The following is a 215,000-nucleotide window of genomic DNA, read 5'->3' on the forward strand; positions in this document are numbered from 1 at the left end:
AAACTGTTTCACACCTCAAGATTTTACAATTACTTCAATCTTTCAGGCTTTCTCAAGCCAACACCAAAGTTTGTGCACAAACTTTACTCTAGTTTGTATTACACACTCATTTTAAATATACATTTTTTTCATAGTTACATAAAATACATGCACTTTGCCACATTTTAATCTTATTGTTTTTTCTTTTGGGGCTTAGGAATAATAGCATCCTACTTCCTCCTTATTCTCTCACTGTGATGGTGTCTAAACACCAAATAGGTGTTGTTGGCGTGTAAATGGTCATGGCCAGATGTTATTTTTTACATTAAATGTTCATATTTATGCATTTGGCAGATGCTTTTATCCAAAATGACCTGCATTGCATTGAAGATCTAATTCATTAAATGTGGCCATGCATTCCCTTAAAATCAAACCCATGACTTACTGTTTTCTACTATTCAGAGATTTTTGGTATTCAGATTTTGAGTTCAGTAGATGATTTTGTTTTCCTTTTAGAAGTGGAAAGCGACTGTTTAGCTCTTAAAGTTACAGTATGTTTACTTTTTCATAGTACAAAGACTTGATTTCTCATCATATGCTGCCTTTATTACGTCATGCAAAACTGCAGCGCAGATGTTATTGGAGTCAACTAAACCCACAAAATATGCTTGGGAAAAGTGAAAAGTGATTAAGAATGATAATATTTTGGCAGAAACCCCAGCTAAAGTTCAGTGTAATGGCTCGTTTGTGTGAATTCCATAAAGACTCTTTTAGGTTAACACTGTCAGTTTTAAGGCTTTTCTCACATTACTGCACTGAAATCATGTTTGCAAATCTATGACCTCTCAGGAGCCCAGACTACACATCTTTAATAATTCACAATCCCTGTCCTCCTCAACCACGTTATGCTCCCCGAGTCACCGTAATATCAAACAAAAGGGAAGAAAAAAACATCTCATATAGCCTCGGCATAACCAAATCCGAAAATCACATCTCGGAAGACGGAGGACAACATAACGTCAGGCAAAAAAAACAGTCATTTTAGGGAAATCTGAGGTCGATGAAAGGGTATAATGAGCTGATTTTTGCAGCCGTGGCACAATCGCAATTGATTTGAAGGCAAAAATGAGCCGTTAAGGCGCTAAGAGGACCATTGTGACAATATGTGCAGCGCTTCAGCCCTTCAGTGTCAGGGAATCGGATTTCGTCTCTTCCCACGATGTGTATTATGTCTGAGTTTTAAATATGATTTTCAGCATCTGATCTGGTTTGAGTTCTCCTCAGCTAACCTTTAATTTTTCACTCTGGCAGTGGGTCGTTCAGACCACGACCGGCGGTAGCCAAGACTCCTGCAATTCCCTGAGGACACCTCCTTCCCCGTAATGGACGCCGTGAAATTTCATCCTTGGAGAAACCCGGCAAAGTCCAGTTCACAACTTTAATGAAAAGGAAACCGCGAGAGAGAGGAGAGAAAAAAAAATCTCTCCGTTCTGTTAAAGGTCACTTTAAATGTGTGCACACACTCAATGCAGTAAACACACAGGACACCTTAGACGTAAGAATTCCTGGATAGAAGAAGAGTGTCAAGTCCACTGCATGTGAAGTGACCGTGTGTGAGCAGTATTTGGTTATAAATCGAGCCTTGAACATTGTTCTGCTTTTGTTGAAAACTTTAGTTGAGAGCCAAGTATTTTTGACATTGTCATGTTTTATGTATCTGTATAACACATTGTAATACACTAATATTGTTTGAAGTGTAGTGCATGGGGTCTATTTTGTGGTATTTTATTGTAAAAACTTACTGTATAAAAATATATAAGAAATGCATTACAGACTTGAGTCATGATTTCTGTTTAAAAGCAAATACTGCCAATAACCTTGAATCGTTTCAAAAAAGTTCTATCAAAAGTTTGGTCTCTTCTGCTCACCAAAGCTCAACTCACCATCAAAAATACAGTAACAACATATCGTGTAAGATTATTACAATATAAAATAAATGTTTTCGATTTTAATAGATTTTAAGATTTTTTCTGTTTATTTGATTTGATTTTATTCTACTTTATTTGATTTTATTAATTTTAAAGAAAGCCAGACAATATAAAAGATATTACATAAATACATAAAGCAATAAAAAAACACAAAATGGGTTTTTAAAAAAATCATTACAATTACAATAAAACTAACCTGATGTTTTAGTGTTTAGCGTTGAACCTCATTTCCACTGTAAAAATTAAACCGTGATTTTTTTAAACCGTAAAAAAATGTACGGTAAAAAAACGGCAGCTGTGGTTGCCAGAACTTTACCGTCAAAAATACGGTAGCAACGTTATTGGTTTTACAGACTTAACTTAAAATTTACAGTAATAAACCGTATTTTATTATCTGATATAATGTGAATTTACCATCCTATTGAACTATTAATATCTGTTTTGTACCATTGTAATACACTGATAACCACCAATCACAGCAGTGATGAGTCACATGATCAATCAAAGATCATCACAAGCAGCTTTTCCACAAGAAAGTTAATACTAATTTATAAAAGCTGCATAGTGTCATTCACACAAACATTAAACACCATCGTGGTAACACATGAAATTAAAAAAATGCAATAAACATTAATTTAACAACATTAAATGTAACATAAAACCCTAATGTACATAACTGATTAGAAAAAAATGGAAAAAAAAACTATGAAGAAACAGTTATTTCAACAAAAATACATCAAATGTGAAGTGTCACACAGGGAATTGTGGGAATGCCAATTTACGTTTTTTCACTGTAAATTATACAATGAGTTGTTCTTTTTCACTTTCAAAAACTGTAAATTTAACGGTATTTTACAGCAAAATTACATTAAATGTACCGTTAGATCTATCACAGTTATTTACAGTATATAGTACGGAAACTTTCTGTTAACCAATTAACAGTTTTTCACTGTAGCATTTTTACAGTCTTTTACCGTTAAAATTACGATCATTTTTTACAGTGTGGTGTTGAAACGTATCAATAAAAATAACTCAAAAATGTTATTTACATCCGGTGTTTGCTAACAAGCCGTAAACCGTTATTTGTACTTTGTGATATTTCTGTCTGTGAAGATGAAGTTAAATTTCAGTCAGGCTGCTGCTTTAGAAGGTTTTAGATTTTTTGTTGTATGTACAAAGGCAAAAACAGTTTTGCTTTTTTCTTTCTTTCCTGAATGAGCAGAGCAATGAGAGAGATCAAAGATGAAGGCTGAGCTTTCGCTGTAATTTTCGCTCAAATGATTCCCCTTCTTGCCCTCACTCTTTTTAGATTCATCGGGCCCGACCACACATCACTGATGCTCGTCTACTCTGAAATCAGTCGAGGGTAAAAGATCCTATACAGAGCTCCCTGACAAAAGTGAGAAAAATTGCAATCTGCAAGAAAAGATGATTGATGGATCTTTAATCAGTGTCCTGCTGCACTGAGGCTTCCTGACGTGTGGAGCGACCTGGGTTCACATCTGTGCGAGGGGTCTAAACTTTTTAAATGATACTTGTCATGCTGTGCTTTTTACCGGAGTCAGTGGACGAGGACTGATGATGGAAAAGATGCTCCTGCCAGTTATCAGGTGGAGATCACAATTACTGACAGCTGGGAGTGAGAGCTGATTGCTGAAGACACACGTAGAGTCAGGAAGATTCAAGAGATGAGAGGCATCTAAGGTTAAGATCTGGAATGCAGCGCTGCATTGGACACATTTATGCCATTTATTTCAAATGCAATTAATTTTTTTTTTTTTTTATTAATTTTTTTTAATAAAGAGGTAATTACCTCTCCTCATCAGCATGCCTGTTACTGTGTTGTCACTTGGGGCCTCCAAGTTAATGTGATATCCGATCCCTGATGGATGTGGACAATATAAATGACAATGTAAATTTGGGATTTTTTTTTATCATCCACCAGGTTTCAAAAATAAAGTCTAATTGTAGGGTTGTCACAATCAGAATTTCAGTAATTGATGCTAATACCACTGAAATTTCACAATTCTCAATATTATTTTTTGGTAGTACAGCACACTTTTAAACACACTTTTATTTATTTTTTAAGTTGCATTAATATTTATATAAATATAAAAAATTATATTTGGCCTTCAAGTACTCCTCAATTAAGCAAACAGCTTCATTGTTAAACATTTACATTCATATTTATATGACTATTAACAAATGAAATTGTTTTGGGCCTTCAAGCATGTCAATTAAGCAAACAGCTTAATTTTTTATATTTATATTAATAATTACATTTGGCATTCAAGTATGTCAATTAAGGAAACACTTTTTTATGTTTATTCTAATACCAAATTAAGTTATATGGCCTTTAAGTATTTGTCAATTAAGCAATCAACTTCATTTTCTTTTTAATATTTATATTAATATTACCAAATTTATTTAACTTTCAAGTATTTGTCATTTAAGCAAACATAGTTTCTTATTTAAAATATTCCCATTAATATTTGATTTATCATTAACCAATTAAACTATGTTTAGCCCTCAAGCTCAAATATTTATCAATTAAGCAAAAATGATTAATTTTCCCAAAAATATATGAGTTACTTGCTAAGTTTAATAAAGTTAGGGAATTGAACAAACCCCTAAACCTAATAAAGTATGAGCAAAAGTAATATTAGCATATTAGCTTAGCAAGCACCGCTAATAGCATCTTTGGGCAGTCATGGTCACATCATAACCACAGAACTGTCTAAACTATAGTGTAGCTTATGTTAAAAAAAAACTTTTCTTTTAAGAGATTAAACAAATGTTGCTAATAACGGCTTGCAGACTATAGCCGGCTTTGTTGATCATAACAGGAAGGAACGTTCTAGTTTTGTTGCATTACTCACTCTTATCGGCGACAGGGTGTTTTAGATGTTATTAGAAGCATTAGTTTTGTAAATCGACTGCAGTTATACCTCCTCTTGCCGTTAGACCCATCAATGTTTACCTAATGCAACCTGTAATTTTATGACGGCAAGATGTGCTAATGGCTCACATTGCTAATCAAGGAGCTGGCACTCAGGGGTAGAGGAACTGTCAAGGGTGAAGAGGGAAGTGTTTCCAGTAACTGCTGTGTTCTGTGGGCCCCACCGCTTCCTAATTACTGCCAGCATTATGAATTATTTAACAGCGTGATCTCTGTGATGTGCAAAACTGAGGCAAACTCTGTGCTCTCAGATCATTCCACGAGGCCGATCTGTCTCTAGACGGTAGGGCGCTTTAGTAGCTCAGGCATCGTGGGGATTACAGTCCTGTCCAGTGCATTTCGCATCTCGATGCACCTTTTCTCTAAATTCTCGCGCAAGTCTTTAAATCTACTTATGCTCATTTACTGGTTCCGGTAATAGGGCTCTAATCCTAAATCCTAAAGTTAGGACGATTCTAAGGGCCCACGCACTTTTGGGGGCCCCAAAATTGTTGGCGGCGCACCTGGAGTGTTATTGGAGACACCTTTAGGGCTTTACTGAGGTAGAGCTGAGTGCATATATTGCTTTTTTCAGTTAAACTGTAGGTTTTACTATGGTACAGTGATGGCATCCGGTGTTGTTATCGTTAAAGACACTAAAACTATTAAAAAGGTAGCGGCTATATTGCGCTAGTTGTTAATGCTTAATGCAAATAGTGGCAGATACCATGTGCACCTCAGTGTATTGTAGTACTGTATGTTATAAAACGGTATGCAATAATAGCAACATAATATGTGATTATTGGCTGGTTTCATAGACAAGGCTTAAGCCTAGTCCCAGACTAAAATGCAGGTTTGAGCTATCTTATAGCAACTTGCACTGTCATTTTTTTAAAGTCCCCATGAAATCAAAATTGAAGTTAATATGGTAGCCTTACTGTTATCTATAAACTAGTATACACCAAAACAATGTCAAAATTCACATTTAGAAGATATAAGCATTCAAAACGTAGTCTCTCACTTCCGCCAATATGGATCAATGATTTTGATGACATCACTCTGCACTTCAGCTTTCATCAGATTTTCTGTCCAATCAAATGCTCTCTAGAATCTAAAGCGTCACCAAACGCTTTGCAGGAGATGCAAAGAAATTACACATTGCTGGGTGTTAGATTTTTTAGAGTCACTTATTTGCTTAAAATTTTTTTTTAAAGTGTCAATGACGTCATACACATCGTACGACCAGAGAAACTGCTTTACGGCAATCCTTCAGTCACTCTGGTGCTTTCGCGCTCTGCACTTTGTTTTCTCTCCAGGCATCGACAACACAGCTGACACAGGTAAATACACGTGCTAGACGAGTTTTTGTTTTGTTTGTTTCTGGTCCCGCTTCGGATGCCACGATGCCATCAAGCGGTATCTCTGGTCGTAATCAGTCCTTCACTGACCAATCAGCGTTCATTAGCAGAATGCTAGCGTGTAATGGGCAACAACAACTCAACCTGTAAGAAATCGAAAGGACATAAGTACTCGTTCATTCAACTTTCGACCTATAACCCATGGTGGTGGTTGAGGAGAGATTCCCTGATATGATTGTAAAGCGCTTTGGGTGTACAGTAGTACATATGAAAGCGCTATATAAATGCCTCATTCTATTCTATTCTTCTATTCATGTTGAACTTGCAAAACCTACTATCAAATCTGAGATTTCTCAACGGCAATCGGGTGAAAGAGACACATTTAGCCGTCTAGCCCCATAGACTCCCATTCATTTTGCACTCATGGCGATCGCCCCCAGTGGAACCCTGGTGGAACTACAACCAAAATTCGGTACAATAGGACTTAATAGGGAGTGGGCAGGCTCTCCGTAGACGGGCTCTGCAGATAGCTATATTTTAAAGCGGAGTGGAGGAGATTAGGAGGAGAAACGGTTAGAGATCAGGAGGAAACCGTTGCTTTACCAAGCTCAACAGCTCTGGCCGAACTGTGATATAAACATATTTTTTCTTAAGAGTGAAACCATCTCTACACCCAAAGTGCACAGAGATACTGAAGTCACACCCCGTGCAGCACTTCTTGCATTCCTTGTATTTATAAACTAAAGTTATTTAATTTTAGTTGGCTTCTTTAAAAAATGGGAGGAGCTGTTCTATATGTCCCACCTGTCTTCCTGTTTCAGTGGAAATCACGTCAACACATTGAATAATGCTGCGTGTTATTATGTCAATGCCAAAAACTTAATTTATTCCTGTGCCGACAAAGCAGTATTTTTAGCATCAGTGTCACATGATCACATGGTTTAAAAAAGTTATTGCTGCTTAATATTTTTGTGAAAACCACAATTCTTCAAGAATTCTTTAATGGATAGAAAGTTCAAAAGAGCAGCACTTATTTGACAGAAATCTTTTGTAACTATAAAAGTCTTGTCACTTTTGATCAGTTTAATGCATCCTTGCAGAATAAAAGCATTAATTTTTTTTTTTTTTTTATCTTATTGACCCTAAAACAGTAGTGTATGTAATATGGTTTCAAGGCACTTTAAAAATACCATGGTACTTTTAGTGAATACCACCGTTAATTTATCAACAGAGCAAGAACTTAGGTTATACAATCACAAATAATCTACACAAGCATTAATCAAACAGAAAAGTTTTCGCTGTGGTGATTCACTCTGTTCTTTGCCTCCGTTGCTAAGTGGTAAATCGGTTAAATTAGCATCTGTAATATACCAATGAACTATACCGAACAATATTGAGTGGGGAGAGACACATTCATATTTTCTGATTATTCTCCACCTACACACCTGATCAAATACAATTTGGGAAGTCATTCTATATTTGCTTTCATCTGCCATTGGCTGCATTCAGAGCAGTGTTATATAAGCCAGTGTGCTTAGTTACTAATGACTTTTCTTTAGCAGCTACATCTGTCACAGGATCTGGAGGCTTATACAAATGTAAAATGATGATATCAATAAGAGTTTTTTAAATGTGACCATTTTATGATGTGATACACCGATCAAATAATTTTTGCTTCATATCCCTGTTGTGTGATTTAATACACGTTCATTAGATCTTCAATGAAATGGATTTAAATGTCAAAAGTGATCTGTAGAAATAGTTGGCTTAGTCTTCCTAAAATCCCTGGTCAGTTTTGTCTGATCATGTTAACAGCCTGTTAGCTTCATTGAGCGTAAAGTTGGGAATTTCAGAGAGGCTAGCAATGGCAAGCTAGTTTTGAAATCATGATCCAACCCTCCCTTCAGAGTGCTCTCATAAGAGTTATTAGTAATGAACCAAACCTACCAGCTAAGAGGTGAATCACACCATTACAAACCTTAATTTGGGGCAAAAAAGGTACAAGAATGTGTAACTACAATCCCATTTTTAATTAATCAAATAAAAAACAACAATGGACGAATAAAAAAAATAGATTAATTTATATCAATTTGTATAAATACACAATCAGTATGGGAGTTCTTTTCGCACATTTGCTTGTCACAATTCCCTGTTTGGTGGCGATGTTTTGCAGAATCATAATGTAGGTTTTCACCTGGACTTTCACTGTTAAACATGATTATTTAAAAAATGAGTTGAAATAATGTAGACTGATTGTTTTTAAAAAATGCATGCCATCAAATAACAACCTTGTAGCTCGCAGTGGGTCTGTCTTAAAAGGTTTAAGTTTTTGTGCAAAATATTTTTTTTTACTTTGGAACCCGACTATTGCATTGTATAAAAGTTAAAAGGGATCCTTTGGCTCAGAAATGACAAAAAATGTAATGATGATAATTTTCTCACACTCAGACACAGTTGAAAAAGAAGACTAGCTAAAGATTGCACTACTGTTTTCTGTGAAATTCTGCAGCCATAGCACAACATATTTTCAGTAGTAGCAGTCCAGTTACAGAGACAGTTCTCCCCACACTATTACTATACATCCCCCACACACCTTGTCAGACAGCAAGCTGGATGTCATATCCGTGGATGATTTGGTTCATTACCTCAATTCTTCTCCTTTTGCACCTTTAAATTAAACTTGAGAGTGTGCTAACAAGGGTTGCATCCACATAAGCCAGAATATGATATGGCAGCGTGTGATTTTTGCTGCTAATATATGCATACTAAAGAGAACACTTTCTGAAGTGCTTTCTATATCAGATTATAAACATATGCTGTGTGTGCTCAAATGGCACACTAGTTAATCGGTTTTGCCATTGAAACATCAGTGACATCAGGTGCATGTTACCGTGGTCCACTGGAACTATTATTGATGGTTGACTTAGCCAAGAAAAACCAAGTGCAGAGCATTTTTGTGGCTACAAGCTTATTTTGATGCAAAATAGAAACCATGATATTCTTAACTACAAGCCTGTGATTTTATTTTTTCTCTATCATCCTTATTATAATCATCACAAGGTATATCTCCTCTCTCATTAAAGTTCAAAGGTAAATAGCCGATTGCAGCCCGTGGGCCTCCAGCCTTAAATGGAAGCCAATTAGGTGAGCAGTGCTATGGTTACATGTCTCTGATTTACAACCCAGGGGGATTCAGGAAAATTAGGGTTTCACAGTTAGCACGCATCACTTATTTGAAAAGCCCTGTGAATGATTGAACATCCATCTAGATTAATCATCAAGGGGATTCCATGCTCTCACAAATGCCCAATAACGGTTTGTTGCTGGCTACTAATCGCGCGATTCACTCGCAGAACAATTAAGGCTCCAACCTACGGCTAAATCGTTGTCCAAACAATATGATGTTACTCATGATAACTCTTTATTGTACACACAAACATTTATGCATGTTAATACTTTAATGCACATATTAAACAGCTAATTTTGTTGTACTGTAGGCTCAGGCTGAGAACAATATGTATGCGTTGATTCGCATTTCCTAAAAATGCAATTATGAAATTTTATATAGGAACATGTAATAAATGCCTTAATATGTTTAAAAATAATAATAACAATCAAAGTGCTTTACATATGGAAGGGGGGAATCTCCTCAACCACCAATATGCAGCATCCACCTGTATGATGCGACGGCAGCCATATTGCACCAGATCGCCCCCCACACACCAGCTTATTGGTGGAGAGGAGATGGAGTGATGAAGCCAATCAGTATATATACATGGATGATTCGGAGGATGACGGACAGGGTTACACCCCTACTCTTTTTCCAGGGACATCCTGGGATTTTAAATAACCACAAAGAGTCAGGACCTTGGTTTAACATCTCATCCGAAGAATGGTTTAAGATGGGTTTGAGAATTACTACTACACAACTGAACCCTAATGAGATATGATTACAATTCGTTCTTTAGCATTTACGTCAAGTGCAATGTTTTTACCAGTGGTTTTCAGTTTGTGGACCTCGACTTAAAAATGGGTCTCAGATTCATTCTGATGTTTAAAACAACGCTAAATGCAAGCAGTAAAGTGCAACTAACCGTATAATCGTCCATAGTTAAGACAGAGAAGTGAATAAGCTTATCAACCTTTAAATGCAATGGGAAAACTTCAGATATTTTGCTGATTGCAAGGTAAAAGCTGTGTGAAATCACACTCTACGATATTTTGAAGCAGATTCACCTGGTAGAAGTTGCATGAACTGTTTAAGGTAAAAGTAAATATGATACAGATTTTTGTTTCCTTGCAACAAATACTTATAAATAATAAAAGTGTTGAGTTGCATCCTGATGTCCAATGTAAAATCTGGATCCTAACCTGAACTTATTGTTAAAATGCAAGGGAAGACCTTATAAAACAATTATAATAAAAAGATAATGTTATTAATAAGAATATGTCAGAATTTGCACAAGTAGCCTGGGTGTGTGTTCTGTTTTTCCTCCTGTCAGATTCCTGTAAGGGTGTCACTATCTATCAAATCTGCCTAACATGGATCAGGTTTCAGCAAGACCACCGGAGCACTTAGAGTATGTGATGGTGCATAACATATTAGCATGGGAATGTCACCAGATGTCAAGATGATTCAACTCAGTAAGATATACTAAGATACATGGGGGTCCAAAAGTCTGAAACCACAAGTACTATTTTCTTTTTGACTAGAGTCAAAATAAATGTCTTTAAAGGTTCTAAATCTGTTTATTTCCAGATTTTGATTGTGGTATGAGGCTTTCCCAGTGTATTTTCCCCTAATATAGTATGTGTACGCAACACATGTTAGTAGACAGCATGAATATTCAAGTCCATGTATACATTAAAGAGGAATAAATAGACTGCTTGCTTTGCTTTCCCACTGAGTCCCAAGGTGCAAGACGGGAGGTTTCAATGGTGATTAATTTTCTCCCGCGCAAGCTCAGAAGAAAGACATTCAGGTCTCGGTTCTCAAAGCATGTTTAATAAATGCTGCAAGGTTAGGCAAGTGCAATCACCAAAACAAAGACTTCCACAACTAGTCAAAGAAAACATCAAACAGAAGACATTAGTGACAAGGTCAGTAAATATAACCAACTCTTGTTTCAGACAAAGCAAATAGTTAAATGAGTCATAACAATAGCCTAATCAAAAAGCAACTGGGTGAATCATTAAACAATTAGTGCCACACAATATTCTGCATAAGAGATCAAAGCCAAGTTTATAATAACATGTTTAGTCTCAGACTGGGCAGTAGCTGCGCGTGTCCAGAAATCGAAATAACTCGTAACATGAGTTTTAGCATTTCAAATATCAAAGAGTTGCTCTGATAACATTCCCAGGAGGCTGCAAGGCAATAAAGTCTGAATAAAACCAGTCCAAGAATAGAGCCTTAGGGATCCCTAATGTTATAGATGTTCCAGCTAAGCAATAACCCTTGATTGAAGCAAAGAATATCCAGTGCCTGGTTTCTTCTCAAAGTAGGCAAGATCCTGTATCTGTGTAACTTCCAATGAAAATCCAAACATCTACAGTGTCCCTTTACAGAGAACTGTTATATCTTCACACATTGCTTGATTTCATGTTTATGATTTTATTTGGTAATCGATGTTTAATGTGAAGTAGGTAATTTCGAAGGCTCTAGCGACACTATATAATTGTTTTCTAACAGTTTTCGGAAAACTAGACACTGGCTGCATCCATAATCGCATACTTCCCTACTATAGTATGCAAAAAAACAGTGTGACAAAAGAAGTATGTCCGAAATCACAGTACTCAAAAAGTACCCAGATGACCTATTTCTTCTGGCGAGATTCTGAAGTGTGCATACGATGGACACTTTACTATCCCATGAGGCCACGGGAGACAATTTATAAACGGCAGTGAAGTGACGTAACTGGCACTGGTAGGTCACATGATAATGACAACATGGCGAATGTAGTAGGCTACGTCCAGATTACATTCATACTACACACATTCATACTACATAGAACATACTTTTTTAGCGGTCGTGAAGTAATTAATTATTCAAAATAAGTACCTACTCAAGATAGTATGCGATTTCAGACGCCTATATGAGGGTCCCTTGTCCAAACACTCCCCATGACTGTGATTGGGCGGAGAGACAGGTAGTCCCGCCCCCCAAACTCACACCATCGGACTAGCGTTCTGGTTGGGATTCTTAAATAAGAAGCACATTTTTGATAGTGCAAAACACTTTACGGGAAAATTAAAGTAGTTTAAATGACATATGCAATGCTATATAAGCCTATTTGAAGCCTAGTCTTTTTTTATATATCTACTCCTGCTTAGGATGCAAATCTATCAGGAATCAGCTTTGAAGTTTCCTGACAAAGTCATGAATGTGTTGTTGTGTATGTTGTTCTAGACAGCAGGGAGCTGGTAGGGCTAAAACCCTAAAAAAAAGATGAGAGGGAATTATGGAAGTGTGTCAGAGGGTTGGCTCAGTTGTGGAGACTGTTTGGGGACCATGCATGCCCTAATTTGGTGGTAAAAGGGATGTTTGGGTCTGTGTGATGTTTCCGAACAGATGTACCATTTCATGCTTATACAATTGTGTATAAAAGTTCAACTGTAGAGATAAACACATTAATTTCTAGTCATTTACCTGTTGAATTTTAGGACTGTTGTTTTATGTGCAGTCTTTTGTGTAAATAACCATAACCATTAGCATTAGTTGCAACTCTCCAGAGCAGAGATGTTATAAGCCCCCCCAAAATATTAATATCAGAGATACACATTAGAAAGCTTTTATGGGCTTGAGACAGGGACATGAAGTCACTGAAGATGGGATGTTGTTAAACTCATTCAGCATTGGAAGAGACACTGTTCCACTAATGGAGCTTTTGATGATGGGTTTGTGTCGCTGCGCTAGGTTAGAGTTCGGTCACCAGCCACTTAAACAATGTTATTAATGGAAGTAGGACTACTTTGGGACAATGTGTGTTGAAATAGTTTTGAAATGTTTTTCTTCTTGTAAATAGAAAAATAGGGTAAATAATAAATATAGCTCTTGTTCTATAGAAGTTTTTGTTGTTGTGTTTGATTTTCTCTTCATGTATTTGCAGTGTGCTTTACTTTAGTAAATCAAGTCCTTGGATTTGCAGAGTTGTGATTGAATTAGGCCACAAAAGTTTCCACATCAAATGTTTCTACATCATTTGAGCCTGTCGCTTCCTTGTGCAGTGTTTTCTTTGACAACAAGTCCAGTCAACCTGTGACAAGCAAACCTCATAAATGACAATTGCCCGAGCTACTACATTGTCATTTCTGATTAAATGAAAAAAGTAGGCTACAGTAAAAGGCTATACAGTAAAAAGCAAATGAATGAGGCAAATATAAAAAAGATATGATCTGATACCCTAGTTAATGCAGAAGGCTTGTTTTGTGATTTCTATTTAAAATGAGGCATCATTTTGAATGATGCCATTATATAACAGCCTAAATAATTGACTAGCGGAATTTGGGCCAGTGGTGTCAGAAGCACAAACACGTCTAAAGGGAGTTATCCAAGTTAAAATGCTGAATTTCGGATAGTCACTGATAAACCAGAGATGTTGGAAACGCATATATTTTTAATCCATGTAAACAAACTCTCATTGTCTTAGCAAACAAAATCAACAATGGACACTTGTGAATCCTGTTCCCAGAGTTCACATTGTTGTTTTGATATTAAGGCGCCATCTGATGGACAAACAGAATCACCACAGTTTCTCTGGGAGTCGCAAATGTTAAAAGAAAGTTAAAAGATATTAGAAATAATGTTATGCTAAATAGTGTTTTAGTAATAAAATAAGTTTAGTAAGTTTAGTCCGTACTAATAGAAATAAAATCGGTGCATAATCTTTTTCTTTTTTTTTTAAGAAGTGCAGGGCTCAAACAACTTCTTCCAGGAATAAAGTAATTTTCTTCTCCCCATGTCACTTGCCAAAAATGACGGTTACGTCGGCCAGCCAGACTGAAGCTCCTGAAGGTGTCCTGATGCGTTTCCTACTCTCAAATTACCAACTTGAACTCTTAAAAGGCTAATCGACTCGACAAACTGAAGGGGGGTGAGGCAAATGGTGTACATTATACTGTAAATATGCAGTAATTTGAATCGTATTATCTGCAGATATGATTTATCGAGTGAAACCGTGTCAGGACATCTGGAGTTTATTAATACTAAAAACACAGCTTGTGAAGACCTGCCTTCTCAGCATCTTTCTTCGAATACAGTTCCAGAATTTGAATAACAAACATCCAGTTGCTTCTGGAACTCCGCCTGGCTCCATTTTAGCAGACAGACATTAGATAAGAAAGGGAGTTTTCTTGCTTTTATTATATGACACATACTAAACTAGAGGGAAAAATATCAGAGGTGAAATATACATCATGCTTTTGTCATTGATAACTATACTTCTTTTGCTTGGAACTGCACAAACTCAAAGGACAACTCCTGATTTTATGATGGAGTATTTTCAGAGACAACTTCAGCAGCTGGAGGTAAGAATTTTTTCCCTAAGATAACTTATTTGTGGCCAAATATGTTTGCTTTAACAGTAACCAATAAAATATTTTAATACATTGGGCACTTTTAGGACAATTAAAGCTTAGCCTACTATTAGCTATACGTTCAGATATAACTCTTTCTAAAGTAGCTGCTACTCTTTTTGTATACTGTGATTTTGTTAAGTATGTTCCTGGATCTGGATTGTTGGTTCTTTTTCCATTTCTCTACAATGTGACTGATAATTTGGAATGTTGCTCCAAGACTAACAAGGATGTTGATCCTTGTCCTACTTGGCCAAATCAGGGGGTCAAGGTTTAGCTGGTTAGCTATGTGTTCCGACTGAATTAAATTTCAAGCAAAACGCATATGAATTGTTAACATTTAAATATAGTAGATGTTTTACCAGTTGCCGTTCTATTCATTTTAGTTTTATTATTGAGTTTTAATATAGTGTGATCAGTCACATGGTATTTTTGTGCATTCATCTGAACAGGGACGACTGATCAAATGTGAGCAGGACTTCCAGCACTTCAGTCAAAGGATGTATGACATGTCCAAGGAGATACACGGGCAAACAAGCAAGATGAACGTGTTGAAATCAGAGGTCAAAGGTCACACTGATACCATCGCTATGCGCATGGATCGAGTGGAGAGAGATGTGGAATACCTGCAGAATAAGATCTCTGACACCGCTCTGGTTGACATTGAAGACTCGCTGCTCGAGCACCAGATGAAAGAAGCCAAGCTAAAAAAGACATCTGTAATCCCTAAGGGCAAAGGTAAATAAGAAGTTTAGGCATTTATAATTTTGGAATTAAGCCCTACAAAGTTTAATTTTGAGGACTTTTTTTTTTTTTTGGAAAATATTTTTTCTAAGGTATGTTTATAAAAGATACTACGTCCTAATTGAACTAAGGTCTAATCCTGGCTTAATCTAAGCCCTGTCTGTGAAACCGGGCCTTAGTTACCAATAAATTGTGCATTCTTATAAAACAGATAATGGTAAATAAAGTATGTAATCTACATTACTATATATAAATATAATAATTATATTTAATTATATAATAACTTATATTGCTATAGCTGCATAAAGTAGATTTTTTATCTTGATTCTTCCAGACTGCAGTTCGGAGCTTGTGGGTATCAAGTCCCTCAAAATCGTCAAGAAGGCAGGCGACGTCAATGGATCCTGGATGAAGGATCCGACCAAGGGTTCTGCTAAGATTTACTTTTTTAGCGGCACTCGAAACAATACAATATTAGCATATTCTTCTCTGAAGACTTTCACCGAAGCAAACTCCACCAAAAAGACGGAAGTTATCCGTCTTCCTTTTCCCTGGCATGGAACCGGCCATGTAGTCAACAACGGCTTTGTGTACTACCACAGCGCAGACACCAACAATGAGATCCTGAAGGTCCACCTCAGCAACCGCACAGTGGCTGATCGCTTGCTGCTTCCTGGAGCCGGACGAATGCCGGCTTATTCCCTCAGCCCTCACACCTTGCTGGATCTCGCCCTAGACGAAATGGGGCTCTGGTCGATCCATGCGGACCCAGACTTCGGCGGCAACTTGGTGATATCCAAGCTGGACCACAGCAGTCTGGCTGTGGAGCACACTTGGGATACCAGTTGCAATAGCCGTGATGCAGAAGCAGCTTTCATAATCTGTGGCACCTTATATGTGGTTTACAACACCGACTATGGTGGAAGGTCCAGCATCCGATGCTTGTTTGATATCCACGACACCATCTACCCCGAGAGCATCCCTGTGCTTTTCTTCCCAAAACGTTACACCAGCCACTCCGGTTTGCATTTCCACCCCAAGGATAAGCATCTGTATGCTTGGGATGATGGTTATCAGACCATCTATAAGTTAGATATCAAGAAGATATAAGATAGGTCAGTTTTACATAGAATCATAAGGGCAGTTACAATAAGGTCATTTTAACCAGCAGTGCTTTATTCTTCTGCCCAATCACATCTGATCTGCTTGTAATTTAATGGAAAGCACTTTGTAGTGCACTTTGTTGTTGTGCCAGACTGTAATTTCCTGAAAAACAAAGGACTTTTTGGCTTCCTCGGGTCAGTCAGAGGACCGCTAGTATCGTATCTGCACTCTTTCTATGATTGATTTGAGACAATAAAAGTTCTTTATAAACATTTTTTGTCCAACAGCAGTACACTAGAAATAAAGAGCATTATAAAAAAAGAAGAAAAAAAAATAATAATAACTCCAATGAATATGTCTCTCAAAGAAAATATTTTGTATAGAATTTGTTACCATTTCAAATTCACAGTATTTCTAAGGTGGATCATGCATTGAAATATTATAATGTGCACCATACAAGCACAATGTGTTTTAATTATTTCTATGACACATTTTGGAAATAAATAATCATTGATAATTAAGTAATAATTTAATTAATTTGTTCCCACATCAATTCTTGTTCTCAGCCTGCAATTGCCATTGTCCCAGAATAGGCTCCCACTGTTTTTGACCAATGAACTTTTCCAGCTACATTTTTTATCGCTTGTTTAAATAATTCTATAATAATTGAATGAAGATTGTTGGGGATTTTCATTGATATGCCAAGTATCAGTATTAACACCTCTTAAGTAATTATGCTTTTGAGTACAAAGTCTTCAAAGTCTATTCATTAAAGAATTGTTTATTACTATTTTGCTCACTTTTCTAGGGTTTTAAATCATGATTTTAAAACATTTCCAGGTTTATTTTCATGAGTCAAATACTTTCGTCTCTTTACATTTTGTTTTTAGCTTGCATGCGTGTACCTGCGCTGATAACCGGTAGCGCATGCGCACTTGTACGTTATCTGTATTTGTCATATTTGTGAATTTGAACGGCCTGAACAATAGATGGCGCTGCTATTCTCCCCACAGATTTCCAGCACCACCTGAACATGCGGTCACTAGTTGTAACCATAGACTGTGGTTGTTGTAACGGAACATATTTGAAGACAAAGGCGACACTACAAACAACGTTATTGAAATGATTATTTTTTGAGTTTATTTCATACTGTGACAAAACATTTAAAACTAAATAAATTTGTTTTCACCGCTCTTGTGCTTCTTAAAATATTACCTCCTCGTTACCTATACCAAATTAAAATAGTTCCAATATACTTTAACCGCATTATTATGACTAAAGTGTTACTTTCATTTTTTTATTTTAATTATAATATGGAAATCATGTGGCGATAAGACCCGCCCCTTACAGCACTTGACAGGTGATTGGTCAGATGAAATGTACCTCAAATGCCTTTATTATATTGGAGGAACGCAGTTCGATGATAACAGAGGAGCGGGATGCCAGCTGACAACAAGAGGATTTAAGATCGGGAATTACTTACAACACAGGTACGTTGAATTTTTAAAAACATCCCTTTCTTAGCTACAGAACAACTTTTTCGTCATTTTAAGCAGTTTGAAATAGTATTTGGCATGTGTAATGTCATAGAAATTATCAAGAAAGTTTAACTTAGGTGCTGTAACGGTTCCTCGTCATAAATTTAATTGAAATTAAATCACATTGATTGATCATTTCTGCCATTTTATTATTATTAATAATACATTTGAGTTGTAGCTACTATATGGGATATTTTGCATAACATGCAAAAAATAAAAATGCATTAGCATATAGCCTAGTGTTTGTGAAGTTTAATACCGAATGCAAATAAGTAGGCTATAAATGAAACTTTAAATTCGAGTGAATGTAACGTTAATTATTTACATTTATATATTAGTACACCAATAAGCTGTAATGATGACCATGTGAATTCTATTATCTAATGCAAATAAGTATTTAATGAAAACATAAAAACGTCAAATGTGAGTAAATATAAATCACTCCCATTTAAAATCTTCTTGTATTATATTATATAGTAGTAGTACACAAATAAGCTATACTATGATGATGACCAAAGAGGAATAATCACTGACCAGAAACTTAAACTCAAACGTGATTGGTCTGTCAAATCCTGAAGGATCTAGGTAGATAACTGGGTCATACAGTGCAGGATGAACGGTCTCAGATTAGCCATTATCTGAACGAATATTCACAAAACATTCGGCACTGAAGCCTATTACAGTTCTTGTCTCTGCCTGTTACCATTCATTGTCCACGTTTGTTGTACTGCCAGTTTTTATTATAGTGCATAAAGCCTCTTCCTTCAGTACTGACCCCAGTGGGCTCAGTGAGCAGCCACACTCTGCTGCAATGGAGATTTCACTTGGTAATGACTGTGGGGTTCAACAAAGCTGTCTGTGAAGATCATGTGCTTAGAGAAAAGGATAAAGGCTTTTTTATTTGTCCACTTCCCCTTGCTTTCTGAAAACAGCACACAATTGCACTGCTCTTTGATGACACTACCGTTTGTTTGCCAAATTAAAGCATTTAGAAATAAATAGGCTAGTTTAATAACTTGTGGATGAACATTTTAGTTGTTACAGTACAGTTTTTGTTTAAATAACCATGTGATAATGTGTAGTCTTAAACATTTCAGAGATGTTTAAGGTTGAATCAAGCCTTTACAGTCTTCATAACCTTTTACTTCTTTCTTTGACCCTCACCTTTCTGTATTCAGAGAAAGCGATTTTGAAAGCGATTAGCCGTTCTTAGCATCTTAGCAGTTTCTTGTCAGAGCAAATTAAAAGCAAGACATTGATTTCTGATTGATTTTTTTGTTGTGGTAGCAAAGTTGAACATGAGTGAATGGTTTATGATAACAGGTGAAGGAGAGCGTTCATATCGTTGTTTTGAACAGACATATAGCCCTCAGGTTCTTCTACTGTGTGATTACCGTGCCCTTATTTCCATAGAGGTGCACACACACGTCCTGATAGACCAGTTTTACCACAACCGTTTCATTCCCAGAACGATAATTTGAAAATTGTAGTGATTCTCTCACTGATATCAAGTAGTTAGCCTAGTTCAAGAGATAGTTCACACACACACACACACACACACACACACACACACACACACACACACACACACACACACACAAAAAAACGTCTGTCATTATTTACTTACCTTCATATCATGCCAAAATATATTTTGAAGAATATTTTGCCTGTACACTCTCAGAAAAATGGTACAAAAAGCAGTCACTGGGATGGTACCCTTTAAAAAGGCTCTAATATGTACCATTTAGGTACTAAAATGTACACGTTTGGCACCAATAAGAACCTTTTAGGTACTAATATGTACTCCTCAGATACAAAGATGTACTTTTTGAAAGGGTACCGCCCCAGCGACAGCTTTATACTGTAAGTTAATGGTGACCAAAACAATTAAATAATGATGACTGACAACTAAATAAAATAAAACTAACTGTTTACTGAAGTTTTGTGCAGTATTGTATAGGGATTCAATAATTTCTCCAGCGCAACCTTTGAAATAGTCCAAAAACTTAGGCAGCTGACTTGTTGCCTCGCTGGCTTATCAGGCCATGACTTTGCAGGCAGCGTTTGCGCACGAAGGCACCTCGTGAAATTGATTTGGGACAGACTTCTGAGGCAGCGTAACAGTTTAATGAACCACAGCAAAATAGAATTAAGTTTTGGTGATAACTAAGCGAATATTTAATGACTACAATAGTAATTTCTCGCTAGAAATGACATAAAAAATAGGTCAAAAACGTACATTTAAACACAAACTGACCACCAACTGCAACTTTTAGACGCTTTATTTTTTTTTAGATTAGCTTTATTTTAAAGCGCAATTGTCACAGAATGGAAAGCACAGGATTGTGGGATATCAAAGGCAGTGAAGGATACATCTATGCTGCCTTCAAAAATCGATCAGATCTCAGGAGACAGGAAGTGAAGCTAACATTGGATTCGGATGTGCCTTGATGCCTTCCTACCTTGGAATGCGTCTTCCGAAGGCAGCGTTTTTAAGCTTTCGGATGCAGCCATTGGATCATTCACTCAGTTCTCTTCCTCACAGGGCTCTCTCTAATAGTTAGGGGCCTTAAGCACATTTTCGCGCAAATTCATCTAAAAGCGCCAAATTTGGCACAGATGTAGCTCAGGTCATAACGAAATGATTTAGCTAGGGCGCCGGAGCCAGCGACCCTCGGGGCCAAGATGGCGGCCAAATCCAATATGGCCGCTGCCCGAAAAGGGTTCCGGCTTTAACTTTTGAACCACATGAGTTACAAATACAAACTTGATATGTTTTTCAGCTTAATTGATCATGAGAAACGCATAGGAATGTTTATATTTATGACCCAGTATATCTGGACCCCTTGATCCTCCAATTCCAATATGGCCGCTGTCCAAAAAAGCAGTTTGGGCTGTAGTATGGGGCCTTACACCCCATTGTTCACCCAAATTCATCTACAAGCACCAAATTTGGCACAGATGTAGCTGAGGGGATACTGAAATGATTTAGCAAGGGCGCCCGAGCCAATGGTCCCTGAGACCAAGATGGCGGCCAAATCCAATATGGCCGCCGCCTGAAAGGGATTCGGCTATAGCTTTTGAGCCAGATGAGATACAAATACAAACTTGATGTCTATTTGACCTTCTTTGACCATGGGAAACCCATAGGAATACTTACATTTATGATTGGGTATATCAGGACCCCCCAAATTCCCTAAATTCAATATGGCCGCTGTCCGAAAAACGGTTTTGGCTACAAATTTTGAACCAAATGCGCTACAAATGAGGATGTGGTGTCTATTTTATGTTTATTGACCACAGGAAGTCCATTGGCATATTTATATTTATGCTTGTGTAAGTCTGGAACCTGTATTCTTTTTTTTTTTACCACAACTTTGAAGGTTATTCTCAATGTTGATAAAGCATTATGGGAAATGTATTCTTAAAGCTGAACAGCATTAGGCTATATCAAGGCAGTTTAAACTGTTTCTATTATTATTATTCAAACCTATTAAACATTCATAACTAGTATTATATTCAGATCAGCCCCAATTCTTTTTTAGTGTATGGACATTTCTAAAAATATCTTCTTTTGTATTCCACAGAATAAAGAAAGTCATACAGGTTGGGAACAAAAGGGTGAATAAATAATGACATTTTTAATATTTAAGTAAACTGTCCCACTGCAATGCAACCTTTAGTGCGCTTTTGTTTTCTGAGGCTTTGGAAGGCTTGTAAAGTTAAATGCGGTTTAATGAGCATCTAAAATAGTCCATCACTCACTTCAGCTGCCACACTTGGAGCCCTTTACATGAATGCTTTTCTCACTCTTTGATTTAGATACCATCCACTAGGCTTAGGAATCGAGATCCAATTCCCAGTTGCATTTTGCACTGAATACTGTAACCTAGAGGAGGAATCTTGAACGTCTACAGTTGGCATCTGACTTTCTGTAAACCCCGTACTGAGGTAGACAGCTGTGGAGATCCCATGCAATATGCATTGGGCAGTATTGATGTCAGGGACCTGTAGGACAGAGCCGTGACGTTTTGCCCCATGAGCAGGGTTTTCCTGTGCCGAGTGGCTCACTGACATTTTCACGGGCCTTGGCACCACAGTCGAATGCACCTGCTCAGGGCTGACATTTCTCTTGTTACTGTGGAGGAGTGCAGCATTCACCCCATCTGCCAGAACGCATCCGCTCCGGTGAGTACAGCTCAGGATCGAGCCCGAATCGAACTTACAACCGCCTACACCGAGTCATGAATCATTCCGCGTACAGATGTGCGAGTGTGTAACATCTGAGCTGTTTTGATCTCTTGGACATTCTGACGTTAACATGTGTGGAAGTGTTATGCGAAACGTCTTTATTAATACGACGGAGCTTCCTCTCTGTCTTCCGCTTGTTGATCACGCTACTCCGCCTGTGGTGTATAGTCATAAGGCTCTGCAACTCTATCCCCTTGTTATTTGAACCAGGTTTGTTGTGGATGAGTTAACGTGTTTGAAAAGTAACCTGTATTGAGAAGGTAGCTTGTGGCAGAGCATAAACCTGCTCGTGAAATCACACAAAACGTCCAGATCCCACAGCAATGAGGCCTTGTTGTCACATTGTGAACTGCGCTTCAGGTCACCTTTCTAACATTATAGTGCGATATGTCACTCCGTCAGCTGCTTACTAAACACACACACACACACATCGGGATGGTTTAATGCAGAGTGCTGAGTGGGGACGGTTAAGCTGTTTGAGGACTGCTGTCTTTGATGTTCTCATATTAAGCTGTGTTGACGTGCTGAGTTTATTGGTCTGACACCTAATGCTGATGCCACTTCCTCCCCCTGCAGTAATTCTGCCCAAGGCTGTTTACAGTATGTGTCATTTTTTGTTGTTTTACTGTACATACTGGGGATTGCTAACAACATGGATGGAAAATACATGTATGGAGTGGCTCACAGGCAAAAATTATGATTAACATGGTTTTAGGTTTCAAATAATACCATAGTTGGCACAGTGGATTTATTAACATAATATTTAATACTATTTTTTTATATACACTACTGTTCAAAAGATTGGGGTCTGTAAGATTTAATGTTTTTGAAATAAGTCTCTTCTCACCAGTGATCAAAAATACAGTAAAAATAACAATATTGTGAAGTATTACAATTTAAAATAGGCCTAACTGTTTTCTATTTTAATATATTTTATAATGTTATTTATTTCTGTGATGCTCCAGTCTTCAGTGTCACATGATCCTTCAGAAATTATTCTTACACACACTGATTTGCTGCTCAAGAAACTGAGTTCAAAACAGCTGCTCAAAACAGTTGTGCGGCTTAATATATTTGTAGAAACAGTGATACAGTTTTTATGTGAATGCAGCATTATAAATGGAAATCTTTTGTAACATTATAAATGTCTTTACTGTCTTTTCACGAAAAATGTCTTTTGATTTAATACGTCCTTACTGAATAAAAGCATTCATTTCATTTAAAGGGATACTCCACTTTTTTTGGAAATAGGCTCATTTTACAACTCCCCCAGAGTTAAACAGTTGAGTTTTACCGTTTTCGAATCCACTCAGCCGATCTCCGGGTCTGGCGGTACCACTTTTAGCATAGCTTAGCATAGATCATTGAATCGGACAAGACCATTAGCATCTCTCTCAAAAAAATGACCAAAGAGTTTCGATATTTTTTAAAACTTGACTCTTCTGTAGTTACATCGTGTACTAAGACCGACGGAAAATGAAAAGTTGCGATTTTCTAGGCTGATATGACTAGGAACTATACTCTCATTCCTGCGTAATAATCAAGAAACTTTGCTTGTCCAGCAGGCGTAATGATATGACGCAGCAGCGCCTGAAAATAGGTCTAATAGGTTAGACAAACTTAGTCCTGGTCACGTTGGAAGTTACAGAGCTGGGGACTATTTTCAGGCGCTGCGTCATATCATTACGCCTGCTGGACTCATGGTACGGCAGCAAAGTTTCTTGATTTTTACGCAGGAATGAGAGTATAGTTCCTAGCCATATCAGCCTAGAAAATCGCAACTTTACATTTTCCGCCGGTCTTAGTACACGATGTAACTACAGAAGAATCAAGTTTTAAATAGGAAAAATATCGAAACTCTTTGGTCATTTTTTTGAGAGAGATGCTAATGGTCTTGTCCGATTCAATGATCTATGCTAAGCTATGCTAAAAGTGGTACCCCCAGACCCCAGAGATCGGCTAAATGGATTCGAAAACGGTAAAACTCAACTGTTTAACTCTGGGGGAGTTGTAAAATGAGCCTATTTCCCAAAAAAGTGGAGTATCCCTTTAAATAAAACATTTTACTGACCCCAAAATCTTTGAACAGTAGTGTGCATTTATGGGAACTGTTTTAAAAGGAAAGTTTTTACATAAAAGTACATTTTAATATTCTGTACTGTATATAATGTTTAGATCATATTTCTTATTAGTATGTCATTTATATAATAATAATATATAATATTTTATACACATTTTTTAATATTTTAACAAATTATGGGAACTGTTTTCAAAAGAGGGAAACTGCCATTTAGCGTCACTAATAGCCTCAGTAATAATTTTTAAATTCACAATAAGTGAGGAAAAAGTTATTTAAAAACTGCTTAACATACAACAAATTTTAAGTTAAATAAGTTCCTTAAGTGATACTAGATTTAGATTTGAATGTCTGATTTACTAATCAGGTTTAAAGCCTATTCACACCAAGAATAATAACTATAACGATAACTATATTAGTGTCCACACAGCGGACGATATCGTTCTGTTTATTCTAAGAGCGCGCTGCAGTTTTGTCATCTGTCGCTTTAAATGCTCGAGCTCTTTAAAGCAGGCTGGATTCTGATTGGCTCTCAATGTTTTTAGCGTTTATAAGCTGGAAAAAATTATTCTGAAAGTGATTCCAACGATATTGTTTCTCAGTGTCGTCATATGTATATAGTTGTGGACTCTGCTATTCTTGATAAATTTTTAGTTTACTATTTAGTATAAACTATATCGTTATTGTTCTTGGTGTGAACAGGCTTTTACTAATGTTTACTCAGACTCATTAGTGCATCTGCTCCAAAGTCCAAATATTTCATGGTCACAATTTTCCTGTATTTTAGTTAAGAACAACCTTGGATGAGCCTGTTTATCATTAACTGTAATGTAGCTCAAAAATACAGGGGACTTCCCGCAGGAGTTTCTGTTTTCCTCTCCTAAACATCCTGGAGTAAATTAAGGAGAACGGTTATTCTAACACCACATTTTGCTTTTTGGCACCAAACGCTGCATGGCTCACAGTCTCGGGCAGTTTTTGAATCACATGATAAATAGCAGTAGCTTGTTAAAACCAAAGAATTAGTTTGCTTGTTTGGTTTCACAATATTTCAAAGGGTTTTGGATCCAAAAGATCTATAGATTATTGAGTGTCTGCTTGTGAGTGATATCTAGAGCAAAGCAAACACTTAAGTATTGTCAAAACTTGTCACATGTCAAAGTAAAGCAAACAATACTAGATTAATGTGTCTCACGAGGTGAATCTCTCGAAAACATGTCCAGGTCACATTTCACTCCAACTCAAAAATAGATTTTATTTATATTTTGCATGAACATGAAACATTTTTCTTTTTTTCTGCCATTTGGCTTTGTTTTCATACCAAAAAAAGTACATACAGTGTTGGGTGTAATGCATTACTAAGTAATTAATTACTGTAATTTAATTACTTTTACCGTAAGGGTTTACTCTTAATTCTTCTGTAATTTAATTATAGTTACTTACTTCTGATTTCATTGCATTAAATGCTAAATAGACTATAGTACAATTTTATTGAAAACAATAGTGGATTAAACATCAAAATAATAAAATGTATATGTTTTTAATGTTACCTTCTCCCTTTAAATACCTTGGTCAGTTCAAGAATAATTTATGCACTTTTATATTATTTATTTGAAAGTGCAGTTTCATGTCTACCCTTGTGACTGGTCATGTCTACCCTTCAACTGGTTGTGGTTGATATGGGATTTAGAAAGTAATTATTAATAATGCAATACAAGAGAGTAATTAGTACAGTAATCTAATTACACTGTTGAAGATGTAATTAGTAGCTAGTAATTAATATATTTTTTAGAGTAACTTAACACTGTATACACACACACACACATATATATACACATACACATACATATATATATATACACATACACATATATATATAATAGTCTTTAATAAAATACTGTAATGATGGTTGAAACAAGATTTTTACATTTTCCGAAGAAAATGTAGGTGGTGCTTACAAGAGTCATGAAAAGGTCACCTCCACAAGGCAGATTACTATGGTATTCAGGGTAAAGTCTAAATAGCCCAGTAATTTCTCTATGATATCCTGGTCTCTAGATATGACTCTTGTCCCTCCTTCAATGTAAGTCTTGATATTATAAATTAGTAAAGTGAGGGATACTGTAGTTGGGATCAGGTTGAAACACTTAATTGAAATCAGTTTCCCCTCTCAAAGCCTCCTCATGAATAACCTGTGGTTTGGATGGCCTTGCAATCTCCGAGAAACAGTGTGAACGGAAATTTTCAGAACGCAGTTGTTGGGTTTGGGCGGAAAGAGCAATTTTTTTTGATAATTCAAGGTCCAGCTGTTTCCAGGTTTCGCTGTTTGTGTTGGCTTATCAGGGTTTTGTAAACACAGAGGATCTAAGCAGCCGAGGACTTGAATACTGTCCGGCATGTGATGTGTGTGTCGGCTCGGTCACACTCTTGAGTATCAGGAACACTGAGGGCAGGGGCTTCTATTGGAATGTGTCAACACTGATAGAAGCAACACTGACTTACTGTGAGTTGTATTACTTTTCCGCTAAACAAACGTTTGAAATATTTGTGTGCGAAACGTAATAATAAGTTAGATCCATATGCATTTATAGTACTGATTATTTTACTATAAGTAATGTAAAATAATCATTCATTTTCGATAAACAGAAATTCCAATTACAAACTCTACACACATTTCCTTGTTGTGTGTGTTTTGTTGCTGTTTTTGTTATATTGTGCCAATAATTAATATAATAGTACAAATACTGCTTTTAATATTATACTAATTATTAATATAGTAGTAATATATTGCTATATATACAGTATATACACACACTAAATTTGTATATTATTGATTGTTATTATATTAATCATATTTATCATATTGAATTAATAATATTATATATTTCACATATATTGCTGTATTAACTACTGTGTGTGTATACTCTGTGTGTGTGTATATACAGACCCTTTCCAAAAAAAATTAATATCATGGAAAAGTTGATTTATTTCCATAATTCCATTCAAAACGTTAAACTTCCATAGCTTATAGATTCAGGGCCCACAACTTAAACGATTTCAAGTATTTAGTTGTTTATTTGTACATAATTTGGGCTTCCAGCTCATAAAACCCACGAAAACAGGATTTAACATTTTTTGAATATTACACGAAATCACACAGTAATTACACAGTGATACCATGGTCATTGAACCAGGTTTTGGTTATTTTGGCAGTGTGGGCAGGTGCAAATCCTGCTGGAAAATGAAGTCAGCATCTCCATAAAGCTTGTCTGCTGAAGGAAGCATGAAGTGCTCTGAAAATGTCCTGGTAGACGGCTGCGTTGAGTGGACAGCACAGTGGACCAACACCAGCCGATGACCAACACAGACTGTGGAAACTTCACACTGGACTTCAAGCATCTTGGATTGTGCGCCTCTCCATTCTTCCTCCAGACTCTGGGACCTTGGTTTCCAAATGAGATGCAAAATTTGCTCTCATCAGAAAAGAGGACTTTGGTCCACTGTGCTTTATTAAATCCAGAGTCAACGCAGCCGTCTACTACAGAAGAGTCAAGTTTTAAATAGGAAAAATATCGAAACTCTTTGGTCATTTTTTTGAGAGAGATGCTAATGGTCCTGTCCGATTCAATGATCTATGCTAAGCTATGCTAAAAGTGGTACTGCCAGACCCGGAGATCGGCTGAATGGATTCGAAAACGGTAAAACTCAACTGTTTAACTCTGGGGGAGTTGTAAAATGAGCCTATTTCCAAAAAAAGTGGAGTAGGCCTATCCCTTTAACATTATCTTTGTCAGACTGATTTAATTGCCTATACTGAAATTGCTGAGTTTGTAGGTCAGGAATCTACAAATGGTTGTGATTTCTCATATAAATGGCAGGAGAACATTGAGGGATTGGATGTTTGTAAGCACAGAAATGAACAAACCTGCAGATTATTGGACGTGAGACGAGAAAGAGAATGGTGAAACTTGATTTGATAAGCACCAGCGGTATATTTCTTTGCCCTACAAACTGCGCCACCTTATAATAAGTGAAGAGAGATGAAAAAGCCTCATCAGCGTGATCAAATAAGACGTGACTCCTTTTTTAGGGCAGATAGCACATGACAGAAAGCCTACACACCCTTATCTGCTCGAACAACTGGGGTGTGTGCGCAATGCTTGAGGTTGTACTGGATTTTCCATTTTTGCTTGCATTAAAAAGCATGCTATCTATTAATGAACAGCACCAGGCTGCGCTCATCTCTTCTTGTCATTTAACTGAAGGCTTGTGTTCACATTCTTATCAGGGCCGTGATTACAGCGCTGTTGTGTGTTTCAGAAGTGAAAGATCCCACCGCCCCGAATAGAGTCAACGCTCTCTTGTCGTTTGAGGCTAAATTAAGCTAAACATAATGAACAGCATTGTGGGCCGTGCACCCTTTCAGCACGGTGGCCCTCGACAGTTGCCTTTTGTGACCCTCCACCCGACTGGCATGTGTCCCGGCTGCCCACTTACAAGATTACAAGTAGGTTAAATGTTCTGTTCATGATGTGGCCTATCATTTATAAAAATGTAATATCAAGTGCTCGAAGTTGGCCGGCACTTCTATATTTTAATCTGTGGCGTAACCTAATTTTTTCCTTGCATACCGGCACTTCTCACATGTTCCTGGTTGTGGATTCCTATTGAAATGACTTGTCCGAGCAACGGTAAATGTGACCGGACCTTTACTCTGGGACAGAAACGGGCTTCCATAATTTAGAGATGCCTCTTTGTGTTTGTGTGTGTGAGGCTAAATATATGATGTATGAATGTGCGTATATTACACACGCCACAAGGCATGACAATAGGGTGAAACTTGACCCTGACAAGCGTAATCATACTCAAATTTCCCTCCATCACTGAGGTCCCACAGGGAGAAAGTCAACCTGCCTCGGGATACGTCAAAGCAGAGAGTCCAGGGGTTAACGTTTGGGAAAATACCAGCTCTTAATATGGAGACCATTTTATATTATAGCTTCAGAAAGCATGCACTCAAACACATACAGCTTTGCAAGTGGCATTTTCTATAAACAGACTTGTCAGAGTGGACAGTATGATTTGTATTTACATGTTGTTGAATACCACATTTGCTCAAGGGAATTTATGTAACGTCAAGTTAGATTGGCATCATTGTACATTACAGTCAGGAAAGCTGCAGTCTGAGACACGCCAAGCTGCTACTTGTGTCAGATGAGATTCATGGTATTAGTTCACACACAAGATTAATGTTTTTACTCCACCCTTAATTTCGAAACACACTTTCCCAGCAACTGTAATTGTGACTTGTTTTCATAATGTTGCATCATTGTATGACACATTTTTGCAGGTCGCTGAGAAGCAAACCAGCAGATGCAGTAGACGGCTGGCGCCATGGCCTCAGATGCGAGTCACATGTTAGAAGCAGCCTTGGAACAAATGGATGATATTATTGCTGGTAAGACTTTAATTTGGCTTCAAGTCGATTTGAAATCCTCCTGATGAACTCAATTACACAATAACAAACAGGATATTTCAAAACAGCAATTTTAGCTTCCCACAAAAATGGGTCGGGTAAAGGTAATCTTGCGGTCTGGTCCTGATTGGCTGATTTTCAGGAAGCGATCAGATAAGGGTCTGCTCCTATACAATGTTTTTTTTCAGCATATCTCTTGATCTATGCATGTTAATTGGATTCCCTCAACACTACATGTGTGAAGCTTTTTGAAAGGATTACATGGTGTTGGATATTTTGAAAGAAAAGTACTTGCCAAACAAAGGTAAAGCTAAATGAAAAGCCCTGGATAGTTAAAATGTACGGCTTAATGATGGGGCTGTCAATTTAATATGTTAATTTAGTTAATTATATTATAATGATGCATTAGAAAATTAATTCATTTAATCATGCCTCTGCAAAACAAAGGCTATATAAAACACTCCATCTGCACTATTATATATAACGATATATATATATATCTCAAAACTCGACCAACTAGCATTTAATGCTTTTTATTTATTAATATATATATTTAAATTAATTAATGTATTGATTTTTTAATAAATTGATGTTATGTGTTAATTATATATACATATCATTATATTTTAAATATACATATACATATATATATATATATATATATATAATATATACATTTATATGTGTATATATATTATTATATTTTACATATACACACACATACATATATATATATATATGGACCAGTTATTTTAAAACGTAATAATGATTTACAAATATAATTAAATGTATATATACATAAGTAGCCTATATAATATAAGTATATAATTGATTTTATATATAGATCAGCAGCTCTATAGCATGTACAGTAGATTAAGATATATGTTAAAACATATTGTATCCATGTTGAGTTACATAATGAGTAGCATTGTAGGGTGTGCATCTTTACAGCACAACATTTTATAACAAAGCAGAGTAATTGGCTGCCAGTTTCGGAGGGAAAACTCTTAACAGGGCTGGGTAGGGAGAGGATGTGGGGGCCGTGAAGCCCCTCAAGCATTCTCAGCGATTGCCAACATGATTTAACTAATAGAGGATAAATGTTTAATGTGGGCAGTCAACAAATGAAGACTGGGGGAGGAACGGAGCGGAGCATGCAGTTCGCTGCCTGTGAGACAGAGAGAGGTACAATGCAGTGGACTCAGCTAGTCTGGACTGTGACAAAATCCGTGATAAACACTGTTTATTTCAGTTTCATAACCTAAGGTCATACTACCATTAATATTTAGGCAAAACAATGTTGGTTTATTTACTTTTAATGTGGGATAAAAAGAGCAACATAGTGATCTAAAGACCAATGGCTCCTATTTTTGATAGGCATCACATCATATAATTTTTTTATTAATTTTATTAATATTTTAATTTAGCAAGGAAGCTGATCAAAATTGACAGTAAAGACATGTAATAAACGAGATCTATTTTAAGTAAGTGCTGTTCTTTTGAACGTTCGATTCATCATCAAAGAATCCTGAAAAATATGTATCACTGTTTCCACAAAAATATCAAGCAGCACTTTTTTCAACATTGATAATCATAAGAAATGTTTCTTAAGCAGCAAATCAACATATTAGAATGATTTCTGAAGGATCATGTGACGCTGAAGATGCAAAAAAATTCACCTTTGCATCACATGAATAAATTAAATTTTTTAACATACTTAAATAGAAACCAGTTATTTTAAAACGTAATAATGTTTTACAATATTACAGTTTTTACTGTATTTTTGATCAAATAAATAAAGCAACAACATTTTTAAAAAAATCATTAAAACCCTCAACTAAATATTATTAGAAAATGAGTGTTTATTGTGTTAAATAATCTGTTTTTAACTACACTAAACTATTTTTATTGATTATTTTCGCTATTGAGTACAATACAACTATATTGTCATATTTCATAAGTCATCCTCCATGTTGGATTTTGTTGTTTTACTGAGCTGGGAAATACCACATATTTATTTATTTAATATTTAAACCATTTTTATTGAATTTACAGCTCAATATCATGAGGTATATGTTAGCATATATGTAAAATTATTCATACCGTGATATAAGAAATGGATTGCATACCACACATTGTCTATTAGCTGAGTAGTCCTGCATGACATGAGTTATAATTGTACAGAATGAAGGCTACATGTGCCAAATATTACAGATGCATGACTTCAAATAGCGCAGGCTTATAAATCAATTGCTTAGGAATTTAAATCATTTGAAACCATTAATGTTTAGTAATCAGATGTCATACAGTGAGGCTAATCCTGGATCTAGACTTTAAATGAGTGTCTGTCTGTGTGTGTTAAGAATAGGAGGGTGTGATGAGAGTTGACCACAGGCATGTTTTTTTTGTTTGACTTTATTGTCAAGAAATTCATCTTTAACACTGGCATAAAAAACAGATACATTAGACAGCACTGTACAATCACATAATAAAACACATGGGGCATACATGGTTAAAACAAAACAATCTGTCGTGTCTCTTCAGGTCTGCTGAGTGAACTGACTCATGACAATGAAGGACTGTTGTTGTTCTTAGAGTTTCTCATGGTTCTTGAAATGTCTCCTCCTGCTGGTGGATCTCAATTTCAATAAAGATGATCCAACATCTGGCATTATAGCCTTATTTGATTAAAAGAGTTTTTTCATAGAATTTCTAATTCCAATTTCTTGGAATATTTAATATTTAATATTTTAGGTTATTTTAATATTTTAAGTGTTTTTGTATTTTATTTAGTTTTATTTTTTAAGCCGATTTTATGGTTATTTTATTTATTTTAGGGGATTTTGCATTTAATTTTTTATTTAAGATAATTTTTTTTTTTTTTAACCTAAGGGATATTTGTGAGCATGAGTAGCAGAAAGGGTCACGACATCCCCCACCCCTTCATTAAAGAAACCAATGAGGTCATTTCATGCTCTCAGCCAAGCAAAACACTTGCGCCTGAATGCACAAATTACGCATTTACCGGTATATAAACAGTAATGCACATTTTGTCTCACATTCTTTGCACGCATACTAGCAGAAGACATATGGAAACGATACAAATCTCACGTTAACGAGACCTGATTTTATTCCACTTAAACTAACGGAAAATTGTATAACGTAAAAATTGACACCGAGGCCATTATCCACTTGTCATCTGTGTCTCTCTTTGTTCTTATTGGTGATTCTGCTGTTAAAACTGGAGCGAAGTCATCATAGACTTTTAAAGTGTTATAGAATCCTGATGGTTTCCAGATGTTCTGGTGCTTCCTGTATATTTGTTACGTCTCATTCCATAGTATCCAGATGGGGACAGTTGGAAGTGTTGTTGTGCGAGTTGATGGATCCGACACGTGGCTGCAGCGGTGTGCTGTGGGTGATGGGTAATATGATGTGATGATGTATGACATGGCGTGATGGTGCATCTCTCCTGCACTTTTTGCCCTGTTTTGTATCTTTTTTCACATACACTGTAAAAATGATGTAAACAATGATTACTGGAGTACACTTTACATGGAAATACTATTTAGTATTATTTTAGTTTTATTAATATTTTTAGTTATTGTTTTTATATTATTAGTTTTCATGGCAATTAATTTTAGTTTAATTTTGTCATTTTATTTCATTTCTTTTAAAATATTGCTATTTAGGTTTAATTTATTTTTATTTCAGTTTTACTTTTAGCTAGTTTTTATTTATGTACAGTTAATAATTTTTGTGCTTCTAATTTAACTGCTGTTTCAGTTTATTGCCAAGGCATTATTTCTAATTTTCACTTGGTTTAAGTTTTTCAACATATACATATATATATATATATTATATATGTCTGTGTGTGTATATATGTATATATATATATATATATATATATATATGTGTGTGTGTGTATATATATATACATATATATATGTTTTTTTTATTCAGCTTTATTTCAATCAACAGAAATGTTTTAATAATTTTAGTTTTAGTTAACGATAATAACCCTGCACTATGCAGTCTTCAAAAAGTCACGTTTATTTGTTGCAATTATTTGTGAAATTTACTAGCAATTTTAAGTGAAAATTGTTTCAACGTCATTTTTAAGACCTTTTGACTGCTTTGGTACAATAAAAGACATAAAGAAGAAGAAATTGCATTGAACAATTTGGTGGATTCGAACTTGTATCGCCGATATGAGCGTATGACCACTAAGGCAAGGGTCTAACCTCTTTTACTTCTTATTTAGTGTACCTTATGTTTCTGCCGGCAGGTTCCAAGGCTGCGGTGGAGTTCAGTAACGGGCTCTATGACCTGGGCTCTCCTGTGAGTGTCGGGCCCCTGCAGGTTCTCCAGCTGGCTGAGGAGCTGAGACTGACACTGGAGCTGCAGGTCGGGGACGAGGACCGCAAGTCACTGCGCTCCCAGCTGCCCTGCACCACCGCACAGAGCCTCATGGAGTGGCTGGAGAAAGGATCGGTGAGTTAAAGACTAGAAAATTAATGTGGATTTAATGTTGGAATAGTAATACAAAGTTCTGTCACGAAACTCGAGATGGCACGGGCTGAAAGATCCTTAACTCAGTCTCCCTGCAATCGCATCATTCGCTATTGGGCACAGCTGATTGGTTCCTGCTGTATCAGTAGCCAATGAGCTCACTACTCAGTCTTCAAATACTTGGTCAGCATTTGCTGTAGCAGTCGCAGCGCGCTTTCAGAAACCCTCCAACTTCCCCAGCTCCACCTGTATAGATCTGCTATGGGTAATTCATGTATGCTTTATTGTACAGCAACAGCAGCATGTCTTACTTATTCACAGCAGCGTGTCAGTGTATGTATTGACAGTAGCAAGTCCCGTACTTACTCTGAAGCAGCAACAGCACAGCAGATCTATTCCGCCAAGACCAGTTATTTAAGAACCATGGGCAGTTTTCATACAAGTTGATTTAAGCCTTCGTAAGGGGTAATTCACTTAACAAGTGTCCTTCTAACTCAAGTCAGCTCATTCACCCTAAACTCATGAACAATCATTACATTTGCAGATTTGATGTTTCCTGAGCTTCTCTGCTTAGTCTTGTCATCCTCAAGTTTTTTGGATAGTGGTTTCTACTTTATATAAATATTTACACAAAGTGCAGTGATACAGATGTTTTTCAGATGACAAGTTAACATTTTTCAACATTTGTCATGTTTTAGAGACAAAAACCCTTTTTAATGTAAACGCGGTGACATGATTATAAATGGCAAAAGACCCTGAAAGTGTTAGGACAGTTCAATAGGCAGCTATACTGAGTCTTAAAGGGACAGTTGATCCATGAATGAAAATTCTGTCATTATTTTCTCACCCTTATGTTGCTCTAAACCTGTATGACGTGGAACACATAAGTATCATTTAAAATATATAAATATACACATACAACAGCAGATCATAGTGACCATGATTTTCAATAGCAAAGAAAGTTTTATGAAAGTGGTCCATACAGTGTTATTTTAGTATTTTTTATGTTTATTCATATTTTATTAAATATGTATTGTATTGTATATTATTTTGTTATTTTATTTTTTAAATTTTTTATTAATTTTAATTTTATTTTCAATTTTAGTCATTTTATTATGTGATTTTTAAATATTTCTACGTAGATTTAATTTATTTAAATTTTTGTTTTAGTAATTTTGGTACTTAAGTTTCAACTTGTTTTTTTGTTTTGTTTTTCAATTAGTTGCCAAGTTAAGATTTATAATTTTCACTTCATTTTACATTAAGTTTTCCATCTAATATTTATATTTTATTTCAACTTAATTACTGAAAATGATTTTTTTTTCAAAGCATTAACAAAGAGCTAAAAAACTACAAATAAAACTACAAAATGTAAAGGTTTCCCCCTCATATTACCCGTTTTTGACCAAAATGAATAATTAAATTACACATAGAAATATTATTGATAATAATAATAAAAAAAAAGTAAGATAAATAAGTTGAACATAAATGCACATATTAAAAATAATCATATCCATATAAAAGAAAAAAATATCCTCAAAAATAGCAGTCCATACGGCTCGTGCACTATATTCCTAGTCCTCTGCAGTTATTTGATCACTTTGTGTGAAGAACAAATTTACAAACTCACTGACCCAAACGTGGTGAGCAGTGAGCACAAGTCTTAAAAGCTATTTTATGTTGCTTTTTTTTAAGCGGATCTGTCATTGTATAAAAAAAAAAGAGCTGCTTGAACAATCTTAAAAATGTTCCTTCTGTGTTCCAATGAAAAAATATCAGGCCACAGGGTTGGAACAACATGCATAAATAATGATAATTCTGATCATTTTCATTGTTGAGGGAACGATCCCTTTAAGCGCAAACTTCTGCCTATTACAGGGTCTTTTCTCACGTGTCCCAGAGGCAGTTTCTGGCCCAGCATTTGCGTGCGTATGCGTGTATGTTCCTTGGATGTTTTTAAAAGAGTTCGGATCCCCTCTGAGACATTGATAGGGCTGCGCTTCCTGCCTCTCTCCCTCTCTTCCCTTCATATTCCTCTCTCCACACAGTCATTCTCTCCTTTCTCTTCTCTCACTCTTAAAATCTATTCAGTCACCTTTAACTCGGCTTCATCTCCTTTAGGGTAAGTCTTCAACTGACATCTCTGCTCATGCAACTAGAGTAGTTTGTTGATGTGTAACCTGGCAATGCTTGCATACTTGCTTTCTCAGAATAGAGTTTTTCTTGTTTTGCTGGTATTTGTTATTGGCAAAAACAGTCACAAGATTCATTATACTGTTATTTGTGTATCCCAATGGAAAATGCTGGCACATGATTCTCATCAGTAGCCTGTGGTGATTTTCTTGGTCAAATAACATAGAAAATCTCTATGTAAAGTGCATAAGCAACCTGTTGGCGGAGCTCGGAGATCAGTCAAGGGCCGTGTTTTTGCAGGGATCACATTTGTCAAATTTGCAAGGCCGAAATCCAGTCATTTCAATTAGGAATCCACATTCGCCACGCTTACCAACAGAAAGCTGATTGGTTTGAAAGTGACTGTGCTTCATCAAAGTCCCTTTCAAGGAAAGTCTGTTCACTCGGCTACCATATTTGCAACGCCTCCGGGCAGCTATTTTGGGCAACCAAGACCAAGTCTATCTACTTGAATGGGGAAATCTTAAAATCTGCTTGTCACACTAACATAACATATTTTTAAATCAACAACCAAATCTGACATGAACTGTCCCATAAATGCTGTTTCTTATGGCTCATTTTTGCATTTAAAAAAGCTTATATTTCAGGCTAGAATGCGCATGTGCAGTCCTAAGGGCCGTTACATAGTCAACGCATCGGTACGCATACGCGTCCACAAGGCTACGCGTCGCTACACTTCGGCCGCCATTATGCGTCGATGCGTAGCCAAATGTGTCGTCCTAGTTTTTGATACGCGACGCGCCGATGCACGCAATACTATGCGTTGTTGGCGGGGGCGACATTGCAAGTGTTGTACATTAATTCAAGTATATTATGTTTACAGAAGAAGGTTTGAATACAATGGCGGGCGAAGAGAAAAAATTATGCGAGCTAATGCGCATACATCTCGTCTACAATGTGTGTGTGTGATTTTGGTTGGGTGACAGTTGTAGGTTACAGTTTGACAAAAGCACAATGTTGTGTTTTACATAAATATAAGTAGGCTAAACACTTTGCAGTTTTTAATGATGTCCTGTATGAACAAAATGCACACACACACACATTCCAGCATTGCAATCTTGACATCGGAGCCTGTTAATAAGCTGCGTCCAAAACGCGAATAGAGCATCAAATTCGCGTCTATCGCGTCTAGTTCGACGCTTGAACATTTTGAATCCATTCGCGCGTCCAAAGCGAAAGCGAGCGTTTGAAGCGAAATAGACGTACATTCAGAACATAGGTTCAGAACTATGACTCTACTACCCCCTGTTGCGTGAGCGGTGTATTGCATTTCATGCATCGCCCGTGACGCTTGCGTCTGCTTGCGTCCACTGTTTTGACTATGAAAGGGAGCGCGTCGCTCGCGTTGCTTGCTCACGTTGCTCGCGTTGACTATGTTAACGGCCTTAGGCCAATTCACACTGCGCCGACAGATGCAAGAAACACTTGTTTTGTCGGATCAGTTGGCTCTCGTTTTTGCAGATTGAACATGTTGAATCGACATTTATCGGGTCTTGGAATGTCGGAGGAGTGACGTACTGTAATCCAGTGATTGTCCTCATTGGTTGGTGTCTGTCGTGCAGGGTGAATTGGCCTCTAAGCGCGCGTCTCACAACACTAACTGTTAAAGCCTATATAGAGTGCCAACTGGCAGTTGGCATCCCCATTTTCCATAGGCGTTTGGATTATCGCACAAAAAAAAAAAAAACTCTGTGATCAACAAAGGTTTATGACACTTGCACGTTTTGTCCATCAAGTTAATTTTCAAAGATGTACACAACCTTTATGAATTTCGAAGCCTAAATGCAGTCGCCTGAAGTAAAAAGCTAAAGGTCGGGTATAAACGAACTACACCACGGTCCCACGACTTCAATGTCACCACCACTAAGCTTCCGACAACTCTTTCAGTTTTTATCTAAAAACATTTTACAAGAGCACAACAGTTTATAAGAGCACAATTATAAGCATAACGAGGCTTTAAAAGCGGACTAAGTTTACCTGTTCAGAGTGATGGCGTTTAATGTCCTCGACAGCCTCTGTTGTCCCATTTAGCCACTTGTCAGCAACCGCCTTTTTCAAAACACGTAACAGTGAGTGGGAAAATACTGATGTATTTTATGTCGCAGAATAAAAGTGAAAGTGTCTTGAGCTTGTGTTCACACCAGAGACCTTATTTCAACCATTTAACCAAAATCCCATTCACAAAACCCATTGACTTTGGGACGATGGAACCGGAAGTGCTAAAATGCTAACTCGTTTTTGCGTTTTGGCCTACAAAGTGATGTCATACCTGCACCACTCTATTGGTCGGCAGCTGCAGTGACTTTACCAATCGGCATTTGGCTCTTTTATTCAGGAGGGACTTATTCCGCCATATTGCGTGTTGCACTTTCTCCCATTCATAAGTAATATAAGTGCACCGTTTTTTAATATCTAAAGTCTTTGGCTTCATACATCGCTACAGTATTGATGATAGACAATGGACCTTTTTGCCTACAACATTCTTTCCTTAAAGTTCAAGTATAGTCAAATGCATAGCCTTTCAAAGTATACTCATAGTGCTTGACATATACACACTAGAAAGATTCATGCTTGTCCACTGTCTGCGCTATTTTTCTCCAAATGTTAAAACGTAAGTGATAAAAAAATTTCTTTGTAGTAATTTAAACTAGAGTTATGAATATCTCTTGATCTCCTCAGACAAACTCGTCAACATGGGTTTCTATGGTCGTTTCCATCTAGTTTGTTTTCCTTGTTCTTCGTTTATCCGCCAGTGTTGCCACCTTGTGGCCAAACGAATTAGTGCAAAAAAAAAATATCAAAGCGCACAAGCGAGTTGGAAAAATCTGACTGGGTGTTCGTTGAGTTTGTGGATACTGTGCTGATGATGAAATTCACATCAAGCACACAGTAGTACACATGCCCTAGCGTAAATGTCAAATCTGAAGTGTACTTTGGGCTTTAGTCCATGGGGTCCTTCTACAACACAACAGTCCTCTGAACTGTGTCTCTAAGTGGGATCAAGTACACATGCTCCCCAATTACAGCTGGTAAAAACAGTGCAGGAAATGCGATCAAGTCCTGATAGCGAGACGTTCGCATTAGAGGGACCGCATTACGCTTTGTTCTTACACGCCGTATCTGGCCCGTGTTTACATGCACATGAGGAATGTGTGGCAGCTGCAGAAAAGAGATAAGAGAGGTCGTTCTTCTCATAACCTGATCTGAGACCTGTCTGAGCCGCCGTAGGTAAAGCGTGTCTGTTTGATAGTATTAAAATATGTCTACTCTTGTTTATGTATGCATGCGCACATGTGTCTGGTGTGTCTCCAGCTCCGCAGCTGTCAGGATCAGAGACTTTGCCAGGTGCAGCTGAACTCGCAAAGCTCTGGATAAGTTGCGTGTTACTCTAATAAAGACCAAATCGTCTCTGCTTGATCTCAGGGTGGAACTTCTAATAATTCTTGATAGCTGACATAATCACAGCCTCCCTCCCTCAAGAATATGTAGTTGTTTTTGTCTTCAAAATTCACCGTAAAACAATGCAAAATACAGTGTTTATCCGCGCAAAATGGCCAAAGTGTCATTTGTTGACTCCAGCTGTATTCATTTAATGTTTTTGACCAGAGTCCCATGCGGTGACTGTATCCCCACTCTTACACAACACCCCATGACGCAAACAGGAAACGCTCAGAGGCGATACTAGAAGAAGGTTTAATGGCCATCACTATGCCCATACTAAATGTTTCAGCATTTTGTATTATTGTTTGTTCTTATTTGATAGAGTTGTGACTTTTTGATAGTTTTGACTTATGTGGATAGTTAACCATTTACTCACCCTTATGTCGTTCCAAACCTGTATGAATGTGTGGAACACAAAAAAGTGAATGTTTAAAGAATATCATGACTGTCAAGTTCCAAAACGACTAAAATATAATAACAGAGAAATGCTCTATATGACTTGTGCACTATATTTTCAGCTTTGTGTCAAGCAGGCTCAAATGTAACTCTTTACTACTACAGAAAAGTCTTTCCTAGCTCTTCATGGCACATTTATAAGAGAGGTAATATTTGATTTTTAATGAATCAGTCGAACCATTTTCCTAAATCTGCCTGATTGATTCATTCATGAATTGGTCTGAATCTTGACTACAGCTCACTAGAGCGGGACATTTTAGTGAATAATGACTTAAAATTCAGTCTTTTGCTCACACAAAGCTATCATATGACTTAAGAAAGCTTGGAATATAGTGTGTTAGCCTTGCCATATAGACCAATTCACTGTAAAAAATAAACAAAATCCAGTTATAAAAAAAAAAAAAAAGGCAGCTGTTTCAAGTATTGCAGTTTGGCGTATTGATGCCTGCATACTTTACAGCTTATAACCATATATTTCTATATAATGATATAATGACACTAAAATAATGCATTAAACATTACATTCTAACATATTGTAACAAAATAAACACCCACATTTACAAATACAATTAATATATCAAAGCTGAGATGAATATTTCTTTGATATAAAATATAGTCATATATGTCACACTGTGACTTCTGAAAATGTAATTTTACTGTTGTTCACTATAAATTATACCATAGTTCAGTTTTACTTGTAAAGACCATAAATTTGACAGTTTTTCACCTTATATTGTACCGTACATTTTTACACTTTTTTACTGTGTACTTTTACAATGCTTTTTGTAGTTTTAAAACTTCGCTCTCCATTTATCGTAATTGTATCGAAAGAGCAACCAGCACATTTATAAAATTGTCTTCTGTTTTTGGTGCCTCATACATTACTTCACTTTGGACAATGGACATTTTTTTTGCTAAATGACATTTTGCTAATGTGACAACACCTTAAATGATGACAGAACTTTCCTTTTTTAGCTCTTTAAGAAAGTTAATTATATAATAGTTTATAGCGGTGTACATATGGGCATGTTAAGCTAAAGGCCTGACAAGATCACAAGGTTATGTTGTTATCTAGTACTAAACAGCCTAGTTTGTGCTTGCCATTCCCTTCAGTCTTTGCCTCAGCTGTGTTTGTCTATGAAGGAGACAACTGGACAGCAGGGTTGCTTGTAAAGTTAAAAAGACACAGAAATGGATGGATGTCTTCCACAGGAAACAGGGTCTCTTTGGGTTGTAGCCTTGAGTAAAAACAGATGGGAGATCACTGGAAGGCAGTGTGCCTTTAAATGCCCCCCCAACCCTCTCTCTCTCTCTCGCTGTGTTTCTTGTGCTTAAACAGAGACACTGGCTTGTTTCGGTTCAGACTTCCATTGGACTTAATTAAAGCCACTGTCTCACAGAGAAAAGAAAAAGGCTGAAAGAAAGGGAGGGAAAGATTACAAATATGTAGACTTTCATATGTGAACAAGAAAGTTGGTGTGTTGTAGTATGTAAGATCAGGGAGTGGAAGTTGTGGATTGATGTTTTGCATCTGACACACACACACACACACACACACATACTGAACTTCTAAGTGTCTGGCTGGACATCAGACGCAGGGGGTCTCGGGCAGACGTCTGGCATTAGAAATGAGGTTTGTGCAGTTGCTTCAGCATGTTAGGAACTCTTGTCTTCAGCAGCCAATATAAGGAGGAGGAGGAGGAGGAGGCGACGACTCTGTAAAACAGGCGCACAGATTCACTGAAACCCAAAGCTCAGATCTCAGCCTGCCGCTGCAGTCGCTCACTTACTATAACGGGTCGAGATGGGCCTTCAGCATGGAAGAGAAAATTGACTTTTATAAGCATTTCACTTGGCTTAAAAAGGTAGGTTGAAATGTCTGCTTTTCTACTGCAAGTTATAATTTTTTTCGGATATTTCCATTCAGCTTTTCTTTTTTACTGTTTTCTTTTTGGGCAGGATATACTATGAAAGGGATCATGCACAGTCAAGAGGTCATTATTGCAATATATATATATATATATATATTTATATTGAAATATTGATTTGAGTTTTAATATTTGATAATCTTACCTGTATATTATCTTAAAACTTCCACTAAGAAAAAAATAGTCCATTAAAATGTACAAAACAATAAACAAGACCAACACAATGACAATATCACAGTAATATTAGTGATTTTAAAGGTGATTTTCACAACAATCGCTAAGTGCGATACAAGATGAACAAAGTTATTTTAGTATCATTGAGATACTAGTTTTTATTAATATTTATTCATTTTTATATTAAAAATGTTACTTTGGAAACTAGATTAAATAAAATATGTTTAATTAATTTTTAATATTTAATTTTATTTCAGTTAAAGTTTATTTTAGTTTTAGTTAACAATTATATCCCTAATATCTCTATTTTATCCCTGGCAGAAGTTGCATTTGTATGATACGAGGTCTCTGTTGCACTTGCACTTTGTCTTGGATGAGCATGACTGATATAGAGTGGTTGGATTTGTGTAGAACCGTTTGTTGTTGTTCAAAACGTCAGGCTGCTTTGTGCTGGTGTGGATGTGTGCCGGGAGCTTGTGATTTCCAATAGTACAAAAGCGCTTTTTATCCTGTCCAGCTTCAATGATTCTGAGCTCATGCCCTTGAACACAAACAAAAATGCATTCACTGACACAACACTTGATTCTTAGTGGTCGTAAATTCATGCAGTAAAATTCAGTTTAAAGGTGAAGGTATGAACACCAGCATGCACACCTGTTCTTGAAGTGCAAGAGGCCTTGAAACGCTTGCTTGCCATGGTTGATGTGGTTTACAAGGTATTGCGGTAAGCCAGGTATGTGTAACATTGCAGGAAAGCACACAATGTAAAACTTAACCAACCATTACATTTCAAAGTAAGAAAGAAATTACAGTAATTATCCCCCACGAGAAAAAAAATGCCGGTTTAGAAGAGGAATGGAGTGCATTACACTATTACAGGGAGGGGGTGTATCGTAAAACTCTCAATAATTGTCATACATTCTTGGACAGTGGAGTAATAATGATCACTGTAGTCTCTTTTTGAGCTCCTCTGAAGTCATTTCAGGCCTTTACAGTTCTGTTAACAGGCAGTGGGACGCGAAAACAGGGAAATTCCGGAGCTTTTGGGTTGTCTTGCTTATAAACATCCCACTGGTGAGGTAATAAATTGAATCAGTGCTCTAGAGAGCATCATGAATCTCTCTGTGTGTGAACTCAGCTCTAAAGGTTAAATTAACTGTAGATCATTCGTGTTGTGGACTTCTTAAAAAAAATTAGGCAAAGTTGCTTTCTCTGGGTTTGGGTTTTTTAGTTACAGTACCAGTCAAAAGTTTGGAAACGTTACTATTTTTAATGTTTTTGAAAGAAGTCTCTTATGCTCATCAAGCCTGCAGTTAAAAAAAAAAAAAACAGTAATATTATGAAATATTATTACAATTTAAAATAATGGTTCTCTTTTTTAATATACTTTAAAATGTAATTTATTTTTGTGATGCAAAGCTGAATTTTCATCAGCAAGTACTCCAGTCTTTGGTGTCTTATGATCCTTCAGAAATCATTCTAATATGCTGATTTATGATCAATGTTGGAAACAGTTGTGCTGCTTAATATTTTTTTTATAACCTGAGATACTTTTTTCAGGATTATTTGATGAATAAAAAGTTTAAAAGAACTGTATTTATTTAGAATAGAAATCTTTTGTAACAATATACACTACCGTTCAAAAGTTTGGGAACAATAACTATATTTTTTTAAAGAAATTAGTACTTTAATTCAACAAGGATGCGTTAAATTGATAAAAGGTGATGGTAACGATTTATATTGTTAGAAATGTTTTTATTTTGAATAAATGCTGTTTTTATGAATAAATGCTGTTAACGTTTTACTCATCAATGAATCCTGAAAAAAGTATTCCAAAAAAATATATTAAACAGCACAACTGTTTCCATCATTGATAATAACTGAGTATCAAATTATCATATTAGAATGATTTCTGAAGGATCATAAGACACCAAAGACTGGAGTACTTGCTGATGAAAATTCAGCTTTGCATCACAAAAATAAATTACATTTTAAAATATATTAAAAAAGAGAACCATTATTTTAAATTGTAATAATATTTCATAATATTACTGTTTTTTTTTTTTTTTTACTGCAGGCTTGATGAGCATAAGAGACTTCTTTCAAAAACATTAAAAATAGTAATGTTTCCAAACTTTTGACTGGTACTATAAATGTAAATTCTTGTTAATTTTTAATGGTTACGGTTATGGTTTCCAGGTTTAAAGCTAAAGTGTGATTTATGAGCGACTAGTGCCACTGAACGGCAACAGTCGGGTTATGGAAGTAAAATCCCCTTAATTTTCTCCATAGAATTCCAATGACCATAGAATTCCAGACCAATGACCAACAAGGTTGTTAATTGATGGTATATGCTTTTGTTGAAACCATCAGCCTACATTATTTCAACTTATTTTTAAAATAATTGTTTAACAGTGACATTCTTGGTGAAAAACGACATTATCCATAATTCTGCAGAGAATCTCCACCAATCAGAGAATCGCGATAGACAAATGACACCAAAAGAACTCTAGTGCCCGCCCCCATGAAGCACTGCGAATTACTTCATTGGTAGTCTCCCTACGCTCTCAAACAACTAAATATATACATAATCAACATTTTTAAATGATTTATTTAAATATATATATCCATTGTTTTTTTCATTCAATTATATCATTTGCAATTCTTCACAGGATTGCAGTTCTTTCCTTCAATGAAGCCATTAAGTATACAGTCTTGTACCTTTTTCTTTTTGTCTGATTTTCAAATACTTTTTTGCTTTAATCAAAGTATGTAATGTTGTGAATCACCTTGTAGTTGGTTGGTTTGGTTCATGGCTTATAACTCTATTTTGAAGACTATAAAAATTCTTCCTGAAACACGGCCGATGAAAGAGTGGAAGGACACTGTTGCGCTCTATTGAACAAACAAACTCAAGCCACATGTTTATAGTTTGTAGTTTTAAGAAAAATGAACCTTTGAATGCCTTAGAGTTTCCGTTATAGTTTCTGCACGTTAAGCTGTGATAAGACAAAGTATAGGTTTGGAGGTTGTCAGCCGAGTACTAGCTGGATAGCTAATGTTGACCTGGTTAGGACTGGTACTTTATGCCACCTTTGCTAAGCTAGTTCGGATCTGCTTAAGCTGGTTAACGGAACACAGGTTAAACCGTTTGACCAGCTTGAACACCTCAATCTTTTTTCTTTTTTTAAATCAGAAAATGGTGTGAAAGAAATTGAAAGATTTGTTGGAATAAAGGCAAGTCAAGTCTATAATATAACTGTTTTATGAATTGAAATACCGTTCAATTGGCTTTTTATCACAATAATATGTTCATATTTACTCGCTTCAAGTATGAAAGATTCTATGGTTTAAATCATTGCATAAATAATAATTATACTGTTTAAGTTAGGGTAGAGTGGGGGAAAACGCCCCCCCCTGGGGTAAAACGCCCCCCACCTGTTTTTCCCAAAATAACCACTAAAAGTAGTCAATATACATTTTTACTGTTGCTATGCACTACGTTGATAACGGGGATATACAAATCTCTATGGAGAAGCTGACACCAGTGACATATTTGAAGAGAAGAGGATTACATGGTAAATGCTATAATTTTCAGATATTAGTAAACAAGTGTTTAAGAGAATATTGTTCTGCAGGATATCGCAGTGATGTATGATAGATGAATAGTGAAGTCTGTAGTTTGAGATCATATGTTATTTATAAGGAATATAATTATATTTAAAAAATTAAACTTTTTTTTTAAAAGTCATAGCTTGTGGGGTAAAACGCCCCCTACGCTGAGGGGTAAAACGCCCCCCTGGGGGCATAGTTTCTCTCTATCATAATTACTATAATAAAATATTTATGTCTATCAAATCCTTTGTTTTACACTTAATGCAGTATAACTAGGTGGTAAAATCTAAATATTTGAACAAAACATAAAAAAATTACCTCAAGTGAACATTAACTAGCTAGCTTGCTAGCACAGTTAGCTCACTGATGGAAGGTAGTTAATTTTGGCTATTTTGGACATTGCTGAAATAAATATTAATATATATATATGTTTATACATTACTTGCCTTTTACTTTTAGAGATTAAAAACTATTTTCTGTTAATTTTGCTGTTGATCTATGAAGCAAACTGGTTTGTAAGAAAGGGGGCATTTTACCCCACCGCTGGGGCAAACCGCCCCCTTTGTACAAAAATATTTTCAGTCAAAATGCTAATTAATTATGAAGGCTGAGCAATTTTAATATTTGGTGAATACCTCCTGCCATAGTCACTCAAAACCGGGATGGCAATTCTAGTCACATTTATGTTTTGTTTCACTGTAATGTCACATTTTCCTTAAGGGGGGCGTTTTCCCCCACTCTACCCTACTTTTTAGCTCTTCATGAGCAATATCACACTTGTATCGTATTCGGCCGTAGGTAATCACAGCATGCTGATATACAGCCATATCGCACGGCAACGAGTGTGATATTACATTTATACAACAGTTCGACGGCACACGTGAGTAAATAAATAAGAAACAACAACGGGGTGTTTTTAAAACCCCTCTTTTGTGCAGAACTACTTTCTTCCGCCACGGATTCAGATCTCAAGTTGACAGTTGAGCACACAAGCCTCCGTTACTAATTCTAAAACGTAACTTTAGAACTAGTAACGAAGGAACGCTGAGTCGCTTCATTGATGCTTTTTGTAGAGTAGGCTACAGTATTATGGTATTATGAAGGAGATCGACTAAACGAGTGTATTGCCTGCATCTGATATAGCATTCATTCTTCAGGTCGATGTCCATAATATTAGGCCTATATCCAAAACATCAGTTTGAATGTCCGCTGAGGAAAGCGATATGTTCGTCTTTAGCCCTATTCGGACAGGATTAACTTTACAAGGGTAGATGGAGTAATGTAATTTTACCACAGGACGTCTGTAATGTTAATGGCCAATTCGCACGGGATAAGATATCTCAGTAAAACTAGCAGAAGTGGGAGGAGTAACTCAATTTGCGCATCGCCGTCAACCTCCTGTTGTCATGTGTGTATTACGTTGCTTCCTGAATCCTGATATCACGATATCATATATATTTATATATATAAAAAAGTTATGTCCGGTCGAACGATGTATTAATTAACTTCAGATTGGATTGTGTTGGTAACAGGCACTAACCTAACGCTAAAAGATGTTTTGTGCCTCTAACAAGTGCTTTCGATCTTCTTTCTGATCTGAATGGTATGTTGAAAACACTTGAGTTTTGCCACAGACTTGTCCCAGCGTCTAGAACGCAACTGAATGCTTTTTCAATACTTGAAAAAACGTGGAAAACTACTTTTAAACACGAAATGACTAAATATTTACGTACGTATTTACAGCGGGTCTATTCGCACGGGTTTAGTAACGTTATTACCTGAGGTAATTTTTCCGGACCTTTTTACTGAAGGTAAAAGTCGCCGTAAACTTTACTGACATTGTCCGTAATGATTACTGAGATCAGATGGCACATTCGGACGGGACTAAAATCACAGAGAAGCTCTGGTAATTATTACTTTACCCCACCTCTCCATGTTAAACTAGTCCAGTCCGAATAGGGCTTATGTCCTTCCCATGACGGCGCTAAAACAACTTGTTCCCGCTCACCCATAAAGACAATCTTTATCACCATCTAATGGCGTAATAATGTATCTTTCACTGAAGTCCATTTCACGATTCTTTACCAAATACTGCATATTATTTATATAGAATAATATTTATTGAACGACAATTTTTAAATTAACAACAGTAGCCATTATAAAAAACAATAAGGAATAAACACAAGCAAACAATTCATTCAAGCAGCACTTTAGTACAGGATTCAAGTGAAATATAGTTATGAAACTTAATTTTTCCCTTAACCAAAACCGATTTGCTCTGGAACAACAAGTAATAGATTAATTACACGAAAGATCGCCCGTTTGATATACCACAAATGAAGTATAGACTATCTCATGTTTAACCACTGTCTACATTAAGGGCTGCGGCAAATTCCTGAAGGACTGGCCGAGATGACGCTGTGCACATGAGCGCTGAACGGGCGCTGACGGCCTGGAGTTCGCATTTGCGAAAGCGTCTCAACATATCGTAAAATAGGCACTATGATTATATATTAGTCACATATTTTACTCTCCTAAAAAACTCTTGAAACTACATTTTGTGACAACTAGAGTAGTATTTATTAAAGATGTGGTGGATTTGCTCGACCGTCATGACAGTCGCCGCAAGCGGAGTGATACAAACGGTGAAACGGACTGCACAAATGTCGCACGGCTGGAAAAGGCTCTCAGCCAATCAGATTCGAGAACCAGAAAGAACCTTTGTATAAACATAAATATCAAATGATATCACATAAAACTCTTATCTTCTTTCTACCTGTTTCCCAAGATATTAATTGAACGTTCGGTTTGAATTTGCTGCGAACTGCAATTACTATGCAGTGAAAGCCTCATGTGTGAAGACTGAGCACTGCCTTTAGCTAGGCTTAACCCTGTTACTCCGCCAGGCAGCCGGCCCTGTAAACCCTGAGTAGACAGCTTTATTGTGCCGCTCAGAAGGAATTGACAGCCCTGGACACAGCAGAAGCTTTTAAAAGAGAGAGATTATCTGTGTGGCAAGTGCTAGCTTAGCGCTGACAAGTGACAGTGTCCTATCTTGCATGCTGTGTATTTATTTACTGGCATGTTTTCTGCTGATATAGTCTGAAGACTGGACAGAAGATTTATTTAATCTTTTTTTTTTTTTCAGTTTATGAGAATTTGTTAAGCTAAATTGGTATCATCCATCCATCCATAACAACCCTGGGGCACATCAACATGTTTCTTTTTCCATTTTAATTGTGACCATTAAACTTTATGCAAAAGTCCTCATTCATTTGCAATGAGCTCCTTTATTGCGTTTGAATTGAAGGGACGTCAAACCTGTCAGTTCATTTTTGGCGCCAACATGTCATTTAACACCTTTACAACTCTCAGATGTATTTGGCTCACTTGTATACTACTCTTTGTTGAAGAAGTTTATTCTGTCATAAGCGGTGAGCAATTCATTCTCAAAAAACTGGATAAGCAGGTTAGCTCCTCCTCTTGCACACCTCTCTGTTGACTTTCAGTTTCTGTGTGTGCGTGTGTGGTTCAGGTTTTGCTTTTTGAGCTGAATGTCCCCACAAAGCAAGTATAACTTGAAACAACCTATACATTAAGGGGACATTTGGGAGGCCCTCATGAGAAAAAAACAGCCACTTAAAGTGATAAAATTACATCTCTGGTGTAAAAATACATATGCACGTGTGTGTCTCCACAGGTCAACCTCCAGTCCTCGAGCAACAATGAGACCTATCAAGAACGGCTGGCGAGATTAGAAGGGGACAAAGAGTCTCTGGTTCTACAGGTGAGATATTTCACTAAGGCCTCCAAGGCATTTCAGCATAATAGTCACAATGTCAACACAGTGAGAAGACAACTAGCCAACATGCTTGTAAAACCTCACAGGGTCAAACCAGGGGACTGTGGTGTCTCTGTGAACGAACAGACATGTGACACTGCCGCGCTCCAGCCCAGGGTGACACAACTCCCTGTCTAATACACAATGGGTTGGTCATTGATCACATAGCTATGGGACAATCTGGTGAAAGGTTAGAGGGTTGGTGTTACTCAACATGCTACTAAGTCACGATGGTAGCCACCACAGAGTGAGTTTAGCCATTATCAGCTCAAACCTGTTCTTTATGGTAATGTTTACACTAAACTAGCAAGCTTGTGTTCAGTTAACAGACTATTCAAAAGCAGAAAAAGTCAAATTACTTAGAAAATACAAGCAAACCTCTCCTCAGAATGATTTGATCATCCATTCCAAGCAATGTTTTGAAACCACCACAGAGCCACAAGTCAACCTATAAATAACTTTTAGTTGTCTCTGCACATTAAAGTGGGGTAGAAGAATATATTTTTCCATTATAAAATGACACACTTCACCTTTAAGAAGTTAGGTTGTCTAACTCTGCAACAAGTGTCAAAAGTTGTCAATCTCTATATGCCCGCCCTTCTTGCTCTCTGATTGGTGGATTGTCTTGAGCTCTAAAACACTGATGAACATGATTGGCTCCAAATGCCCTCAAGGTGTTGTTCTTCTCCTTTTACCTGTCCTGCTGGTTGGCAGTCCTTCAGTTGGAGTTGAACAAAAGGACACTTTCAAAACAATTGAAACTTAAGCAGGCTCACATGTTAGCATGGCTGTGCGTCGAGGCTAAGCAATGGTCGTTTTTAACCCAGATGTACACATTTGAAGGATTACATTCCTCTGCTGTTTAGACTTTGGAGTTCCCTGTGTGTTGCAATCGTCATTAGCATACCTGTAGGAGGGGCCGACAGAGAAACACTGGCCAGGTTTCAAGGTTAGCCTGAGTGAACGTTGTCTGCTGTTTGTTGGTTTTAGGTGAGTGTCCTCACTGACCAGGTTGAAGCCCAAGGAGAAAAGATCAGAGATTTGGAAAGTTCCCTGGAAGAACACCACCACAAACTCATTTCCACTGAGGAAATGCTCCAGCAGGTAAGACTACACACTTTCTGTCATTTATCAGGCTTTACGTTCAGCTTTAAGCTGAAATCAGAGAAATATAAGGAAGGGAATCTTGAATCTTCTACCTCCTGGTTTTGCTTGACAAGCTGTTTTGGAGTGTTGAGTTTTTACCACCTGGAATTTGAGCAATTAGTGGTTTTGCAACAGTTTCAGTTGTAATTGTATAGACCTGACTCAGATTAAATGGTCAGACTTTCAGTGTGTTTGATTTATGCATGTGGTTTACTCAGTCCTGGCATAATGACACCTTCAGACCTTCCTTCCACTCCGTACAGTGTGATTTACATGTTTTACTGTTTGCTGTATGATTAGCTGGCTTAAACCGTTGGGTTTCTAATCATACTTGTTTAGGCACTGTGTTTAGTAGCTGTTTGCTGGCAACTGTTCCTTTGATTTGTGTAATATAATTTCCATAGTACTGTTTTTGAAACGGCTATGTTCCTTTAGCATTGCCAAGTGGAACCACAAAAATAAACGCTTATTTGTGAGTTTCCGGTGTAGGATTTTATGCAAATTTTTAAATCTGACAGAGCTGATTTGAGTCATTGTTACAATGTTTACAAAAGGTTAAATGATTAATGTGTGCAGTTTCTTTGCACTTCAGACACTTTTTTTACTTGGAATTCTGCCTGTAAATTATTTATTAATTTATTAAATATTTTAAGTTATTATAAATATTTACATTATAATGTAATAATAATAATATAATTTTTTGTAGCTATTGTTGTTTTGATGCATAAAGAAAAATTTAATAAATTAAGAAATGTTATCATCTTAACATATTTTGAATGACAACCAGTTTAATGTTATATTAGTGAGAATTGCCCTCTTTCCCTGGGATCACGTTAAGGTTTCCATAACAGGAATGCTTTGCTAACAATCATATCAAGATGGAATGTCAGAGATGGAGAGATAAAGACATCCCTCATGTTTTTCTTGCTTGATAGTGCAAGTAAACTCACAGCTTAGACATGACCGTTTTCTTTAATACCATAATTCTTTGTTGGCTTCTTGGTTCAATTTGAAGTTGAGATATACAGAATTAGTAATGTTCTTCCCAACTGTGTGTATATACGTATAGAGATGTTTTTTTTAGTTTATTTGTTGTTATTATAGATAGTTTAGGCTAGGGTTTCCCCAACGGAGCCTTGTGAAGGACTTTTTTTTTTTTTTATGTTTTTTTTTATTATTTATTAAAATGTGTAATATTTAAAAAATAAATGCAAAAAGAAAAAAAACATGAGGGCTTAAATTAAATAAACATTACTTGGAAGTATATTTTAAATAATTATATATATAGTAGATAGATAGTAGGAGACAGGGATTCAACTGACAACCCCTTGGTTGAGACAGCTTAGACTATTCCAGTGGTCCTTGACATACTTTTAAGGGAGCCTAAAGATGAACAATAATTTTTGAAAAACTTGAAAAACGTGGATAAATGAGTTAATTTTTTTTAAGGCGTAAAAAAGTCATGTAAATTAATAAAATCGTGTAACTCCGTGGACGTTTTTTAACATTTTATGAATATAGATTTTTGAAATTGTGAGTAAGAAAAAAAAAAAAGTTGTAAATCAAAAGCAACTGGAAAAGTCGAAACAAAGGCCATATTGTATATTGTTGTGGACAGTGAGGGGCCTCGGAGTCAAAAGGTTTGAATAATGGAAAAATAGCATGCGATTAGTCCTATATCACACACATTTTTTAAACTTTTAAGACTTTTAAGTTTTTGTCTGCTGAAAGTGTTTTTTTCCCAGCGTTTCGTCAGCTAAACAATCAGTACAGTATGTTGCAAACAACAGTACAATCCATTGAATGCACTGTATTCAATCCCTCACAGTCTTGTTGTCATTTCTGTCAAAAAGTAAATATGGCACTACCCTGACTAAGGTCTATTGCATGATAGAGTGTGTTGCTGGTGGGTAATTGTGACTCATGTCCACTGTATTTCACAGAACTAAGAGATAATCAGTATACCAGGGACGTTTGTGTTGCATTCAGTGGTTTTCGTCCATCATCACTTTGCTTGGGACTCGCTTGCCATTCACACTTCTATTAGATTAAACTAATTAAGAGAATGTGGATTTCAGAAATATAGATTTCGAGACATGAGCACACCATCTGTGGTCTATTGTAACTGTCCGAGCTTTCTGATAGGTAGAATGACATGAAATGTTGTATTCTGCTTCATAAACTAGAAAGGAGAAGTTGTACTGAGTCTGTGAAAGAGGAAGTTTGAGTGTTTAAGGGTAATTCTGGTTAAAGTATGAGGCACAACTTTTGGGGATTTGGCCAAATTATTTAATAAACAAACATTGGTGGACCATTTTTACATATATGAATATTGTAATCATTCTGTATATATTGTAATCATTCTGTATAGTACCATGAGATTTCCATCTGATACCATCATTGTATCTCCACAATACTTTTTTATGAGGGCTATTATGCACATATTTTGTGACCTTTTTGGCTTTTTAAAACACTGGTTAGCAAAGGTTCTCAGAGCCCTGCTGAATTTAGCCCGTAGTATCAGGAATGCTGAGAAACGAAGTTTCCCTCTTTTGGCCCTCCTGACTTTCTCACATACAGGCACCAGAGAGGGTGAGGAAGTAAAAATAGCGTTCATTGCTTGAGTATATTTAGCGGCGCTTAGCTTTGACCCAAGCGTTTCTGTGAAAGAACTTGGCCAGTGGAGCAGCGAGGAGCCGACTGTGTGCCGTGGGATTGTTACTGTATACAGTACAACTGTGTGGGTGTGTTTGTGTGTTACCATGTGTTCGCTAACGTGTGTGCGTGTGCTCTAGGAGCTCTTCAGCCGGACCTCACTGGAGACGCAGAAACTGGAACTGGTGGATGAAGTTTCCTATCTGAAACTCAAGCTTGTCGGCATGGAGGAGGAACACAACCACATAGATGAAGAGAACAAACATCATAAAGCCGAGGTACTGTATCAGACTGTCAGCTCATACAGGGCAACGGGTTCATCCATTATAGGATGTTACTTGAATAATATCATATTAACGTTGTTCTTTAAACTACGGTTTATTCCTATAGTTGTTTGCTTCCTCTATTTTTATGGTCTGTCTTGTAGGGATGTCACAATATATTGTATGCAGTGATTTCACAATTCTCAATATCAGTTTTATTATTAAAGCAAAAACTAATGGACTCTCAGTATCATATTTATTATTATTATAGTATTTATTAATATTTAGATTTAGCACTCATTTTTATATTTTATATTTATATTTGTACATTTATTTTAATTTGTTGTTTTGTACTTTTTAATGTTATTAAATGCATGTCATTTTTATTAGCTTTTTTTAGCTTAAATTTGAGGTTTTAGTTTGAGAAATTTTTGTATTTCAACTTAAACTGTTTTCAGTTAGTTGGCAAGGAAGGCATTTTTAAGTTTTTATATAATAATTATATTTTGTTTTACTTCATCTTATAGTATGAATGTTAAAAACTGAATATTGTTATAAGTTGTGTGGTGTGTATTTTATAAATATACACACACACACACACACACACACACACACACACGCATATATATTCATTTGTGAGTCAACATTTAAACAAGTGAAATTCTGGTTTAGATGTCCTGATTGAGAGATTGTTATATTCGTCTTTTTCATTGTGCCTGTGCCTTTGTTGTCCACCTGTTGGCTCTAATTCAATTGATTTAATACTTTTAGAAATATATTAATTGAAAAGTGTGTTGTTCGATAGAAGAGAATCTGATTTCAGGCATGATATTGTGGTTACGAAGAGCTCCATCTTGAAATACAAGAACAGTAAACATGCTCAAAATATGAGCTGATATTTAATCTGATGTTTCCATATGGCACATGGAAACATAACTAGAGGACAGGGAAGTCATGGTGGCATGTTTATGTTGTAGTGTGTGTATATGTGGATCCTGTAGATTTATCACCTCTTAACACCTAATTACTTATAGGACTCCCAGAGTTACACACTGTGTATAGACAACAGACTAAACAGAGACTTAGAAAAACACTTTAAAAGAGCATTTGTCCTGAGCTTTTATTTTTCTTGAACAGACTAAATCTCTGGCTTGCTGACTAAAAATTGGAAGGTTCCTTTTTCAAAGCATTTTCCCATGGACAGCCATAGGAAAACATGGAAAATTACGATTGTGACTTCCAAGCCTGGAAGAATCATGGAAATGAATAGAAACTTAAAGTCATGGGAACTTTCATAGTTGAATATACATTTGTCTTGGTATCCTCATCTCAAGATATTTAGCTCTTTATGAGTGCTAAGTCATTGGTCATTAGAAAAACTGGCTTTTCTTTTTCTCAATTAGTATGTGAACATTTTCCTGGTGTTATATTTCAGGTAGGTACAGTATACCAAGGACTCAGAGAGACAAAAAAAATGGGAAGGATTGTGAGCCCATAGATGCCTCTTTGTTATGTCTTCATCAATCGTTTGAGCCGGGCTATCACACAGATTCAGCCTTTCCACACTGACAGTGTGCTTACAGAAACATGATTTAACGATATGTACACACATGCACAGACAATTACACATACACACTCAAAACCTATGTCCCACAAATGCTCCCGGTGCCAAAAAGGCAATGCGCTGACAAAGGAAGATGTTAATCGTTAGAGACACAAAAGCATGCGGTGGGCCTAAATGGGAGACAGTGACAGGCAGTTTGATGAACGTGAAATGACAGACGCCAGAAGTGCTCAGTGCTTGTCTTGATGAGAATTCAGCACACACATGGTTTTTAACACGTATCTGCAATGGGTGTCATTCACCTTTAGAAATGAAATGAAATGCAAAGAAAAGGCTACTAATGGCCACTCACTGAAATGCATGTAGTATTTCCAGTTTATATGGCACCATACGAACATTTTACATGTAATATTTATACGTTTTGAAATTGGGATGTATAAACCTGCAACACTTGTGGCAAAAGTTAACAAAACATGAAAAATATGCAAAAAATTGTGTTCGTTGTTTCAATGTTTTGGAAATTTCTATGTTTTTTGGGTAATGACTCAATCTTGCAAACCATTCTTTTGTACATCTTTTTTTTTTAAGCGTCATCTCACACTCTTAGTGTTGGGGTAACTGAGCTCTCCTTGCATTTGTTGCATCAACAAACACTGGCCTCAAGGGTGACAGCTGCAAGGCTCCATTCAACGGGACGGAATGGCTGAAATTCACTTTGAACATACCACAGTCACAAACACTTTCACCACAGACATCTCCCCCACTCACAAACCTTTAGCATGGAGCTAAATATAGGCGTGGAACGTGTGCCTTATCATCAGCTTTAGCATCAATGGGAAATATCATATGAAACTTCCTCTGGCAGGCTGCATTTAGACTGACTGTTCACAAGTGAAAAACAAACCGAACATTAAAACGCTCGTTGCTAAAGTCAGATCTCGTAATCAGTGCAGAGCACTGTTGTACATCTCAGTTTTGATTAAGTATTACAGATTTACTCCCCATGTTGTCTCAAAAACAATTTGAATCACAAGCATCTGCATTTTATCCTATGAAATACAGTAGCTTGGTCCCCAGAAAAGCTTGCCCTCATATAAACCCTTCTGTAAAATTAGTAGGTCAGTAACTTAGTTACTCCGGCAAAGAGAAGGTTCCATCATCACCTTTACTATTTATACAAAAGGGCATTGTTTCAAGCATAAAACATAAAAAGTAAATATAATGCTGGCAAGTGGCAACATGGAAGGGTGTTCACGTTTTTGTATTTTTATGTTCCATGGGTTCAGTCAGTGGGGAAATATTTGGTCATGCTTTAAGTATTTTTTATTTTTTTAATGCCTTTAATGTAAAGACTATAGATTTAGGTTTAAAATAAAAAATAAAATAAAAATTACCATTTTCATATCACAGTGCTATTAAATACATTGCTTGAGGTGTGATGGAAATAACACTTTAAGTTTAGTTTCAGAAAAATAAAACGACACGTTTATTGTGGTGTAAATGTATATACACTGTAGGACTTCGTTAGTGGACTAATTAAATAAGTGGCAGTTTGAACATTTTGTTTTAAGATTTTAAATTAACTTATATATATTCTAAAAGTCTACAAGGCCAAAAGTTCAAGAAACCTGGAAATACTTTTCTGGTGAGGACATGTGACTTATTAGATACTAAAACTGGCTTCAATTCCACAAAGCCAAAGATTGAATATGCCTTTTTAGAGAACCCAGATTAATCACAAAATCATCTGTCTATTCATAATTGTTTCCAAATCTGATCAACATTTTCCTTTTTCTGGCTTTCTTGTTTTTGCTCTCTCAGAGTGTGGTTAATCTAATTAGTGAACTACAGGAGCAGATGTGTAAATTCCAGGAGGAAATCAGCAATCGCATTCAGGAGCAGCGGGCCCTGGAGAGCATGGGGGAGAGTAGCACACGCGAGGCTCTCGACCAGAGCCCCGATGTGGGTCTTGGTGCCTCGGACGCTGAGGAATGCAGCTGCCGCTGTAGAAGCGGAGGAGAGAATGTAGGCAGATCCTCCATTACATGGTGGATTTACTTCAAGACCCTCTTTTACCCTTTTGCTCTACCCTAAAACATAACCATTCCCCCATCTCACTTTTGGACACTCCAACAGGAATTACTACTAACTGCCTCTTCCTACAGTGACCAATGTGTCTGCGGGCTCCACTGTGGGAATCTCATGGTTATTGGTGTTTGCATTGTGTTCTGATGAAAGAATGTAATTTATTTTGGGTGTAAACCTGCATGATGGATGCTCACTAACGCTAACGGTTGCTGAGTAGTTCCAGAGAGCTTCCAGAAGGGTTGTGGGCTTAGTGGTGACCCTATTAGATGTTTCCTCCTTGATCAGTTCTGTCAGTTTTTGAGGAGCCAAGGCATCTTTTTAAGAAACAAGCTTTCCGATGAATCTCCAGAGCTTTCTTGTATTTAACTGCACGGTGTGTGGGTTTCATGGGTCAATCCAAACCCTCTCCTCTGAATTTTCTTTGTATTGATATGAATGATCTTAGTGCAGAGCCCCTAAAGTGAATTTCGTATGGGAAAAGCCCCTGGAACTTTCGAGTGTGCATAAGAAAATTTGTGCACATGCACAAGTGAATCTTGGGGGTTTATTTTTTCTACAAAGTCAATTTAGGGGCTCCATACCTTAGATAGCTGTTGCCAAAGGGGTAGGATATTTGCCACCAAAAGGTAACGTGTCATTTTTCTTCTTTGCTTTTGTTCATTCTTTAGGCATTGCTACAAGAGCTTCGCCTTTTTAAGAGCAAAGTTGAAGAACTGGAGGGAGAGAAATCGCAATATGAGAGGAAGCTCAAAGCCACAAAGGTAATGTACTGTATATTAAATCTGACTCCTGTTAGCCTTCAGTCTACTAATTGGTGCTCTTGCGGTTGTGATTGGTTCATTATGAACTTCAACTACCACATCGGCATTTACTAACAGTCTCTTTAGCCATATTGGCTTAAACCCAAATGCAAACTCTCAATGCAACTTCTTTCTTTGATCTTGTAACTATTCTATACATACTAATTGGACTCTTTATTCAGTAGTTCATTGCACTCACAAATTCTTAAGCTCTCAGCATAATGAACATCCCTCTGGCTTTCTCTTCCTTCAGCTTTCTATCACCTATTCTCTCCATGTCTGTTACCAGTCGCTCATGACCAAACTTTCTACCCTGAAGCTCACGGTCGAGCACACTCAGGTAGAACGACAGCATTGGGAGGAGCGCTGTCGGACAGCTCAGGTGCTTAACCCCACTCCTTATCCCTTGCCATCCTCCCTGAGGAGTATGACACAAAGGAGAGGGTGATGATGATCCTGTCCAAAAATGGCACCCTCAGTACTTGCGTCCACAGCTTAATGTAGTGTTGCTGGATAACACCACTATAGAGATTGTTATAGAGTCCTTCAAGGTCCATTGAAGACATATGGGGAGTACCCTCTTGAATCATAAAATGGGACACCATAATGTCTCGTGGACCACAGGGAAACAAAAAAATTAAGAAGTGCCATTTTGGACAGGGTCGATTTCATTACATTTCCACCTCTGCTCAGGACTTGGAGGTCTACGTTTTCAACCGAGATTTTTCAAAGTTCCTTGAAAATATCCACTCCTTTGGTTGTTATGCCTCTCTGAGCTCCCAGTCTGAAACCCATTCTCTGTGTGTCTCTTGAACCCTCTTCCACCTATATTTGTTTTATTTCAGGGGCGTTCAATCTGGGCCACCATCCTGCAGAGTTTAGCTACAACCTCAATTAAACACACCTGAACCAGCTAATCTGGGTCTTCAGGATCTTCAGGAACTTTCAGGCCGGTGTGTTGGAGCTAAACTTTGCAGGAAGGTGGCCCTCCAGGAGCAAGATTGGACGCCCCTGGTTTATGTAATTGATTTACTCGGTCAGTTGTTGACAAGCTTTTTACGTGCACTGTGTAGTTTTGTGCAATAATCTTGCAGCTTCATGATCCCCAGTTCTTGTCTTGATCCTGCCCTTTTTAGACCGCTCACAATTGCTCTCAAGAGCGAGCTTCACATGGTCCAGTGGCAATCTTTTAAACCATGTTATGTGTGGAAGCAAGCAATATAGGGAAACCGTACGAGTGGATGGGCTACTAGAGATCATCCATTTGTGTTTGCCTCATGCTCATTGATGGAAGAATCATGTGTATGTTTGTGTTAGTATTTGCGTATTAGTTCAGGAATGCATTACTGCATCCTCCAGCAGATTGTAGGAATAAGGGTTGAGCAATTTAACATGGCGATATAAACAGATACGCACATCGTGTTCGTATATACATCCTTTCTGTAGACTTCATTACGTCTGGTTGTTTTTCTCTAGCCTGAAAATGCAAAAAAAAATCCCAAGTTTAGTCATATTTGCCTGTTACTACCCACTCAAGCTTCTCTCATGTTTGACTAAACAACGGCAGATGGGGGATGTTTATTTGTCGTTCCATTGGTGGCACAGAAATGATAGAAGGGTCATGTGTGATGCTATGTGCTAACATTTGAGCATTTACAAGGTTAGTATGCTCTGAGTATGCTGCCATAGAATTTTTAGCTAATCACAAACTTCTGATGTGATGGGGCTGACGTACATGTAATCTCTTCAAGCTTATGTAAATTGAGTAGAAAATCTGTTATCTTGATTTTAGCTTGCTAGGATGTTCATTAAGCTCAAAAGAAATAATTTTGCACCATTTTTTTTCAACTATGTAGCCTACTGTAGATCCAGCATAGCTAGTTGAATGTGTTTTCTGGGAAATCATATCAGAGAGTTCTGCTAGCATTTTGGTGGTGGTACTTTAAAGGTGCATTGCGCAAGTCTCTGAGTTTTTGCAGAACTATGCCCCCTTCTGGCGACACTTGAAACTGCAACCAGAGTTGTGCACGCGGTTACGTGGAGTTTGCGTTGGGGTTTGGGATGAACTAGAAGCCGGTCTCTTTGAATCCATCTTCTACTTTTGCAAAAGTCGCTTGAGTTGTCTTCGCTGATGCGGATAATGGCGGCGAATACACAAACCTGCCAGACATAGCCAGGTAAGCGTGAACGCGCATGACGTCACGCCCAGTCGATTCCGTCCCGAATCCCTCTTATTTATTTTACTGTACAGGATTATAGAGGCAATCGCAGTGATCATAGAAGGGCTCATTCAGCCCATCAGGCAATTGTTTAAGCATGTATGGGTTAGAAAAATGGGTATTTTTAACATGAAAAGTTGCTTAATGCACCTTTAATGGTTGAAATATGCTACAAAGACAGAAAGTGTTTGCTCTTCTGTGGTATCGCAACTTTTCTTCCTGCTTTGTGAAGATTTAGTGAGTGTTATGTGTGAAAGTGCTGTTGGTCAGCCCCAAAACGGTGAAGGTCATTTTATCCTTATTTAACCTTGTTGTGCCTGACTGTCACATTTGTGTTGTCAATGTTCAATTCTTCCGTTCTTCCAAAAAGCACTAATGTGATAAAGTCCATTTTGAATATCCACCATGATGTTGTGTAAAATGTGTGCCTTGTTGTCTTTCTTACATGAAAATGAATCAAAATCGTGGTTTAAGCTGAAGATGTTTTCACCATCTTTTGAAAGGTGCTAATCTGCTGAAGTGTTTCGTTTTTGTTAGACTGAGATTGCCAAACTCCAGCAGCTGCTTTCTACGAAAGATGCAGAAATCGAGTGTCTACAGAGTCAGCTTCTGTCCCGAGGAACCATCAACAATGACATCACAGAGAGAGGTACATCTAAGAAGATTAAATCCTAACGGTTGTCGAAGTGCTACAACATGCTAACAAGGCCTTAACCCAGAATAATTTAGCATTACATTACTAAAAGGCACTTTCCATGAATAGGCAACAAAAACAGGCCTGAAATTTAAGCCCTGATTTGTTTGAATTACTGTTGTTTTATACAATAAAAATGAAATGGTTAGTTCACTTAAAAATGTTCCCCGTTTGTGGAAAGTACCAAATACTAGCTGCATGGGAGTGACGGTGTGTGTTGGAAAATGTACATGTGAGTGTTGAAATTACTAACATGTGGCTTTTTTTGGTAATCACTGTGGCCTCTGGTCTTCAACGCTCCCTGTTGTAGAGGAAGTGTATAAGAAAAAGCTGAGAGACAAACGTAAGCGCACATTTCAGATCAACATCTCAGATCCTCCCATGCTGTACCCCAACTTGATTCAACTGCCCTTCAGCGTGTCTCTGTCAATCTGGCTAATGTACACTGGCATGCTGTCAAGCCTGTCGCACACATCCCCTCAGTGGCTACCTGGGTGTGTGTGTGTGTGTGTGTGTGTGTGTGTGTGTGTGTGTGCGTGCGTGGAGGGGTTGTTAAGTGTCTGATTCATGCTTGTCGTCACACCCTGCAGCCACTCATTGCTTTCCCATGGGTCTGTGAGCTAAAACTCATTCTTTACTATTAATGTAGGGCTAGGGCAATGGCCAGTTCAGAGAAAAGAAATAGATGAATCAACTAATCACCTCACATCTACTCTATGTTGCTGAACTTCATTCTTCATTGTACCACTAAGCAGCTAATCTTATAATTTGTGCATTATTAACAGCTCAGTAGTAAATGTATTCTATTGACTCAAGTCTTACTCAGTCATAATAAATACTTGGACCTTCTACTGAATGTAATACTTTTTATGTGATGTTAAATATATATTATGAATATTTTTTATTTTTTTTTATTTTACCGTAGCTCAGGAAGATTTGGTTAATTCTCGTGAATCAAAGTATAATTCTATTGAATCTATTTGTCCTAAACTTTTAATTTTTCATGTGTAGAGGAATATACAGTTAAATCTGTTGCACATTACTATGTTTTTGTATGGTAAATCAGGGTGCAATTTATTTATTTTTTTTGTGTACATTTTCCTGTTCAAATTTGATGCTGTCAGCTTAGATATCATTGTTTGTTTGTTAAAAAACTCGAAAAATGTGTCTCTGATTAAATTGTGAATTATATCATAAATATATTCATATATCTAGAAAGATATCCATTTAAGTTTCTACAGTGTAGCTTGCTTCTAGTTTAACTACAGTACATTGAATGCTGTAATGCTAATCATAATTTAAAGTTTACCATAATGATGTAATGGTGCATATGAACTGAGTTTTGCTCTTTATGTTCCAGATCAAGAGTTACAGCGGTTGAAAACTGGAATGGAGACGCTGATAGCTGCCAATAATGAAAAGGTAAGTCAGTATCTGTGCACTTGGCATTGGTTAACAAAATCTGTAGGAAGCAACATGCATCTTGTGACATTTCGAGTGGTTTGCTGATGGACTGAACATCTACTCCATTTTGTTTCTGTAGGATCGCCACATAGATGAACTCAATGTTCTTTTGGGCCAGTACAGAAAATTGAAGGATGGCTTGGCCCTTTCTCAAGGTACGTGGTTATTTGTTGGACAACCTTTGCCTAAAACACCATCTTGCTTCTTCAATGTTTTAGTCACCTTTGCTCGATGAATTTGACCCAAAACAAAGCTGGAGCTGATTCTGTTTCTCTCTCCCTTCAGTGACCAACGATACGTTGCTGTCTGGCAGCAGTGAAGAGGATCTTTCTGGCAACCGAAAAATAAGAGCCCTGACCCATAGAGTGTACTCGGACATCATCAGATCAGAACTACAGGTAATGTTTCAAAGGGGTCATATCATGAAAAACGGTATATTCTTGCTTCCCTTTCTAGTACAATCAGGCCATTTATGGAAAAACAGTAAGACTGTTATAAGATTGTCCGTGTTTTCATATCAATTAATTAAATTAAGAAAATAAGAAATTAAGCAATAGTAGTTTTATGTAGAAGTCTTACTCTATTGTTCAAAAGTTTGGGGTCAGTAAGATTTTTAAAACGTTTATGGAAGAAGTCTCTTATGCTTACCAAGGCTGCATTATTGCTGCATATTTTATCAAAAATACAGTTATATTGTGAAATATTATTATAATGTTGTACAATGTAATTTATTCCTGTGATGGTAAAGCTGAATTTTCAGAAGTCATTACTCCAGTGACATGATCCTTCAGAAATCATTCCAATGTGCTGATTTGCTGCTCAAGAAACATTTCGTATTATCAATGTTGAAAACAGTTGTACTGTAGAAACCATGATACGTTATTTTTCCAGTTTTCTTTAATAAATAGTTCAAAAGAACAGCATTTATTTAAAATAGAAATATTTTGTAACATTATATCATCTTTACTGTGACTTTTGATTAATTTAATCCATTCTTACTGAATAAAACCATTAATTTCTTTCAAAAACAAAAATCGTTCTGACCCAAATATTTTAGTGTATGTGTAGTAGAAACAGTCAGTTTAATTTGACATTGTCAGAGCGAATCAGTAAAATGATTGTGGAAAAACTACATTGGGCCCTATCTTGCACCCAGCGCAATTGACTTTGTACACAACGCATGTATCATTCCTATTTTGCACCCGCGCACAGCGGACTTTTCCCTCCACAGACGCACGCCGGTAAATTAGGAAATGAACTTGCGCTCCCGGGGGCGGTGCAGCGAAAAGAGGAGGCGTGTTCCGGCGCAAACGTTCCCTGGTGCTATTTTGTAGGTTTAGAAAACAATTCCGCCACTGACTTTAGACTAGGTTTTTCCTGGTCAGTGGCGGAATTGTTTTCTATTGTTATCGCGTTGCGCATGTTATTCATATGCTATTTTAAGGGCGTATGCTTGGTCATAATCAATGTAGCGTGTGCACAACGCGCATGCACTTTGCTTATCTTATCTACACACAGACGCAGCAGTTCTCATTTTTAGAAAACCATAGGCTACATTATTACAAGGAAAAATATTAACACACGAGGGAAATCATTGTTGTGTCCATGAAGATGTGAAAAAATAGGCATAAATCTAGCTTACACATTTACCCACATTTTTATACGCCTGTTTAACCGAAGCTATTTTGGGTGGGTTTCTCCCATCCCCATACAATGTCACTTCTCTGTGTTTTACGGCACTGACGAGAACATCGGTCTCCTCGGCTGTGAACCGCTCCTGGCGTGCGCCTGGCAAATCCGCCGTTATAATAGCAATCCGCCATGGAACAAGCGCGCCTGCTCTTAAAGGGAATGTGAGATGTCGCTCTGATTGGTTTATTTCACGTTACGCCCAAACCACACCTATGAACAATGACGCTACTTCAGACCAACCCATTTTAGATTTGCGTCGGGCGCAAGAGTCATTTATCCCGCTGGTACAATAGCAACAGCGCCCAAGACCCGCCCACAAAGTTACTTGCGTTTCGTGCTTGATACTTGCGTTTCAGATCGTTAAAATAGGGCCCATTATGTTTGTTTTTGGTACAAGAAACCTTGACTAATATTATAAGTTGACTTCAGGGGAAACATAAAATGCAAAAGCAAAGATTGTATCCAATTTGGTCCATATTTCTATTCAACTTTAGTCAGGTTTAATGTTCCTGCTGTTCCCAATGACAATTTCTATTTATTTTCCTCTGCATAGATGTCTTCCCGAGGCCCGTCGCCACTCCTGGTCTCTCCTCCATGTCTTCAGAGGGAACTGGACTCCAGGTGAGCGAGAGGTTGTATTATTAACAGTACACTGATGATAGCAGAGTCTCAGAGGTCTCAGTGGGACGCTTTACTTAAAGGCATCTATGGGAGAAGGACCCTTTTGCTGCAAACTCGCTGTCCCAATCGTTCACCCAAGCTAATGTGATTTTGTCACCTCTATCTCTCTTCCTTGCACTCCATCCCATTCTATCCTTCTCCGGCCCAGCTGTCGCAGTATACAGCCCTCCATGGAGACCTCGATGGTATCCATTGGCGATTTGGGCTTTTACAGCAGACAATGGCAAGTGCAGTGTGTGTGCTTGTGCGTGTTTAAGAGGCTTTCTAATGTAGCAGTGGCTTTTTGTTGTCATGTCATTGCCATACGCCACACACACGCTGTTTACACGCATCAATCTAGTCTAGGATGACTGAGGATTCCGATTGGACCTCTGGTGTATGTAATTATATTAAGACATTATGCCCCCCCCCCCCCCCCCCCCCAAAAAAAAACTGTCAGTTTCTAGATGTATTGTTTTTTGCAGTATTTTAGCAACTAGAAAAATAAAAATAAAATAAAACTGAAAGTTCAAAAGAACAGCATTTATTTAAAATAGAAATCTTTTGTAACATTACAAATATCTTTAATGTGACTTGATTGATTTAATGCATCCCTACTGAATAAAAGCATTTTTTCTTTTAAAAAACATAATTTCTTACATTGTGAAAGGAAAAAAAGAAATGATAAAAAAAAATATATATATATATTTTTTTTGTGTGTGTGTTTTTTTCCCCCACATAATTTAATAATGCAGTCTTGCCTTGAGATTTCAAATGTCAAATCACTAATTGCATTTTAAATGTATATTTGACTGGAAAGATGTCATTGTCACCTTGAAAATGGTTTTGTCATTTTAATGTGCTTTTGAAAATTAAATAGAAAATCATAGTTTTCATTTTAATCATATATCATTTAATCATATATATATATATATATATATATATATATATATATATATATATATATAAATTATGGGTGTGTCCGAAATATACATTTATTAATATACCTTAAATGTATGAATTTATTAATTAGTATACATACACATTTATTTTAACATACATGCATACATATATATATATATAATGGGAAGGTTTTAGGCTACATATAAAGCTAGTTCATAATGTTTTTGGTTCTTGTTTTTTTTTAACCATGTGTACTGTGCTTCCAGTGTAGACATTTGTTAGTCCATGATAACCTGAACCAATGAGATGCTCTAAGTCCGCAATAACGTAAGCATAGCTTGTTTAATATAATTGTTCATGGTTTTATTTTCAGGTCGCTGCAGCGAATGCTGTCCACCAGCTTGGAAGAGCTCCAAAGTGGAAGCTTACAGATGGTACAAAAACCTGAATCATTTTCGTTCTAAATAAACGTGACTCTTGCCAACTAACTCATCTCATTAACAAAATGCTTTTAGTATGAATGTCTCAAATCTCTTTAATACTAGATTTACATTAACAATTGTGCTTTGTTGTGTTTTAACAAATGACGTGACTCACCTAACTGAGTGTATGTTTGTGTGTTTATACTGTTGGTTTTTCTTAAGCATGTAGTGGGCCAACCAGTAGAGGCTGTTTTAGAGGTACTACAAGCTAACATGAACCAATAAAACTAAAGCAAACATAACCACAACAATAGCCTTTGCTGTATGCATTAATTAACATCACATATGCTTTTCTTTTTGTTTGCATGGCTTATTTAATAAAAATGCTTATTAACGAGAAAACACTTACACCTGATAGTAGGCTAGTGTTCGTTATAGTCATTCTAATAAAATGTGTATTTATTTATTATATCATGTATCATTTTTCATTAAATTCTAAAGCTGTTTGTAATTATTATAAATTGATATGGTTAATATAATTAATATACTGTAGCAACATAAAAATCTTATGATAAATATTTAATCGCTAAGATAAATAAATTTCTTCTGCAGAACCGATATACTCCAGAAAATAACAAATACCAGACGCTCCCGGGCAAGTTTAGTCGTCCGGAGCAGAATGGCGTGAGACTTCTGCCGTCTTCCCCTCTACAGCTGTCTCCTGATGAAAGTGAAGACAGTGAATTCAACCTAAGTAAGCAATCGTCTCACAGCACCCAGAATTCCTGGTCAAAATCATTTTTCACATGGGCTGTGTCTGAAAGCAAATAAAAGTGAGCAAGCATAGATTTAATGTGTACAATGTTTATTTCTGGTTAGAAATTGAGTCATAATATATTAAATTCTATTCATGTTTTATAGATAGAGTGAGTGAGTGAGTGTGTGTGTGTATGTATGTATATATATATATATATATATACAGTGCTATGCATAAGTGAATACACCCATGCTAAAGTTGACTAAAAAGAGGAATAAAAAATCATATTTTGGAAATTGAACTTAATGCCTTAATTTAAAAAATTAGGAAAAATCCAACCTTTAAGGACACCAATTTTCTTTGTGAATGAATAATGTATCGTAAATAAATAAATGTTCTTCCTTAAAATACATGGTGCATAAGTGTGTACACCCCTATGTTAAATTCCCATAGAGGCAGGCAGATTTTTTTTTTTAAGTTTTTTTTTTTATTTTTTTTTTTTTTAGGATACTATGCATCCTGATAAAGTTCCCTTGGCCTTTGGAATTAAAATAGCCCCACATCATCACATAGCCTTCACCATACCTAGAGATTGGCATGGTTTTATTTCAGTTAGCCTAAAAGCTAGTTTGATTTGCATTGAGAGATGATCTTATGGAAAGTACCCCATGCCAATCTCTAGGTATGGTGAAGGCTATGTGATGATGTGGGGCTATTTTAATTCCAAAGGCCAAGGGAACTTTATCAGGATGCATAGTATCCTAAAAAAAAATTTTTTTTAATTCTTAAAAATAAAAATCTGCCTGCCTCTATGGGAATTTAAAATAGGGGTGTACTCACTTATGCACCATGTATTTTAAGGAAGAACATTTATTTATTTACGATACATTATTCATTCACAAAGAAAATTGGTGTCCTTAAAGGTTGGATTTTTCCTAATTTTTTAAATTAAGGCATTAAGTTCAATTTCCAAAATATGATTTTTTATTCCTCTTTTTAGTCAACTTTAGCATGGGTGTATTCACTTATGCATTGCACTGTATATATATATTTATTTATGTTAAAATAAATGTGTATATATGTATACAAATGAATAAATTCATACATTTTACTTTTTAGGTATATTAATAAATGTATCTTTTGGACACACCCATAATGTCTGTTTTATACCATGACCTTTGACCTTCTTAACACTGTGTAACCTCAATCGTATTTGACCGTGCTTGTTTGCTTTTCCATTTTCTGAGCTCAACATACTGTATTCTTACTACTTTTGTGCTCTAAGCTTTAACAGCTTTTTTAACACTACGGTGTCTTTGCATGGGCTTCTGTGTATCTTCCCTTTACTCTTTCTCTCGAACTAATCCATCTCTCGGGCTGTGTGGCTGTCTCCGCACACGTTTCCCCTCTCTCGCTCCGTGCGAAGATCGCTGCCGAAGCGCCAGCGCTCCAGCTTTAGGTATTGTCCTCTCAATCTCACGTTAGCATGCGACCACAGAACACACTCTTGCTGTGTCATATTGGATTTAACCTAAGCTCTCCTATCCTGATTCTTTAAAGCTGAAAGCAGAGTTTTTTCTCTCTCTCACACTCACACTCTCTCCCTCTCCTCTCAGAGATTAGACTTTGTTAATGTGAGCCTTGCTGCTTTACTTTGAGTTTAAACTGGTGCCATGTGATGAAAATATAATGTACTGTATATGGAAAAATATATATATTTGTGGCAAAAGCCAACAATACATTGTATGGGTCAAAATTATTGATTTTTCTTTTATGCCAAAAATCATTAGGATATTAAGTAAAGATCATGTTCCATGAAGATATTTTGTAAATTTCCTACCGTAAATATAAAACATTTATTTTTGTGAGTGAATGCAGCACAATCGCAAACATAACTGGACAACTTTAAAGGCGATTTTCTCAATGTTTCGATTTTATTTGCACACTCAGATTCCAGATTTTCAAATAGTTGTATCTCGGCCAAATATTGTCCTATCCTAACAAACAATACATAAATGGAAAGCTTATTTATTGACCCATGTGACTGGTTTTGTGGTCCAGGGTCACATTTTATTAATCAATTTACAGTATATCTAATCTAATCTAATCATTGAATTGAATTATTATTCAATTATGATATAATTGAATTGAATAATCCATTATTAAATAAATTATATTATAAAAGGTTAAACAATAATTTTGATTATTTTTTTGGAATGTCTAAGGAGTTAAAATAAGTACCAGTGGCATGGATTATCATTATTATTAGTAGTAGTATTATTGTATACACTCATATACCCTGCTTTAAATTATATTAGATTTTTCTTATATATTTTCTTATTTTCTATTTAATCAGCAGCAAAGGCTATTTTAAAAAAGTATTATTCTACATATCTAAATGCATATCTAAAACAGCATTGTGATGTTAGTTTTTCCTTTTTTTCCTTCTGCTCTCTTGCATGGCTAATATTTGGCGCAGGGCCGCGGAGAAAGCATGATCAGTTTGTGGTTGGTGGGTACAGATAGAATGTGTATTCAGTCCAATAGTGAACCTATAAAAACATAGAAACACATAAACCTATCAGAACAAGTGGATTACTTCCTGTTCACAGGAAAGACAGAGAAGACAGATGACTCAACCTTGTCTGACCTTTCGCCAATGTCATCTGGAGTAGAATCAGGTCAACAGTCCCCTGTTTCACCAGAGCACAAGAAGAATCAGAAAGGCATCCGAAAACTATGGGGAAAGTGAGTTGGTTGTTGACAGACAACATTCGATAAGCATTTATGTTTCAAAATGTGATATATATTTTAAATGAGCATAGGACAAAAGTTGATTTCTTGATTGGATCATGAAAAGTGGGGTGTTACTATTGTTTCGTCTCACTCTTTTTTCCTCTGCTTCACAGGATCAGGAGAACCCAGTCTGGCAGTCTTCCAGCTGACGGTTCTGATTCGGATTTTAAGAGAGGGGGTTTCAGAGCCACGGCCGGCCCACGACTCGCCTGCCTGGGCATCGGTTCTTCAGCGCGGTATCTAAAGCACATACATGAGATCTGTTCTGAGAAATGTGTAAGCACCTTCATTCCTGTTTCTCATATTCTACATTTGTGTTCTGCAGTGACACGAACGCCCCCTTCTCGAAATGGTCATGTGATCAGGTGTGCGCATGGATGGAGGACTCTGGCATGGGTCAGTACGTGCATATGGCCAGACAGTGGGTGACCAGCGGTCAGACTCTACTCTCTGCCTCCTCGCAGGACGTAGAGAAGGTGAGAGATACTTCATACAAGATATCAGCACATGTTTGAAAGACTTTGGGATAAAGAACATATGCAGACCTGTGGTTTCAGGTTGTAACAATCTGATATCCTCATGCAACATCTGGCGGTTCCTGTAAAATGATTTAGCTATGCCTCTCGCCTCAGGTCGTTGTGGTGCCACTCAAATTCTGGTTTGGTTCTACCTGCCAGGGCAGCTTTAACCTCTGTTCCACGCCAGTAATGCTGCGCGACTTACTCATTTGTTCTGCCTTCATACTCACTCAATTAAATGTTCGACTTTACACTTCCTTAATTGAACGCTTGAAAAAAAATGTCATTCCTTGATATTGATAGATTTCATTACCAAATAAATAATATGCTGTCACAACCATCTTGATTTTTGAATTGATTTTCACATTTAGGATCTGGGAATTAAACATCCGCTACACAAGAAGAAACTCCAGCTGGCTCTACGCTCCTTCAGCACCAAAATCACAGAGAAATCCTCTGAACTCGACCACATCTGGGTCACACGTATGTACCTATGAACAAATCAATTTTCATCACTCTTTTTTGTTTTGTTTGTGGCACATATGGAGGATTTGGAGTGCTGCTTAAAAATAAAATGAAGAAACCAATGAACAGTAATAATTAAAGGTATAGCGGGGGATTTTCTTTTTCCGGGTGGATCATCAAGACTATTGGTCCTCCTAAGTGTCAATCATTCTGGTGATATGTTTACGTAAGGCCGTCATACGTGCTCGTGCACACGATTCACACGATGGCGTGTGCTCAAAACACAGGTTGGGCTTCCCACTTCCCACTCAGTCGCAAAGTTTCTACTTGACAGATAAAGTTTGGCATGCTATTTGGAGAAATCCATTTAAAATCACTGCTAGTAAAAGTTAATGTAAGCTATGATTAGCTCGTGCATGCTCTCTCGTGCACACGTTTAATAGGCGTTCCCTTTCGGGAGCAGGTAGAGTGTTGCATGTGCATTTTTTCAAAAAGTGGAGAGGGCGGTTCTTTTCTAAAATTCGGGAAAATCCTCCGTTATACCTTTAACATATCAATAATGTAAATAAATCTAGCACCTTTTAAAGTAGAAAAATAAATAGTCTATATACATAGTATAAATAAGTAAATGCTACATTTAAATTTAATTTTATAAAGCATTTACAACTGGCTTTATTAACTACATTTTAAAACATGAATTAAATACATATTTATAAATGAATGTCTTTAATTGTCAATTTGAAAAGTTATTTATTTGAAGGTTTTGTGACTGAATAAAGTGATAATTGATTGCTTAATTTTTTTTTTTTAGGTGACCCTGCTAGTGCTCTATACATAGATATTTTAGAAAATATAAATAAGGAATTACAGTTACACTCATATAAAGACAACATGTTATTTCTACACAGGATGGCTGGATGATATCGGATTACCGCAGTACAAAGACCAGTTTCATGACGGACGTGTGGACGGTAGAATGCTGCAGTACTTGACAGTGGTAAATATCTTTTGTTAACCTTTAGTGCCTTGCCAATCAAATTAAAGGTCTGGAATTAATGTACAGTATCAACTGAGATTAATATTGGTACTATGTTTCATTTTCAGAATGATCTGCTGTTCATGAAAGTCACCAGTCAACTTCATCATCTCAGCATCAAGTGTGCTATCCATGTCCTACATGTAAACAAGTTCAACCCCAACTGCCTCAAAAGAAGACCTGGAGATGAGGTGTGGATGAAATAAACAGAAAACAAAGAGAGGGCAATCTACTTCTGCACGTCCAGGACTAATAATGCACATTATGGATATGCTAATTCATGTTGTTTTGACAGAATAAGACATCCCCTTCTGAGGTCGTCCAGTGGTCCAATCACCGTGTGATGGAGTGGCTCAGATCAGTTGACCTGGCAGAATACGCCCCCAACCTGAGAGGCAGCGGAGTGCATGGAGGACTTATAGTGAGTAACTCAAATCAAACTTACCGTTACTAATTTAAGGTGAATAAATAATTTCTGCGACACTAGTGGCACTTAGCGGAATTAGAAAAATAAAGCATATTTGCAAACGCCTCTTTTACGCTTTGCGCCTCCCCCAACTCGAACATCACGAAGGCATGTATTAAACGGGTAAAAGTACACTAATTTCACTAACAGTACATATGAGGAATACTTTTAGCTGTGCTATGTCTCATGAGTAAGCAATTGAGTTGGCTAACACTTTGTCTAGAGCAAATGTGAGCGTCTCGCTTATGTTTTGTAACGCATTGCATCGCAATTCCCCGTTCGCTTTGACGTGTTCGTGACTCGTTTAATCTTTGAAGGTCTAAATGCAGTGAATTTTGGATTGCACTTCTGTACCCAAACTTGCACTATTGGTTGGGCTGGAAAGAGATTGACGGATCTGAGCGGACAGCTCTCAGTGTTTTGATGGTGCCTGGGAGGCTCAACATGTTAAGTTTTGGAGGAGATAAACCCATTAATAGCATATTAATGATGAAAAATAAACTGGGTTGAGCGAATGTATTTTACCATAAAAAAAAAAATCTCTTACTTCACCTTTAATGAAAGGTTGTGGGCTCTTTTCACTTGGGCCGCTAAACAACTAGCAAATCGACAACCTTAGCCACCCTATAGCAACGCCCAACAACACCGTAGCAACCATGCAGAACATCCAAGCAAATGCATATGAACAGATAAAATACACTGGGAGCACCTAAGCAATCTCTTAGCATCCTAGCAACCACCCGAAACTCCCTAGTAACCTTATACAAAACACTAACAAATGCACATCAACACCCTAAATCCTGGTCAGAATGCCATACAAAATGCATTGCCACCTGCTATAAATCACTCAGAACACCTTAGCAACCCCATAGCAACGCCCCAAGCAACACCTTAGCAAAACCCACTCAGAATTTCATGACATAACTTTATAGAAACTCCCTAGAAACTATCACGAAATGCCCTAGCAATAATCTAGAACACCCTAGAAAAGGCATTGCAACAAACTAAAAACCACTCAAAACACCTTAGCAACCCCATAGCAACACCCTAGCTAAAACCACTCAGAACTTCATTACATAACTTCATAGAAACTCCCTAGAAACTATCATGAAATGCCCTAGAAATCATCTAGAACACCCTAGAAAATGCATCGCAACAAGCTACAAACACCCAGAACAACTTAGCAACCTCATAGCGAAAACCACTCAGACCACCCTAGCAAATTCATAGCAAAACCCTGAAAACTATTCAGAACTCCATATTTGGGATATTTGTTTAATGTATTTCTTGCTTCGGATTATGATTTATAATTTTTTTTGTCAGATCTTGGAACCTCGTTTTAACTCGGACACCCTTGCGATGCTCCTGAACATCCCCCCGCAGAAGACTCTGTTGAGAAGGCACCTGGCCACTAATTTCAACACGCTGGTGGGCTCTCAGGCTCAGCAAGAGAAACAGGAGTTCTTGGAATCATCAAGCTACACGCCGCTAACCACCACCGCAAAAGTCCGGGTAAGAAAAGCAGTTCACATTTGCTGACCACATCTTTAGAAACACCTTAATCCCTGCCAACCGTACACCTCAGAATGAAGAAGCAAGCCCTTACACATGTAAATACAGACTCCTGCTTCAGCAGCCTGATTCGTGTTTAAGCTCAGCTGATGCAGCACACGTGTTTTGACACTTAGATTTTGCTTAGGCCATCTATACGGAATGTGCTGAGCGAATGGTCCTACAGTGGGTAACATACTTACAAAGCACAATGCAGCTTTAGACGAAACATTTAGTTCACCTTCGTCTTTTGCCAACCATTCATTTTTCATGATAAGAGAAAGAATGTGTGGTTGTTTTTTTTAGATAAATTATTTCCGGTAAGGATGACGTGACATTAAAGGGTCTCTTATTGTTGTTCTTTTGCCTCTGCTTATACTATTTTGAGTCTTTTACAAAAAATTTCAACTGATCCTGGAGATTCATGGACTGGATTTGTCTCAATATTTGGCACCGTTTCCGATTATGATAATTTGATGAATCGCAGTGTATCCTATCATATTTGCTGAGATTTATTAATCATTAACATTTAATCTTGTTAACATTTATTACAATCATAAGTTGCATCTGTTAACATTGATCCCTAATCCCTAATCCCTGATCCCTAAACCCACCCCTAAACCTACCAATCTACACCCCCTGATCCCTAAACCCACCCTTAAACCTACCAATCTACACCCCCTGATCCCTAAACCCACCCCTAAACCTACCAATCTCCACCCCTTAGATCTGGATCCAACTCCTCCCACCTTACATATACCTAAACCTACCCATCTCCACCCCCTGATCCCTAAACCTACCAATCTACACCCCCTGATCCCTAAACCCACCCCTGAACCTTCCAATCTCCACCCCTTAGATCTGGATCCAACTCTTCCCACCTTACATATACCTAAACCTACCCATCTCCACCCCCTGATCCCTAAACCCACCCCTAAACCTTCCAATCTCCACCCCTTAGATCTGGATCCAACTCCGCCCCCTGGATCTTGTGTACTGCAGTGAGGTGCTACTGACATCATTTAACAAAAATGTGCAATATATATTTTTACAGCATTTATGAACTTTTATTAGTAATTTAACTTGTATTAACTTTTGTTAATTCACTGTGAACTAACATGAATATTTCTATTAACTAAAATTAAGTAATGTTAACAGATGCAACTTATGATTGTAATAAATGTTAACAAGATTAAATGTTAATGATTAACAAGATTAATAAATGCTGTAGTAGTTTTCAGAATTTTCCCACAAACTTTATTTTATATTATATTATATTATAAGAGTATATTACTTTTATACTCTTTTATACTCTTTTTGTCTAAATAGAAAATAAAACACAAACATTTTACATGATACAAGTGAATTCTGGGCATCATAACAGTATGAAAATGAATATTAAATTAGTGTTTTTAAAGATTAACCTTAAGTGAGCATTAGATGGCAGAATAAAAAATAAAGGAATTGTGTATGCATGGTTAAATATGAAATGTCAGCCGGTATAATGACATTTGAGAAAGATCTTCTGATATTGGCAGATAGGTACTGATATAGTGTTGTTATTCATGCTGCGTATTTCTGTTCCTCAGCCACGTAAAATAGGCTTCTCCAGTTTCGGCCACCGTAAGAAGCGCGCTGACGACTCCACGGACTACATCTGCCCTCTGGATGCATCTCAAGCCCAGGACCTGCTCAACGGGGCCAACCGGCCCTACAGCGGCTTCAGGGGCCTGAGCCCCATCTTCGACAGGGACCCAGAGAGGCGGGAGCAGGTGGGAGCTCTACAGATCTGACGCTTGCACCCATATCCCACAAAACCACGGCAACCTCCCAACGACACCCTGCTTCTGTTCAGTGCCATTTTCTAACACCCCCAGCATCCTCCATTGACGGACACTAGACCGCAGTACGGACACTGCGGAAAGACTTGGATCCAAGGGGTTTAGTGCATCATCTCACAAGGGAAACAGTGTTTAGTAGAACGCTTTTCCCAGAATAGTGCCACTTCACCTGTGATGATACTATATCATTTTTTGTGAATCGTTAAAAATGTATTGAGATTTAAAAGTATTCCATTTTTGTAACCCAACACCTACTGTTTCTAAAGACAGTGTGTACTATCTTGTGCAATATTTGCATATTTTAGAGTTATTTAATGGTATATTTATGGTGAATTTTTAAGAGGCACACAGACGACTACTTAAATGCTCAGCAGCAGCAGCACATTTTGACTAATCTGATGGTTATTTTCATACAATGAAATGCACAAGAGTATTTTTATAGGTAGATATCTTGCCTCTTCAGTTGAAGATAGACTAATGATATATAACGCTAAATATTGTTACATAAACAATAAACCTCCTCGATCACAGTGATATTGTGTGTTTTTTCCAGCACATAGAGGGATGTTTTCCTTTTTAAAAAATGTTCCTTGATAAATGTTTTCTTGGCTGTATGTCATTTCAAAACTTAATCATCTTTCAATATGATTTTAATAACAAACTTTGCACACACAAAAACATTGGCATGCATGCTTTACAAACATTAAGCATTAACCTGCTGTCATCCATGCATCTGGCCACCAACAAATGGTCATTTTCACAATGTGGAGCAGTGCATGCTGGGAAAGGATTTTCATGCACTTGTGCAGGTACATTCTAATATACATTTCTTTCTCTATGTTCACATTATTTGCACTTCATTACCACCCATTGCTTCTGCTTAATATTCCATCTATCAATACAAAAATATTTATTTGTACTTGCGTACAATGATGAATATTAACTTATATTATTTAGGTTGATATATTTGATGGATATCTTGACATTTCAGATTCTGTGCGCTAAAGGATCAGGGATGCAGATCGAGGCCTTATCCAGGGGAATTAACAACCTCACAGTAAGGTGTTTTTTTTGTTTTTTTTTACTCTGCAGTATCTATTAACCAATTAATGTTCTTACAGATAGGTTTAGGCTATAATTCTTAAATGTACTGTATATATTATTCTGTAATATATTAAGCAGTGTGAATATTGTGAATGTAAAATATAGACTCGTCATTTCAATGAAACGTATTGTAGCCTGATGCTTATATTTTTTATTTACATGAACCAATATTTATTTGCATGTACCAATATTACAATTCATAGTAAAGAAAGGAATCAATATTTATCTACATAATTTTTAACACTCCGAAGACACGAGTTGCGAAACTAATCTACTCATACACTTACTGACCAAATGAAAGTCCCATTAAAACTCAATTTTAATATTCACGTTTCTTAACTCTTTCCCCGCCATTGAAAGCCTGGCTAACGTCAGACCTCGTCTCATTGTGACGTGGTCTGGGAACCACATGTTCATTTTCTCGTATTTGAGGTGTGGTTTACGAATGCCCAGAGCCGTTTATTGGGCGCCAAGAATGTCTATCAAATGTGCCTGTACGTAGCTCATAGCCAATCGTTTCAATTATACCAGATGACGTATGTAGAGCGACAGAAATTCGACGAGGAAGAAGACGATGAGTCAGAGATTTATGTGTACAGGATGGCTAAACTACTTAGAACACTATCTAAGGCTGCATCGAAAGGTAACTTCGTGTCTGCTGCCATGTTGGATCCATAGATATAAACAAACTGCTTCGGTGTGTCGCATAGACGTCGTCATCGTCTTGCTGCTCCCTCCCCGTTCTGTGATTGGTCCCCTCGCTGAGGCGAAAATCTGGTCCATGGAATCCAGGATGCCTAGCAGCGTGAATAAAATCGCGCTGCGAGCAAGGCAACATGGGGAAACCCAGACTACGCCATTGACTGAATTTTCCTGCAATCCATGTTTTCACTGTTAAATGGTAGGGGGGCGCTATTACGCATCTTCTTAAAGAGCACAGAATCTCCATATCAAAACATTGTAAAATAAAGTGATCATCAAACATTAAACAGCATATCAAAACATTAGTGATCTACTCAATGAATACATCGAGCATCGGTTTGAATCCGATGGCCCTGGCTGGCAACTTTTTTTTTTTTTTTTTTTTTTTTTGGCAGGGATAGGTATAGGTATATATTTAAAGGTATAGCGGAGGATTTTCCCGAATTTTAGAAAAGAACCGCCCTCTCCACTTTTTGAAAAAATGCACAACACTCTACCTGCTCCCGAGAGGGAACGCCTATTAAACGTGTGCATGAGAGAGCATGCACGAGCTAATCATAGCTTATATTAACTTTTACTAGCAGTGATTTTAAATGGATTTCTCCAAATAGCATGCCAAACTTTACCTGTCAAGAAACTTCGCGACTGAGGCATCAGTGGGAAGCCCAACCTGTGTTTTGAGCGCACGCCATCGTGTGAATCGTGTGCACGAGCACGTACGACGGCCTTACGTAAACATATCACCAGAATGATTGACACTTAAGAGGACCAATAGTCTTGATGATCCACCCGGAAAAAGAAAATCCTCCGCTATACCTTTAATATTATTTTGCTAAATCCTAGAAGTGAATATTTAGCCCTAGTGTCACATATTGCAAACAGTTACTGACAAGTTTAGGTTTAACTCTGCTAAACTAGTTTAACTTGTGGAGCGCTTCGCACTAATCCTGGCACCATCCCCTCCTCTCACTTCCAGTACTTACTGAGCCGGGACGAGCTCCTGAGAGGAATGAGACGCAGCCACACCGCAATAGTGTGAGCCACATTAACTGCCAAGAACCTAACCCACCTCACCCTCAAAACCTTCAGGACTTCAGCTGTGCAACTCACCTGTTCACCGTCCAGCTCAAGACTATTGTGTCACCGTATTACTGTTTGTTTTTGATTTGAGAGTTTATAATGTACTATATGAAAATGATTTTAAAACTTTTTGTGTAATATGCAAAACAGCCCTTATTTTATATCTACCTCTACCTTTGTTTTTTTCATATGTTATTGTGTTCTTGTAGCCAATGGAACTGGATGTGAGTAAATCTTTGTTTGCCCAGCATTTTCTTGGGCTTGATCTTTTTTCAAATCTATATAATATGTTAAAAGCAATTTGTTTTTTTCAAGCAGAAATGGTTGTTTGCTTGCTATACCTCTGTTAAATCCATCTCAAGGGTTGAAAGGGGTTTGTTGTTGTAAGGGGCTTTATGATGACTTGCCCAACGTGTCCCGGGACCCAAATGGCAAACATTATATTTGGGAGGTCCTTATCTGATGGTACAGCCTTAAATGCGCACACTTATTTTAATAGGACACCAGACAAGAGAAGATCGATCCGACTGCAGGTTCACTCTCACCCAATACTAAGGAAAGAATATTATTGGTGAGTTATTTTACATGTTAGTGTCCATTAACGGCAATTCTCACTATTAGCTAGTTGCTTATTAGCATGCGTATTACTAGGATATTGGCTGTTTATTAGTACTTATGAAGCACATATTAATGCCTAATTCTGAATGACCGTATTCTACATCCCTTAATCCTAAATTTAAGAATTACCTTACTAACTATTAATAAGCAGTAATTAGCGAGTTTACTGAGGCAAAAGTCATAGTTAATAGTGAGAATTGGACCCTAAACTAAAGTGTGACCACATTAACAACTATTTCCTTGTAACATAAACACTTAATGTTAGCGACATGCCATTATTTTTAATCGTATAAATATTTATTTTTGTCTAGAAATGTTAATTTGTTTTCTGTTAAATTTCAGTCATTATCTATTGGATTTTAAATCCGATTTTTGGTTGTCCTTAAAGAAATGGAAAATGCAATAAAATGATGTCAATATTTCCAGTGTATAAGGGAAACAACACTTTGAACTGGACCAGCTGGAATGAACCAAAAATATCTCCAGTATGAAGCCAAAATCAGCATTTTCAGAACCTTATGGGCTAAACCCAACAAAACCTCCTCGGCGGACCTCATCCACCTCTTTAGCGACTGCATCCGGGCGGCTTCATCCAGAACAAAGGAGTATCTGCTCTTCAGGGACCCGGAGAACAAGTTCCACCCAAGTCCTTCAACCCTAAGCGAGATCTTTCTGATGACCTACATCCAGCACAGCCGCCTGTTGAATCTCAGCGGCACGTTCAACTGCACGGCCATGACCCAAGAACAGAGGATACTGTTGGGAGCCCACTGGGTCTGGGCCGTGCTGGATCAGCCGAGCAAGAACCCCCGGGTCCAGATCGCGGTCCAGGTTTTTCACCTGCCAGAAAGAACGGAGGAGAACGTGGAGGAACTGTCCTTGGATATCTACAGCGACATCATGCGCATGGCCGGGATGGATGTGGTGGAGAAAACCCAAGCCGAGAGGATGGTGGAGTTCTGCTCCTCCATCGGCAGAGACTGTTACGCGCTTTTTCTCTTCTTCGGTCGACAAAACGACAAAGGAAACATTTACGGGCTACTAAGCAACAACTTGCAAGCAGCTGTGGGGAAGTGCGTGAGGATTGATCAGGGTTTTATCGATCACTTCTTCAAAGGTGCGAAATGCTTTGCCACTTCAAGTGGGATGATGCAAGCACTGGTTGGTAAGGAGGGTGACGATCCTCTGACCCTGCTTGTTAAGTTCACCTAACAGCTGAGCTGTTCTTACTAGATTCATTAACAATTTTTGGGGGGGTTTATTCTAATGAGCAGCTCACTGCTTGGTAACAGATGCTTGATATTTTCCCTAGACTTTCCAGCCTTAAAACTAGTGTCTGATGTCTATCCGCCTCCAGCAATACTTAACTGTTACTTGATGCAAAATAATGTGCAGAAATAAATATTTTTGCTGACAAGTTTTGTACTTTCTTTGTTACTACCCCACATTTAAAATAAATTCACTCACATCATTTTTTTTCTCTCTATCTACAGTATATATTAAAGGTATAGTTCACCCAAAAATGAAAATTCTGTCATAATTTACTCACCCTCATGTTGTTCCAAACCTGAATGTGTTTGTTTCTTCTGTTGAACACAAAAGAAGATATTTTGAAGAATGTTGGTAACCAGACAGTTGACTGTAGCCATTGACTTCCATCATAGGAAAGAAAATGGATGCCGCCAACTGTCTGGTTACCAACATTCTTCAAAATATCTTCTTTTGTGATGATTATAAAGAGTAATTAAAGGAAATGTGATGTGACAGCGGGTAACTTTGACAAGAATGAATGAACAGACGCATATCGTTGCCACTATACTGTTATTATTACGGCACTCCCTGCGACTATACTCGAGGCGAGTTCAAATTCGCCAAACGAACGTCCTCGGTTTGCGAACATTTTATCGTCGCCGGCAGGACGCAGGAAAAATGTGTGTGTGTGTACACATTTGAATCAGCTGGAAGAAATGCGGTGGGCAGGACTGACAGATCTGCACATAAATATTCTTCTTCAGTTGTTTAGGCTACGTGGGAACCACCGGAACTTCCTGTAAATAGTCTAAAAGTCCGAACCATACTGAAAATGCTTTCACACTAGAAACGAACCAAACCTTTGTTCAGTTTGATCCGGACCGAGACTACCTCTTTTCGTCGGACCAAATTTCGTCTGTTTGGTCCGAACCGTGGTCCGGGGGAGGTTTCACACCTGTAATTTTGATTCGGACCAAACTGAAAAGTCCGAAAGTCCCCAAGTACAGCTCGCTGCATCCTGCGGTGGACGTCCAACCCGGCCCACATCCAAGTGTGACGTTAGAAGCCACGCCCATCCAAGTGTGACGTCGGAAGCCTCGCCCATGTCCAAATACGGCACGTGACTCGATTTGTTGTACGCATGCGCAAAATGGCGCTGCTTCCTGTCGGAAATATATTTACGGTTGTTATCATAGTTATTGGTTTATAATAAAGATGAGGTTATTGGTGTAGAGGTGTGATGCAACAGATTATTGGTGCAGTTAAATTGTGATGCTTTGGCAAGCTTGGAATGGTCTAATTCACAATTACTCCCTCAACAGCTGTATTAGACAATACATTACCTCTGCATTGCTCACTGGTTTTGTAAGTTAATGACATGTTAGTACAAGTAAACAATGTACCTTAAAATGATATTTTTATATTTCTCTTGTATTTCTGTTACACAAATGGTAATCAATAATCATGGTTTTGCTATAATAAACGTATAAGGGAGCATCTATACTTAAACTAAAACGAGTTTTTGTCACTTTCTTAATTATATGTACTCCAAACTGCACTTATAGTTACCCCTTCTAAATTAAAAAAAATGTGGTTATAGAAATACTGCATTTTTACAACCAAATTAAGAATTCACTTATTAGTTAATGCCTGTTATAGCAAATGACTTTGAAATCAAATAATAGAACAGCAGAATGGAATTTATGTAAACCTTAAGTTAAAGAACCAATATGGTGAAACTCGAAAAATTTGAATATCGTGCAAAAGTTCATTTATTTCAGTAATTCAACTATAAGCTGATACTAATATATAATATAGTCTCATTACATGCAAAGTGAGATATTTCAAGCCTTTATGTGTTATAAATTTGATGATTATGGCTTACAGCTATGTTGAATTACTGAAATAAATGAACTTTTGCACAATATTCTAATACATAAAAACCAGTTAATCTCTCGCTTCCCCTTCTGTACAGGTTTTATGAGTTTAACATATCAAAATATAACATCAGAATATCATCATAGTTCAAAATATCTTGGTCACAAATTAATATTTTAATTTAATATTTTGTGTTAATACATCAAGTTTACACACATTGGTCTAAAATGACCCATCTATGCAAGCGTGATAACTTTTTCTTAAAATAACCAGTCACAGTTGTTCAGAGCAACACATTCACTATACTACTTAAAATCAATAGTATATTCCTGCACAATCGGAGGCTGCAGCTCGTTTATATACTGTCAATGCTGCAGCTTTAAGACCCCGGTAACAGGACCCTAGTTTTTTGTGACAGCGCCACCTGCCGAACTGGATGATATAGCAATTTGGGCATGGGCGTGGTGGCTTCTGATGTCACACTTGGATGTGGCCGGGTTGGACGTCCACCGCAGGATGCAGCGAGAGGCTACTCCAAGTCCGGACCAAACAAGGTAGGTGTGAAAGGGCCCTTAAAGGGATAGTTCACTGAAAATGAAAATTCTTAAATGATCACCCTCATGTCGAAAATTCTAAATTCCCTCAATTCCATCTGTTCATCATATAAAGCGATCGAGTCTCTTCAGAAAATGTGGACTAAACCACTCAATTCATATGGATTAGTGTTAATATGTAGATCTCTTTATGAACCTTTTGAAGCATCAAAGTTGTAGTTGCTTGTCTATGGAGGGATAGAAATCGCTCAGATTTCATTAAAAATATCTTTATTTGTGTTCCGAAGATGAAAAAGTCTTATGGGTTTGGAAAGGCATAATGAGTCTGAGTAATGACAGAAATTTCATTTTTGGGTGAACTATCCCTTTAAGATGGTCATTGAAAACATTGAAAAACTTGTCTTTGTGCTTTTGTCAGTTAAATAAAGGTTAAAGAGAATTAACAAATCACAGATTATTGATTTTATTGCATTTTACAAAACGCTCCAACTTTTCTGGAAATGTACATATACCCTGTTTTAAAAATACTTTGATATTTATCCTTAAAAAACAACAAAAAATACAGATGAAAAACATTTTCACTACTACTGGCCTGAATTGGACTTTTTTTTCTAAGATAATTCCCCACAAACAAAACCAAATGGGATTCAACAAAAGATCTATTTTTACATCTGGCATTGATTCGACATGTTTCACAAGCTGTAAACCATCTATTACAAATGATCACAGAATATGTTTGTGTAATACACTAATCAGTGGCAGAAGACTTAGTACGCAAAGGTGTTGTCAGTTTTGTAGCCCAGCTTGTCGAGGTTTGGCAGGCAGGCATACTGGATCATGGGGGGTGGACCGCACATCACGATGAGCACATCGTTGGCCGGAGGCGGGAGATGGTCTTTTATCATGGCAGCATCAACAAACCCTTTGCTGTACTTCCACCCTGTCACAAGAACAGAGAGAAAATCTTCACAGTCGCCTCTACTGTTGGGCAGTCAAATGATCTCTACGATTAGCATTCATCTAGATATTTGTATCAGAAGATGAATTGTACCTTCAGAGGGCTTGTCCAGTGTGTACCACAGATCGAGTTTATCAGGGTGATTTCTATGAACTTCATCCAGCTCTTTACGTAACAATATGTCCTCCTCAGTCTGTGGGAGTGAAACACACTTTACTTATGACAAATATATAAAGTGTTAACAAGGTGTACTTATGATATGACAAATATATAATGTGTTAACACTCCCTAGGAAAATATAATTTAAAATAAGACTTGTTTTTCAGCTAAAATGTACGGAGAAGTGGATAAATATATAAATATAATGTGTGTGTGTGTGTGTGTGAGGAGCGAGTTTTTAAAAATGAGAAGGTATTACTGGCTTACTGACTTGCGTTCGTTTATGGATCTCTTTGTTGAATAATCACTTATAATTAATATAGATGTGAGAGTAAATATGATTTCGGATAGATCTGACACCCTTATTGAAGTTTGAAGAGAACATGATGTAAATCGAGAATTTTCCGTTTACGGACCAAAAGAAGAATGTCCCGCTGTAAAATTCAGTGGTAAGAAATAAATGTACTGATATCCTATTTTAAGTCAAATCATTTTTTTAATGTCTGTGAGTACATTTCATATTTGAAAAACCATTGTGTTGAAGTCATTTTTAGCTATTTGGTGCTGAAGAAATGTAAAAATCTGGGTACCCCGTGAAATATAGTAAATCTTAGATATTAATGGACAAATTTAATCTTATTTTTTAATAATTCAACAATAAATAAAAACAAGATTGTATTATACTATAGGCATCCATGCATACATCTTCCATACCACTTTTACTATGGGTCGCAGGTGTGCTGGATGATTATTGACGTACAGCAGGTTAATGATATTGGAGTAAAGAGGTTATGGTAATGTTTTGGGAACTTTAGAATAACGTTAGGGGAACATTAACGTAACGTTAGAATAACGTTCTACAAACCAAAAACTAGAAAAAACTCAGAAAGCTCTTGGATTTCATCAAAAATGAAACGACATGAGGGTGAGTAATTAATGACAGAACTTTAATATTTAGGTGAACTAACCCTTTATACTCGACGACCTTACCCTTTGGAACTATTTTCTTTGGTGGAGAAAATATGGCTTATGTATGTCTGAGGATGTTTAGATATTGTTTCTGGGAAGCAACACAAAAATACGAGGTCAAACGCACACTGAGCTCCATTTACAGTAATATATTGCCTATTTATTTTTTTAACTTGATGAGAATTCCGTCATGAATGTGACTGACCTGGTTAGCAAATATAATGGAGCACTTGGTGTTGTCAGCAGGATCTGCTGCGGTTATACTCCTGATCAGCTGCAGCATTGGAGTGACGCCTGAAAGAATGAACGCGACATCTTTAATTAATACATATTTAGATGAAACGTCTTGGCAGGAATTCCTGGAAACCTACTATAAATACATTGGAGCCCACTCAAAATATGTCCATCATTACCTGTTCCACCAGCAATCATGCCCACGTGTCTAAACTTCCGCACTTTAGGTTCAGATTTTTTATCAGGTCGAATAGCAAACTGCCCTGTAAATGTCAGTAAAGAAATATATGCAGCATATGAAGCATTTAAACATTTAAAAATGCATTGTGGATACAGATCATGCATTTAGTAATCTTAAAACAACAAGACATCGCCCTCTAGTGGCTAATTGCATTACATCGTACAAAAAACTGGTGTAGAAACATTGGAAATGATAGAACTAGGAAAACTGAAAAAATAAATATACTGTAAGTATAAATAATGCTAAAATAACACTGAATATGTGATTATTCATAAGTAATAATACATTTTTCCTTACCTTTCCCATTGTATACCAGTAATCCATTTGGACCCCTAAAGTCAATGGTGTCTCCAATCTTCATATCATTCAAATACTGAGACATCTTGCCTCCATCAGGATAGTTTTTATGAGTATTTTTATAGTAGACCTTATGTGAGATATTAAAGAAAGGGATTTTTATGAAGCCCACTATAAAACATAACCAGTCATGATTTGCAACTTCAAAATGTATTGCATCACACCTTTACAACTAGATCAACGTATCCCTGGTCTTCATCACTGGACACGGGTGTGTACGCACGAATAACCAGATTCCCATTCACCTTTGCAGACAGGTAAACATGCTGACCTGTGACACAGAATACAAGATCCATCTTAGAAAATGAGTGAAACTCAGGTGATATTGGCTCAGGTGATTCTGCTGATGTGATAAAGGTGTAGTGAAATGCCCTACCAATAGGGAGACCAAGAACGTGAGACGAGGATGGAAGACCGAACCGGAATTTTTTAGTGTCATGAGTGATCTCCTGTTGCAAACCAAATACAAGTAGAAGTGCAATTGGGATGCAACAATATTCGTACTTTTTTCTTTTGCAGTAGAAAACGTATTTAAGTACACATTTAAATTCTGACTGACCTCTTTCTCTATGAGTGGCAGTGAATATTTCAGATTAGGATCCTGCAAGGTTTTTGGAAACTTGCTTTGCTTTCCATCTCCTTTGGAGCCTCCCGAGTTTAGGACGAGGAAGAGGACTGTGATCACCACTACAGATATCCCAATTAGCACAGGTACTGTCTGCAAAACACACATTAAACACCAAAATTGGTTTATGGTTGAAATGAGTTTTGTAGGCAAATATAAATTATAATTTAATAAAAAATATAGGTAAATGAAATGTATATTTATAGTAAAAATATAATGTATGTGTAAACTATAAATATAAATTAAATGTTTAATTAAATATTGTAATGAATAGGCTATCTTATATTAAAATTTTACGTTTTTTTATGCAGGATATGGACTGGATGGTGTTAAACTTATTATTTAAATATTTAATTTAACAAAATTCATCCTAATTTAACAAATTCAACGTGTCGACACTACATAACCACCGCACTTGCATTGTTTTAAATGACTTCACTGTTATTCTACATTCTAAATAGTTTTGTACACAAATATAAAATGTGTTTTTTATAAAAAAATTAAGTATTATTAAGTATATTATATAATACTATTAAGTTAATTTGTTGTTTAATTACTTAATTTAACAACTTGCATTTATTAAAAATAATAGAGTAGGTGCGTCTAAACATTTGATAATAAATAGAGCAACTAACTCTAAACTATTGGCATATTGTGCTACATTCAACATTGATCTGTAATTAACTCTCACCTTCTTTCCACTGCTGTCATTCTAACCAGAATAAAATCAACAGATAAGCGTGAAACTGACATGGAGGACAAGCAAGGTGCTAATTGCTTTTTGCAAGGCAGAGTGAGGAAGAAAGCAGGGAATATATGAATGTAAAGGGGGGGAAATACTCACCAGAACTTGATCCATGTCTTATTCCTGTAATGTACTGTTAATATGTTAATATGGTCAGGGTTCACTGTATGTGAGGTAAAAGTTGTTCTTGGTTCATCTCTTTCCTGTATTCCAACCTTTGCACCAAGGCTAGTTAATAGTGAAATGCAGCCAACAGGAGTAGGCCCCTCAGTGGTCTCAGCCAATAGGAATAGAATATTTAAATGAGCAGAGCGTCGCCTATGGTTCTTCATGTGTGTCTGTGAATGGTGTGGGATCACCCCACTGCCTGATATCACATTCAGCGGGATGGGTCAAGGAATCTCCTCAAGTACAGCACATTAGGCCAAGGCCGTTACAGTAATAAAAACAGAAATGCCGGACATTTTTGAAGCTTTAAAATATTTATATTCAAGTTAGCCAAGGTTGTCTAAACAATTTAATGTCCCCCTGTAGTCAACTTTTTTTTTTAATCCTTAAAACTAATCTTTGATAATCAAAATGACATATTTAAACGTTTTTTTTTCTTTAAAAAAATTAAATAAATTCTTCATGCCTTAAAATTGCTTGAATATAACTCTACACCCTTGCCTCTACACCCTTGAGTAGCCTACTTCAGAACGAAATAATTCACAAAAATATACTGAATTCTGCTAATTCAGGGTTTTCACTCAGTGTCCAAATGCTTTGAGATCCAGTTCATGACGGCTGGTACTGAAGAATATACTGCAGGCTTCTGGATCCCACCACAAGGTTCTCCCCAACTCTTCACTCCCATCAGAACAACCCCAGATGTGTTTGTCTGACAGACGAGAGGTCCACCGTTCCAATGAGTCTGTGAAAAGTTCAGAAATTGACTAGCAAAATAGATACTAGCCTACCAGTCCCAAAAATCATTCATAATGGTGTTCGGCTACCAACATTCTTCAAAATATCTTCATATGGACTATAAGCTTTGTCACTATGCTGCCTGACATTCTGCCTAACATCTTTTATTGTTACATTAAACAAAGTCATAGGTTGCAACCGAAAAATAACATACTCTTTAGGTAATTCTTTTGAATAAGTAATTATTGCAACAGTTAAAAAAAAGTATGTTCTATATAGTGTATACAGGATGTGTAGTATGAATGCACATACTACACGGATCACGACCGTGATGTTGTCATTGTCATGTGATTTACGGCATCAGTTACGTCGGCTGTGTTCGAAAGCGCCCCCTATACCTACACTCATTCACTATTCCCTACATTACTCCACTAATATATAGTCCACTTGGAAGGAGTGAATGAAAACGAGTGAATGAATTCGGACACTGGGTGTGCCTGCCGCTTTTGCACAGTTTGTGCTTGATGTTTAATAATCATTTAAAACGTAGCAAACTGGCAGCTCCAGTAGTAATGAAAAAATGTATCTTGAACTATGTAATGTAAACTAGCATGTATAAACCTTAATTCAACAATTTAATAATCAATTAAAAAGGAATTTATATCTGTATGATATTACGCTGTAGCTACATTGGACCATCGGTTTAGAAAATGGTTTATACGTGTGTGTGTGTGTGTGTGTGTGTGTGTGTGTGTGTGTGTGTGTGTGTGTGTGTGTGTGTGGATTAAGCTGCGGGCACCATCTTCTGGCGAGACGCGGGAATTCATTCGGCGCGACCGTAACAGTGAATTACGGGTATTCTCTAGCCGTCGAGTGTACACCTTGTTGTACACTCATTATTGCAGTGCATTGTGGGATTGAATGAGTGCACTCAATAATGTCCACTATGGTTTCGGACACCACTACAAATGGCTGTCCCCTCAAATAGTGCCCTATTTAAGGGTATATGGGGTGATTTCGGACACTGCGAGCCGTCACTTCTCTGCCATTCACAACTCCTCTCCCATGGCCTCATGGGATAGCAAAGTGTACATTGGATGCACACTTCAGAATCTCACTGGAATAGTAATTCAGGTACTCTGCTGCTACAGCTTAATGAATACTGTGAATTAGTACATACTATTTTTTTCACATACAGTTTTTCGCCTACTATATAGCAGGGAAGTATGCATATAAAGATGCAGCCAGTCACTTCCAAATACCGCCCTATTGATCACCACAAGCACAAATCAAGTGGTTTTGGACAGAGCTCATTTAAGAGTCATTACTGAATTTACCCACTAGAGGTCAGTATTTCTTCAATTGCATTCCCTACTAGTAAACGTGTAGTTCACAGTAGGCCTACAGCTCCAGTTCTCACCATGCATGATTCTCCACTTCTCAGTCCAGCACATAACAAAGTAGGTGACAATCTAGTTCCGTGTTGTTGTTCACACACCGCTCGTTCCAGCACAGATATTTTTAGCCATACAGGTCTGTGCTGCCCATTTCCTGCTAAAAAGAGTGCATAACATTCACCTAAAGATCCACAGAGAAAATGATATTGTTCAGGTGACATTCAAGTTCTGAAAGTTCAACTCCAGTTCAACAAGTTTTCGTGAAATGCCATGTTTGCTTATTATGCACACACACACACATATCAAAATCCTCCAGACTATTGTGTAACCATCACAGCGGTCAACTCGTAAAGGCAGAAGGGTGACGTACACATTTGGCTGGTCCAGCAGCGGAGGGAGGGTGAGATGTCCTGTCCAGCAGAGGGTAGACAGACAGGCTGCGTGCTTTCACTGAGATTTATCGGAGAGCTCAACTGAAGCAAAGCCACATTAAATTCGAGAGAGGATGGGTTGTAATAAGGGTTTACGTGTACTCTGATCACATCACGGGTCTGAAAAGAGATCTCATTTACTAAGGGGAATTTAATTTTTTGGGTGAACTGTCCCTTTAAAGACACAAAATCAACATTAATTCCTGGAACAACATTCCTGCCAATTTCCTGTGGGTCTGATGTTGATTTAGTTACTTCTCACCTGTTTCTTTGAGCCTTCTGTCGTCACTGATAAAATTCTTAGAAGTCTTTCTTCCCTACAAAGAAATCAACATATAAAGTACTTTTAGTATAGTGCCTTCAATAAAAAGTACTATACTGTGTATTCATAAGTTAATGTCTTTTTCAAAGTTAATACATGTGCATGGCTCTAGAAACTATGGAGCCCCTAAAGGTGTCATATTTATATTTACCCTGGCGAAATCCAGTTATTAAGAATGCGCAAGATGTTGAGTTTCGCGTGAGGGCAATAAAGTTCCCCATGCAGATTTCGCTCACGTTGGTCACCCGAATTCGCAGCGCTGACCAATAGAAAGCTTCTTGGTTTGACTTCTGTGAGAGTGGTGATTCATACATCTCTACACAATAGTCAATGGACAATGAACCGGTTTTTGCCTGAAATTTTGTGACCGCACCTTAAAGGGGCATGGTAATGATAAAAATAATAATAATAATAATAATAAGATGGGAGGAAAACTTATTATTCAATGTTTTTGCACTCTCGCCCATTACCTTTCCCCGAGAAAAGTTGTGCAAATGTTTTGTAGAACGCAAATGTTTTATGCAAATATCATATATTTTCCGCCTATCTCGTTTTTTTCATCACCATGTCCCCTTAGGGGCTCCATTAGATACAGCCTTAACACTTCTGGCATGTTGGCTGCTCACAGGTCATAGACACAGTGTGCATCAGTAAGGATCCACTGTGACTGGATGATCGCCCCGCTGCAGTCACGGCCTGCACCCAGACCAATGCTGACGTGCCACAGCCATGGCAGTTTCCCATCATCCTCTTCTCTCCTCAGGGCGTCCATTCCAGAGCCAGCAAAGATATCAGGCATTCCACACGGAGCTGAGAAGTCAGTGGAAGGCAAGCATGAATACTTGATGTAAAACCAAATACACCCACACAATCTGTTCAGAGATAAATTCTCATTTGTGACTCTGAATAAGTGTACATTCCCTTATTTTACACATTTTTTTTTGGGCTCCGGCTGGATTCCACACATTCTAAAGGCCCTCTGAGACAAAGAGCCTATTTTAAAGTGGAGAACACAAAGAACAAACCAGCCTGCAAATGTGGCGAGAGAACTCTGCTGTCATAATCTGCTTCCTCCCCCTGATCTTGATATTCTGTCTTTTGGAGATCTGTGAGGAAATGTAATATTCAAGGCCTTATCATTTTTGTCATCATTTCACCCAGCATAATTCTGTGGTTACTGGTTACAAACTCTGTGGTGTCAAAGAAAGGCATGGTAAGTTGAGTAAGTTGAGATTTATAAACAGTATTAATTGTGCCTTTGTTGTATCATGTACTAAATATTAAATACATGTACTTATATTATCAACAATCAATAGAAAACCTAAATTGATACATGAATTTGAGATTTAAAAAAAAATCAAAAATCTAAAAATAGCCCTACACATAATGTTTATCATGTCTTATAAAATAGCCTTATATATATATAATAATAAACTTTCGGTATAAATGCATGTATAGATTGCAAAACAATTAAACTTTCCTGTTGACCTTTAGAGGTAGCATAAATAGTAGTTAGTTAGCTAGTGTGTTTATACTGTGGCAAACTATTTGCACATGTGAGTCACATGTAAGTCAGGTTTAGTTGTGTGACATTTAAACACCTGCAGTGCAGAGCGTTTCTTTGCTAATGTTGACTCTCACCTTTTTCGCTGATAAAAGAAAGGGAGGCGATGAAGCCGCGTGCAGAGATGGTGTTGTCTGTGCTGAACTGCAGAAGCATTATGGAACCGTAGCTGAGAACAGCCGGAGGAACGCTCCTGCCACATACAACCACTTAAAACACAAAAATGATAATAGCAGAGCATTTGAAAACTACATTTCCCATAATGCCGCAGTGCAAAATGTTCCTGTGTAACTGATAACAGTGTGACACTGTAATGTAACATTAAACTGTCAAATCTAATGTTTACATTATTAAAGATGAGATAAAAACAGATTAGTTTTCTTTAGTTTCTTTCTTTTATTTTCAGAAATATTACACAGCAACTTTTTGCAACATTGATAATAATAAGATACACTTTAGTTTAGGGTCCAATATTAACTAACTATTAACTATTACTTTTGCCTCAATAAACTCCTAATTACTGCTTATTAATAGTTAGTGAGGAAGTTGTTAAGTTTAGGTAGGATTAAGGGAATGTGGTCATCCAGAATAAGGCATTAATATGTGCTTTATAAGTACTAATAAACAGCCAATATCCTATAGTAATATGCATGTGAATAAGCAATTAGTTAATAGTGAGAATTAAACCCTAAACTAAAGTGTTACCAGAAATGTAGTATATTCAAATAGAAAAATTCATAATATTACTGTTTTAGTGTATTTTTAATTAAGTGAATGGAGCCTTAGTGAGCAATACATTTCTTTTAAAAACATAAAAAAAATTATGGTTTCAATTTTAAAAGATCAAATACTTCAATTGTAATCATCTTTTTGTACTTTACCTATTTCATCCTTGCCATCAATGTCTCCGAACACTGTGAGTGAATCATATTGGCAGTTTTCGGACTCCTCAATGTCAAAGTCATCAAAGTCAAGCTTTAAGGCACAGTAAAGTTGCAATTAGCATGTTAGCATATAGCAAACAGAGTGAGGTGATCATGAACACAGAATGGCCCAGTCAGGTGTTTCTGGCACTGTGGATGCCTAAAATCATTCAGGCCAACAAAGGTTATGAAAGGTTCTTAATTTGAAACGATCTGCAGCATTTTGTAAACAGCAGGTAACAACCAGCGTTACGTGACTGCAGTGACGTCACAACGTCGCTCTTTGCTGTCTAATTGAGTATCACATTCTCTTTTGCAGTGAAACTGATCAGAGCCTCCAATCTCACTGCATGCATGCATTCATGACCGGACAGAGAGGTCATGACTGGACAGAGGGTACACCAGGTGCTGACTGGGCCAACAATAGGGCTACAGGGTTGTTTTTACCTTGACTATGTGGCCTTCTGGGGCATAGATGACCCAGTGGCAAAGGCTGTTGTTCCTGTAGGCATTCGGGTAGGCGGGGCTCCGCACAGCCACCTTGGGCTCTAACAGCACCACTGTTCCACATTCAGCTCCTGCACAAACACAAAAGGAGAAACCGGTGGAATGGAGCCCAGCCAATGGCGTTGCAGCATGGTGTCACATTTCTGTCTGGCAAGGGTCATACTGACGGGAGCAGGGTGGTGATTTGAACCTAGCTCTTACCTTCTCTGAACTTACCACTGGTAGATGGTCCCCTGGCAGACATGTACAGTAACTATAGTAACGGTCCTATTGAGATAAGCCCTCTGCTCTCTGAGGAGCCTATCTGAGCGGCTGCAGTGTGAAAACAGAATTCTACTGGGGAACGTTAGCTTGCCTCTCAACCTGACTGGGGAAATGAACACACCTTGCAGACCAGGTGATGAAACTGACAGATCATTTGGGCACAACCTGTGCTGCTAAGGAGAGTACAATGGACTACTTCCGCGTTCTAGTTAGTACATATCGGGAGTTTCCGGTTAGAGCGTTCAGCGCACCTACATACATGAGAATGCAGATTAGGCTATCACATGTTTTATGGCTGCGAATTGATTAAAATAATGAATAATGGTCTCTGTATTAATTATCTTGAGCCTGCTGAAATTTTCCTATAAATATATTTTCTTTCCAACTGTGCATTCTGAATAATAAATAGGCTAAATATATTTATCCATTAAGCTGCAGCAGTCCTATGCTCGTCTTCCCATTAACAGTTTTTTTTTTTCTCTTTCTGACATTTCATACCTGTTGGGTTTACATTTTTAAATTAAATTGACTATAAAATCGCTTGTGTGTGCTGGTGTTTATTCCAGTCTTTTAAAATAGTTCAATGCATGAATGCTCGCGAGGTGCCTGTAACGATGTTAAATAGGCTAGGCTATTTAATCAATAATAGGCTATACAGCGTAGAGGAGAATGACAGTCAACTACTTTGAATATTATAGCATTTTGGGCATGTAAATAGTGAAATGTAAATAGTGAAAAGATTGACATTGAAAAATATTTTATCCAAATAAATAAATAAATGTTCGTGGTTCGCACTGATGTTATTCATTTGTTCTCACACACTTCAGCGTCGCGGTCACTAGTTTAGTCGAACACTGACACCCGGTGGTGAAATAACGGCGTATTTTTAACACCCGCTGCTTTCTCAGATCGGCTTGGGTTGGATTAAAACATCATGTTCCGATAAATTTGGAAAATTCTGCACACAGTAAACATCAGAATATCCCTTCTCCTGTCAATAAAAATTGCCACATTTTTAAATCTTATTGCGGACACGCATTTTACGTGGCGTTTGTACCACAGTACATTGAATGTAAACATAACCGGAAATAAGTGAGACGTACTATTTCCAAACGGAAGTGCGTCAGGAAGCTCAGTGCAAGTGGTCCATTAGGGCGACATTTTTTTTTAATAACAGAACTGTAGAAACACAGAAGTATAAATGAGACAATGCTGGAAAACAACATCATCAGGCATGTGCAAGCAAGCCTGCTAATCAAGCACGCACACAGTATGCAAGCAAGCATGCTATTCCAAGCATCCACGCAATGTGATTGGGAAGGGCTACAATTGCACAACTCATTCTGAATTCGACCGTCACCAAACAGGCTTGAGCATACAGACTTCTTCAAACATTGTTTTGTCCCTTTCAAGAAACTTTGTTGACTTTTTTTAGAGCAGGAGAAACCAGTCGGACAGATTAAACTCACCAAAACTGAAGTCCTCGCCAACACCACTGGTCTGGATGGCAAATCCTGCACCTGTGCTGCTTACATCTGATACAAACTGTACTGTGACACTATGGGAACCACCAATAAGAATTGGAGAGGGTGGCTGACTGCCACAGAACCGCCCTGGTAAGCAAGATCACATGGTGAAATATGTAACCACTTGCAGAAAATAAAAGAACAGCAAAGTCATAATTTCTGTTAATGTTTCCTCCGTCACCTATTCGCCTGTCTTCATCCACGTACACAGTCAGATGATCACTTTGGCACTGTGTGTCATTCTCCAAGTCAAACTCCAAGAACTTCAGAAGAATACGTTCACCAATGGCAACTCGAATGGACCACAAACACATTCTGCACCAAAAACATTAAAACGTAAGTTGCTGTGAATTTTTTTGCGGTTTTTGCCTTTTGGTTGCAAATATGTAAAATACTTCAGATGTAACTCACTCATTGTGATTGTAGCTTTGCCCATAAAGAGCTGGATTTCTGATAATGCCTTCATTTCCAGGCACAACTCCATCAGGTACACTGCACAGGGACCTTTCCACACCTACACTGAGTTCTGTAAGCAAGTAGTCATTTATTTAAATATTTGATTTATTCGACTTACTTATTGAAACTTGGGGTTAGCCAGCCCACATTGTATAGCGGCCCACCGGGAAAACTCCAGGTGCTCCAGATGGCCAGTCCACCCTTGGTAAGGTGTCTTGCTTAAGAGCAAATTGATCAGCTCTTGCTGAACCTACATTGTTTCAGTTACTAGCCTAGGACCAACTCGACAACAATACCCACCTTTCCTAAGATTTGACTTGATCCATGACAGAAACATTAAGACATCAGTGAATACTCCAGGTGAGCCTCTTTTGGATGATGGTTTGATATTGTTGTCATTCCAGCTTCGGCCACAGCCCTTACCCCATGACGTGACCCCCACAGCCACCCAGCTTCCATCTTCTCTAGAGCAGAGGAGAGGACCCCCAGAATCCCCCTGGAGCAAAGGAGGGCAGATAGGAACTCAAAACAGAAAGTTGCAAGAGCTTAAACGCATCTCTGCTGACCTGAACCAGAGGAGTCCCATATAGGTGTAATATTCAGGACGTTAGAATCAATGTCATTGTTAGGGAGACAACTTTAGTGTCAACTTACTTGGCAGGCATCTCTCCGACCTCTCTCTGGGCCAGCACACAGGACTGTGAAGGTCTTCTGCTCAGGTCTAAGAGTTTGCAGGACATGTTTGCACTTGCTTTGCTTTAACAAGTCCAGATGCACCTCTTGAAGAACCGATGGAAGTGGCCCTCCTAAAGAGAGTATAACACTTTTTTTAAATATCTTAATTATAGTAATGAGATATTTGATATCTTTCTCCCAATTGTTATTTCAATGTTATTCAAGTGGCTTCTCACTCTCTGTAATACGACCCCATCCACCAACAACACACATGGTCTTGGGTGGAAACCTCTCACCAGGATAAGGCAGACAAACAGGCTTAATGAAATCATCTGTCAAGAAAACACACATATGTTCATCTCTGATTCTATAGCTGATATATTGCATAAGTTAGTCTCAAAGAATGACTTGCCAAAGTGAATGCGCCCATTGATCTCAAGCAAAGCGATGTCGTAGCTCATGGGAGAGGTGCGTTGATATTTTTCATGGAACATTACAGTCTTTATGTGGAAGTTCTGCTCCCCTCTGTCAACTTTTCTTTGGTTGAATTCACCTGCTACAGCCTCAATATTGTGAAGGAAATCCCTAGGGCAAGCAGTTATATTCAAAAGTAGGTCATTTAAGTGTTGACAGGGTCAAAAGTTATGATTAGTCATGGGTGAATGGTGGACCTACGCGGATACACTTGCAAAGCAGTGAGCAGCAGTCAAAAGCCAGTGGTCTGTCAAGATGGCTGCAGCGCAGAAATGCGACCCTCTGATTCTAAGAGACACCTGTAGATGATTGTGAAATAGATTTTTGCACACTGATCTACAGCATGCCTTTTGGAAATAAAATTAAGTATTGAACGATTTATCATGCGATTTGTTAAGATGAACAGTTACGTGCCAGCCACGGATGGGAACCTCTTCTAGCCACTGACCCTCCGACTATTCTCAAAGAACGGTCAAGTATGCCTCTTGACTTAGTAGATCCGCACTTTGCATCTGCATATCAAGTGACAGGACAAAAGTTTGTCATTCATTTGTGGCTAGTTTACATACAATTTAATTAAACAGTTTCTTACCACTGAGATGAACAGCATAGGTCATTTCGAGACAACCCAACAAGCTGAGAAAGCCAACAAAGGTCCTGTAGGATAATTCAGACATTCTGTGTCCTCTGCTGTCAAAGACTAAGATTGGGGTATTTATAGAGGTGATAGAGCGGTGGTCTTTTTGGGTGGTTACTCATTAACTTTACACAGGAAACAGGCGTGTTGAACAGAAGATTGCATTGTGAGTAGCTTTGTTTCCCAAATTTTAAACCTAGACCCAAGGATAGTTTAACAGTCTACTAATATTAAGGATCTAAATCCAACTTAAATATTTTGTGCATCTGTGTGTCTCATTAATCTTACTGTTTCCTAAAGGAGCATCCGCAGAAAAAGGTTTTACAGCTTGTGATTCAGCTGAAAGAGAAAAGCTCCTGACAATGCTTCCCTCAATGACCAGAATGACCTTTTAATCTAAAGGTTTATTGGAAGTTGTTGGATTTTTACACTCTCAGATTCTTAAAGGGATACTCCACTTTTTTTGGAAATAGGCTCATTTTACAACTCCCCCAGAGTTAAACAGTTGAGTTTTACCGTTTTCGAAACCATTCAGCCGATCTCCGGGTCTGGCGGTACCACTTTTAGCATAGCTTAGCATAGATCATTGAATCGGACAGGACCATTAGCATCTTTCTCAAAAAAATGACCAAAGGGTTTCGATATTTTTCCTATTTAAAACTTGACTCTTCTGTAGTTACATCGTGTACTAAGACCGACGGAAAATGTAAAGTTGCGATTTTCTAGGCTGATATGGCTAGGAACTATACTCTCATTCCTGCGTAATAATCAAGAAACTTTGCTGTCGTACCATGGGTGCAGCAGGCGTAATGATATGACGCAGCGCCTGAAAATAGGTCTAATAGGTTAGACAAACTTAGTCCCGGTCACATTGGAAGTTACCGAGCTGGGGACTATTTTCAGGCGCTGCGTCATAACTTTACGCCTGCTGGACTCATGGTACGGCAGCAAATTTTCTTGATTATTACGCAGGAATGAGAGTATAGTTCCTAGCCATATCAGCCTAGAAAATCGCAACTTTACATTTTCCGTCGGTCTTAGTACACGATGTAACTACAGAAGAGTCAAGTTTTAAATAGGAAAAATATCGAAACTTTGGTCATTTTTTTGAGAGAGATGCTAATGGTCCTGTCCGATTCAATGATCTATGCTAAGCTATGCTAAAAGTGGTACCGCCAGACCCGGAGATCAGCTGAATGGATTCGAAAACGGTAAAACTCAACTGTTTAACTCTGGGGGAGTTGTAAAATGAGCCTATTTCCAAAAAAAGTGGAATTGGCATAAAGTGGCATAAAATTGTGTACTCACATACTATATGTAACAAATATAGAACAATTTAACCAAACAGAATTAAGTTACTAGGTTACTTATTTACATTATATATAGTAAACAGATTCTTTCTCTTTTATAGATTCTTTAAATTAATGAAGAGGATAGGCTCACAGATTCTAGTCGTCTATGAAGGGAAATGGACATTATTTGTTGTATTCTGTTATGAGTTTAATGTGTATATCTGACAGTATGTTATTATTTTCAGTCATTCTGATAACTGCCACATTTAGTGCAATTTCTTGCATTAAATGAAAGAATTGTGAATTCATGTCTTAGATGCAGACAGCAATGCCAATTCACTTTGTCTTGCATGTGTCAGAGAATTTACACAAACCAGAGATCTAGTAAACAGTAGGGAAGCTCTTCTTGACACAAAAGACAATTGTTGCAACTTGCAAGATGATGGTAGGAAGCTCACCACTGGCACCGACGACACCAGACCAAACAAGGGTGGGGGTCCTGTTCTAAAATTGTCAACATATTTGTGCTTTTGTCTGCAGAGAACAAACGCTAAAGGCAGTTAAGTAATTAATCTTGCAAAAATTATCTTAAACAAATTGACTTGTCAGGTTCAGTCTAGTCAAACATGACTAAATCACCCCAAAAAGAAGCTACAGGGAGAGTGAAAGATAAGAATACATTCATGCTGTTCGAACCAAACAGCCAACAGTTTTCGAAGTAAAATATAATGCGCTTTTGTTCAGTGATATCTAAGGGGAATCGTTTGAGCCATGTTACCTGGCAACCACAGTAAACCACAGGACAGCAGTTAAGAGAAGCCAGAAAAACCTGAAATTCCTTGTTTTATAGAGGCCCCTGACATAGTAGTTTTTTCTGATGAGAACTCACAACCCTTCCTCCCAGTATTTGCCAGCAACTTGATTTGCTCACTGGATAGGCTACTATGTAAGTTACTGAAAAGCTTAAGTTACACTGAATGATGATTATTCATTTTGTTCTTAAGTCACATGGTTCAAACTTACAAGAAAATTATCAATCAGAATCGGTTTACTTATTTTTAGGGAAGTGCCGAGCTGTTTTTTGACGTGCCTTTGCAAATATTGCAGACTACGTTTAGTTAGTTGCATTGTGGGTAATATAGTATTAGCCTGTAAACTGTCATATTCAGGTTGTCAGGCGTGGCCATGTTTAAGGATTATATACGCCTATAAACGCTTAATGCTATAGGATTTTACAGTAACATTAGATAAGCACTATGTTCCCTTAAGGGATTATGGAAAATATCCTACAGGCCAACTCCTAGGGTTCTTCCCAGAACCAGTCAAACTCTCACCAGTGAATATACACCAAATATGAATATGATACAAATCTTTTTGCACACAGAATCATCACGAATGGACGTTCTTCCTCGCGCGTGGTGGGTTCTGACGTCGGTTCTCTTCTGAAACGCATCATCTGGCAACCCATCATCACAGTTCCTCTCTCAGCGAAGCTAAGCTACATCACTGCGTTTCCCATCACTGCTGGATACAGCACCAGAGCCCTCGGAGCAACGCGCAAAAATAGTGCGGGGGAAATCTATTAAATATCACAGGTAAGCGCTCGTGTTTTTCACGGTTGAATCCTTTGTTGCCTTGTTTTTCCTAAGCGCAAAATTGAGTTTGCGCGTTTTTAGAGAGTGAATGCTAGCCGTTAGCACACTTTCGCATGCGGGGTTTTTTAGCGCCGCGCCGGTGTGTTGAAATCCTCCCTGAAAGACGCACAGCTGGAAAGTAATGCTTAAGCTGTATCTTGTTTAAATGCGCAGATTTGATTGAGAAAGAACATTTTGTTTCCTTTTCAAATTGGTGACCATAAATAGTTTTTTTTTTCCTTCGCTAAAAGAGTTCGTGGGTATATTAAAAAATATGGGAATGTCTTTTGAAACTTATAAGACTTCTATTGCAGTGTGTATTCTTTATTAATAATGCAACGTTACAGTTATTAAATATGTATTTATTGGATTCCCCTGCAATTAGGCCTATAGTGATTGTCATCTCCCCATATGCTTTCAAAACACTTCAAGCATGAATAAGGAAACGCTACAATTTGTGCGACCAGTGAGGTTAAAATGTTACTTTTTAGTGGGCGCGTGAGCTTCTTATTAAATGTGACGCATGTGTCATTTTTTTCTCGTGCCCAACGCGGCAGTGGTGATGATTGTGATTAACGTGATTCATCCCAGTGATTCGAATCTTTTGCTCTCCAAACGATTTGTTCAGCTGATTCGTCCATTCTGCACGTTACGGCGTTATGCCTGTAGGTGGCGACAAAAGTGTCTGCCTTTTTGCTTTTGAACGAGTCATTGAGTCATTTACTCAACTGATTTGTTAAAACATAACATTCGTTTATAACATAACATAACATAACGTTTGCTAAACTACTAAGCGACTCCAAAAAGAGTGTTAAAGCATAATTTCCCTGCACTTTATTAACTCTACGTGTAATTCTTCTGCCTATTTTTGATGTGATGGAGACTGACTCTCGTGATAAACTGAATGACTTAAATTATAGCCTACCCTTTTCAGTATGTTCTATATAGTAGTTAACATTTGAAGTGGATCAAAACCTTTCATCAAAGTTATACATGAATTTTGAACGATACCCGTTCTTGTCTTTGGACAACTTTGATTAACTTTTTTGATCCACTTCAAATGTTGACTACTGTAGTATGAATGTAATCTGGACGGACTACATTCACCACATTGTCCTTATCATTTGATCTATCAGCATTAGTTGCGTTTGCTTCACTGCCATTCACAAATCATCACCCGTGGCCTCAGAATCTCACTAGAAGTAGTAGGTCATCTGGGTACTTTTTGCCTACTGTTTTATGAGCACTGTGAATTCTGATATACTACTTTTTTCACCTACTGTTTTCGCCTACTATATAGTAGGGAAGTATGAGATTTCGGATGCAGCCAGTCACTCTGAGTCAGACTCAAAACACTGACTTGTTCAGTAAAGGTGTGTTCATTCAACAAGTCCAACCAAAGAACAGCTCATTCCCATACTCAATTGTTAATTTCTTGTTTATTAGTTTTTAAAGAGAGAGAAAGCAGTCATGCGCTTCAAAACAGAGAGGAAAATATGAGTTCTTGGAAGTAAATGAGTGATTTGTTCACTTAAAAGATTTTTGATTTGGATGGCAGGGCTTAACAATTTCTGTCTGTATCCCTGATTTTTCTATTTTTAAAATAGTTCATTGCATATTTCAGTAATGCTGTTTCGTTTGGATGAACATCCCCACTGTGATGTTTTAATAAGGATCACAAGATGCAAAGGCAGTGCAGTCTTGTGACAACACCAATTTATTTACTGTCACTGTATCTTTGAATCTGTACGTCAGTACTGAGGTCTATTGGTGTAATGTTTTGCTATGCACACGATATTCAATCCCATTAGCTTTGAGTACTTTTAGTTAGGCTCTTAATGGAAGGCTTTTATGCTAAAGCACTATTGACCACATTCATTCTGTTGATGGTATTTGTTTACATACCTCTAACTTGTTACAGTAGTTCAGTTCCTCAGGTGCCCATGTGACACATTAATTATTCAAACTGAGTATGTGGGATCTAGGATCAATTTGCATCTGGTGTACATGAAAGTGACATGGTCATGTCAGATGTTCCCATATAGAATTTGGAAAATGTCGGTGAGATTTGCATTCTTTCTCGGGTGAGCGATAGGGATGTCACGATGAGGAAATTTTCACGACGGTATATAAACTTCTGACAATATAGCCTACTCTTTTAGGTCTCTTTTGAATGCGCGCGTGCTTTTCACTTTTGTTTTTGAATTCATGATCACGCATATTCTGTGTATAGGAAGTGGCAGCACAGACCACACATTTTACAAGATTAAATTAGTCGACGCTCAGGATCTGTTGCGCACCAAATCCTCCTCTATCATCCTGTCAGTTATCTCTCCTTATCGTCATGTGATGAGTGAAATCTGACTGTGCTGTGACTCTGCAGCTCGTGCTTTATGGAGCAGAGTAGAGTTGTCAAAAAGTACCGACTTCGGTACTGAAATTTAAAAATGTGACTATACCAGCATTTCCCTCAAGCATTTTGAACGGATTTTTAAAGGGATAGTTCACCCAAAAATGAAAATGAGCCCATGATTTACTCACTCTGAAGCCATCCTAGGTGTATATGACATTCTTCTTTCAGACGAATACAATCAGAGTTATATTAAAAAATGTCCTTGCTCTTCCAAGCTTGATAATGGGCTGTTTGTCTTTGGAAGTCCATCAAAGCGAATGTATTCATGATTAAAGTGCTCCACGCATCTCCGGGGGTTAATAAAGGCCTTCTGAAGTGAAGCGATGCGTTCGTGTAAGAAAAATGATGCCCAGCCCTGTTCTTTTGAACCGCGAGAGGCGTCAATTGCCGCCATTACGTTGTGCTTAAGTTCAAGGGTTTCTCTTTTGGCGTAAATCGATGCGTACGGCCGTCTGCCGGAAGCTAGTTATTTTAGTTGATAAAGTTTTAAATATGGATATTTTTCTTACACGAACGCATCGCTTCGCTTCAGAAAGCCTTTATTAACCCCCGGAGATGCATGGAGCACTTTAATCATGAATAGATGCGCTTTATTGGACTTCCAAAGACATATAGCCATTCACTCCCATTATCAAGCTTGGACGAGCCAGGACATTTTTTTTTTAATAAAACTCCAATTGTATTCGTCTGAAAGAAGAATGTCATATACTCCTAGGATGGTTTGAGGGTGAGTAAATCATGGGCTAATTTTCATTTTTGGGTGAACTATCCCTTAAAACACCTCTGCTTAGCCTTTGTGTTGACGGTTGACGCGCTCAACATGTCTGTGATTGGCTACAATGATCAACAATGACATTTTTGACGCTCTTCACCGAGTGATTACTATACACATGGGAGCGTTTAAAAGCAGGCATCTATTAGCGGATCACTAATATATATACCATTGTAGCCAATCACAGATATGTTGAGCTGAAATTTTCAGCACAATGGCCAAACAGAGACATATATGTTGAGCGCGTCAACACAATGACCGATCAGAGGTGTTTAAGAATCTGTTCAACAGCGCTCAAAATGCTAGAGGGAAATGCTGGTATCGTCACATTTTTTGAATTTCAGTACTTTTGACAACTCTATAGAAGAGCAGGTCCGCTCTCAGTTTATAATTGTAGCGTCATTTTTCCAATTAAATGTTTTTTTTTTTTTTCTATAAAAACTGTAATGTAATCGGTGTACGGATGTAACATAGGTATCAACGACTACCGCTGCAAGCCTAGTGAGAGATCAGCTTTCAGGGTTAGAAAATGCCAACCTCTCTGTAGGGACTGATTTCTTTTGCCCACAGTCCCTGAACTTTCTTTAAGCTTTGCTCCCTGACAGTTGGACACTGTTTAATGCCAGTGTCAATGCAGAGGCAGCTTTCGGTCCTTAGTCAGAGAAGTGCTGAGTGGCTCTTGGAAAGAAAGCACACTGCACAATGTCTTGTCTCGCCTTCTGGAATAATCCACCTGACCCCCACAATTAAACCAGCATTCATTAGTTCTTGATTGGCTGCTTAAGGCAAGTGCGTCAAAGTAACCCATGCACTTCACTAAATTATTTTAAGAGACTTTTTGATGCAGATTATACCCTGCAAGTCTGGAAAGAACCCAGGATTTGCTGCCATAATGTCAGACTCTGGGGTCCATGCAGCTGTGGAACTTGGCACCAGTGTTCTGCAGGAAACAAAACAGCACATGGCCAGCGGGAAGTTTTTACACTGAGTGGCCTGTTTACGGAAAGGATCGTATGATGTGGCTGGACGCATCAGGAAAAAAGTGGCAGGCTGAGATTGAAACAACATATATTGGGTCAAAACACCATGTTATGCACTCAAAAAAAAAAACATAAAAAAAAAAGTTTAAATTTTTCTCTTTCCCCGCCAGCGTTTTCGAAAAAAGTTGCCAGCCACTGCCAGCATTTTTTCACAAAAGTTAAAAAATCTGTTGTTTGAATATCTGAACATTCAGTATGTCAAAAGAAAGAACAGACCCACTGCTTTTAAACAAACAGAAACGTTGTATTCTAGCTTCATGCATTGCTTTTTTATCGAATACTCAAACATTTTTAGCAAAAAGCTGAGAAAACACGTTTTTGTCAAAGACTACATCCGGATCGGATACGGAATAATGATCAAAACATAGATGGAGTAGATCGAGTCCATCAATGGCATCACAGTCCTGTACCTCGTCCTGCGTCAACATTTCATTCAGTAACATTAGGCAGTTTTGATTTATATGCTGTTTAATGTTGATGATCGCATTATATTACATATGCATATGACTGATATCGCTTGTTTCTGCTTCTTATTTGTCTGTGTTTTGATCAGGAGATTCAGTACTCTTTCAGAAGATGCGTAAAAGCGCCCCCTACCGTATTATAGTGAAAACACGGAAAGCCGGAAATTTCCGTCAATGGCGGGGAAAGAGTTAATAAACTAAATGTTCATTCTGCTTTAAAATCAAGTTTAGTCAACTCAAATATCCAAGTTGTCACTTAGTACAACTTCACTTTTCAAGTTGGCTAAACGTAAAATTTTAAGGTGAAACACTTTTTTTACAGTGTGTTAAAGTGAGCCTTAAAATTGTTCTGATCAAACACTGAGTGAGATTAGATTGCATCCTATATTTTTTGGGTCATTTACATTTGACCCACATACTGTTTTTAGGCTTGCCAACTTTTTAAACTTATTAAACTTACTAAATTTATCTAGTCTGCAGTACAATCTAATCATCTATGCCTTCATTTTCCAATGTTTATTAGGGCTATCTTGGAGGTTTTTAATGTAATTACTAAATTGTATGCGTGGAAATGTATTTTAAAAAGTATTGTATATATGTGTGTATATATATATGTCCTTAATGTAACTTTTGGTCAGTTTAAAGCATCCTTGTTGAATAAAAACATCTTTAAAAAAATCCTACTGAGCACAAACTTCTGAACAGTAGTGTATGTGATTACTTTGACTGGGCAAGAAGAAATCTGTAGTAGAAAATTCTTCACTGATATTTGATTACATATTAACCCAGTATCTGCTGCGGATGAGCTGCTGTATTAGCTTGTTATCAGTGGACAAGAGATAAGAATAGATAAGAATAATAAACTTGTGTATTTTGTTGTGATTTACTACGGCGTTCAATTTGTCCAATCAAATGATGAAATGTAAAACATTTTCATTCGATGCACCTAAAGGCCATTTAGGAGCTCTTTTATTGACCCAGCTGCGCTCCAGAATAGTAATACAACACCGCCTCTTAAGTAGGCATCACAGATTTTTTTCAAAAGTCTCAGGCGGTTAAGCCTTTAGTGTCATGCAGTAATTGTGGACTGAGATCTTGGCAGGAAAGGAAGGAAGTGAACTCCATGAAATATTTACCGCAGACTAACGAAACTGCACGATTTCTAAAGCAACGGCTTTGAGGTTCTTTACAGTAATCTATTTTGGTGAGATCCCTTGTGAAATGTGTGCATATTTGCAGTGTGATACCGTGTGGCAATGTTTCTCTTGGTCTTTTTCAGGGGTGTAACAGAGGAGGGAAGGTGCACTCAAGATGGTCACCATTCCAGAGTACTACGAGGGAAAAAATGTTCTCATCACAGGGGCTACAGGCTTTATGGGGAAAGTACTTCTGGAGAAGCTGCTACGCTCCTGTCCCGGTGTCAAAGCTGCTTATGTGCTTGTCCGGCCCAAAGCAGGACAGGCACCCCATACCCGTATCTCTGACATGATCAACTGCAAGGTGAGTAAGTGCAGGCCTGGAAGATTGTTGGGGACCTTGGTTTGGTTTCTCAATTCGGGTATTTATTTATTTAAATATTACTCTGTTCAGTTATACATTTGGCATAAAACGAGGTGATGTAGAACATAACTCAGCTCTTGAACTGATTTTTCTTTTTTATCAAGTGAACAATTATTTCAACTATGCAGTCATTTTGGCCATTTGGAATCAAAATGTTTAATTCAAAAAGCAAAATACGATTAGAACTTGTTAAATCTATTACAATTCTACTGCTCTTATCTTTAGTTAAAATATTTATGCAATGATGCATGCAAGCAAATTGTTCAAGGATAATGAATTGAACATAACTCTGAGTTTAGGTTTACATCACAGACAAATAAAACTAGAGGCGTCTTGACAAAATGATTATTTTCTGTGTTATTTTAGTATTATTAATATCTTCTTTTAGTTTTATTTATATATTATAGTCTTTATTAATATTTTGAATTAGCCTTTATATATTTTTATATATAAGGTTTTGCTTTTTTGTCATTTTTATTAGTGTATATTATGCATGTTTATTAGTATATATTAGTGCTAAACGAATAATCATATCGCAATCACGATGTCAAGCCTATGCGATTATATGACGATATTTTGATCTTATTCAGCGTGAGACTCACGCAATTGACAATTTTCACACACTCACGCCACACATCCATTTTCTCAAGCAGAGAAAAATCGCGACACTGACACCAACAGACTAGACAGAGCAGGTTACTTATGATATGAAACAAATTCTTACCTCTCAGATTCTGTAAATTCTATTACGAAATTCAAACAATAGCGTTTGGCCGCTTGTAAATCTGACGTGACAGATCTTGGTCGTGAACCGAACATCTCTTTCTCTTTACTAGTTAAAGAGTTTACACCCCCCCACCTCCACAATGGCTGCATAGGTGCACTGGAACAATCCTTCCTAAAACGCATTAAACTTTCGTTTACAAAGACGTGAAACCCACCGAGTGGTCAGGGGTGTTCACTGATATGTTCACACAAAAATCGCAGTTTTTTTTCGTAGTTTTTGTCCAACTCCATTGACTTGTATTGGATGTGCTGTGAGGTACGGTATTACTCCGCCGCCGGAAACGGAAATGGGGTTGTTTGTATTCTTTCTGTAGTCTTATGCAGTCGCGGTATCGTAGGCTACGCTATCCAAACATTTTTAAGACAACGATCTTCTGCTTCTTCTGTGTATTCAATGAAATGCCAGTGGTTTGCTTGCAATTGGCAAAGGTGCATTATCGCCACCAACTGGGCTGGAGTGTCTATTATTCAAGCTCTCAACGGAAGAATGTACGGGTGTGAGGCGTTTGGAAAAATAGGTCCACAGTTTTACAACGAATGGTAAAACACCTGTTGGATAGCATCTTTTGCAGCGATTTTTGTGTGAGCATATCAGTGAACACCCCTGACCACTCGGTGAGTTTCACGTCTTTGTAAACGAAAGTTTAATGCGTTTTAGGAAGGATTGTTCCAGTGCACCTATGCAGCCATTGTGGAGGTGGGGGGGTGCTACCACAGAAACCGAAAATTCTCGGGCCAGCAGCATGTGTCCAAATTTCAATCTTAACCATTCTATTTCATCAGAAACGATCTGAAAACAGGGCTTTAAGTGTAAAATACCGAACTTGTCCTTTAATAGTAAATAAACACGAGTGAACGTGTTGAAAGATACAGTACAACTTATCGAAATGTTTATGCCTCATACATAATATCGATCAATCTGTGTTTTTCAACCGCAGAAAGAGGTCAATAAAACAGCTGGAGAACAATGCCATAACGTTACATTTACCTCAGGAAAGCCATTTGATAGCACGTTAGTTGGCTGGACAAATTATATATATATAGAGAGAGGAGTATTTTGCTAAATATGTGCACTATATTAAATATTTATTTTATTTTTTTACTTGTATCATTAAAATATTGTAACGTTGTCGTCATAGCCTAGTAAAAAAACACATTATATTTCATTTGAGTTGTTATTTTTAACCTTTAATAATAATACCAGCTGACAGGCCTCTCTGTATGTTTACAGCATTAGGTGAGATAGCTAATATTTATCCGAATGAATCGATATTGAATCAAGATCGGAATCAAATCACAAGATCTGAATTGAAATCGTAAATAATCGCAATAATAAAAACAGTAGCCTACCAGTCATTGTACCATGTAAACATTGTAACATGTTGTCACTAAACTTAAAGTTCTGTTTAGTTACCAAATGTTTTGACAATCACAATACACTGCTTAAATGTCCCTGTTTGTCTGGACAATGTTCAAAATATCTTATTTTCATGAGCATACTTGTTCTTATTTATTGTTCTATTTATTTTTTACTATTGTACTATTGAGACAATAACAAGTTTGCAGTAATGCAAAGATGTCATTATTTCATTTAGTAAAACATATTATTTTAATTTGAAAACGCTGTGCATTTAGTTGTTGATAGTTTGAGTTGAGAAATACACATTTCAGCATTATTACTCTGTGTGTACATTTTTCTTGAGAACCAAGCAAGCTGACTCATGAAACCATTTGTTTGTTATATCGCAATATTGACCTCAATAATCGCAATATATATAAAACTAGTGTTCTGTTGTGGAAATTAAGCAAAATATTTAAAATGTTCCTCAGAAGTCTGATGAGGATAGTTTTCCCAGCTGCATAAGAAGTCCAAAAAAGATTTTTTAAGGAGTTTGCAGCTTCTGATTTCTCTTAATGTAGTTGAAATCAATTCATAAACCTTGCTCACTTCTTAATGTTTAAAAGTATGGATTAATGACTAAGCCGCGGATGCACTATATATGTGACGTCAGCATGTAGATTTGCATGGACTCTCAGGATGCTTTGAATGCTCTAGATTGCTCTGATAGGGCTAAGTCTTATCTCTCACTCTGTTTGCTCTGTATACACAGTTATTATTTGCTCTTTACACAGTGTTATTATAAGCACATCTGGCCATATCTAGGTAATGTTGATAACATTGTTTCACAGGGTGTGCGTGACAGAAATGTATACGTGATATGTGATTATGGTGAAAGTGATCTTGAGCCTTTAAATGTTTCAGCTTTTTGACAGACTGCGGGAGGAGCAGCCTGATTTCGGAGAGAAGATCGTGGCAGTCAACAGCGACCTGACGCAGCCAGATCTGGATCTGAGCACGGAAGACAAGGAGACCCTCACAGGCTGCGTGAACATAGTGTTTCACTGCGCTGCCACTATCCGCTTCAACGAGCCTCTGAAGTAAGCCGTAATCTCCACCCACAGGACGCCACAAATCTACTGCTACAAGCTTCTGATTATTTAGGCGAGGACATCACAGGAAGCAACTGAGGGACTGTTTACACAACACCATTTTCAACTAAAAACTGAGAACTTTTTATGCGTTTTGGTCGTTAATTTACATATTTTTGCATATGATGCATTAAAATGTATTATTTACACTTACAATAATAATAAATATTATTTTAATTACTTTTATTATTGCTATTATTTTAATTGTTCATGCTAATAATAATAATACAAGTATTATTAATGACATAACAAATGTATTATTAACAACATCAATAATAATAGTAATAAATATTACACTATAATTAAACACAATAATACTCTAATATTAATAAATAATTATTAGTAATAGTATTTATAATAAATGAGTAACTAAAATATGATCATTTATTAATAATAGTGCTCAAGTAACATTGCTGGCCCAGTGAAAAGGGATAAAATGCGTATTTTATGCCATTCACAGTATATGTCTGCTTAACATTGATTTATTTGGATAACTCAGTAAGCTGAAAGACAAACTACAGTGATTGCAAATGATCATGATTAGATAACGGTCAGGTGGTTTTACAGAAATCGCTGCAGGTTTATTTTCACATCTGTTTACTCAAAACCTCATTCTTCCGCAGTGTTACTGGAGTTCAGTGTTTTTTTTTTTTTTTTTCTGTCCCCTTTTCTGCAGAGATGCCATGCAGTTAAATGTGCTGGCCACGCAGAAGATGGTTAGTTTGGCTCACAGTATGAAGCATTTGGATGTGTTTATCCACGTGTCCACAGCCTACGCCCACTGCGACCGAGAGCTCATCGAAGAGGTGGTCTATCCACCACCTGTCGATTACAGGAAGCTTATAGACACACTGGAGTAAGTCTTCACAATACACTCTTCTTATCTGTGGATCCTGCAATCTTAAAACCCCCCAAAAATGTGTTGCTAATAAAAACCTTAAAAAAAACGCCGACACAACTACAAATAAAATCAAGAACAAAGTAAAACAAAATGAACATTGAAGCTATTTCAAGCATGATTAACTAGACGCAACTCTTTTGTTTTTTCCCCTCAACTTCATGGATTTGTCTGACATTGACAGGTGGATGGACGACAAACTCGTCTCTTTAATAACGCCAAAGTTGTTAGGTGAGCGGCCTAACACATACACGTTCACTAAAGCCTTGGCGGAGCACCTCGTCCAACAGGAGTCTGGAAACCTCAATATCGCCATCGTCAGGCCCTCTATAGTAGGAGCCAGCTGGAAGGAACCGTTCCCCGTAAATATGCTCATTTACATTCTCAAACATCATTAAACTGCACATACTGCCTGGATTTTGAACACCACTCTATCTTTCCCACTCTGTCAAAGGGCTGGATTGATAATTTCAATGGGCCTAGCGGGATATTCATCGCTGTGAGTACCCACTTTGGCATTTCACTGCATTCGTTTCATTGTTTATTGGTAGTTGATGTTAAAAGCTGTTTTTTTTTTGTTGTGCAGGCAGGAAAGGGGATTCTACGAACAATGAGGGCTTCAAATAACGCTGTCGCTGACCTCGTGCCAGTCGACGTGGTCATAAACACAACTTTGGCCGCTGCCTGGTATTCCGGTTCCCAGAGGCACGCCAGGTCGGACAACCACACAAACACCAACAGGCACACTAAATCCCTCACGCACAGATCACTGGAAAATAAAGTCATGGAATAGATGGAGCCAGTTTTCTGAAAGTGTTGTTTGTCTCCATCACAGGCCGAGAAGTATGTTGGTGTACAACTGCACGACGGGCGGGATCAATCCTTTTCACTGGGGTGAAGTTGGTATGAATCACTTTTTCAAACAAATCGCTGCATGACTCAAATGCCTTCATTGGCCTTCAGTGCTTCATTTTCCCATTTAATTTTTGCTCTCCAACTGCAAATCGAAGAACTTGTCACTTTTAAATGAATGAGCTTTAAAACCGCGTCACGTTTGAACATGCGTACGTGTATATTATGGGCGTTAGCTGGCTCATTATTTTGCTCTGTCTTTTATGGGAACAGATTTAACTTGGGTTTAACTTTAGGTTGGGGCGAAATTAGTTATGATAACCATTAGTAGATGAATTATGATTGGTGTAGTAGTGCTGTAATCATAATTGTTTTTTTCCTTTCATCACTTTATGGAAAAAGTGACATGGCAACAAAGTAAATCTTTGTCCATTATTATATTATATTATTGCTGAACACATCAATTTAATCCATTTTAATCAGTTAATTCTAATTTTTCACTGGCCAAATCACAATTTTTATATTTTATATTTTAAGACACCAGCAGTGTTAAAATATAATTTAACTGTCTTAAGTAATAACGCATCAAGTATTTACATTAAATCAGTTAAACTAAACGTTTGGTAATATATATTTCATGAATCAATTTCTTTTACATAAACATTTTCAGACAATAAATAGGTTATTAATGTTATATAATACCTATAATTATATAATATATAAATGATGTAATATGTTATATATTTTATGATTATACTATGTTGTATTATATTAGTAAATGCTTTTTTTTTTGTTGCTTTTAAAAAAATCCATATTAATCAGTTAATTTTAAGGGTATAACAGTTCTGTAAATGTCATTATTTGAGAATTAAATTATATTTTAACACTATTTTTATAACATTTTTATTTTCAAAAAGACCCTTTTTAGACAAGCATTTAGCTGCCTATTGCAGCAACATGTGCCGTATGTTTTTCTTTTTGTATGAAAATATAAAAACTAGTAAATACCATGATGATTGAGCATTACACACACCAAAGATTTTCAAAAATGAACTCTATATTTAATACTTGGCTTCAGTGAGATCTCCTTAGTGTCTGATTTGTGTCATGTTTAGGTTGAGGGACACAATTCCCTTTTAACTAAGCGTTTGTTGGAATACGTTTCAGTGCCGTTGTTACTGTTATCACAACAAACTTGTCTCTAGTGATCTCTTAAAACAGGTTTGACTCATTCTATCACTGTGATGAGTGACTGACATTCAGTGGGACTGAAAATATTTATATCTATTTACAGGTATAAATAGATATTAGAGACATTAGATGAACCATGGTACAAGAGTGTACTGAACCATATTAGGGGCTTTCGCACCGGATAGTTCTAGGAACTAGCCACCAGGGTGGTTCCCGAGAACTAATGGTTCCCCTTGGAACGTTTTCCTGTTGCATTCGCACCGCCAGTATGAACTTTGAAGTGACGTAAGCCACGCTCGTTGTTGTGACTTTTATTTTGACGGCGCTGAGAACGAACAAACAGTGCTCGCGTTCTCCATGTTCATTAGTTTACGATCTGTCTAACAGTCCTGTCTAATACGTTAATGCATAGAAAGTAGACAGTATATGAAAAGGTATTAGCGCATGCCGTGTGGTTGATGTCCAATGTTGCTAGCTGAACAGAAATACATGATCATGTTTAGCTTGGTCTCCTCAAAGTTGCGTTGGATTTTCTCCTCAGCGTAAAGGTTAAGAGGCCCATCTATCACTGTTTTCCATGTTCATATAGTTAGTTTCTGGAGTAAATATATAGGCTATAATCTGTGTTTTTACATAGCTTTTTTAAAAATGGCGGGTGCTGGTGTTTTGCATGCGTTCGACCAATATCAGTACACTAACGTCACGGATAGTTCCTATTGTGCTGGTTTAGACTCTACTCTGAAGTAGGAACTAAATTAGTTCCTCCAAAAGAGTTCCTAGAACTAAAATCGTTCCTAGTTCCCGCGGTGCGAACGCGCCGACATCCGGGTACTTTCACCAATAGTTCTAGGAACTTGGAAAAGGTTCCTCCTGTGCGAAAGCCCCTATTGTTCACATTTTCTACTGGAACCATTTCATCCCTAATTAATTAGTTAATATTCAAATGAATGTTTATTTATAATCAGAATTGTGTTGCAGTTGGAGCAATCCATAGGACTCAACAATACGGATTTTTTTTGTTGCCCTGCCCAAATGTTCACTGCCCAAACAAAAAAAAAAAAAAAATTTTTTTTTTATGTATCAGACAGAATTAAGATAATACCTTACGAAACCAGTTATAACATAATTCGGTATATATATATTAAAATATGATTAATTTAAAATAAATTACAGTTCTGTTAACTGGACCAAAGCACTTTCGTCATTGTTGAGCCCTGGCTACTCACTAAGATGAATATACCATATATGAATGGGATGATACTTTAAAAAGGATCCCAAATACTATGCTAATTAAATGACCGTGTTGCTTTTTAACCCTGAACCAAGTCATGCGCACCTGTGCCGTTTACTGTTAAACCCGTTTTTGTCTCTTAGAGTACCATGTTACATCTACTTTCAAGAGGAACCCCCTCGAGCAGGCCTTCAGGCGGCCAAATGTAAATCTCACAACCAATCACCTTATCAATCAGTACTGGATTGCTGTAAGCCACAAGGCGCCAGCATTCCTATATGATCTCTTCCTCAGGATGTCAGGAAGAGAGCCCAGGTAAATCCGACCGCTTCGTCCCGCTTCCTCCCCCACGCTTCCTCCTCCACGCTCGGTCTAGCCATCACGTGTCGTTCTCCTCGTCTTGGGCAAGGATGCATAACCCACTCGGAGACTGGGTTCTGCACGCTTCCCGTCCACGTGTGTGCTTAGCCGTGTGTGTGTGTAGCTCTGTTTAAAATGCTCTTGTATGTTGTATGCCTGTATTCCTTTTCGCAGAGTACTGCATAAACATGACGTTCAAGACCAACCCCTTAGAACAGGCTTTCAGGCGCCCCAATGTTAACCTGCGATCCAACCCTTTTACCAATCAGTACTGGACCACAGTGAGTCACACCCTCCCTGCCCTGCTGTATGACGGGTTTCTCATGTTGACGGGTCAGAAGCCCCGGTAAGGTCTTCAGTACCCGCTTCTCCACCTCTTTGTCCTCCCTCCTTCCCCTCCCTCACCTCCACCACTGGGTGTTGGGTGCGTGGTGTGGCATGGCCGGCCGGCGGGCTGGGAAGGAAGCGCCCAGCCTGGCCTTCTGCTCGACTTCATGGCATCGGACAAACGCTGCTGGCCGGCTAGCATTAAAGTGCATGGAGTCCTGCACGTTTTTTGTTACTACTTTGGAAAAGGACATGGATCCATCCCATAATTCCATCTTTCTCTTATTTATTATGTTTGATTTCTTTTTCTGAGCCATGCCATTAAGTCTTCAAGAGAGGTCTTTTGGTCTACTCTTGTAGCACATGGAAACATGGAAGCTGGCAATGATGTTTTGATCAACAACGCCTGTACTCACCAAGCAAGTCGGAGTGCTCCACTCAGATCAGATACGGACAGTTTACACAAGAGTTTACTGTCAAAAACGCCAAACTGATCAGAGAACAGCACTCAGTATAAGCAATGGGGCCAGGTACCAAACTCTCTGCTCTAGGAATTGGTTTAAGATGGGGGTTTTCAAACTGGGGTCTAGGATGCCTGCAAGAAAATTGTACTTTTTTAAGGGTTTTCAAGGTAACTTTTAACCATATACAAATTTTATAATAATTTTTTTAATGCATTTCAATATTTTTTCAATAATTTTATAACATTTTTGAATTTATGTAAATATTTGTTTTTGAAAAATTAAAATAATTTATATTTATAAATTATAAAAAATTATTATACACACAAAATGGTGAAATATGACTCTTTTTTTAATTTTATATTACGATTTCATTTTTTAATTCTGTTTTCCAAAGACTGGTTGGAAATCATGCGATTTTAAGATTTTTTTAATTTAACTATTACAAAAAATACACCGTTGCATGTATCTATTAAAATGGCGGTCCTTCGCAAAGGGGGCATATTTGGGGGATCTTGGCTTTAAAAGGTTTGAAAGTCCCTAGTTTAATCCACTAAATTAAAATTACAAGGATCTGTCCTTCTAATTTTACATAAAAAATACGATGGATGCATAAGTTGGATATTTGATCCATCCGTGCAAAAATGCTTTTAAGTAGCAGTGAGTAGATGTGTTTGGTATCTGGAGATTTTTTAAAGTTGCTGTTCTAATACGATGCATGCAGTCATCCCCTATCCAACCGATCTTGATGGGAAACTGGGCGTTTCTGGACATTTCCATTTACAATTCCAACAGTGCTTTGTCAGATAAAGCCTGAGAAAATTTGGTCTACATCTGGTACAGTTTATAGACGTACACAGAGAAAAGAAAAAAAATCAAGAATCTCAAGTACACAAATGCACCCAGGTGCCCCTCCAAGATCCTTCAATGTCTTAACCGTGTGATCTTTGCTCAACCAAAACATAATGGGAATCCACAGTTGTGTTTGCCGGAGGATTGTGATTCGAAAGTGCTGCAGTGGGATCTAACCTGAATCTAATAAACTACAGGATGAATGGGTCAAAGAAAGTCTTCATATATTCTTTTTGACTAATTGAGGAGTTTTTTGTTTTTTTTTGACCTTTGCAAAAATAAAAAAACCCACACAAACGGTTTTACAGTATCCAAATTTGCACTTTTTACAGTACCAATCTTTTCAGCCTATTTCACAGTGTGATTTGTGCATTGTCCTATATGCTTTACGTACTGGTTCGTAAATTATTGCTTCATCAACCTATTTCAGTGTGGTTTCTCGGCCGCCACAGAGTTAAATTTGTTCAAGTGGACATAAGGCCTTGAAATTAGATGTACACCATTAATGAAAGCCAAATTTTGAGCACTTTTCAGTGTACCAATCTTTTTTTATGGACCCTCGAATTTGGCAAATAGGACAATGCACACAGCAGTATTGCGCCATCAGCCCATTTCGTGGCGTGGTTTCTCGGCCGCCATTGTAAAGAGGATACAATCTCTATTAATTCCATGCACATCCATGCGCATATTTTCTTCATAGTAAGACGACAGTAACACACAAAGGAAATGGGTTATAGTAGCCTATACATAACCGGAAATTATAACGCACTACCACACAAAAAATTCCAGTTTTTTTTGAAAAAAATCTAAAGTTTCTCATGGGCACGCGAAAGTATTAATGTTTTATTTTTGCAAAGGTCCCTTTAGGGTCTCCATAGTTTTGTGTTTTTGTTTTATTTTTTTCTCTTTATTTGGGAAAGCTAACCTATGGAAGCCTTTTTTTTCCTCCTAGTAAAAAAATTCAATTATTTCTCATACTTATGACTATATCTGACAATGTGACTTGATATCTTATAATTGCAAACTATATGTAAATATTTCATATTTAAAACTTTATCTGACAGTTACCTTTTATTTTTAGTATTTTAGTTAGTTTTATTTTTACTCTGGGGGCAGAAATGGGCTTCTCTAATAACCTACATTTTGTTATTTAATAAAGCATTGCATGGAATTAAATATTTTGCTATCACTAAACCATCCAGATTAAGTCATATACAAGCTGTGGTTTCTTAAAACTACTTTTGTAGTTTTGTAGCATTTGCTCTTATTAAATTGAATGCCCTTTTGGGGGTTTAACTCCACATCCAGCCCACTTCAATGCTCATCTGAAGCTATGCATCTCTCCTTTTCTCCCGCTCGCTCCTTGTGTTGTTTCCGTGGCGACGCAGGATGATGAAGACAATCACTCGGTTGCACAAGGCCATGATGGTGCTGGAGTACTTCACTAGCCACTCGTGGGTGTGGAACACGGACAACGTCACCATGCTCATGAACCAGATGGGAGCTGAGGACAAGAAGGTGCGTGTGTGTGTGTATATGTACTATTAATACACTCGCAGCCTGCCGTTAGCACAGTTAAAGAAGTCTCATCTGTGACTCTAAATCATGATTTACATCGGTTAAAATGCGTCCGTACACTATATTGTGAATGAAATATTCATTCAAATTCATCTCTGACTTTTATCAATGCTTGAACTCTTGAGTTGAATGTTCTTTTTGTGCTCAGGTATTTAACTTTGACGTCAGGCAGTTACACTGGGCTGAATACATGGAGAATTACTGCATGGGCACTAAGAAGTATGTTCTCAACGAAGAGTTGTCAGGACTCCCAGCGGCACGCAAACACTTGAACAAGTATGTACTGAAGTTCTCAAGGTTACCTTGAGGATAACTAATTATCTAGAGCAACAGTCACACTGAAATAGTAAATGCTGCACTGTCGCATGCAGCTGCTCAATTTTGTCGCATTGCCAAATGTCTCTGTCGCCCATTGAACTCTATTGTAAATGAATAAAAAAAACGGGTTTATCCAGACTGAGATGCATCTGTAAAAATTTAATTGGAATCACATTTCAAACCACCTCCATATCTGTTTTTTTTTCTGCTGTCCAGACTTGCAAAACCCCATCTGGATATGCAAAAAAATCAGATTTTTGCTGGCAGTCTGAACATAGCCTAATGCTCACTTTAAAAAAAAACTGTTAAATAGAATCTAAACTGAATGGAATTAGCAAATCTCAAAATAAATACATATTTTTCATATGGTAAGTTATAATGTTTTGATGCCTAACTTCAGCTTTTCAAATAATTATTTTTAGTTTTTAGTGTTTTCTTTCATCTATTTAGACGAAATGGTAGGGATGCACGATATATCGGCCACCATATCGGTATTGGCCAATATTATGTTCATTTTTAATGTTATCGTTATCGGCCCGATAAGGACATTTGACCGATATATTAAAGCTGATAAATAATGGATTATTTCCTTCAGCTGAGACACTTCAGATGGGCACTGTTCGCCTGGATGTTTTTGTGCAACATGTGCAGCGCAAGTCTTTCATATAGGCTACATAAAATTGTAATGAGAACATCATTATAATTGTGTGCTTGGGACATGGATATTTATAAAAAATATAGATTTAGATTTATCGGCCAATATATCGGTTATCGGCTTTCGAATATAAAGAATTATCGATTATCGTTTGTATCGGCCAAAGTTTTCATATCGGTGCATCCCTACAAGATAGTATAATTTAATATCAGCCATGAAGTAATAATAATTATCGACATGTCAAATATAAATTAAGTGGAGATGCCAGTAATATGAAATTTAAATATTTGATAAATGTATAAAAGATATTATTAAATGGAATATTTTCCTTTTTGTCAATTTGTATTTTTTATTTGTTTTCTTTTCCCTTAGGCTGCGGAACATTCGCTATACTTTCAACACCATCTTGGTAGTATTGATCTGGCGCATCTTCATCGCCCGTTCACAGATGGCCAGAAACATCTGGTACTTCGTCGTCAGCTTGTGCTTCAAGTTCCTCTCCTATTTCAGAGCTTCCAGCACCATGAGATACTGAATCCACCCCAGCTGGATTCAACCCCCCCACCCTCTCCCGACAGCTATGCACACACTTCTGCTTTGCGACACTCTGAACTCTGAGGGTCAAGCGTTCGGGCATAGTATCCGCTATCCTCCCCTCCTGTGCAAGTGCGCCCTCAACATCACAGGGTGCAAGTGCACTCAACTGCTATGTAGAAAGCATGAATTTTCAGGGCTCGAGGTCTAAGCTCTCTCAGCATAATGAGAGCAACTGCTTCGTGCCGAGCGCGTTTGAGCACTTACTGTACCCGTTCCACCTCCTGAACGCAAACAGGTTGTGGGCGACGCTTGATTATTATGGTTTACATACTTGCTCATAGCCTACTTGTTGGCGCCAATGGCCCCTTTTCTAACTGTAATCAACGAAGCACAAGGAGAAAGAAAAAAAGAGAGATGGCTTTGTCTCAGCTCAGCTCAAAAATTATCTTCATCATGTGTCCTGTGTCTTTGTTAGATTCATCTATTTTGCCTTACTTCTTTCCAATTCCTCTCACCCTCTTCGAGACAAAAGGGAATTGACGTGTCACCAAATAAGCATTTTAAGCGTCTGATTCCAGGCCTCATGCTTGTCTTCACACTCTTTTCTTAGTCAATACCATGTCATTTTGAAATCTATTTAGTTGTGCTAGTTGAACTTAAGTTGGGGTCTCATGTTTTTGTGAAAGCAATCAGTCGCTTTTAATCAATCAGGCTTGTCTGTTTTCCTAAAAGAAAAATGCTAGCAAACGCAAGCTTTGGGTTTTCACACGCTTAAACCTGTTGCCTTTTTGAATGAGCTTAATTAATAAACATGAGCAGAACGAATTTGCGTCGAAGGTTCGTAAAACCGTTGATGTCTAACGAACAATTTACACTATCGTTCCGCTCGAGTTTCATGAATAAAGCGCGATTATTGTTTCTTGCCATAACTTACTAGTGTTCAGGTAATGAACTTTTGTACATAATACACGTTATCATTTGCATAAATCTCGAAAGCAGTCTGAGGAAACCGAATATGTTGACTTTCAAAAACTCCCGATAAAACTGTACGCAAGTCTATAGCGTCTTTACGTTCTTCAGAGCTTCGATTCCATATCAGAGGGTGACGGTTCATATTTTAACTGGATTAAGTGTTTATCTTTCCTTTCTTCACCTGATTTATTCTGTGACCTGTCTGAATGTTGAAGTAATGTGAAAGAGCTAACGGATGTATGTTTTCTAAACCATTTCTGTGCTTCTATTTAGATAAAACACTGTAATTTAACATTGTCTGCTATCAAGTATTTTCCATGTTTGAAATTAATAGGAAGTGGTAGTTTATGACGTGAAATGACAAGTGAAAAGAAGAGAGGTAAAGGCTGCTTTTATGGTCACTCATGCTTCGGATCACAATTAATGTCAAGAACTCTTTGCACATCTTAATATAATACCAGGGAACGATGGCTTGTTACTAACTGTGTGGATTACAGATTAACTATTCTGTCTTTTCTATTAACGGTTTAAAGAACTGATAATAAAAAAAAGATCGTTGCCTTCATTTCAGCGCTTCTGTCAGGATCCATATTTCTATGTGGGAGTTTGAGTGGAAGAGTGAGTTTGAAATCGAGTTCTGTGTATGCAGGGTCTCATCAAGAGTATTTTTTATTTACCCGAAATAGGGTGAAATAAAGACAAATATATTGCAATGTATAGTAGTCAACTTATCTTTGTAGTTTTCTTTGTGATGGGTAAAATTAGGCATCATTTGGTATTTTTGTCTCAGATCACAGCATTTTATAAAGGTGGTAATATTATCATTTTCTTAATTGGTCATTATAAAATGTAAGATCAAGTCGATGTCAGGCCTTGACTGGACAAATGTAGTTTGTTTCCCTTTCTTTCCATTTTGTCTGCCTTATTTATATGTACTGTTTTGTTTGTTTTTGTTTAATATCCTGTAATGATCTAAAATGTTTATTGAGAGAATTGCAATTGCCACATTAAAAAGTCAGTGGAGGGTTAAAAATCAATGGGTGCCTTTCGTTTGTAAACCAAAAGAAATAAAGAATAAACTATGAACTTATTTTTCAGTTTAATGATTCATCATTGGCTGTTACTGTTTTAAGCTGTAAAGAACATAACTATGATTTAATAGAATTAAAGCACATAACTTGCTGCCTTAGATGGTAAAATATTGTTACATAAAGAAACAGAATCTGTCATGTAGATGTCTTTGGGGTTTTTTTACAAGAAAACTTTTCTAATAGTAAATGAGATGGATTGTAAAACATTAAAGCCCCCCGGAAAGATTCACATTTGTGTTCTCGACATCCTCAACCTCATTCCCATCCACAATTCAACACTGCCATCTGCTGTTCATATTTTGTACAAGCGGTGTTGCATTTTTTGCTTTTAAACATTTGCTTTTCAAAATAATACATTCAAAAGTCAGCCAAAAATAACCAGAAATCATATTTATTAGGAAGTAAAATAATACCAAGCTAGGTCAGCATAATGAACACTATCAAAATATTCCGCTTTTTGAAAACACGTTATCTTTGTAATTCCATGTGATATCACACAAAGTACAAATGGCACAATTTTTTCTATAAATTACAGTTCCTCCGATTTTATTAAGAAATGAAAAAAGGCACTTTGATGCTACAAAAGGTTACTGACAAAATAACAAAACTGATAAAGTTTCAGTTTCTGTGGGAGTCCACATTTCTTTCACCAGAAGTGTTCCTGTCATCTACACACACTGATCTTTTCCTGTAACAATAAAACAGATAAATGTGAGCTATATATACACACACACATATACATATACAAATGTGAGCTATATATACATATATATATATATGCATACATACATACATACACACACACACACACAGAGAGACCGGTCAAAAGTTTGGAAAAATGAAATGAGTCTCTTATGCTTATCAAGCCTATAAAAAATATTAAGCAGCACAACTGTTTCCAACATTGATAATAAATCAGCATGAATGATTTCTGAAGGATCATGTGACACTGAAGACTGGAGTAATACAGCTCAGCATCACAGTAATAAATTATATTTTAAAGTATATTAAATTAGAAAACCATTATTTTAATTTTAATATTTCACAAATATTATTATTATTATGTTTTTAATCAAATAAATGCAGGCTTGATGAGCATTATATATATATATATATATATATATATATATATATATATATACACACACACATATATATTAGTGCTGTCAAATCGATTAATCACAGCCAAAATAAAAGTTTGTGTTTGCATAATATATGTGTGTACTGTGTATAATAATTTTTTTATATTATATATATATATATGTATGTATATATATATATATAAATACACACACATGCATGTATATATTTAAGAAATATATATATATATATATATATATATATATATATATATATATATATATATATATATATATTAAGAAATATATATATATATATATATATATATATATATATATATATATTTGAATATATATACTGTATGTATATTTATGCATAATTTATATTATATATAAATATAAATATTTTATCTATAAATACATAAAAATTCTTAAAATATATACATGCATGTGTATGTATTTATATATACAAAATAATTATACACAGTACACACACATATATTATGTAAACACAAACTTTTATTTTGGATGTGATTAATCGCGATTAATCGTTGCCTGGCACTATTTGTAAAATACCAAGAGCTTTCCCTTACCCGCAAGCTGCAATCTGATTGGCTAGCTAGATTACAATTACAAAGAACAAAAATGTCTATACAAATAAGGCCAGACCTGCTTAGCCGTGTGCAACACACCAGATAGACTCATGCAAGGAATGTTTGTGATGAAATTGCGGTCTCACTCGAGAGGCTGGCAGTGCAGGCCTGCAGCACAGGGGCAGTGCTCCCGTGGACCCTCCTCGTCCCACAGTAATAACTCCATCAGCTGGTTAGGGTGACTGGAGCAGCCTTGGCCTTCCTGTGGCTTGGGGCGGCACACGGGGAAGAGCAGGGCTGGAGAGAAAAAAAAACAAGAAATATTAAAAAGAAGAGGGAGGGAGAGATAGAGACTACAGAGAGAGGTACAGCAGAAATTAGGGAGATAAAGATTAGGTGTGTCAAAACCACAGCAAATGTTGTTGGTGTGTATCTTGTGTGATTAATGCGTATTTGGCAACAGTAAGACAACTGAGGAACACTGAACTGAGTGAGCGAGGAGTTCAATTGTAAATTCATAAGGAAACAATTATTTAGTACTTTGAGGAGAAACCTTCTGACTGGGAGGCCCAGTGAAACGGGATATGTTTCAGATGTTTTACAATATAACCAACTGCTTTTCTAACATAGTTGCTTATTTAGGCACTTTTATGTCCCAGGGGTTGATTTTTATTAAAACCAATAAATTATATTTGGTATTTCTCATGTCTTTATCATTTATTGTAGTTTTACCATTGTCACAGACTTTAAATCCTACAACGCGAAAATCCATAGTAAAAATATAAATTATTACAACTTTAAAACTGAGATAATCTATACAAAGAGTACACAACCTTTGTGAAAGGCACAGCAGTGTTGAGGACTGCAGTCGCTCTGGTACTGGCAGATTGTTCCAGACTGTCCTTTGGTTCTGTTCTGAGCACAAACACCCCACACACACAGCTGATCTCCACAACACTCCACGTCCCTTGTGCACTCCTAGAAGTAAATAATATCAATATATTTTCACAAAAATTGTGTGTGTGTGTGTGTGTGTGTGTGTGTATATACACATACATACATATATATAAAGAAGGATACACAAAGCAAAAAGAGCCATAAAAACTGAAAACGTTTTGAATTTGAAGATCAAGGTAAATTGTACTTAATTTGTCTTCTGGAAAACATGTAAGTATCTTCTGTTGCTTCCTTACTAAATGAACAAATTTGATATTTGGACATCTTCATCCTGTTCAAAAGTTTTCACCCCCCTCCGGCTCTTAATGTATTTGAGTCACTCAATGGTCCTCAGTGTGAAAAGATGGATCTCAAAATCATACAGTCACTGCTAAAGAGGGTTGAAATATGCAGATGCTGGAAAACTGAATGCATGTATTTTGTATGATCCATCTAATTTAGTTCAAATAATAATTATTTTGCAGATTTTTCAAGGTGTATGTAAACTTGACCATGACCGTATATATCATTTTTATTTTTTAACAAAAGGTGAGCACAGACCATATTAGTCGTCTGGCACGGGATGCATTTGGAGGTGATGATCTCATAGAGGCAGAAGCTGTCGTTTCCACAGTCCTCGTCAATCATGCACTCCTGTGTGAACAAGAATGAAACTGACATCTCAAATATTACTGCACATTTTAAAGTGGCCTTTTATTGTGGCCAGCCTAAGGCACACCTGTGCAATAATCATGCTGTCTAATCAGCATCTTGATATGCCACACCTGTGAGGTGGATGGATTATCTCGGCAAAGGAGAAGTGCTCACTAACACAGATTTAGACAGATTTGTGAACAATATTTGAGAGAAATAGGCCTTTTGTGTACATAGAAAAAGTCTTAGATCTTTGAGTTCAGCACATGAAAAATGGGGGCAAAAACAAAAGTGTTGCGTTTATAATTTTGTTCAATGTATATTACAGAAACACTGTTATTGTACATACAGTTCAGCAAAAATCCCAAGCACCTCTATTCATACAATAAACTCTGCTGGACAATATTTTCATGATTCGACATCAGATTCATAACATCATAAATTCCCAAATTTCTGACAGTGCTAGTGTGCTGCTTTTGTTCACCATTCACTTTCATTATATGGAAAAGAGCAGCGTGGACATTCTGCTAAACATCTATTATAATCTTCAGAAGAAAGAAAGTCATAGAGGTTTGGAACAACATGAGGGTGTGTACGATGCCAGTATTTTTGTTTGTCTAATTTTTCAGGGAATTTTTCTTTTAAATATCCTACAGTATTGTTCCTAAAGTACTGTAATAGTAAGTCTTGTTTTGTACTTTAGGTCAAGAAATTCCAACGAGGTGTTTCGCCCCTCCCAGACAGAAATTCAGCTGGGGACTCAAAGAAACAACCACCTACCATTAACTGAAAAACACATTTGTGTTGTCTGGAACATCCACCACATCTACGCTTCCAACGATGAGTGAATATAATAATGTATTAACAAAAACAGTCCTTTGCGTGCTTGTACTTTCTTAGACGCTGGAAATTGATATGATGGAAATTGTGACTTAACTTTATATCCTAAGGAAAAGGAGGGAAAACACGTAATATTTTTTCCAATATATTTCCACTCTGCTGAAAATATTTACAAATAAACTAGATAAAGAATAGCGAATAGTCTCCAACTGCCCTGCAGTTTATGGCAGACAAACAGGAGTCATTTTTAAAAGTTAATACCTGATGATCTCATCAGCGGTGTCATAATTAATTCCACATTTGCAGATCTGGAGGTCCAGAAACCCATCTCAGCACTTCACTCCTTTGAGAGCTGTAACAGCGACCTACCACTACCACTACCCTTCCCCCCAGAGTTACAATGCCTGGAGTCTAGACTAATGTGAGTGAGTCACGTGAAAAAACCTCTCAGTAATTCCTCACGAACAAAAACAACTTTCCTAAAGAACAGGAAGTTCAGGTCCAAGTTCTTCTAGAAGACAGAATACAAACTGAAAATGTGTAGAAAACATAAGACATCATCACAAAATGAACATGCCTAAGACTTTTGCACAGTACTGTATATATATATATATATATATATATATATATATATATATATATATATATATAATGTATACAGTACATATCTTGTATATATAATTGTATATTTTAATAATTTTATCTTATTTAATAATAATTAATAAATTATTAAATAATGAATATACAGTGTGTAAAATGAAAACCAACATATATACACACATATATATACACACACACATATATATATATATATATATACATACATATACATATATACACATACATATATATATATATACACATATACATATATACACACACATATATATATATATATATATATATACATACACACACACATATACATATGCATTGATATACACACACACACACACACATATATATATATACATACATACATACATACACAGACACACACACATATATATATATATATATAATTACTTTTTTGGTAACTAGTCCTGTAATACATGAAATAAAGTATTGATTGTTCACATCTAGATTTTATTTTGCAAAAAAATGACCAGCTGTCCATCATTACACATACCATGCTTATCAACTGTCTGTGAGCTCAGATTTGCCACTGTGCAAAATGGGAGAGAAACCACTAGAGCTGTCTCATGGCAACATGGCTGCTGGCACTAACTCTCAACCACACAATCCCAGTGCACCACTTTCCATGCATTTTTTCCAGCTGTTCTAATTTCACCATATATCGTCCTGGTGCCAGAAGACTGCCTGAACAAGAGCCTCTAATGGCACTGCCATCTGTAAAATTGTTGCAGAAATGCATAAGGACCATAAGTGTAATCTTGATATATTCAGGTTTTACTCTGGAATAGATAGAATGGTAGCTGTCTCTTATTTCAATCAAAAGCTATTAAACACAGTTAGTCTGTTATTCAAGAGAATTGAGAGTGTACTTTAGAAATGAAGGATGCTAAACATTACATTTAGTCTTGAAAAAAAAAAAAAAGACATTATGGCCCGGTTTCACAGACAGAGCTTAGATTAAGCCAGGATTAGGACTTAGTTCAATTAGGGCATTTAAGTATCTTTTATAAACGTGCCTTAGAAAAAAATACATTACTGGTGTCCATCTTGAGACAAAACAATGGCACTGACATATTTTAAAAGTCGCTATAAGACAGCTCAAATATGCATTTTAGTCTCGGACTAGGCTTAAACCTTGTCTGTGAAACCGGGGGAATGTGTTCATGTTGAATGATCCAGTGTTTAAAAGAATAATTTCTGTAGAGGGCATCTTTTATAAGCCTTATAAAAAGTAAAAGCTTATATTTTAGTCACAGCAACAATACAAAATGTGAGGAAAGAGGACTGATGTGAACCATCTGTCCCTCAAACTACTTTATTTACAAGAATCGTCCATGTTTAGAAAAGTCTCAATGATGTGCCACATGTTTCCCATGTAAATGGAAAGTCCTAGTTTGATGACTGGTGAAGTGGAAAATCCATGTTGGTTTTAATAAATAAACTCTGTTTTCTAACCCCAGGTTGCCAAAGTGACGACAAACTCACTTCAGGGTGGTTCATAGCACTGGAAGTTTGATATCTACATATCTGCATTTTATATGGTCACTTTTTTTAAATGGTTTATTGGCTATAACTTAAAGTGATATCAAGGCTGTAGATGAAATATAGACTCACATGATCTACTTCATTCCACCGTTCAGTGTCCTGAATGAGAGTTCTGGAAAAATGAGTCTTTCCAGTCTTATTATCTGTTTCCTACAGGAAAACCAGGAGTAAGTTGCAGATAGAGACAAGGCAAATCAATCTACAAAGGCATGAGCACAATGCAGTTCTGTTCATGTCAATACAGTGCAAATATAAATATAAAATCACATCAAGTACAAGCCAATAAACACATGAAATACCTTGTCAATTCTCTCTATCAGATGCACGGTCCGATTCCCCACCTTGATCTCTGTTGTAGTTTCATTGTGATAACTGGCAGGAAAGTTACGTCCATGTAACAGCGATTTTGATGACTCATTCTCCATCTGATTGAGCATATTTATTAAATAAGATTAATAATGTTTAGATGTGAATAATGTTTTAACTGTACTTTTTATTAGACATTGAGAATTCTGAGGAAAATCTTGCATTTAATCCTCTAGTGATGGAAAGTCCGATTCATTTCCGTGAATCGATTCTAATGAGACAGTTCGCTTCAAAGAACCGGTTCAAAAATCATTTAGACACTTTGCATATTACGGTTTTTGTCGATAAAGTTTTATTAATATTGGCCTGGTTTCACAGACAGGGCTTTCAATTAGGAAATTTAAATAGCTTTTATAAAGAAATTTTTTTTACTGGTGTGCATCTTGAGACAAAACATGGCACTGACATAGGCTATTTGTTAGTGAAAGTTGTTTTCAGTTAAAACAGCTCAATATTGCATTTTAGTCTGGGACTATAGGCTTATAAGCCTTGTCTGTGAAACCGGGGGAATGTTTTTTGCAATTTCATGTGTCCCAGTTCAGTTTGCAGCAACAGTTATAGCCTAATTTAAAACCAAAATAATAATAGCCTACTTAAAAATATACACTGAACAATACTACAACTTTTTGTAGGATTTATTAAAAGTTATTTACTAAAACCAAATCCGTTATAAGATTCGTTCGATGTTTTGTGAACACGTTTAAAAAAAGATTCATTGAAAAGATCCGACTCAAATTTCGTTTACGAATCGGACATCCTAGAGCATAAGCAAAAGACACGGTGCAAAACAAAATTCAGTCTGCAGAGATTGTTGTTTCTCCAGTCATACCTGGTGGACAGCCTCCTCTAGTTTCTGCTGCGTGTCCTCCATCAGTTTTTCCACCTCCCTGAACATCTCGTTTAAAGTGGTTTGTCCGTGTACCACATGCTCCTCCAGGGTCTCGGTGATGTCCAGATGTCCCCCTCTGTGAACTGAGCTGCCCAACACAAAGCACACGCAAAGGGATAATATCACACACTTCAGCATCGTTTTTTACTTAGGCGAGTCACCTCTGGCGAAAATCACAGACCCTGTCTGTGCCTGGGACGTGGTTTATTTGGAAACTTGTGAGGGGAAAAAAAGACCGGAAAAGGTTTTTGGCTCCCACTATAGCGTCTGATGGCTCAATTATTAAAGCGACAGCGCACTGCCCTTTAACATTTAGGAAAATGTGTTTGTTAGCTCGATATAAAACATAATTTAAAACAGAACAATATATCATAGCTTATCTTGTTTATTGATATACGTCGTTTAGTGCGTTACAATATACTGTAGGCTAGTCTAAATTATGTTTTTGAAACAAGGTCTCTTATGCTCATCAAGCCTGCATTTATTTGATCAAAAATATAGAAAGAAAAAAAATATTGTGAAATATTATTACAATTTGAAATAATGGTTTTCTATTTTAATGTAGGCTACTTTAAAATATAATTTATTTCTGTGATGCAAAGCTGACTTTTCAGCATCATTACTCCAGTCTTCAGTGTCACATAGAAATCATTCTAATATGCTGATTTATTATCAATGTTGGAAACAGTTGTGCTGCTTAATATATATTTTTATATATATAATCTGTGATACTTTTTTTTTCAGAAAAAAAAGAAAGAAAGAAAAAGAACAGCATTTCTTTAAAATAGTAATCTTTTATTACAATATACCGTTCAAAAGCTTTTGGTCAGTCTTTTTTTTTTTGAAAGAAATTAATACTTTTATTCAGCAAAGGTGTGTTAAATTGATTAAAAAAGTGATAGTAAAGATTTATATTGTTAGAAAAGATTTCTATTTTGAATAAATGCTGTTTTTTACTTTTTATTCATCAATGAATCCTGAAAAAAAGTATCACAGGTTCCAAAAAAAAAAAAAAATGTATAGCAGCGCAACTGTTTTCAACATTGATAATAAATCAGCATAGAATGATTTCTGAAGTATCATTTGACACGGATGACTGGAGTAATGATGATGAAAATACAGCTCTGCATCACAGAAATAAATTATATTTCAAAGTAGACTATATTAAAATATAGAACCATTATTTTAAATGGTAATAATACTTCACAATATTACATTAAAAAAAGTATATATATATATATTTGTTCCGTTTTTTTTATAATATTTTGCTGCAAGCAAACTGAAAGTTGGGTTGACATCAGAACCCAACGTCAGACTGACGTCAACATCCGACGTCGTACAGACGTTGGATTTTGGTTGGAAATGAAAGTTGTAATAGTAATTAGGTGTCAGTGCCCAGCACTGTAAAAAATAATTGTTGGTTTAACTTAAAAAGAGTAAGTTACCTGGTTGCCTTAAAATTTTGAGTTCATTGAAATTAATTTTTTAGTTAATACAAAGAAGGAGATTGGGTAAATCAACAGAATCGCAAATGCTATTATGTTATCACATGATCTAAGTTGATTTGACAAAAGAAAAAAAATTGTGATAACAAATCATGAAAATTATTGTTTTACAGTGAGGGGCACCAAAGAGTCTTAATCCGCCACTGCTTGTTGTTTCAACATGAATTAGTATTTAATTTTTATTTCTTTGCTACAAATACCTAGAGTCTAATGAACGCATCCGATTGCACACATTTGGCACCTCTTCTCAAAGTGCATTAAGCGTGCACATCCTTTAAGAGTCCAGTAGATGGCGACAGAGTACAATATCTCGTTCACCGCTGTGATTCGCTGTGCTAATGAAACACCTGCCAGCATGTGTGAGATTAAACTGTTGGCGTGAGAGCCAGAACTCTTTCACTGTTGTAGGTAAGACAAAATGCATGCTCATCATATTTATCAAGACTCAAATACTATGTAGCATATTGTGTATAACATTTAAAAGAATGAGAAAAATAGATTTTGGCGTAAAGATAGGCTTTTAATGGTCTGGGAGTTTAAAATTAGAGTGCATGTTAAAGGACATATTTTACTTCGAGCAGGTCAGCTGCCTGGATCATGAGGCGTCTGTAGGACAGTTGGTACAGGGCAGAAAACATAAGCTTGCTTTTATGTGTGTGTGGAGAGAAACATTAATGCGTATAAAAATAAATTGGGAATATTCTAATCGTTAATGCACAACATGTTGTGTGTATGTAGCCTACTAAAATTCCATTCGTATTAATGAAATGCCGTTTTGCAATCGATGTGTTGTTGCTAACCATATCATATTTTACAAAACCAAATTGTATTCAAAACCTGAACGTCTAAAGTTATTTTTGATATATTGTTGAAAATTGTTGCAATTACAGCTTTCGCTCAGCTCAAACCCTCAATACAGTTTCTCCATAGAATGAAGTAAAATGAAGTACAGAGTCAGACGCCTGATTAAAAAAAAAAATCAACTGGGATTCGCCCTCCAAGTTGATCTGAACTTCCCATTGGTCGTCACGGGAAGCCCCGCCTCTAATTATAAAGGGCATAAAGAGCCAGTGAGTCGCGAGGGCGACCTATATCAACAACCGGGTGGATGGAATCATAAGATACAAACATTTCTCTCTGAGAGATAAACTTCAGAGGTCAGATACTGTATACGGATAATATCGACCGCTGTCAATCAGATTCTGCGGCTGTCGCTGAAGCCCAAAGTCACATTCCAGCGGTAAAAGTAAGTTTGTTGATCACTTATTTGAGCGCGTCAAAGCACGAGCTGCTGGGAAACTAGAAGTGACACGCTATATGGGCACGCGCTGCATTGACAGGATACACTGATGCCATACATATGGAAAAAAAAAACATTGTTATATTATAACATAAATAAATAGGTTTAGTTATGCTATGTATAATTGCGTTATGATAATTATATTATTATAATGAATTAACTAATTTGTTAACAAAGTTGTATTGGATATCCAGTCGGGTGTTTGATTACATCTTAGCCAGGTTAGTTTCAAGAGTGGTGTAAATAATTGACTACTGCCTTTGGAGTGCTTGTCAGCTGTCCAGGTTTGTAGTTTATCTCCTAGATAATGCCAATACAGCACTAAAGCATGACTTTTTTTATCATTATAGTTTGCCTGAGACAGCCACTAGCTAAAATGACAACATTCGCTTTGGGAATCTGTCTGAAGGATGGTCTAGAAACTAGCTAAAACATTCCAAAGAGAGAAGTTCCAAAGAGACCAGTTTTGGTCTTAATTATGACTATTCTCTGGTAAACTTGTTTTAATCAGCAATTTCCAAATGGTGATTGTGTTTCTTTATGCTGATGGAAGTTTCCTAACTTCTGTGATATGTAACATGAATGGTTTTGGTTAGACTAGAGTGTTGTTTTTCTCTCCCTGTGTTCCAGGATTACTCATTGTTGGTGTGTATTGCTCAGACTGTAGAGATCAACAGGCTCAGACTGGCATCAAAATGTCTCAATTGATGAATAACTTGATTATTGCCTCCGCAGATGTTTCTTTTGTATTTGCGTGTTTAGTTTAATTTGTAATGAAATTCAAGTTGTCTAGATAAATATTTGTTCTTTTTTTCTAAGACTAGTATGTCTGTATCCTAAATTCCCAGCAGTGCCGCTGAACTTTAAAGGGATACTCCACTTTAAAATGAAAATTCTGTCATCATATACTCAACCCTCATGTTGTTTCAATCCTTTATGAATTTCTTTCTTCTGCTGAACAGAAAGGAAGATATTCAGAAGAATATAAGTAACCAGACAGTTTCTGGTCTCATTGACTTCCATAGTATATTTTTTTCCTACTATGGAAGTCAATGAGACCAGAAACTGTCTGGTTACTGATATTCTTCTAAATATCTTCCTTTCTGTTCAGCAGAAGAAAGAGATTCATACAGGTTTGAAACAACATGAGGGTGAGTATATGATGACAGAATTTTCATTTTAAAGTGGAGTATCCCTTTAACACCATCTATTTTATATGGGTTCTCATGACGCAATGTACGAGATGCACCATTAGGTGTTTGCTTTTCTTGATCCGTTTAGTCTCTTGCAGATCATGTGGTTGTTTATGAGAGCTTTTCAATATGTTGTACTTCTGTTGCCTATAGGGCAAAACGATACTGTTACACAATCCCCGCTTCCTGGAATATGCCATTGACTTATAAGGGCCGTCCTGAGCACAGAGAAAGACAGAAATACACTACTATGGTGTTTGTCTATCAAATGGATTTCTGTTTCATCAACCACAGATTCATCACAGGCATGAGGAAAGATCCGCAGAGAAGTTGCAATTGTGAGCAATTAAGTCCCAATTGTGAGGTACAGTACAAAGTTGCAATAAATAAAGTTGGTATTGTGAGATAAAGTCGCAATTAGGGCTGCACGATATTGGAAAAAACTGGCATTGCAATATTTACTTGTTCTGCGATTATATATTGCGATATGAAGAAAAAACGGAATTTTCACTAGATAACTTAACTTAAATAGCTATATTTGGAAAGAATTGGAAATCATTCTTGAGTGCAAAATAAAGTAATTTTTAAAAAAAACTGGGAAATTTAATTTAGAATTATTTAGAAATTAGAATGAGATTATTTACTCTTATTTACATTTGAGTAAGATTTTGAGTATATATATATATATTTTTTTTTACATAATATATTAAACAAAAAATATATTGTAGTATTGTAACTTGTTCTGTAAAATAAGAAATTTAGTCTTTTAAATAAAATTTAGTACAACTGTAAAATTACAATACTAATAACATTAACGTCTTAATTTTATTTTCAAATGTTAAACCGTCACACTTTTATTTGACTCAAGCGGATGTAGGCCTATGTCTCGGGTAGCTGTATCGAGTAAGCGCGTGAAGACGAAGAACTCACGGAAACAGTCTTTAACTCAAAACCCCACAGGAACACTCAGGGAAACATCACAACCATTTAACTTCGACGACACCGAACAATGAACCGAGTGAAGACAGTACTTAAATAGACAGAGGAACTAATGAGTAAATTAACTGGACAACAGGTGAATGGAATATTTAATCAAGGGAACAAACTGACACACACTAGGAAACTAGGTCATACAGGCGAACAGGGAAAACAGAACCAAAACGCAATGAAACTCAACCAAAACATTTCAATATATCGTGCAGCCCCAGTCGTAATTGTGAGATAGTTACAGTTATGAACAATGAAGTCCCAATTGTGAGATATAAAGTCGTAGAGAGGATCATGAGGTGGATAGGGAAATGACTCTAAATAATGTTGGAGATCCTCTGAGCTGTTTAGGTTATTTGGGATTTTTTTTTTTAAGATAAGACTCAGTAGAAGTTCAGTTAAAATGGCTTGACTCCAATTATCCACAGATGTGAATGCTGAAAGTTTATCTGCTGCACTGTGGACATCTCTCAAAATAACAACCTCCCCGTTCCTCTTGAACTGCTGTGATCCTCTCATGCGTTTCATGTGGGTAGTGTATCGCAACATGGCAGTCTCTGTAAGTGGAATTGCGTAAGTTCATCTATTGGATTTTGTTAGTGCCGTTCACGATAAAACAACCCAACCTGGCTGGTTGATCAGACTCTGGCTGGTTCATGTGGAACAAATAATGCTTCTCAACTCCATTTGTACTTTTTCACTACCCAGCTGAGAGGAGAATCTGAACACCTGTTAAAGTTGCTTCATGTTGACATTTGATATCTTGAGAGGATTGATACTAAATGTATTTAAATTACTGACTTATAAGGCTATATGTAGTTTTTAGTCATGGCAAAGGTTAGTAAGAGTGTGTAAGACTATATCCAACCTAAATCCATTCACCCTAGTGAATACATGGTTTACATTTGGCCATCCTGTTGTAGTGTAACGGAAATATTTTAATCCAGAAAACGCAATCCTTTTTTTTGTCTGGAGCAGGACCACTTTTAGAGTCTTTAAATTGTTTCCATTATAATTCTCCCTTCTGCTTCCCAGTGGGATAGAGAACGTTAGAGGAAGTGGAAAGTTGTGTGTTTGTTATCGTAAGGATCATATCATCCACACAACAGGATCAGTTAAAGATGCTGCCAGAAATCTTGATGTCTGCTAGGTAGAATCTGTCAGAATTTCTGGAGAATATAGGACAAAAGCTCAAAAGAGCTTTTAAAATGCATGTTTAGGGAAAGATGATTCTGTTTTTAATGTTTAAGCAAACTCTGCAAATGATTTTCTGCGTAGCCTATAGGATTATTTACCCCAGGACTTCATTAGCCTAATGTCAAGGCTTTGAACCTGCTGTACATTGCTGCACGGCTATAGAATCACACCATGGCAGTGCTTGAAACTTGAGGCCTGTCTATTCTGAGCAGGATCACCAGAATGTTTCTCCAAGAGCGTATCCACTTTATATGGAAGCCTGTGTCTGCTTCAGAGTGAAAAATAAAATCGGCAATTGTAGGAGAAAATGTTAAAAAGAAATATAAAGCAACAGTGAGAGGTTTCAGGTTGATATTATAAAAAATCACACAAAGTCAAAATTACGATACAAAAGTTGCAATTGTGATTTGTGAGCAATGAAGTCGCAATTGTTAGCAATGAAGTCGCAACTATAATAAGGCAATTGTGAGGTATAAATTTGAAATTGAGATTTAAAATGGCAATTGTGAGAAAGTAGAAATTGTTAGCAGTGAAGTCGCAATTGTAATATATTTTGGCAGTTGTTAGATATAAAGTGGAATTTAAGATTTAAAGTGGCAATTTTGAGATGAAGTGGAAATTGTTGGCAATATAGGCTATAGATTAGTAATTGTTAGATATAGTCGCTCGCAATTGTAATGTGTAAAGTGGCAATTGTGAGAAAGTGGCCATTTTTAGCAAGGAAGTTGCATTTGTAATTTATAAAGTGGCAATTGTTTATAGGCAATTGTGAGATATAAATAATATCTATAAGGTAATTGTGAGCAATAAAGTGGTAATTGTGAGATATAGCCTATTGGCAATTTTGAGGTTTAAATAATGTATATTAGGTAATTTGTGAGTAATAAATTGGCAATTGTGTGAAAGTGCCAATTGTTAGCAATGAAGTCGCAATTGTTATATATATATATATATATATATATATATGTATATGTATTATATATATATATATATATATATATATATATATATATGTATATATATATATATATGTATATGTATTATATATATATATATATATATGTGCAACAAGCTGCATTTGGTAGATCCATCATTTAATCAAATTTCTTAACAATCTTCCAAATGCAACATAGCATGACATTTTATAAAATTGTTTTACCATACAAAATATTCAGACCTTGTTCAAAGGTCAGTTTTCCTCTGAAGATCTTTCTGTAAATGCCTCACAATGTGTTCTTTTTTTTTTTGCACAACCACAGTATCAGTTATATGTTTAGTGGGAATTGTAGGACTGGTGTTTATTTTGATGGCTTAAGGATTCCTGGTTGCACAAGGGTGTTGCCCAGTTCAATGTCACTCGACCAAATCTGTACTGAAGACGTTACTCTAGAGAACTCATTACGGGTTTGACCTACATCTTCCCCTTCATTACGCCTAATGTATAAGTTGTGCCGTTTTGCGGCTTAGTTTGTTTGAACAAGAGTGATTGTTTATCATTCTCAAGAATCATGATCTCAAAATAGCTGATTTTTCCCCTTTGCATTTTTCTTTCTACATCCGTTTGCCAATGATATTAGCCCATTAGTTGAGCTGTTGTGCCATATTTTGATATCCTAAAAAGTGCCAACATTTTAGCACTGATGTGATCTAGGGGCTGCTTTGAATTCTTTGTCCACCACAAAGCAGTAAAAAGTTCACAAACAGGAAGGACTTGGACCTCATACAATATCAGATATCCTGCCTCTGGAAATACTGTGCAGAAAATCACACTTTTTTTTTATGCACTTTTGACTGTACTTCCAAAAGTTGGAAAAACACATTGGGAATAAGGGAGTTCCCTTAAAGGGATAAAACATCTGAAACATTTCTTTAAAATGTTTTATTTCTCAGGGGTTTCTGGCAAAGTGTGCAATCATGTCAAAATAAAATAGTTTAATATCCTAGATATTTAGATTTTTTTTACTATTTTTAAGAAATGCTATATTAGATTTAACAGTAAATTATCACAGTTTTTAAAGATCAACTTTATAAGTGAGTTTTAGATGATGGCCAATGTAATCTAAATCTAAATATATAGGAAATGAGCATGCTTTAAATATCCAATATCGACCAATGCCATATAATAAATACATAATACATTATCCTTACTTATAGGTCAGCTGGCTAACAATAATGAACGTCACTTCAACCAGTGTAACCGAACTCTCCTAGACAGCAGCATTGCTCTCCGGTTACTTTTGTTTGCTGGTACGGTAATAGCCTACTTCAGGCAGTGATCTATATTGACTCTGTAGGGTGTACTTTCCCTACAAACATGAGCAACCGTTTGTTTGTGTGTGTGTGTTCCTGGTAAACCCTACTTTATGGGGACCAAATGTCTCCACATAGACACTTTTTATAACCTTGTCCCCATGAGGAAACCACTTATAAATTATATTAAATTGTTTTTTGATGGGTTGTGGTTAGGGGTCCGAATAGAATATACAGTTTGTACAGTATAAAAATCATTGTCTATGGAAATTCACCTTGAAACATGGAAACCCAACGTGTGTGTGATTTGAACAAATGTATTCTTTAGGATAAACCCATTGAGAAGCACCATTTCAATATACAAAACACACAAAAAAACACATCAACAACAACTAATATATACACGCGTATATACACATTTTTTTACATGATCCTTCAGAACAAATTTTTTTCAGTATGAATAGTTCAAAAGCATTTATTTGAAATATAAATATTTTGTCTTTATAAATTAGTAATTGCTGAAAAAAGTATTAACATTTCATTTTTTCGTACAAGGTAGTGTATCAGTTTGCACAAAAATGTTAAGCAGCACAACTGTTTTCAACATTGATAATAATAAGGAATGTTTCTTGAGCACTAGTCTAAATCAGCCTATCAGAATGATTTCTGAAGGATCATGTGACACTGAAGACTGGAGTAATAATGCTGAAAATACTTTGCCATCACAGGAATAAATTACATTTTAAAATATATTCAAACAAAGTTATTTTAAATATTGTAAAATGTTATTACAGTTTTATTTTTATTACTCTTATTTATTTATTTTTTTTATCAAATAAATACAGCCCTGGTGAGAATAATAGAGGAGGTTAACTTCCCTTTTGAGTGCTCCTGTCATGTGAATAATCTTAGTGGCTCTTAGGAATTCCAGCTTTAAGTGGTGCTGCTTTCCGCCGAATCCATTGGGATGCGTATGAACCCTTTGATGGTTATCTCAAAGCTGAAGCTCCTGCAAGAAGATTCGTCAAGACCTAATGGTGAAAGACTTCATGTCTGAGCTTTCGAAGTAAATTTGTTTGGGGGTCACAGTTACATTAGCATGAACTTTTTAATGTCTGTTTATGATAGACGGGATGGGCAAATGTGCATGATCCTGTTGAAAAACATCTCTGAAGGCAATGGCACAGGTTGCTTGCAGATGTACCATCTGTCAAGAGGCTGGTCCTACTGAGACACTATGATTTGTAGCTTCTAAATGTGGTCCGTCTTGCTGTTTGTCTCACATATAACTATGATTTTGTGCCAGGCAACTTTCCTGGCTCATCTTGCTTCAAGAAATATCCCCTGATGCCTTTTCAGCATGGTTAAATTTAGCAATGGGAACTTTCCCACACTGCATTGGCTGCACTGACCATTGGTGACATAAAAATCCGGTCCTTGGAGAATTCAAGGACTAGAAATTTGGGTCAAGTTATTTTTATAATATATAAATGTCTTCAGCATCATTACTCCAGTCTTGTCTCTAATGTGCGTGTGTTTTTTTTGGAGGGTGAATGGTAGAGGACCAGTGAAAATGTTAACGAACAGTGGATGTGACTGCCCAAATGAATCGGGAGAGAGCCGCTAATGCGTAATGCCACCGTGCAGATAAATGAGAAGCTCTCGTCAGCTGGCAGATTTGATTAGGCTGGTGAGACTCAAGTGACCCTCAGGAGTGTTCATTGAGAGAAAGATGCTGGACTGCTGTTGAGCTCGAGCTTTTGCCAAGTTTTCTCACTCGTTCAGATGACCTCCGAAGACGCGCATTAAAATCATTCACGTATCGGTGCGCTCCGGTTTCACTCTCAAAATCAACTCTCCGTTCACTTGCTGAATTTACCTGAAGGACACATTGAGAAATGCGTGATAGTCCCACCTTCATGCCATTCCAAACCTATTTACCCTCTCCTGCACTGCACGACAGGAGACATTTTGAAGAATGTGAAGGCCACTCTTGCATGAAAATAGTTTTCTGGCTCACAGGTTGTCTACAACTGGAACAATCTTGGTGTCCTGATTTTGAACATACCTTTGTTCTGTCCCGTTTGCTCTGCATGCAGTAATCCTATCAAGCACTAGACTCGGAGTTAACGTGACTCTTCTGGCCTGTTTTACAGCACATGCCAAGTGTTTTTGTGTCATTTTCATTTGATTTACCAGCAGTACTTCAGGACAGAATGCACTGTTTTATACAAGGCATGGTCCAGATAGCCAAAGATGGTTGACTAGTCATTTTAATGACGTTTTAGATGCTAAAAAGGATAATCCCCTTACATGATGGGACACCCTCTTTCTAAAATATTCTTTAAAAACAGCTAAATGAAAACATTGTTTCCTAAATAATTGCTTGAAATTATCTTCTTTTTTTTTAAGTTGACAATTAATTAAAAAATAGTTTTATTATTCTATATATGCATTTATTTACCTTTTATCACTTCATTTATTCTTCTTTATTTACTTTATGTATTTTACTTTTATTTGAGTTAGCATTATATACCATACCAAATTATTTGGAGAATGAAATGTAGTTGTGCATCTCTTTAATACTTATAAGGACAGTGATGTTGACCTTTATATGCAAACAGCTTTGACAGACTGCAATCAGAGCCCTAAAGCAATAAATGAATCTATCCGATGTCAACTGCCTACCATTTTTAGTCATTTCACTGCTCTGTATACCCATATATAGGATGTTTTTTTCCCCCATATACAGATTGTGGATTGCAGATAATGAAATTTATGGCACTTTCATCCCAGTCTAGAAACAAATAAAAACCCTATGTTCTTTTTCTTTCCCCAGTCTTGGAAAGGAATGCCAGCACCAATCAACCTCTGACTGAATCCTCTGTCAACAGAGGGAAAGAGATGGGAGAGACGGAGGACGAGCGTGCGTCTCAGGCCGGCCAGCTGTTTGAGAACTTTGTGCAGGCCACTACCTGTAAAGGAACTCTTCAGGCCTTCAGCATCCTCTGCAGGCAGCTAGAGCTGAACCCCTCCGACCACAGAGGCTTCTACAGCAGCCTGAAAGCTGCCGTCACTTACTGGAAGGCCCAAGGCCTGTGGGCGAAACTGGACAAGAGAGCCAGCCATAAGGAGTATAATAAGGGCAAAGCCTGCACGGAAACCAGAGTAAGTCTACAGAGCTCTATACGTGTCCTTCAGATCTCACTCTTCTTTGAGGAAGCAGAAATTACTTTAAAGAAATAAGGGCACTTTGAAAGGCTGGTTCAGCGAGGTACGTTTTTTTTTTTATGTAGAAGACGACAAACTTGTCAAGTTTACGTATTTGGAATTCTGACTAAAAACGTCAATACCTGTTGTGTAACAAAAGAGAATTGAAATAGCACAACTCATTTTCATATCCACATTTGTTAGTCAAATCACTTTTGTCTGATTTAGTGGCAGAGATCGTTGTAGCGGTGGTCGCCTTTGTGAAAAGTTTGTGTTCGTTCTATTTATAAATGAAACAGGAAATGAGGATCAGCATCATTTAGTTTTAGCCGTTTTTCTGCTACAGTTGACCGTTGGACTGAGGGATCAAGGGTTAGGAGGACATGAGTCAGGATTTTTGTCTATCTAGAGCTTTTTTAGAAGAGTAGCGCATGCATTGAAATATCTATGTTTATGAGATCTGAATTGTAATATTAGCATTAGCATGGTTTCACAGAATTTTCGCCTCTGAAATCCCATACAAGTGATTTTCCTCATCAGAGTGATTCAATAATGTTGCTTTAACTTATGAGAATGGCATGATCTCTATGCTGGAGTGCCATGCCAAGCTAATCTAGGCTTACTTAATTTGGAGGCTGCATGCTAGCTAGTGTTTGGGCTATTATTATTGTGTTAGCTTGGGAAAATAAGTCGTCTTTTGTTTAACTATAAGCTCAGGCTGACTGTTAAAGTCTACTAAGCATTAACTAGACCACTGCTTTATCGTGTAGACGTTTGTGAGCAGTCAGTGGAAGTGTTAATCTCAGGTCACTTGAATTAGCATACATGTTGAGATTGTTGTTAGTGAGTTTTGCATGGTGGTTTTGCACTGTGCCTGTGGATTATTGACCTTATTTGAGCTTGATAAGGTGTTGAAAGAATCGGAAACCCTAAAGAATATTAGTTTTGCAGTTTATTGTCAGGTTAAGGAGATTTCAATGCTTTCTGGGGCTTTAGCTATTCATTTCTAGTGTTTTATCTTGGTCTCTGCTATTGTGGTGGTGCAGTTGTAGGCCTAGTTTGTTTGCATAGGTTTGCATTTCGCATTGTGTGCTTAGTTTATTGCTCACAGATTTGCTGACTTGTTCCACAACAACAGTTTTATAGAAATATTTCACCAAAGAATGGAAACTCAAAATACATTCAATTAATTTGGGCTCTCAAGTTCCAAAGTGACAAAAAGCATTAAAAGGTTTATAAATATGGGCCTTCAAATTGTGTACATCTTCTGAAACCATATGATAACTTTGTGTGACAAACAGACCAAAAGTTTAACCATAATTCACTTTTGCCTATTCAAACTCAATGTGTTGCAATCGTTCATGATACGTGGTTGTCGATGATTGATTGGTCATGTCTTGATGTCACAGATTCACAATGTCATGACCTTATTGACATATATAATTTAAAACTTAATATAATACATATTTCAATAGATGTTGAGAGCAAGATTTACAGTAAATAATGCCTTAAATTTATTGATAATCTGAACCGTTACTGTGCTTTGTTTGACTCTTAGTGCTCTATTTTCAGACTGTTCTATCACAGTGGTCTTCCATGCTTGAGAGCCCATAAGATTAATCCTCGAGCTTGGCTTTTGAATGCGGGTCAGCTGCTGTTAGCAGTTAGCACTGCTCTGGCACAGAAATGCCTTCCTGAATGTCTTCAGAAGTAGAAATGTAAAGTGACAGAAGCCCACAGTGATGCTGAAAGGGAGACTTCCAGTGATCATGTCCAGAACAGGAAACATGGGCACGCTGACTCATCTCACAGGAAGTTGAGACCATCAGGCTAAGATAAAGAGTGATGGCAGAAATGTTTCTCATAAAATTTAGGTTAGGGTCAGTTTTATGAAGGCACCTTGTTCGGACATCCTCTGAGGTGAAAAAAAATTCCTATATGTGGATATCAATGGTTAAAACGTTACGTTCCTCAAGGCCAAGACTTTTGAAATTGTGTCAAACACCTACAAGTTAGAGCAGCAATTCATTGTGTGTTCAATACAGTCTTCTTGCTTCACCCTTACACGCCCTTGGCATCTAATTACAGGTAATAAAACTGATAAAAGTGTTTTCGCCATTTTATGACCACTTTTGTACAAGCCTTTAATGGATATGTCTGTTTATACACCATATTAAGTCAAGTAAACGGTAACACTTTTTTTACAGTACAGTCATAATCCCTGTTTTGTTGTGAAGGACAAGTAAAGACGTCACCCATAGTCCTGGCTTGTGTTAGAATTTGCTTGGATTGGGGTTTGAAGTAACAAGTAGGAAGATGAAATCATACCATGTGGTTGTGCCAGAAGAGTGGGTATGCACAAATTGGTTTTGATTGGTCAGGAAGTTGATGTATGTGGAGTTGTGGACTGAGGCAGTGAGGTCATTAAGTCTTTGCTTACACTTGTAGAAGTTCTCCAAAAAGCCGAGCAGTTATATGTAATAGTAAATACCAAACTTGTTTGTTTCCACAGTGTCTCATCATTGGTGGTGGCCCATGCGGCTTTCGGGCCGCCATAGAGCTGGCTTTGCTTGGCGCCAAGGTGGTGGTGATTGAAAAGAGGGACACCTTCTCTAGGAACAATGTCCTGCACCTTTGGCCTTACACCATCCATGATCTCAGGAACCTTGGAGCCAAGAAGTTCTATGGAAAGTTCTGCGCTGGATCTATAGACCACATCAGTAGGTTACATCTGCTCCAGTTACAGTATCATGCTTTTGACGACACTCTCTTCACTGATAACCCCATCCAGTCATCAAGAGACACACAAAAGGAACATAAGATATGGTTTCACTATTAGATCTTGCAATCAGATTCAGAGATTTGCATATGAGCTTGTTGAATGAGATTTTCAGACACAATGATGGCCTTTCTCTTTCAAGCTCTGGCAACTGAACCTATTGTAAGTCTGATATGTTCCTATTTATGGTCCCTGAGATAACACCAGTCCAACCCAACCAAAAAATATGTAAAACATTCAGAGTAGCCGGGATTATGCAAATGTATTTTTCCATGCTTCTGTCTTGAAAGATATTCGTTGCCTTTTTACAGCTTATGTTTGTGCAGCACAAATTTATACATTCTTAACGTATATACATGCATGCCTAAATGTTTTATTTGAGCAGATAACTTGAGGTTGTGAGTACTTTGAATGATTCTTTAAAAAAACCAAGCCATAGAGACAATAGAAAGATGTTGTCTTTTTATTTTATATTTAGTTTTTTTTTAGTTTTTTGTTGTGCTTTTTGTTTTTAATTTAAATCTATATTTTTTTTATTTGATTTATTTTATGTTCTGTGGTTTGTTTGTTTTTTGCTCATTTTATTTTATATATATATATTTAATTATTTTTTTTATTTAATTCTATTTATTTATTATTATTTTATTTTATTTTTATTTATTTTTTTATTTCACAGAACAGTCTTTTTTTTTTTTATCTCATTACATTTCATTCAAACTCACAACAGTATTGTAATGGTCTCGTCCAACATCAGTGAAGTTATTGGACATATATAAATGGGTTTCCTAGTGGATTTGATGGTGACTTCCTTATATTTTTCAGGTATTCGTCAGCTGCAGCTCATGCTGTTAAAGATCGCTCTCATTGTTGGGGTGGAGGTACACGTCAACGTGGAGTTTGTCAAGCTTCTCGAGCCGCCTGAGGACCAAGGCACTGATGGTAATAAATCATCAGGTCATCTTAGTGCTAACCATCTAGCTTTGAGGACTACATTGGTACTACATTCACCATGGTGTTACCTTAGCTCACATTTACTGTCCATGATGCAACCTGACAGACCTGAGACATGTGGAACTCCAAGGCATCATAACATAATCCCACACAGCCATAAAAATAACTATAAATGCGTCCAAGAAAGCCATCACCTGTTTTCTTTACACCTCTTGTGGTCTGGAAAGGGTTGGGTAATCATTACCTTTCGTCTTATGTCATTCTTTGGCGGATTTACACACCCTTTTGCCAGTGGCCCTACACGCACATCCACGTGCACATCCCGGCAATTGTGTTTAAGAATGAGATCACAGACAAAGAGCAGCTGTTAACCGCTTTTCAAATTTATTTACTCTGTTTACACTGTGGGCTGTGTTACTTGCAGCCTATTTAACACTTAGTTAAAAGTTACTCTCTTCAAAAGTGTCTTATGTAATTTTAATACGCTCAATGGGCCTAACACTGCTTGAATGTCAAATTACCAAGGGATTGTTGTATCTTCCTACTTCAAGATCCTAATGGATTTATGGAAGCAAAAGCAGGGCTAAACCAGATCATGAAAAGTGACACCTTTCCCACTATGTACCCTTGACGCACACACGCCGCTGATACCGAGAAGGTTTGTGCCGTTTCTCCGAGTCACTGGCACTCAACAGTCTGCATTTTGCAAATGATAAACCCTCAGTTCTGTACTATATATAAAGTCAGGGGTCAGTGGGGTCTATAGCACCTCTCCTGCAATGCATTGCTGGTTAAAAGAGCATCACTGGCCTTATGTCAAATTATAAAGGCCTCACACATGGATAGAACGTGAAGGTTGTATTTTCCGATACATGTAAGCTTTTTTCCCTGGCGGCTTGACAGTTACACACTGAGCTGGCTGTACTTTTAGAGTTGTGGTAAACAAAAGAAAGGCCAAGTTAGTTTGTTTTCCTCTGAGCTGAGCATCTGTTGAGTTTGACCTGGTGTCTGCATTCCAGGGCCTGGATGGAGGACGGAGATCCGCCCGGCTGATCACCTGATCTCAGACTATGACTTCGATGTGATAATCGGAGCAGATGGAAGGAGAAGCACTCTTGATGGTAAGCGAATATTCAGTTATTGAAATTTCTTTCAGCATGCATAGATTCGAAGTGGCTTGTGTTTGAAATCGAGATGTTTTACTGTTCCATAAATCAGCTGAGGTTAATTATATCCTCATGTGTCTTTTTAAATATATTCTCTTGGAAATGGAGGAATTAAAATGATCATATCCTCTAAACAAACATACCTCTTGAATGGAATGGTACTTCCTCTTCGGAATCAATATTGATCTTGGCTGCAATATTTCTGGATCTCAACTGGTTGAACATGATTTTATTCAAGGGTTTTATTTCCAGGGAATGCACATACTCTCTATATATCATTCATTATCATTATATATCATTTTTATATACGTAAAATTATATAGATATATTATTATGGTTTACGTATTTTATATTTTACAAATATTATTAGTAGTATAGCAATATAATGTATATTAACTTTAAATATTATTGTTTATAATATAAATAATTACTCAATTTGTAATAGTACTACATTTATTTATTTATTTTATTTACCGTTATAAATGTAAGTAGTAATGTATCTATTATATTAGTATTAAATTACATTTTTTATATATTTATATACATAAATAAATACATAAATAAAAAAAAAATTATATTAGGTTACACTTTATTTTAATGTGTCATTGTTACAGTGTAATTAGACATTTAAGTACTGCGTAATATTAAGTAACTGCATGTACTTACTATAGGGCTAGGGTAGGATTAGGGTTTGGTTCAGGGTTAGTTGCATGTATTTATGCATAATTTATAGTTATTACTATAGTAACTACATGTAACATATGTAACAATGACACTGTAAAATAAAGTGTTACCTAGTATTATTACTTTGGCTCTATTTTGTGTACCAATCTAGCTTATACTTGAAACTTGCTATGTTCCTCATTTGTAAGTCACTTTGGAACAATGCATTAATGTAGATGATCAAATGAGCAGCAATAAGCCTACTTCCACATACAAACATTTATTCTCTCCACTAAGCACATTATTGTATAATTTTGGGCTTTGGTCTCCACACATCATGTGGTGGACCAAACCAACAAATTGAACTCTTCAGAACATCAACAACATACAAGAAAAATTACACCGCAAACGTCTTTGTCTGTGAATGACACATTTAGCACTTTCAGACTGGAATCTTTCATCTTATGAGATTTGGCTCTCTGAAGCATGATAAACCTGCTTAAAAAGGCTTTAACATGCTCACTCAGTCAAGAAAATTGCCCCAGTGATTCCAATTTCCCAAAACTGTGTGTCCTACATCCTTCAGAACGCGGGTCAGCTCTTTGTGTTTGACAGGAAGTTTGTTAACCCACCACAGGAGGGGTGGAACAAGACTACTTTCATTGCTTCCTGCTGACACAGTCACAGACATGAACTGATCCTAGATCAGACTTAAATCTGCTCTTAAGTTACTATAAGAAACCTTTGAACCATGCTATGCTAAATTACACTGAGTCGTGTGAGAAGCACTCAGACTGACATGCTGGTCATGTTGGTTTTATCATTCTTTTTTAAATGTGGGATAGTGGTGGTAAACAAGCGCTTGGTGTTGAGTGCTACCATCAAAGCAAAGACTGTATTTTGCAATATGTTGTTCTGCAAATGCTTTTGTTTTGCACAGGTCTATGAGGTCAATGTGCATTTATTTTTGCAAATATATGCTGCCTTAGCAATTACATTATCTTATCATATGTTGATTTAAAAAAAACAAAAACACATTGACCATTTTAAAGGCAACTTGCATCTTATCTTATACTCAAAAGATGTCAGTAAAAAAAAAAAGAAAAAAAAAGCGAAGTATATTTGCCATTAGGAATCTTGGGGAAACAAGCAAATGTTTGTTTGCAATCACCACTAAATAAAAATCATGAATGCAAAGCTGGAATCCTCTCTCTGCTGCAGGCTTCAAGAGAAAGGAGTTCAGAGGGAAACTAGCCATCGCCATCACCGCAAACTTCGTCAATCGTAACACCACAGCTGAGGCCAAAGTGGAGGAGATCAGCGGAGTGGCCTTCATCTTCAATCAGAAGTTCTTCCTGGAGCTCAGGGAGGAGACAGGTCAGGTGACCTACTGTGCATGCCCACAACAAGAGCTGGATGACAAAATGATTTAATGTTTTTAATACAAATTACATCATAAGTCAAATACTGACACATACTTGGAATCATTCCGTAATGGTTCCCTCCTTAAAGTGGAGATGAGCAAAACTTGATTGTATTCTTCTTCTGAGACAGATGTAATTTGTCAAAGTTATTAATAGAGCTTAATTCATCTTACACAGCGATTCATAAAACACCAGCAACAATAGTCATTCATTGGTAAACACTTTGCACAGTCATGCTAATTGACCTCATTTATCTTTTGTACAGGGATTGATTTGGAAAACATCGTCTATTACAGGGACAACACGCACTACTTTGTCATGACTGCAAAGAAACAAAGCTTGCTGGATAAGGGTGTGATCATCAATGTGAGTTGTGGGCTGTTCATGGTGAACGGTTTAGTGTCTTCAGTGTGTCTATGTTGTGTGAGCATGAAATGCCACAATATATTGGAGTTTAAAAAAATGTAATAAATATGTAACAATTGAAATGTTGGAGTTTAAAAACTATTTTGTACGTTTTATTTACATCAACAAATATTATAGTAATGAGTATTTAGTAATAAAATATGTATTTAAGTGTATTTAATTTGAATTTTTCTAAATTAATTTGTAAAGCATTTAAACATCATGGTAGTATTTGTTGTACTGCCTTTAAGTCTTATATAATCTGATTTTATCATTTATTTTTTTAGATCATTTTAAATGTTTATCACATAAGATGTAGTTTAGTAGTAAGGTAAGGACTTGGATTAGAGATCTTTAATGATTGTAATGTGCTTAATTTGCAAATTATAAAAATCTATATAGAAGATCCTCACTATTATGTAAAAACAATCATTTGTGTGTTTGTGTAAGTGTACATGTGCTATGGCGAATATTAGTTTTCCTATTATAACCATTACAAAGTGGATATTTTGTTCTTTGAGTGCATTAGAAAGAACTATTTCATGTTTATTATGAAAAGAAACGCTATCAGGAAGCCTTGTGTTGGTGTCTGTGTTAGATGTAGTTTCTCAGAGTATCATACAGGATATTACAGCACAGCTGCTGAGTGATTGAAGCTCTGTGTAGTGTTTTGAGTTCGTCTGGAGTTCTCTCAGGCCCTTAGACAGCGGCCCCGACCGGTGCTCTCAGTGGAGTCTATTGAAACCCTGATGATGAAACATGGCTCATAATTCCAGGATTATGATGCTGCTGCTGTACAATCCACTTAACCTTAAGCTGCTTGTTGCAGTCAAATTTGCCCTATTGTTTTGACATGCCTTGATAGGATTGTTTGTGATTACTTAACATCCATGCACATGCACCTAAAACTGATCTCAGTTATCACAGTGGCCCTATAAAGTATTGACACTTTAGTTGCATTGAATGATGATATTTTATTTTAAACAATGATAGTGCAAGTACACTTTAAGAATTTTTTCTCAGAATATTTTATTTAGTTAATATTTCAAATGTAATATGTTTTTTGTTTTTTTGCCTTAATTTTCCATTTAAAAGCACGTTTCCTCTGTTTTTTTCCCCATTCCCAGGACTATATTGAGACCGAACGGCTGTTGGCAAATGACAATGTGAACCAAGAGGCTTTGCTCTCGTATGCCCGTGAGGCTGCGGATTTTGGCACAAACTACCAGCTGCCCTCTTTGGATTACGCCATCAACCACTATGGCCAGCCAGATGTGGCCATGTTTGACTTCACCTGCATGTACGCCTCGGAGAACGCTGCACTGGTGAGGGAAAAGAACGGACATCAGCTGCTGGTGGCGCTGGTTGGAGATAGTCTTCTGGAGGTAGGCGTCATCTTATAGCATACTGTATATGAGGAGAAAGATCAATAGTTACATTCTTGATTTTATAGTTGTTTTTTTTTCTAATTAAAAAAAATATTTGTACTATATAATTATATTAGAAATGTATTGTGTGTATATATTATGTATAATGATAATGAATATATATTATGATATTATAATTTAAGTAAATAATTAACTTGAATTTCAGAATATTTTGTCCACCTTTTGCTTTAATATCAGCATAACTTAAACTACACATCACGAACCTTAAATTTTTACTTATTTTACTTCTATACTTTTTTGTTTTGTGCTCTTCGGTCATTTGTGACAATTTTACGTTTTGTTTTTTTAGAATTCTTTTCTTAATCAGAATGGTACAAAACTTGGTAAAGGTTTTGGCACTTGCTATGTAAATACACACACAAAAAAAAAAAATCATGGACATGATTTGAAAAGGTTAAATTATCCTTAAAACAAGTCACACGTGTATTCCTCGTCCAACTCGAACGAACGAACGAACGAATTTCATCTAGTGGAAATGTCTGGTACTGCGCCCCAAACAAAATCTTACTGAAAGCAAATTTTTTTTAAACATTTTTAAGACCTAAAATTTGAAACACAAGTTTTTTAGATTTATGGCTTTGTTTTTCTCACAGTTTTGGAGTATAAACATGTTTTGGAAAATATGCATTTCATATAATATTTAAGTGTAGTGTTTTTGTGCATTTTTCAAACTTTAAGTTCACAAACTTTAAACTCTTTCACTTCAGCAATAATCTGCAAAGTGTCTTTAAAAAGAGACTAAACTAAACTAAAATGTCTGTGCTTCATAACGTTCAAGATTTATTACGGTTTAAGCTGGAAATTTTATTTCTATTCTTAAAGTGGTTCACGTAATAAATGGATTATAACTACAGTATAAATATAATTTAGTACAATAAAATCCCCTAAAAATACTAAATATTAAATAAACATTATCGAACCAAAATATAGTATATTCATTTCATTGAAATAAAATAAAAAATCTGTCTTTTTTTTTTTTTGCCATGCAAGGAACACCAGAGGGTTAAATGTTTAAATTAGATTTAAATGTATTTTTGTAATGATTCACTTTTTTTTTTTTTTAAGATTTAATTTTGGACCCCACTGCATGTCTAAAATTAAACAGACAAAAGATAGTTTACTTTAGGTTTAAATATTTGCTGAGTTGCAACATGCCGCTTGACTGTACAGTGTTTTGTTTAGTGTGGCCTGTAAACATGCCATGTTTTCTCTTCATCTCATCGGTCTCCAGCCTTTCTGGCCCATGGGGACAGGATGTGCTCGAGGGTTTCTGGCTGCCTTTGACACAGTGTGGATGGTGAAGAGTTGGGCTCAGGGCAAAGGACCCCTTGATCTTCTGTCAGAGAGGTGCGAACATTCTCCATCACCGCTGCAACTCTCCAATGAAAAATATAAAAAAAATTGGTAAAAAAAAACCCCAATGCCCTCTTTTTTTTTCTTTTTTTTTTTTATTATAGGGAGAGCATCTATAGGCTTCTGCCTCAGACGACCGCAGAAAATATCTCAAAAAACTTTGAGCAGTACACCATAGACCCCGCCACACGTTACCCCAACCTCAACTCATCCTGTGTACGACCACATCAGGTGAGGCCGCTGCCCATTATCACCATATGCATCTGTCTTCCACCTGTGAATCCTAATCTTTCTGTTTCAGGTGCGACATCTGTACATTAACGGCGAGCAGGACTTAAGTTCTCTGGAGCGCAGTGGACCCACACGCAGATCCGCAAACATCTCCAGACGAGGTAGATTCAATATTGTTTGTCTTACAAAGATGGCAGCAAATTTAACTGCTTGATTCTGTTCTGATGTTGAGACTACGATCACAAAAATCAATGCAAATTCAACCGATCCCTGCATTTGCTTTGCAACAACTTGCAATTTTGGCTTATTTCTGCATTTCCACATAAAATTGGAAAAAGAAAGCAATATCAGGTAATGATTCCCCCTTAACTCTGTGCTATAATCACAATATATGACTAATGTCTTATTTTCACTCAGCCCAAATTTCAAAATCTCATTCAGATTCCTCATACTCTAATTAGTGAATATGACGTAGTGGCACCATGAGACCCATGTTTGGCTTATATTGGCTTCACCTGGATGTGGCCTCACAGGAACAAAGATTTCCACACCCTCTACTCAATCAAAAGGGTCATGTTCCATAAAAGATTCAACAAAAGCATGTGCTGGCTTTTAGTAAACCTTATCACTTGCACTCTAGTGAGACTTTATGGGTTTTACTTCATGTGCAATTCAAATAATAATAACAATTATATTTATATGTATGTATGAATGAATGAATGAATGAATTTAAATAAAAATGTTTTGTAACATAAATGTCTTTACATCACTTTTCATCAGTTTAACGAGTCCTTGATGAATAAAAGTATTAATCAAAATAAATGAATATCACTGATCCCAAACTGGCAAGTATTATAAAGAACAGGGTCTTATTTGTCAACATTCAACATTTTATCTCTGAATATGTATAATGGAATATAAGTTTCCCACTCAAAAAAGATTCTAAACCTCCTAATGATGGTACAATTTGATTTCAGAGTCCGAGGTGCGTCCCAGCCGGCTGCTGCTGTGGTGTCAGAAACAGACCCAGGGCTACAGGGGGGTAAATGTGACTGACCTCACGTCCTCCTGGAGAAGTGGCCTGGCTCTGTGCGCCCTCATTCACCGCGAGCGGCAGGACCTCATGTGAGCAAGACCCCACACAAAACTGGCTGCCATATTGATTGTCGCATGATCTCACTCTCATACGGTTTGACAAATGCTCCATTATTTAGCGCCTCTTTGATCTCACACGCGCGGCGGTAACTCCTTCCCTTAAGCCATCAAAACAAGTTGTTTCCTTTTACTGATGGACAATAGCTTTGATTTTTCAACCTCATTTCCCCTGCGGCTTTCGAAAGTAATTGTTTTTTATTCAGTAGGGTGAATAGATCAACAAGGACAAATAGGGAAGATAACTTTTTCCAAAAGAAAGGGGAACAAACAACATGCCCATGTCTTGACCTGTCCCTCTCACTATTCAAAACAAAACTCCGTAGAGCTTGCATCATGATTTACACTGGCATCATAAAGTAATTTTCACGTTTCTGAAATTGCCATAAATCTTGCAGCCCCTTCTGGATGTGAAGGAAAATGTGACGGGGACTCACAGTGAAATTATAAATCAGCTCATCCAGTCATCACACCATTCTGTGAGAGGTTGTTTGACAAATATTGTTGTTCGCCAAGGATACAGACTGTGAGAACAGATTCTCAGTTTAATGGAATGGCATTTCCACCTGATAAGGTCTTTTTTACCTGATTCTCTCTGCTGATCTGCCACTTAATCTCACTTCTGTGGTCTGTTCTCCCTCTCTTTGTGCCTTCCTCCAGTGATTTTAACTCCCTGAACGAGGCAGACTGCGCTAAAAACAACCAGTTGGCGTTTGACGTGGCAGAGCGGGAGTTTGGCATCCAGCCGGTCACCACAGGAAAGGAAATGGATTCCGAACGGGGGCCAGACAAGCTCATTATGGTGCTCTACCTATCCAAATATTATGAGATGTTCCGCAACTCAACTCAGTCCAACACAGGTAAGGCTTTCCTCACTATTGCACCTCAATAAAAAACCCAAATGAGTTTTGGGGTGTATCAGTAATGTATTGTTATTAAAAAGTCTGAAATTTGTCAAATGTACCCCATGCACCTCAAATTTATTCTAAAACTCTTCTTGAATATACTTTATGCCTGAAGATCTCCAATGCCACCATTTAAAGAATGTTGATCTCAACATTTGTCATATAACTCTGTTTTCAAATATAGATTGCATTAGCCAAAGAGCTGACTATTATTTCTCCATGCATTGCACTGGATAGCAGTGCATGTTGCACATTCTGCACGAGTTACAGCAAGGCATTTTAAAAATGTTGGCATCGCAGATGTTAACTTGCAGATTGTGGGGTGCGGTGTTAGCTTATGGTGTGCATCTGCTGTACACATGCTCTCTGGTTTTGAGCGTTCTCCAACTTGTAATGTATTAAGATTTTATTTTTAATCTCTCGCCTTTAAGCATGTACTGTAAGCTTCAGCAGTGTAGTATTACAGGTACATGCTAGCATCTTGTTGATAACGCTGGTGTGGTATTTGTTGAACACACACTGAAGTATGATGCTAAAGAGTCTTATGTTCTGTTTGCAGGTGTACCCAAAGAGACTGTTACAAATAATGAAGACTATTCATCAAAAACCGCAAACTCTCATTACAACTCGATAAATAACACACAGCCAAGGAAGAGAATCCCAAAGGTAGCGTTTTTACCCTGTTCACTTTCTCCCTTTAACCAGTGTAAACTGAACCTACATCTCACCCTAATGATGTAAAACACAATACCACTCCTTTATCCAAAGGTCGATAAGAAGTTGGAAGACAATGACACAAACAAAAAGAGGAAGAAGGCTAGCAGTCACCTGGAGGAGGTATGTAAACTTGCCCTTTTGGTGTTGAATGTTTTCTTTCTAAACATTCGCTTTTTATTGATTTTTCTTCCCCTAATTGGTCTGTTTCTTTCTCCAGCTAATGTCCAATCAGAGTGCGCCCCCTGTAGGTGAGAGAGAGGAACAGAAGGAAAATAAGGTGCGCTCCATGGCAACTCAACTGCTGGCCAGGTTTGAGGAGAACGCGCCAAGCTCTGGTTTGCGCAGACAGGTACGGCTCCACATCTCCTTTTTCTTTTCTTTTTTTTTCCGGGATCTAATCCGGCTCCTTAACCGTGCCTGTAATTCCATATGAATACCTGTCTTTGTGCGGTGAAAGTAAATCCTCCGCTTCATCATATGCAGGATCTGAGCATCACAGACCACGATGAAGATATTTGATTTGGATGCATGATGGTACATTTCAAAACATGACAGATGTTTTGTTTAACCGATGTCAGACAGATATTTTCTGTAGAGGTGATACAGACTTTCAAGAAGCATGTGTAGTGGTTTTTCAAGGAAAAAAGTTGAAATCAGAAGAATGAATGTTTTGACTAGTTGTAATCCCTAATGCAGTGCAATTGTGTTTTTTCACAGTCAGCCTGCTGTTTTGAGATTAGCAGCGGTCATTAAATGTTCTGGCTGCTCAATTATAGGCTTAAAGGATGTAGGTCACTCATGGAGCGTTAATTCTCCATAACTGAATATGAACATCTACAGTAATGAATGTTCTTTGCTGTGCAGTTGAAGTTGATCATAAGGCAATCTGAGGTTTTTATACCGTTTCATTCAGTTGCTCTGCTCTTAAGTTATAGTTATCCTTATGGTATTCGTTCTTGATGTGAACGGGCCTTTACACTTGCTTGCTCTCCTTTTTCTGTGGCTCTTTCAGATTTCCTCTGATCTCTTTCTATCTGTCCTGTTTCTTTCTGCATCTTTTATCTCCCCTGGTGCAATGTTACCGAAACTAGTCTGAATCTGAGACTGACTCTGCTGACAAGCCCGTATCTCTGGACATGACTGAAAACCCTCGCTTTGCCAAACCTAAGAGCCAGCCCGCACCCTCTCTGCCCCAGACCAAACCAAAATGGCAGGTATGCTCAGCATGCGCGTGTCAAACATCCATCATTCCAAATTACTTAGAATCACATGCATCAGTGTATTGATTTTCATGTGTGTGTCACTGCTGATGTGACGCACATCCATGACACGTCACTAGATCGACATTGTTCCTAGAATAACATTCCTATCAATCAATCATTGCGTATATGTTTTCCATTATCAGTCATTCCATGTCGTTCCAGTGGATGTTGATCCAGGAACACATCTTACTTGTGTAAATCATGTTAAAGGTCTTTTATGTGGTATGGTGAACGGGATTTCATGTTGAAGTACATGTTTGTTGATCCTGGAACAACATCCCTCAAATCTGATTGGTTGACTGGAATAAGTTTAAAGTTTGTCAAGTTAGGCTTACAACCAGTGTGCTTCAACATCAGTGTTATTCTGATTTTAGGGAGAAGTTATTGGTAGGGTTAGGTTTAGAGGTAGGGATGGGGTTTAGGAATAAATTTTAGGGATGCACTGATATATGCACCTATGCCAATAAGCCAATAATCATTTCATGTTATGGCTGATAACCAAATTTATACTATTTTTTTATTATTTAATTTTTAAATAAAATTCAAATTTAAATGATTTAATAATTTAATTTAAAATGTTTTAAAGAAAATGTAATAAAACAAATTTATACTATTTTGTATACATTTCTTTTAAAAATCCCATTTAAATGATTTAATAAAATTTAATATAAAATGTTTTTAAGAATGTAATAAAACAAATTTATACTTTTTTTTAAATACATTTTTCAAAATAAAAATTTAATTATTTAATAAAATAATTTAATGTTTTAAAGAAAATGTGATAATTCTTTTTTTTTTTTTTTATGAATGTAAATGATGTTGCAAGTCAATTTAAGCATCACAACATTATAATGTAGTTAAAGAAAAATGGATATTCATTTTAAGATTTGAGATTATATTTAGGTGTTATGAATTACCAATTAATTTCATTATTTAAAATAACTCTTCTAAATTATTACAGATTACCTTTAAGTGCCAGCAGAAATAATCTAAATGTAAAATAGGAAATAAGCATGAACAATTAAAATATCCAATATCCTCAGTACAAAAAGTGGAAAAAACTATGGCACTCATGCATCCCTAATAATTTTTTAGTGAATCTGGCTTCAACTTGTGCCCTGTGTCCTTTCAGCCATCTCCTTATCTAAGACTGCTTGAATCTCACACGCGGAATGAGACCCACGAGCACTCAGAAATCCAGTCCGACTACAAAAACACTGAAATTCCCTCAAGTTATCAAGCCAGCGAGTCTCGTCCCAGATCTCCTCACATTCCCTTCAAAGTGCTCCAGTCGGATAGCCATCTGTCCTCATCGACAGCACACCCCTCAGATTCACCCCCGTCGTTCACACCAGCCCTCGGCGGGACGTTGCACTGCCTGCAGAAGCTGGAAGAGGAAGTCAGTCAGGTGAATGCTGGGGATGCATGGATCCAAACCTGTTACATTTCTAAAACGGATCAATTAAAACACTTTAGGAACTGCATAGGAAATATCTGGCAACCATCCGCAAAGTTAATGCCATCACTGCGTTTTTTTTTTTTTTTTTACTTGGATTGAGCATGAGGAAAGCATCTAGATCTATTTTTCCTTACTTCATTTGAGGTTGCATGCCATGCATGAATATTTTTATTGTAAACTTATAATTTGTTTTTGTTTTTTATTATTGCTACAGATATTCATGGGTTTACTTTCCTTTCTGTTTTGTGATGCTTTCTGTGTCATCTGCCTTGGAATTATTTGCAGAGAAAAGTGCAAGCTGAAATGACTAGACAATTCAACAAAAAGAGCATTAAAGAGCGAGCTCAGCAACTGAACGGTCTGTTCACTGGCAAACCACCTCAACCTCAGGTGAAAGAGAAGAGTTGCCCGTGCAAGTGCATCACTAATATCTGAGCATGATACTTGCTGTGTGTTCACAAAACTTCAGTGGCCAGTTTAGTGTGTGTTACCGAGCGAGTATGTGAACTGAGTGCTTTTGGTCTTTGATCTGAGTGAAAATAGCCTCAATATCTACAACATTTAATCTCGAACTGTGTTCAGTTTCTGCTCGGTTAGTTTGCCCTTACCTGACCTCTCGAGGGATTTTCCCTCTCAGAGGTTGAAAGAACTCCAGCATCCGGTGATCTCCATGCTTTATTTACAGTGACCTTTTCTTTTTCATCCTGACTTACATAATTATTGAACACAACAACTGAAGCAGAATAAACGCAGAACAGTTTGTTTGCTCAGCACGCTTTCATTTCAGCAGAACTAATCAGGAATGCATAAAATAGGCCCGTTACGGTTGGCAGTTTTGCTGAATGGAGTCCTCTGTTCTCCCGTTCTGTCTTTCACTTTTTCATTCTCTACTAGAGAGACCAATATGATTATTTTAAGATATGTATAACTTGTTGTTGTTGTTGTTATTATTATTATTATTATTATTATTATTATTATTTTTATTTTTATTTTTATTTTATTTTTTTATTATTATTTATTATTTTTATTATTATTATATATATATTTTTTTTAATTATTGTTTTTATTATTATTATTATTATTATTATTATTATTTTATTATTATTATTATTATTATTATTATTATTGTTTATTGTAGTAGTTCATTTATATATGTAATAAAACCATACATATTTAAAGTCATACTCGTCATTTCAATATTAGCTACACAATGATAATAATAATAATAATAATAATAATAATAGATTAGTATTATTATTATTTATTGTAGTAGTAGTTTGTGTATGTAAAATACATATTTAAAGTCATACTCTTGTTTCAATATTAGCTACACAATAATAATAATAATAATAATAATAATAATAATTTATTTTATTACTAGTAATTTATTTACAAAAAATAACAAATATGACCAAATATATTATTGTTAATGTTACACTACTACTACTACTACTACTACTACTACTACTACTACTACTACTAATAAATGAATCAGTTTATTATTATTATTATTATTATTATTGGTGTTTATATATGTATTATAACAATAAATATTTAAAGTAATACTGATATTTCAATATTAGCAACATAATAGTTTTATTATTATTATTATTATTATTATCACTACTATTAGTAGTTTTTTTTTACAAATATTTTATATAATACTAATTATCTGAAAAAAAAAAAAAAAATATATATATATATATATATATATATATATATATATATATATATTGGCTACAATAATAATAGCTGATTCCTTTATTGTTATCATTGTTAATATGAACAAATATATATTATTTTTATTACACTACTACTTATAATAATAATAATAATAATAATAATAATAATAATAATAATAATAAATGAATCAGTTTATTATTATTATTAGTAGTAGTAGTGTAATAACATCAATAATTACAATATAATAATATGATTATTATTATTAATAATAATATGATTATTATTAATAATAATAATAATAATAATAACTAGATGCGAAAGTTCGTCGAGACAAACTTTAAGTTGGCTTGAGAAAGTTTGGAGCAGAACGTTTTTTGCTAGGCGGTTGCTAGGGTCTTTTGGGTGGTTGCTAGGCGGTTGCTAGGGTGTTTTGGGTGGTTGCTAGGATATTTTGGGTGGTTGCTAGGGTCTTTTGGGTGGTTGCTAGGGTATTTTGGGTGGTTGCTAGGGTGTTCTGGGTGGTTGCTAGGCGGTTGCTAGGGTGTTCTGGGTGGTTGCTAGGGTCTTTTGGGTGGTTGCTAGGCGGTTGCTAGGGTGTTTTGGGTGGTTGCTAGGATATTTTCGGTGGTTGCTAGGGTCTTTTGGGTGGTTGCTAGGCGGTTGCTAGGGTATTTCTGGTGGTTGCTAGGGTCTTTTGGGTGGTTGCTAGGGTGTTTTGGGTGGTTGCTAGGATATTTTGGGTGGTTGCTAGGGTCTTTTGGGTGGTTTCTAGGCGGTTGCTAGGGTGTTTTGGGTGGTTGCTAGGATATTTTGGGTGGTTGCTAGGTGGTTGCTAGGGTCTTTTGGGTGGTTGCTAGGTGGTTGCTAGGGTATTCTGGGTGGTTGCTAGAGTATTCTGGGTGGTTGCTAGGCGGTTGCTAGGGTGTTCTGAGTGGTTGCTAGGGTGTTGCTAGGCGGTTGCTAAGGTATTCTGGGTGGTTGCTAGGGTGTTCTGGGTGGTTGCTATGGTGTTGCTAGGCGGTTGCTAGGGTATTCTGGGTGGTTGCTATGGTGTTGCTAGGGTATTCTGGGTGGTTGCTATGGTGTTGCTAGGCGGTTGCTAGGGTGTTCTGGGTGGTTGTTATGGTGTTGCTAGGGGGTTGCTACGGTATTCTGGGTGGTTGCTAGGCGGTTGCTAGGGTATTTTGGGTGGTTGCTAGGGTGTTTTGGGTGGTTGCTAGGGTGTTTTGGGTGGTTGCTAGGCGGTTGCCAGGGTCTTTTGTGTGGTTGCTAGGCGGTTGCTAGGGTGTTCTGGGTGGTTGCTAGGATATTTTGGGTGGTTGCTAGGGTCTTTTGGGTGGTTGCTAGGGTATTTTGGGTGGTTGCTAGGCGGTTGCTAGGGTGTTTTGGGTGGTTGCTAGGCGGTTTTGGGTGGTTGCTAGGCGGTTGCTAGGGTATTTTGGGTGGTTGCTAGGGTGTTCTGGGTGGTTGCTAGGCAGTTGCTAGGGTGTTATGGGTGGTTGCTATGGTGTTGCTAGGCGTTGCTAAGGTATTCTGGGGGGTTGCTAGGTGGTGGCCAGGGTGTTTTGGGTGGTTGCTAGGCTGTTTTGGGTGGTTGCTAGGGTATTCTGGGTGGTTGCTAGGGTCTTTTGGGTGGTTGCTAGGGTCTTTTGGGTGGTTGCTAGGGTCTTTTGGGTGGTTGCTAGGCGGTTGCTAGGGTCTTTTGGGTGGTTGCTAGGGTCTTTTGGGTGGTTGCTACGGTGTTCTGGGTGGTTGCTAGGGTCTTTTGGGTGGTTGCTAGGCGGTTGCTAGGGTGTTCTGGGGGGTTGCTATGGTATTCAGGGCGGTTGATATGGTGTTACTAGGTGGTTGGTAGTTATCACAGATGGTTACTATGGAGTTTTTATAGAGTTCTTAGCATGATCTTGGCATGATTTAACACTTAACTAATCGCTATTAGCATGTAGCTATTCACTGCTAGCATATGTAGCATGTTGGAAGTGCTGTTTGCTAGCATGAGTCAAAAGAGCCAAACCTCATCTCTATACGATGTTCTGATACAGAGATATAGGTCTTGCAAAACGGTTGCTAGGGTACTCAAGTTTGGTTGCTATGGAGTTGCTTGGGAGCTGGGAGCTTTAAACTTAAGAAGTTTAAATTGGTTTGAAGTTTAAAGTAGTTTAAAGTAGTTTGAAGTTTATGATAGATATATAAATAAGTTAGATAGATACAAACAAACACACACACACACACACACACACACACACACACACACACACACACACACACAGACTACCTCGCTCACACACTCACTCAGACACACACACACACACACACACACACACACACTCAGAGTTTATGAGTTTAGAGTTTATAAGTGTACAAGTTTTTGAGTTTAGAGTTTATAAGTTTAAATGAGTTTAGAGTTCAGAATTTATTAATTTATGAGTTTAAGAGTTCATAAGTCTATGAATTCATGAGTTTATTAGTTAATTAGTTATTAAATTTAAGTTAATTAGTTTATAAGTGTATGAGATTAGAGTTTATTAGTTTAAATGAGTTTCATTGGCTAATATATATAGAATGGCAGTTTGAATTAGTTTTCAAGGGATTTAGATTTAAATTTTTGTCGGTTGGTGAGTTTGAATTTTTTTAGAATGCCCAATGTTAAGTCAATGGGAGTTTTTCCGAGTTTTGATCGTCATTTTTAGGAAAACCGTAAGTCCGATCAGTCTGAAAAGATAGAGCACACCGAGTCAGATCTGTTTGAGTGTCTGAGCCGATTTTGGAGTATGTAGAGTTAAAGCTCTAGGAGGAGTTTGAGTCAGATTTTTTAGTAAGAAGAATAATAATAATAACTAGATGCGAAAGTTCGTCGAGACAAACTTTAAGTTGGCTTGAGAAAGTTTGGACCGGAACGTTTTTTGCTAGGCGGTTGTTAGGATGTTATGGGTGGTCGCTATGGTGTTGCTAGGCGGTTGCTACGGTATTCTGGGTGGTTGCTAGGCGGTTGCTAGGGTATTTTGGGTGGTTGCTAGGGTGTTTTGGGTGGTTGCTAGGGTGTTTTGGGTGGTTGCTAGGCGGTTGCCAGGGTCTTTTGTGTGGTTGCTAGGTGGTTGCTAGGGTGTTCTGGGTGGTTGCTAGGATATTTTGGGTGGTTGCTAGGGTCTTTTGGGTGGTTGCTAGGGTATTTTGGGTGGTTGCTAGGCGGTTGCTAGGGTGTTTTGGGTGGTTGCTAGGCGGTTTTGGGTGGTTGCTAGGCGGTTGCTAGGGTATTTTGGGTGGTTGCTAGGGTGTTCTGGGTGGTTGCTAGGCAGTTATGGGTGGTTGCTATGGTGTTGCTAGGCGTTGCTAAGGTATTCTGGGTGGTTGCTAGGTGGTGGCCAGGGTGTTCTGGGTGGTTGCTAGGCTGTTTTGGGTGGTTGCTAGGGTATTCTGGGTGGTTGCTAGGGTCTTTTGGGTGGTTGCTAGGCGGTTGCTAGGGTCTTTTGGGTGGTTACTAGGGTCTTTTGGGTGGTTGCTACGGTGTTCTGGGTGGTTGCTAGGGTCTTTTGGGTGGTTGCTAGGCGGTTGCTAGGGTCTTTTGGGTGGTTGCTAGGGTCTTTTGGGTGGTTGCTACGGTGTTCTGGGTGGTTGCTAGGGTCTTTTGGGTGGTTGCTAGGCGGTTGCTAGGGTGTTCTGGGGGGTTGCTATGGTATTCAGGGCAGTTGATATGGTGTTACTAGGTGGTTGGTAGTTATCACAGATGGTTACTATGGAGTTTTTATAGAGTTCTTAGCATGATCTTGGCATGATTTAACACTTAACTAATCGCTATTAGCATGTAGCTATTCACTGCTAGCATATGTAGCGTGTTGGAAGTGCTGTTTGCTAGCATGAGTCAAAAGAGCCAAACCTCATCTCTATACGATGTTCTGATACAGAGATATAGGTCTTGCAAAACGGTTGCTAGGGTACTCAAGTTTGGTTGCTATGGAGTTGCTTGGGAGCTGGGAGCTTTAAACTTAAGAAGTTTAAATTGGTTTGAAGTTTAAAGTAGTTTAAAGTAGTTTGAAGTTTATGATAGATATATAAATAAGTTAGATAGATACAAACAAACAAACACACACACACACACACACACACACACACACACACTCTCACACAGACTACCTCGCTCACACACTCACTCAGACACACACACACACACACACACACACACACTCAGAGTTTATGAGTTTAGAGTTTATAAGTGTACAAGTTTTTGAGTTTAGAGTTTATAAGTTTAAATGAGTTTAGAGTTCAGAATTTATTAATTTATGAGTTTAAGAGTTCATAAGTCTATGAATTCATGAGTTTATTAGTTAATTAGTTATTAAATTTAAGTTAATTAGTTTATAAGTGTATGAGATTAGAGTTTATTAGTTTAAATGAGTTTCATTGGCTAATATATATAGAATGGCAGTTTGAATTAGTTTTCAAGGGATTTAGATTTAAATTTTTGTCGGTTGGTGAGTTTGAATTTTTTTAGAATGCCCAATGTTAAGTCAATGGGAGTTTTTCCGAGTTTTGATCGTCATTTTTAGGAAAACCGTAAGTCCGATCAGTCTGAAAAGATAGAGCACACCGAGTCAGATCTGTTTGAGTGTCTGAGCCGATTTTGGAGTATGTAGAGTTAAAGCTCTAGGAGGAGTTTGAGTCAGATTTTTTAGTAAGAAGAATAATAATAATAATAATAATAATAATAATAAGTTTAAATAGGATTTCAATATGTTGGCTCTCTCAAGCCAACTTAACTAGATGCGAAAGTTCGTCGAGACAAACTTTAAGTTGGCTTGAGAAAGTTTGGAGCAGAACGTTTTTTGCTAGGCGGTTGCTAGGATGTTATGGGTGGTTGCTATGGTGTTGCTAGGGTATTTTGGGCGGTTTGCTAGGGTGTTCTGGGTGGTTGCTAGGTGGTTGCTAGGGTGTCCTGGGTGGTTGCTAAGGTCTTTTGGGTGGTTGCTAGGCAGTTGCTAGGGTTTTCTGGGTGGTTGCTAGGCTGTTTTGGGTGGTTGCTAGGCGGTTGCTAGGATATTTCTGATGGTTGCTAGGGTCTTTTGGGTGGTTGCTAGGCGGTTGCTAGGATATTTTGGGTGGTTGCTAGGGTCTTTTGGGTGGTTGCTAGGCGGTTGCTAGGATATTTTAGGTGGTTGCTAGGGTCTTTTGGGTGGTTGCTAGGCGGTTGCTAGGGTCTTTTGGGTGGTTGCTAGGCGGTTGCTAGGGTGTTTTGGGTGGTTGCTAGGATGTTTTGGGTGGTTGCTAGGCGGTTGCTAGGGTGTTTTGGGTGGTTGCTAGGATATTTTGGGTGGTTGCTAGGGTCTTTTGGGTGGTTGCTAGGCGGTTGCTAGGGTGTTCTGGGTTGTTGCTAGGCTGTTTTGGTTGGTTGCTAGGATATTCTGGGTGGTTGCTAGGCAGTTGCTAGGATATTTCTGGTGGTTGCTAGGGTCTTTTGGGTGGTTGCTAGGCGGTTGCTAGGATATTTTGGTTGGTTGCTAGGGTCTTTTGGGTGGTTGCTAGGCAGTTGCTAGGGTCTTTTGGGTGGTTGCTAGGGTCTTTTGGGTGGTTGCTAGGCGGTTGCTAGGGTTTCTGGGTGGTTGCTAGGGTATTTTGGGTGGTTGCTACGGTGTTCTGGGTGGTTGCTAGGGTCTTTTGGGTGGTTGCTAGGCGGTTGCTAGGGTGTTCTGGGGGGTTGCTATGGTATTCAGGGCGGTTGATATGGTGTTACTAGGTGGTTGGTAGTTGTCACAGATGGTTACTATGGAGTTTTTAGAGAGTTCTTAGCATGATCTTGGCATGATTTAACACTTAACTAATCACTATTAGCATGTAGCTATTCACTGCTAGCATGTGTAGTATGTTGGAAGTGCTGTTTGCTAGCATGAGTCAAAAGAGCCAAACCTCATCTCTATACGATGTTCTGATACAGAGATATAGGTCTTACAAAACGGTTGCTAGGGTACTCGAGTTTGGTTGCTATGGAGTTGCTTGGGAGCTGGAAGATTTAAACTTAAGAAGTTTATAGTGGTTTGAAGTTTACAGTAGTTTGAAGTTTATGACAGAGATAGAAAGATAAATAAGTTATATAGATACACACACACACACACACACACACACACACACACACTCACTCAGACTAACTCGCTCACACACTCACTCAGACACACACACACACACACACACACACACACACACACACACACTCTCAGAGTTTATGAGTTTAGAGTTTATAAGTGTATAAATTGATGAGTTTATAAGTGTACAAGTTTTTGAGTTTAGAGTTTATAAGTTTAAATGAGTTTAAGAGTTCAGAGTTTATTAATTTATGAGTTTAAGAGTTCATAAGTCTATGAATTCATGAGTTTATTAGTTAATTAGTTATTAAATTTAAGTTAATTAGTTTATAAGTGTATGAGATTAGAGTTTATTAGTTTAAATGAGTTTCATTGGCTAATATAAATAGAACGGCAGTTTGGTTTAGTCTTCAAGGTGTTTAGATTTGAATTTTTGTCGGTTGGTGAGTTTGAATCTGGATTTGAATTTTTTAGAATGCCCAATGTTAAGTCAATGGGAGTTTTTCCGAGTTTTGATCGTCATTTGTAGGAAAACCGTAAGTCCGATCAGTCTGAAAAGATATAGCACACCGAGTCAGATCTGTTTGAGTGTCTGAGCCGATTTTGGAGTATGTAGAGTTTGCTAGGATATTTTGGGTGGTTGCTAGGGTCTTTTGGGTGGTTGCTAGGGTATTTTGGGTTGTTGCTAGGCGGTTGCTAGGGTGTTTTGGGTGGTTGCTAGGCGGTTTTGGGTGGTTGCTAGGCGGTTTCTAGGGTATTTTGGGTGGTTGCTAGGGTGTTCTGGGTGGTTGCTAGGCAGTTGCTAGGGTGTTATGGGTGGTTGCTATGGTGTTGCTAGGCGTTGCTAAGGTATTCTGGGTGGTTGCTAGGTGGTGGCCAGGGTGTTCTGGGTGGTTGCTAGGCTGTTTTGGGTGGTTGCTAGGGTATTCTGGGTGGTTTCTAGGGTCTTTTGGGTGGTTGCTAGGGTCTTTTGGGTGGTTGCTAGGCGGTTGCTTGGGTCTTTTGGGTGGTTGCTAGGGTCTTTTGGGTGGTTGCTAGGCGGTTGCTAGGGTGTTCTGGGTGGTTGCTAGGATATTTTGGGTGGTTGCTATGCTGTTGCTAGGTGGTTGCTAGGGTATTCTGGGTGGTTGCTAGGCGGTTGCTAGGGTGTTTTGGGTGGTTGCTAGGCGGTTTTGGGTGGTTGCTAGGCGGTTGCTAGGGTATTTTGGGTGGTTGCTAGGGTGTTCTGGGTGGTTGCTAGGCAGTTTCTAGGGTGTTATGGGTGGTTGCTATGGTGTTGCTAGGCGTTGCTAAGGTATTCTGGGTGGTTGCTAGGTGGTGGCCAGGGTGTTCTGGGTGGTTGCTAGGCTGTTTTGGGTGGTTGCTAGGGTGTTTTGGGTGGTTGCTAGGGTATTCTGGGTGGTTGCTAGGGTCTTTTGGGTGGTTGCTAGGGTCTTTTGGGTGGTTGCTAGGCGGTTGCTAGGGTCTTTTGGGTGGTTGCTACGGTGTTCTGGGTGGTTGCTAGGGTCTTTTGGGTGGTTGCTAGGCGGTTGCTAGGGTGTTCTGGGGGGTTGCTATGGTATTCAGGGCGGTTGATATGGTGTTACTAGGTGGTTGGTAGTTATCACAGATGGTTACTATGGAGTTTTTATAGAGTTCTTAGCATGATCTTGGCATGATTTAACACTTAACTAATCGCTATTAGCATGTAGCTATTCACTGCTAGCATATGTAGCATGTTGGAAGTGCTGTTTGCTAGCATGAGTCAAAAGAGCCAAACCTCATCTCTATACGATGTTCTGATACAGAGATATAGGTCTTGCAAAACGGTTGCTAGGGTACTCAAGTTTGGTTGCTATGGAGTTGCTTGGGAGCTGGGAGCTTTAAACTTAAGAAGTTTAAATTGGTTTGAAGTTTAAAGTAGTTTAAAGTAGTTTGAAGTTTATGATAGATATATAAATAAGTTAGATAGATACAAACAACACACACACACACACACACACACACACACACACACACACACACACACACACACACACACACTCACTCAGACACACACACACACACACACACACACACACACTCAGAGTTTATGAGTTTAGAGTTTATAAGTGTACAAGTTTTTGAGTTTAGAGTTTATAAGTTTAAATGAGTTTAGAGTTCAGAATTTATTAATTTATGAGTTTAAGAGTTCATAAGTCTATGAATTCATGAGTTTATTAGTTAATTAGTTATTAAATTTAAGTTAATTAGTTTATAAGTGTATGAGATTAGAGTTTATTAGTTTAAATGAGTTTCATTGGCTAATATATATAGAATGGCAGTTTGAATTAGTTTTCAAGGGATTTAGATTTAAATTTTTGTCGGTTGGTGAGTTTGAATTTTTTTAGAATGCCCAATGTTAAGTCAATGGGAGTTTTTCCGAGTTTTGATCGTCATTTGTAGGAAAACCGTAAGTCCGATCAGTCTGAAAAGATATAGCACACTTGGTCAGATCAGTTTGAGTGTCTGAGCCGATTTTGGAGTATGTAGAGTTAAAGCTCTAGGACGAGTTTGAGTCAGATTTTTTAGTAAGAAGAATAATAATAATAATAAGTTTAAATAGGATTTCAATATGTTGGCTCTCTCAAGCCAACTTAACTAGATGCGAAAGTTCGTCGAGACAAACTTTAAGTTGGCTTGAGAAAGTTTGGACCAGAACGTTTTTTGCTAGGCGGTTGCTAGGATGTTATGGGTGGTCGCTATGGTGTTGCTAGGCGGTTGCTAGGGTATTTTGGGTGGTTGCTAGGCGGTTGCTAGGGTATTCTGGGTGGTTGCTAGGGTGTTTTGGGTGGTTGCTAGGCGGTTGCTAGGGTCTTTTGGGTGGTGGCTAGGCGGTTGCTAGGGTTTTTAGGTGGTTGCTAGGGTATTCTGGGTGGTTGCTAGGGTGTTTTGGGTGGTTGCTAGGGTGTTTTGGGTGGTTGCTAGGCGGTTGCTAGGGTATTTTGGGTGGTTGCTAGGGTATTCTGGGTGGTTGCTAGGGTGTTTTGGGTGGTTGCTAGGCGGTTGCCAGGATATTTTAGGTGGTTGCTAGGGTCTTTTGGGTGGTTGCTAGGCGGTTGCTAGGGTCTTTTGGGTGGTTGCTAGGATATTTTAGGTGGTTGCTAGGGTCTTTTGGGTGGTTGCTAGGCGGTTGCTAGGGTCTTTTGGGTGGTTGCTAGGCGGTTGCTAGGGTGTTTTGGGTGGTTGCTAGGGTCTTTTGGGTGGTTGATAGGCGTTTGCTAGGGTGTTTTGGGTGGTTGCTAGGATATTTTGGGTGGTTGCTAGGGTCTTTTGGGTGGTTGCTAGGCGATTGCTAGGGTGTTTTGGGTGGTTGCTAGGATATTTTGGGTGGTTGCTAGGGTCTTTTGGGTGGTTGCTAGGCGGTTACTAGGGTGTTTTGGGTGGTTGCTAGGGTATTTTGGGTGGTTGCTAGGGTCTTTTGGGTGGTTGCTAGGCGGTTGCTAGGGTGTTTTGGGTGGTTGCTAGGGTCTTTTGTGTGGTTGCTAGGCGGTTGCTAGGTCTTTTGGGTGGTTGCTAGGATATTTTGGGTGGTTGCTAGGGTATTTTGGGTGGTTGCTAGGGTGTTCTGGGTGGTTGCTAGGCGGTTGGTAGGGTGTTCTGGGTGGTTGCTAGGGTCTTTTGGGTAGTTGCTAGGCGGTTGCTAGGATATTTTGGGTAGTTGCTAGGGTCTTTTGGGTGGTTGCTAGGATATTTTCGGTGGTTGCTAGGGTCTTTTGGGTCGTTGCTAGGTGGTTGCTAGGGTATTTTGGGTGGTTGCTAGGATATTTTTGGTGGTTGCTAGGGTCTTTTGGGTGGTTGCTAGGCGGTTGCTAGGATATTTTGGGTGGTTGCTAGGGTCTTTTGGGTGGTTGCTAGGTGGTTGCTAGGGTGTTATGGGTGGTTGCTAGGTGTTGCTAGGCGGTTGCTAAGGTATTCAGGGTGGTTGATATGGTGTTACTAGGTGGCTGGTAGTTGTCACAGATGGTTACTATGGAGTTTTTATAGAGTTCTTAGCATGATCTTGGCATGATTTAACACTTAACTAATCACTATTAGCATGTAGCTATTCACTGCTAGCATGTGTAGTATGTTGGAAGTGATGTTTGCTAGCATGAGTCAAAAGAGCCAATCCTCATCTCTATACGATGTTCTGATACAGAGATATAGGTCTTACAAAACGGTTGCTAGGGTACTCGAGTTTGGTTGCTATGGAGTTGCTTGGGAGCTGGAAGATTTAAACTTAACAAGTTTATAGTGGTTTGAAGTTTACAGTAGTTTACAGTAGTTTGAAGTTTGACAGATAGATAAATAAGTTAGATAGACACACACACAAACACACAAACACACACACACACACACACACCCACTAACTCGCTCACACACTCACTCATAAACTCAGTGTGTGTGTCTGAGTTTAGAGTTTATAAGTGTATAAATTGATGAGTTTATAAGTGTATGAGTTCTTGAGTTTTGAGTTTATAAGTTTAAATCAGTTTAGAGTTTATAAGTTTAAATGAGATTAAGAGTTCAGTTTATTAATTTATGAGTTTAAGAGTTCATAAGTTTATGAATTCATGAGTTTATAAGTTAATTAGTTTATAAGTGTTTATAGTTTAGAGTTTATTAGTTTAAATGAGTCTCAATGGCTCATATAGTATATAGAACGGCAGTTTGGTTTAGTCTTCAAGGTGTTTAGATTTAAATTTTTGTCGGTTTGAATTTTTTAGAACTCCCCAATGTAAGTCAATGGGAGTTTTTGAATGAGTTTTTTCGAGTTTTGATCGTCATTTGTAGGAAAACCGTAAGTCCGATCAGTCTGAAAAGATAGAGCATACCGAGTCAGATCAGTTTGAGTGTCTGTGCCGAGTTTGGAGTATGTAGAGTTAAAGCTCTAAGAGGAGTTTGAGTTGTAAATTTTTAGGGTCAGAATAATAATAATAACTAGATGCGAAAGTTCGTTGAGACAAACTTTAAGTTGGCTTGAGAAAGTTTGGAGCAGAACGTTTTTTGCTAGGCGGTTGCTAAGATGTTATGGGTGGTTGCTTTGGTGTTGCTAGGGTATTTTGGGCGGTTGCTAGGGTGTCCTGGGTGGTTGCTAGGTGGTTGCTAGGGTGTCCTGGGTGGTTGCTAGGGTCTTTTGGGTGGTTGCTAGGCGGTTGCTAGGATATTTTCGGTGGTTGCTAGGCTCTTTTGGGTGGTTGCTAGGCGGTTGCTAGGGTATTTTGGGTGGTTGCTAGGATATTTTTGGTGGTTGCTAGGGTCTTTTGGGTGGTTGCTAGGCGGTTGCTAGGGTGTTTTGGGTGGTTGCTAGGATATTTTGGGTGGTTGCTAGGGTCTTTTGGGTGGTTGCTAGGGTCTTTTGGGTGGTTGCTAGGGTGTTTTGGGTGGTTGCTAGGGTCTTTTGGGTGGTTGCTAGGGTGTTCTGGGTGGTTGCTAGGCGGTTGCTAGGGTGTTCTGGGTGGTTGCTAGGCGGTTGCTAGGGTGTTTTGGGTGGTTGCTAGGGTCTTTTGGGCGGTTGCTAGGATATTTTGGGTGGTTGCTAGGGTCTTTTGGGTGGTTGCTAGGGTATTTTGGGTGGTTGCTAGGGTGTTCTGGGTGGTTGCTAGGCGGTTGCTAGGGTGTTCTGGGTGGTTGCTAGGGTCTTTTGGGTGGTTGCTAGGCAGTTGCTAGGGTGTTTTGGGTGGTTGCTAGGGTCTTTTGGGCGGTTGCTAGGATATTTTGGGTGGTTGCTAGGGTCTTTTGGGTGGTTGCTAGGGTATTTTGGGTGGTTGCTAGGGTGTTCTGGGTGGTTGCTAGGCGGTTGCTAGGGTGTTCTGGGTGGTTGCTAGGGTCTTTTTGGTGGTTGCTAGGCAGTTGCTAGGGTGTTTTGGGTGGTTGCTAGGATATTTTGGGTGGTTGCTAGGGTCTTTTGGGTGGTTGCTAGGCGGTTGCTAGGGTGTTTTGGGTGGTTGATAGGATATTTTGGGTGGTTGCTAGGGTCTTTTGGGTGGTTGCTAGGCGGTTGCTAGGGTGTTCTGGGTGGTTGCTATGGTATTCAGGGCAGTTGATATGGTGTTACTAGGTGGTTGGTAGTTGTCACAGATGGTTACTATGGAGTTTTTATAGAGTTCTTAGCATGATCTTGGCATGATTTAACACTTAACTAATTGCTATTAGCATGTAGCTATTCACTGCTAGCATGTGTAGTATGTTGGAAGTGATGTTTGCTAGCATGAGTCAAAAGAGCCAAACCTCATCTCTATACGATGTTCTGATACAGAGATATAGGTCTTACAAAACGGTTGCTAGGGTACTCGAGTTTGGTTGCTATGGAGTTGCTTGGGAGCTGGAAGATTTAAACTTAACAAGTTTATAGTGGTTTGAAGTTTACAGTAGTTTACAGTAGTTTGAAGTTTGACAGATAGATAAATAAGTTAGATAGACACACACACACACACACACACACACACACAAACACACAAACACACACATACACACACCCACTAACTCGCTCACACACTCACTCATAAACTCAGTGTGTGTGTCTGAGTTTATAAGTGTATAAATTGACAAGTTTATAAGTGTATGAGTTCTTGAGTTTTGAGTTTATAAGTTTAAATCAGTTTAGAGTTTATAAATTTAAATGAGATTAAGAGTTCAGAGTTTATTAATTTATGAGTTTAAGAGTTCATAAGTTTATGAATTCATGAGTTTATAAGTTAATTAGTTTATAAGTGTTTAGAGTTTAGAGTTTATTAGTTTAAATGAGTCTCAATGGCTCATATAGTATATAGAACGGCAGTTTGGTTTAGTCTTCAAGGTGTTTAGATTTAAATTTTTGTCGGTTTGAATTTTTTAGAACTCCCCAATGTAAGTCAATGGGAGTTTTTGAATGAGTTTTTTCGAGTTTTGATCGTCATTTGTAGGAAAACCGTAAGTCCGATCAGTCTGAAAAGATAGAGCATACCGAGTCAGATCAGTTTGAGTGTCTGTGCCGAGTTTGGAGTATATAGAGTTAAAGCTCTAAGAGGAGTTTGAGTTGTAAATTTTTAGGGTCAGAATAATAATAATAACTAGATGCGAAAGTTCGTCGAGACAAACTTTAAGTTGGCTTGAGAAAGTTTGGAGCAGAACGTTTTTTGCTAGGCGGTTGCTAGGATGTTATGGGTGGTTGCTAGGGTATTTTGGGCGGTTGCTAGGGTGTTCTGGGTGGTTGCTAGGTGGTTGCTAGGGTGTCCTGGGTGGTTGCTAAGGTCTTTTGGGTGGTTGCTAGGGTATTTTGGGTGGTTGCTAGGGTGTTCTAGGTGGTTGCTAGGGTATTCTGGGTGGTTGCTAGGCGGTTGCTAGGGGTTTCTGGGTGGTTGCTAGGCTGTTTTGGGTGGTTGCTAGGGTATTCTGGGTGGTTGCTAGGCGGTTGCTAGGATATTTCTGATGGTTGCTAGGGTCTTTTGGGTGGTTGCTAGGCGGTTGCTAGGATATTTTGGGTGGTTGCTAGGGTCTTTTGGGTGGTTGCTAGGCGGTTGCTAGGATATTTTGGGTGGTTGCTAGGGTCTTTTGGGTGGTTGCTAGGCGGTTGCTAGGATATTTTAGGTGGTTGCTAGGGTCTTTTGGGTGGTTGCTAGGCGGTTGCTAGGGTCTTTTGGGTGGTTGCTAGGGTCTTTTGGGTGGTTGCTTGGCGGTTGCTAGGGTGTTTTGGGTGGTTGCTAGGATGTTTTGGGTGGTTGCTAGGGTGTTTTGGGTGGTTGCTAGGATATTTTAGGTGGTTGCTAGGATATTTTGGGTGGTTGCTAGGGTCTTTTGGGTGGTTGCTAGGGTCTTTTGGGTGGTTGCTAGGCGGTTGCTAGGGTGTTTTGGGTGGTTGCTAGGATGTTTTGGGTGGTTGCTAGGGTCTTTTGGGTGGTTGCTAGGCGGTTGCTAGGGTGTTTTGGGTGGTTGCTAGGATATTTTGGGTGGTTGCTAGGGTCTTTTGGGTGGTTGCTAGGCGGTTGCTAGGGTGTTTTGGGTGGTTGCTAGGGTCTTTTGGGTGGTTGCTAGGGTATTTTGGGTGGTTGCTAGGGTGTTCTGGGTGGTTGCTAGGGTCTTTTGGGTGGTTGCTAGGGTGTTTTGGGTGGTTGCTAGGATATCTTGGGTGGTTGCTAGGGTGTTCTGGGTGGTTGCTAGGATATTTTTGGTGGTTGCTAGGGTCTTTTGGGTGGTTGCTAGGCGGTTGCTAGGGTGTTTTGGGTGGTTGCTAGGATATTTTGGGTGGTTGCTAGGTGGTTGCTAGGGTCTTTTGGGTGGTTGCTAGGTGGTTGCTAGGGTGTTATGGGTGGTTGCTAGGTGTTGCTAGGCGGTTGCTAAGGTATTCAGGGTGGTTGATATGGTGTTACTAGGTGGCTGGTAGTTGTCACAGATGGTTACTATGGAGTTTTTATAGAGTTCTTAGCATGATCTTGGCATGATTTAACACTTAACTAATCACTATTAGCATGTAGCTATTCGCTGCTAGCATGTGTAACATGTTGGAAGTGCTGTTTGCTAGCATGAGTCAAAAGAGCCAAACCTCATCTCTATACGATGTTCTGATACAGAGATATAGGTCTTACAAAACGGTTGCTAGGGTACTCGAGTTTGGTTGCTATGGAGTTGCTTGGGAGCTGGAAGATTTAAACTTAACAAGTTTATAGTGGTTTGAAGTTTACAGTAGTTTACAGTAGTTTGAAGTTTGACAGATAGATAAATAAGTTAGATAGACACACACACACACACACACACAAACACACAAACACACACATACACACACCCACTAACTCGCTCACACACTCACTCATAAACTCAGTGTGTGTGTCTGAGTTTAGAGTTTATAAGTGTATAAATTGACGAGTTTATAAGTGTATGAGTTCTTGAGTTTTGAGTTTATAAGTTTAAATCAGTTTAGAGTTTATAAGTTTAAATGAGATTAAGAGTTCAGAGTTTATTAATTTATGAGTTTAAGAGTTCATAAGTTTATGAATTCATGAGTTTATAAGTTAATTAGTTTATAAGTGTTTATAGTTTAGAGTTTATTAGTTTAAATGAGTCTCAATGGCTCATATAGTATATAGAACGGCAGTTTGGTTTAGTCTTCAAGGTGTTTAGATTAAAATTTTTGTCGGTTTGAATTTTTTAGAACTCCCCAATGTAAGTCAATGGAGTTTTTGAATGAGTTTTTTCGAGTTTTGATCGTCATTTTTAGGAAAACCGTAAGTCCGATCAGTCTGAAAAGATAGAGCATACCGAGTCAGATCAGTTTGAGTGTCTGTGCCGAGTTTGGAGTATATAGAGTTAAAGCTCTAAGAGGAGTTTGAGTTGTAAATTTTTAGGGTCAGAATAATAATAATAATAATAATAAGTTTAAATAGGATTTCAATATGTTGGCTCTCTCAAGCCAACTTAATAATAATAAGTTTAAATAGGATTTCAATATGTTGGCTCTCTCAAGCCAACTTAATAATAATAAGTTTAAATAGGATTTCAATATGTTGGCTCTCTCAAGCCAACTTAATAATAATAAGTTTAAATAGGATTTCAATATGTTGGCTCTCTCAAGCCAACTTAATAAATATCTGTCCTTTCCTTCTGTCATCTTCCATTCAGTGCCTGAATAATCTTTTTTTTCTTCTCCATCTTTCTGCTCTTCTGCTCTCCTCACACAGGCAGATGAAACTCCTTCCGTTTCTTCTTCTCCTTCTCCTTTCTCAGTCCACACTATCACAGAATGCTCTACTCTGTCTTGTCTTCTGTCCCCTGTTCCTTCAGTCCAACACGAGCAGGTAAAACATGATATGATTCTACTGATACTGGTCATTTCAGGAGCTCTCCTGTTGTTTCTGCTTTGAGTCACATCACAGTATTCAAAAGATCAGTTTGTTTTAAAGTAATGCTGAAAGGCATTTTCCCATTGGTTGTATAGTGCAGTGAAGATCCAGAAACACAGCTCAACCACAATAAACACGCAGATCGCTCTGAAATCAGACGTGTAGAGTGCCTTGACTCCTCCAAACAGGTATTCAAGCTGCTAAAAGTAGTCCAGTGACTAAAAAATCACTCTCCCCTACAGTTTTTCCACTTTTCTTCTCCTTTTCCTGATTTGCATTTACTCTCTATTCTCTCTTTTCCTTCACTACTGATTGCTAGAGAACAGTGGGGAAGGTTTCCTCTGCCATTGGGGTTAAAGCCGCTACATTGGCCATCTTATATGAGACCGATCACAGACCTAACAACCCCTTTACCCTCTCGCTGGTAAGCACCTTCCGTCCTGGGACAAGATGACCATGTTTAAGAGATACGGTTGTTTCTTCAGGCTGCAGAATCCTCAAATATAAAGAGAAGTCTTGATGTTCTTTTTTTAAAATGTGAATCAGAAGTCATTTCATGTTCCCAACAAAGATTCAGTCTGTATTGCTAAGTCACAGCCTCGGGATGTAGGGCAACATCATGGGCCCTATCTTGCACCCAGCGCAATTGACTTTGTTCACCGACGCATGTTTCATTCCTATTTTGCACCCGTGCAAAGCGCGCTTTTCCCTCCACAGAAGCACGTCGCTAAACTAGGGAATGAACTTGCGCTCTCTGGGCGGTTCAGCGCAAAAAAGGAGGCGTGTTTTGGCGCAAACGTTCCCTGGTGCTATTTTACTGTTCCATAAAACAATTGCGCCACTGGCCAGAAAAAACCTAGTCTAAAGTCAGTGACGCGTTGCGCGTTGTTCATTATGCTATTTTAAGGGCGCATGCTTGACCATAATGTATAGAGTGCACAAACGCTCATACACTGTGATTCTCTAATCTACACAAAGCAGCAGTTTTCATTTTTGCAAATCATATTATTACAAACGATAGATAGATAGATAGATAGATAGATAGATAGATAGATAGATAGATAGATAGATAGATAGATAGATAGATAGATAGATAGATAGATAGATAGATAATTTATTATAAATATAATAATTTATTATAAAAGCATACATCTAGCTTACACATTTACCACATTATTATATGCCTGTTTAGCCGAAGCTAATTTGGGTGTGTTTCTCCCATCCCCAATGTCACTTCTCTCTCTTTTACGGCCGTGACGAGAGCGTTGCTCTCCTCGGCTGTGAACCGCTCTTGACGCGCGCCTGGCAAATCCGCCGTTATAATAGCAATACGCCAAGGAAAAAGTGCGTCTGCTCTTAAAGGGAATGTGAGATGATGCTCTGATTGGTTTATTTCACGTTACGCCCAAACCACACCTATGAATAATGAAGCTACTTCAGACCAACCCCTTTTAGATTTGCGCCCGGCGCAAGAGTCATTTATCCCGCCGGGAAAATAGCAACAGCGCCGAGACCCGCCCACAAAGTTACTTGCGCTTTGCGCTTTGACACTTGCGTTTCAGATCGTTAAAATAGGGCCCCATGTGTTTTTCTTTAATTTCTCAGTTTTTTATATGTACACTGATGTGTTTAAATCTTGTGATCTGTAGAAAGTGGAAAAACTGCATATTCTTTTGCTGACGGCCACGACTTTGTGACATTTTCTGTAGTTAAGAGAGTCTTTGTCCACAGATAGAGGCCAGAAGGTGTGCAGAATCTGGGACGGTAATATATTTTTGTATCTGGCTCGAAGCACAAAGCTTTTCGGCTCATTTTTGCCAGGAAAATACTTCATGCTTTGGCTTAAGCGTTGGTTTATTGACCGATTAACTAAATATTATGCCCTTTTCATCTTGTGTGATTGCACAGTGTGACACTGACCTGCTAATAAGTTATAACTTATGCTAATAAGTGATCATTTGTGATCTTTTACTTCAAGTGGTTTCCTAGCAGTTTTTGCCCTAATTTTGCCCTAAAACAGCTGATCAGTGCTAGTAATATTTATTTATTTATTTATTTATTTATTTAATTTACTTAATTTATTTAATTTATTTATTATTTAGTTTTTATTTGTTTTATTTTCTTTATTTATTGTTTTTATTTGTTTTATTTTATTTATTGTTTTATTTATCGTTTTATTTATTCAAATTTTCCATTTATTTATTTATTTAATAAATTTTTTGTATTTTATCTTGTCCCTTTGAAACCGCACTTTGGTACACTTTTTCAAGGTGCTTTCTAAATAAATGTTGATTTGATTTGTTACTCATTGTAGTGCATCAGAACAGTATTGTAACAGCAAAATGTGTTGAATCCCTCATGAATGTTGAATGTTGTGTTTCAGACGAGCATGCGTAAGGAGTTTCCTCAGGGTCTGGGCGGCAGCGACACATGTCACTTCTGTAAGAAGCGTGTGTATATCATGGAGCGTCTCAGTGCGGAGGGATTCTTCTTCCACAGAGAGTGCTTCCGCTGTAACATCTGCGCCTGCACGCTTCGTCTGGGCGGTCATGCCTTTGACTCCAACCAAGGTGTGTTGTTCGTGAGGATTGTATTTATAATTAAATTACATTTTTATTCATTAGACTGCCATAGTGTTGAATGGAGAAAATGGTTTATACTCTTTTTCTTGCAGGCACTTTTTACTGCAAGCTGCACTTTTCTCAGCGAAAAATAAGCAGTAGGCATCGAAGAGGAGAGGTAATGTTCATATATTTAATTTTACTGAACAGATGTGGTCAGCCAATGTGTGTTTTTAAATTGACAACAGTCAGTAATAGAGTTTAGAGTTCATCATACAAAATATTTGACTGTAGAATGCTGCAGACTGTAGACAATAATTTTAGTTAATAGAAAATGAGGCACGCACACAATTTATAACATTTAAGTGAACTAATTGTTGTTGTTAATGTTATTAATAATTATTAATATTTACAAATCTAGATTATTATTTTTATTATTATTATTATTATTATTGTCATTATACATAATTTATTATTATTATTATTATTATTATTATTATTATCCAGTTATGTTGCCATAATAATAATTTTTATTATTATAAAATGAAAATATTATTATTGTTATTATGTGTTATGCTGGTATTATTTATAATATTATATAATTATTAGTGTTGTTGTTGTTGTTGTTGAGGTTTTTTATTATTATTATTGTTATTATTATTATCATTATTATTATTATTATTATTATTATTATCGTTATTATTATTATTATTATCGTTATTATTATTGTTATTATTATTATCATTATTATTATCGTTATTATTATTATTATCGTTATTATCACTAATATTGATTAACCATTTGCAGTATCCTTTGCACATTAAGTACTTTTAGATTGAGTTGCATTATATAATGTTATTTATATATAACATAGTTAGTTATATTTAACATAATATATATATATATATATATATATATATATATATATATATATATATATATATATATATATATATATATATATTTATTTATTTATTTATTTATTTATTTATATATTTATGTTTTATATATATATATATATATATGAAGAGTTCAGATGCAAAAACCTCTAAATGCCATCTGAAATTTTCTTCTAGAATGATCATTTTTATCAAGCTCGTATATTTAATTTCAATAATTTCACTTAAATGGCAATTAATAGGTAATTTTCATTGCATTGTAAGTGAAATTACTGAACTTAAATATACGAGCTTCATAAAAATGATCATTCTAGGAGGAAATTCCAGATGGCATTTTGAGGTTTTTGCATCTGAACTCTTCATATATATATATATATATATATATATATATATATATATATTTATTTATATATTTATATGTTATATATATATATAGTTAGAGGTATATATAAAGTTAGAAGTAACTTTTAGTATATTGTAAATGTGACTATCCTCTGTTTCTTTACATCACACAGATCAACGGAGGCAGCAGACCCTCGTCCAGCGCTAGCTCAGATTACACGGCCACCGACGGCCTCCGTGGCCAGCCCTCAGGTACCCTGACTTCCTTTATTAGGAAAAGTCTGCACTGGCCACTGCACGTGGGCCGCACACTGTTCGGTTCGCCCCGCCAGCTTGCCCGCTGGATGTATAAGGCGGTCCGGGCCACAGGGCTACACATCAGAGAGCGCCAGGAGGACTATGTATTCCTTTATGAGCTGCTGAGTCTGGGTGTGCCCTTCATGTACGTGCTGCATGAGATCACGTCCCAGATGAGCCGAGAGGCCGTCGCTCCCTCCCCAGTGAGCATGATGTAGTCACTCCAGCGGTACCAGGGGATCCGACTCTCTTAAAGGGGCTTCGGTACTGCTGGACTGACGAGGGAAGGGTCTTAAACTCTGTAGACCGGCTCAGTCCCTTACACTGCCATGCCTAGTTTATTTGCCAATATTACATTTTCAGTGTTGTGATTTGTACGAAAGCATCTTAAAGAGTCGGTTCACGCAAAATTCAAATTCTGTCATTTACTCACCCTCATGTCGCTTCAAACCTGTTTGACTTGCTTCTATGAAACACAAAAGATGAAAAATTCAGTGTTTTTGTACATCAGTGGAAGAAGCAAGTAAGTAATTCAGGTTTGGAACGACAAGAGAGAGAGTAAATGATGAGACAATTGTCATTTTTTGGTGAACTGTCCCTTTAAGCTGCAACTTTATTGGCCTACAGGGTTTAAGAATCATTCAGTGTTCGTATATTCATCTGAATGACAAACATAAGATCCAAAGCTGATAAACTAAGAGCACTTTACTGAAGGGTTTGCCGCTTCATCCTAACTGCCTGAAACTGCCGGTTAACGTTAAGGTTTGCATCTCCCCTTATGTTATGTGCAATGGAAATGCCAAACAGAATTAAAATGCATTTTGATGACTGTTAATGACGACATATTATAGCCTTTATATTTTTTTGTTGTTGTTGAAATGTTCACTATTTTTGTAGTTTACAGCGTTTTTGGGTACAACTACTTAAACTGTGGTTTTTTTTCTTTTCTTTTCTTTGTGATGTAATGCAAATAGTCGTTATTGGTGAAATGCATTGATTTTTCTAATGTTAAAGTGGAGGACATGTCCTTCGGGATCACCGTGAATAGGGCAACTTCAATTGTTTAATCAATTGGTGTTCAAACATTCCCCCTAAATGTGTGGTGTAAAGCTTTAAAATGTTTATTTTTTTTTTTTTCAGTGTCTAAGTGTACTGAACATGCATAATTATAATTCTTTTGCAAAATTCACCAATGATTTTAGTGCTATTTCTCTTCTAAATTTCCTCCTTTCTCTTCATATTTCATTCTTCCCATCCTGTCCCACATCATATATAGTCTGTTTCAAGTTTCCAATGCTCCAACCCCTGATTGGCTGAACCATGAGAGCAGGAACGCGATTGGCCTGCATGGGTCAGGTGATCAGGTTGTTTCGCTTCACACTGGCTCCCTGCATATTCCTTGACTATAATATTAACCCCCATTATTGTGAATGCAGCATGGGTCTAATGTATGAACATTTCTTAAGCATCACAAAACATCACTGTCCTTCACAGAAAGACGGTATTACGTTAGTTTGTACCCAGAGCTAACATACTAACAGAAGTGCACTTGAACGCTCGACTATCCCAGCATGCTTTTTGAATGCACTTTTTCTCGCTCACCGCGTCCCGTAAAGTAAACCTCCCTTCTTGTCTCTCTCCGTGTTTTGTCCTCTCTGTTGCAGAGGCTGCTTTACTATCCCAATCCCATGTAAGACCACTTTCTTGTTCCTTTTCCTAAAAACAAACTGAGGTCGTTATATAAGAAGACTTTAGTTTTGCACAATTTTAAAAGTCCTTTTGTTTTGTTTTTTTTGTCAATTTTAGCTTACTATTTCTTGTATATTTCACAATGAAAGACTGTTTATCTTAATTTATAATATATTTAAAACTTGTACGCATAAAATAAATCCATTTGTAACTCTAAAAGTTTGTTTCTGCCTTTTTGTCTGCCGACTCACTGAGCTTCCTGTGTAACCCACTGACGTCCCGAAGTGTTTGTGTTCATCAGTGCGGTGATGAAGAATTCTATACAAATATTTTACTGCCAAGCAATTAATATGAAAGGCAACACTATCACAGTTCAGCGCTCAATTAACCCCGTGCTAAATATATCACACCCACCATTCACAAACACAACCCTCCCCATTTTTGTTTTCACACTTTTTAACTTCACATCCCACGATTTCAAGCATTGGAACGGAAATAAAATGGATTTTTGGGGGGGTTTTTTGCCAAATATTTTTTTTTGGTACATACATCAGACCCATTTAAAAGTCTGAATTCTTGTCTAGTCCAACTCAACTTGGTTCTTTTGGGTCTTTTCTATCCTTTCCTTTTATCTTCTTTTGGGTACTGCATTGCCTCCTATTTTGAACTAAAATTATAGAATAATCATGAAAAAAAGACTATTAATTTTTAACCTTCATGTTCTGTTGAGGTTGACTTGATAATACAGTACATTTGAAAAATGAGAAAATATACCTTTATAACCTGACACACAAATGCATATTTATTGAGCTCTTAAAATGTCTTTGCGTCTCTCGCACCCCAAACAGAGCATGAGGGTTAAATTGAATATATTCAAATCCACGAATTTTGCTCATTTAAAACTTAAATTGCAAATACATTTATTTTTTATAAAGATTCACAGGGTCAAAAATGAATGAAAACATCTTAAAAGACCTCCTGCTATGTCTTTAACTCATTTGACAGACAAAAAAAATGCAGTATTGAGTGCATTATTCATGAATGACGATCATGGAGCGTATTAGAGGGAAAGAGTCTGCTAAATAGTGAAATATGAAAACTATTGTAAAGCATCAATCAAAACAGCCGTTCATACGGACTAGATTTGACTGTCCCTCAAGGTTATAATGTCTGCTTAACATTGAATAAGAGATGAGAAATTAGTTCATATTTAGGGATGTTTTCACATACCATCATCTAATGAAAGTTTCAAATACCTTTGTCATTCAAACAGGAATTCAGCTTTTACAAGCCATTGAAATAGTCAACTAAAGTCTTAAAGTTTAAGTTAGAAATTAGTTAGAAATGTTCGCTTCTAGGGACATGTATGTGGTATATAATAATATTATTAATAATGATCAATAATAATAATAATAATAATAACATATAATAATAATAATAATAATAATAAAATTATCTTAAATATTTTATTAATTTACTTCATTTATTATTACCACATAATAATAATAATAACAATAATAATGTAAATTTAATAAAGTAACTAAATTAAATTGATTTGAAGGTTATGTTGTAATAATATTGAGGATGTTAATTAATTAATTTATTATTGTTCATAATAATAATAATAATAATAATAAAGTAACTTAATTAATTAAAATAAGATTTGAAGATTGCATTTTATTAATAATTATCAATAAAATTAATTTTTTATTATTATTGTTATTATTATTATTCAGTATTGATAATAATGATAATGATAATAATAGTAATCATAATAAAATAAAGCTTTTATTTATTTATTATGTGGTATTATTAATAATAATAATAATAATAATAATAATGATCAATAATAATGATACAATCTGTATTGTGAAAAGCGCTATACAAATATACTTGACATAATAATAATAATAATAATAATACCAATACAAATTTAGTAATTAAATTAATAAATGTATTATTATTAATAATAATAATAATAATAATAATAATTAGTTGTTGTTGTGCTGGTGATGTACAAATATTTTTAAGGTACGTAGTCATTTCTCAACATAAAGAGCATGATAGCAGAAGTCCGGTTTCTGAATTGAGTTTTTCACGTGTGTGTGTGCGTGGACCCCGCAGGAGCCGAGTCAGACTCCAGAACTCAGAAGTGTTTGTGGAAGCCCAGCGCTCCGGCTGAGAGTACAGAGGTGCCGGCCCTCTCAGACTCAACAGAGCTCATAAACATGAGGTCGGTTCATAATACTCACGACAAATGCGAATTTCTAATCATTTACCATGACATGGAGCTATAAAATGTAGACTCGTATACTCCAGTCACGTGTGTTGACGGCCCATATGAGACTGAGCGATACTCTTATTTCATTATTTCCACTTTATCATGAACATTTTTAACTTTAGCATTAATAATAAATAATAATATTAATTATAATTAAGTATTATTTTTTTATTCATGATAAAATTATAATTTGTGTGAAAGCTAAAAACATCCCGTCTAATACATGCCTTTTATGTGCATATTTTTTGTAGTGAAGTCAAAGATTCATGTAAAAAGCCCGATCCTGCAGATTCTGCACCTGCATGTCTCGATTCTCAACTGCAGAAAGGTCAGTGAAAAGCTCTGGATGTTAGTTATATGTTCCTTGCAGTTTTACTATTTCACAGGATCTCACAGGATGGCCCCAAAATGTTTTTGGACACGTATAAGTCACACATCCAAGTGATTTACACACGTCCCTTTGATTTATACATTAATGATGGCTTAATTGTGTAAAATCAACACTTTTGAGCTAGTAAATAGTGGATTTTTGGAAGCGTTCATTCTGATGTCTTCTTTTCATCAGTGAAACACTCCACTGCAAAAGGAGAAATAACCAACAAAAACAACCTCTGGAGGAAGAAAATTCGATCCAGTAAGTATCATTCTTCCAGTGTTCCATGAAAAAACAACCCTGGGAACCTTCAAACACAGCAGAAGTGTTTTCCTTCCCATTGTGCTTGTGTTGTCAGCCACGATCTTAAACTATAGGTTGAGTTATTTTTCAGAGTCTCTGTGTCTCGACTGAACGCTTAACCTTGCTTGTTGTAGTGGCTGTGATGTCAGGTCCCACACGTGCACTAATCTGATTCTGAATTCATGTGTTTGTTAATCCTCACTGGATTATTATCAGGCGTCATACGTGTTCTATTTATAAAAGCTAATGCTGCTTTTGGTCACGCCTGAACACAATGTTCTTCATTATTAGGGCTCAATTTCTTTATATTTAGCTCTGAAGTAAATGACTGATCTGAAACCAAAACTCTGAAGGCTGCAGTATAGAAATAGTTTGTGACAACTTCATATAAAACTGTTTTTTTTAAAATGCTGGTCATATCCGCCCTCTTCTCTAGAGGGCGCTGCTGGTCTGTTTCACATCCATTGTTTCAGACGATACAAAAGCAATTACACTCTGTTCTGCAAATTTTGAGTGTTGCACTATATAATATGTTGTAGTTAGCATAATTTAGCCATCATTTACAGTGTCAGATTCCTTGCAAGCATAACTTGGCCAAAATAGATTAATTACAATTCTGAGAGTAATTAACCAGATTGAATGCTGAATTTCACTAATTATTTTGTTTCTAATTTTTAAAAACATTTGACTGAAGAATAACAATAATAATTAAAATAATATAATGATTACTATTATTGTCATTTATCATTCTTTAATTTAAGAACAATTCAATTATAAAATAATTATTATTTATCAACAATAGTAGTAATAATAATAATAATAATAATAATAATTTTTATTTTTATTTATTTTATGAATTTCACTATTGTTTCTCATTTTTTTAAAAGTTACTGAATTATTATTATTATTATTATTATTATTACATGGTTTAACAACAACAACAATAATGATAATGATGATGGTAATAATAAATTATTAATTTATTAACTTAGCACTGAAATAAATTGTGCTGGTGTTGTACAGACATTTTAAAGTGGGTAGCCATTTCTCAACATAGTATATGTATATTTAATATTACAATAATAGTACAATAATCTTTAATATTCATTTGTTTGTTTACTTTATTCACTATTTATAACTATGTACTGTTTCCAAAAAACCACTGAGTTATTATTTATATTATGTGATTTAATAACAACAATAATAATTTATTATGAATTTAGCTATGGAAAAAATGTAGTAGTAGTAGTAGTAGTAGTAGTAGTAGTAGTAGTAGTAGTAGTAGTAGTAGTAGTAGTAGTAGTAGTAGTAGTAGTAGTAGTAGTAGTAGTAGTAGTAGTAGTAGTAGTAGTAGTAGTAGTAGTAGTAGTAGTAGTAGGTCATTTAACCTTTTTTTATTACTATTACTAATGTTCATTAGATCTGTGATCACTTCTCAAAGCTCTTTTGTGGCATCGTTTCCTCACCCAGCCCTGCCCCTCGTCCTGCTTAAGAAATTTCACCGTGGGAAACCAGACGATAAAACCGAAGCCCCCGACAAGGAAGATGGAGACTCAGACTTTGAGGAGATCCATGAATCTGTAAACAGATTTTCATTCACTTTTTTGTCTGTCATTCTGTGTCATCACATCTATTTCCGAATGATCAGTCATTGCATCCAGCTATTAGGTGGTTTCTTGCCAAAACAGTGTATAAATTGTTTGATTTGTCACTGTTCTTAAGTTCCTATATATCCATGAGCTGTTAAAGATTGTCTTTTCTCACACAGCTCTCCCCAACAAAGCCTGCAACGCAGACTACAGAGTCTGACTGCCCCGTTCTGGAGGACAAGAACTCAACAGCTCTTGATGAGATCCCAAAGATCCCTCTATATCGCGCACATTTTCATCCTGAAACCCCAAAACCCAGCACTTCCTCTCCAGAGCCTGTCGTCCCAGCCGTTCCCTCAGAGGCGAACTCCTTCAGCCCCAAGAAGAAGCTCACGTTGTCTTTATCCGAGAAGGAGAAGCTGCTCAACTGGGAATTAACCACACCTGGAAAGCCCTCAACTTCTGAAGAGGAACAACATGACAGGACCTCTACGAATCCTCAGAACGATCAACCAGAACCAGAAGCTCCACCGAAACCAAGCCGTCCCCAACCTGAGCCCACTCCTCCACTCTTCGGCTTCCAACAGTGGGCCAACAGTCTCCGGAAGTCCTTCTCCTCCAGCAAAGGGAGCAACTCTGTGGTCCTCAGGAGAAACCGGCCTTTGAAAGCCAGGCCGTTGTCTGAGGGCTCCTTCAACCTCAGTGGCTTGCTTGGCAGCAGTATTCAGAGCAACCAGGATGAGGAACACAGCAGCGTGTCAACGGATGAAAGTCAGTCCAGAGCGAGGACTGGAAGCGAGCTCGCGACGTTACTGGAGCAGGTGGCTCTCGGCTCCAAGAAGGGCACAAAAGATGACATGGCCTCCTTACCGCCCAGAAAACTCAATTTCTTCTCCTCCCTGCGCATTAAGAGGAGCGAAGGAGACGACCAGAAAGACATCTTGACCATTCTTTCCAGGTTTAGAAGCAAAGGTAATTGCAGGTTGAAGTGCTTTAATGCTTTTCTGCAGTTTAAAATCAATAAATATAATGATAACGAAAAGCACAAAGTGTAAGAGGTAGAATGTTCTGCAGGAACACGTTCACTCTTCTGAACATAACCGTTACCGTCATCATGCATATGTAAGATATGTGAGTGAGTATTTAGAAATCAGGAATGGTGTGAGAACAGTGTGCTTGGGAAGTTTTTCATCTTGAAACCAAAAAAGTTTAAATCCCGTCTGGCTAGCGCTCTTCCCATAACGTTTTGAACTCATTTGATCACATACACGTCATCTCAGTACACACAGAAAGTAGCTCAGGCTAAAAAGAAGCTTTACTCATGAAGAGTGAAGCTGAAAGTTTGTTTATAATAAGAAAAATTGACCATGGATCATTCAGAATGGCAAACCTGGTGCCTCGAGTCGCATTCATCCGCATGAAGCACAACCAAAACAATGTTCTTCCACAAAATCACAATTTTTTAATTGCTAGAGGGACTTGGATGAGTTATATAGTGTAGCTTTAAATAAATCTAGTGTTTTGTTGACCCTAGACGATTAACATCAGCACTCGTTCTCACACGCTCCTCATTTCCAAGTGATAAGTCACATGACGTACGGCGTGTGCACAAACACATCGCGCTGCTTGTGTTAACTTCATTGTTATTATATGCAGCGCCGTTATCTCTTGTATTATAATCTCCCACCAGCTTTCATTATATTCCCTGCATGCAATAGTCAGGCAACTGTGAAACACGGCACTTTAATCTTGTGATGCATCAAAACAATATTCATTCCACGTTGTTGGCAGCACAATGATATAGTGATACAGTTTCATAAATGTAATTTCAAACAATGGATCGATTCTGATGCACAAATCTGGTTCACGTACATTCATATTCAGCATAACATAACAGAGTGCTGCAGGGAGGACATACTTTTGTAGGCCAAAACTCAGAAGAAAGTTAGCATTTCAGCACTTCTGAATTTATCGTCCTGAAGTCAATGGGTTTTTGGTCAAATGCATGAAATAATAATAAGGTTTGTGGTTAACACAAGCTCAAGATATTTTTACTTTATATTTTATGACATAAAATACATCAGTAATAGTATGTGATTTTTTTTTTTTTTTTTTTTAAGCTTTTAAATTTGTGTTGGCCTATAAAATGTATTATTATTATTATTATTATTATTATTATTATTTAATCATTATCATCGGACATTGGTTGGTTTATTTATTTACTTACTCGTTGATTTATTTCCGTATTGACTGATAAATCCCTATTTTTCAAATGTGCCTTGACCTAAAATAGTAATTAACAGCTTTACTAATATTATTATTATTATTATTATTATTTAATCGTCATCAGCTGATGTTGGATTTATTTATTCAATATTTATTAACTAATATTTAAATGTGAGTTGACCTAAAATTAACATTTTGTTGTTATTATTATTATTATTATTATTATTTAATGATTTTCAGCTGATTTTGTATATTTATTTACTTATTTATTAACTGATAAATCCCTATTTTTATGTGCCATGACCTAAAATAGTAATTAACATTTTGTTTTTATTGTTATTTAATCATCATCGATTGATTGATTGATTGATTGATTGATTACATTTTTAAATGTGCCTTCACCTAAAATAATTAACACTTTGTTGTTGTTGTTTCAGTCTGCTCTTATTTGTTTCTTTTGGTATTGACTGATAAATCCCTTGACCTAAATTCTAAAATAAAATTTGTATCCACAGCTTCTGCTCAGCAACCACAGCAACAGGAGTCCAACTCATCCAGTGAGGAGGACCATGAACCAGACTCACAAAGGGTAAACATCACTTCTCAGCACTTCTCTTAAAGAAACAGCTAATGTTATTGCAACTATGTTTGCAATCTTCTACAAATTCTACAAAACACAAAGTCCAGTTTGAACCATTACGTTTTTTGGCACCTCACAGAAGAAAAAGGAGAAGACTGCAGTCCAACAAACCAAGAGAGATCAGCTGAAAAGACTTCACAGGGCTCAGGTATGCCACATACACACACATTTACACACCTAAATGAGTCACCAGAGTGCTAATGTATTCCAATAAATGTAATCAATAAATATCAAGCTAGAGTGATAACCCTTGTTCAGCATAAGACTTATTTTTGCGTTTTTAGAATAAAAAAAATCACATCTATGAACTACTCTTTGAGGATGTTTTCAGGTTTTGTCAGATTTATCCTCTTTCTGGGGACATTTTCCCATAGATTTCACTGCAAAATATGCTTTAGAAACATACATATGAATTGCATATATTCAAGTTAATCAATGTAAATTGGGTTTGTCTTGTGTGATTGTCAGCAAATCCAAAGACAACTGGAGGAAGTTGAGGAGAAGCAGAGAGCTCTGGAGGAGAGAGGTGTGGCTCTGGAGAAGGTCCTCAGAGGAGAAACTGGTACGGAATATTCTAACACAGTCACACATTTTTACATCTGGAAATATATTATTTAAAGTGCCTCATTATCAGACCCATTGTCCCCCGTCTCCACCCACTCACTTTGTGATGGTGATATGATTATTTAAAGGGGTGTTATGACACTTATGACTTGCATTTCGGTTGCTGACAGTTATACAAATGAAGCACGCAATGTCGTTGGCCTATCAAGCATGCAAACTTGAGAAATATTTCGCAGCCACGAAAAAGATTTCACAACCTTATTCCATAGACTTGTTCTTGAATTCATTATTATATTATAGTAAACTCTATTGGTTTTGTTTTACCCTGTTTATTTCATATGTCGCACAGGAAGTCAGCAGGGAGTGACTAGATAGGGTGTGTCTGTGTGAACTTCCTGTTTCTCCTCTTAGATTGATTTGATGACGACAAACTTAATACTTACATACAATAAGATCTTTTTCTTTTTTAGTTTAGTATTTTACTTTTTTACTTTTTATTTAAATATTATAATATAAAAAAGATGTATAATTGTATTTTATATATATATATATATATATATATACACACACACACACACACACACACACACACACACACACACACACACACACACACATACACACACACATATACATATATATGTGTGTGTATATATTTTTTATTTTTAAACATTTATTTTTTATATTAATGTTTTATGTTATTGTGTATGTATTGTCAATGCATTGTGATTGTCCATAGAAAGATTTTGAAGCACAACATAAATACTATGTGAAGACTAACCCGGATCTTTATGGCATACACAAAGACAACAAATAATGCAAATAAACTGCTGCCTTATTGTTTGACTCTTTTTATAGAGGGTGAAAATTAGAGATTCAAATAATAGTGATTTGCATTCAAACTAAATGGCCATTTAGAATCAAAAATGATATTGAAATGACTGCAGAGGTAATGGGTTCTGTAAATAGGCCTAGAAAGGGAAAAGTGCCTCCGAAATGAGCTGAAAATGTGATGTTTCATTATTTCGGTGAATGTTGATCTACGTGGGGATTATTAAAGGCAACAAGTCGTTCCGATGAAAAAAGCCAAATCGCAGCAGCCTTTTAACATGCTGCATAATGAGTTTATAATCATATTTTGAAAGCTTTAAGCTCTAATTATAAGGACTGTAAATTGAATTTTAACATCTCCTAGAAATCCATTTCTCCTGCTTCTTCATAGAAATTCCTTTTTTGTCATCCTAAAACCTAGACAGGCATTGTTAGATATTAAGAAACCGAATGAAACTACTAATGCACTAGGAAATACTTTATTCCTATAGATCTATAGTTGAAGGTTTCCATACTATTATTGCATAAAGAAAGCAAATAGTCCTGGCCTGCCTCTGTCTTCCACAATGCTACAAGGATGCAGGCGGTATAAAAGACGTCCCTTTTGTAAAGTGGACAGCAAGGATACAGTGTGTCTTTTATCAACAGACTTCATTGAGGGCAGCAGAATTAATAAATGCATGGGGGCGAATCTTTTGTGACCTGCCACAATCCATTGTTCGCCATGTTTACGTGTCTTTGTCAGGATAATTGTGTTAAGATGAGGGGCTGTGGGGTGTGCGTTTTTTGATGAATAGGTTCTTTGTTAACTGACATTTGCGGCCTCCAAATGGATGGAGAGTGGAAGTATGTAGAAAACAATGCTCTGAAACTGTCAAAGTGGGAGACTAACATTGTGGGACTATATTAGACAATTAGCTACATTTTAGTATTAATGTAAGCAAAAATATTTAGAATGTATAGAAATTGCTTCATAAATTCTCGATTTCATTTTAAAATATGTATTTATTTTTGTATTGTTTTATTTTATTAGTATTTGAATATTATATTTTAATATATTATGTTTTATGTATCAATAATATATATAAATACATGCATACACATACAGTGCTGGCCAAAATTAGAACGGTAAGATTTCTTAATGTTTTAAAAGAAGTCTCTTCTGCTCACCAAGGCTTCATTTATTTGATCCAAAATACAGCAAAAGCAGTAATATTGTGAAATATTTTTATAATTTAAAATACCTGTTTTCTATTTGAATATATTTTATAATGTAATTTATTTCTGTGACGGTAAAGCTGAATTTTCAGCATCATGTCACATGACCCTTCAGAAATCATTATAATATGATGATTTGATGCTCATTTGCTCAAGAAACATTTATTATTATTATCCATGTTGTAAAACGGTTGTGTACAAACTTTTTTTTTTTTTTTCAGGATTATTTGATGAATAGAAAGTTCAAAAGAACAGCATTTATCTGAAATAGAAAGCTTTTGCTACATTATCACTACCGTTCAAAACTTTAGCAAGGATGCATTAAATTGCTCAAAAGTGACTGTATAAACATGTATTATGTTGCAAAAGCTATTTATTTCAGATAAATGCTGTTCTTTTGAACTTTCTATTCATCAAAGAATCCTGAAAAGAAATTGTACACAACTGCTTTCAACATTGATAATAATAATAAATGTTTCTTGAGCATCAAAATTCTTGATTTAAGCAATTTTGAGCGTGGCATGGTTGTTGGTGCCAGACGGGCCGGTCTGAGTATTTCACAATCTGCTCAGTTACTGGGATTTTCACGCACAACCATTTCTAGGGTTTACAAAGAATGGTGTGAAAAGGGAAAAACATCCAGTATGCGGCAGTCCTGTGGGCGAAAATGCCTTGTTGATGCTAGAGGTCAGAGGAGAATGGGCCGACTGATTCAAGCTGATAGAAGAGCAACTTTGACTGAAATAACCACTCGTTACAACCGAGGTATGCAGCAAAGCATTTGTGAAGCCACAACATGCACAACCTTGAGGCGGATGGGCTACAACAGCAGAAGACCCCACCGGGTACCACTCATCTCCACTACAAATAGGAAAAAGAGGCTACAATTTGCATGAGCTCACCAAAATTGGACAGTTGAAGACTGGAAAAATGTTGCCTGGTCTGATGAGTCTCGATTTCTGTTGAGACATTCAGATGGTAGAGTCAGAATTTGGCGTAAACAGAATGAGAACATGGATCCATCATGCCTTGATACCACTGTGCAGGCTGGTGGTGGTGGTGTAATGGTGTGGGGGATGTTTTCTTGGCACACTTTAGGCCCCTTAGTGCCAATTGGGCATTGTTTAAATGCCACGGCCTACCTGAGCATTGTTTCTGACCATGTCCATCCCTTTATGACCACCATGTACCCATCCTCTGATGGCTACTTCCAGCAGGATAATGCACCATGTCACAAAGCTCGAATCATTTCAAATTGGTTTCTTGAAAATGACAATGAGTTCACTGTACTAAAATGGCCCCCACAGTCACCAGATCTCAACCCAATAGAGCATCTTTGGGATGTGGTGGAACGGGAGCTTCGTGCCCTGGATGTGCATCCCACAAATCTCCATCAACTGCAAGATGCTGTCCTATCAATATGGGCCAACATTTCTAAAGAATGCTTTCAGCACCTTGTTGAATCAATGCCACGTAGAATTAAGGCAATTCTGAAGGCGAAAGGGGGTCAAACACAATATTAGTATGGTGTTCCTAATAATCCTTTAGGTGAGTGTATATTCATATAGAAAACAGTTATTTTTAATTGTAAAAATATTTCACAATATTGCTGTTTTTGCATCAAATAAATGAAGCCTTGGTGAGCAGAAGAGACTTCTTTTAAAACATAAAAAAATCGTACAGTTCTAATAATTTTGGCCACCAATTTATTTTTTTACAGCAATCACAAATGACTGGAAAATGACTTATTTTTCATCAGAAGCTTGACTCATATCGTACACTGTTAATCAAATGTTAAATTCTAATCGTATTAAAATTTGGCAACATCACAGGGCTGAGTAGTATTAGTTGTGTTATAGCAGATGCCAGTGTTCAGTAAATTTGGTCTATCTCGTGTTCACAGGCGACGACTCCACAGATGAGACCGCGCTACTACAAACCTGGTTCAAACTGGTCCTGGAGAAGAACAAACTGTCCAGATACGAGTCTGAACTCATGATCTTGTAAGTACTGTGACTCTTCTAGATTTTTATCAAGGTTTCTGTACAAGTCTTATACCTGCTCTTGTCCCTAGTGCTCAAGAACTGGAGTTGGAGGACACTCAGAGTCGGCTACAGCAAGACATGAGGCGGCGAATGGACACTGAAGGTGGGATTGTTACCATATATACAGAACACTACAGGTCAAAAGTTTGGAATAATTAAGATTATTTTAAGATTATCAGCGCATTAGAATGATTTCTGAAGGATCATGTGACACTGAAGACTGGAGTAATGACGCTGAAAATTCAGCTTTGCATGACAGACATAAATAATATTTTAAAATATATTATAATAGAAAACAATTATTTTAAAATGTAATAATATTTTTGTTTTTATTGTATTTCTGATCACATAAATGCAGTGAGCATAACATTTTGAAAAAAGATAAGGTTGAGGGTTGTCAACTTTAGATGTATTCCACATTAAATGTGAAAACATTTAGGTCTGTGGACCAACTTTTCAGATATTGGATTACATAATTGGTTAGTTAGAGTGAAAACATATTGTACGTGGAAGCGCATTTACTTGTGAACAGGAATTGATAGCTGGAGAGGAAGGTGATAGTGTCTTCATTTGCAAGTCAATGGTTGGTCCCTCAGCCTCCGGCAAACACACGTTTATTTTAATTCTTCATGGTGGTGAAGCTCACTGTTTACCACTGAGACATGCAGCGTTAAGCCACAGAACACAGAGGTGTCATTGTGTAATAATTATGGTTATCATACAATATATGATGTTATTCAAAAGCGATTAAACCTTGTTACATGGTGAATGTTATGTGGACGAGATTTTACCTGATTATTGATAGGCCTGTCTTTGTATTCAGACTGCGAGAAGAGTGCGAGCGAGCTGGCGGAGGAGCAGAGCCTGCTGGTGGAGATCATGAAGGTGGTGGAGAGAAGAGATAAACTGGTCAGTCTTCTGGAGGAACAGCGGCTGAAGGAGAAAGCTGAGGACCGGGATCTGGAGAGCATGATCCTGTCCAGAGGCTATCAGTTCCACTGGACCTAAACTACTTTAGACTGAGAGAGCATTATTTGAAGATCTTGAACAGACCGCAATACGCTTGTTTATTCAAACCCAACTTAATGCTGCCTTTTGTGTTCTTCAAAAGAAATAAACCCTAAACCAAAGCACGTGTCTCTTTACTAACTGAAAATATTTCCAAACACAAAGTTGCACAGGTGAGAGGACTGACTACACGTTTTGTTCACACTGGTGCAATGGGATTTATATAGTTAAAGCAGTTTAGTTTTTGATTTATCTTCCTGTTTTGTTAAAATTCTTAATGAATGTTTGTTCAGTTTTTCAGTGAATATTCCAATAGATGCCAAAGTTTAATGGCAGTGATGAAGTGTGTTTGTTGAGTGTTTGTTTCTATCTCGCAATGAACAGGATATCTTAAGTGACCTTTAATATCAACTATTTCTGAAGTCAAACCAAATGTCATTGTTTCAAGAATCAAGAAGTGCTTAAGAAAATGTACAAATGGCTCTGGTTTTAATCTTGTCTGTCTGTTGCTTTGTGTAATTTATTTAATAAATGTAAAAACAATGAGTGAACTCTCCTTTTCTCTTAAAAAAAAAACTAAACAAAAAAACAACTGGAAACTAACAATAAAGATATTTGTAAGAATATTGTGAACAAAATGCTTGTTTTCTGAAAATTATATAATATAAATAGTCCTATATAAAATAATTTTAGTTTCATACAATTAAATATATGCCGTTATATAGCCTATAAAATGTTAACTTTTGAAAAATATAAGAATCTTACATTTTCCACATCTAATTAAATTTAGCAAAATCAGTGATTTTTTTATATTTCATTATTTTGTTAGATTTATTTTTGTACGGATTATTTTGGCTCTTTGTAGCTCTAGTCTGTAATAATAACATTGCAGTCTTGTATGATATAATGGCAGCTCAGATGGCAGCCCAGTGTCACTACGAATAACTTTCTGAACAGTCTCCCTCAGGAAAGAGGGTGGGATCAAAGGAAAAGGGAAGCTCGGTTTAGAAGGCTGGGCAAATAGCTGGAATTCCGTTTCCGTTCCTGTTCCTGGGATTTTACGCACTCCCTCAGCGGGGGAAATCACATATTATTTACACTTTTCTGCCCCTGACTGTTACTGATGGCTTCTTCCCCGCAGAAATCTCCGTCTTCTCCCAAGTCGCCAACTCCAAAGTCTCCGTCCTCCAGAAAGAAAGATGACTCATTTCTGGGAAAACTTGGTGGGACTCTGGCCAGGAGAAAAAAGGCGAAAGAAGGTAGATTGAGCTAAAAAAAAAAGTCTATTTTGCCAGGAGTGATGTTCTGCGCGTTTTAAATACTGAACAGCTGATCTAGTCATGACCGTTTTTGCTTGAAAGTAGGCTAAAAGTTGCCGCATAACTTCGGAAGTCGTTTGTTAACACTGTCAACATCTCTGTTTCTTGTGTAGGCTATATTTTAAAAACCTCAAAAGAAACGACAACGGGGTGTGTTTAAAGTAGCTAGAAATATAATGTTTACACCATAAAGTTTGTGCAGCTTTTTAGCGATGTTCGGACGAATCGCTCTTTTGAGTCGGATCTTTTCAATGAATCATTTCACTAAATCGGCCCTTGCGCTTCTCTAACGCAGTTGAATCGACTCATTGAATCGAAAATTCTAGCTCGTCCTAAAACCGATAAATTGTCAAATGATTTGATTTGGTGGCGAAAATTAAGTTGTTTCAGAAAGGCAAATAGCAGAAATTTTTTATTTAGATCTAATAATTAGATTAGGCTATGCAACAGCTGTCAGCTTGCAAAAGTAAAAATTGGATTTATTTTCTCTGTAGGAAAATGTAATTATAAACAATCATACTGTGAGCTTTGAGGTTGTTGCTTCTGTTGAAGCTGTCAGACCGCATTATTTCTTATTTTGTAAATAATCGTTTAACAGTGGAATTCTTACTACAATACCCATGATTCTGCAGAGAAGCTCCACCAATCAGAGAATGAAGACAAGCAAACTGCACCAAAATAACTCTTTAGTGCTCGCCCACTCCCTTGAAACAGTGCAAATGATGTAAATGAGTCAGTTATATATATATAAATGTTACATTTATTGTTTCTGTATACATAACCTTTAAATCAATAGTTTTATATGTATCCATTATTTTTATTTCATTTGTCATTTGCAGTGCTTCATGGGATTGTAGTTTTTTCCATCATTAAAGCTGTTAAGTACACAGTTTTGTGCCTTGGTCTTTTTGTCAGATTTTCAAAAGGGGAAGGTTATTCACCTCGTAATTCACCTGGTAGCTGTTTGGGTTTTGGCTTCTAACTCTTTAATGAAGACTCTTTTTTTAAAAAAAACCCCTGTTGGAAACCTACTTCCCGAACCAAGGCCACTGAAAAAGTGAGTGGACGCTGTTGCACTCTACTGTGCTCAATAACATAAACTGATATCATAAATGTGTCACATTCACGCAAAGTGGTTCATTTAAGATTTTAACATTAGTTATTCCGAAATTTATTTGTCATTTTTTATGCTCCATTTTGGCAAGTAGCACTTTAAAGTATTTACCTTGGAGACATGATTATAAAAAAACCTTTCAAAATATTCACCCACACCTAAAAATGACTGAGTCATCGAATCGTTCTGACGAAAACCTCTAAACGACAGTCTTGAGTAGCAATAATCAGCCTTTTTATAGTCTAAATCACACGTTGGCACATTATAAAGTGTTCTTAAGCTCTGTCTTCAGCTAACACTCAGCTTTGGCAGTGTTGTTCTAACCATGTAAGGTATTCTGTCTGGACGGGGCTTGAGATTGTTATTGTACAGGAATGAGAACAGTCATCTCAGCCTTGAGGCAAGAACAGCTGCGAAACTAGACCGCAATACCCAATAATAATCCTGACAACTTCTGGTGATCCACATCCTTAACAAATAAAAAATATATTAGTTTTGTTGTTGTCCTCTTATCCAGTAAGTAAATTAGTCTCTGTGCCGCTACCCATTACATTCAAGTGTTTCTTCTGGGTTTGCACGATTCCCTGAGTGCACTTCTGTAATGATTGCACGGCATCCATCAGCACTTGCAAGGCCGTTTGAGAGGAAAACGCAGCTGAGCCTTCGGATTCTCTGACTGCCTATTGCTCCGTCTCATATTCACCCACGCACAGGACGAGAACTGTGATCCGGATGGGTAATTGATGTAGGATTTGATTTTTAAAAGGGCTATTTCACAAAATGCCGTGCATTTCATGTTTATTGCTTTAGTTGCAATTGAAAATATAAATTACACAGGATTACTGCTACAACTTAAATGGTTGGTGAAATAAAATGTAATAAAACATTATTTAGTCACCTTTCATGTCACTCCTATATGCTGTTCCTATGCAATTCTCTCCATATAATGATGTTTCAGCTTCAAAGAGTGCAAAAAAGCGCCATAAAAGAGAGATCTTCTCGTTAATGATATATTCAGCTAATATTTCTGAAGAAATTGTGGTGCTCATTGTTAAACATCGTCCCAGGCAGTCACCCATGTTAACCTCATCGCTCCCCATAATACAAGTTACATGACATCTTTGTCGTGCCGTTGGATTGGATGCACCCCTCGTGTCAGCGAGAAGAAGCAGCAGGAGAGCAGCTGTGCGTGAGGTCGAGAGGGTGTTGATTAATAGGATATCGTCCTCCATGGGAGGCCTCTGGAATCCAGCACAGGATGTTCGCATCCCCATAATCAGCGCTGTAGACAGTGATGCATGCTGGGTTGCTGTTGGAGCGAAGAGCTGGAGTCTCGGGTTTTTCTCAGAGGATGCTGAGAATGTCGACGTTTTCCTGAAGTCTAATAAATATAGGATTTTTTAAAACATTTTCATCTGAAAATGAGCCGTGATGATAGTGTTGTGGGCGGTTGCCAGGGTGTTGCTAAGGTGTTTTTTTGTCATTTCTTGGTAGTTGCTTATTGAAAACTTATCATGATGTCTCTGTTGGCTAAATATTATTATTTATTGCACAAACAATAATATTTAATTCAAAGCTGCAGTAAGTGTTTATATTCGGACTATTTTAGACTGGTACGGGTCGTACCGCTGTGGAGTAGCCCAGTACCTGCGTGATTCGTCATCATAGATATAAACAGAGAGAAGTAGCTCCGGCTACATTGTTTTTCAGCAAGACGCATGCAGTTCTGTTTATTAACCGCTAGAGCGCCAAAAGTTACAGACTGCAGCTTTAATATAGTTTTATTGTATTTATTTAATAGGGTCGTAAGATTTTTTTTATGTTTTCGAGAGGAGTTTCTTATGCTCACCAGTTTATTTGATCAAAAGTAGTAAAAACAGTAATATTCTGAAATATTATTACAATTTAAAACAACTCTTTTCTATTTGAATATAGTTCAAAATGTACTTAAACTGAATTTTCACCATCATTACTCCAGTCTTCAGTGTCACATGATCCTTCAGAAATCATTCTAATATGCTGATTTGCTACTCAAGAAACATTTATTATTATTTCGTCACTGAGACGTCTATTTGATGTGCGTTTACATCTGGAAGACGTATTTTTTAGAGTGTTTGCTCATCTGCAATATGTCTATAGGACTTTTCCCGTCAGATGTCAAATAGACATTTAGAAAATGTCTTTAAGATGTTTATGATTTAGAATGTATGTAAAACTGACATCTTAAAGATGTTAGTTAACAGCAGATGCTTTCCAGATAAAGTGATCTTTAACAGACATCTTGCAGACTTACGTGTGCTATCTGGGATATTATCAATGTTGAAAACATTTGTGCTGCTTCGTATTTTTTCAGTATTCTTTGATAAATAGAAAGTAAAAAAAAAAACAATTATTTGAAATAGAAATCTTTTTAAACCTTATAAAACAGCAATAACACAAGGAATAAAACACTCGATTTCATTTCTCTTTTCTTTTCTTTTTTTTTGGCCACTGTATTCAGAAATAATTTGTTACCTCTCACCCGATGTGTCCTGTCTCCTATAGTATCGGAGCTGCAGGAGGAGGGGATGAACGCCATTAATCTCCCGATGAGTCCCACACCTTTTGAGCTTCATCCTGAGGACATCATGCTAGGTACTGAACCCGTAGCCTGATCGTTCAATTGATGCTCCCTCAGGTTAATAATAAGCCCTTACACCTTCCTCTCCCTCTTTCTGTCTGTCTATTTCCCTCACAGAGGAAAATGAAGTCCGCACTATGGTGGACCCAAACTCGAAAAATGACAGAAAACTCCAGGAACTCATGAAGGTTTGTGTTTAAAGCCAAAATGTCAATTCTGCCATTATTTATTCACCCATATGTCTTTACAAACCACCACCATGATTATGCCTAAATTAGGTGCTTATCGACTGGATCAATGATGTTCTGGTTGGGGAAAGGATCATTGTGAAGGACCTGGCTGAAGATCTTTATGACGGACAGGTTCTCCAGAAGCTCTTTGGTACAAATCTCTGTTTATTTGACTATATGGCTTCTTCTGATTGGTTTTATTTGACTTGACTTAACCAAGTAAGTTCTACCTAGACTCCTTGAGATCTACCCCCACATCCCTATTCTGATTTGGCCTTGTGTTTCTGTCCTGTAGAAAAGCTTGAAGGTGAGAAGCTAAATGTTGCAGAGGTGACCCAATCTGAGATTGCCCAGAAGCAGAAGCTGCAGACGGTTCTGGAGAGAATCAATGACGCGCTGAAGGTCTCCACCAGGAGCATCAAGTGGAACGTCGACTGTAGGTCCCTAGAGCTTCATCATGATTTGTTCAAATGATCCTAAATAAGACAAGACAAGTGTTATGTGATGTTAAATATGGACCTGGCTTAAAGTGTCCACTTAGACATGCCGTGGTGCACAAAATGGCTTTACGACAAAGTAAGGTCTGTTTAAAATGCTATTGATGGGTGTTTCTCATAGCTTTGAGTTTCAAAGGCTTGGGAAACACTTAAGGTGATGCAACAGTGTTTTTTAGAGGATTTCAATCACTCTACTTATGTGGAAGAGACACTAAAGAGATTGCAGTTCATTTTATGAGGCAGAAAGATTTATGCGCTATTGATTTTCGTATTAAATGGAGGAGAACATCAGTCCTGTGTCCTTAAGTAACAATTCACAGATCTAAGGCTACTTCTCAGCTTGTTTCGTGCCAATACTGGTTTTAATACATTCAAGGAATGTTAAGATTTAAAGTCGGCATGAAATGGAAGTTGCGATAGTCTTTTCTTCCCTATTCTTATGGATATCTAAGTGAAATTACTAAAATGTAATAAATTTACAATTAATTTTGCCCATCGGGAATTGATCAGATGGTTGTGGTTTACTATTGCTGTGATGTCATGTGAGTGACAGGTTGCGCCAGTAAACGTGTAATTAGAGGGAGGGGAAATTGAGTAAAGATAACGAGGGCACACAAATTTTTATAAAATGATGTGTACGGATAAATAATTATCAGTTGATTTCATGGTGACTTTCTTTTTTGTTTTGTTTTTTGCTAGCGGTTCACGCTAAGAGCATTGTGGCCATCCTTCACCTGCTGGTGGCGGTTTCACAGCACTTCAGAGCGCCCATTCGCCTCCCTGACCATGTGTCCATTCAGGTGGTTGTGGTCCAGGTATGTAGACTCTGTGATGCTAACTGCTAATAAATCTTTGTTGTTATTTGCGTTTAAAACGCTCTCTGATTAACTTTTCATATAAATTCTTCTCACAAATCTCCACAAAATCAAATAAAAGGTACATTTGTTGATGTTGAGTGTTGACATACCAATTATTGTCAATATATTTTAGGAAAGAAAGCAAGTCAGAATAGAAAGTGCAGATGAAAGCTAATTAGCTTTACTTTCATCTGTATTTTGTCATGATTCCTTTTGATATTTTCTTGCTTTACTTCAATGTTACAAATGATAATAGTCAATATTTCCTTGCAATCATTGGAGACAGAATTAAATATGGAGTTCTAGTTAATTATCCCCAATATCTAAAGCTAATTAGCCTCAGTAACTAATGCTAGCTTGCTGATGTTGATGCTGTCATTTTTAATTTGTTTTGCTCTCTGTATTGTCTTCCTTTTGATATTGAGTCAAATACAGATGGTTGCAGTACTCAAAGTTTCTATAGTCAGTGAAAACTTGGAAATATCAGGAAATATTGGAAATCTCAAGTTTCCATTGACTATAGAAACTTTGAGGACTGCAACCAGATACTATACAAATATGTATGTATATAATTAAATATAATTTTTATGACAATGTTACATTTGATATCATATTTAAACTACTAATTGATTAAATCTTTCTAAATAAAAATGTGTGTGTGTGTGTGTATAGTCAATTAAAAATGGAAATATAAATCATAAACAATTTTTTTTTATAAAATTATTCTTAAGAATCAATATACAGAAATCACAAACAACTGGGAAAATCATAGAAATTAATGGGGAAAAAAAGTGAGAATCCTGAATGCCAAAGCTCTTTCCAATTATTTTTTTTTTTTTGCATAATTTTACAGTTCATGTAGGAGAATGGATCATATTAAAATAAGTGGTCTCAAATTTCATCGTCCTGTAATTCTCCCGTTGTGCCTGACTAGAGGAACTCATTGTTTTCCCATTACAGATATTTTGATATCAAACGATGGTGGAATTCTGAGAATTCTGACTCTTGGTGATATCCAATCTGTTCCCTTTTTCTTTTCCTTTAGAAACGAGAGGGCATTCTCCAATCCCGTCAGGTTATGGAGGAGATCACTGGCAACACCGAGTACGTCAATGCTGCATCCCTAATTTCCAAATGTCACCCCCATGTGTTCGTAAATGTGCCAATATCAGGGTTTAATGATCTTTTGCATCTTTTGTAATGATTCCTTTCATATGTTTCAATCATTGTGCAGTAGATCACTGATTACAAGATGGCGTCTGGGTTAGCCTATAGCGCTGTTTTGTCACCCTTTGTGTGGAAACACACACACATACATATGTTCACAGCTGACTGTAGAGCGGTCCAGCAGGCACCTGGCAGCTGGGGAGATAAGTGTGTGTTTTTGCACGTGTGTGTGTGTTTGTGGAATACTTCCTGAGGCTGTTATCACACACACAGTAGCTGCTGCTGCCCAGGCTGATGGCTGGCAGGAGTGATTAGAGAGTGAGAGGAGGGGGCCTCATGGGGAGAAAGCCCTGTCCAGGGCAGTCCCAGACTTGCCTGATCAATTTGATCACCCTTCCACACGCCCAAATAGCAGCTGACTTTTTTTTCTTTCTTTTTTTTCTGGATTTCAGTGACTGTAGCATTACGAAAGATAAATGACCTCCCATGCTGTACAAGAGATACATGAAATGCATAACATGCGATAATGCACTGATATAAAAATTCTTGATGATACCAATAAGCCAATTTTTTATTTATTTTTCTGTTATAACCAAATGGTCGATATTAAAATTCTACGCGATTGTCTAAATATAAAAAAAAAGCTAAAATTGGATATTCATTTTGAGATTTGCTAAAGATTTCACTATGTAATTAAATCTGTGTTTTTAAAGATTAACTTTAATCGAGCATTTAATGATAGCAAAGAGGAAATGAGCATGAACATTTAAATATGCAATATAAAAAAAAAAACTCCTCTAATATCGGCCAAAGACTGCTATGTTACCTATATATAATAATAATAATAATAATAATTTATAATAATAATATTATATATATAATATAATATAATCATCTCCCCTAGAGTAGCTGGAATTATCATGTGATGTTTTTCTAACCGCATGTTCAGTCATAATTTAATAGATGTGTTCTTTGTTCATAGGGCATTATCTGGCAGGCATGGTAAGTATTATTAAAATTTATATAATTTAGATGTTATATACACTACTATTCAAAAGTTTGGAGTCAGTAAGATAAAAAAAAAATATATATATATACACTTTTATTCAGCAAGGATGCATTAAATTGATCAATAGTTGACTGTAAAAACATTTATAATGTTTTAAAATATTTTTCATATGAATTCTGTTCTTTTGACCTTGGAAAAAAAGTATCCTGGTTTCCACAAAAATGTTAAGCAGCACAACTGTTTTCAAATTGTGAATTATAAGAAATGTTTATTGAGCAGCAAATCAGCCTATTAGAATGATTTCTGAAGGATTATGTGACACTGAAGACTGGAGAATTACAGTGATAAATTACATGTTATAATAAGTAATATTAAAAGTTAACAGTTATTTTTAAATTGTAATGTTGTGATTGTAATTTTTGATAGAGAAATGCAGTCTTGGTGAGCTTATAAGAGAAAAATGAAAATCTTACCAACCCCAAAACTTTTGAATGATTGTGTAAATGTTTCAGTTGTTTTCTAATACATGGATGTATTCTTCCATGTAGAGCGTGATGCTTTTGATACCTTGTTTGATCATGCTCCTGACAAGCTGAATGTCGTGAAGAAGGTATGAAAGAGCACAAGTATTAGCCGAATTGACATCCTAAGACAAGCCTGACCACATATGCATCTGTTTTCCACAGACTCTAATCACCTTCGTCAACAAACACCTGAATAAACTGAACTTGGAGGTTGCTGAACTGGATACACAGGTAATATCCTGTGACTGTGGTAAATTAAAGCGCTAAGCCATGAGAAATCATCCGTTACAGTGATTTTATAAAATGGTAGCAGCAACAACATGATAAAAGGGTATTTGTTCAATAAACGTAATGAAATTACAGATCTGTCATCATTAATCTCTCTTCATGTCACGTGCCACAGTCCATTTGGCTGTTCCAGTCGATCTTTTACATGAAACTATTATGGGAACTGAAGCTTTCAATCTTCAAAACAGACACAAAAGCTCCATGAAAATAGAATTTGAAGTAGCTCATTCAATTTGTACTTTATATTTAAAGTTTTCTGAATTCATATGATGGCTTTATGTCAGAAATATACTGAAATTTAAGCCACTATTCTTCACTAAATAAAGTAGTTCATATGTAGGCTGTTTACGGTTGCCAAATATGAATCAACTGATAAGATGCTAAAGGATTTCTATGTTTGGCGGTCAGTGAGATTTAAAAAAAAAAGTCTGTTATTCTCACCAAGACTGCATTTGTTTAATCAAAAAGACAGTTAGAACAGTAAAAATGTAATTTTATTTTCATATATTTTCAAATTGAATTTATTCCTGTGATGCAAAGCTGAATTTTCAGCATAAAACCTTCAGAAATTATTCTAATATGCTGCTCTGCTGCTCAAGAAACATTTCTTATTATCATCAATGTTGAAAACAGTTGTGCTGCTTCATATTTATGTGGAAACCGTGATTCTTTGATGAATAGAAATTGATTCACTGTCACTTTTGATTAATTTAAACGGGTAGGTCACCCAAAAATAGTTCGCCCTCATGTTGTTCCAAACCTTTGAGTTTCTCCCTTCTGTTAAACACAAAAGAAGATGTTGGTAATCAAACAGTTGACGGTAGCCATTGACTTCCATAGTAGGAAAAAAGTCCCGTCAACTGTCTAGTTACCAACATTCTTTAAAGTATCTTTTGTGCTCAACAGAAGAAAGAAACTCATACAGGTTTGGAACAACATGAGTGTAAGTAATGACCAAATTTTCATTTTTGGGTGAACTATCCCTTTAATGCATCCTTGCTGAATAAAAGTATTATTTCTTAAAGCAGAACTCTGTTTTATGTAAATTTGCGATTTGTGCGTGTGTGAGTTGTTCTGACTGAGGCGTGTTTGTAGTTTGCAGATGGTGTGTATCTGGTCCTGCTGATGGGACTTCTAGAAGGATACTTCGTCCCCCTCTACAACTTCTTCCTGACCCCTGAGAATTTTGACCAAAAGGTATAAATTCTGAGTACATGGGTGGTTAACGTGCTTCAGTGTGGAAGGCCATCCTGGTGTGCTGTGTTGAGTGTCATCGAGAGGGGGTGGTGTTGACAGTCAGCCCAGAGTACAGGCTGCTCACCTGGGTCACATCCAGCAGGCCCGGCCCGTGCCAAATGGGCATGTTGCACCAGGATGCATCTGTAATCTGCCTCTGCACAGGAAACGGATAAGTGGTGTGATGTGTGGCTCCCTTCTAATATCCAGTGCTTATGTGTGGATTTCAGAGATAACTGCTTTAGGTCCTTCTACTGTCCAGTTTTGGGAAATCACTTTTTTTCTTTTTTTTTTTTTTATGCGTACCCCATTTTGTACTTCTTCAAGGTGTCAAAATATGGTTGTTTCTTTTTTTTATCTGCAGGTTCATAATGTGTCTTTCTCCTTCGAGCTGATGCAGGACGGTGGCCTGGAGAGGCCCAAACCCAGGCCTGAGGGTAATTATGCCTTTGTTTTCTGCAAATCCTATCATTGTAAAAAGATTTGTCTTGTCAGGGCTGTACTCTGCTACTGATGTTTTGCCAATTCTCAAATGTTGCTCTTTTAACCTGAAAGTTCATTTCTTGAATGCCTCGCATATGGAAGTTTCAGAGATAATTGAAAAATATTTAAATTACATTTAAAAACAGGCGTTTCTTGGGTTGTGCTGTAAATTAAATTTTATTCATATAATCTATATTTTTTGTTTGCAGTATATCTTATACATAATTCTCAGTTTTTGACTATTACTATTATAATTTTATCAAAATTATTTAAAAAAGTTTAGTTAGTTCCTTCAGTTAATTAATTAGCACTTTTCTTTCCTTAAGAATAGTTAGTTAGAACTTTTCCTACACTTAATATTTAGTTAGTCATTTTCATTCAGTTAAAGGCAGGGTAGGTAGGATTTATTAAAAATTAAAGATCCAAATTTGTTAAAACTTTCTATATATATCAATACATAATTAAAATGTAAGAACTCTGAAAAAAAGAGTATAAAAATCAAGTGACTCTAGACCGTTTAATCTGTATTAAACACAGCTCATTATTTCGATTCGGGACGAATCAAAGGATTGGCTAGGCGACTGTCACTCTCTCGCAACCATGGCAACCACCCTTTTGCCACACAGCACCTGCCCACTTGCGCGCGACCGTTTGATTTGAGGAGTGCGAGAGGCACGGAACCTGATCACACCTCCGTCCAGTAGATGGCGGTAATGCACTATGTTTGCAAGCTGCCAATAAAATCTATCGAAGAAGAAGAAGAAGGCACTGAACCTAGGAATACCAAAACAATGGCAGAGAAAGAGCAATCTAAATTTACAGTACCGGCATATGCAGTTAGTGAAGGCAAACCAGGCAAAAAAATGCCCCTTCCCCTCCGCTTGTCTCAGGTAAATAATGCGTCCTCTAGCTCAGCGGTCGGAGTCGCGCGTTCATGTGTTTTGGGGGCGTGGCTTTGGAAGAAGCACAGAAATGAGGGGGTGGAGTGAATGGAAATAATGAGATGTCTTTAAAACAGTCGTGAGAGGTCTACAGACACTCGATTTTGATACTTTCTTTTTCAGAGTACTTACATTTTAATTATGTATTGATATGTACATAAAGTTTAAACAAATTTGAAAAATAAAATTTTTAGACCATTTCTACCTACCCTGCCTTTAAGAATAGTTAATTAAATAGTACTATTTCCCTCCCGTAACAATAGTCAGGGTATGTTTACACGACAACAATGTACTAAAAACATAAACGTTTTCCTTTGCGTTTTTTTGCGCAACAACGACAACATTGTCAAAACAATCCCGTTCACACGGATCCGCGAAAATGATTAAAAACGCTGCTGAATTATGCCGCCAGGCCAGTAGTTGGCGATGTCACTTTGTAAAGAAAACGTATATGCCTATAGACTGAACACGTAATACGCATGCGCATGATGTCACCATTTTCACAGATTCGTATTTTTGTAGTTTACATGGAGACTATAACGGTGTCGTTTTTATATATATATATATATATATATATATATATATATATATATATATATATAAACCCGTTTTCAAAAGTACTATTCTACACATGCTATTATAAATACTACACAAATACCACAATTAAACAGCTCTCTCTATATACTTCTATTATTTATAGTGTATGAAAGTAGTCTTTATACTGTGTGTATGATTGTTTGTGTACAGTCAGGTCCATAATATATAAATATTGGGACATCGACACAATTCTAATCTTTTTGGCTCTATAAACCACCACAATGGATTTGAAATGAAACGAACAAGATGTGCTTTAACTGCAGACTTTCAGCTTTAATTTGAGGGTATTTACATCCAAATCAGGTGAACGGTGTAGGAATTACAACAGTTTGTATATGTGCCTCCCACTTTTTAAGGGACCAAAAGTAATGGGACAGATTAACAATCATAAATCAAACTTTCACTTTTTAATACTTGGTGGCAAATCCTTTGCAGTCAATTACAGCCTGAAGTCTGGAACGCATAGACATCACTAGACGCTGGGTTTCATCCCTGGTGATGCTCTGCCAGGCCTCTACTGCAACTGTCTTCAGTTCCTGCTTGTTCTTGGGGCATTTTCCCTTCAGTTTTGTCTTCAGCAAGTGAAATGTATGCTCAGTCGGATTTAGGTCAGGTGATTGACTTGGCCATTGCATAACATTCCACTTCTTTCCCTTAAAAAACTCTTTGGTTGCTTTCGCAGTATGCTTCGGGTCATTGTCCATCTGCAATGTGAAGTGCCGTCCAATGAGTTCTGAAGCATTTGGTCACAACATGCTTTTTCTTCACAACATTTGGCCAGATCAAGAACACATCCAGGAGGTAGGTGTGTGTGTGTGTCAAAGTCAACAATCAAGAGAAGACTTCACCAGAGTGAATACAGAGGGTTCACCACAAGATGAAAACCATTGGTGAGCCTCAAAAACAGGAACGCCAGATTAGAGTTTTCCAAACAACATCTAAAAAGCCTTCACAGTTCTAGAACAACATCCTATGGACAGATGAGACAAAGATCCACTTGTACCAGAGTGATGGGAAGAGAAGAGTATGGAGAAGGAAAGGAACTGCTCATGATCCAAAGCATACCACCTCATCAGTGAAGCATGGTGGTGGTAGTGTCATGACGTGGGCATGTATGGATGCCAATGGAACTGGTTCTCTTGTATTTATTGATGATGAGACTGCTGACAAAAACAGCAGGATGAATTCTGAAGTGTTTCGGGCAATATTATCTGCTCATATTCAGCCAAATGCTTCAGAACTCATTGGACGGCGCTTCACATTGCAGATGGACAATGACCCGAAGCACACTGCGAAAGCAACCAAAGAGTTTTTTAAGGGAAAGAAGTGGAATGTTATGCAATGGCCAGGTCAATCACCTGACCTGAATCCGACTGAGCATGCATTTCACTTGCTGAAGACAAAACTGAAGGGAAAATGCCCCAAGAACAAGCAGGAACTGAAGACAGTTGCAGTAGAGGCCTGGCAGAGCATCACCAGGGATGAAACCCAGCGTCTAGTGATGTCTATGCGTTCCAGACTTCAGGCTGTAATTGACTGCAAAGGATTTGCCACCAAGTATAAAAAAGTGAAAGTTTGATTTATGATTGTTAATCTGTCCCATTACTTTTGGTCCCTTAAAAAGTGGGAGGCACATATACAAACTGTTGTAATTCCTACACCGTTCACCTGATTTGGATGTAAATACCCTCAAATTAAAGCTGAAAGTCTGCAGTTAAAGCACATCTCATTTCAAATCCATTGTGGTGGTGTATAGAGCCAAAAAGATTAGAATTGTGTCGATGTCCCAATATTTATGGACCTGACTGTATGTATTTGAATTATTTCAAGTTGAATGTGTGTCTAGGTTTGGTAGTGTTGTTCATATAATGCCATTCAGAGTCCTTGAAGAGTCTGGTACATTATTTAACATTGCATAAATCCACTTCATGCTTTAAATCAATTCAAACAAGAACTGGACCTGAAGAAACTATGCACTGAATGTGTGTTTTAGCTGCTCAAGGAGTTCTTCAGATTGAGACAGAATCGTAACTGTATAAAAGCTTTTGTTCTCAAATGTCAAAATGAGTCAATTTTTTTTTTTTGTTCCTCTGTTTTGTTCCAGATATTGTGAATTGTGACCTAAAATCAACACTTCGAGTTCTTTACAACCTTTTCACCAAGTACAGACACGTGGAATGAGTCGAAACGGGTAACGCGTTTATGAGATAACGAGTTTTTTATGAGGCTGACAAACAAAATATGCTGTTAATTATTATTATATAACTATACGGCTAATAATTGTGTCTAGGTGTCATCTTGATGGATGTAAAAACACTAAAGAAAAAAAAACACTATGCATACTAATGTTTTTTTTTAATGAAAGCATTCCATTCCTCAGATGATGCATTGAAGTCTAGCATAACTTCGGCTTTTATTTGTGGAAATGTAAAAGCTGTTTAATCTGTTTGAAGTGTATTCATTCATAAAATATCCAGCTTGCACTACATTATATATCACATAAAACACTATATTCTCTTAAGTCACAGTATTTGCTTATATTATCAAGTGTCTGGCCAAATAATTGTTTGTTGTAATGAGTGTCTGTTTCACTTCATATCTTAATTTGTCATGCTTAGTCATGATTTATTTGCTGATGTTTTTAAATCTGTCCACTATCTGCATCAACAACAAAAAAAAGTTGCCGCATAAATTTGTATCAGACTTCAATTTATTTATTTTCTTACGTCTTAAAACATGGTGTCTTGGATTGTTATTGAGGAAAAATTTGTATTTAACATGAAAAACGGATTTAATTAGCGTTAGCGCAACTTTTGGTGGAAGCTACAACTTTTTATACCTTGTTTTGGTTGATATCATTCCAGTAGCATCATTTGTAAAACTTAATGTTCATGTTTTATCGGCACTTGAAAATGTTACAAAATCTACATTAAACATGGATGAATCATCTTGCCCATTTGTGATTGTCAGATCTTTCCATTCCACGGCTGCATTCTTGAGTGCTGTACTTTAAGCCGTCTTGTCACTGATAGACTCTGTTCACTTCACTCACTGGAACAGATGCTTACGGCGTTCAAAATACCGCAGGGATAACCGGCAGACATGGGCCCTCTTTGTCCTTGTTTAAGTGGAAGGCTGTTTGGGGGTAATTTACTTCCATTCAAAACCATCCAAGTCCACATGGGGAACCTGTGCTTGAAAAATCGCTTTAACGTTCTTATTGGATTCTTTCAAAATGGCTGCAAATCGAAATGACGGTCTAATTTGATCTTGACAGACTCCATATGCTACAGTGCTTGAGCGCTGTATTTTGTTTTGTGCTTTATAACAACCAATAAATATAAACATTCTAATACGGAATATCTGTTTTGAGACGTCTGAACGGTTAAACAGGAGAAAAATACTCTAATCTTGGATGGATTTTTCTAGTCAGAATGGATGGATTTTTCCAGAAAATGACTTTTCTACCTGAAGGGTTGAAATTCTTGTGCCTGCTTTAGAAAACTTCAGATCTATATGTATAATAATATTTTGAAATTCCTAAGGAAAATGTGAGTGGTGCTTGTCGAGCACGATTTACCGCAGCAATTGGGCGTTTCTGTGCTGTTGCTAGTGGTTTCCTGATGGACAAAATCAAAAGAGACCCCATCAAGTCTCTGATACTCTGGCCCCCTTTTAAATGCAAGCCTATATGGTGCTCTCACCAATTTTATGGTTCCCCCAATCAAATGTGGGAAGCCTGATCACTTTGAAAAGTAGATGGTCACATCCGACAAATTTTGTAGTGTTGGTCAATGTGGTGAAACCTGATGCTAAATGTGCATGGGAAATTGTTTCGTGTGAAATTCCTAATGACAACTAAACAAACCTTGTGATTCGAGGTATCAATTATGTCTAGCACAAAGGGAAAGTTGTTACAATACATTTTCCTTCATCTCCATAATGAAGATTCAACAGATAAACAGTGAAAATATAAAATGATTCGCTATATGTAGCTCTGTTTGTTTAAAATATGGGAAAAGAACATTACAAATGAACCATACATGTTCTGACTTCCTGTTCTCCCAAAAGCAGGTGATTAGTGTAATCTAAAGGGGGAAATTACAAAAAAAGGACGCCTGGGTAATTGACTGATCTGTGTGTAATGTCCTGAATTGACGTGTTGCTTCCATTAGGTTGCAATTATTTTGTTCTTAAAAAAAAAATTCTTTCTTTTTTTCTTTAATTCTCGCCTCTCTCTCCATCTTTCTCACCTTTTTTGTTTGCCCATGACGGTTCGGACCCTTAGCGTGTGGATTTTTCAAAGTTACGCTGGCCTGAAATTCAACTGAACATCAAAGGTAGAAGGGCATTCATCCTGAACATCAAACATGCCTCTGAGGACTCCATTTATAAAACATTTACAGGAAAGACATGACCTCCAATCTGCTAAAGAGCGTTTATATTCTTTTCTTATAGGTGGTTAATGCATCACATCTGAACGTCGTATCTTAAAATAATTGTCATATTTGTTATATACGTGCTCCTTCCTCTGTGAATGTCATCCTCGGAAAGAGAAACGCACAAGGTCTTCCTCTCTGATTCCTTTTCATGTCGTTCATTGCATCCTTATAGAATGGGAGCAACATTCTGCTAATGGCAGGCTCAGGCACGCTGGCTTGCTCTCATGGGGTAACAGTAACAAGTTAACAAGCTGCTTCATTGCTTGTTCAGATCCAATTATATGACCATTTAATTACACCTCTTCATCTTGCTCCTGCTCGCTTTTCCTGTAAAAGCACATATTGATTTTTAAGGATGTTCACTGTTCCTTTTTCTTCCTAACCTTTCAAATCAAGCCTCTCTCCTATTTGTTTTAGTGTTATGCACATTTCTGTCAGGATCACTATTATCATCAAAGATGATTGACAACAGCATGCAGTTTGGATTGGCGGTATGGGAGAGCAGTGATAACCCTCCTTAGGGTGAACAGAACCAACATAAATGTATTGCAGATATGATTAAAGTTCTGAATGACAATAATTGAATGTAACAAGGAAAATCAAGATAAAGGAATGTGTGAAGGCCAAGTCCTGACTGTGGATGAGAGGAGGAGCTGGGGATGGACCTGCCAGAACTACGTTTGATTTGAACATGGCAAAGTTAAAACTGATAACAAGCACTTTCATTTATTTTGTCAATTGCCAAACGAAATCTAGGCTATGTACACACACACACAGGCCTATATATAATTTTGTCATTTTTTACCCTACTTGATGGAAAAAATAAACGTGCATACATTTCTGTGTAACTGCAAGTAGATCATTTTACTTTAATGAATCACTAAAGCTTCTGTTTCCCATGTTGTGTAGAAACAAAGCATTTCCTTGACTACAGCTTATGTCTGTTTTTACCACAAGATGGCAATGGTACATATAATGACTGACTGCATTCTATTATCAACGTTAACAACCCTTCTGTGGATCCAGTGGTAACTTTAATGTTTATTTCTGTATTTCCTCATTCATTTTACACAATGTAATGTAATGTAGCCTAACTCTATTGAAATAAGATGTCTGAGTGACTTACTTTTATACGAGAGGGCAGTGTGTAATTGTTTAATACGTCCGTCTCCTCTTGGTAACGTCGGAAATGTAGCAATTTTTGATTGCGAAAAATTGTAAACGTGTAATAATGACCCTCACGACTAAAATGTAAACACCAAACCGTTCATTTATCTAAGCTAGGCCTATTCTTGTTGTTTTTTCTATAGTTTTATCATTGTTATGCCCAGCAGTTGACAAAGTATAGAAAGTAAGCTACTTATGAAGCATTTTTAGTCACTTCAAATATTATTTTCGGTGTTGTTTAAAGTCAACATGAAATCAAAATGGACAACGATCCTTTTTTTATGGAATAGCCTATCATAGTGTTTATTATAACTTTAGGGTAGAGTGGGGTGAAAACGTCCCCCTGTGTTTCTCCCCAAATAACCATAGGTCAAGATATATTTTTGTTGCTGCTATGGACTACGTTGACGTTGATGAGAGTGTAGAAGTAGGCTATTCACCGTGAAGCTTACACTGGTGACGTACCTGAGAGTGAGAGAAAACGGATTTCAAAACAGTAAGAAAAGGTGTTTAAAATCTTGTTGTTTTGCAGAATATCACAGTTATATAGGCCTATGATATGAGTATAGTAAGGCCTGTAGTTAGGGAGAACATGTTATTTAAAGAAAATATAATTATATTTTCAGAATGACATAAAAAAAATCCCCCAATATTTTTTAAATTCATGTGCCCTAATCTTTAATCAAATTAACTTCTCCCACTTGCAACGAAATCTGAAATCGCATAGCCTACTTCCCTACAGTAGTAGGTGAAAAACAGTATGTGACAAAAGACGTAGGCTATGTCCGAATTCATAGCCTACTCATAAAAGAATAGGCAAAAAGTATCCGGAAGACCTAGCCTACACTACTTCCAGTGAGATTCTGAAGTCTGCATACGATGGACACTTTACCATCCCATAAGGCCACGGGAGAGAATTTTAAATGGCAGTGAAGCGATATAACTGATGCTGGTAGATCACATGATAATGACAACATGATTAATGTAGGCCTAGTAGATACATCCAGATTACATTCATAGAACATACTTTTTTTAGTGGTCATGAAGCAATTACTACTTATTCAAAATAAGTAGGCTACCTACTCAAGAGAGTAGGCCTATGCGATTTCGGACGCAGCCCATCTCTTAAAGGGATAGTTCACCCAAAAATGAAAATGCTGTCATCATTTACTCTTCCTCAAGTTGTTCCAAACCTGTATGACTTTCTTTCTTCTGCTGAACACAAAAGAAGATATTTTGAAGAAAGTCGGTAACCAAACGACTGATGGACCCCATTGACTTCCATAGTAGAAAAAAAAAAAAAAAAAACTATGGAAGTCAATGGGGACCAGCAACTGTTTAATTACCAACCTTCTTTAAAATATCTTCTTTTGTGTTCAACAGAAGAAAGAAAGTCATACAGGTTTGGAACAACTTGAGGAAGAGTAAATGATGACAGCATTTTCATTTTTGGGTGAACTATCCCTTTAAGAACTAGTGTGACCAATAGCAGTTATTTGGGAGTAATCAGTCTTACTTTTCAGTATCAAAATAGGCCAATCTTTAATGTAACTGACTTTAAAATATTATGAACAGTCTTACTTACAGAAAAAAACTGGATGACCACCTTTTAAGACCATTTGCCGTTTAGGCTATGCAACCGGTCCCAAAAGGGCCACTGTAGCCTACTCAATAAAAATACATTTAAAAAAACGAATCTCTTCAGTCTTCAGTGAAGGGATTCAAAAGATTCGAGTCACTAATGAATCAAAAAATCCTCACCACCTCAGTCACACACACTCAGCCCCTCCCTTCGCTGAGGAGTTCTGCGAGTGACGTCACCCTGGCCCCGCCCCCAACGCAAACTCAGTTCTTCGCGTTCATTTCATTCTTGCCCTCATTCCGCGCATACTTCACATCGTTGTTAGATACGCAGAATTGTCGCGCTCTCGCGCTCCGACAAGAAGAAAAAAAGTGATCAGCTGGAAATAAACCAGAGCGTGCGCTCGATCCGATTACTCTGCATCAGACACATTTAAAACACTTGAGGTACGTTTGTGCTTTATACTAAGTTGTTAAAAGCGGTGTGAAGTTATAAACGTTATTTAGATTTTCTATAAAATTGCTTTTAAGTATAAGAATGGTAGATTTATTTATTTAAAAAAAAATTGCTACTAGTTATACTAACACTTTATGTGTTTTGGGTTGTACATTATGGAGATAAATACTGAGAGAATAGAGGATATAGTTTTATTCCCAGTTCTTAAAGTGCCACGGCAAAAATAAGCAGCCTTTCACGATGAAAACCGGGAAAAAAATACACTGTGCCAAACGCTAGTTAAATAAAACGATTCATTTTTTTATTATTATTATTTTTAGATTGTGCAAACACCCGCAGAGATTTTCATCATTTGTGGAGGTTCAGAAAACACCTTTTGCTTCTATCTATGCCAACTAGTTGACCACGATCTCGTTGTAACAGTAAGTTCATATTTACTTTAATAGTAAACCTCACGCTGTGATTCATGTTTCTGGCACGACTGAATCAGTGTCATTGATTTCTGCTTATTAACTTGACCTCAGTGACTTGGGGATGTTTAGGCGATTATTTGGTCCGGTTAACACCCCGCTCCCGTTTGCTTTCCTGAAAAACGCTAGTTTTGTGTACATAAATAAAGGATTAGGGAGAAAGTCCATGGTCCAGCCCCTGTTAATAATTAATCTGGACGTTAGAAAGCCCTCAGACTAAAATTAGTCTCTGGTCTAAGACTGTCTCAAAAACTGCCTACCTAGACAGCATTTTTTGGATATCATGTGTCATATGTTGGTCTCACTTGTCATATTTCCCTCTAAAAGACTGAAGAAACAGTGACATATGCTTTATTGCTGATTTTCAATTTTACTGTCTGACATTTAAATAGCATGCATTGAAAAGATAGAGAAATCTTTTAAGGGCTAAACTAACTGACCGGACTTGGAAGACTTAATTCATTCTGTGCAATCTGTGTGTGAAAAGCATTGTGAAATACATGTCTTATACTGTAGGACATAGGCTACTGTAGTACATCAAGTACATGTCTTATACTGTAGTGCATTTGAAGTATTATTTTTTGTCTTTCTTTTTTGCTGTTTGCCCCCCCCCCCCCCCCCCCCCTTCAACTGCTGTCTGACAGAGGTTTGTTGTCTCAGATGAGATCGACCCCCTTCGCCATTGTCTTGTTGTTTTGACTTGCCAGTCTATTTAACTTATGTAAACAGAGTAGATAAACCCTTTAAAAAAATTTAAATACATTCTTACGCTAGCTCCTAAACACTGTTTTTTGACTTCATATCAGTATTAAAAATCAATATCTGTGACAGTTTTCATTCATTTTTGAATGTAATTTAATCAAAACCTAACAAGTATTTTGAAGTGTAGGAACATATGGCCACTTAAGTGAAAGGGAAATCTGAACTTTTAGTTTTCTTCTCTTCCTTTATGA

The 215,000-nt window shown here is 37.1% G+C and overlaps 11 protein-coding genes across 42 annotated transcripts in view; 8 read left to right on the plus strand and 3 right to left on the minus strand.

Moving 5' to 3' along the window:
• syt9b (synaptotagmin IXb) overlaps nt 1–1,842 on the plus strand; it is a 29,301-nt gene extending 27,459 nt beyond the window's left edge. Inside the window, exon 7 of the mRNA XM_084397848.1 lies at nt 1,291–1,842. Within this exon, the coding sequence (XP_084253974.1) occupies nt 1,291–1,362 (72 nt within the window). The 3' untranslated portion in view covers nt 1,363–1,842. The remainder of the gene's footprint in view (nt 1–1,290) is intronic.
• A 12,353-nt stretch (nt 1,843–14,195) lies between these two features.
• On the plus strand, nt 14,196–17,207 carry olfml1 (olfactomedin-like 1). Its single transcript, XM_084396924.1, has 3 exons — nt 14,196–14,789; nt 15,290–15,575; nt 15,916–17,207. Exons 1-3 carry the CDS (start codon nt 14,679–14,681, stop codon nt 16,689–16,691), a joined length of 1,173 nt encoding a protein of 390 aa, XP_084253050.1. The 5' UTR covers nt 14,196–14,678; the 3' UTR covers nt 16,692–17,207.
• An 859-nt stretch (nt 17,208–18,066) lies between these two features.
• ppfibp2b (PPFIA binding protein 2b) lies at nt 18,067–76,720 on the plus strand. 21 transcript variants are annotated; one of them, XM_084396615.1, is made up of 28 exons: nt 18,098–18,175; nt 29,902–30,009; nt 34,316–34,521; nt 50,047–50,133; nt 51,178–51,291; nt 54,129–54,266; nt 57,637–57,840; nt 58,572–58,664; nt 61,460–61,571; nt 61,927–61,959; nt 62,977–63,038; nt 63,160–63,235; nt 63,366–63,478; nt 65,326–65,393; nt 65,602–65,676; nt 66,709–66,769; nt 66,980–67,015; nt 67,370–67,511; nt 69,994–70,026; nt 70,127–70,262; nt 70,424–70,546; nt 70,636–70,786; nt 71,200–71,311; nt 72,202–72,290; nt 72,398–72,520; nt 72,625–72,750; nt 74,119–74,307; nt 75,936–76,720. In XM_084396615.1, exons 2-28 carry the CDS (start codon nt 29,946–29,948, stop codon nt 76,137–76,139), a joined length of 2,970 nt encoding a protein of 989 aa, XP_084252741.1. In that variant the 5' UTR covers nt 18,098–18,175; nt 29,902–29,945; the 3' UTR covers nt 76,140–76,720. The 21 variants fall into 21 exon arrangements, with proteins under 21 accessions (XP_084252750.1, XP_084252747.1, XP_084252753.1 ...); XM_084396626.1 differs by lacking the exon at nt 69,994–70,026; XM_084396630.1 differs by lacking the exon at nt 66,980–67,015.
• Nucleotides 76,721–80,156: 3,436 nt separating this feature from the next.
• rep15 (RAB15 effector protein) lies at nt 80,157–80,903 on the plus strand (the record flags this gene model as incomplete). The annotated part of the gene is made up of 1 exon (XM_084396640.1): nt 80,157–80,903. One exon carries the CDS (start codon nt 80,157–80,159, stop codon nt 80,901–80,903), a length of 747 nt encoding a protein of 248 aa, XP_084252766.1.
• A 2,918-nt stretch (nt 80,904–83,821) lies between these two features.
• Nucleotides 83,822–87,902, minus strand: cyb5r2 (cytochrome b5 reductase 2). The gene is made up of 9 exons (XM_084397428.1): nt 87,762–87,902; nt 86,852–87,010; nt 86,669–86,741; nt 86,457–86,563; nt 86,233–86,362; nt 85,874–85,957; nt 85,666–85,754; nt 84,426–84,525; nt 83,822–84,314 (listed from the first exon to the last, which is right to left on the minus strand). Exons 1-9 carry the CDS (start codon nt 87,774–87,776, stop codon nt 84,142–84,144), a joined length of 930 nt encoding a protein of 309 aa, XP_084253554.1. The 5' UTR covers nt 87,777–87,902; the 3' UTR covers nt 83,822–84,141.
• Nucleotides 87,903–88,281: 379 nt separating this feature from the next.
• Nucleotides 88,282–98,340, minus strand: LOC311283173 (ovochymase-2). Of its 3 annotated transcripts, none has more exons than XM_084397426.1 (19): nt 97,700–98,340; nt 97,522–97,619; nt 97,309–97,406; nt 97,046–97,218; nt 96,870–96,965; nt 96,613–96,764; nt 96,259–96,454; nt 95,914–96,028; nt 95,684–95,817; nt 95,446–95,589; nt 93,653–93,783; nt 93,164–93,257; nt 92,360–92,491; nt 91,744–91,824; nt 91,345–91,528; nt 90,659–90,713; nt 90,336–90,438; nt 89,989–90,122; nt 88,282–88,575 (listed from the first exon to the last, which is right to left on the minus strand). In XM_084397426.1, the coding sequence occupies exons 1-19, from the start codon at nt 97,782–97,784 to the stop codon at nt 88,408–88,410; spliced, it is 2,373 nt and encodes a 790-aa protein (XP_084253552.1). In that variant the 5' UTR covers nt 97,785–98,340; the 3' UTR covers nt 88,282–88,407. The 3 variants fall into 3 exon arrangements, with proteins under 3 accessions (XP_084253552.1, XP_084253551.1, XP_084253553.1); XM_084397425.1 differs by having other exon boundaries at nt 90,336–90,516; XM_084397427.1 differs by lacking the exons at nt 89,989–90,122; nt 90,336–90,438.
• A 1,863-nt stretch (nt 98,341–100,203) lies between these two features.
• far1 (fatty acyl CoA reductase 1) lies at nt 100,204–121,517 on the plus strand. The gene is made up of 12 exons (XM_084397429.1): nt 100,204–100,631; nt 106,639–106,859; nt 109,969–110,144; nt 110,872–111,051; nt 111,278–111,455; nt 111,548–111,592; nt 111,680–111,807; nt 111,929–111,996; nt 114,511–114,682; nt 117,756–117,885; nt 118,094–118,221; nt 119,291–121,517. The coding sequence occupies exons 2-12, from the start codon at nt 106,671–106,673 to the stop codon at nt 119,451–119,453; spliced, it is 1,557 nt and encodes a 518-aa protein (XP_084253555.1). The 5' UTR covers nt 100,204–100,631; nt 106,639–106,670; the 3' UTR covers nt 119,454–121,517.
• A 376-nt stretch (nt 121,518–121,893) lies between these two features.
• Nucleotides 121,894–129,333, minus strand: dkk3b (dickkopf WNT signaling pathway inhibitor 3b). The gene is made up of 7 exons (XM_084397430.1): nt 128,997–129,333; nt 128,101–128,226; nt 127,871–127,951; nt 124,688–124,780; nt 124,024–124,168; nt 123,337–123,487; nt 121,894–122,206 (listed from the first exon to the last, which is right to left on the minus strand). The coding sequence occupies exons 1-7, from the start codon at nt 129,192–129,194 to the stop codon at nt 122,137–122,139; spliced, it is 864 nt and encodes a 287-aa protein (XP_084253556.1). The 5' UTR covers nt 129,195–129,333; the 3' UTR covers nt 121,894–122,136.
• Nucleotides 129,334–130,912: 1,579 nt separating this feature from the next.
• Nucleotides 130,913–193,679, plus strand: mical2b (microtubule associated monooxygenase, calponin and LIM domain containing 2b). Of its 9 annotated transcripts, none has more exons than XM_084397537.1 (37): nt 130,913–130,969; nt 140,328–140,656; nt 143,211–143,418; nt 144,300–144,416; nt 145,448–145,549; nt 147,479–147,634; nt 147,947–148,047; nt 149,214–149,471; nt 150,766–150,881; nt 150,992–151,118; nt 151,189–151,279; nt 152,096–152,243; nt 152,931–153,130; nt 153,735–153,841; nt 153,944–154,012; nt 154,110–154,241; nt 154,984–155,106; nt 156,287–156,562; nt 156,899–157,003; nt 174,021–174,137; nt 174,278–174,370; nt 174,502–174,606; nt 175,914–175,946; nt 176,566–176,752; nt 176,857–176,921; nt 178,158–178,236; nt 182,095–182,203; nt 182,503–182,579; nt 182,817–182,885; nt 184,398–184,507; nt 184,696–185,488; nt 187,258–187,331; nt 187,462–187,530; nt 187,851–187,944; nt 191,899–191,998; nt 192,070–192,143; nt 192,864–193,679. In XM_084397537.1, the coding sequence occupies exons 2-37, from the start codon at nt 140,393–140,395 to the stop codon at nt 193,046–193,048; spliced, it is 5,133 nt and encodes a 1,710-aa protein (XP_084253663.1). In that variant the 5' UTR covers nt 130,913–130,969; nt 140,328–140,392; the 3' UTR covers nt 193,049–193,679. The 9 variants fall into 9 exon arrangements, with proteins under 9 accessions (XP_084253663.1, XP_084253668.1, XP_084253667.1 ...); XM_084397536.1 differs by lacking the exon at nt 130,913–130,969 and adding an exon at nt 131,641–131,807; XM_084397538.1 differs by lacking the exons at nt 130,913–130,969; nt 175,914–175,946 and adding an exon at nt 131,641–131,807.
• A 331-nt stretch (nt 193,680–194,010) lies between these two features.
• Nucleotides 194,011–208,882, plus strand: parvaa (parvin, alpha a). Its single transcript, XM_084396292.1, has 13 exons — nt 194,011–194,307; nt 198,026–198,115; nt 198,219–198,289; nt 198,380–198,482; nt 198,627–198,767; nt 199,528–199,643; nt 200,731–200,789; nt 201,835–201,854; nt 202,410–202,471; nt 202,548–202,616; nt 203,769–203,870; nt 204,274–204,346; nt 208,035–208,882. The coding sequence occupies exons 1-13, from the start codon at nt 194,172–194,174 to the stop codon at nt 208,109–208,111; spliced, it is 1,119 nt and encodes a 372-aa protein (XP_084252418.1). The 5' UTR covers nt 194,011–194,171; the 3' UTR covers nt 208,112–208,882.
• Nucleotides 208,883–213,411: 4,529 nt separating this feature from the next.
• The window catches only part of tead1a (TEA domain family member 1a), a 39,253-nt gene continuing 37,664 nt past the window's right edge, over nt 213,412–215,000 (plus strand). The window contains exons 1-2 of one of the 2 annotated variants that reach the window (XM_084397432.1): nt 213,412–213,567; nt 213,898–213,999. The gene's annotated coding sequence lies outside the window, so the exon portion shown is untranslated. The remainder of the gene's footprint in view (nt 213,568–213,897; nt 214,000–215,000) is intronic. The other variant, XM_084397431.1, reaches the window with a different exon arrangement.

Source organism: Rutilus rutilus, assembly GCF_951802725.1.
Source record: "Rutilus rutilus genome assembly, chromosome: 23".
In the NCBI taxonomy this organism is placed as follows: Eukaryota; Metazoa; Chordata; class Actinopteri; order Cypriniformes; family Leuciscidae; genus Rutilus; species Rutilus rutilus.

Coding starts and splice junctions, on each gene's coding strand:
- olfml1 (XM_084396924.1), top strand. CDS start 14,679: ATGCTTTTGTCATTGATAACTATACTTCTTTTGCTTGGAACTGCACAA. Junction 14,790..15,289: donor GACAACTTCAGCAGCTGGAG/GTAAGAATTTTT, acceptor TCATCTGAACAG/GGACGACTGATCAAATGTGA. Junction 15,576..15,915: donor TGTAATCCCTAAGGGCAAAG/GTAAATAAGAAG, acceptor TGATTCTTCCAG/ACTGCAGTTCGGAGCTTGTG.
- ppfibp2b (XM_084396615.1), top strand. CDS start 29,946: ATGGCCTCAGATGCGAGTCACATGTTAGAAGCAGCCTTGGAACAAATG. Junction 34,522..50,046: donor AGTGGCTGGAGAAAGGATCG/GTGAGTTAAAGA, acceptor GTGTCTCCACAG/GTCAACCTCCAGTCCTCGAG. Junction 74,308..75,935: donor CCACCACCGCAAAAGTCCGG/GTAAGAAAAGCA, acceptor TCTGTTCCTCAG/CCACGTAAAATAGGCTTCTC.
- cyb5r2 (XM_084397428.1), bottom strand. Junction 84,526..85,665: donor CCATTATATTTGCTAACCAG/GTCAGTCACATT, acceptor TCACTCCCACAG/ACTGAGGAGGACATATTGTT. Junction 84,315..84,425: donor ACTGGACAAGCCCTCTGAAG/GTACAATTCATC, acceptor TTCTTGTGACAG/GGTGGAAGTACAGCAAAGGG.
- LOC311283173 (XM_084397425.1), bottom strand. CDS start 97,784: ATGTCTGAATTATCCTACAGGACCTTTGTTGGCTTTCTCAGCTTGTTG. Junction 90,123..90,335: donor CTGCTGGACCAGCCAAATGT/GTACGTCACCCT, acceptor CACTCTTTTTAG/CAGGAAATGGGCAGCACAGA. Junction 88,576..89,988: donor GAAGTGGAGAATCATGCATG/GTGAGAACTGGA, acceptor AACTTTTCACAG/ACTCATTGGAACGGTGGACC.
- far1 (XM_084397429.1), top strand. CDS start 106,671: ATGGTCACCATTCCAGAGTACTACGAGGGAAAAAATGTTCTCATCACA. Junction 110,145..110,871: donor CGCTTCAACGAGCCTCTGAA/GTAAGCCGTAAT, acceptor CCTTTTCTGCAG/AGATGCCATGCAGTTAAATG. Junction 114,683..117,755: donor ATGTCAGGAAGAGAGCCCAG/GTAAATCCGACC, acceptor GTGGCGACGCAG/GATGATGAAGACAATCACTC.
- dkk3b (XM_084397430.1), bottom strand. CDS start 129,194: ATGCTGAAGTGTGTGATATTATCCCTTTGCGTGTGCTTTGTGTTGGGC. Junction 128,227..128,996: donor TAGAGGAGGCTGTCCACCAG/GTATGACTGGAG, acceptor ATGCTCAATCAG/ATGGAGAATGAGTCATCAAA. Junction 124,781..127,870: donor GGTGGAATGAAGTAGATCAT/GTGAGTCTATAT, acceptor TTGTTCACACAG/GAGTGCATGATTGACGAGGA.
- mical2b (XM_084397537.1), top strand. CDS start 140,393: ATGGGAGAGACGGAGGACGAGCGTGCGTCTCAGGCCGGCCAGCTGTTT. Junction 151,280..152,095: donor CGCAAACATCTCCAGACGAG/GTAGATTCAATA, acceptor ATTTGATTTCAG/AGTCCGAGGTGCGTCCCAGC. Junction 187,531..187,850: donor AAAGACTTCACAGGGCTCAG/GTATGCCACATA, acceptor TGTGATTGTCAG/CAAATCCAAAGACAACTGGA.
- parvaa (XM_084396292.1), top strand. CDS start 194,172: ATGGCTTCTTCCCCGCAGAAATCTCCGTCTTCTCCCAAGTCGCCAACT. Junction 194,308..198,025: donor GAGAAAAAAGGCGAAAGAAG/GTAGATTGAGCT, acceptor TGTCTCCTATAG/TATCGGAGCTGCAGGAGGAG. Junction 201,855..202,409: donor GGCATTATCTGGCAGGCATG/GTAAGTATTATT, acceptor TCTTCCATGTAG/AGCGTGATGCTTTTGATACC.